The following is a 288,358-nucleotide window of genomic DNA, read 5'->3' on the forward strand; positions in this document are numbered from 1 at the left end:
AGTACTTAATTAGCTATAAAGAGCTTGGGTTACACGAAGGATGCGAATGGTACTTTATAAATGCAAGCCATTCTTTACAAATGAATCGAAGTCTCAAGGACTCTAACGTTTTATCACGCAACTCTTCCACATTACAGGACGCGCAGTTTTGATTTGGCCTTCTTTTCCAGGCTCTTGTAATACCTTTCAACACTTTACCCACACGTCTGTGTTCCTCCGTTTCTCATAATGTACACCCTCTGTGTTTAATTCATTGGTGAAATGAGGTTATGGATGATTTGTGTCATTGTGACACCAGAGATAAATCTAGTTTACCTCCTATGTTTAGCTCAGGAATTTATGCAGATATTTTAATGACTGTAGTGCTGCAACACTATAGGAAAGAGCTGGGTCGTACTCCATGTGGGTACAGCAGGTTGTTCCTGTTACACTGATAACATTGACGGCTACCTTCAACCTTACTTTATAGTATACAATAAGTAGCATTTTGACAGTGCCATTAGTATATAGTTACCACTCCAAGGTATTTTACAAAACAATTTTCAGGCAAAGATTGACAAAGAAGGAGATTTTGCAAGGAATGACTGAAAGCCTGGTGTAAAAAGACCAACGGCCTGAATCTTAGGCTCGTTACAGAATTGGACACTTTAAATTAAATCAGAACCACAGACACGCCTGATGGGAAGTAAAACAGCCAAATTCAAATACACTGGACAGTGACAGATAGCCGGTGCAAGTCTGGGCTTGGCTTGTAAACAAGACATTGGAAGATAATCAGCCTGATTCAAATGGAACCATTGTTGTGGATTGCCCAAATGAAGCCAGATTTTTGGCGCCTAGATTATGGGATAAGGTTACGGGCAGACAATGCACCCGAGGTTGGACCTCTGGGGGGAGTTCCTGGAGCCCCGCAGAGTTGCAATTGACACTCTATTGGGCGTTGAGCTCATTGGCTGAGGGACAGAAAAGCTTCTGGAAGGGCACCAGGAGGGGTAATAAAAAGAGGCATCCAGAGATCCCAGCAAAGACTCGACACAGAGACACTGGACAAGTCTCACTGGCAGACCAGAGGGCAGAAGGAAGCAGCGTGCGAGACCCACCTTCACAGGTGAGGACTCTGAGACGACTGAGGCTCAAAGGATTGGACCCGCAGCTCGATCCAGTTCATTGGCACGGGGAGTATTAAAAATCTTAGGCATATTACAATTGGGATAATTTGGGGAAAAACTGTTTCATTGGTGTTTGAAAATAAAACTTGGGTTAAATTGTGAACTTGTGCCTGTCCTTCATTCATCTCGCAAATAAAGGTAAAATGTTTGAATAATAAACTGGGTGAAGTGACTGAATTTTACAGCCAACAATGGGCACACAGTAGATTTAATGAGGGTTTCAACAGAGTTTAGTAAGGGAATTCCACAGTGTGGACATTCCAGAGTGTAGGCTAAGATGGGCACAGCCAGAAAAGATGGAGTGAGAGTCCAGAGTCAGAATAAGTCAGAATTCTGAGCGGGTTGTGAAGATTTTGATTATTTGGGTTTCAATATATTTGCCTCTTAGAGGTTGAAAATGGAGAAAAGAAAAGGTTTGCTTACTGAAGGAAGCTATATTTTAGCCTGAAAATTGGATAAACCGATTGAAAGTTTGTGTGAGTGTAGGAAATTGGTTTGTTACTTGCACCAGGAAAACCAATAAAACTTAGAAATGAAGGGTACCTTGTCCGAACTATCTTGTATGCTTTAAAATGGAAATCCAGAATTGACGGTGCTAGAATTATTGATTTTATTTTATTTTTCGTTTTTTATAAATTTAGAGTACCCAATTCATTTTTTCCAATTAAGGGGCAATTTAGCGTGGCCAATCCACCTACCCTCCACATCTTTTGGGTTGTGGGGGCAAAACCCACCCAAACACGGGGAGAATGTGCAAACTCCACACGGACAGTGACCCAGAGCCGGGATCGAACCTGGGACCTCGGCGCCGTGAGGCAGTAGGGCTAACCCACTGTGCCACCGTGCTGCCCCGAATTATTGATTTTTACTGAGATTTGAGGACCATCCCATTTTTGCAATATTTGCTTCTCTTGATTCAAAGAGCTCTCTACTATCACAACAACCCACAGTGGTAATAAACCCTCATCTTATGGGAAATAATGCCTTCATTGATGTTGAGAGACGCTTTTATGTAATATTTTGCTGCACTGCTTCTATTAATATCAAGGGATTTGTGCGAGTGTGGGAAATTGGCTTATTCCTTGCAACAGGAAAACTGATTAAACTTAGAAATGAGGGGTACCTTGTCCGAACTATCTTGTACACTTTAGAATGGAACTCCAGTTTTGGTGGTGGCAGAATTATTAATTTTTATTAGGAAGTTGAAAGCACAACTTTTAATTAACTGTCCATGTTAATAGGGACTATCATTACCCAGAAACTGAACTGGGCTAGCCACATAAAATACTGTGGCTACAAAAACAGGTTAGAGGCTAGGAACCCTGCAGAGAGTAACTCACCTCCTGTCTCCCCAAAGCTTGTCCATCACCGACAGGCACAAGTCAGGAGTGTGATGGAATACTCTCCACTTGCCTGGATGAGTGCAGCTCCAACAACTCCCAAGAAGCTCGACACCATCCAGGACAAAGCATCCCGCTTGATTGGCAGTCTCCCACAAACATTCACCCCCTCCATCAACTAGGGACAGTGGCAGCCACGTGTATCATCTGCAAGATGTATTACAGGAACTCATTAAAATTCCTTAAACAACACCTTCCAAACTCACAGCTGCTACCATCTATAAGTTGAAAGGCAGCAGATACGGACCATCACCAGCTGCAAGCTCACCTCTAAGCCACATATCATCCTGACTTGAAAATGTATCGCTGTTCCTTCACTGTTGCTGTGTTAAAATCCAGGAACTCCCTCGCTAATAGCACCGTGGGTGTGCCTACACTACATACAATTACATTAAATTTTACAGTACAAAATCAGGCCATTCAGCCGAATAAAAACTAGAGCAGTGTTTCTGCTAAACATAAACCTCCTTTTGCTTTAATTGCCTCCCCTAACAACGTATTCTTGTCTTGCTTTCTCCTTCATGCACTGACTAGCTTCCTCTTAAGTGTATTTAAGCTGCTTGCCTAAAGCTCTCTTTTGGAGAGCTGACTGTGGTGATTTAACCTGAGGATCACCGCACCTCAGGTGAGGAACAAGGTTGATAAGGCGGGGCCTTCATAAATAACCTCAGCCGGTACAGGAATTGAACCTACGCTGTTGATACCACTCCGCACCACAAACCAGCCATACAGCCAACTGAGCTAACCGACCCCCAGAGGTCAATTATAAGCGCAAGCCTCGTTGGGGTAGCGGGACAAAAAGTTCAAATGCACAAAGTTTTACAAGTTGTGCCAGCAAGGCCGTTAACAAAGCAAACCAAGTACCACGTGGTGGTGACAGGGCCGGAAAAAGTGCAGAGCCGTTCAAAACCCCATTGATTTCAGTGGAAATGGAAGATTCCCCCCCCCCCACCCCCTCCCCCCCAAAGCGGGAGGGGCGGTAAAATTCCACCCATGGCTTTATTTCTGGAGGGAGAGAATTGAAAAGTAGGGAATGCTAATCCTGTATCAAACCTTGGTTCGGCCATATTGAGAGTATTGTATTCAGCACTGGTCACCATGGGGCGTGATTCTCCGCCGGCGGGATTCTCCGTTTTGCCGACGCCCGGGGGTTTCCCGACGGCGTGGGGCTGCCCCACAAGGGGAAACCCGATTGACCGGGCGGCGTAACGGGGAATCCCGCCGGCGGTTCGGGGCAGAAATGTGGCGTGACGGGGCGGAGAATCCCGCTCCATACTTTAAAAAACATGTGGAGGCACTGGAGAGGGTGCACAAAATATGGTCTTTGGTGATAGAATAATATTAGTGATTGCAAAACTGTTCTACATGCTGCCCAGTATCGTGTTGGCTGCTCAATTCGCTATCCCACATTTTGCACATTTACAAGGAAATGTGCGGGTATACCTCTCAGGAAAGGATTGATAGTCTGAGCCTCTTCTTTCTTGAAAAAAGGAAGTCTGAGGACGAGCCTGATAGAAGAATTTAAAATCATGAAAGGTTTTGACAGTGCTGTTTTGAGAGACTGTTCCCTCCTGTGGGGAAGAGCATAACTAGAGGCCATCAAAGATAGTCACCACAAATCCAATTGGGAATTCAGAAGAATCTTCTTTACCCAAAGCATGGTAAGAATATGGAACTCGCTACCATAGTGAATGGCTGAAGCAAATAGTATAGATGCATTTAAGGGGAAGCTCGACAAGCATTTGAGCAAGAAGGAAATTGCAAATTACACTGATAGATTTAAACAAGAAAAGATGGGAGGAGATTCGAGCGGAGCAGAAATACCAACATGGACTGGTTGGGCCGAATGGCCTTTTACTGTGTTGCCTATCCTTGTACTGCAAAATGTGTGATGGTGAAATCGGCAGCCAACAAGATACTGGGCAGAATGTAGAATAGTTTTCCAATCACCAATATTATTCTATCACCAAATACCAAGTTCACTCTTTTAGGCTAATTTAATCTTGGATGTGGATATCACAGGCAAGGCCGACTTTTGTTGTCCATCTTGAATATACTCAATGATCGTTCATTCACAGACCTCCGGAATGAAGAATTCCAAAGATTCCCAGCCCTCTGAATAAAGAAATGCTTCCCCACCTTAGTCCAAAATGGATGACCTCTGATCTTGAGATCTTCTGATTCAGAAGTAGTAAATTATCCAATCAGGGGCAGCATAGTGGTGCAGTAGTTAGCCCTGCTGCCTCACAGTGCAGAAGTTCCAGGTTCGACCCCAGTTCTGGGTCACTGTCTGTGTGGAGTTTGCACATTCCCCCTGTGTTTGCATGGGTTCATAGAATCATAGAATTTACAGTGCAGAAGGAGGCTATTCGGCCCATCGAGTCTGCACCGGCACATAGAAAGAGCACCCTACCTAAGCCCATGCCTCCACCCTATTGCCATATCCCAGCAACCCCACCTAAACTTTTTGCACACTAAGGGCAATTTATCATGGCCAATCCACCAAACCTGCACATCTTTGGACTGTGGGAGGAAACCGGAGCACCCGGAGGAAACTCACGCAGACACGGGGAGAACATGCAAACTCCACACAGACAGTGACCAAGCCGGGAATCGAACCTGGAATCCTGGAGCTGTGAAGCAACTGTGCTAACCACTGTGCTGCCGTGCTGCCCCCACAACCCAAAGATGTGCAGGCTAGATGGATTGGCCATGCTAAATTGCCGCTTAATTGGAAAAAATGAATTGGGTACTCTAACTTTTTTTTAATGATCCAATCAGCATCATCCTCGAGTTCCAGGTCATGAACTCCACTGTGAATATTATCATTCTGTTCTTAAAGTAACTTTAAACTAATTATAATGTCCTTGAAATAATTCTTAGAATTAAAAGTGTACAAATGTTAATTGAGCATTTTCCTTGTGTAATTATAAAATTGTAAGCGAAGGCAGATTGCACATTATCTGGTAGTAACAGGCTTCCTGAGGTACTAGTGCCACCCAATGGCGAACTGTGTACAGGTCATAAAGCCTCATTCAAAATGCAGTATGGTGAATTTAAGCTTAAGAGTTTGCCGGTGTTATTAAGCCGAACCCCAGTGATAAATGTGTGATTGTGACCAGCAATGCTCTGCGTTCCATATCTCATTTGATTAGCACCTGCATAAGAATAAGAATGTTTGACTTTTAATTGTCCATGTGTGCAGTAAACCAATTAATGTGTGCAGTAAACCAAAATCAACTTGGTCTACATTTACATTTTGATTAGGGCTGCATGGTGGCACAGTGGTTAGCATTGCTGCTTCACAGCACCATGGATCCGGGTTCGATTCCGACCTTGGGTCACTGTCTGTGTGGAGTTTGCAGTTTCTCTCTGTGTCTGTGTGGGTTTCCTCCGGTTGCTCCGGTTTCCTCCTACAGTCAAAGATGTGCATGTTAGGTGGATCGGCCATGCTAAATTGCTCCTTAGGGTCCAACGATGTGTAGTTTAGGTGGAGTTAAGGGGATAGGGTGAGAGAGTGGGCCAAGGTAGGGGGGCTCTCTCAGAGGGTCTCCTTCTGCACTGTAGGAATTCTATGATTCCACATGCTCAACACCACACATTCCCACCTTATGCTAGGTTTCTGCTATATTGTAACCAATTACAAACAAGTGAAGTGCAGTGTATTTATTTCCTCAGTTTTCAATGCTAACTTGAATTAACGCTGTCATAATATCCACTCATGTATGTAATGAGATGCAGACAGGCAGTGATTGACACACTGGACAACCAATGAACACACACGACACAGAACAACCAATCACCAGACAGGACACCACCACTATAAAGCACACAGGGCATTAAGACTCTCCCTCTCTCACAGGACACAGCTCCTGAGATAGTAAGAGTGCACAAGCCAGTGAGCACTATCACCATGAGGTAGAGAGTTAGCCTGGTCAAGCCAGTAGGAGGTTGTCAGTTAGATTGATAGAGTGTCAACTCACAGCAGACTATGTACAGCAATCAGGAAGTTCAAGAAAACAGTGTTGGACCATCTCCTGTGTCGGAAACCTGTTTCTAGTCTCACTGCATCCAGTTGCAGTCAACGTTGAACCAACTCACGTAACTCATCACGGTACCAGAGTGCTATTAATTCTAACAAACCTACCTCGAGTGAATCTGCAAAGACCAGCATGCAGCCATCCAGCGGCATGGAAAACATCCAGCCTCCTTCGCAACTCCGGATCTCCGGCAACCTCGGCACCAACTGGAAAGTCTTCAAACAAAAGTTTGTCCTGTATATCGAGGCCTCCGACCTCGAGGCAGCATCGGATGCCAGAAAGATCGCGCTGTTCCTGTCGACTGCGGGGGATCAAGCCATCCACATCTATAACTTGCTCACGTTTGCCGATGGCGAAGACAAGACGAAGTTGAAATGAAATGAAATGAAAATCGCTTGTCACGAGTAGGCTTCAATGAAGTTACTGTGAAAAGCCCCTAGTCGCCACATTCCAGCGCCTGTTCGGGGAGGCTGGTACGGGAATTGAACCGTGCTGCTGGCCTGCCTTGGTCTGCTTTAAAAGCCAGCGATTTAACCCAGTGAGCTAAAGTTCACGACAGTTCTGCTGAAATTCGACAGCCACTGCGAAATTGAGGTGAATGCGAGCTTTGAACGTATATCTTCCAACAGAGGTTTCAGGGTAAGGATGAATCTTTTCAGTCCTTCTTGACCCATCTCCGCATCCTAGCGCAGTCATGTAATTATGACTTGACGGCTGATTCCATGATCCGGGATCAGATCGTTTTTGGGGTCCAGTCCGACTCCCTGCAGGAGCAGCTCCTCAAAATCAAACAGTTGACCCTCTCCGTCACCATCAAAACGTGCGTTGTCCATGAGCATGGACAACATTCGCCTCGAGGAAACTTCATCACTGCAATCACTGGGGAGCTCCATATAAACGCCTCCCCAGCACTTGTTCCAGATCAATTGCAGGTGAAATGGCAGCCAGGAAGCCAGCTCCAAGATTCCCAAAGGGAGCCCTGATCAGGCTTCTGGATGGAGTCCAACTAAGGTGGAAGGTTCGGTAGCCCGCAATCCAGGAAGCGGCCCACCAACAAGGTGACCACTCCCAGCCGGGAAAGGTATTTCAGCCTTAACAAGTGCCATCTCCCTCCAGAGGATGCTGGGGCAGCAGTGCTGTAAAGAATGAGTGACCTTCTTTGCGCAGCCAGGGTAAGTATGCCATCTGCCTTCTCTCAATGCACCCCTTCGCCCACCCCTCTCACCTCCAAGGTGATTTCTCACCCAGTCTCCTCGTGGGTTGCTACCTGTCTCGAGACCCTCTCACTGCCCCCCTCCTCAACCATCTTGGTGCCCCCCCCCCCGTCTCAACTCTGATCCTCACATCGCTGCTCTCACTCCAGTCCCACGCATGCCACTCCTCAACCATCGGAACTGGCAGGGCGCCCGCCTACACCCTCCTCATCTGTATCCCCTCAGGGCAAATTCGAGCACAACAGGCCTGAGAGGGCCCAACCACCCAGAATCATGCAGGAGCTCCGCGCCCTGACCCTCCCCCATGAGGAAAGAGCCATTGAGCTGGCCGGGGAGGAGCAAAACCACAGCTGTGCGGATGGCAAAGTGGGGGCAGCGACCAAAAGTGAGAACCCTAAGAATACACAGTCATTCCTAAAGCGTCACGTGAATAAACATCTCACATATTGTATTCCCCATGATGCATTATTGCCATCTCCCTTCCCTTTCATGGCATCCAGAAGAGCAGCCCGGATTATCCTCTCCCCCCCTCGAAAACCATGGGCCCGATTAGCTCAGAGGGAGAATTCTCAGACATAACCATAGCTGTCGCCCGCAACCTCCGCCAGCGCAGATACACACACCTCTCTGGGATAGTAGGTAGGCATCTGGGGCATTTACTGGTGAGCACCTCACAGCTGATGATCCACAGCAGGTGGAGGCAGGAACGTACCGGGATCCGGCAGACAGAGGGATGCTGGAGCCCAGGACTCTGCCAAGTCACTGGCCGATGACATGCCCTCGGGTCGGGTCATCCCACAACTTACGGGACTGCAAAGACAAAGCCATGAGAAACAGGAGGGGTGACAATATCTCTCCTCAGACAGCAAGGATGACTGGAGGAGGCCAATTGCCTTCTGTCTGAGGAGACGGTGCCGTCAATCCAACACCGCGAAGGTGGCACTGCAGTGGAGACCATAGCGGGGAGTGTCCGCTCCATGGCTCAGCTCATGACCTCCATGGCTGAGACCTTCAAGGTTTAGGCCCTCAGGGGATGCCTGCCAAAGTCATCTCAGACATCCGGACGTGTAAGACAGCTGACCACCTCAGCCTCAGCTGTGGACCCTGGGCAGAGACCTAAATGTGGTGGGAGGGTTAGGGAAAAACTGTAGGAACCTTGTGGGAATGGGTAAGCAGAGGATCTAATTAAGTAGGTCACCACTGCAAAAAAGCACATGTCAATAAACATCACTTTGTTCACCACCAGATCCTCCACCTTGCCAGGGGAGGCAGTGGCATAGTGGTATTGTCGCTGGACTAGTAAACCAGAGTTCCAGAATCATGCTCTGGAGATCCGTGTTCAAATCCTGCCATGGCAGATGGTGAATTTTGAATTCATTAAAATAAATCTGGAATTAGAAGGGCTGGTTTAGCTCAGTGAGCTAGACATCTGGTTTGTGATGCAGAATAAGGCCAGCAGCGCGGGTTCAATTCCCGTACTAGCTTACCCAAACAGGCGCCGGAATGTGGCGACTAGGGGCTTTTCACAGTAACTTCATACTTGTGACAATAAAAGGTTATTATTATTAAATAAAACCATTGCCGATTGTCGTAAAAACTCATCTAGTTCACTAATGTCCTTTAGGGAAGGAAATCTGCCGTCCTTACCTGGTCTGGCCTACATGTAACTCCAGATCCACAGCAATGAGGTTGACTCTTAAATGCTCTCAGGGATGGACAATAAATGCTGACCCAGCCAGCGACGCCCACATCTCATGGACAAATAAACAAAACTTCATGGTTCTACGCTCTGCAAACCCTCGTGCAAACTCTGCATTTCATTTCTTCAACCTGCCACATTGATGACTTGTTGCTGCTGGCAGCCTCCCCCACCCAACCCTGCATCAACGCTCAGGCCTAGGCACTCTTCTCCAGTAATGAGATGCCCATGGGCTGACAGTAAGGATGGGCACTCCTCAGTGGTGATTTGGCCACAAGCCCAGCAAGGAAGTAATGCCTGCATGCCAGCTTTCAGACCACCTTAAAGCAAGGGGCACCTTGGTGAAGGGAAGGTAAGGCCTACTGGCAACCCATCCCCCTGCGAATTTGTGACTGGACTCCAACCCTGGCCTTGAGTAGAACTTATCTGTGCACCCTGAACAGTGAAGATCCTGGAGATTCATATCTACCCCTAAGCACTCCCATCCAATATCCCCTCAGAGGTGAGGCCATCAGGTTTACACTTGTAGACCTGTTGTATATGATGCCAATGTGATGTCACGCCAGTGCCTGGTGAATATTCCTTGAGGGAGAATGTCTGGAGAGAGTGCTTGCTAACAATGAGCTAATGCATTAAAATGAGGTTCTCGGGCTCCAGTGGTGTGATTCGCACGGAGGGAGGGAGGGGGGTTAAAAATCGCACAACCTGATGCGACCATCAATTCACACGAGACGATTAGTAGAAGTGAACAGTGGTTTTAATAAGCTAGATCTGTGCCTGCCTGCGACTGCTCTGTACTGAGTGCCGCCTACAGGCTGCAGATCTGTACACCACCCCCGGGGGGGCAGAGCCACAGGCGGAGCCCACAAGGGCCTCAACATAATACAATGCAATACAGTGGTGAATTGTAGCAGCAATACGTTCACCACACAACCCTGTGCCGATTTTCTCATGGATGGAGAATGAAGGCTCAAAATCCCTTGTCCCACTTGAGTGTAACTGTTTGGCGGCATCTCTGCGGTGCAATAAAGCCAACCAAAAACTAACTAACTGCTTTATTTCACATATGAACAAGCACAAAACAATTTTCACAGTGAGATTCGGTAAATTCTCTATTGCCCCTCATACCATAAAACACAACAAAATATCTAACCATTCCCAGCGGCACGGCAGCACAGTGGTTAGCACAGTTGCTTCACAGCGCCAGGGTCCTAGGTTCGATTCCCGGATTGGGTCACTGTCTGTGTGGAGTCTGCACGTTCTCCCCCTGTCTGCGTGGGTTTCCTCCGGATGCTCCTGTTTCCTCCCATAGTCCAAAGATGTGCAGGTTAGGTGGATTGGCCGTGCGAAATTGCCTCTTAGTGTCCAAAAAAGGTTAGGTGGGGTTACTGGGTTATGGCGATAGGGTGGAGATTTTGGCTTAATTAAGGTGCCCTTTCCAAGGGCCGGTGCAGACTCGAATGGTCGAATGGCCTCCTTCTGCACTGTAAATTCTATGATTCTTTACTGGAATTACTGAGAAATTAGCAGACCCTGCATTGACTTGGATTAAAATTTTATTCCTGGTCATAGGCACGTATGTCATAGCCAGGAGTCTCTTAGCTTCCCTAATTGACTAAAGAAAAAAAGCACATTTCCTCCCTGTCTGGTCCTGATTCATCCCTGCAGAGAGACAAAGACTGACCTCTAACCTCCACCCTCAGCCATGATCATATTGAATGGTGGAGCAGACTTCAAGGATCGAATGGCCTCCTCCCGCTGCTGTTTTCTATGTTTCTATGATGAAGACTGGTTAGCTGAAATGCCTTCACGTTGAGTGGGAAATTTTCTTACCTGGGAGTGCGAACATTGGCTGTTTAAGGTCAGCAGCTCCCTCTGCTGGATGAAAATACTCTTGCATACAAGGCATGAACAGCTCCAAATCCGCACAAACCTTTCACTATTTTAAAACTGATGTGATATGAAGAACAAATAGGGGAATAGCTAAAAATGACATATTTGCAGATTTAATAATTTTGCTGAGTTTTGAAGTACAGGTAGTGGTGTTAATCCAGCAGCAGCCATTTTAAGATAAAGAAAAATGAAAATCGCTTATTGTCACAAGTAGGCTACAAATGAAGTTACTGTGAAAAGCCCCTAGTCGCCACATTCTGGCGCCTGTTTGGGGAGGCTGGTACAGGAATTGAACCGTGCTGCTGGCCTTCCTTGATCTGCTTTAAAAGCCAGCAATTTAGCCCTGTGTGCTAAACCAGCCCCTGGTTTAAGAGGGAAAGTAAACATGAGAAAATATTACATAGTGTTTTATTTTTGTTGCAAAGCAAGCAGAATGAAATTACGTTTTTTCCTTTTTCATCTTATGTAACATTATTTAGTACAAAATTCAATAAAAAACTCAATGACTAGAGAGACCATTAAACAAGAACGAGCATTACATCAAATGAAATGAATATACTCAGCTGTATCTTGTGTACAATATTTGATGGGCAGGCTGGGAAATAATACTGCCTATTTTTATGGGGCTCCTTATTCAATTGATTTAAATCCTGTATGAGCATCCATTGCTGCATGCATATTGGTCCAGTACAAATCCCCACGTTGCCCTTCCCAACCAAATGGATGGAAAGTTGTGAGAAGCATGCCTGGAATTGCTCCCGATGTACGACTACTGAGTATGGCTTTCCATGATGAAAACATGGGAAAATGTCTTTGTACAGTCCAACAGCCCACAGATTTCCTACATTTGCCATAGTGTGATTTGTAAAGGAGAGGTCGAAGCTTGACAAACCTAACAAAATGTTTTGAAGAGATGGCTAAAGTAGAGGACAGGGGAATGCATATGTCATTCAGATGGAATTCCAGAAGGTAGTTGACAAAGTTCCACCATAAGAGACTGTTACATAAAGTTAAAGTTCATGGAATTAAAGGTAAACAATTGACATGGTTAAAAAAGTGGCCTCACGGCGCTGAGGACCCGGGTTTGATCCCGGCCCTGGGTCACTGTCCATGTGGAGTTTGTACATTTCCCCGTGTCTGTGTAGCTCTCACCTCCACAACCCAAAGATGTGCAGGGAAGGTGGATTGGCCACACTAAATTGCCGCTTAATTGGAAAAAGAAATGAATTGGATACTTTAAATTTAGAAAAAAGCAAGTGGCAGAGTGGCAGGAGACAGAGGGTAAGAATAATGGGAAGATACTCTAATTAATAAAATGTGATTCATAGTGGCCCACAAGGATCTGTATTGCGGCCACAACTATTGACTTACATGATGGGATAAAAAGCCGCAATTCCAAATTTTCTGATGACAAAAAGAGCGATGGCATGGTAAACAGTGTAGGAAGCATAGCATCACAGAGGGTTGTTAAGAAGGCGTACGGTGTGTTAGCTTTTATTAGTAGAGGGATTGAGTTTCAGAGCCATGAGGTCATGTTGCAGCTGTACAAAACTCTGGTGCGGCTGCATTTGGAGTATTGCGTGCAATTCTGGTCGCCGCATTATAGGAAGGATGTGGAAGCATTGGAAAGGGTGCAGAGGAGATTTACCAGAATGTTGCCTGGTATGGAGGGAAGATCTTATGAGGGAAGGCTGAGGGACTTGAGGCTGTTTTCATTAGAGAGAAGAAGGTTAAGAGGTGACTTAATTGAGGCATACAAGATGATCAGAGGATTACATAGGGTGGACAGGGAGAGCCTTTTTCCTCGGATGGTGATGTCTAGCACGAGGGGACATAGCTTTAAATTGAGGGGAGATAGATATAAGACAGATGTCAGAGGTAGGTTCTTTACTCAGAGAGTAGTAAGGGTGTGGAATGCCCTGCCTGCAACAGTAGTGGACTCGCCAACACTAAGGACATTCAAATGGTCATTGGATAGACATATGGACGATAAGGGAATAGTATAGATGGGCTTTAGAGTGGTTTCACAGGTCGGCACAACATCGAGGGCCGAAGGGCCTGTACTGCGCTGTAATGTTCTATGTTCTATGTTCTATGTTCTATGTACAAACTATGGCAAATAGATTTCAGTGTAGGTAAATACAAGGTCATCCACTTTGGACTTAAAAAGAATAGAAAACAATATTTTCTGAATGGTAGAACATCCAGAGACTTGGGGGTCCATGAACATAGATCATTAAAATATCATGAATAGGTCAAGTCCAATGATTTGCAGATTAGGTGGTTTGGCCATGATAAAATCTCCCCCTAATGTCCAAAGATGTGCAGGTTAAGTGCAGTCAATGGGATAGGGCGGAGGAGCAGATCTAAATAGGGAGCTCTTTCAAAGGATCGGTGCAGATCGGGCTGAATGGCCTCCTTCTGCACCACATGGATTCTATGAAGATAATCAAATAGGCTCATGAAATTCTGGTTTGTATATCAAAGGCACTCGAATGCAATGGGATAAAAGCATGCCCGGTTACACAGAGCGCTGGGTAGTTCTGGGCACCATACGAACATACAACTGTACGAATGTACAACTGGGCCCACAACTGTTCACAATTTACATAGATGATTTGGAGTTGGGAACCAAGGACAATGTGTCCAAGTTTGCAGACGACACTAAGATAAGTGGTATAGCAAAAAGTGCAGAGGATACTGGAAGTCTGCAGAGGGATTTGGATAGGCTAAGTGAATGGGCTCGGGTCTGGCAGATGGAATACAATGTTGACAAATGTGAGGTTATCCATTTTGGTAGGAATAACAGCAAAAGGGATTATTATTTAAATGATAAAATATTAAAACACGCTGCTATGCAGAGAGACCTGGGTATGCTAGTGCATGAGTCGCATAAAGTTGGTTTACATGTGCAACAGGTGATTAAGAAGGCAAATGGAGTTTTGTCCTTCATTGCGAGAGGGATGGAGTTTAAGACTAGGCAGGTACTGCTGCAATTGTATAAGGTGTTAGTGAGGCCACACCTGGAGTATTGTGTTCAGTTTTGGTCTCCTTACTTGAGAAAGGATGTACTGGCACTGGAGGATGTGCAGAGGAGATTCACTAGGTTAATCCCAGAGCTGAAGGGGTTGGAGGAGAGGTTGAGTAGACTGGGACTGTACTCGTTGGAATTTAGAAGGATGAGGGGGAATCTTATAGAAACATATAAGATTATGAAGGGAATAGATAGGATAGATGCGGGCAGGTTGTTTCCACTGGCGGGTGAAAGCAAAACTAGGGGGCACAGCCTCAAAATAAGGGGAAGTAGATTTAGGACTGAGTTTAGAAGGAACTTCTTCACCCAAAGGGTTGTGAATCTATGGAATTCCTTGCCCAGTGAAGCAGTAGAGGCTCCTTCATTAAATGTTTTTAAGATAAAGATAGATAGTTTTTTGAAGAATAAAGGGATTAAGGGTTATGGTGTTTGGGCCGGAAAGTGGAGGTGAGTCCACAAAAGATCAGCCATGATCTCATTGAATGGCGGAGCAGGCTCGAGGGGCCAGATGGCCTACTCCTGCTCCTAGTTCTTATGTTCTTGTGTTCTTATACGAATCTGGAACAGGAGTAGACCACTTGGCACATCAAGCATGCTCCTCCATTCAATAAGATCTTGGCTGATCAGATTGTAACTTAAACCCCACATTCCCACCTACCCCCAACAAATTTTACCCCCTTGTTGATCAAGAAACTATCTTCCTCAATGGTAAAAATATTCAAAGACTACTGCCTTTTGAGGCAGAGAGACCCTCTGAGAGAAAATGGGTGGGATTCTCCACTTGCCGTCGCCGATATCGGGAAACGCGATTGGGTGCAGAATAGCTTCCGACGGCAACATTCGCGGTAGACACGGTTTGACGCCAAATCGGGATGCTCCGGCACCCCGGAAATGGGTCGGGGGGGGGGATTCCACTGGCAGGGGGGGCTTCTGCCGGGGGGACTGATGGGCGGTGGTCCGAGGGTGTCGACAGTGGTTACAGGGGGGCAGTTTTTGGCATGTCGGGTCCGCCTGTGGCCGACGCCATGTTGTACAGCCATTCTGCGGCGTATCAGCAGGTAAAGCCGGGGCTTTACGTGGTGTGGATGCTAGCCCCCCACAGGATGGAGCATCAGTGCGAGGGCGGGACCGACGATTTGGTTGTAAGACCAGACACATCCTCCGGTCATAGCCGCAGAATCGGAGAACCCAGCCCCTTATTCCCTGGGCCCTCCGAGATTCACCACCGGCGATGGGCTGAGTTCCCGGTGGCGTGGTTTACCTGTGCTCTCAAAAGTGATAAACCTGGCATTGTGGCTGCTGAGCGAGAGAGAGAGATGGTAGGAAATAGCTTGACATGACTATGGGCTGCCGGCACGGACATTGGCCCCCTGCCAGGGTGTGGGGAGGGGAGGTGGAGGGGGCGAGGGACAGGCCGAGCAGCGGGGTGACCCCCACAGGACCTCCACTTCGGTGACCTCCCTTTCCTCCGGGCCTCTGCTCGGGCATGGTGCGGGGCCGCAGGTCTGCTGGTTCCCCTTGCAGTCTTCTCCCGCTCCCGACAGTTGTGCGTGGCCTTCTCCTTGGCCAAGGGAGGGAGCGGTGGGGGGGAGGCACAAACAACCAAACCTCTAGACAGTCCAATGCATACAGCCCAGGGGTTGCGTAGATGACAGGCTCATTGGCCAGGGCACCCGGCCATGGCGGCTGGCATGGGTGCTGGCATCCGGGGCAGGGTGTGTGGGGGGATTAGTGCCAGGGGCACGGAGCAGCTGACTCACCCAGGCCGCCCTGAGGAGATTGTGGAGTTTCTTCCGGCACTTCATGCCAGTCCAGGCAACCTTGTCCACGGCGCTGACCGCCTCTGCCACCTGTGCCCAGGCATGGTGAATGGTGGCGCCTGACGGTCTTCCTCCCGGGCCGGAGAACAGGTTCACACCTCTCCTCCACAGCGTCCAGGAGGATGTCCAACTTAGCATCCCTGAACCGTGGCGCTGCTCTCCTTCTGGCCATCTAATTGGCTGCAACGGTGGATGTGGGGGGAAGGATCGTTTAAGTGCGGCTGCGGTGTGTGAGCCTCATGTGCGCCAATCATGGACCCGGCAAATTCATCACCATTTTCCATGGAATTCATTACATTTCACGTGCAATGGTGCGAGCCCATTTAAAGTAGTTGAATTGGTGCAGCTGTTGTGCCGTTTTGTGCCGTTTGTTGTGCCACTGTTCCCATGCCGACGTCAGTACCTAGTCTCAAAAATCGGAGAATCCAACCCAATGTTTCTCCTCATTTCTGTCTGAAATGGGCAATCCTTTATTTTTAAACAGTAGCTCCTAGTTCTAGATTCTCCAACAAGAGGAATCATCAGGTGCAAATTAGTGGCCTCGTTGCGCCCGACTTGGTGTCGGACGAGGCCGTTAAATCCCGTGAGAAGCCAATACTTGTGACAATAAAGATTATTATTATTATTTGCGACGCTCAAACGCCTCGCGAGATTTATCGATATCAGAGTACTTTTATATTGCACAAGAGGTTCTGACCAGATTGAAGAAATGACAAATCAGGGACGGGATTCTTCGGCCGCACCCGCCCGGCGACCAGAAACTCCCACCCAAAGTCAATGGAGCTTTACACGGCCCCCATTTCGTCCATGGCGATCTTGCGGCCGAAGAACACAGCCCAACATGTTGCAATAAAATAAGTCTGGCCTCTAATTCTGAGCCTAATTGCTTTGGTGATTTTATTTTAACACTTAATTTAAATTAAGACTGCAACATTGTTGAACAAAATGGTGTTACTTTCTGAAATGTCGTGATGCAACCAATTGGTGAATATAGCTTCAGGGAATTAAAATATTTGTGAATTTGGTCCAGCGAGTGGAGCTTTGGGAACCTGAAGTAAATAAACAATTCACCGGGGCCAGATTCTCTGATTCTGTGGCTGTGCAGAGGATCTGGGGCATTTTACGTGGAAAAATTCAGCGCCGCCTCCTCACCGATACTGCAACATAAAATTCCCGGCCTCCACGAAATAAACGGGCCGAGAATGGCCGGGTCCGTGGCCGCTCATGCGCACGGCGACGACCTGCAGCGGTAATGCCGTAAAGTATGGCGACGGCCGTGCGCGGACCCGACTCGCGAGATAGTGCTCTTCTGGCCAGCCCCTGGCCAACCCCCACCAGCCTCCCCAGCCCTCGCTGAAGCCCCACTGGCCAGCAGCATGGCTCCCGCCCGACTGTGGCGGCGCTGGACTCCGTCCGCAGCCTCCGTGCCGGGTTCTCGCACGGCTGAGGCCAGAAGTGAACCGCGCCGTCGGGAACCCGGCCCATCGGGGGCGGAGTATCGGGGAAGGGCCTTCAGGTGACGGGTGCACCGCGCGTTGCGATGTGGTCGTTTCAGAGGGGGCGGAGCATACAAAACCTGCGCCAAACAGGCGCCGCCCCCGATGGCAGCGTAAAAAGGGATTCTCTGCCCGATCGCCGATTATGCAATCGGCGTCGAAGAATGGAGAATCTCATCCCAGGGAAGCCCATTATGTCCTTGGCCTGCTTACCCTCCTGTGGGAACTGAAGTTAACCAAGGGGAGACAAAGGATTTTGGGTGGGATTTTCCGTTCCTTGACACCTAAATCGGGAAAGGCGATTGGGTGGAGAAACGGTTTTGACGCCAAAATCGTGGCGTGCGCTGGGTTCAGAATCGCAATTCTCCAGTGCCTCGGCAGCGGCGTCAATTCATTCCACTCCGCACATAGAGCAATCGCCGTTTGCATATCATTAGCGGGCCCGACCCGGTATTCTCTGGGGCCTTCACGATTCTCCGTGATCCTCCGCCTCCATTGGGGGGGGTTCCCGATGGGCAGGTTCACTTCTGCTTTTAGAAACATTCACCGTGGCTGATGAGGGAGAGAGAGAAGGTAGGACATGCAGAGGCGCGACCATGAGCTGCCGGTCCTGACACTGGCCAGGCTGGCTGGGGTGAGGGGTTAGGGGGACAGGGGGGAGCAGCGCAGCCTGCCCCAGAGGAATAGGAGGCAGCCGGTGAAGATAGAGAGCTAGCCACCCAACCGGCCGAGGAGGAGGAGGAGGTGCAAAGGAGGGGCCTCGTGTGTCCCGCCTGTCATTTGAGGATCTGCCGGTGGGGTGATGGTGGGGTGTGGGTGACATACGTGTCACGGGGTATCGTAACTCAGTGGGGTCTCACTTCCTCACCCGATGCCGACACCGGCAACTGCCCTTTCTTTCGGCCCGCCGACCACATCCAGTGCCCTCTGCTCTGCTGTGGTGAGGGGCCGCAGGTCCGTCGGTCCCCCTCCAGACTTCTCCCACTGCCGGCGGTTATGGGAGGCCTTCTCCTGGGGGGTGGGCGCAAACAGAAAACGCATAGTGTTAGACAGTCCGACAACGCATGCAGCCAAGGGGTGGGTAGCTGGTGGCTTCAGTGACCAGGGTGGCCGGTATGGGCATATGGTGCAGGTGGGGGGTTTGACTGCACTGCGGATAGGGGATTACGGGTTTGTGGGATGAAGGTTGGTGCTACGAGCACACTGCTGCCTACTCACCCTGGCCGACCTGAGGAGGTTGTGCAGTTTCTTCTGGCACTGCTGACCGGACAGTTGACGACGCTGACCATTCTGCCACCTGCATCCTGGCACAGCCAATGGCAGCGGCTGGCAGTCTCCTTTCCGGTCTGGGGTACAGGGTCGCCTGCTTCTCCTCCACAGTGGCTAGCAGAGTCTCAAGCTCATATCCATGAAGTGTGGGGCCGTTCTCTTCCCTGCCATCTTGCTGGCTGGGATGGTGTGTGTGGGGATTGTAATGTGTATACGCGGCTGCAGTTCCTCAGCTGCCTGAGTGTCAATCACAAACCTGACAAATCCTGCATCGTTTCCCATTGGAATCGATTGTGTTCCACATCGCGCGGCTACTAGCCCCTTATCGGTCATTGCATCGGTCCAGGTGGGGTGACAGTTTTGCTTTAGTAGAAGTCCACGAAACCTGACCTGACGTCACACCCTGGGCGGGATTCTCCGCTTCTGAGGCTAAGTGCGAGGACCTGTGGCGTTTTACATGAACAAATTGTTGTCGCCCTCTCACCGATCCTGCGACCGGTGAGAGGCTCGCAGCTGCGCCATGTAAACCCCCCCCCCAGCTCCCACGATATAAACGGCTGGAGACTGGCCAGGTCCATGGCCGCGCATGTGCAGCTGTCATGCCGTAAAACATGCCACCGGGCGTGCGCAGACCCGACCTGACAGATAGTGTCCCCTTGGCCACTCCCTGGCCACCCCCCACCAGTCCCTCAAGCCCTCGCGGAAGCCTCCCTCCCAGCCGGCAACACGGCTCCTGCCTGACTCTGGTGGCGCTGGACACAGTCCTCAGCCGCCACGCCGGGTTCCCGATCGCTGAGGTCACATGTCCCCCGTGGTCAGGAACTCAGCCCATTGGGGGCGGAGCATCGAGGGAGGGCCTTCAGGTGACACGCTCAGGCCATCTCAATGGCGTGTAGCGCGCGACACGATGATGTCGTTTCGGAGGGGGTGGAGCAGTCAAACTTGCGTCAAATAGGCAGCGCCCCCGATTTCGGTGTCAAAAGGAATTCTCCGCCTGATCGCCGATTGAGAAATTGGCGTCGAGGAACGAAGAATCCCGCCCATAGTCTCAGGAATGGAGAATTCCGCCATCTCTCTTTCTCGAATGCTGAAACTTTGAATAGTGTGTAATTTATAAAATAAAGGTACCTGAAAATTGCTACTGAATTGCCACTGATAAAATCCACTTGTTTTTCCCAGCTCCACCTCAACTATTAACAACGTGTACTTCCATGACAAGTACAACAAAGACTAGGTGCAAATTGTTTGTTAATCTGTTCTGGACAATGTGCTTTAATCTTAACCTCATAACAGCAACATTTGCCCAGTCTACCTTCTCTAAACTGAATCCTAGTTCGAATGTAAGTTCTGCATGGTTGCAAAACCTGCTGAATCCAAATGGATAAGTGAAGTGGCTGGTTTTTGTACCGACCTGAAGACCTATGAAGGTTGTGAACTATAATTTTAATTAGAGTGATGAAGACTTTGCGCGAAGTGAGATGCTTCCTTGCATACTTCCTGAAGCTCCATTACTGAAGCCATGCTGGTGTTAGCCTGGAAATTGTTGAAAAACAAAAGCGGGGTTTTCCTGCGAGGGTTCTCCTGATGATCCCTCGTAACGTTGATAGAATATCCGCTCTGGAAATGCTAAAGTCATGAGCCACTGAGATGTGCTGAACAATCCTGAGTGAGCTAAGAACTACACTAACAACCAATTTAAGATTATCAGCCAGGCTCAAATTGTAGCTCACTTATACTTGCTCAAACCTACATTTATTAGTGTACTTTCCCTCTGCAGGCAAAAGGAATATGTCCAGACGTTGCATCATTTTGAATAAGCAAAAGCAGGGGGGCATAGGTCACTGGTGCATACACCATGGCAACTTCTCAACCAAACAGAGCCAACTTGCCAACCAATCAGCACTGCTTTTCTCCTGCTGTACAAATTGTTGTTCCCTTTGGAATTTGGCTTCTTGCATCTGTCCTGATGAGTGTAAGCTTAAAAGTTTTGACAGCATGTCAGTTTTTCAGCACACAGAAATTCTGAACCACTAGAAGTTCCAGGTTTTTTTTGTGCTACATCTTTAAATCATTTTCAGATCCTTATTCAGGAAACCTTTGAAACAAACCAGTTCTGTTGAAAGGTCATTGAACTGAAATTTTGGCTGGATTTTTCGGTTCCACTGGGACTGGCAGAGACAGAGACAAGGGAAGGTAGTCCTCACAATCTTCAACTGGTGCCTCACTTGAAGCCTGCGCAGGTCGTTACAGAACCAAATGGAGATAGAGACGCTGACATGACGGAGGCAGCAGACTCTGACTTCGAGATGGAGACACAGGATGCATCAGAGGGGGAATCCTCGGGTTCACGGGCCGTGGACGTACAACCGTTGCGCCGTTCATCACGGAAGCGCCGGTCTCCGTCTCGTTACACGCCGCCTGATCCAGCGCCGCGTGCAAATGGTGTCCGGCCTGCGGCCAAAAGAGTCCGACGCCCTCCTTCACCAGGGTCTTCGGTGGATTCCTTGGACTTTGCGGGGGAGGGATGTTATAACCTGCCTACTTACCATTGGCTGGGGACTAATGACAATCCCACAATCCTGTGGGAGTATGAGCTTCCCCAATGAGGGAGGCGGAGAAACCATTAGTAAACTCCTAGTATAAATAAAGCTGGCCAGTTCAGGAACCAGCAGGAAGGAGTGTGCAGCAAGGGAAGTTGCTGCTGCTGTTATATATATATGTTATTGTAAATAAATGTTATTGCTTTGTATCCTTAAAACTCGTACTGGATTCTTCGTGGCCCTCACAAAATTAAGTAATTACTCTGGAGCTAGAAGTGATTTTCTTTCCTTCTAACTCTTTCAGAGTAACTATCAGGGTAAAACTGGCAGAACCATCTGAAGTTAGTGATTTAAATCACTTCTGTCGGGTGGTTCCCATCCCAGCCTAATTGTCCAGAGGAAGTTAATACCTTCACGTGGGAACTTCCTAAGGGATTCCCCAGCCGATCTTTGGGATACGCTGTAAATGCAACACTGGGGAAACAGGAAGTTACGGGCAATTCATGATCCTATTTTACCTCTATTTTAGGAGTGCCATGTACGGGTGCGGGGACTAGGGGCCGAGGACCCCTTATAGGTGAGGTGCTTGGGAGGGGGATCAGGGGTCGCATCTGGGAGTTGGGAGATCGGAACGCTATTTAAAAACAGCGAGCGGAGCTCCTCAGTGCAGGAAACGGGACTAAGTGCGGCCTTGACCATGCTTTCCCTGCTGAGACAACCAATCTACCCGAATGGTCAATCCCAAATGGTGTGGTGTTTCTCGACACTCAGAACAGGGAAAGACCTGGCTTAAATGCGTGCTGTGAGACTCTGAACCCATTCGTATAGATCGCGCCTTTAGAATAATTTTCATCACTGGAGAGCTGGATACGCTGGCCAGGCCGGCTCCTCAGAGATCGGGCCGCCATTTTTAAAGGGTGCCTCACCTCCAAGTGATCTTTTGGGTCCCTCACATTCCCCATCCATGGGCAATGTCACCCCACCATACATATGGGCATTATACCCCTCTCCCCACCACCCCAAGTGATGTCACACCGCTATGGAGTCGCTGAGGGCCTCCCCTATCAGGGCATCCCATGTCCCCTTTCAGCCCCTCCCCCTTCCAGGACCTCCTACCCCATCACCCCCCCCCCCCCAACCTTCCAGAGGCCCCTTCATATCTGCCCTGCAACCCCCCACATCTTTCATACCCATCCCCCCTCCACTCTACTTTCATGGGCGTGGCTAAATTACCCAATCCACCTAACCTGTGCATGTGTGGACTGTGGGAGGAAACAGGAACACCGGGACGAAATCCACGCTGACACGGGGAAAATGTGCAGACTCCACACAGACAGTCACTCAAGCCCAGAATCAAACCGTGGTCCCTGTGAGGCAGCAGGGCTAACCACTGGGCCACTCATGTCATGCAACAAAAAGTAAAGGGAGTGATCAATGTTCTATTAAAGAGACAAAGCATTTGGAACATCTCTTCCAATTCACACACCATCACTACTTTTAACTATATCACCATTCCTTCACTGTCACTGGGCCAAAACTCTGGAACTCCCTCCCATGCAGAACTGTTGGTTTACCTGCACTGTGTGGACTGCAGGTGTTTAAGAAGACCACCACCTTTTCAAGGGCAATTAGGGGTGGGTACCAATGCTGATTTGCTGGCAATACTTCGCAAATGCAAGCATATCTCTAGATATTTAACATTCTGGTAGATTATATGCTGTTGTATGTGTGATCCCTATGTTCTTTAGGAACGCGGCAATGTGCAGAATCTTTAGATCCCCATTCAATATAAACCAGTTTCTTCATTCACCATCATATACATTTAATTCTGACAAATATTTTGGCTAGTCTGCAATTAAGTGAACAATGTTTGCTCAGGCTTTTAGGGAGTTGTATGTTGATTCATTAAGAATTCATTCACCTGAGGAAGGAGCAGTGCTCCGAAAGCTAGTGACATCAAAACAAACCTATTGGACTTTAACCTGGTGTTGTAAGACTTCGTACTGCATTAAGAATAAGGTAGATTTCCAAGGTCAATCCTCTGGTGTTGCCGATCTACTGAGCTGACTGGTGATACCTGGGGTTTTAGCCTTCACATTGGTAAACTAAATACACTTATCTTGATTATTAGCTACATGCCTGCATGTCAGGCAAAACATTTGTCCTTCAATTTAATGTGATTAACAACTTGGATAGTGCATTAAAAAATGATTTATTGCTAGTTGGGTGGAATTCACCCAAAAAATGGCTAAGACCAAGATTTTCCGTTCCGGAGTCGAAGTGCTCCCAACAGAGAATGGGGACTGGTCTCCGCTGGCACTCAATTTACGCCCATGTACGAGTCACAGATTTTAGTCATTCAAATTTATGTGTAGTGGAGATCATGCCAGGTTCATCTCAAATTTCAGCATTGGGCCGTCATTTTGAGCAGGCTCCAGATATCAGCATCCAGCGTCAGGCTCCCCACAACGCAACTCGTGACCCAGCGCTGGCAAGGAGGCCACCCCAACCCCTCATCAAAGAGGGGCATCCTCTCCCCTGCTTTGGGAAGATTGGATCAGCCCCACCACACCATGCATGCATGAGGGTGACTTGACCCCCCAGAACCCTCAGCCATCCCCCTCAGCCCCACCCAGTCAGTTGCCCCCTTCCACCTCCATCTTCTGTCTCTGCCACTATGGCACCTACACCCTGACAGTGACACCCTTGACTGGCCTGGTGGCCCCCCAGGGGGGCCAGGAGGTGTAGCCATCTGGGATGGTCACTTCCCGATTACAAAATGGACAGTTTGCAAAGATTGCAGGGAAAATGGACAATGCTGAGAAAACAAACAGGTTCAGAGCTTGTCTGTATATTGGAGCTCCCAGACAAGACCAAAACTGTAGGCCCATTAGCATATTAATGGCCCATCTCCGGGAACAAAAGAGTAACATTCGAGTAACCGATACTAAGGCAGATACCCCGGCACCAGAGGAGACCGAAACAAAGCAGGCCAACGACCACCTAGGACACGCCCAGCCATCAGGGCACCCACCCCTTTATTGGATGAAATCAATAGGAATGATCAAGAAACGGCCCAAATGATTGGGGCCAAGTTCAAGGCCCGCCCAAAAGAGCGAGAAGCCCCTTTGGTTATAAGAAGGAGCCCCAAGAGAGAATCGTTCTCTTGGACTTGGCTCTCACAGCGGAGAGACTCGTCCACCAGCTACACCAGAAGCAAGTAAGTCCAAGGTCAACGCTCGCTACCAGATGAACGACCTTAGCTGTTCCCCTTCACCACTTCAACCCCAGCAGCCTCAGAACTGAACAACGGCCATTGTTCCTCTGACTGAGTGGGCGCCCGAAGCTAAGTATAGGCTTTAGCAGTAGTGATAGTTTAGTCTGTAGAGTTTTCGTGCATGAGTAGATTTAACTGTGTGTGTAAATTAACTAACTGGTGTACCGAGTCTTTGATCAGTATTTGGTTTTGAACCTTGTGGCGGTATCGAAAAATACCTGGCGACTCTAGAGCAAACCTAATTAGAATTAAGGAAGGTGACTATATTGACCGCCATATTCAGAGCCAACCAAAGAGAGCAACATTTACTGGCGACCTCTGACGGGACTTGACCTAGAAGTGGCCTAGTCACTCCGAGAGAACCCAAATTTGAATTGGAATCCAATTGGAAACAGAAAAACTACAAATGTGAGAACAATACTGATAAACCTCCGAGATACGGAAGTGTGTTAATGCATGCGTACTAACAGGGATATAAGGTAAACCTGAGAGATTTTGTTGCGTAAAACTGTCAGGAGCTTTGTAGGCCAGAAATTAGCGTAAGCCGTACCCGTGTTTACATCACCACTTTATCATCCCCTGTTTCAAATTCAGTAGAGAACCCAGAGATAGAGAAAATGGCAATGAAGACAATGGAACGCCTTATGAACCCCAAGAATTCGAGGTCACAGCGACCAGTAGAGTAGGACAGTGTCCCGTATGGGAAGAAGAGATCAGAAAATATCTCAAAGGGAATGGATGGCCCCTTTGGAGTGAATTCTGCACCAATGATGAAACAGGTCCCGGGAGTATAGGACATACTTGGTGGGAGAACCTGACCGAGATCCATAAGAAGAGCTTATGGAAAGCTCGCAAGCCAATGGCAATCGTGTCCTGCTTGGCACAATTGCGAGGCACAGAGGAGGTCATTAGGACGCTCCGTAGAGAGATTGAGGAGAGAGACAGAAATAGTGAGGAAGATGTGAGCGAATTTGAGAAGGAGAATAAGGAGTTAAGAGAACAGTTAGCAGCGAGGGACAGAGAGGTGGATGATGACAAGAGGGCACACCGGTCTTGTCTCGCCCATTTGAGTAGTTTTCAGACCCAGTATGATAAGGCCGACCAGGACACGTAACGTGCGGTCTTGGTAAGACAAGAAACCGAGCAACAGGTAGAGCAATTGCAGAAACAGTGCAATGATTTAAAAGCAGCCCTACAAGCGTTCCACACTTCCACGACGGAACAAAGGCAGAGCTCGGTAGATCACGCAAAGTGCCGGAAGCAAATTGCAGAATTGCAATCTCTGCTTTCTGTCCAGAATGGGTTTCAAAGTACGTTTGGACCCCAGTTAGACCAGGAAAACGGCTCCGATTGGCAGGAGGTAAATGAAACTGCCCACAGATACGTACAGGGAACATGTACGCAAGAAAAACCCCAGAAAAGGAAAGCACCCCAACCCCCGACTGAACAGGCAGAACGCATCCCCATGAACCCTGTAACCACACACCGCAGGGCCGCAGCAGAAGGAAATGCAGATTTCCTATATACAACCCCATTAACCGTGACCCAATTACGGGACGCATGTGGACAAATTACACCCATCCTTCCCACATCAGACCCCCACCAGTTTTTCGCTAGAGTTAAACAGCAGGCTACCATGTACGACCTGGATGAAAAGGAGCAAGTGAAACTCACAGTTTTAAGCCTCGACCCTTCAGTCGTGGCAGCCCTTCCCGACCCACAGAATGTAGAAGGAGGCACACTCCAAGAAATGCAAACAGCGATCCTGGATGCGATCGGCTACAACAGAGGAGACCCCGTAGAAGGCCTAAACAAGTGTAGACAAAAGAAACAGAGCACCCCACAGCGTTTGCTGGACGCTTGTGAATACATTTCACAGCAGTATTTGGAGAGTTAGCCCATTTGTCTGCGGAAAATATGGCCAAATGGACTCGAATTCTAGTCTCTCATGCGACAGATGCAGGACAGAGAGCTTGCGCAAATTACGACCCCTCAGACGAGGCCCACAACGAGAAATGGGTTTTGAAAAGATTGTCCCGCTCTTGGGAACAATCCGTCCAAGGCAAAACCGCATTTGCAAAACCAGAGGAAGAGCAGGCAGACATGCATCCAGTTAGGACGCACCAGATCCCCGCATGGGTAAATGAGGGCAGGAACAGCCCACCGCAGCCTAAATCCCAGGAATGCTACAATTGTGGACAATTAGGACACTATGCACGAGTGCAACGCGCCCCAAAAGCAGCAGAGAAACCAACAGGCAGGCACCCTAGATAAGAATAGGTCAAAGCCAATCCATAGTGTTAGCGCCCGTTCAGATAATGCAGACATGAACGACACCGACTGACGGTGTTCGGGCTCCCCAACTTGGGTCAGCGACACCCTTTGGGACAAGTCCGGTAGACCGGTAGTAGCAGGCAAAGTCCGGGGACACCCCATAGAATTTCTTTGGGACACAGGAGGGTCCCGCACCACGCACAATTCCTCCACGATGTTTCAACGAGACATGTGGCCCACCACAGACACCATTAAACTCAGCGGTTTTACAGGTCATTTACAACAAGGACACAGCACAGCCCCTGTAGCGATACAAATAGGGAACATTACGACTAAACACCCCGTAGTTTTGGTCGATCTACCCCAGACAGCTGAACACATCCTAGGAATCGACTTTATGAGCTCCCACAACCTCTCATTTGATACGGTAAATAAATGTGTATGGAGAATGGCAAAGGCAGCACGAGCCCCCGCCACGCTCACAGTTGGAGAGTATGCAAACAGAATCAGCGCAGTAGGAGACTTCTAGTTCAACCCTCGAGCCATTAGTCAGGACAAACAGGTTAGGGAAGTCCTACAGCAACACGAAGCAGCAAATGCACAGCACAAGCACGACTGTGGCAAGATCGCTGGCTTAGTGAATATTACAGGTCCCGACTCCAGACCCTAAAAGCAGTACGGATTTCCCCAAGAAGCAGAGGGTGAAATCTCAAAAGTAATTGAGAGTCTGCTGGATCAAGGCGTACTCCGATCAGTAGCCTCCACGAACAATGCCCCAATTTGGCCCGTCAGGAAAGCCGATGGATCATGGCGACTGACCATTGATTACCGGGAACTGAACAAAGCAACCCCAGTAGCAGCCCGCACCTTAGCCACGAGTCCCAAGACCATGCTCAATCAGGGACTCCAGTCAAAATCTTTTTCGGTTTTGGACATTAGCAATGGCTTTTGGTCCATTCCATTGGATAAAGCGTGCCAGAACAAATTCGCCTTGACATTCCAGGGACAACAATACACGTGGACGTGCCTTCCACAAGGCTTCCACAACTCCTCCTCCATTTTCCACCGACAGCTGGCAAATAGACCAGCAAAATTTTCCCGACCCGATTGTCTGGTCCAGTATGTAGATGACTTGCTACCACAGACAGACACAAAGGGAGAGCACATTTCACTTCTCGCTGAACTCCTAGGACTCCTAAAACAGATTGGATGTAAAGTCAACCCCAAGAAGGCCCAGATTTTGCAGGAAAAAGTGATTTACTTGGGTACAGTAATCACACATGGAAAACGCGAGATCGAGCAAAAGAGAATTGACTCGATCGTCAAATTGCCCCTTCCCCATAATGTCTCAGCCCTCCGGTCATTTCTAGGACTGGTTGGCTACTGCAGAAACCATATCGACGGTTTCGCCACAAAAGCAGTGCCCCTATCCGACCTTCTCAAGAAACAAGCACCTTGGGAATGGCTTCCACAGCACACGGATGCCGTGGATGCTTTAAAAAGAGCCCTCAGCACAGCCCCCACATTACAGGTCCCAGATCCACTTTCCCGTACGCAATCGAAGTAGCAAGCACCGACCGAACCCTTTCGGCCGTGCTCCTCCAGGAATGCCATGACCGATTAGGCCCCGTGGCATGCGCCTCACGCGTGTTAGATCCAGTCGAGCAAGAATTTTCTGCCTGCGAAAGGCACCTGCTTGCAGTTTTTTGGGCAGTACAGTACTTTGCCTACATTACAGGACTCAACCCCATCGCCATTCTCACAGAACACACCCGAATACAGCTATTATTAGACGGTCGACTAAAAGATGGCACAGTCAGCCAAACCCACGCAGCCGTTGGACCCTTCTTTTACATGGACTGGGCATTACAGTTAAAAGAACCAAGACCCACACTTTCCTAGCTGACAATTTGCAATATGCAGGTACCCCACATGAGTGTGAGACCCCTCCCACCCGGCTTACTCACTCTTCCAACTTCTTCCATCAGGCAGGAGATACCGAAGTCTGAGAACACGCAGAAACAGACTCAAAAACAGCTTCTTCCCCACTGTCACCAGTCTCCTAAATGACCCTCTTATGGACTGACCTCATTAACACTACACCCTGTATGCTTCATCCGATGCCGGTGCTTATGTAGTTACATTGTATATGTTGTGTTGCCCTATTATGTATTTTCTTTTATTCCCTTTTCTTCCCATGTACTTAATGATCTGTTGAGCTGCTCGCAGAAAAATACTTTTCACTGTACCTCGGTACACGTGACAATAAACAAATCCAATCCAATCCAATCACCACAAACAATAATTCAGGCCCATTTATACCTAAATCAGCTCCCAGGAAAGCAGGTAATATACCCCAGCCCACAGACACGTGCGGACCCCTGAAAATCTATGTGGATGGCTCCTCCACAATTTTGAATGGAAAGAGAATCACCGGTTGCGGCATTTATGGAGAAGACGTGCAGGGACGTGCCCTTGAAGAGATTTCATTCAAGTTACCAGGACATCTAGGCTCGCAGGCAGCAGAACTGGCAGCCATAGCGTACATTTTTGATCACCCCGACTCGTTTCCGACCCCAGCGGACATACATTCGGACAGTTTATATGTCTGTAACAGTTTAACGGAATTCCTACCCCTGTGGGAAACTAGAGGATTTGTTTCCACAGATGGAAAGCCCCTACCCTCAGCCCCATTACTCCGGCATATCCTAGACACAGCTAAAGATAGGAAATATGGTATCATTAAGGTTCACAGTCATTACCATTCTTCCCCCCCCCCTGGTAACGTTAAAGCAGACACCCTAGCGAAGGCAGGTTCCAGACATGGTTACTTTTGGGAACCCCCCCTGAGAGCGCCCCAGTACACGCGGTTCAGGTCTCACAGACCAACATTCAGGATCTAGCGAAAGCCCAAAAGGAAGATGAAAAGCTCAGTGAAGTTTTAAAAGGAAACTTCCCAGCCCCGTATGATAAGTTGAAGAACACAATAACCACACATGACGGTGTGATTTTGAAAGACAGCATTTATATAGTTCCCAGCCAGGCCAGGAACCAGACTATTTGTCAGTTCCATGACAATCATGGACGCCAGGGTATTGAACCCACCCTAACCCACCTCAGACCTCTCTGCTGGTGGCCTGATTTAAAAGCCGATGTAACCCATTACATTGAAAATTGCTTGATCTGTGCCCAGAACAATCCGGACAGATATGCAAGAAAGGCTCAGCTTAGTCACACCCGCCCCGTTAAGGCCCCTGGACGAATTTGCAAATAGATTACATAGGCCCCCTACCCCCCCTGCAGAAATGGTTTTAGGTATCTGTTGGTGGTCATCGGCACCTTCACAAAATGGGTGGAAGCTTTTCCATCCAGAATGAATACGGCCAAAACAACAGCTAAAATACTAACACAGCACATCTTTACAAGATGGGGCCTCCCACGCAGTATAGAGTCCGATCAAGGCTCCCATTTTACAGGACGAGTAATGAAGAACGTCCTCACAATTTTTGGAATTAGGCAAAAGTTTCACATAGCCTACCACCCCCAGTCAAGCAGCATTGTAGAGAGGATGAACAGAACTCTAAAAGCCACTCTCAGGAAAATGGTGCAACAGAACAACAGCACCTGGGATTCAGTTCTCCCATTTGCCTTAATGTTCTTACGAAACACAGTATCCACGTCCACAGGATACATCCCCCACACCCTCATGATCGGACGCCCCATGAAAGGGACAGAGTATTTATTAGGACTGAATTTGGCCAGCCCCGCAGTCACCACCCTATTGCATGAAAATGCTGTACAGCAGCTTATTGCGAACATAAAGGCAGCCCAGCTCGCAGCAGCTGTGAGACTTGGGACCAGGAGAAAACAAAGCAAAGCTTGTTTCTATAAAACGGTACACGCCACCGGGTTTGTAGTCGGGCAGCAAGTGATGCTTTCCCTATACAACCCCAGTTCATTCCTTTCCCCCAAATTTTCCGGACCGTACTCCATTTCGGACAAAGTAAGCCCCTCGGTATACAAGATCACATATCTCAATGGCAAGTCTGCGTGGTTTCACATAAACCAGCTTAAGGCTTATGGCTCACAGAACAACCATGCACACCACATCTCGCTCGCAGCAGCAGACGAGCACGCCCCACCCACAGATGACGCATTCCTACCGTCCCCCAGCCAGTCCAGCCCGTCCTCAGACACATCTTCAACTCCACCCCCAGAGGCACGACTCCGCTTCTCCCTTCCTTCAACCAGCAGCGACAGCGACAGTGATAGCGATAGCAATGACGACAGCCACAGCACACTACATTATGATTATACCCCTGCACCAAGCCCCACTCCCAGCGAATCCGAGCATGATTCCAGTGACCCTTTCGAAATCAAGTACATCAAATCCCCTGACCCGGACCCACTGCCCGACGATTACGGATTAAAACCTAGTAGTTCCAACCTCGACACACGATTCTGGCACCGAGACAATTCGTTCAGGCTCATCCGGAATGATGAGATGGACCCCAATTTGCCCCAAGCAGCTTTAGCTAACTACTCCAGTCAAGAGTATGGCAGCCGGGAGAAGATGATGACATAGAGTCTGACTCCCACCAAACAAATCCCTTTGCGACCCTGTTCGCTACTGAGCAATGAGGGGTCCACATGATGGTAAAAAGGAACCGCTGGAGAGATACGGTGTCCTTTCTGATGGAACCTGCACCATGTTTGTCGTATTTTTGTTCATTTAATGTACATGTTAAATGTTGTTTGTGAATTTAAAAGTTTTCATGGCCCCACGCCACCACTCTTTTAACGCCCACTGGCAGTTAATGGAACAAGTTTGTCAACAGACAACCGTTCAGAGGAACTAGTTTGTCGGTAGACAACCAATCATAGCTACTCTCCTGATTTGAAGGTAATCACGAGAGGCAGCCCCCACGATGACCACATATTTGTTCCGTTCTTGCCGGTCGCTCAGTCAGTGGAGAAACGGCACTGGTCCCCGCCCTGCCTGAGGACCCCCCCTCTGGTCAGCTATGCTTGGGTAGAGCACAAACGGCACTGATCACCGTCCTACCTGGGGATTCCACCCAGTCTTACCCGCCGCGGCCCATACGCACCCCATTTTGGCACTTTTAGTTCAAAACTTTTTTGTTTGTTTCTGGTGACTCTTAGGTTGCTTCTGTATGCTATTTACATCCTCAAACACTGGGATGGTAGATCGCACAGGCTGGGAGACGGCTCGCTCTGTGTCAGTAATTTTCACGGATGTCTTGTCCAAATATTCGGTAAAAAAATTTAAATGAGCGAGTCACAGATGGTGACCAATTATCATGGGTAATTGGCAACAAAGGACAGACAGACAGACATACGAGATCTTAAGCAAGATAATAACAGATATTATGCTTGTGTCCATAGAGCTCCGGAACCTCAGGAACCACAGTGGAAGAAAAAGAAGAAGACAGAAAGAAGGAAAGATGAAGACAACCTTCATGTTCTACACTTGGACCTTAGCGGGATCCCTCCAGTTGTGCATGGACGCTACCCCCCTGACCCCTACCACACAGGCCGTGAATGATTCCCACCCCTGCCATGCACTGTACCCCGAGATAGTTAGCCCCGAGGCAGTTACCGATACACCGACCTGGTGTGACAAGTTCATCACCTGGTATTACCTATCTTACACCGTAGAAGCACTATTAGTACTGGCGATATTCTTCAGTGCCGTGCAGACATTTAGACTCAGAATATGGTGGAGGAGAGCCTCCTGCAACCGCACCAGTATACACATTTCGATCCCCTATCTTCGGACTCCAACAAACCCCCCCCACCCCTTTAAGTGAATTAAAGTGCATCTGTTTTTTTGTGTGTGTTTTGTTCATTTAATAAAGAAATGTAAACCTCTGTGCTTGACTGCCAAGCCAGAGAGACTTGTGTTGCTGCTATTTGTACAGTTTAAAATGTTGTAGATTATTTGTGATTGTTTAAGTGTGGATAGTTTATTTAGGATAGTTAGAGGTTCCAGTTTTTTATTTTTTTAATGCATGCCTGAATGTCATAGCGCCCCGTAGAGTTTTATCATGATGTATGTATATAAAATAATTTTAGGTTAAAGTTGCAATTCATAGGATAGGGCAGTGAAAAGTCTGTGAAGTGCTTATGGGTGCCCAGTTTGGTCAGAGAACGAGATGACGCGGTAATGTGATCCTTCACGCTTCGCATTGAGGATCACAAGGAGCGAGTGTAGCCATCTGGGATGGCCATTTCCCGATTACAAAATGGACTCTTTGCAAAGATTGCAGGGAAAAATGGACAATGCTGAGAAAACAAACAGGTTCAGAGCTTGTCTGTATATTGGAGCCGCAACTCCCAGACAAGACCAAAACTGTGGGCCCATTAGCATACTAATGACCCATCTCCGGGAACAAAAGAGTAACATTTGAGTAACCGATACTAAGGCAGACACCCCGGCGCCAGAGGAGACCGAAACAAAGCAGGCCAACGGTCACCTAGGACACGCCCAGCCATCAGGGCACCCACCCCTTTATTGGATGAAATCAATAGGAATGATCAAGAAATGGCCCAAATGATTGGGGTCAAGTTCAAGGCCCGCCCAAAAGAGCGCAAAGCCCCTTTGGGTATAAGAAGAAGGCCCCAAGAGAGAATCGTTCTCTTGGACGTGGCTCTCACAGCGGAGAGACCCTTCCACCAGCTACACCAGAAGCAAGTAAGCCCAAGGTCAATGCTCGCTACCAGACGGACAACCTTAGCTGTTGCCCTTCACCACTTCGACCCCAGCAGCCTCAGATCCGAACAACGACCATTGTTCCTCTGACTGAGTGGGCGCCCCAAGCTAAGTATAGCAGTACAAAGAACAAACAAACAAAGAAATGTACAGCACAGGAACAGGCCCTTCGGCCCTCCAAGCCCGTGCCGACCATACTGCCCGACTAAACTACAATCTTCTACACTTCCTGGGTCCGTATCCTTCTATTCCCATCCTATTCATATATTTGTCAAGATGCCCCTTAAATGTCCCTATCGTCCCTGCTTCCACTACCTCCTCCGGTAGCGAGTTCCAGGCACCCACTACCCTCTGCGTAAAAAACTTGCCTCGTACATCTACTCTAAACTTTGCCCCTCTCACCTTAAACCTATGCCCCCTAGTAATTGACCCCTCTACCCTGGGGAAAAGCCTCTGACTATCGAGGCTCATAATTTTGTATACCTCTATCAGGTCGCCCCTCAACCTCCTTCGTTCCAGTGAGAACAAACCGAGTTTATTCAATCGCTCCTCATAGCTTATGCCCTCCATACCAGGCAACATTCTGGTAAATCTCTTCTGCACCCTCTCTAAAGCCTCCACATCCTTCTGGTAGTGTGGCGACCAGAATTGAACACTATACTCCAAGTGTGGCCTAACTAAGGTTCTATACAGCTGCAACATGACTTGCCAATTCTTATACTCAATGCCCCGGCCAATGAAGGCAAGCATGCCGTATGCCTTCTTGACTACCTTCTGTAGTGATAGTTTCGTCTGTAGAGTTTTCGTGCATGAGTAGATTTAACTGTGTGTAAATAAATAAGCATTGACTTTGAACGAACTAACTGGTGTACCGAGTCTTTGATCAGTATTCGGTTTGAACCTTGTGGCGGTATCGAAAGATACCTGGCGACTCTAGAGCAAATGTAATTAGGATTAAGGAAGACGACCATATTGGCCACCATATTCAAAGCCAACCAAAGAGAGCAACAGAGGGCAGTCCATAGTTGATGTGCACCTCTGCAGCTGCCCTCTGCTCACCAGCATCCTGCTGGACTGACTTTTTAAACTCTGATGTGGCCTCCTCAGCCTGAACTGCTCTGCCTGACAGCTGCTGAGCAGTCCAGGCAGTTGAGTGAAGAATCATAGCAGAAAACTTTCCTTTCTCTAACATCTTCTCCTTCAGACAAAAGCCTTTAAGACAGTATCTTTTACAAGTGTCAGAGGCTTCCTTGAAACCAGACAGCACTTGAAAAGACTTCAAACACCTGCTATCCTTTCAAATGCTAGGCATACGTTCAATTCCACACAGCAATACCTTTCACTAACCTGTGATTGACAGCTTAATGGTTCCCCACTGAGGGGGTTTATTTATTTTTCCCTTGAATACATCTCAAGTACCCAGCTTTGATGCTAACTTTGAGTGTTTATAAACGCTCTTGCTATGATTGACAGCTCCTGATCACATCCAGGCAAAGTGCTTTCAGCTGTTAGAAAAGAGGAAGGGCACCTCAATCTCAATGTGAATGTAAAGGCACCTTCCCACAAGATTCACTGGTATTGGGGCATCAGGGCCCTCCCAAAGGGTCTATCCCTTCAAGACCCAGCCCCTTCTAGCAGACATCAGGCCCGGTCCCCACCACCCCCAACTTTCATATGTAGTTAAATTGGAAACATGACCATTATCAATTCGCAGGGGGTTACGGGGATAGGGTCAGGGATTGGGCCTAGGGAGAGCGCTTTTTCGGAGAATCGGTACAAACTCGATGGGCCGAATGGCCTCCTTCGGCACTTGTAGAGATTCTATTGACTCTATGGTTGCCAGCTCTATCAGGCCCTGCCAGAATGATGGCATACATCACAACCGCTCATTTTATTTCTTTAAAGAGGCTCAATATCAGTCTGAACCTGACACTTTGCCAAATTCTAGTAAGATTTCACCCAGTGTTTACTCTATGTGCCCTATGTGTGTCACAATTATGATGCATATGCCAAGTTCTTTTGCCACAAAAAGAAATGAACCTATGGAATTCTTTTTTTCTTCGTAGGAACTTATATTTTTGAAGTATCATGGGAAAAGAAAATAATTTGCATAGCAATGCTTTAAAGTGTGTTCTGCAATCTATGTTGAATCCAGAGAGGCTGCTGCGTGCACAGCAGTGTTCTAGTGATATTGAAGAAACCAGCATTGCCTCTCCCTGGCTTTGTGTAACACTGCTTCAAAGCAGTGCAGTGAGACGGTTATTACATAGCTTTTACCCTGAAGATTGGAGTCGTCAACCAAATATCACCTGAGGCATTGGGGGGTGAGTCTTACTCTAAACTGGTTTCCTGCTAAGCGATAAGGGTAACACCTTCTAACCAAGGTGTTACGCCAGTTTCATGTCACTTCTCTACGTTCGGTTTCAGTTCTCCTGGAAAAGAACACCAGTGCTGTTTGTTTGTAACATAAGCAAAATGATGCTTACCTTTTAGCAAATGTTACCACAGGTGAAAAGGTTATGTCCGGATTTGGTAGAGTGGATTGGCCAAACTGTTTCCACTGGCAGGAGGGTGGGTAAGCAGGGGTCACAGGTTTAAGGCAATTTTGAAGAGGACTGCAGAGAGGTGAGGAGAGTTTTTCGTTTATGCAGTTTGTTGTAATTAGTTTGACACCCTGAAAGGGTGATGGAAGCAGATTCAACAGTAACTTACAGAAGGGAACGTGTGTTTAAAAAATCTAAATTTACAGGGCTGTGGGCAAAGAGCAGGGGAATGTAAGATTAATTTTTCTGAGGGGTCAGCATCAGCACATGGGCAGAATGGCCTCCTTCCGATTCTGTACATACACTTCTTTTCCTCAAAAGTGGCGCAGCAAAAGATTCCATAGGTGCGATTTAAGGGCCTCTTCGCACCCGACTTAGTGTCGGGGTGAAGCTGTTTAATTTCACGAGAGGCCCCTCACGAGATTCGCGACGCTCGAAACGCCGCACGAGATTTAACAAAATTGTGCAAAATGGTGATCCATCAGGCGTATTTAAATATGTATGCGCCATATTGTCCCTTGGCTCGGGAACTAACGGCCTTGCCTGGGAGACCTCGCCAATGTGCCGTTTAGCACAAACCTGGGGGGGGGGGGGGTGACTCCCAGACCATTAGAGACTCCCGGATGGTCGGGCTCTGAGCCCGCTGACACCAGGCACCTTGGCACTTCTTCGTGGACACCCTACCCTGTTAGTGTCAACCTGGCAGAGTGCCTAGGTGGCACTGTTAGGATGGTAAGGACTTTGCCAGGGTGCCAGGTGGCAGGGCAAAAGATTCCAAGGTGTTCAGGTGCCAGGTTGCCTGTTCCATGGATCGGGTCCAGGGTTGCCTTGCCCTTAAAAGGCTTGGTGACGGGGGGGTCCCGAGGACCACATAAGAGGTAAGTTGGGTGCAATGGGTAGGTGGTGGTGGGAGTCGGGAGGCTGCGTTGGGGTGAGGGTGGACCCGAGGACCATGTGAGAGGCAAGTTGGGTGCAGTGGGTAGGGGGGAGAGGGGGTCGGGAGGCTGCCGTGGGTGGCTGAGAGAGATTGAAAAATCAGGATAGCATTTAAAAAAGTACTCTGATCCGCGAGTACTCTTTCTCCACTGACAAGCTCAGGAAGTGATGCGAGTGCTGCCTCGGTGAGGCCTTACTTACAGAGGCCCCCAAAAAAGGCAAAGTGCCGTTAAATAGCGGCATCGTTCTCGGCGCGGCAGAAACACCCCACTAAACCTGCCCAAAACGAAACTCTGTTTCTGTCCCTGAATCATCAGAGAATCCGCACAGTACAGAAAGAGGCCATTCGCTCATCAAGTCTGCACCGACCCTTTGAAAGGTCATCCTGCTCGGCCCAATCCCCCACCCTGTAACCTCATCTTAGAGGGCGACTTAGCATGTCCATGCACGATTTAGCATGGCCTGCACATATTTGGACTGCGTGAGGAAACCGGAGCACCTGAAGGAAACACACCCAGTCCCAGGGAGAACGTGCAAACTCCACACAGACAGTGACCCAAGGTGGGAATCAAACATAGATTGCAGCAGTGCTAACCACAGTGTCACCATCCCGTTTACGGCGTGCGAGTCGGGAGTTTCACCAGGCGCCGCTGCTAGCCCCTCATCTGTCCCGGAATCGGAGGGGTCGGCGCCGATTTCTTCGTTGTAGAACTGCCACACATTCTCCTTTCTAGCCGGCACTTAGCTGCTGAAACGGAGAATCCAGCCCTATGTTCTCCCGCCAGTGTTGAATCACCTCTGATTTGAGAAACAATTCATTATCTTTCTCCACTCACAGATTTACATTGCTAAATGCCCCTATGAGTGTCGGACTCTAGTGACCACACCATGCCTTGCATTGAGTGTTTTCCGCACTGAACCCAGTTTTGTCTGTGGACTCCACAGCTACTAACTTCCACTGTGAGCCCCCATCCAGGTCACTTTGGTCAACGCAGGAAGTCACTTTGAAACAGGAGCTCACGGCCTTTCCCAGACAGTATGAAGGAGATCCTGCAGGGAGGCATGGCTAAACCCTGGGACTACTCATTATCCACTCTGAGACATCGCTCCAGAATAGCAGGTGGTAGCAGCAATGGAGGTTATCGGGGGGCAGAAACACCAGAAGGTCCTGGCAGCAGCCCCACTCACACTGCTGTTGGACTGGAGGGAATGAATGACTGCCCGAGTGCCCTTTAAATATGGCACCCCGACCTGTGACCTGTGAGGTAACTGCAGGAACGTCAACATCCTGCCCATCCCCCGACACAAGGTTAGCCGAATACTTCAAACATGAATAACTATTTGGCTGGCGCCATGTGATTATGCGTGGCCTGTGGGCCCGCCTCCCAGCAGAAACCCTGTGCACCTCTGCCAGCTTCAATTACAATGATCAAATATAGGATTATGTCACTAAAGTTAAAGCAGGACTGTTTGAACATCAATGGCATTCCTGCTTTAGTAACTGGCTATATGTAATTGCCAGGATTTTGTGAGGTACTTGCAAAATTGCATTAATTATGATCATGCTTATATTTCAATATGTTAAAGGATAACTTTGTGAGTGAATGAGTTCGGAAGAAGAAATAAAAAGGTTTCGCTTGGGTATGAACATCTCTCCATTCATTCTAATCATTGAACGACTTCGGTGACTTGAAATTTCAAGAGCTTCCTCACGGCGTTTGCTTACTTCAGCTGTGAGCATTCTTGTGCTGTACAAAGAGAATTGTGATTTCAAAAGTTTAGTAAAATCAACTGCACATCCTGTGTCCTATGATGTGTGTGTGAAGGAACAGAAATCATATTTTGGTTGTCGTGAAAAGTACTTGGGTGGAATCCTTTTAATATTTTGTGACGGAAAAATATATATATATATTTTGTGACAGAAAATGCAATTGTAAGTTCCAGCTGAAATGTGTACTTTGTTGTAGTGTGTCCATGCATGGTTAACAATCACAAAACTAGCCCTGTGGGCTGGCTGAGCGCCTTTTAGGGGCAGAAATCATATAAGGCACTCAGGCAGTTTTACATCCCTGTGATCATTGACTCGTGGGACATCACCGACAGATGTGCGACAACACATTGACAAGAAACATTTTGTCAAGTTCTTACTTTTGACCATCTACTTGATAAAGAGAAATACTGACTTTTTTCTCAAATCTATAAACATCTTTCTCATTTGCTCTTGCGTCCTAGGAATGGTTCAGTTAACCTTTATATTTCCCATTAGCTCTTCTCACATTGACTGACTTTGGGGTGGGTGTGTTACCTTTGCTGCATTGGGAAGTATGAGATGTTTATCCCTCAGGCAACCGATTAGCAAAATAAGGTTATCTGATCATTTTCTCTGCTGTTGGTGGGACTATTGCTGCATTCAAACTTGGAGACAGGTTTCCTACACAATGCCATGGGTGGTTTTACAATCATTAGATCAAATATCTGGCAGCTTTGAGTAAATGTTTCAGAAAACGTATATTCATTGTTTTAAAAATATGAATTGCCAAAATCAATTCTGAGGTGGAGCCGGCACCTTTAATGTTTACATTCTAGAATTAAGTGCACTTAATAGCTTTAATTTTGAATATCAGCTGGTTTGCAGTGGTACCAGCTTCAGTTTTCTTCAGTTGAAGTATTTGATTGTCAAATATAGCCACACCCTGATTTGTAACATAAGAGTGGCCTGAAAGCTTAGCGGCGTCTATTGGAGTCGAAGAGTGTGTAAATGTGGACAGCGAGTGGATGGGCTGAAAGAATCTCATCATGAAGGTATTTTTAAAATTCTAGCTGTTTGAGGGTTCTGAGCCAAGAGAGTAGCAAGAAGTAAGAATCATATATTGGGTTAGGTAAGCACCAGGTCTGCATGAGTAAGGAGCCAAGCAAACAATGCGTTATAAAAGCATTCAGTCTCAGTTGAGGTAAGTTACTGATCCAGGATTTGTACCAAGCCGTTGTGACAAATGAAAAATGGACAGTGTAAGAGGCAGCTAGAACAGGAAGTAAGAACAATATGTGGATAAAGCACAAGGGGTAATACGATAGTCACAGTAGCTGGGGGTGGCAACCCAGTTAAATCATAGCATCATGGAATTTACAGTGCAGAAGGAGGCCATTCGACCCATCGAATCTGCACCAACCCTTTGAAAGAGCACCCTACCTGAGTCTACACCTCCACCCTATTTCAGTAACCCCACCTAACCTTTTTGGACACTAAGGACAATTTAGCATGCCCAATCCACCTAACCTGCACAACTTTGGACTGTGGGAGGAAACCGGAGCACCCGGAGGAAACCCACGCAGACACGGGGAGGACGTGCAGACTCCACACAGACAGTGACCCAGCGGACACTGGAGCTGTGAAGCAACTGTGCTACCGTGCTCCGCCCCCCCCCCAACGATGTTCAATTGTGTCTCAAACCCAGTCTTACCTATGTAATAACATTTAATTTGATACAATGCGCGTGTCATTTGTTGCTGTGTCAACAGTCGAGTAGGTTTTGTTACTTGAATAGTTCATTCAGTGGACTGACCGTATTAACACTTAAGGAAATATTTTGGATTTTTTTAGAACTGTTCCTAGCTGTGGACACTCGCGTCAAGGCTAGCATTTGTGCCTCATCTCTAACCACTGCGGTGTATGTGGTATACGACAGCGTTACTGGAAATTTCGAGCTTCTTGTGTGTTGTTAGACAGCACTTATCTAGGCAACTAGGGTCAGTTCCATTACTCTTCTGACTTGTGCCTTGTAAAAGGTGGATAGGCTTTGGGGAGTCAGGGGCTGAGTTCCTCGCCACAGAATTCCCATCCTCTGACCTGTTCTTATGGCACTGGTCCAGTTCAATTTCTGGTCAATGGTAACGCCCCAGGTGTTTCTGGTTGGGTCTCCAGCTATGCTAAGGTTATGGGGGAATAATTAGATTCAATCTTGCTGGAGATAATCATTGCTACACTGGCAGTTGTGATTAACCACTTAAAAGCTTAAAGCTGAATATTGTCCAGATCTTGTTGCATGTGAACATGGACTGTTTCAGTTTCTGAGGAATATCAAGCGGGACTGAACATTCCCACTTCTAACCTTATGATGATGGAAAGGTTATGGGTGGTATTTTCCGTTGGGCATGCCGAAATCGGGAAACGCGATTGGGTAGAGAATAGGCTCTATTGGCAAAATTGCAGTGTGCGCCGACTTGACACCAAATTGCAATTCTCCGTCACCTCGACAACGGCACCAATGTGTTCTGGAAAAAACGTACAGTAAACACCGTTTGCATATCATTAGCGGGCCTGACCCAGTATTCTCCGGGCCTCCGCGATGCTCCGCCTCCGATGGGCTGAGTTCCCAATAGCGCGGGGGTGCGGAAAGTGTCCAACATCACCATAGTTTGCTGACAGTCCTGCTGCTGGCTGGGGGTGGGAGGCTTCTGCCAGGTCCGGAGGAAGTAAGGGGGGGGGGGAGGGTGGAGGGGGGGTGGCCAGGAGGTGGGCTGTGGGATTGGTGTGGACGGGCACGGAACACCATTGCCGCAGGCGGCAAGGCAGCCATGCAACTTTGCACGCCGCTGACTGCCCCATGTGAACTTAGGGCCATGGGTCATATAGGTGTCCCCCCAGGACACTGCCTAGGTGCCCTCTGGCCCAAGCCAACCCATCAGCTGTATGGATGCGCTCCAGCACAACTAATGCTATCTTGTTGGCTGGGATGAGTGTGTGTGGGGAATTAAGTGTGTATATGCGCTGCAGCTTGTCAGCCTCCTGAGTATCATTCGTGGACCTGACGAATCCCGCACCATTTCTCATTGGAATCGATGGTGTTCCATGTGGTGCCGGTGCTAGCCCTTGTTGCTAACTTTTGATTGGCTCTTAAATGTTGCTCGTTGTGTCTTTACTTAATTTGCTGTTTCTAAACCCTTTGCTCTAGAGTCACCAGGTATCTTTATGATACCACCACGAGGTTCAAGTTCAAGTGCTGATCAATAACTCAATACACCAGTTAGTAAGCTTCAAATCAAAACACATTTATTATACACAGTCAATCACTACTCATGCATAAAACTCTACTTACTAGATTATTTCTAACACTAAAAGGCCTATATTTAGCTTTGAAACTAGCCCACCAGGTCAGGGGAACAAATGGCCTTTTGTTCGATTCTGAGTCTGCAGGATTCAAAAGCTGGTATGGACTGGTAGCTAGGAGTGCCTATCTCGTAGAGTGGGTTGACTGGAGACTTACTTGGTTGGTGCAGCTACTAGGCAGGTCACTGTCAAGGGTTGTTTCGAGCTGCTGAGAGACCCTGCCAACAAGGACGAACTGAACTTGGGGACTCTATTTTATAGTCCCCAGGGGCTTCGCACCAGTCGGGGTGGACTCCGTACCTGGTTCCAGGTGATTGGACTAAGTTCTGATCACTTGGATCGATTTCTCCAATACTGGAGCTGTTACCTGATCGCTGGGCGGTTCCTAAGTGTCCGTTGGCCTTCCTTTGTCTTGGCTCCTGCTGGCACCAAGGAGTCTGGCTTGGCCTTGTTTACCTTAACTGTTTCCAATTGTTCCCGGGGATCGCTCATTAATATGTAGATGGTTGTTAGTTTCAGTGCTGTCTGGGTTCCTGCAAGTCCTATATACAGGAAACTTTGCGCCTGCTGTTTTTCCTGCGTTTGACTGAATTTCCCTGCATTCTTAGCGGATCTCCATTTTAAAGTCGGGAAGTGGCCAACCCAGGTGGCTACACTTCCTCCTTGTGATCCCTAACATGAAGCGTGAAGGATCACATAACTGCATTGTCTTCATTCCCTGACCCAGCGAGCACTCTTCCATGGCCTCTACACTGACCATAACTATGCAAGAAAATTTTAACTGACAATTCTATTTGGCGCTATGTTACAACAGGGACATGCAGTACAACATATTCAAAAAAAGGTACCTCTAACTATCTTCCATAAACTACACTCACTTAAACATCCAATCATACTAACTTCCTAACAATACAAAAATAATAGCAGCATTCACATTTTCCTCTGGCTTGGCAGTCAAGCACAGAGTTGTACAATCTTTCAGTTGCAAATGAGACATATTTCTTTATTTACAAATGACGCAAAATGAATGTCCTTTATTGTAGATCAAGGGGTTCGGGGGGCCTGGTGAAAACTGAAAATAGGGGATCTATTAAAGCAGGGTGCGAGAGCGGTAGGCTCTCCTTCGCCATTTTCTCATGTGGATAGTCTGCACGATGCTGCAGAATATAGCCAATGCTAAAAGGGATTCAATTACATATGAAAGGGAGTACCACGTTATAAACCTATCACACCATGATGGTGTGTTGTTACTTGTCACTGGGCTCTGGGTGCTCTGGGGAAGTAAATCATTGACGGCCGGTGGGGTTGGAGTCAGGGGGTTCGCGTTCGCGCGTAACCGAATACAAATTATAATGATAACGGAAAACACGGATGATGTCTTCATTGTTCTCTTCTTTCTTCTCTTCTTTTCCTTTTTGTTTCTTCTCTCTTCCTGGAGCTTCTGGAATTCTGTGGATCAAGCATAGTTTCTGTTACTATCTTGTTTAATATCTTGTACGTTAGCATGTCTGTCTTTTAGTGCCAATTTCCCTTTATAATTGGGCACCATGTGTGATTCCCTCATTTTCTTTTTTTAAACCGAATATTTGGACTAGACATCTAAGAAAATACTGCCATACTGCGAGCCGTCTCGCAGCCTGTGTGATTTACCACCCCAGTGTTTGAGGATGTAAATAGCATAGGGCAGCAACCTAAGGGTTGCCAAAAACCAAACAAAAGAATTTTGAACGTAACGAGCCAAAATGGGGTGCGTATGTGCCGCGGCGGGTAAGATTTGGATGGAATCCCCGGGTAGGACAATGATCAATGCCGTATGTGCTCTACCCGAGCGTAGCTGACCAGAGGGGTGTCCTCAGGCAGGGCGGGGACCAATGCCATTCCTCCACTGCCTGAGCAACCGGCAAGAACGGGTAAGAATGTGGTCATCATGGGGGGCTGCCTCTCGAATTAGGAGAGCAACTATGAGTCGGGTTCTGTCGACAGACTAGTTCCTCTGAACTATTGTCTGGGACAAACTTGTACCTTCAACAATTTTCTGTCGACAGACTAGTTCCTCTGAACTATTGTCTGGGACAAACTTGTACCTCTAACAGCTGGGGAGCGTTAAAGGAGTGGTGACGTGGGCCCGTGAAAACTTTCGAGTTTACACACAACACTTAACGATAACCTTAACGAACAAACATTCAACAAACATGGTGCAGGTTCCATCAGAAAGGACACCGTTTCTCCCAAGCGGTTCCTTTTAAAACATCATCTGGACACCTCAATTATCAGTTGCGAACAGGGTCGCAAAGGGGTTCTCGTTTTGAGTGTCAGACTCAATGTCATCACCCTCTCCCGGATGCCATACTCTTGAATGGATGAGGGTTGCTAAATCTGCATGGTGTGACTTAGGATCCATCTCGTCGTTTTGGATGAGCCTGTGCGAATTGTCACAGTGCCAAATAGTCGTGTCTAATTCTGTGGGGATGGAGTCGGGGTCGTCATCGTAGGGTGGTGGTGTTTGGTGAGGTTTGTTAAGGAATGTGATCAGGAAGGGATCACTCAAATTTTGCTGGGGTTGTAAATGGAGAGCATGACCTGCTGTCCTACATCAAACTCAGTCGCATGCACTGTCTTGTTGAAACAGGCCTTGCTCTGTTTCTTCCTGGTGTCTAATTTTACTGGGGCTGCTAGCTGAGCCGTTTTTACATTCTCAACTAATTGTTTCACTGCGTTCTCGTGTGTGAGGGACATCACTTCGGGGATGGTCAAGTCAAGTCCTAATAAAAATTCTGTGCCTTTCATGGGGCGTCCGGTCATGAGAGTGTGTGGGGTGTATCCTGTGGATGTCGAAACAGTGTTACGCAAAAACATTAGTGCAAAAGGGAGGACTGAATCCCAAGTGGTTCTGTTTTGTTGGACCATTTTCCTAAGAGTTGCTTTTAGGGTCCGATTCATTCGCTCCACGATACCACTTGACTGGGGTGGTATGCGATGTGGAATTTTTGGGTAATGCCAAATATCGTGAGGACGTTCTTCATGACACCTCCCGTAAAATGGGAACCTTGGTTGGATTCAATGCTGCGGGGGAGTCCCCATCTCGTAAAGATGTGGTGGGTTAAAATCTTAGCTGTATCTTTGCCGTGTTTGTTCTAGATGGGAATGCTTCTACCCATTTCATAAACCTGTCTGTAACAACTAACACATACTTGTGACCATTCCTGCAAGGGGGCAATGGTCCTATAAAATCAATCTGGAGGTTAGTCCAGGGGCCATTAACGGGGCGGGTGTGGCTAAGCTGAGCTTTCTTCGCATATCTGTCTGGATTGTTTTGGGCAGGCAATTTTCTACATAATGCGTGACGTCGTCCTTTAAATTCGGCTATCAACAGAGCTGCCTGAGGTGGGCTGTTGTGGGGTCAATTCCCTGATGCCCATGACTATCATGGAACAAACAAATAAGCTGATTCCTGTCCTGTTCAGGAACCACATAAAGGGTGTCTTTTAGGACCACACCGTCATGTGTGGTCAGTGCATTTTTAAACCTATCATATGGGGCTGGAAATTTTCCTTTTAAAATCTCCCTGAGATTACTGTCTTGCTTATGGGCCTACACTAAATCTTCGATATTTGTCTGTGAGACCTGAACTGCATTCACTTGGGCGCTTTCGTGGGTGGGGGGGGGTTAGAAAAATATCCATGTCTGGCACCTGCTTTAGCCAGTGCGTCGGCTTTTACATTTCCAAGTGGGGAGGAACGATGGTGACTTCGAACTTTAATAATGCCAAATAGCCTGTCCTGTGCTTTGTCCAAAATGTGCCGGAGTAATGGGGCTGAAGGGAGGGGTTTTCCGTCTGCGGAAACAAATCCTCTTGCTTTCCACAGGGGTAGGAATTCTGTGAGGCTGCTACAGATTCAGAGGCTGTCCGAGTATATGCCTGCTGGGCTGGGGAAGGAATCTGGGTGATCTATGATGTACGCAATGGTTGCTAGCTCTGCTGCCTGCGCACCCAAGTGTCCTGGCAGTTTTAACGAGATTTCTTCTAGAGCGCGTCCCTGCGTGTCCTCAACATAGATGCTGCATCCTGTAATGCGCTTCCCGTTTGATATAGTGGAAGAACCATCCATATATATTCTCAAGGGTGCGCACGTGTCTGTGCGCTGGGGGCTCTGGGGTGAACTACCTATCTTTTTGGAGGGTGTTTTCGCGATAAAGGGGCCTGTGTTGTGGTGCGGTGAGATGATTTCACATTCGTAGGGGGGTGCCTGGGTACTGAAGGTTGTCGGCTAGGAAAGTGTGGGTCTTGGTCCTTTTAACAGTGATGTCCCGTCTCTGCAAAAGAAGGGCCCATCTGGCCGCTCTGATTTGGCTAACTGTACCGTCCTTAAGTCGTCCGTCCAGTAAAAGTTGGGTGGGGGTGTGTTCCATGAGGATTGTGATGGGGTTTAGTCCGTGGATATATGAAAAGTATTGAACTGCCCAGAAAACTGCGAGCAGGTGCCTTTCACAGGCCGAAAATCCCTGCTCCACAGGATCGAAAACTCTGGAGGCGTAAGCCACGGGTCTTAACTGTTCATGCCGTTCCTGGAGGAGCACGGCCGAAAGGGTACGATCTGTGCTAGCTACCTTTATAGCATAGGGGGAAAGCTGGTCTGGAACCTGTAGTTCGGGGGCTGCAATGAGTGCGCGCTTTAATGCATCTACAGCATCCAAAGGCCGCGGAAGCCATTCCCAAGGGGCTCCTTTCTTTAGGAGTTCTGAGGGGGTGCTGCTTTGGTGGCGAAACCGTCAATATGGTTTCGGCAGTAGCCAACCAGTCCTAAAAATGACCGGAGGGCAGAAACATTCTGGGGAAGGGGCAATTTGACAATCGAGTCAATTCTTTTATGCTCAATCTCGCGTTTACCATGCGTGATAATCGTTCCCAAATATACCACTTTGTTTTCCAAAATTTGGGCCTTCTTGGGGTTCACTTTACATCCAATTTGCTGGAGGAGTTCCAGGAGTTTGGACAGAAGTGCAATGTGCTCTGCCTTGGTGTCTGTCTGCAGTAATAGGTCGTCTACATACTGGACCAGACATTCGGGGTGAGAAAATTTTGATAAACCATTGGCCAGCTATCGGTGGAAAATGGAGGGGGAGTTGTGGAATCCTTGTGGAAGGCATGTCCACGTGTAGTGCTGACCTTTAAAAGTGAAGGCAAATTTGCACTGGCACGCTTTTGCCAATGGAATGGACCAGAATCCGTTACTGATGTCCAAAACCGTAAAATATCGTGAGTTGAGTCCCTGTTTGAGCATGGTCTCGGGACTTGTGGCTACTGTGGGGGCTGCTGCGGGGGTGACTTTGTTGAGTTCCCGGTAATCGATGGTCAGTCGCCATGATCCATCGGGCTTTCTCACTGGCAAAATCGGGGCATTATTAGTAGAGGCGACTGATCTAAGTATGCCTTGTTCTAATAAACTATCAATAACTTTTGAGATTTCTCCCTCTGCCTCTTGGGGAAATCCATATTGCTTCTGGGGTCTAGGGTCAGGTCCTGTTATTTGAACTGAACCAGCCATCCTGCCGCAGTCATGTTTATGACTTGCAAATGCGGTCCTGTTTTTTTGGAGAACTGCCCTAACCTGTTTGTCTGCGTTAATCGTTGTTGGGTCAAACCAAAAATCGCTGACTGCGCTAATCTTATTAGCATACTCACCTACTGTGAGCGTTGTGGGGGCTCTTGCTGACTTTAAGGTGCTGACTTGCAGGTGGGGGAGGGGAGTCAATTCAGGACAGTTTAAAAAGAGCCACTTGTAAACTCACTCCCAGTGAGTTCTCCCAGTGAGCCAGAGAGAAGACAGCCAGGAGTGAGACAGCAAAGAGTGAGTTTGGGAATTTGAATCGAGGTGGGAATTCGAAGCTGGGTTGGGAGGACGTGCTTTTTGTGACTGGTAAGTAGTGTTTCTGTTTTTCTGTTTCTTTTCATTGGTATATTTATTTATTTTTTTCTTTGTTGTTTATTTATTTATTTAAATTTTTTTGGGGGGAAATTGAAATTGTTGAAGTTAACCGAAGGTTTAAGACATGGCAGGAGATCTCAGACCCGTGTCATGCTCCTCGTGTGCGATGTGGGAGCTCAGGGACACGTCCACTGTCCCTGGCTCCTTCACGTGCAAGAAGTGTGTCCAGTTGCAGCTCCTGTTAGACCGCTTGACGGCTCTGGAGCTGCGGATGGACTCACTTTGGAGCATCTGCGATGCTGAGGACGTCGTGGATAGCACGTTTAGCGAGTTGGTCACACCGCAGGTGAAAGGTACTGAGGGAGATAGTAAATGGGTGACAAAAAGACAGAGCAAGAGTAGGAAGGCAGTGCAGGTGTCCTCTGCGGTCATCTCCCTGCAAAACAGATATACCGCTTTGGATACTGTTGAGGGGGATGGCTCACCAGGGGAAGGCAGCAGCAGCCAGGTTCATGGCACCGTGGCTGGCTCTGCTGCGCAGCTGGGCAGGAAGAAGAATGGCAGGGCTATAGTGATAGGGGACTCAATTGTAAGGGGAATAGACAGGCGGTTCTGCGGACGCAATCGAGACTCCAGGATGGTATGTTGCCTCCCTGGTGCAAGGGTCAAGGATGTCTCAGAGCGGCTGCAGGACATTCTGGGGGGGGGGGGGGGGAGGGTGAACAGCCAGCTGACGTGGTGCACATAGGTACAAAGGATATAGGTAAAAAACGGGACGAGGTCCTACAAGCTGAATTTAGGGAGCTAGGAGTGAAACTAAAAAGTAGGACCTCAAAGGTAGTAATCTCAGGATTGCTACCAGTGCCACGAGCTAGTCAGAGTAGGAATGTCAGGATAAAGAGGATGAATACGTGGCTCGAGAGATGGTGCAAGAGGGAGGGATTCAAATTCCTGGGACATTGGAACTGGTTCTGGGGGAGGTGGGACCAGTACAAACCAGACGGTCTGCACCTGGGCAGGACTGGAACCAATGTCCTAGGGGGGGTGTTTGCTAGAGCTGTTGGGGAGAGTTTAAACTAATGTGGCAGGGGGATGGGAACTGATGCAGGAAGTTGGAAGGTAGTAAAACAGGGACAGAAATAAAAGGCAGTAATGGTAAGGCAGAAAAGCCATAGTCAAAAATCAAAAAGGGCGACAGTACAAGGTACAGTGACTGAGGGGAGCTCAGTGAATAGGACCAGGAATACTAAAAGAAATAAAACGGGAAGTGAAAACATTACTGGTAAGCGACGCGGCAGGTTGTTCCAGGAAGATATGGGTTCGACGACAAGGAAGATTAGGAGAAAGGTTAAGAGGAAATATAACTTAGGAGAGGTTACTGATTGAGGTGTTAAGATTCAGAACAGAGGTAAAAAAACAAACATAAGTGTACTTTACCTGAATGCTCGTAGTATTCGGAATAAGGTAAATGAGTTGATGGCGCAAATCATCGTGAATGACTATGATTTAGTGGCCATTACTGAAACATGGTTAAAGGATGGTCACGATTGGGAGTTAAATATCCGAGGGTATCAAACTTTTCGGAAGGACAGAGTGGATGGTAAGGGAGGTGGTGTAGCTCTGTTATTTAAGGATGACATCCGGGCAACAGTAAGGGATGACATCGGTGCTATGGAGGATAAGGTTGAATCCATTTGGGTGGAAATCAGGAACAGTAAGGCGAAAAAGTCACTGATAGGAGTAATCTATAGGCCACCAAATAGTAACACTATGGTGGGGCAGGCAATAAACAAAGAAATAACAGATGCATGTAGAAATGGTACAGCAGTTATCATGGGGGATTTTAATCTACATGTTGATTGGTTTAACCAGGTCGGTCAAGGCAGCCTTGAGGAGGAGTTTATAGAATGTATTCGCGATAATTTCCTAGAACAGTATGTAATGGAACCTACGAGGGAACAAGCGGTCCTAGATCTGGTCCTGTGTAAAGAGAGGATTGATTCAGGATCTCATAGTTAGGGATCCTCTCGGAAGGAGCGATCACAATAGGTTGGAATTTAAAATACAGATGGAGGGTGAGAAGGTAAAATCAAGCACGAGTGTTTTGTGCTTAAACAAAGGAGATTACAATGGGATGAGAGAAGAACTAGCTAAGGTAGACTGGGAGCAAAGACTTTATGGTGAAACAGTTGAGGAACAGTGGAGAACCTTCCAAGTGATTTTTCACAGTGCTCAGCAAAGGTTTATACCAACAAAAAGGAAGGACGGTAAAAAGAGGGAAAATTGATCGTGGATATCTGAGGAAATAAGGGAGAGTATCAAATTGAAGGAAAAAACATACAAAGTAGCAAAGATTAGTGGGAGGCTAGAGGACTGGGAAATCTATAGGGGGCAACAGAAAGCTACTAAAAAAGCTATAAAGAAGAGTAAGATAGATTATGAGAGTAAACTTGCTCAGGCTATAAAAACAGATAGTGAAAGTTTCTACAAATACATAAAACAAAAAAGAGTGGCTAAGGTAAATATTGGTCCTTTAGAGGATGAGAAGGGAGATTTAATAATGGGAGATGAGGAAATGGCTGAGGAACTGAACAGGTTTTTTGGGTCGGTCTTCACAGTGGAAGACACAAATAACATGCCAGTGACTGATGGAAATGAGGCTATGATAGGTGAGGACCTTGAGAGGATTGTTATCACCAAGGAGGTAGTGATGGGCAAGCTAATGGGGCTAAAGGTAGACAAGTCACCTGGACCTGATGGCATGCATCCCAGAGTGCTAAAAGAGATGGCTAGGGAAATTGCAAATGCACTAGTGATAATTTACCAAAATTCACTAGACTCTGGGGTGGTCCCGGCGGATTGGAAATCAGCAAACGTGACACCACTGTTTAAAAAAGGAGGTAGGCAGAAAGTGGGTAATTATAGGCCAGTGAGCTTAACTTCGGTAGTAGGGAAGATGCTGGAATCTATCATCAAGGAAGAAATAGCGAGGCATCTGGATGGAAATTGTCCCATTGGACAGACGCAGCATGGGTTCATAAAGGTCAGGTCGTGCCTAACTAATTTAGTGGAATTTTTTGAGGACATTAACAGTGCAGTAGATAACGGGGAGCCAATGGATGTGGTCTATCTGGATTTCCAGAAAGCCTTTTGACAAGGTGCCACACAAAAGGTTGTTGCATAAGATAAAGATGCATGGCATTAAGGGGAAAGTAGTAGCATGGATAGAGGATTGGTTAATTAATAGAAAGCAAAGAGTGGGGATTAATGGGTGTTTCTCTGGTTGGCAATCAGTAGCTAGTGGTGTCCCTCAGGGATCAGTGTTGGGCCCACAACTGTTCACAATTTACATAGATGATTTGGAGTTGGGGACCAAGGGCAATGTGTCCAAGTTTGCAGACGACACTAAGATAAGTGGTAAAGCAAAAAGTGCAGAGGATACTGGAAGTCTGCAGAGGGATTTGGATAGGCTAAGTGAATGGGCTAGGGTCTGGCAGATGGCCTAGTGGGTCATATTGTCCAATGTCCTGCCTTAGCTCCCTACCGAGCTCCTCCTCCCCCACCTCCAACTATTGGGGGAGGTTTGTTCTGAGGTAGCGCCGCTCCCTCTCGGCCCGAAGGACGCCCCCCCTCAGACACATCTACTCCTTCCGGCATCAGGCCGCTCTCTGTGGGCTTGTACTGCTCTCTGACTCTTGGCATCAGGCCGCTCTCTGTGGGCTTGTACTGCTCTCTGACTCTTGGCATCAGGCCGCTCTCTGTGGGCTTGTACTGCTCTCTGACTCTTGGCTTCAGGCCGCAGCAGAATCCTGTACTTCTGGGTTAGGATGTTGTCTGTGCTGGGCTGAGGATCCTCAAATCCAAACAACTCGTCCATGTCTGTGTCGGATTCTTCACTGTACAACACATCTCGTTGCGGTTCGGATTTGGTACTGAGGTTGCCACGTCCAATGATGAAATCATCGTCTGAGTTGTAGTCTTCAAGGACGATATCATCACTTTCTGTGTCAGAGCTGTCAGTTGTGCTCGCGATGTCCAAAGACGAAATCAACGTCTGAGTCGTAGTCTTCAAGAACCAAATCATTTCTTTGGGCGGTGCTAACTGCTTGTTGAAGGGTCCTGCGGCGGTTACTTTCAGCTACTGGTTGAAGTTAAGGCATTGTGCTGTCGTTCCAGGTGAAAGAATTGTGTTTTACGGCTTAACATTTTTTTTTTCTTATTTTTCGGGCATTTCCCTTTTAAGTGGGTGTGGTCCAGGGCCTCTGCCGTCATGCCGCTTGTGACGTAGAGTGTAGCAATGGATTGCGCATGCGCAGATCGCTGTTCCTTTACTTTGCACGGCTTCTCGCGCATTCGCAACCGGACCTTTTTCTTTTAAAAAAAATATTTTATTCTCCTCCTTTTTCACATTTTCTCCCAAATTTACACCCACCAACAATGAACAATAATCAGCAACAAATATGTCAATCCCCATATCAATAACAACGATCCCACCAACCCCCAAACATTAGCCCGCATGTTTACATAAACAAATGACAAAAAGGAATCAGGAATCACCCACAGTCACCCTTAAAACACACAGCCCCCTCTCCCCCCTGCGTAGAGTTCAACAACTTCCGGCTCTACATCCTCCCCAACCTCTGCGCTGCCCTGTTACTCGGCCTGGACTTCCAGTGCAACCTCCAAAGCCTAACTCTAAAATTCGGCGGACCCCTACCACCCCTCACCGTATGCGGTCTCACAACCCTTAAGGTCGACCCACCTTCCCTGTTTGCAAACCTCACCCCGGATTGTAAACCCGTCGCCACCAGGAGCAGACGGTACAGTGCCCAGGACAGGATCTTCATCAGGTCGGAGGTCCAGCGACAGCCCTTGGAGAGCCCAAGTGGTAGTAGTTAAGACTGGGGAGAAACACAGGATGGTCATTGACTACAGTCAGACCATCAATCGGTACACACAGCTCCATGCATACCCCCTCCCATGCATATCTGATATGGTCAATCAGATTGCACAGTACCGGGTCTTTTCTACAGTGGACCTGAAATCTGCCTACCACCAGCTCCCATTCGCAAGGCGAACCGCCCGTACACCGTGTTTGAAGCGGACGGCCGCCTTTACCATTTCCTTAGGGCTCCCTTCGGCGTCACTAATGGGGTCTCAGTCTTCCAACATGAGATGGACCGAATGGTTGACCAGTACGGGCTGCGGGCCACCTTCCCGTACCTAGATAACATCACCAGCTGCGGCCATGACTAGCAGGACCACGACGCTAATCTTTTCAAATTTCTTCACACCGCCAAACTCCTGAACCTCACATACAATAAGGAGAAGTGCGTGTTCCGCACCAACCGTTTAGCCATCCTTGGCTATGTTGTGGAAAATGGAGTTCTAGGGCCCAACCCCGACCGCATGCGCCCCCTCATGGAACTCCCCCTTCCTCACTGCCCCAAGGCCCTCAAACGATGCCTGGGGTTTTTTCTCCTATTACGCCCAGTGTGTTCCTAACTATGCGGACAAGGCCCGCCCACTCACCCACTCCACAGTTTTTCCCCTGACGGTTGAGGCTCGCTAGGCCTTCAACCGTATCAAGGCAGACATCACCAAGGCCGCGATGCACGCGGTCGACGAGACCCTCCCTTTCCAGGTCGAGAGCGATGCATCGGACGTCGTTCTGGCCGCCACCCTCAACCAGGCAGGCAGACCCATGGCATTCTTTTCCCGCACCCTCCATGCCTCTGAAATTTGGCACTCCTCTGTCGAAAAGGCCATTGTAGAAGCTGTGCGGCATTGGAGGCATTACCTGGCGGCCAGGAGATTCACTCAACGGTCGGTTGCATTCATGATTAATAACACACGGTGCAAGATCAAAATGATAAAATCTTAAGGTGGAGGATCGAGCTCTCCAACTACAATTACGAGATTGTGTATCGACCCGGTAAGCTTAACGAGCCCCCCGATGCCCTATCCCGAAGTACATGTGCCAGCTCACAAGTGGACAGACTCCGGGACCTACACGATTGTCTCTGTCACCCAGGGGTCACCCGGTTCTTTCACTTCATAAAGGCCCGCAACCTGCCCTACTCCATTGCTGAGGTCAGGGTTGTCACCAGAGACTGCCAGGTCTGCTCGGAGTGCAAACCGCACTTCTACAGGCCAGACCGAGCGCACCTGGTGAAGGCCTCCCACCCCTTTGAACGCCTCAGCATGGACTTCAAAAGGCCCCTCCCCTCCACCGACCGAAACACGTACTTCCTGAACGTGGTCGATGAATACTCCAGATTCCCCTTCGCCATCCTATGACGTCTGCCACGGTCATTGAAGCACTCAACAGCATCTTCGCCCTGTTCAGTGTCCCCGCTTACGTCCACAGCGACCGGGGATCCTCCTTTATGAGTGGTGAGCTGCATCAGTTCCTGCTCAGCAAGGGCATCGCCTCGAGCAGGACGACCAGCTACAACCCCCGGGGAAATGGGCAGGTGGAGAGGGAGAATGTGAGGGTCTGGAAGTCCATCCTGCTGGCCCTGCGGTCTAAAAATCTCCCGGTCTCCCGCTGGCAGGAGGTCCTCCCCGATGCGCTCCACTCCATCCGATTGCTATTCTGCACTGCGACAAATGAAACCCCCCATGAACGTCTCCTTGCCTTCCCTAGGAGGTCCACCTCCGGGGTTTCACTCCCAACATGGCTGGCAGCTTCTGGACCCGTCCTCCTCCGCAAACACGTGCGGCTCCACAAGGCGGACCCATTGGTCGAAAGGGTACAACTGCATGCGAACCCGCAGTACGCCTAAGTGGCGTACCCCAATAGGCGCCAGGACACAGTCTGCCTCAGGGACCGGCACCAGCTCGATCACCACCCACGGCCCCCACCACCCGACACCTCCCCCCCCTCCGATTGCCCCGGCGCAACAAACCCTCCCCCCAGCGCACCTCACTACAGCCCCTGCCCCAGAACGATCCATCCTCGCACTGGTTCCACCAGGGATGAAGATGAGGACAACATGTTCCCAGAGTCACAGGCGACCAAGCTGGCGCCTGCATCACCACCGGGACCGAGGCGCTCACAGCGGAGGATCAAGGCACCCGACCGGCTAAATTTGTAAATTTTCACCAGACTGTACACTTTAAATTCTCACATACCTATAAAAAATGGTTTTCCACCACCCCCGCTGGACTCTTTTTTAACAGGGGGTGAATGTGGTAGCCACCACTGTTTGTATCATACTTGTATTAGAGGTAATACGGTAAGGCTCCTGTACTAGTGGTACGGGGGTAGATCCCTGCCTGCTGGCTCCACCCAGTAGGCGGAGTATAAATGTGTGCGCACACCGAGCTGCTCCCATTTCTGGTAGCAGCTGCAGGAGGCAACACATCTCTGCTTAATAAAGCCTCGATTACTCTCTACTCTCGTCTCGTCATAATTGATAGTGCATCAGCCACCCCGCCAAAATGAGAGGTTAGGGGACTCATATAGACACCCCTCACCACTCTAGGAGCCATGTGGCTTCATCTCCCGGAGCAGAGTGGGTTTCTTGCAGGAAGCACGCCGCAAACTTCCCGTCCCGGAGGACCAATAAGTTCTGGAACCTGTGGAGCGCGTCCCTGCTGCCGTTAATGTTGAGGCTGGCTATGGTCACCATGTCAGTAGTAAAGTGCTACCTTCACCTTTTCAGTGCACAGAAGGAGCAGAGGATCGCAGGCCCCTCTGCTCCCTCAGGAGTCCGGCGAGGAAAGATTTCTACCAGCGCTGCTCAGAGGTGTCCGAGTCTCCCGCCTCTTTAACGTAGGAGCGGGAAGACTGGATGAGCAGCACCAAGTCTGACCACCGGTAGAGGGCTAGCTGCACTCGGTTTCGGCGACCGCGGTTTGCACGCAGAAAATCCCGGAGTTGCCCTCGTGGAATGAGGGGCGAATCGGTGTCGGACACGAGGGAGTCCACCATCTTGCTGCAGGTGGACCCAAAATCATCCCCCTTGCCCCCCACCGAGCAACCGTCCCCCTCCGGGCAGTCGCCGTCTGTGACCGAGTCCTCCTCCACATTGAGTGGGGTGGACGGCACAGTCCCACCAACCAGCCCTGGGTCTGCCTCGATCCCACCCCCCGGATCGCCGATAGATGGGTTCCTCGCAGACTCACTCCTCTAATTGTATCAGGCCAGATGGAGGTGGCGGCTCAGACCCTCCTCCTCTTGCGACGCCGGCCACCGGATAGACCCGGGAACAGTTCCGAAAAAAGCTCCGGGCTGGAGATGGGGATGCCCGACGTCGGAGGCTGGGATGGAGAGGGGTGGATCTCCTCGCCACCACTGCCCAATGACCCTGAGGTCAGGGAGCCGTCCCAGCCCTCCGGCGTTGTGAAAAGGAATGCCTCTGGGGTGCAAAATGGCACCGGGCAGAACGGGCCCTTGAGGGTTTCGCTCGCACCCGGCCCCGAGGCATCCGCTCGGAAGGCTGCGACAGCTCAGGCATCGACAGATGATGGACTTTCTCTAATCTCTTCCGGGTGTAATGTCGCGGGCAGGGGTCAGGGTGCCACCCGCTCTGCTCCGGAGGGGGGGGTCGTGATGTTTCTCCACCCCCCCTCTCTCCAAGGAGTAGCGTCGCTTGCAGGGGGTGCCCTGCGCCGAAGAAACCTCCATCCTCGCATCACTCCCACTCCCCTCAACACTCTGCCCCCAGGTTCGAGATGTTGGCGTCTTCCGCGCTGGCCTGAGAGCGTGTGCATCACTGCCCCCACCGCCCTTGCTGACCCGCACCAAAACAACGTCACGCCCAGTACCCAACGCTGAGGCATCAATGGGCCCGGGATGAGCTTGAGTGTCCGCGGTGACCCCCAGGATTGGGTTCTGGGGCGCAGGGGTCTCCAGGCTGATGGGATTGGGGATATTTGGAGCCGATTCCCGCCTTGCCTTCTTTCGGGCCTTGCAGTCTGGCGGATGCCTTCGCTCCTCCACTCCGGCACCCCTGTAGGGTCAGGGTGGTAATACCAATGGAGCAGGAGGGGGCGATGGTACCAACTGCAGCCACCTTGGTGTCAGTGGTGACTTTGGAGGCGGGGCAGTTCTTCCGCCCGTGCCACTCCTTCTTGTAGGCGTGGCACCGCACGCCAGATGCTGACCAGAAGATGCGGAAGCTCTCGCCTAGATGGGAGTCCTTGAATCCCCCCTCTAATACATCCTCCCGGGCCAGGCAGATGAAAGCCTGCTGCCGGAAGGAGTAGATGTGCCTGAGGGGGGCGTCCTTCAGGCCGAGAGGGAGCGGCGCTACCTCAGAACAAACCTCCCCCAGTAGTTGGAGGTGGGGGAGGAGGGGCTCGGTAGGGAGCTAAGGCAGGACATTGGACAATATGACCCCCTTGGCAGTGCCCTCAAGAGGGTCCACTGCCACGTAGGTCCCGCCCACCGCGAGCCCCTTTTGAAGGACGAGGAGAACTGCCCTCTCGGCCCTCAGGAAGAACATGACTTTCCCGTACATTCGAGAGCAGCCACAATGGCTGAGGACCCCGGCCATTGCACAAACGTACGCCTCTATGGTGACGGTGGGGTGAGCCTTGCACTTTACACCCAGCTTTCGGGTCAGCAACTGGACAGGTGGCGAGGCTACGGGAGCAGTGGAGGCCGAAGAGGTTACCACCGCCGCATCGGTGGCTCTGGTCGGCCCCGCCATGGCCTAGGTGGATTGGCCATCAGGGCAATGCCACGTCCACCCCAATGAGGGCTTTTTCACGTTGGAATTTTATTGACGAAATAGATAGTGGGGAGGGGGTTGTCAGGGGAGAGCGAGGTGGAATGACGGACTCTTCCCCTTGGAAGGTATACGGGGGAGCAAAGCAGGGAAGGGAGAACAAGGAGCACTGTTGGAGGAGGTCAGCAACACAGGAGGGTGGGGCACCGTAGATGGAATGGTGCCCGAGGTGAGAGACTCCGGAGACTCCGGGTGAAGCTGGAGGGTGGGAAGATTGGGGATCTGCAGCCCAGGAGGGGGCCCAGCAAAAAAATACAGTCCATCACCATACTGGGGTAAGTGACACTGGTGTGAAGAAGAAATCTTCGTTCAAGAAAGGCTCAGGAAAATACAGGCTGTGCTTCACCCTGGAATGACCACCCAATGGAGCTGATCTCCTCCCTGCTGGTGTATGGGGTCTTCAGCCCGGGAGGGGCCCAGCAACCTCTCAATGTCCTTGATGCACTATCAATTACGATGAGACGAGAGTAGAGTAATTGAGGCTTTATTTCACAGAGATGTGTGGCCTCCTACAGCTGCTGCTGAAATGGCTGCAGTTCGGAGAGCACATACATTTATACTCCGCCTACTGGGCGGAGCCAGCAGGCAGGGATCTACCCCTGTACCTGTAATACAGGGGCCTTACCGTAATACCCTCGTATGCAGTGCAGTATATACAATATAATACAACAGTGGTGACTACCACATTCACCCCCTGTTAAAAATGAGTCCAGCGGGGGTGGTGGAAAACTATTTACGTACAGGTTGTCATTAAAATTTCAGAGAAGGCTACAAATTTAGACGGTCGGGCGCCTTGATCCGTCGTTGAGAGCGCCGCAGTGCTGGTGGCGAGTCAGGCATCGGCTCGGTCGTCGGTGACTCTGGGAGCGTGTCGACATCCTCTTCATCCCGGGTGGGACCAAGGGGAGGATGGATTGTCCTGGAGCGGGGGCTGTGGTGGGGTGCGCTGGGGGGAGGGTGGTGCCGGGGCAGGGTGGGGGGGGGGGGGTTGGTGACCCAGCTGGTGCCAGGTCCCTGAGGGAGACTGAGTCTTGGCGGCCATCGGGGTACACTACGTAGACGTACTGCGGGTTTGCGTGGAGTAGCTGTACCCTCTCAACCAATGGGTCCGCCTTGTGGAGCCGCACGTGCTTACGGAGGAGAATGGGTCCTGGAGCTGCCGGTTATGTTGGGAGCGAAACCCCGGAGGTGGACTTCCTGGGGAAGGCAAAGAGACGTTCATGGGGGGTTTCCTTAGTCGCCGTGCACAGGGGCGACCGAATGGAGTGAAGTGCGACGGGGAGGACCTCCTGCCAGTGGGAGGCCGGGAGGTTTCTGGACCGTAGGGCCAGCTGGACGGCCTTCCAGACCGTCCCATTCTCCCGCTCCACCTGCCCGTTTCCTCGGGGGTTGTAGCTGGTCATCCTGCTGAAGGCAATGCCCCTGTTGAGCAGGTACTGGCGCAGCTCATCGCTCATAAATGAGGATCCCCGGTCGCTGTGGACGTAGGTGGGGAAACCGAACAGAGTGAAGATGGTGTTGAGGGCTTTGACGGGGCATGGGGTGGCGAAGGGAATCTGGAATATTCGTCGACCACATCGAGAAAATACGTGTTGCGGTCGGTGGAGGGGAGGGGCCCTTTGAAGTCCACACTGAGGCGTTCAAAGGGGCGGGAGGCCATCACCAGGTGCGCTCGGTCTGGCCGGTAGAAGTGCAGTTTACACTCCGTGCAGACCTGACGGTCTATAGTGACTGCCCTGACTTCCTCGTTGGAGTAGGGCAGATTGCGGGCCTTAATGAAGTGATAAAAGCGGGTGACCCCTGGGTGACAGAGATCGCCATGCAGGGTCCGGAGTCTGTCCACTTGTGCGCTGGCACAAGTACCTCGGGATAGGGCATCGGTGGGCTCGTTGAGCTTACCGGGGGGATAAAAAAATCTCGGAATTAAAGGTGGAGAGCTCGATCCTCCACCGCAAGATCTTATCATTTTTGATCTTGCCCCGCTGTGTGTTGTTGAACATGAAGGCAACCGACCGTCGGTCTGTGAGGAGAGTGAATTTCCTGCCGGCCAGGTAATGCCTCCAGTGCCGCACAGCTTCCACGATAGCTTGGGCCTCCTTTTCGACGGAGGAGTGCCGAATTTCGGAGGCATGGAGGGTGCGGGAAAAGAATGCCATGGGCCTGCCTGCCTGGTTGAGGGTGGCGGCCAGAGCGACGTCTGATGCATCGCTCTCGACTTGGAAGGGGAGCGTCTCGTCAACCACGTGCATCGCGGCCTTGGCGATGTCAGCCTTGATACGGTTGAAGGCCTGGTGAGCCTCCGTCGTCAGTGGGAAACCGGTGGAGTGGATGAGTGGGCGGGCCTTGTCCCCGTAGTTAGGGACCCACTGGGCGTTGTACAAAAAGAACCCCAGGCATCGTTTGAGGACCTCGGGGCAGTGGGGAAGGGGGAGATCCATGAGGGGGCGCATGCGATCTGGGTCTGGCCCTAGAACTCCGTTCTGAACCACATAGCCGAGGATGGCTAATCGGTTTGTGCTAAACACACATTTCTCCTTGTTGTAGGTTAGGTTGAGGAGTTTGGGGGTGTGGAGAAATTTGGAAAGGTTAGTGTCGTGGTCCTGTTGATCATGGCCACAGATGGTGAACCATTCGGTCAACCATTCGGTCCATCTGACGTTGGAAGACCGAGACCCCGTTAGTGACGCCGAAGAGAACCCGAAGGAAATGGTAAAGGCGGCCGTCCGCTTCAAACGCGATGTACGGGCGGTTCGCCTTGCGAATGGGGAGCTGGTGGTAGGCAGAGTTCATGTCCACTGTCGAGAAGACCCGGTACTGTGCAATCTGATTGACCATATCAGATATGCGTGGGAGGGGGTACGTGTCGAGCTGCATGTACCGATTGATGGTCTGACTGTAGTCAACGACCATCCTGTTTTTCTCCCCAGTTTTCACCACTACCACTTGGGCTCTCCAGGGGCTGTCGCTGGCCTCAATGATGCCTCTGGACCTCCGACCTGATGAAGGTCCTGTCCTGGGCGCTGTACCGTCTACTCCTGGTGGCGACGGGTTTGCAATCTGGGGTGAGGTTTGCAAACAGAGAAGGCGGGTTGACCTTAAGGGTCGTGAGGCCGCATACAGTAAGGGGTGGTAGGGGGCCCGCCAAATTTCAGGGTTAGGCTCTGGAGGTTGCACTGGAAGTCCAGGCCAAGTAGCAAGGCAGCGCAGAGGTTGGGGAGGACGTAAAGCCGGAAGCCGCTGAACTCTACGCCCTGGATGGTGAGGGTGGCGATGCAGTACCCCAGGGAGGCCAGGGAGATTCTTTGGTTAATGGGGTGTACCGCGAGGGAGCAGCACTTTACCGTATCAGGGTGGATGAAGCTCTCAGTGCTCCTGGAGTCCAGAAGGCAGGATATCTCATGCCCGTCGACCTTCACCTTTGTCGACGCGGTCACGAGATTGTGCAGTCGGGACTGGCCGATCGTGACGGAGGCGAGACGCGGCTGGTCGTCGGCGGTTGCAGGCGATGAGCGGCCCGATGAGGTGCCTGGCGGGCAGGGGTCCTGAGGCAGGGAAGATGGCGGCACCCACGGGCCACACGTGTGTCCTGGGGCAGGCAAGATGGCTCCACCCATTGGTTGTGAGGCAAGCATGATGGCGGCGCCCACGGGCCGCGCATGGTCTGAGGTGAGGAAAATGACGGCGCCCACTGGCCGCACGCAGGGGGTGCAGGGACAAAGCGGCGATTGAGCGGGCCTGGCACACTGCAGCAAAATGTCCCTTCTTGCCACAGGCCTTGCAGAGTGCGCTCCGCGCCGGGCAGCGCAGCTGGGGGTGTTTTGTCTGTCCGCAGAAGTAGCACTTGGGTCCCCCGGGGTTGGTTGGCTGCCGCGCGGCACAGGCGTGGGATTGGCTAGGGGCGGTCACTGATGGGGTCCACGATGGGATGGCCGCTGCCGGGATCCACGATGCCCAGGAGGGATGGGCCGTGCGGTCGGGGGCATACGCCTGTACGTTGCGTGAGGCGACTGTGAGCGAGAGCGCTAGTTTCTTGGTTACCGCGAGGTCAAGCGTAGCCCCTTCTAAGAGGCGCTGGCGGATGTAGGCTGACCCTATTCCCATAATGAATGCGTCTCTCAGCAGGTTAGAATGTTCAGTGGCCGAAACGGCATGGTAATCACAGTCTCTCACCAGGGCGAGCAGGGCATGCCAGAAATCTTCCACAGACTCACCGGGAAGCTGGTGCCACGTGGACAGGAGGTGCCTGGCGTAGATCTTGTTGGTCTGCTGAGCGTAGTTCTGCTTCAGTAGTGCCTTGGCCACTGCGTAGGTAGGTGCGTCCTGGATGAGGGGAAAGACATCGGAGCTCAGCCGCATATACAGAATCTGGAGCTTCTGTGCTTCTGGGATTGGGTCTGTCGCAGATCCGATGTATGCTTCAAAGCAAGCCAGCCAATGTGCGTAGTCCTTTTTGGCGTTGTCTGCTTGAGGGTGCAGCTGCAGGCGATCCGGCTTGATGTGGAGATCCATCTTTATAAAATCTCTGTCTAATAAATTGATGCACTATCAATTACGATGAGACGAGAGTAGAGAGTAATCGAGGTTGTATTACACAGAGATGTGTGGCCTCGTACAGCTGCTGCCGAAATGGCTGCAGTTCGGAGAGCACACACATTTATACTCCGCCTACTGGGCCGAGCCAGCAGGCAGGGATCTACCCCCATACCTGTAGTACAGGGGCCTTACCGTAATACCCATATATAATATATACAATATAATACAACAGTGGTGACAACCACAGTCCTTGTCCTGGAACAAGCTCACCATATGGAACTAGCAGCTGGGAGACACTGGGCAGGGTCGGGCCCTCAGCCTGGGAGGGGCCCAGCAAAAAAACAGTCCAAAGGGGCTTTACTCCCACCTTGTTTTTGCAGCCACCTTCCTGTTGTTGTTTTTCCTTCCCTCCTTCTTTCCTTCTCTCTTTCCTCTCTCCTCTCTCTCCTCTCTCTCCTTCCCTCCTTCCTCTCTCCTTCCTGCAGGCAATTCAGCAGCACCAAGCACTGGAAACAGCACTCAGCAACAGGGACAGAGAGAGCAGCTGCAGCCACTCAAGGTGGATTGGCCATGCTAAATTGCCCCTTAATTGGAAAAAAAATAATTGGGTGCTCTAAATGTATAAAAAAAAGATTCCTTCAGATTTCGGAAAAGCCTTCATTCTCGCTTGCTTCCTGCATGTATTCCCCCTCCGTGTATTGATTTTCAAGAGTAGGTTACAGTGGTTTGTTTAAATTTTTATCAAAAATGCATATCTGATCTGTCAATATGTAGCAAATGTTTTGGCAGTCGCACAGTTACGTTTAGGAAAATGTAAAGTTTCCAAGGTTAGGTTTGTGATTTAGGAATGCGCGTGACATTGTGCTTTCTTGATTACACAGTACCATTAAGTGCATTGAACTTATTATGACTGATTTAATGTTGTGGTTTCTGGATAGCTAACAGTGAGTTCTAAGTGTTTGGGAATTGGTTATATTCATGTCATAATATACACCAGTATATCATGGTGCAGACGCACACTGATGGACACACAGTGGGACCAATCAACACACACAACACCGCAGCCAATCACCAGTTAGAGCACACGCACTATAAGACAGGGGGCATCAGAGTTCCCGCTCATTCGAGCTGCAGCTAGCTAGGAGGACAGAGCTCACAGCCTGCAGCACAGACATTCACCATGTGCTGAGTGCATCGACTGGTTCGGACAAGGCAAAGGTCTTTAGTTAAAGCTAGTATCGTGCTAACCCACGATCAGAGTATGTTAAACAGTTAATGATTCAATTAAATAGTGTTGCACTTTTTCTGGTGACCTGTATGTGTTCCACGGATCCAGAGCACCCAACACAACATGATACCAGGAGTTGAGGGATATTAGCACTTCTTAAACCTACCTGCAAGTGATCTGCCTTGCGCCAGCATTCCGTCATCCTGCAACATGGACAACATCAGCCCGCCGCCGCCGCTCCGCATCGCCGGCAACCTAGGGGCCAACTGGAAGATAGTCAAACAGCGCTTCCAGCTCTTCCTTGAGGCCACAGACAGGGAGGACGCCATGGATACCAGGAAGATTGCTCTCCTCCTCTCCACGGCCGGAGACCATGCCATCCACATTTTCAATTCTCTCACCTTTGCGGATGATGAAGATAAAACAAAGTTCAAGACGGTCCTCCTCAAGTTTGACACTCACTGCAGCGTAGAGGTGAATGAAAGTTTCGAGCGTTTGTAGGGCAAGGATGAACCTTTCCAATCCTTTCTCACACACCTCCGCATCCTTGCGCAGTCTTGCAGCTACGGGCCCACCTCCAACTCCATGATACGCGACCAGATCGTTTTCGGTGTTCAGTCGGACCCCCTACGACAGCAGTGCCTCAAAGTAAAGCAGCTCACCCTAGCGACTGCCATTGAGACCTGTGTCTCACATGAAAACGCCATGAGTCGGTATTCCCACATCCAAGCGACTGGAACGGCGTGGCAAGGTCCCCACGTGGTGGAACGGGTCCAAGCGATTGAGCAACTCAAGGGCCTCAGCCTGGATGAGGGCGGCCATTTTGCGCGCTTTTCGCGGACTCCCACGCTTGTACGGGGACGGCGACGTCGAAGAATGTAATGTGCAGGCGCGCACCTCGCACGACCGCACCACGCATGCCCGGTGGCGCAGCGAACGTACTGATGCTACGACGTGTGGCAACTGTGGCTCCGCCCATTTAAAATGGCAATGCCCTGCCAAATCTCGACACTGCCTAAGATGTGGCAGACTTGGCCACTATGCTGCCTTCTGCCGAGCAGCTCAGCTGCCAATTCATATCGCTTCAGCCAGCCTCGCAGGAATGTCCGGGCAATTCAACCCATGGTCACCGAGTCCGATGCGGACCTCCCACACAGCAGTGACACTGAGGACCCAAAGGCGCCTTTTCGAGTCGGTATTGTGACAAAACATAGGCTGTCCCCGAAGCAAAGACACCAGCCGCTGTCGGTATACAGCATCGATCCAGACGATGAGTGGTGTGCCACCCTGACGGTCAACCGGTCCCAAATACGATTCCGCCTGGACACTGGTGCCTCCGCCAATCTCATTGCGCAGTCTGACTTCCAAAGCCTTCGTGTCAAACCAGCCATCCTTCCATCAGCCTGCCAGCTATTGGATTACAATGGCAATGTCATTGCTGCTAGCGGCTCGTGCCAACTTGAAGCGACGCAGAGGTCACGCAAAGCCATCCTTCCTTTTGAAATTGTGGGCTCCTCGAAAGCCTCCCTGCTTGGTGCACAGGCAGGCAAGCTGTTGAACCTAGTTCAGAGAGCTCACTCTCTCTCTCCTGATGACACATCTGCCTTTCAGGACATCGACTTCAGGGCGCAACTCGACGCCATTATCAACCAGCACCACAACGTTTTTGAGGGCATGGGCACGTTCCCATACACCTACAAGATTTTATTAAAACAGAATGCCACGCCTGTGGTGCACGCACCTCGCAGGGTCCCAGCACCCCTTAAGGACCGCCTCAAGCAGCAGCTGCAGGACCTCCAGAACCAAGGAGTGATTTCCAAAGTCACGGAACCAACCAACTGGGTCAGTTCCATGGTATGTGTAAAAAAGCCTTCCGGCGAATTGAGAATTTGCATTGATCCCAAGGATCTAAATCGCAATATCATGAGGGAGCATTATCCAATTCCCAAGCGCGAAGAGATCACATGCGAGATGGCTCGCGCCAAGCTCTTCACCAAACTAGACGCCTCAAAAGGATTCTGGCAAATCCAGCTCGACAAATCCAGCAGGAAACTTTGCACATTCAATACCCTCTTTGACAGATATTGTTACAACAGGATGCCGTTTGGGATCATCTCTGCTTCAAAAGTGTTCCATAGGATCATGGAACAAATGATGGAAGGCATTGAAGGTGTTCGCGTCTATGTCGACGACATAATCATTTGGTCCACCACCCCGCAGGAGCATGTCAGTCGCCTCCAGGACTTGTTCAAATGCAGACGTGAGCAGGGCCTACACCTCAACAGGGCCAAATGCTCTTTTGGTCAGATGGAACTCAAGATCCTCGGGGACCACCTCTCGCAGTTGGGTGTGCGGCCGGATGCGGACAAGGTGAAAACATGAAAACACCAGAGGACAAGAAGGCGGTCCTCCGATTTCTGGGCATGGTCAACTTTTTAGGGAAGTTCAGCCCGAACCTCGCCTCTAATACCACGGCTCTCAGGAACCTAGTCAGGAAGACGACAGACTTCCAATGGCTCCCTGCCCACGAGCGCAAATGGAGAGAACTCAAGACCAAACTCACCACGGCCCTGGTCTTAGCTTTCTTTGATCCAGCAAAAGAGACCAAAATTTTGACCGATGCCAGCCAATCCGGCATTGGGACAGTGCTCCTGCAACACGATGAGGCCTCATCATAGGCCCCCGTTGCATATGCGTCACGCGCCATGACCCCCACGGAACAGCGCTACGCGCAGATAGAAAAGGAGTGCCTGGGCCTTCTGACCGGTGTGGTTAAGTTTCACGATTATGTGTACGGACTTCCTCAATTCACCGTCGAGACCGACCATCGCCCGCTGGTCTATAAAATACATGATGTGGAGATGCCGGCGTTGGACTGGGGTGAGCACAGTACGAAGTCTTACAACACCAGGTTAAAGTCCAACAGGTTTGTTTCGATGTCACTAGCTTTCGGAGCGCTGCTCCTTCCTCAGGTCAACGATCAAACGGAAGAACAGAACAAATCAGAAAGTCCATAAGTCCACAAAGTTCACAAATCAGCCCTCTGAGGTGGGCGATGAATTCTGGTTGACCGCCTCAAGGATGGGGACCGCCTGAGGAAGGAGCAGCGCTCCGAAAGCTAGTGACATCGAAACAAACCTGTTGGACTTTAACCTGGTGTTGTAAGACTTCGTACTATAAAATACAGAAAGACTTGAACGACATGACGCCTCGCTTCCAGCGTTTTCTACACCCCAGCCAAAGACCTCATCATTGCCGATGCTCTCTCCAGGGTAGTCAACACTCCGTGTGACCCAGCGGGACTTGTCTGCCAGGTTGACGCGTGGCCTTCGTGGCCTCCAATCTACCTGCCATGGATGAACGCCATGTCCAAATTTGCCGCGTGACGGTGGCTGACCCTTCGCTACAGCGTGTCATGCGCCACCTAACAGATGGGTGGCTCAAGGGCCAATGTCCTCAGTTCTATAATGTCAGAGATGATCTGGCGGTAGTAGACGGGGTTCTTCTGAAACTGGACCGCATTGTCATCCCGCAAGGCATGCGCCAGCCCGTCCTGGAACAACTACACGAGGGCCAGCTTGGGGTGGAAAAGTGCCGCCGACAGGCCCGAGAGGCAGTCTACTGGCCCGGCATTAATGACGACATAGCCAACACAGTGCTCAACTGCCCCACTTGTGAGCGCTTCCAGCCGGCCCAACCACGTGAGACCCTGCAGCCCCATGAGTTGGTCACGTCACCTTGGACCAAGGTCGGCATCGACCTGTTCCACGCGCTGAGCAGGGACTATGTTCTGATTGTAGACTATTTTTCAAACTACCCGGAGGTGGTAAGTTTGCACGACATCACATCGTCTGCAGTCATCCGTGCCTGTAAGGACACCTTTGCTCGACACGGCATCCCACTCACGGTTATGTCGGACAATGGCCCCTGCTTCGCAAGCCAGGAATGGTCCAACTTTGCCAGGCGGTACAATTTTGCTCATGTGACGTCCCCTGCACCCCCAATCCAACGGCAAAGCAGAGAAGGGAGTCCACATAGTCAAACGGCTCCTCTGCAAGGCTGCCGATGCTGGGTCAGATTTCTACCTCGCCTTGCTGGCCTATCGCTCTGCCCCACTGGCCTGTCGCCAGCCCAGTTGCTCATGGGTCCCACCCTGAGGACGACGGTGCCGTCCATTCATGTCCCAGATCTCGACCACGTTCCGGTCCTTCGCCGGATGCAGCTGTCTCCTGCACAGCACAAGGCGGCTCATGACTCCCGTGCAGCTGATCTCCCTGCTCTGGGCTCCAGATGACAATGTCCGCATCCACCTTCCGGATGGTGGCTGGTCTGCAACCGCTGTGGTCATTCGGCAGGTGGCCCCCCGCTCGTTCCTGGTTCGTCTACCGGATGGCTCCATTCTGCGCCGCAATCGACGCGCCCTTCGTCTCGTTCTGCGCTCGCTACGTGATCCTCCACTGTCGCCTTGCCCTCCTGCTGACCCTGCAATGGACTACGCAGAGATCCCGGTCACTCTGCATCCTCCTCACTCTGACGCAGTCCAGTCCATTCCTCAGCCGGCGGCTCGCGACCCACCCTTGAGGCGGTCAACCAGAATTCGTCGCCCACCTCAGAGGGCTGATTTGTGAACTTTGTGGACTTATGGACTTTCTGATATGTTCTGTTCTTCCGTTTGATCGTTTACATGGTTTGTATATAGTGTTCATCTCGTTATTCTTGTGACATACTGTTTTTCTGCACCAGGCACCTTCCCATGTAAATAGCTTAGTTCTCATGTACATAGTCCTGTAAATATCTCGCACACACGTAGTCAGGGACTTTCTCACCATACACTATTTATTGCCAAGATGTGGAGATGCCGGCGTTGGGCTGGGGTGAGCACAGTACGAGGTCTTACAACACCAGGTGAAAGTCCAACAGGTTTGTTTTGATGTCACTAGCTTTCGGAGCGCTGCTCCTTCCTCAGGTGAATGAAGAGGTATGTTCCAGAAACATATATATAGACAAATTCAAAGATGCCAAACAATGGATTTGTTTGAAGCACAGATAGGAGATTTTGTGGGAGCGTGAGAGACTCACGTTTGGTATGTTGCCTCCCAGGTGCAAGGGTACGTGATGTCTCGGATCGTGTTTTCCGGGTCCTTAGGGGGGAGGGGGAGCAGCCCCAAGTCGTGGTCCACATTGGCACTAACGACATAGGTAGGAAAGGGGACAAGGATGTCAGGCAGGCTTTCAGGGAGCTAGGATGGAAGCTCAGAACTAGAACAAACAGAGTTTGTGAAGGCGCTCTGGGAATCCATAATTAGTATAAAGACTCAAATTGTATGAAGTACTTGTGAAATTGTTAGTTGTTATCTCTGGGTTGTTGCCCGTGCCACGTGATAATGAGATGAGGAATAGGGAGAGAGAGCAATTAAACACGTGGCTACAGGGATGGTGCAGGCGGGAGGGATTCAGATTTCTGGATAACTGGGGCTCTTTCTGGGGAAGGTGGGACCTCTACAGACAGGATGGTCTACATCTGAACCTGAGGGGCACAAATATCCTGGGGGGGAGATTTGTTAGTGCTCTTTGGGGGGGTTTAAACTAATGCAGCAGGGGCATGGGAACCTGGATTGTAGTTTTAGGGTAAGGGAGAATGAGAGTATAGAGGTCAGGAGCACAGATTTGACGTCGCAGGAGGGGGCCAGTGTTCAGGTAGGTGGTTTGAAGTGTGCCTACTTCAATGCCAGGAGTATACGAAACAAGGTAGGGGAAGTGGCAGCATGGGTTGGTACCTGGGACTTCGATGTTGTGGCCATTTCGGAGACATGGATAGAGCAGGGACAGGAATGGATGTTGCAGGTTCCGGGGTTTAGGTGTTTTAGTAAGCTCAGAGAAGGAGGCAAAAGAGGGGGAGGTGTGGCGCTGCTAGTCAAGAGCAGTATTACGGTGGCGGAGAGGATGCTAGATGGGGACTCTTCTTCCGAGGTAGTATGGGCTGAAGTTAGAAACAGGAAAGGAGAGGTCACCCTGTTGGGAGTTTTTTATAGGCCTCCTAATAGTTCTAGGGTGTAGAGGAAAGGATGGCGAAGATGATTCTGGATAAGAGCGAAAGTAACAGGGTAGTTATTATGGGAGACTTTAACTTTCCAAATATTGACTGGAAAAGATATAGTTCGAGTACAATAGATGGGTCGTTTTTTGTACAGTGTGTGCAGGAATGTTTCCTGAAACAATATGTTGACAGGCCAACAAGAGGCGAGGCCACGTTGGATTTGGTTTTGGGTAATGAACCAGGCCAGGTGTTGGATTTGGAGGTAGGAGAGCACTTTGGGGACAGTGACCACAATTCGGTGACGTTTACGTTAATGATGGAAAGGGATAAGTATACACCGCAGGGCAAGAGTTATAGCTGGGGGAAGGGCAATTATGATGCCATTAGATGTGACTTGGGGGGGATAAGGTGGAGAAGTAGGCTGCAAGTGTTGGGCACACTGGATAAGTGGGGCTTGTTCAAGGATCAGCTACTGCGTGTTCTTGATAAGTATGTACCGGTCAGACAGGGAGGAAGGCGTCGAGCGAGGGAACCGTGGTTTACCAAGGAAGTGGAATCTCTTGTTAAGAGGAAGAAGGAGGCCTATGTGAAGATGAGGTGTGAAGTTTTGGTTGGGGCGATGGATAGTTACAAGGTAGCGAGGAAGGATCTAAAGAGAGAGCTAAGACGAGCAAGGAGGGGACATGAGAAGTATTTGGCAGGAAGGATCAAGGAAAACCCAAAAGCTTTCTATAGGTATGTCAGGAATAAGCGAATGACTAGGGAAAGAGTAGGATCAGTCAAGGACAGGGATGGGAAATTGTGTGTGGAGTCTGAAGAGATAGGCGAGATACTAAATGAATATTTTTCGTCAGTATTCACTCAGGAAAAAGATAATGTTGTGGAGGAGAATGCTGAGCCCCAGGCTAATAGAATAGATGGCATTGAGGTACGTAGGGAAGAGGTGTTGGCAATTCTGGACAGGCTGAAAATAGATAAGTCCCCGGGACCTGATGGGATTTATCCTAGGATTCTCTGGGAGGCCAGGGAAGAGATTGCTGGACCTTTGGCTTTGATTTTTATGTCATCATTGGCTACAGGAATAGTGCCAGAGGACTGGAGGACAGCAAATGTGGTCCCTTTGTTCAAAAAGGGTAGCAGAGACAACCCCGGCAACTATAGACCGGTGAGCCTCACGTCTGTAGTGGGTAAAGTCTTGGAGGGGATTATAAGAGACAAGATTTATAATCATCTAGATAGGAATAATATGATCAGGGATAGTCAGCATGGCTTTGTGAAGGGTAGGTCATGCCTCACAAACCTTATTGAGTTCTTTGAGAAGGTGACTGAACAGGTAGACGAGGGTAGAGCAGTTGATGTGGTGTCTATGGATTTCAGCAAAGCGTTTGATAAGGTTCCCCACGGTAGTCTATTGCAAAAAATACGGAGGCTGGGGATTGAGGGTGATTTAGAGATGTGGATCAGAAATTGGCTAGCTGAAAGAAGACAGAGGGTGGTGGTTGATGGGAAATGTTCAGAATGGAGTACAGTCACAAGTGGAGTACCACAAGGATCTGTTCTGGGGCCGTTGCTGTTTGTCATTTTTATCCATGACCTAGAGGAAGGCGCAGAAGGGTGGGTGAGTAAATTTGCAGACGATACTAAAGTCGGTGGTGTTGTCGATAGTGTGGAAGGATGTAGCAGGTTACAGAGGGATATAGATAAGCTGCAGAGCTGGGCTGAGAGGTGGCAAATGGAGTTTAATGTAGAGAAGTGTGAGGTGATTCACTTTGGAAGGAATAACAGGAATACGGAATATTTGGCTAATGGTAAAGTTCTTGAAAGTGTGGATGAGCAGAGGGATCTAGGTGTCCATGTACATAGATCCCTGAAAGTTGCCACCCAGGTTGATAGGGTTGTGAAGAAGGCCTATGGAGTGTTGGCCTTTCTTGGTAGAGGGATTGAGTTCCGGAGTCGGGAGGTCATGTTGCAGCTGTACAGAACTCTGGTACGGCCGCATTTGGAGTATTGCGTACAGTTCTGGTCACCGCATTATAGGAAGGACATGGAGGCTTTGGAGCGGGTGCAGAGGAGATTTACCAGGATGTTGCCTGGTATGGAGGGAAAATCTGATGAGGAAAGGCTGATGGACTTGAGGTTGTTTTCGTTGGAAAGAAGAAGGTTAAGAGGAGACTTAATAGAGGCATACAAAATGATCAGGGGGTTGGATAGGGTGGACAGTGAGAGCCTTCTCCCGCGGATGGATATGGCTGGCACGAGGGGACATAACTTTAAACTGAGGGGTAATAGATATAGGACAGAGGTCAGAGGTAGGTTCTTTACGCAAAGAGTAGTGAGGCCGTGGAATGCCCTACCTGCTACAGTAGTGAACTCGCCAACATTGAGGGCATTTAAAAGTTTATTGGATAAACATATGGATGATAATGGCATAGTGTAGGTTAGATGGCTTTTGTTTCGGTGCAACATCGTGGGCCGAAGGGCCTGTCCTGCGCTGTATTGTTCTATGTTCTATGTTCTATGTTCTAATGCTTGGAATGCGACCATTAGCAGGTGATTAAATCTTTACAGATCCAGAGATGGGGTAACCCCAGGTTAAAGAGGTGTGAATTGCATCAAGCCAGGACAGTTGGTAGGATTTCGCAGGCCAGATGGTGGGGGATGAATGTAATGCGACATGAATCCCAGGTCCCGGTTGAGGCCGCACTCATGTGTGCGGAACTTGGCTATAAGTTTCTGCTCGGCGATTCTGCGTTGTCGTGCATCCTGAAGGCCGCCTTGGAGAACGCTTACCCGGAGATCAGAGCCACACAGCTACATTCTTTTATAAAAGTGGGGATGTCATAATATACACCAGTATATCATGGTGCAGACACACACTGATGGACACACAGTGGGACCAATCAACATACACAACACCGCAGCCAATCACCAGTTAGAGCACACGCACTTTTAAGACAGGGGGCATCAGAGTTCCTGCTCATTCGAGCTGCAGCTCGCTAGGAGGACAGAGCTCACAGCCTGCAGCACAGACATTCACCATGTGCTGAGTGCATCGACCGGTTAAGACAAGGCAAAGGTCTTTAGTTAAAGCTAGTATCGTGTTTACCCACAGTTAGAGTATGTTAAACAGTTAATGATTCAATAAAATAGTGTTGCACTATTTCAATTGTTAGTGACCTGAATGTGTTCCACGGATCCAGAGCGCCCAACACAACAATTCAGATACTTGAATTGTGCTTACAAGAAAATGCTCAGACCTTGGACAAAATGTGCTCCTACGCCTCAGGCTGCATGAACTCAGAAGAGTTCACTCCTGTTATTGTTTCCAGGTAAGGAAAAGGAAGGCAATCAATCCAAGGGTTCCCATCCTGATCACTTTACAGTGACCTTTACTGGAAAGTATGAGTGCATGATGTTAGGTGCTATTGAGGTTGAACTCAGCTGTGATACTCCCTATGGGGAAATAGTTGGCTAAAATTTACTATATGACAAAGATTGTTTACCAAGCCTACCTCCATAATATCAAGCATCTCTGCCCCTGCTTCTGCTTCAGCCCATCTGCTAATAATAATAATCTTTATTAGTGTCACAAGTAGGCTTACATTAATACTTCAATGAAGTGACTGTGAAAATCCCCTAGTCGCTACACTCCAGCTCATGTTCGCGTACACTGAGGGAGAATTCAGAATTTCCAATTCAGCTAACAAGCATGTCTTTTTGTGGAGGAAACCCATGCAGACACGGGGAGAATGTGCAAACTCCGCACAGACAGTGACCCAAGCCGGGAATCAAACCCGGGTCCCTGGTGCTGTGGAGCAACAGCGCTAACCATTGTTCTACCGTGCTGAAGCAGCTAGATGTAAGAGATGATAGAGCACTATTTGAAGAAGAGCAGGAAAATTCTTCTGGTGTCCCTGCTTATATTTATATCATCATTTCCAGCAAAAACAGATTGTCTCCTCATTTACCCCATTATTATTTGGGGACTATGTTCATAAACAGAGGATTCACTGGCAGTATTCAAAGACCAGCAGGCGAGTTCTCCCAATATCTTGGCAAGCTTAATCCCTCAACCAGCATTGGCAAGATATGTCATTCATTGTTAGTTTGTGTGACCTTGCTGTGTGCACTGTGGTTGCTGTGCTTCTCTACATCAGTGATTTTCAAAGTGGGGGTCGCGACCCACGAATGGGTCACGGGATGGTGTAGAATGGGTCGCCAGAAGGTCACCAAAATGATCCCCAAATATCGCCTGACCATGTTTTCCGTTTTCTCTCCAGGTAAGTTCTCACTGCGTTAGTGTATGACCGCGCGAGGCTGATGTAGAAGCCAGTGCCGTGGACTTCCTTGTCTCTCTGGGCCAGAGTATAGTTGGGCAGGTCAGACCCTGTAAAATTCTCTTTGGGTGGCATATCCTGCTACTGTGTTCAGGGTCAGGATTTGTATTATTTCTTGAGTTCAGTCTGCCACTAACAAACCCCATGTGTCCTTTATCATTCTCTCAGTTAAGCTGGATATACAGCCTCCTCCGCCCTATATCCACTCCTTCCACTTCCAAATTGTCTCTTCACACCGGGTCTCTTGTCCATCCAGGACACTTCTTTTTTTCATCACGATCCCTGCCGCTATCCAACCCCTCTTCCCAGGTACTCGCCCCCAAGCATCTGCCTCTGCCGTGTGGCTACATGGACTCCATCAGCTGAATTGATTCCTCTACAGCAAGGACTTTTGTATCTACCTTTATCGGGGCCTGAATTGTTCGCCAAAGATGGCATTAACTGCTGACTAAACTACACTCATGTATACAGGAGCTGATAAAATACTGCAGGTGTATGGAATGGAATGTGTCGACAAGTTTTGAATATTAGTCAGCTGAGCTGTGCCCAGTACTGTTTTTTTTCAAGCATGCTTTCAGTCTGTTACATAATTACATGGGTAACGGTACTGGCAGGCGTCCAGCGACATTCTGTCTGAACATGTTTTTCGTTCAACATTTAGGGCTCCTGTTTCTGAAGTTGAAGCTTTGAATTTAATTTCCTATCCGAGGTTGTGTAAGGTTATGAACGGGTGAACAGGACGTAGTTAAAACTGTGCAATACTGAGCCTGTTAATCTTTCCAGCGCTTGCACACAATTTTCCAAATGCTAACAATGGATGTGAAGAAATAAAATAATCAAATAATCCTGAGTTGAATCCTTTAGCAATGTGTCAGGGTGAAGCTGTCGTTTAAGGTGAAACAGCTGCTCAATTTACAAATTTACCTTCAATAGTACAGAAGTGCCAACAATGAGTGTGACATTTTTAACAGTAATTATGGAGAATATTTTGTGAATGTGTCGCAATTGTCAGCCATTCTGTGAACGTGGGTCGCTCGAAAAAAAGCTCTACATTATATAATGACTATCCTTCAAAAGTTGTTTATTGACTGAATTTAGAAAGAATGTGCTTTGCCAATACTGCAGCAATTTCACAGTTTACCCTTTCAGATTATAGGATTTCTGAGTTTAAATGAAGAGCAGGGCAAATTTATTGACTATTTCCAAAATTAAATTTAAAACATGAGGTAAATCACAACCACCATGCATATGTCACACGTATTCCCTGGGCCCACACACATGTTCTGTTCAGTTGTCTTGCTGGTTGCAGTCGTATGGAGTGGATTTCCAATTTTTAATCTCAAAGGATTTCGGTTTGTCGTAGATTTCTCTTCTCAGAATTGTTTCTTTGCACATCCAGGGGAGAGAGAGAGAGGACACATCGGGCGGGATTATCCAGAGCCCGACGCCAAAATCGTATTCGGCGATCGGGCGGAGAATTCCCGTTTGTTTTTTGGATGCTCCACCCCTCCAAATCGGCGTCATTGAGGCGCGTGCCGCTTGCCGTTGCAACAGCGTCAGCGCATCGCTTTGAGGCCCTCCCACGATGCTCTGCCCCCGATGGACCGGGTTCCTGACCGCGCTGGTCGCGTGTGGTCTGAGTTTTCGTAAACCCGGCATGGCGGCTGCGGACTGTGTCCATTGCCGCCACAGTCTGGCGGGAGCTGTGCTGTTGGCAGGGGGGTCTTTGGCGAGGGCTGGGGGGACTGGTGGGGGTGTCCAGAGGGTAGCGATAGGGTGTCAAGGGGGACACTACTTGGCAGGGCGGGTCCATGCGCGGCGGACGCCATGTCGTACAGCGCCACCGCTGCAGATTGTCGCCGTCCACATGCATGGCCACGGGCCCGGCAATTCTCCAGCTGTTTATGTCGTGAACGCTGGGGTTTTACCTGGCGCGGCTGCTAGCCCCCCCCCACCATCGGACGGAGCATCGGTGCAGTGGCGACGCCGACTTTTTCAATGTAAAACTAGGCACTTCCTCCAGACATAGCCTCAAAATCGGAGAATGCAGCCCATCTTTTATGCCGCCTTTCAGGACAGCAATCAGGGCTGGATTCACGGGCATTTGTCGATGCCAAAATCGGCACCGAACCCTCACCAATTCCGGGACCGATGAGGGGCTAGCAGTGGTGCTGACTGAAACTCCCAGCTCCCGCGCAGAAAACAGCCTGAGAATGGCCGGGTCTGTGGCCACGCATGCATATGGCGAAGACCTGCAGCGGTCGCACCATATAACATGGTGCCACCCGTGCACGGACTCGGGCTGTCATACACGACCCCACCGGACACCCTCTGGCCACCCAGTGGCCACCCCTCACAAGTTCCCCAGTCCTCATGGGAGTCCCCGCGGCCAGCAGCACGGATCCCAGCTGCGAGTGGTGCCGCCAAACAGGGTTCCCGACTGCTCAGACCGCACATCAACCCCAAAGATGGGAACCTGGCCCTTCAGAGGTGGAGCATCATGGGAGGGGCTGCCGATGATGCGCCAACGCCATTGCAATGGTGTGTGGCGTGCAACGCGATTACGTCATTTTGGAGGGGCGGATACTCAAAAACCGACATTAAACTGGCACCGACCCCGATCTGGGCGTTGGAATGCATCCGCCGCCTGATCGCCGATTATGATATCAGCATCGGGCAATGAAGAACCCCAGCCCTGGTGTCTGATCTCCATGGCTTGGTAAATATTTTGTAAAGTCCTGCTGGGTGTATATTCCAGATGAATTCAACTAATCCATGTTTGCTGTTGTCATTGTTTTTAGAACAGGGAATAGCATTTTGATGTCTCATCATATGTCACACACATTTCCTGGATCCACACAGGCACCAGTACAGATGTTAGAATAAAGGATTAGGCTGAAAAAAATGTTTTACATTTTGTGAAGGAGGTAAAACAAACGAGTATGCAGTTAGCTGTTCTTTGGCTGGTCTTGATGTGGGGATTCGATGTTTCAGCCATTGTGTTCCATCGTCTTCCTGCATGAAGTTGTACGGAGCAGATTTCTAAATTTTATTCCCAATAAATCTCAGTTTTCAGTAGATTTCACGTCTCAGGATGATTACTTTGCAAATCCAACCATTCAGTCCATCACTTTGGTACCTTGGGCTGAATTCTCCATTCTGGAGATTAAGGGCTGGATTCTTCCGCTCCGCCCGCTGCAAGAACGCCACGGGCGAGTCGCATACAATGGACAACTCGGGCGTGATTCTCCGGTCGCCGGGTTGGACACGGCCAGAGAATCCCGTCCTAAGTGTTGACATCGTCGTGAAAACCGTGGCCACAGCTGAAGCTATTCAGACACTGCAAAGGGGCTAGCATAGGAATCATGCAAAACGCCACACTGTGGAAGTGGAACGGCGGCGGATTCGCGATGTCGAACGTTGACGCCGTCGGAAAATGCAACGGCGTTTATGACGGCATCAATACTTAGCCTCAAGATCAGAGAATCCCACCCATTGATTCCAGAGATGAGGGGTGGGATTCTCTGATCCTGAGGCTAAGTGTTGACACCGTCGTAAACGCCGTCGCGTTTCCCGACGGCATCAACATGATCTCAGGATCTGCAATTCTGACCCCTACAGGGGTCCAGCATGGCACTGGAGCGACGCACGCCGCTCCAGCTGCCGTTCCTGGCATCAGATGGGCACTGCGATGTCCGCGGATGCGCAGTGGGACCAGCGCGATTTCCGCGCATGCGGAAGGTGTCTCCTTCTCCATGCCGGCCCCGACGCAACATGGCAAAGGGCTACAGGCGCCAGCATTGAACAAAGGAGGCCCCCAGCCCGAGAGGCTGACCAGCCGATTGGTGGGCCCCGATCGTGGGCCAGGCCTCAGCGGAGGCCCCCTCCCCCCCCCCCACAGGCCATCCCCGGATCCTGCCACGCCGAGGTACCACGGGTAAGACCAGGTTAGAATGGCGCCGGCGGGACCCGATTTTTTGGTACGGCCGCTCGGCCCATCCCGGGCGGAGAATCGCCGGGTGGGGCCCCGTAGATTGGCCCCCGACCAGTACCGCGCCGACCACGTAGACCGCGCCAGACTCAATGGCACCGATTCTTTGTTCTCAGGAGAATCGCGTCCCGGCGTCGGGGCAGCATGGCGCGATTCGCGCCGGTCATGGCGATTCTCCGGCCTGGCCCTGGGGGTGAGAGAATCCTGCCCGAGGGGTTTGTCGTATGAAGAGAGATTGAACAGTTTAGGCCTATACTCTCTAGAGTTTAGAGGGGAGATCTAATTGAGGTATACAAGATGCTAAAAGGTATGGATGAAGTAGACGTGGCGCTAGTGCTTCCTCTTGTGGGGCATTCTAAAACGAGAGGTCATAATTTTAGAATAAGAGGCAGCAAATTTAAAACAGATTTGAGGAGGAACTACTTCTCCCAAAGGGTTGTGGATCTGTGGCATTCGCTACCCTGGAGAGCGGTGGATACATAGACAGTGAGTAAATTTAAGGAGGAGTTAGACAGGTTTTTAATTGGTAATGGGTTGAAGGATTATGGAGAACGGGCAGGACAGCGGAGTTGAGGCCAGGATGGGATCAGCCATGATCACATTGAGGGTGTTTGGCTCGGGAGGCTTAATTGCCCACTCCCGTTCCTTGGTTATGTGTTCTAGGGAGGAGATGATCTGGCTGATTTCGCAATCAAGCTCTTGGTTTGTAGCATTGTAGGTAACAGATGAGGAACATATCGGCCATGATAGAATGGCAAAGCAGACTATATGGGCTGAATGGCCTAATGCTGCTTCTATATATTAGGAGCTTATGAAAAACAACATCAGGGGCGAAATTCTCCGGTATCGGCGCGATGTCCGCCGACTGGCACCCAAAACGGCGCAAATCAGTCGGGCATCGCGCCGCCCCAAAGGTGCGGAATGCTCCGCATCTTGGGGGGCCGAGCCCCAACTTTAAGGGGCTAGGCCCGCGCCGGACAAATTTCCGCCCCGCCAGCTGGCGGAAACGGCCTTTGGTGCCCCGCCAGCTGGCGTGGAAATGACATCTCCAGGCAGCGCATGCGCTGGAGCGTTAGCGGCCGCTGACGGCATCCCCGCACATGTGCAGTGGAGGGAGTCTCTTCCGCCTCCGCCATGGTGGAGACCGTGGCGAAGGCGGAAGGGAAAGAGTGCCCCCACGGCACAGGCCCACCCGCGGATTGGTGGGCCCCGATCGCGGGCCATGCAACCGTGGGGGCACCCCCTGGGGCCAGATCGGCCCGCGCCCCCCCAGGACCCCGGAGCCCGCCTGCGCCGCCTTGTCCCGCCGGTAAGGTAGGTGGTTAAATCTACGCCGGCGGGACAGGCATTTTAGCGGCGGGACTTCGGCCCATCCGGGTTGGAGAATCGCGGGGGGGGGGGCGCCAACTGGCGCGGCGCGATTCCCGCCCCCGCCGAATATCCGGTGCCAGAGAATTCGGCACCCGGCGGGGGCGGGATTCACGCCAGCTTCCAACAGCACTCTTTTGTGGAATTAACACAGCATTGTTTGAAGCTTACTCTAAAACATAGAGTTAATGGGCTCCTCAAATAAATGGGCATGATTCTCTGGCCTCCTAGTCATGTGTTTCTCAGTGGAAGGGGGTGGTGCACCATTCGCTGGCAGCAAGATCTTCTGGTCCTGCCGCTGTCAATGGGAATTCCTATTGAAGCCAACCCCCCACACTGCAGGGAAACCCGTGGTGGGGATGCACTGAGGGTGGGACCAGAGAATTCCGCTCACGTGAATGGCTGGAGAATTCCAGCCTATGTCTCCAGGTTGCAGTGTATCAAAGGAAAGTTGACAAGATCCACAAATTAAGCAGTCTTCAGAATAACACGAACAAGACATCAGCAGAGAAAGGGTGTGCCACCCTTGCATTTTAAGAACTAATCGGCTTAAAAGTCTTTTGAATGCCTCCTGGCCTGATTCCAAACTCCAGGTTCACCTGTAAAAGATTGGACTCCCTGATACAACAGCCATGAGTGCCTGACTTCATGACCTGCTGCACATTCTTATCTATGAAGAAACCCTGCAGTAATCCAAATATCCAACACCAGCCCTCTTAACTTATCCAAACTATCGCTCAAGAGGGGAATAGGCATCCGTCTTCACAAAGATGCAAGAACTGCAATCTATTCTTTTGTTTTATACTGTAAAAATGCACTGCACTATCATCTCCCTGGAATGTGTGGTGTGTAACTGACGTAGTGTTTAGGTCTTTTGTTGTATGTGTGTGAATAAATAACCTTCTGTTTAAACACACAAAAGTGTGCTGCTAGTCCTTTATAAATTGACACACGGACCGGGGTGGTCTTATGGCTCAGCTACCCCGGGGCACAATGTGCGGAGGGGTGCCAAAAAATGGAGAGAGAAAGAGAGAAAATAATAAATGAATAAAAAGAAAACAAATGAATAAATGTAATTATTAATGGTATATGGTACTGGATTACAATCTTAGTTAGTGTTATTTAACTTCATATTAACCAAGTTCACTTAGGGTCCCCTAAACCTGTCATATGACTTGGCAGTGAGCGTGGGGAAGTGCAGTTTGAGCTCGTTGAATGCGATTATCAGCGTGCAACACAACAAAGCTCGGCTGGTTGGCAGCAGATGCATTCACATTTGCATTAATTGTCCACCTCTTCAACCATCACAAACAATCATGGGTATTTTTAAGTAACCTAAAAGATTTGCCAGGTAAAAATGAACTAGTGGGTGCATGTCAACGGGGGGAGGATAAATTAAGGTTATCAAGAACGCAGTGAGATTAATGGCTGCGATTTACTGAGTTGTTTAGAAATTGCAAATGGAACATTTCCCGAAGATGTGGAACCCAAGCAGTTAGATTTATTAACGCTCAGAAGTTGCTGGACGTTATGTCAAATCAGTGGGTTTCGCTAATGATAGTGCTTACAATTCCAATAACCTTGCCTGGCACATAGCCCGATTTGGGCCTCTCCCGGACGCCCAGATCGGTGCCAGGCACAACGCAATGGCAAATTCGCGCCCATAGTCTTCCATGGCCTAAACTAAATTCTCTCGCAATTTTGTCAAAAGAAAATGACTTTGTCGAAAATATAAATATGGAATGTACGATAAAAAATTTGTAGATCTGAAGTTGAAGGTAATTCATTGGAATAATATAAGGATTTGCATGCCTATTGTGATTGATTTAGCTTTTGCTTTTCTTTTTTTAATTAATTGTACATGGTAATCTTTTCTCTTTTTCTTCCTATTTTGTTATCATGAAAAGAATTCTTAAAATTGTAAATGTCGTAATGTTTCAGTGAGGATAATATATGTATTTGAATGTTTGTTGCTTTTGATTGTTTTCATTTATTTGTAATGAAAAATTCTCTTGTTGCATTGGTAGTTTTTTCTCTCATTATGAAGTAATTATGGAAATGGTGCTGAAATTCAATTTGCCCAGGGGGCTGACAAGCCACAAGCCCAGCCCTGCACACTCATCGACCTTTTCAAAAAGAAATCAGGTTGATCATGGACAGAAGGGAAGGAAATTGAGGGTTTCAGTTTACCTCTCCGCTGCTGTCTATAACAATCTTGCATAGCACAATGGGCTAAACAGCTGGCTTGGAATGCAGAACAATGCCAGCAGCTGAGGTTCAATTTCCGTGCCGGTCTCCCTGAACAGGCGCTGGAATGTGGGGCTTTTCTCAGCAACTTCATTGAAGCCTACTTGTGACAATAAGCGATTGTTATTATTAAAGTCACTTCTGTCCTTGCCCTCTCTGATTAATATTCTATTAAGCTTGTTCTCAAGATAAATGGCTTTTGGACTTTGTTGATTGAGACTCTTGACATTGAGTAGCAATGTTTACTGTTAGTAGTTAGCACCACTGCTGGAAAGGAGAGTGCAGCAAAGAACTTTGGCCTACAACAGGCAGCCAGCAGGGTATTTCAGTGAATGCTTCCTGCTCATTAAGCTAGGATTTCTCTCAATTCAGTAATGTAGAGTTATTTTGACATAAGGGTGAAAACGTGCACTAAAAGGGTACAGTGCCAATAGAACACTTGTGTTTGAAAAGTCAGGTTTAGCAAACCACCTCAATCCTAGCTGCTGGATATATTTATTTGAATTTGCCTGGAGATGCAAAACAGACACCTGTTAGCATGTGTAGCATTCACATGTTAATCAATAGATAGGGGCTCCTCGCTCCCATTTCCCCTAAAGGTGTGCAATCCATTATCTAGCATTCAACATCATGTTGCAGAATGGCTCATGGACAAAGCGAACCAGTGCCTAGGTTCTCTGATGCAGTACTGGAGTTTCTGGTGGGGAAGGAATGTCCTACATCTGCCTATCTGCCTGCAGGTGCGATGGATGCCACCTCGCCCACCTGTCCCTTCCCCTATAGTTTATTGACTTGCTCTGCTGTGGCTCCATGTCCTCCTCCAAGTCCATTCAAAGGAAAACCTTCAATAAGATGCTAGTGACCCTTTCTTCTGGTAGCTACTAGGTTGAAATTTTCCAGACTTCCCCCACCCCCAAATCCCCCACACAGCAGGTTTCCCCATGGTGGGGCCAGCGAGTCATTGAAATCTCTGTTCATATCGGCGAGACGTGAAGATCCTGCTGGCATGAAGTGGTGGAAAATTCCAATTCTATTGCTTTAACGTGGAGTAACACTGCATTTACCAAAATGTCACCAAAGTCACAAAAATGCTGTGTCGCCTCCTTAATGAGAGCTAGCAGGAACTTGAAGAGGCAATCAGCTATTTAACCGGTTTCTGGCCAGCCAGTCCTAGTGCAATGACCTCACTGAAATGGTGTCTTGTGCTAAACATGTGCTAAACATGGGCTAAACCTGCATTTCAGCTAAACCAGCTTTTCATCTTAGTCATTCTTTGCTTTTTTAGCATCTAAGATATTGGGAAAAGATTGTCTCCAAAGCCCGCAGCATTTTGCTGACAGGATAATCTCTGATAGCGCTGCACACAGAATAAAGGTGCATGTACAGAACCATGGGCGGGATTCTCCGATATCGGCGCGATGCCCGCCGACCGGCGCCAAAAACTGCACAAATCAGTCCGGCATCGCGCCGCCCCAAAGGTGCGGAATCCTGCCCATCTTGACCATCCGAGCCCTAACCTTGAGGGGCTAGGCCCGCGCCGGACTGATTTCCGCCCCGGCAGCTGGCGGGAAAGGCCTTTGGTGCCCCGCCAGCTGGCGCTGAAATGGCTTCTCCGGGCGGCGCATGCGCGGGAGCGTCAGAGGCCGCTCACGGCATCCCCGCGCATGCGCAGTGGAGGGGGTCTCTTCCGCCTCCGCCATGGTGGAGACCGTGGCGAAGGCAGAAGGAAAAGAGTGCCCCCACGGCACAGGCCCGCCCGCGGATCGGTGGGCCCCGATCGCGGACCAGGCCACCGTGGGGGCACCCCCCGGGGCCAGATCGCCCCGCGCCCCCCCCAGGACCCCGGAGCCCGCCCGCGCCGCCGTGTCCCGACGCCCCAAAGGTGGTTCAATCCACGCCGGCTGGCGTGGGTTGACAGCGGCGGGACTTCGGCCCATTCGGGCCGGAGAATCGCTGGGGGGGGGGCCCGCCAACCGGTGCGCCGCAATTCCCGCCCCCGCTGAATATCCGGTGCCGGAGAATTCGGCAACCGGCGGGGGCGGGATTCACGCCAGCCCCCGGCGATTCTCCAACCCGGTGGAGGGTCGGAGAATCGCGCCCCATGTGTGGTAAACACCACTAGTGATATATTGTATGTATTACAGCACTGCCCGTATATTACAGGTACTACGGTAAATCCCAGCCTGCTGGCACATCCCAGAAGGCGGTGTATAAAAGTGTCTGCTCTCCTGCGCTGCTCCCATTCTGGTTCCAGCTGCAGGAGGCACAACATCTTGTGCAATAAAGCCTCGATTGTTTCACCATTCTCGTCTCGTGGTAATTGAGGTACATCACCATGTAACCTCTCTGCTGTTTGTTTTGATTACTTGTGCTCTTGCACTGTTAGTGATGATGGTGATTGCAATAAGATTTGCAATAATTATTGTACCAAACCTAGTTAAGCTCAAGGACATAAATTTTCTGTTGACTGGTTGCACCGCAGCAGAATGGGCATTTGGGCATGGAATTTCAGGCGGATATCTGTGGTCAATAATTAAAGTGCACAAGCTATTTTTCAGTATTCTCAACAGCGAAATGCACTATATATTCACTTCAGCAATTCAAAACAGCCGACGCGAGGCTGGTGCCCTCTGGGCAGACAGAAAGTCACAAGGCTACGAACCTAGTGCTGGAAAATGGGTCTAAAATAGGTAGGTGCTTGATGACTGGCACAGGCAGGGTGGGCCAAAGGACCTGCTGTAGGTCTCCATGACTATAGGTTTTTTGGATACGATTTATATTATCTGATCTTGTTCTCTAACTTAATTGATTTGATTCATGTTAGCTTGCCAATAAACTGATTCACTTTGGATCGGACAAAACTTTACCCAGTTCAGGCAAAACCAGAACTCCGTAATAAAGTTTTAAAGGAAGCTTATTGTTTAAAAAGGTATACTTGACAACTTTTAAGGCAGCCTTTTATAGTTTCATACGTTGATCAGGCCGGAGAATTAATTCTCTAAGGTTCCTTCATCAACAGCAATTATTCTGGATTTATGCCTCGGGAGTACAAAATTAGCTAACAAAGATGTCCCTTGGAATTTTAACCCTAGAATTGCCATTATGTCATCTTGAATTGAACCCGCAGTAATTTAGCAAGTGATCAATAGCTTAGCTTACAAACTTTTGAATATAACCCAGCCTCAACAACACAACTATTTGCTTAATTACTAATTCTTCAATGTAGCTTAACTGAAATACACTACTTTAGTCAATAAGCTGTCTCTGGCTGGTTACTCTTCTTCGACAATCACTTGCTAACAAGTATGGTTGCCCAATAATATAGTAGTCTTTAATTAATACACATTAGTAATTATGAATCACAGAAAAAATGACTTCTTATAGCCCAACGTGAGTATAAATGGCACCATGACCATGTTAGCTTACTGCATTAAATACAATGAGAAAAGTTTAGAAATGGTCAAGGTGCACAAAAATCTCCTGCCCAGGCCTACTTGTACATGTTCAAAAAAAGTAGTAAGAATAAACCTAGCCATTACAGACCAGTCAGTTTAACATCAGTGGTGGGAAAGGTTTGAGAAAATCATCTGGGACAAATTTATTTTTTTAATAAACATTTTGGCTTTTAAAGCAGACCAAGGCAGGCCAGCAGCACAGCTCAATTCCCGTACCAGCCTTCCCGAACAGGCACCGGAGTGTGGCAACTAGGGGCTTTTCACAGTAACTTCATTTAAGCCTACTTGTGACAATAAGCGATTTTCATTTCATTTCATTTCATTTATTGAGGTATTTTTTGGTATTATAACAACACAATAAACAATGCACATGAAACTACAAACATAGTGCAAAAGCAGTCTCCATCCCTTACAGGTCCCACCTTTATTAACCCCTTACTCTAAGCTAAACTCTTCTGCTGACGATTAATTTTCTGCGAAGAAGTCGATGAACGGTTGCCACCTCCGGACGAAGCCTAACAGTGACCCTTTCAAGGCGATCTTGATTTTCTCCAAACAGAGAAAGCCAGCTATGTCCGATAGCCAGGTCTCCGACTTCGGGGGCTTTGAGTCCCTCCAAGCTAATAGTATCCGTCTCCGGGCTACCAGGGAAGCAAAGGCCAGAACGTTTGCTTCTTTCTCCTCCTGGATTCCCGGGTCTTCCGACACCCCGGAAATCGCCACCTCGGGACTCAGCGCTACAATTGCTTTTAACACTGTGGACATGACATCTGCAAACCCCTGCCAAAGTCCCCTAAGCTTCGGACATGCCCAGAACATGTGGACATGGTTCGCTGGTCCTCCCGCACATTTTGCACATCTTCCACCCCAAAGAACCTGCTCATCCGGGCCATTGTCATGTGAGCCCGGTGAACAACCTGAAATTGTATCAGGCTGAGCCTGGCACATGTTGCGGACGTGTTGACTCTACACAACGCGTCCGCCCATAGACCATCCTCTATCTCTCCTCCCAGCTCCTCCTCCCACTTGCACTTCAGCTACTCGGTCTGCGTCTCCTCTGACCCCATAAGTTCCTTGAAAATGTCCGAGACACTCCCTTCTCCTACCCACCCTCTGGAAACTACCCTGTCCTGAATCCCCCTTAGCGGTAGGAGCGGGGAGGTTGACATGTAGGAAGTCCCGCACCTGCAGATACCTGGGGCGGGATTCTCCGACCCCCCGCCGGGTCGGAGAATCGCCGGTGGGGCAGTGTCAATCCCGCCCCGCCGGCCGCCGAATTCTCTGTCACCGGAGATTCGGCGGGGGCGGGAATTGCGCCGTGCCGGTCGGCGGGCCCCCCCACCCCGGCGATTCTCCGGCCCACAATGAGCTGAAGTCCCGTTGCTGTAATGCCGGTCCCGCTGGCGTGAATTAAACCACCTCTCGTATCGGCGGGACGAGCGGGCTCCGGGGTCCTGGGGGGGCGATTTGGCCCCGGGGGGGGTGCCCCCACGGTGGCCTGGCCCACTATCGGGGCCCACCGATCCGTGGGCGGGCCTGTGCCATGGGGGCACTCTTTTCCCTCCGCGTCAGCCACCAGCCTCCGCGATGGCCGACGCGGAGGTGACCCCCCCCTGCGCATGCACAGGGATGACGTCAGCTGGCCGGTGGAGTCCCTTCGGCCCCGGCTGGAATGGCGCCAAAGGCCTTTCCCACCGGCCGGCGGGACGGCAACCACTCCGGTGCGGGCCAAGCCCCTAAAGGTGAGGGCTTGGCCCCTAAAGGTGCGGAGAAATCCGCATCTTTGGGGCGGCCCGACACCGGAGTGTTTCACGCCACTCCATCCCGCCGGGACCCCCCGCTGGGTAGGGGAGAATCCCGCCCCTGAATTTGTTTCCCCTCGCCAACCCAAGCTTCTCTTCCAGCGCTCTCATACTCGGAAAGCTCCCCTCTATAAACATATCCCTCATCCTCTCAATCCCTGCTCTCTGCCATACCTGGAACCCCCCATCCATATTTCCCGGGGCAAACAGGTGATTATTACAGATTGGGGACCAGACCGATGCTCCCACATGTCTCCTCCATTGCTCCCAGATTCTCAGAGCCGCCACCACCACGGGGCTGGTGGAGTACCATGCCGGCGCGAATGGCAGAGGCTCAGTTACCAACGCCCCCAAACTGGTGCCCTTGCATGAAGCCGCCTACATATGCTCCCATGCTGACCCCTCCCGCACCACCCACTTCCTGATCATGGCTATATTCGCCACCCAGTAATAGTTACTAAAATTTGGCAGCGCCAGCCCGCCCTCTCCCCAACTCCGCTCAAGCATTACCTTCCTTATGCGCGGCGTCTTGCCTGCCCAAACAGAGCCAGAGATCACTTTGTTGACCCGTTTAAAAAAGGACCGCGGAATAAAGATGGGGAGACGTTGAAACACGAACAGGAATCTTGGGAGGACAATCATTTTCACCGTCTGCACCCTCCCAGCTAGTGACAACGGGAGCGCATCCCATCTCCGAAAATTGTCCTTCATTTGGTCTACTAGCCGGGCCAGATTTAATTTATGCAGCCGGCCCCATTCCCGCGCCACATGAATGCCTCGGTACCTAAAGCTTCCCCCTACTAATCTAAACGGCAGCTCCCCCAATCGCCTCTCCTGTACCCTCGCCTGGATTGCAAACACCTCACTTTACCCCATATTCAGCATATACCCCGAAAACCGGCCAAATTCCCCTAGAATCCTCATGATTTCTTCCATCCTGTAGCGCACAATGACTTACGAGAGACGAGAAGTGATGAAGTCGATCCAGGCTTTATTAAGCGATGCTTGTCCCCAGCAGCTCAGCAACAGAATGAAGTTGCGGGGAGAAGCTCGGGTTCTTATACTCCGCCTTCAGGGCGGAGCCAGGAGTCAGCAGCCAACCAGGACCCGGGATCTGTCAGCCAATAGCCTCTCGGCTTCACAGTCCCACATGACCCCTAATACATACCACCACATTCACCCCTTGTTAAAAAGGAACCCGGCAGGGTGGTGGTTCGCATGGTGGTAGGGGTTTACAAGGCTGGCCCTGGAAGGAAAATTTCGGACAGTGTTACTACAGTTTTAGCCCTACACTGGGCTATGTACAAGTTTGTGCGAACTATTTACAACATTCGCAAAAACATTTTTTTTTTTTGTTACAACAACATTCTTGGTGTCACGCGAATTCCACGAGTGGAGTGGGCGGTCTGGTCTTCCTCGTCGATCGCCTCAGCCCCGGTGGTGGTGCAGGTGCTTGCTCAGGCGTTGTCGTCTCCGGGAGCGTTTCGGTGTTTGTTCCTGTTTTTCTCCTGGGCGGGCACGGGAGGAGGACCGATCCCCCCGTGGCAGGGAGGGGATGATCGGTGTCGGGGGGGGGGTGTTGCCGGCGGGTGCCAGGTCCCGCAGGGAGACCGTGTCCTGTCGGCCGTCGGGGTACGCCACATAGGCGTACTGCGGGTTCGCGTGGAGAAGGTGAACCCTCTCGACCAACGGGTCCGATTTGTGCACCCGCACATGTTTCCGGAGCAAGATGGGTCCTGGGGCTGCCAGCCAGGTCGGCAGCGATATTCCGGAGGAGGACTTCCTGGGGAAGACAAGGAGGCGCTCATGAGGCGTTTGGTTAGTGGTGGTACACAGCAGTGACCGGATGGAGTGGAGAGCGTCCGGGAGGACCTCCTGCCACCGGGAAACTGGAAGATCCCTGGACCGTAGGGCCAATAGGACGGTCTTCCAGACCGTGCCATTCTCCCTCTCTACTTGCCCGTTCCCCCGGGGGTTGTAGCTGGTCGTCCTGCTCGAGGCTATGCCCTTGCTGAGCAGGAACCGGCGCAGCTCGTCACTCATGAATGAGGACCCCCTGTCGCTATGGATATACGCGGGGCAACCGAACAGTGTGAATATGGTGCCAAGGGCTTTAATGACTGTGGCCGCTGTCATGTCGGGGCAGGGGATGGCGAAGGGGAAACAAGAGTACTCGTCCACCACGTTCAGGAAGTATGCGTTGCGGTCGGTGGAGGGGAGGGGCCCTTTGAAATCCAAACTGAGGCGTTCAAAGGGGCGGGAAGCCTTGATCAGGTGCGCTCTATCCGGCCTGAAAAAGTGCGGTTTGCACTCTGCGCAGATGTGGCAGTTCCTGGTGACTGTACGGACCTCCTCCACAGAGTAGGGGAGGTTGCAGGACTTTACGAAATGGTAGAATCGAGTGACCCCCGGGTGGCAGAGGTCCTCGTGGAGGGCTTGGAGGGGGTCTATTTGTGCGTTGGCACATGTGCCGCGGGACAGGGCATCGGACGGCTCGTTCAGCTTTCCGGGACGATCCAAGATCTCATAGTTGAAGGTGGAGAGCTCGATCCTCCACCTTAAGATCTTGTCATTTTTAATTTTGCCCCGCTGTGCATTATCAAACATGAAGGCTACCGACCGTTGGTCGGTGAGGAGAGTGAATCTCCTGCCGGCCAGGTAATGCGTCCAATGTCGCACAGCTTCCACTATGCCTTTCCACTGAGGAGTGGCAGATTTCTGAGGCGTGGAGGGTCCGGGAGAAAAAGGCCACGGGTCTGCCCTCTTGGTTAAGGGTGGCCGCCAGAGCTACGTCGGATGCATCGCTCTCGACCTGGAAGGGGAGGGACTCGTCGATGGCGCACATCGTGGTCTTTGCGATATCCGCTTTGATGCGGCTGAAGGCCTGGCGAGCCTTTGTCAACAGGGGGAAGGTAGTGGACTGTATTAGCGGGCGGGCCTTGTCTGCATACTGGGGGACCCACTGGGCGTAATATGAAAAGAAACCCAGGCAACGTTTCAGGGCTTTGGAGCAGTGGGGGAGGGGGAATTCCATAAGGGGGCGCATGCGTTCGGGGTCGGGCCCTATTATCCCATTGCGCACTACGTATCCCAGGATGGCCAACCGGTTTGTGCTAAAAATGCACTTTTCCTCGTTACATGTGAGGTTCAGGGCGTTAGCGGTCTGGAGGAACTTTTGGAGGTTGGCGTCGTGGTCCTGCTGATCATGGCCGCAGATGGTTACGTTGTCGAGATACGGGAACGTGGCCTGCAACCCGTGCTGGTCAACCACTCGGTCCATCTCCCGTTGGAAGACCGAGACCCCGTTTGTGACACCAAATGGGACCCTTAGGAAGTGGTATAGACGCCCGTCTGCCTCGAAGGCGGTGTACTTGCGGTCACCTGGGCGGATGGGGAGCTGGTGGTAGGCGGACTTGAGGTCCACGGTGGAGAAGACCTTATACTGGGCAATCCGATTGACCATGTCGGATATGCGGGGGAGAGGGTACGCATCTAGCTGCGTGTACCTGTTGGTGGTCTGACTATAGTCTATGACCATCCTTTGCTTCTCCCCGATCTTTACTACTACCACCTGGCCTCTCCAGGGACTATTGCTGGCCTGGATTATGCCTTCCTTCAGCAACCGCTGGACTTCAGACTGAATAAATATCCGGTCCTGGGCGCTGTACCGTCTGCTCCTAGTGGTGACGGGTTTGCAATCCGGGGTGAGGTTTGCAAACAAGGACGGCGGTTCAACCTTGAGAGTTGCGAGGCCGCAGATAGTGAGTGGGGGTATTGGGCCGCCGAATTGGAATGTTAGGCTCTGCAGGTTGCACTGGAAATCTAATCCCAGTAATGTGGGCGTGCAGAGTTGGGGAAGGACGTAGAGCCTGTAGTTCTTAAACTCCCTCCCTTGCACCGTTAGGTTCGCGATGCAGAACCCTTTGATCTCTACGGAGTGGGATCCTACAGCTAGGGAAATCTTTTGCGTGCTTGGATGGATGGTCAGAAAACAGCTTCTTACCGTGTCTGGGTGAATAAAACTTTCAGTGCTCCCGGAGTCGATCAGGCATGGCGTCTCGTATCCGTTGACCAGCACCGTTGTTGTTGTCGTCTGGAGCGTCCGGGGCCGCGATTGATCCAGTGTCACCGAAGCCAGTCGTGGTAGTAGTGTCGCGGCGTCTTCTTCGGACCCCGTGGAGCCGTCGATGCTGGGGTCCTTTGTTGGCAACCAAGATGGTGGCGTCCATGAATCGCACGTGGTCGGGGGTGGACAAAATGGCCACCCCAATGAATCGCACGTGGCTGGGGGGCCACAAGATGGCGGCGCCCATCCTCCCCTCGTGGTGCCCGGCCCGCGGGTCGCACATGGGACGCTGGGGGGGTTGGGGAGCGTTTGGGATGTGCTGGGCTCGTTCTTCTCCGGGGATTGCGGCGACCCCCTGGGACCGGCACACTGCCGCGTAATGGCCCTTCTTGCCGCAGCTTTTACAAATAGCTGCGCGGGCCGGGCAGCGCTGCCGGGGGTGTTTCGCTTGTCCGCAGAAATAGCAGCGGCCCCCCCGGGATGGTCTGGTGCTTTAACCGCGCAAGCTTGCGAGGGGGGGGGGAGTTTGTCGCGACGGGGGTCCACGGAGCCCAAGGGGCTGCCGCGCGGTCGGGGCCGTAGGCGCGGGCGTTTTGCGAGGCCACATCTAGGGAAGCTACAAGGGCCTGTGCCTCTGGGAGTCCTAGCGACTCTCTTTCTAAAAGTCTTTGGCGGATTTGGGGGGAGTTCATACCTGCCACAAATGCATCGCGAATTAGCAGGTCCGTGTGTTCGATCGCGTTCACCGGCGGGCAGCTGCAGCCCCGTCCCAAAATTAGCAGCACGGCGTAGAATTCCTCTAGCGATTATCCGGGACTTTGCCGTCTCGTCGCGAGTTGGTGGCGCGCGTAGACCTGGTTAACGGGCCGAACGTAGATGCTCTTCAGCAATGCGAGCGCCGTTGGGAAATCCTCTGCGTCTTCTATGAGAGGGTAAATTTCCGGGCTTACCCTCGAATGCAGGACCTGCATTTTCTGGTCTTCTGTGATCCGGCCGGGGGCCGTTCGGAGGTAGCCTTCAAAGCATGCTTGCCAGTGTTTGAATACTGCTGCCGAGTTCGCTGCGTGGGGGCTGATCCGCAGGCATTCCGGGGCGATCCGGAGCTCCATAGTCTTTTAAGCTTGCTTAATAAATTGTAGCGCACAATGACTTACGAGAGACGAGAAGTGATGAAGTCGATCCAGGCTTTATTAAGCGATGTTTGTCTTCAGCAGCTCAGCAACAAAATGAAGCTGCGGGGAGAAGCTCGGGTTCTTATACTCAGCCTTCAGGGCGGAGCCAGGAGTCGGCAGCCAACCAGGACCCGGGATCTGTCAGCCAATAGCATCTCGGCTTCACAGTCCCACATGACCCCTCATACATACCACCACACATCCCCTCTAATGGGTCCTATACAAACAGAAGCAGGTCGTTTGCATAGAGCGAGACTCTGTGCTCCACCACCCCCCCCCCCCCCACCGGCCAACCCCTTGAGGCCCTCAGAGCAATTGCCAGCGGCTCTATAGCTAGCGCGCACAACAGTGGGGAGAGGGGGCATCCCTGTCTCATCCCCTGGCGCAGTCTAAAATAATCCACTGTTGTCCTATTCGTCCGTACACTTGCCACAGGAGCCTGATACAGCAACCTGACCCAGTCAATAAAGCCCCGCCCAAATCCGAACCGTCCCAGTACCTCCCACAGATATTCCCATTCTACTCGATCAAAAGCCTTTTCTGCATCCATTGCGACTACTACCTCCACTTCCCTACTTTCTGGGGGCATCATGATCACATTTAACAACCTTCTTACATTGGCCACCAACTGCCTACCCTTAACAATCCCCGTCTGGTCCTCCCCCATAACGTCCGGAACACAATCCTCAATCCTGGAGGACAAAATTTTGGCCAGCAGTTTGGCGTCCACATTCAACAGGGATATCGGCCTGCAGGACTCACACAGCTCCGGATTCTTGTCCCGCTTCAGAATCAGCGAAATCGTGGCCTGTGACATCGTCGGGGGCAGCACCCCTCTTTTCCTTGCCTCATTGAACATCCTCAACACCGGCCCCAATATCCCAGAGAACTTTTTATAAAACTCCACTGGGTACCCGTCCGGCCCCGGGGCTTTACCCGCCTGCAAGGCCTTCAGACCCTCCGCTATCTCTTCCAACCCGATCGGGGCCACCAGCCCTTCTACCAGCTTCCCGTCCACCTTTGGGAAATTCAGCCTCCCCAAGAAGTGCCCCATCCCCTCCGGTCCCGTAGGGGGTTCCGACCTATACAGCGTACTGTAGAAATCCCTAAACGTCTTATTCACCCTTGCTGAATCTCCAACCAGGTTCCCATCTCCGTCATTTACTTTCCCTGTCTCCCTGGCTGCCTCCTTCTTTCTAAGCTGCTTTGCAAGCATTCTGCTGGCCTTCTCTCCATGTTCATAAATCGCCCCCTCGCCTTTCTCAGCTGCTCCACCGCCCTCCCTGTGGTTAACAAGCCGAACTCCACCTGTAGCCTCCACCTTTCCCTTAAAAGCCCTGCCTCGGGGTCTCCGCATACCTCCTATCGATCTGTAGTATCTCCTTTACCAGACGGCCCGTCTCTGCCCTGTCCACCTTCTCCCTACGGGCCCGTATCGAGGTTAGCTCACCTCTAACCACCGCCTTCAGTGCTTCCCAGACCATCGCTGCTGAAATTTCCCCGTGTCGTTGACCTGCAGGTAGCTCTGAATGTATTTCCTCAGCCACTCGCACACCCCTTCATCCGCCAAAAGTCCCGCGTCTAACCTCCAGTGTGGGCGCTGGTTACTGTCTTTACTAACCTGCAGGTCAACCCAGTGCGGAGCATGGTCTGAGATTGTAATCGCCGAGTACCCCGTGTCCACAACCCCTGCCAGTAAGGCCCTGCTCAAAATGAAGAAATCGATCCAGGAGTACACTTTATGCACGTGTGAGTAGAAGGAGAACTCCTTCACCCTCTGCTATCTAGGACAAAATTAACGGTCAGTTGGACATGTGTGGATTAATTAGGGAGAGCCACTGCAGATTTGTTAAAAGCAAATCATGTTTAACTTGATTTGAGCTTTTTCATAATAATCTTTATTGTTACATGTAGGCTTACATTAACACTGCAATAAGGTTACTGTGAAAAGCCCCTAGTCGTCACACTCCGGTGCCTGTTCGGATACATGGAGGGAGAATTTAGAATGTCCAAATTATCTAACGGCACATCCTCCGGGACTTGTGGGAGGAGACCGGAGCACCCGGAGGAAACCCACGCAGACACAGGGAGAGCGTGCAGACTCTGCACAGAGAGTGACCAAAGCCGGGAATCAAACCTGGGACCCTGGTGCTGTGAAGCAACATTGCTAGCCACTGTGCTACCGTGGTGAGACAACAGAGAGGGTTAATGAGGGTGAGGTGGTTGAAGTGGTGTACATGGACTTCCTAAAGGCATAAACACTGGTGTAGGCTGGCATTGGTCACTCAGTACATCCATCTGGGCACGCTGCCTGTCCATGCCAACTGGAAGGTGAGCATGTTATCAACTGTCAGACTAGCAACGTTTTTGTGAACAATCTTCAACATTTGTTCAAAGAGAACTAAAAAAACACCCATTTTAATGCTTGTACTATCTTTCCCTTAATGGCTTGCAGTAATGCCCATAATCTTTAGTTTCAGAACCTTCCTAGAGTCAGGATTTCCAACTCCAGTTGGACATATTCCTGGAGGTTTCATCAGATGATTGTTGTGTTACCTGCGTGGTAGATAACACGTGTTACTCAATCCTAGGTTGATGGTGAGGTCCTCTGAATCTTGATGAAGAAGACTCGAACCCGTCCAGTAACAACACAGATTTATTGAGTAACTATAATAATAAGTGCATGAGTTCTTTACCTTAACTTTGATACTAGTTTTAAGGTTAACAAGATCTAACAACAGTGACTATACATAATTCCACTAACTATCTGAACTATTCTGATATTGCCCTGATCACAGTGCACCAGAGAGAGAGAGAAACTGCCGAAGACCCAATGTGGCTGCCTTTTATACCCCCGTTGGTCCAGCCCTCAAGTGATTATGTGGTGCTACTGATTACTCATTAACTCCTTGTGTACATGCACATACAGAGATCACTACATCCACCCCCTCTTTCTTGTGTTACATCATATTTTCTGTATGTTGTAAAGAAAATTGAACAAACATAATGAGTGCAGTTAACTTGAGACAGGTAAGACAAATAATGCTGTGTACAATCTGTGATGGTAATGATGACTGTACAAAGCCAATCAATGTTTAAAGAGTCCAATCTTAACAAGAAAATTTGTGAATCCAAACTTTATGAATTTGATCAGTTGGGTTGCTTTCTTCCTCTGTTGTCAAGGTGGCAATGTTGATGTTGTCATTTTGTTCTGAACATCGTCAGTGTTCATGTGTGTAAGTGACCAGCAAGTCATCATGAGGTGTTCGAATGGTCGAAGCAGCTTGTTGTTGGCCCCAGACTTTTTTTTTTGTGCTTGCGGTATTGACTCCGTATGTCCTCATTCTTGAAAGCTGGGCTGGTTGCTTGCTGTGGTGCAGATATGAAATCGAGAGATTTGTTGTCATGGAATGTAATGTTTGTAGTCTTACCACTGTTTTGAACTGTGCTGGTACATTGTCCTTTATGTGTGGAGTTGTGACATGATGTACATGTCGTTGTTTCATTGTTGTTGTTCTTGTGGTTTCTGTCTTTGATGATACCGTTGTTGGTCTTGTTGTTGTTGTTACAGTTTTGCTTACTGACTGTACCATGTGTATCATTCGAGTCATTCTCAAAGGTGTTTGTGTCAGTGCCTTTTTTGGTAGCTGATGTTTCGTTGAGCGTTTCTGCTTGAGGATTGTGAGAATGAGCCAATGTTGCATGGACCGTGATGATACCAGTCATTTGTGGTTAATGTAATCCCTCTTTGATCCCTTAGTGCTTCTTTTCAGGGATCAAAATGTCCAGGATTTCATGTTGATTGTTGAGTGCTTCTGTACTTGCGAGCCTAGCTCTGTCAGTCTCGTTGTAATCTTGCACACCTTGTATGCCAATCGTGATCACATTGTTACTATTTTTACATACCGTGGGCAGACATTTAATGTCATCTCGTTGGTCACACGAGCTGGGTAGACTTTCATAGTAAGTGTTGGTTGCTCATATTAGGCGGCTAGACCGTCATAGTCTTCCTCGTGCACGGTTGTCACTCCGGAGTCTTTAATTGCGTCCATTCTGGTGTCTGTCAACGAGCTCGCTGTGGAGGCCGGTATCACTCCTTCTGTGGAGTCGGTCTGTGTTCTCTGCGTGGCGTTGCCTTCTTCTCGGATATTTGACATGTGGCTGTCATCCATTGTATCGACGATCTACCATGTCATCATGGTACTGGATTCCTCTACCATGAGACTCATATTGAACTTGGCACCCATGTTGCTGCTGCAATGATCATCAGATCCGGTGAACTCATCCATGGCTGAGTAGCATTCGTCAGCGAGCAAATCATCTCTTCCTGCTGAGGATGTGTCATGGTGCTCTATTTGTCCAATGAGGAACTCATCTCCTGAGTAGTCATCGTCAATGAACAAACCTTTTGCTCTGGATTTATCATTGTGCTCTCCTCTTTGGGTGTTGCAAACTGCTTGTTCCAGGGTGGTGCAGCGGTAATGTTTAACTGTGGATGGAGGCTCGTGCTTCATTCTGTCGTTGGAGGAAAAAATGTTGTGTTTTGTAACTTTAAAACTCTTGTTGTTTACTTTCGGGCATTTCGGATGAGGCGTGGTTACTGTTATGTAAGGTTCCTCAGTTGATTCAACTGTGTCCACGCTGTATGAGTAGTCACAGGCTAGGTCATCATTTTCTGATAAGTAATCACCGTAGGTTGGTTTGTGTTCCATTGATGCAACATTCCTAATGTTGCAGGGCCTCAGTTTTTGTCCTGTGGAAGTCATGTGTAGGACAGCTCTACATTTAGAGGCATCGTGGTTGAATCTTAAACACCTCAGGCACTGTTTGCCAAAAGCCGGACATTGCCCTTTTAAATGGGCATGTCCGCAGTGAAGACACGTCATCATGCTGTCCCGCCACGCTTGCGCATGCGCAGTAGTTTTGTCATCCGGTTCCAATCTTCGTGTGAACTGCGCATGTGTGCGTGCCACTTCCAGGTTCGCGCGCGCATGATTGCCGGTGCAAGAACGCCTTCTAGATGCCTGGGCCACCATTTTGACGGATCCAACCTCGTGGTGGAGGCTTTGTTCCCGGTGAGTAAATTGTTCATACTGTGCTTCAGTAATTTCATGAGCAGAGCATTTTTGAATGGCCATTTCAAGGGTCAGGTTTCTGTGTTTCAGGAGAGATTTTCTGAGTCCCTCATCAGAGATGCCACTGACAATTTGGTCTCTGATGAGGGAGTCACGGAGGTTTTCATAATTGCAGGATTGGGCCATCAGCTTTAAGCCAGTGACAAAACCACTGAACGATTCTCCTTGTTTTTGTAGCTGCCTGGTGAATTTAAAGCGTTCAAATGTCTCATTAACCTCAGATTTGCAGTGGTTGTCGAATTTTTTTATAATTATGTCCAATTTGTCCTTGTCCTCCCCTTCCGCGTAAGTGAATGAATTATATATCTCCACGGCCGGTTTCCCTGCCGCAGATAAGAGGTAGGCAATTTTTTTAGAATCTCTGTCCTTGATTTCCAGAAATAGATTAAATTGTTGAAGGAAAATTTTCCAAATTTTCTCATGACCAGAGGTTCTGAGGTGCTGTGGAGGTGGAAGTGAGTCCATCTCACTGTTTTTATCTTGCCCGAGAGGTCCGAATGCTGCAAAGACTTCTGTGGTCGAATATCTATCTGAATTTTCTTTTTTTGTGTAACCTAATCTAACTAGTTTTCGTTTTTTTTAGTTGTTAAGGCCAACACCCGGTACCATGTTCTGTTACGTGGTAGATAACACGTGTTACTCAATCCTAGGTTGATGGTGAGATCCTCTGAATCGTGATGAAGAAGACTTGAACTTGTCCAGTAACAACACAGATTTATTGAGTAACTATAATAATAAGTGCATGAGTTCTTTACCTTAACTTTGATACCAGGGATAAGGTTAACAAGATCTAACAACAGTAACTATACGTAATTCCACTAACTATCTGAACTATTCTGATATTGCCCTGATCACAGTGCACCCGAGAGAGAGAGAGACTGACCAAGACCCAATGTGGCTGCCTTTTATACCCCCGTTGGTCCAGCCCTCTAGTGATCATGTGGTGCTACTGATTACTCATTAACCCCTTGTGTACATGCACATACAGAGATCACTACAATGATCAGCCTCCAATGTTCTTCCCCACACACTCCCACCATTAGTCGTCCAACATGTTCACTGTCACAATGCACCAGCTTCTCAAGACCAATTGAGAAACAGTTCCATTGTTACCTAATTGAATGATTCTTTATGCTCAGTCCATTAGTCTTGTTGTCTCGTTCCCAAAAGTACATTTAAAATAAATGCAATGGGAGTATTATTCAGCCCACAATTGCCAACAGAGAGAACGGTGACACGAGCGGAAAAACAACAAATCATCCCCACTCTATGAACCAACACCCCAATAACTCAAAGAATAGCTCCCCCCATCCCAACCCCCTGCAACTACCTCCCCTCTCCCTAGCAGTTGATGGTAACCAACTCTTTAAATTGAAGAGACCCCATCTCTTGTGGAATGTCTCAATTGACCCCCTTCAAGGTAAGCCTTCTCCAAATACAGAAACTCCATCAGGTCCCCATCCACACTGAGGCACTGGGCAGAGAGACTGACCTCCGCCCCTACAGGACCCTCCTGTGAGCAATCAGCGAGGCGAAGGCTAGAATGTCTGCCCCCACTCCCATCTGCAGCTCTGACAAGTCCGACACCCCAAATATGGCCTCCAGGGGACTGGGCTCCAAATCCAATTGTAAGATTGTCAGCATGGTGCTGAAAAGACAACCCCCAAAATTTCTCCAACTTCGGGCAGGACCAGAACACATGTACATGGTTGGCCGGACCTCCCACACCACTTGCAAGTGTCCTTTACCCCCTCAAACAACTGGCTCATACTTGGCCTCGTCAGGTGCGCCCTGTGCATCACCTTTAACTGCATTAACCCAGCCTCGAACATAAGTTGAGGCATTCACTCTCCACAACACACCGCACCACAACCCCTCCTCCAATGCCACCCCCAACTCCTCCTCCCACTTGACCTTAACCCCTCCAGCGACACTATGTCCTCTTCCAAAATCCTCCCATAAATCACTGAGATGATCCCCCCTTTCCCAACTCCATCACTGACAACACGCCCTCCAAATGTCGGAAAAACCTCCCTTGCAATGTCCCGCACGTACACATACCTAAAGGCCTCCGCTGCGGAATCCCAAAATTCTCCGTCAACTCCTCCAAACTCACAAGCCGCCCTTCCAAAAATAAGTTCGAGCACCTCAGCGCAATGCCTCAAACAAAAGTGGGGACATGGGACACCCCTGTCTCATTCCCTATGCAGCTGAAAATATTCCAAGTTTACCTCACTTGTACAAACACACACCTTCAGTTCATTATATAACAAATTGATCCACACCACAAATTTAAGCCCAATCCCAAACTGCTCCAACGCCGCAAACAAATAACTTCTCTCTACTCAATCAAATGCCTTCTCCACACCCAGTGCTACCACTACCTCCAGCTCCCCCCTTCTGATGGGGAGAGCACCACATTTAAAAGGAGGCCGCATGTTCAAGACAACTGCCTACCCTTTACAAACCCTGTCTGATCCTCTGCAGTCATCTGTGGAAGGCACTCCTCCAACCTCAGCATTAACCCAACCTTGTCCAGAATCTTGGCATCCACATTTAACAGGCATATTGGCCAATATGACCCACACTCCCCCGGGTCCTTATCCTTTTTTAACAACAGCAAAATAGATGCCTGTCCTATTGTCTCTGGGAGTGCCCCTTTAGCCACCTTGTTCATCTTCTTCCCATGCTGCTCAAAATGCTCAGCAAACTGCCACTCAAATGCCACCATCATCGCCTTGGCCAGTGTGCCCATTGTAATGGCACAGCCCCACCCGGCGAGCTTATCCCGCCATCACTCCTCCCACAGAGCTCTGCACTGAACCAGAGCTCTCAGGCAGACTAGCGCTCATTCTTTTTCATCCATTGGGTTGCCAACATCCTCTGATTACCACTTTACTGGGCACTGATCTGTTGCTCGTTTTAGCCTTAGTTTACTTGTTCTAATTCTGTCACCTTTGCTCTTGAGTCGCCAGGTATCTTTCTGATACCGCCACGTGGTTCAAGTCCGAGTAATGATTAATAATCCAACACACCGCTTAGTAAGAGTTAAATCAACGCACATTTATTATATACAGCAATTAATACTTATACATTAATTCTACTTTTAGACTACCTCCTACTACTAACAGGCCAATACTTAACTTTGGAAATGGCCCACCAGGTCAGGGAAATGAGTGGCCTTTCGAATGGGTTCTGCGCCTGCGTGATTCAAAGCTGGTACAGGTCGATAGTCAGGAGTGTCTATCTGGTAGCGATCGTTGCAGTAAAACTTACGTTATCTTGCAGAAGGGTCTCGAAGGGTGCAGAGAGGAGAAGAAGGGTCAATTTGAACTTGGCCCCTATTCTTATAGTCCCCAGAGGCTTCCCGCCTCTCGGGGCGGACCTTGTACCTGGTTCCAACTGATTGGACTTGGTCCCAATCACTTGGTTCGATATGCTCCAATACTGGAGCGATTCCTTGATCGGGGGGTGGTCGTTTACCTCTCTTTGTGTCAGCTCCTGCTGGCGCCGAAAGGTCTGGGTCGGTTTTGTGTTACTAATTTGTAGCAATTGTTCCCGGGGATGGCTGATTAAAATGCAGATGGCTGGGTTGTTGTGATGTTGATGGCTGCAGGTATCGGTCTGGACTGACTTCCCCAGAGGCGAATACACTGTTTTACCTGCAGCTGTCTGTTTGAGTCCTGTTGGCTGATTTCCCCATCAGCCTCTTCCGTTCGCCATTTTAAATCGGGGTTTGGCCATTCTAATCGGGAGTCAGCCATTTTAAGTGGCTACAGATCATATAAAATTCCCCCAAAAAACTGAGTGAAAAGGGCCAAAAACAACGAAAGCTCGAGCGGGAGCCACCCAACGAGCCACCGCCACCGACATGTTGCCACCGGAAGTCCCCATTCTGCAAAATGTTTGATGACAATAAATGATCCCCCTGCAGGAAAAGGTTGGGAACCACTGATCTGATGCCCTCTTGAATGCCTCAATTGAACATGCCTTCAACATACCTCCAGGCAGTGCACTCCAGACCCCAGCTACTCGTTGTGTGAAAAGGTTTGTTCTCTCATCCCATATGTATCTTTTACAATCCGTTTAATTTTACGATGTCCATCGCATCCCCCTCCCCCAACGATTTTGATCACCTCTATCAAATCTGTTCTTGGCCTTCTCCTATACAAGGATAACAATCCCAACTTTTCAAATCTACCTTTATAACTGAAGTTTCTCATTCCTGGAAACATTCTTATAAACCTCTTCTGCACTCTCTCCAATGCATTCACATCCTTCTTACAGTGTTGCACCCAGAACTGTACACAATATTCCAGCTGAGGTCTAACTAGTGTCCTGTACGATGTTCGGCATTACCTCCTTGCTTTTGCACTCTATATCACTATTAATAAAGCCCAGGATAGATGTTCATAGAATTTACAGTGCAATAGGAGGCCATTCGGCCCATCGAGCCAGCACCAGCCCTTGGAAAAAGCACCCTACTTAAGCCGTGACTCCACCTCATCCCCTTAACCCAATAACCCACCCTAACCTTTTGGACACTAAGGGCAATTTATCACGGCCAATCCACCTAACCTGCACATCTTTGGACTGTGGGAGGAAACCGGAGCACCCGGAGGAAACCCACGCAGACACGGGGAGAAAGTGCAAACTCCGCACAGACAGTCTCTCGAGGCCAGAATTGAATCCAGGTCCTCGCCCTCGGAACTGTGAGGCAACAGTGCTGACCACTGTGCCATCCTGCTGCCCGTACTGTATGCTATATGCTTTATTAACTGCTCTCTCCACCTGTTCTGTCAGCTTTAGTGACTTTTGTACAAATACACCCAGATTCCTCCATTCCTACACCCCCTTTACAGCTGTATCCCTTATTTTATATTTTGTCTTCATGCTCTTCCTACTAAATGAATCATCACATAACTTGCCTGTATCCTTTTGAAGTTCTGCACAGTTTACAATGCTTCTAAGTTTTGTATCATTCACAAACTTTGAAATTGTCCCCTTGCACGAGGGAGGTGGTGGCATAGTGGTGTCGTCACTAGAATGGTAATCCAGAGACCCAGGATAATGCTCTGGGGTCCCGGGTTCAAATCCCACCTTGGCGTATGGTGCAATTTGAATTCAAATAAATCTGGATTTAAAAGTCGAATGATGATCATGAAACCATTGCCGATTGTCGTAAAAACCCATCTGGTTCACTAATTTCCTTCAGGGAAGGAAATCTGCCGTCCTTACCCGGTCGAGCCTACATATGACTCCAGATCCACACAACGATGGGGTTGATTCTTAACTGTCGCTCAGTTCATGGCAATTAGGAATGGGCAACAAATCTGGCCCAGTTAGTGGCACCCACATCCCAAGAACGAATAATTTAAAAAATCTAGATCATTAATACAGATCAGGAAAAGCAAGGATCCCAATATTGATCCGTGGGGGACGCCACTACAACCTTCCTCCAGCCCAGGAAATATCCATTGATTATTCTGTTTCCAATCACTCAGACAATTTTGTCCCTTTTATCCTATGAACTATAACGTTTCTCACAAGTCTGTTGTATGGCACTGTTGAATGCCCTTTGGAATTGTCCTTGACTTCCACCTGGTCATAGACCTTCTGCTTTGTTTGACTTTCACCGCTCCATTTTCACTGGTTCCAAGCATATTACATTTTAACTTTACAAGCTCTGATGACGAGGCCACAGACCTGGAATTTTGGGCGGGACTTTACCACACGTTTCAGAATTTCGACATGGGAATGAAAAGCCAGGCCCTGACTAGCATTCGATGACAGCAGGACTGTCCCTGGGCCTGCAGTCCAATTGGGACAGGTCCCCAGTCTCCTGATGCTGCTGGCCCAATCAGTGGTTCAGCAGATGTGTAGCCTCATCACTACCTACCACTGAGAGAGATGGATGGGAGCTGGTGAGGCAGGTTAGAGACCGCAAGCCTCCAACAGGTAAATTAAAAACAAAGTGAAGAATTCAGGGGACTGAGGATCAGAGGAGAAATTTCTGGAGCCTTCACATCTGCAAAAACCTGGCTCGTCAGAGCGGGCAGCCATTCCGTATCCCAGCCTAACAGCTGAGAAAATACCCCAGCCCTGCGGGGCCTGTTTCAGTGTGGCCCCCCACTATTTTACTGGTTCTCGCCTCCTCACCTTGCCACCTTTACAACACAAATTGCTGGCTCATACTCAACTCGCCTTTGATTGTCACTGCTCAGATCACAAGCCATTCCAGTGATGCAACCGGGCTAAATTTTATGAGGCCATAATATTTGCAAAGTTGCAACAGATTCACCGATCAATCAGCATTTGACTGCAGAGTTCAGAATCAACATCAAATTATGTACAAAGGGGAAATACTGTGGATAGGAGTGACAGTAAATTGCCTGCTTAATATAAAAGCAAAATACTGCAGATTATGTGTGATACATATTTGCTGACATTTCTGCCTCTAACTTTCTTTACCCTCTCTTTTTCTCTCTTTCTCTCTCTCTCTCTCTCTCTGGATTCCATTTCAAGGAGTGTTTTTGATTGGACTCGATTACTTGAGCTCAGCCCGCTTTGCATTAAAATCGCACTCACTGCTCCACCCCTGTAGACATTCGCTGAATGTTAACTGTTGGATGTTGCATTGTGTAGTCAGAAGCCTGAGCTTTTCCTCCCTCCCTGGTCAGGAACGCAGATTCAGGACAAGACCTGGTGTCATGATATGCAAACATGCAGCTAATGAACACATAGAATAGGACACGACCAGTCAGGACACTCAGGGGTGGTATCTCACTGGAAAAGGGATGAGGCACCCACACCCCGCCTCTTTCCACAGACCAACATCTACAGAGTGAAACAGGGTGTATCCTCAGCATCACACCGCAGCACGTGGCTTAGAGCAAGGCTGGTTCAGTTAGACTGAGTTACTACATTTAGATTAGCAGAGAGTCGAACTCATTGAGAACTGTGCTAATAGTTCAATAAAAAACATTGAACTCACTTCAAAGTCTGGATAATCTTTTACTCGAAACTGCATCAATTGGCAGCTTGTGTTATTCCAAATTACATAACACATCATGGTACCAGGAGTCTGTTCAATCTAGTTAGTTCAATTCAGCAAGATCCGTGACGACCAGCGAATGTATACCGGCACAATGGAAAAGATTCCGGCTCCTCACCAGCTCAGGACCTGCGGCAATCTCAATGCCAACAGGCGGACATTCAAGCAGAAATTTCAGCTTTACGTCGAAGCATCAGACCTCAATGGTGCGTCTGATGCACGGAAGATAGCTCTTCTCCTCACCACAGTGGGTGATCCCGCCTTGGAAATATTCAACTCCTTTCACTTCGCCGAAGACCAGGACAAGACAAAGTTTCAGACCATCCTGGAAAAGTTTGACAGCCACTGTGAGGTGGAGACCAATGAAATCTTCGAGCACTCCATATTCAAGCAGCGATTGCAAGGTAAAGACGAATCCTTCAATTCATATTTAACTAACCTTAGACTGCTTCACAATCCTGCAGCTTCGGTGGTATCACTGACTCCATGATCAGAGACCAAATCATTTTTGGAGTTCACTCTGATCCTCTGAGAGAGCAGTTACTGAAAATCAAGCATATGACCCTGCCAGTCACGATTGAAAGGAAAATCACTTATTGTCACAAGTAGGCTTCAAATGAAGTTACTGTGAAAAGCCCCTAGTCACCACATTCCGGCACCTGTTCGGGGAGGCTGGTACGGGAATTGAACCATGCTGCTGGCCTGCCTTGGTCTGCTTTAAAAGCCAGTGATTTAGCCCTGTGCTAAACCAGCCCAGATATTGAAACATGCACAGTGCATGAGCACGCTGAAAATCGCTATTCCCAGTTCAAAACGGCAGAAAGTGATAAACTAGCCTCCCACGAAGCGGAGAGTGTGCAGGCCATCTCCCAGATGCAGCGCCTCAACATTGACGATAGTGGCCATTCGCGCGCTCTTCCTGGGCCCTGACACATGCGCGATGCGAACGGGATAACGAAGCGGCCAAAACCCGCACTGCGCAGGTGCAGACGTCTGAGAACCGCACTGCGTATGTGCAACGACGCACAGAGCGTCAGGACGCCGACGTCATAACGTGTTCGACCTGTGGCACCGCCCATTTAAAGAAACACTGCCCTGCAAGAGGCAGACGCTGTTTATACTGCGGGAGCCAGGCCACTATGCAGCCCTGTGCAGATCTGCAGCACCACTCAGGAGGCAGCGCTGCCAATTCCGACGACGGCGCATCCGGAGTGTGCAACAACGCCTACAGGAATCTGATCCCGGCAGTGCAACGGATCCAGATGATGAATGCCTGGACAACGCCTACCATGTGGGCATTATTACAACGTGTGAATATGCCACACCAGACTCATCGCAAGTCCAGTCAATCCCAGCTGTGGATTCCGAGGACGAATGGCGAGCTGTGATAAAATTCAACCACTGCCCCATCCAATTCAAGCTGGACACAGGTGCCTCTGCCAACCTCCTCTCACAGGCAGACTTCAGACGCATTACAAAGCCCTCCACGGTCCTTCCAGCTGCCTGCAAGCTCCCCGATTACAACGGGAATGCCATCACGGCACTGGGATCCTGCCATCTGCACGTATCCAACTGACACACACAAGCACGGTTACGCTTTGAAATTGTTAAGCCGGACAGGGCATTCCTACTAGGTGCGCACGCCTGCAAGCAGCTGAACCTCATTCAAAGGGTTTACACCACAACATCCTTCCATGTGGATCTTCAGGCCGGCATCGACGACATCCTCGCCCAGTATCCAGATGTGTTCGACGGGATGGGCACGCTGCCGTATCGATACAAGATTCTGCTACGGCCTGATGCCAAGCCAGTGGTCCACGCACCATGACGTGTCCCTGCTCCACTGAGAGAGCGCCTGAAGGCACATCTCAAGGATCTTCAGCAAAAAGGCATCATATCCACGGTCACCGAACCGACTGACTGGGTCAGCTCGACTGCATGCGTAAAGAAGCCTTTGGGAGACCTGCGCATCTGCATTGATCCCAAGGATCTCAATAAGAATATCATGCAGGAACACTACCCCACCCCGATGTGGGAGGAACTCACGAGTGAGATGGCACACGTGCCCTTCTTCACCAAATTGGATGCATCACAGGGATTTTGGCAAATCTAGCTGGAAGAGTTCAGCAGAAGGCTCTGCACCTTCAGCACGCCTTTTGCCCGATACTGCTACAATCGCATGCCATTTGGCATCATCTCGGCATCAGAGATATTCCATCGCATCATGGAGCAGATGATGAAAGGCATTGAAGGGGTTCGTGTGTATGTGGACGACATCATAATATGGTCCACGACCCCTGAAGAACATGTGTCCCGTCTCCACAAGGTATTCCGCCGTGTACATGCCAACGGCCTAAAGTTAAACAGGTCCAAATGTTGTTTTGGCACATCACGCTCAAGTTCCTAGGCGACCAGATCTCACAGCATGATGTGTGCCCGGACACAGACAAAATCAAGGCCATCGAGGCGATGAAGGTTCCTGAGGACAAAAAGGCAGTGCTACGCTTCTTGGGTATGGTCAATTTTCTGGGCAAGTTCATTCCAAACATGGCCACAAACACCATGGCCCTACGCAACCTGGTGAAAAATTCAACTGTCTTTGAGTGGAAGGCGGCACATCAGGCAGAGTGGCTGGAGCTGAAAGCTAAGCTCACGACTACACTAGTCCTGGCATTCTTCAACCCGGACCGGGAGACAAAGATAGCCACAGATATGAGTCAGGATGGCATTGGTGCGGTGTTGCTTCATCCTGGGCACCAGTAGCCTATGCATCAAGGGTGATGATGCCCACTGAAACCAGATATGCACAGATTGAGAAGGAGTGCTTGGGTCTTCTCAATTGCATCCTCAAATTTCATGATTATGTCTACGGCCTGTCGACATTCACTGTCGAGACAGAGCATAGGCCTCTGGTCCACATCATCCACAAGGACCTGAACGACATGATGCCTCGGTTGCAGAGAATCCTGCTTAAACTTAGGAGGTATGACTTCAATTTGGTGTACACACCTGGCAAGGAGCTCATCATCACTGACGCATTGTCTCTCCCGTCACCTCGCCCAGTGAGCTGCTGGAGATCATCCAGCACATCGAATCGCAGGTGCAGCTGTGTGCTAGCACTCTCCCGGTGACAGATGAGAAGGTAGTTCTCATCCGTGATGAGACAGCCAAAGACTCCCTCTTGCAGCGCGTCATCCACAACCTCACCAATGGTTGGCAGAAAGGGCAGTGCCCACAATTTTACAATGTGAAGGATGACCTGACGGTGATTGATGGTGTCCTCTGTTGCTATATTTACTCACTATAAATATGGCAGTCAATAAGGTTGCCCTTCTTTTGTCTAGATATTGATATTATATTGCTCTCAGAGTCGCCAGGTAGCAAATGAAACCACCACAAGGTTCAACTGGATATCGATCAAAGACCCAACAACCAGTTAGTTAGTTCAAGTTTAATAATAATTTATTTACACACAAGATTAACTTATACATGCAACATAAATACTACGAGCTAAATTACACCTAACACTATGACAACCTGTACTTAACTTCAGGCACCCGGCTTAGGTCAGACGAACAGTGGTCTTTGTTCGAATCTGGATCCACAGGGTCTGGAGCAGTAACTGCTGTTCAGCTAGGCTCATCCGTCTGGTAGCGGGCGTTAAACTTGGACTTGCTTGTAGTCCTGGTGCTGCAGTTGGACATAGACGTTGCCGGAGCGCCAGGTCCAAAAGAGATTGAACACATGGCAGTGTCTCTCTTTATCCTTGGGGGGTTTCATGCACTTTTGGGTGGTCCTTTAGTTTGGACCCAATAATTCAGCAGACTTTGATCACTGCCTTCGATCTGAGCCAATAAAGGGGCGGGTGCCTTGATGGCTGGGCGTGTCCTAAGCGATCATTGACATTGCTGTTTATGCTTCCTGAGTAAAGGGAATGGCGCTGATGTGTCTGGAATCGTATCGAATACCTGAGTACCAGTCCTTTGTCGTAGGGAAATGGGTCATTAGAATGCAAATCGGCTGGGGGTTTCAATACTGTCTGGTTCTCTGCTCACAAATATACATTTAGGCTCTGAGCCTGCCTGAATCTTGTATTGGCCATATTTCCCTTGAGTCTTTGCAAATGTCCACATTTCTTTGTAAGTGGCCATCCGAGATGGCTAAAGTCCGTCCTCTTCATCCTGAACGTGAAGTGTGGTGGACCACACTACTGAATCTTCATCTGTTCTCTGGTGTACCGGGTACCCTTAACCAAGGACAGGTTCTCTACTACTCTGCCCTAAGGATTGGAACATTTACCTAAGTTTTTTTAATACATCACACATCTATAAAAATTCTAGGGGGGCATAACATTCAATCATTCATTTAACTTCTTTACACAAAGGGGAACCTCTAACTGTCCTTTTCTAAACTACCCTTATGCTGCTAGCTAATAACCAAAGGAACTTATATTACAGAACAAAATAAACAATAGCAGCATCACATTTCTACTTAACACTTATCACATTTACAGAAAATGCAACTTTTATTGAAAACCACGGAATTTATTAGTCAGAAAAAGGGTTCAAAAAGAGTGTGGGGTCTGTTGAAGTCCGAGAAGAGGGACTCTGAGTGTATATATTGGGGAGCGGGAGGCTCTCCTTTGCCATTTCCGAAGTCTAAGTGTCTGAATGACACTGCACAGTATTGCAATAACTAATAGGGCTTCTACCGTGTATGAGAGGGAATACCATTTTATGATGTTATCGCACCATGTGGGGGTATCAATGTTTATTTCCATGTGAGATGTGGTGTCCGGGCTAGGGGTATCATGTGGTATGGTTGTGTTGGGGCCAATGTGGTGTGGGTTACAGGGGCCATCGACGCATGCAACTGTCGTGATCCAACGATGATCATGATGGAGGTCATCAGGTCCGTCTTCATCTTGCCTTTTGTTCTTTGTATCCTCGTATATTCCTGGGGGTGTAAGCATAATATCTATTATTACCTTTGTTTAATATCTCGTTTGTCTGTCCGTTTCTCCTTAATATCAATTTCCCATTAGAATTGTCACCATGTGTGACTCCCTCATTTTTTTTTTAAACCAACCATTTTGGAGACAAGACATCCAAGAGAAAAAGATTCTGTCACAGTGCGAGCAATCTCGCAGCCTGTGGTCGATGTGTTGAGTGGGTGGACAATTTCTCCGTCCAGTGTTGAGGTAGTTTTCCATAGCAGCTGATTTTGTTTTAACCAAGTGTGTTGAATATGTAAATAGCAGTTGGGGGTAGCGACCGAAGGGTCGTCGGAAAGCAAAAAAAAAACTGTGGCAAAGTGCATTCTTTAAACCACACCTAAAAGAACGCTTGAAGAGTTTTGAAAAGAACTTTCCAAATCAGTGGGACATGGGGTGCGTATGAGCCGCGGCAGGGCAAGAATGGGTGGAATCCCTGGGTAGGGCGGTGATCAGTGCCATTGCTCCACTACCTGAACTTGGCTGGCCAAATACATAGGGGGTCCTCAGGCAGGGCGGAGATTAGTGCCGTTACTCCACTGCCTGGGAGACCTACAAGAACGGAAAGAATTTGAATATCTATGGACTTCCGACAAACTTGTTCCTTTAACTACCACTTTGACACCTTTTACAATTTCCTTAAGCGTGTCGTCTGCCTATTGCGCCTGTGCTAAATCTTGAATGTTGGTCTGTGAGACCTGGACTTCGTGTACTGGGGCACTCTCGTGGGGTTGCCAAAAGTGACCATGCCGTGATCCAGCTTTTGCTAGGGCGTCTGCTTTTACGTTACCGGGTGAGGAGGAACGATGATGGCTTCTAACCTTTATGATGCCATATTTGCGATCTTTAGCTTCTTCGAGAATGTGCTTCAGTAATGGCGCTGAGGCATTTACCGTCGGCGGATACAAATCCTCTAGATTCCCACAGGGGCAGGACTTCCGTCAAACTTTTGCAGACATATAGAATGTCTGAATATATATCTGCGGGGGTCGGGAACAATTTGGATGCTGCACAATGTATGCGATGGCTGCTAACTCGGCTGCCTGCGAACCTAAATATCTTGGTAACTTTAATGATATCTCCTCTAATGCGCGACCCTGCCTTCTTCTACATATATGCCACATCCTGTAATCCTTTTTCCATTATCAATGGTGGAGGAGCCATCTACATAAATGTTTAGAGAATTATCTGTGGGCTGGGTTCTCTGTGGTCTGATGCCTGCTTTTGTCGGTAACGATTTAGGAATAAAGGGTCCTGTGTTGTGCCTGGCTGCAATGATGTCACACTCATGTGGGGCTCTTGCATACAGTAAATTATCTGCCAAAAATGTGTGTGGCTTTGTCCTTTTCACTGTGATGTTGCGTCCTTGTAGGAGTAGGGTCCAGCACGCTGCTCTAATTTGGCTAACTGTACCGTCTTTCAGCCTACCATCTAACAGTAGCTGTGTTGGGGTGTGCTCGGTCAAAATGGTTACGGGGTTGAGTCCTGTTATGTACGTGAAGTACTGAACAGCCCACAAAACTGTGAGCAAGTGCCTTTCGCAGGCTGGAAATCCTTGCTCTACCGGGTCGAGAACTCAAGAGGCATAGGTTACGGGTCCTAAACGATCGCGCCTTTCCTGGAGAAGTACGGTCGAAAGGGTTCGCTCAGTGGTCGCTACCTCTATTGTATATGGGGAGTGTGGGTCTGGTGCCTGCAAAGCGGGAGCTGTACCTAGGGCGCGTTTTAGTGCATCGCTGGCATCCGTGTGCTGTGGAAGTCATTTCCATGGGACCTGTTTCTTAAGGAGCTCGGAAAGTGGGGCTGCCTTTGTGGCAAAACCGTCTGTATGGTTCCTGCAATGACCAACCAGTCCTAAAAATGACTGGAGTGCTGTAACATTATGGGGCAAGGGCAATTTAACAATTGAATCAATACGTTTTTGCTCTATCTCACGTTTACCATGCGTTATAACTGTTCCTAAATAAATGAACTTTTCTTGGAGAATTTGGGCTTTTTGGGGGTTGATTTTACATCCAATTTCTTTTAGGAAACCTAATAGTTCGGAAAGAAGCTAAATGTGCTCTTCCTTGGTGTCAGTCTGTAGGAGCAAGTCACCCACATACTGAATGAGACATTTGGGTCCGGAAAGTTTCGATAATCCATTCGCCAATTGTCTGTGAAAAATGGAGGGGGAGTTGTGGAAACCTTGCGGAAGGCATGTCCACGTGTATTGCTGTCCCTGGAAGGTGAACGCAAATTTATACTGGCAAATGTTATCCAATGGAATGGGCCAAAAGCCATTGCTAATGTCCAGAACCATAAAATATTTTGACTGAAGTCCCTGCTTTAACATGGTCTCGGGACTCGTGGCAATGGTGGGGGCTGCTAACGGAGTTACTTTATTGAGTTCCCTATAGTCAATGGTCAATCTCCATGAACCATCTGGTTTTCTTACGGGCCAAAGCGGGACATTGTTTGTTGAGGCTACGGGCCAAATTACACCTTGGTCCAATAAACTTTGAATTACCTTAGCTATTTCTCCCTCGGCTTGCTGTGGAAAACCGTATTGTTTCTGGGGCTTAGGGTCGGGACTTGTAATGGTGACTATTACTGGAATTTTACCGCAATCGTGCTTGTGCTGGACAAAAGATGCTTTGTATTTCCCTAATTGTTTTGTCCATGGTAATGGTTTGTGCATCAAACCAATAATCTCCCACTGAGCTAATCCTGTGTTCGTAGTTCCCTACTGTGACCGTGGTGGGGGCTCGTGCTGCTCTACCAATTTTCCACACACACTTATTCACGGGGTCAAAAGAAAGGTTGTGTGAGCTCATGAAATCTATCCCCAAGATGTGCTCTGCTGTCTGGGGTAAATCTACTAAAACGACTGAGTGCTTAGTTCAAATGTTACCAATCTGAATATCCACAGGGGCCGTAATGTGTCCCTGGCGGAGGTGTCCTGTAAATCCACTAAGAATGATAGTGTCTGTAGTGGGCCATATATCTCGCTGGTATATCGTGAAGGGGTTTAACGTGATTCGGGACCCTCCTGTGTCCCAAGGATCTCTACGGCTGTCCCCGGACTGTGCCTGTGGCTACCGGTCTTCCGGACTTATCCCAGAGTGTGTCGCAGACCCAAGTTGGGGAGTCCGAACACCGTCAATCAGTGCCATTTATGGCCAAATTATCTGAACGGGCGCTAACGCTGTGGATAGGCCTGGCATTGTTCCTATGTGGGGCATTTGCCTGCTGATTCGGTTGCTGGTTCGGGGGAGCATTGCATTCTCGGGCGTTATGTCCCTTCTGTCTACAATTATACCATCCCTGTGCTTTATAGTGCTGTGTGTCATTTCTACCTCCATTTACCCATGCGGGGTCTTGATGTGTCCTTACTGGATTCATGTTTGCTTCTACCTTCTCCTGCTCTGCCTTTTTATGTAGGGATTGTTCCCAACTCTAGAGAGTCTCTTCAGAACCCACACTTCATTGTGTGTGGCGTCTGAGGGGGTCATAATTTGCACATGCTTTTTGTCCTGCATCTGTGGCATGGGAGACTAAAATATGGGTCCATTTGGCCGTATTGTCTGCAGTTAAATGGGCGTGGGCTAAATCTCCAAATACTGCTGTGAAGTGTATCCAGAGGTGTCCAGCAAATGCTGTTGGATGCTCTCCTTTCTTCTGCCTACATCGGTTGAGTCCTTCTGCGGTTTCTCCTCTATTACAGCCAATTGCATCTAGGATGGCTGACTTCATATCCTGAAGGCTACCTCCTCCTACATTTTGTGGGTCGGGAAGGGCTGAACTAACGGATGGGTCAAGGCTCACTACTATGAGTTTCACTTGCTCCTGTTCATCCAGACTGTACATGACTGTCTGTTGTCTAACTCACTCAAAGAAATGGTGTGGGTCTGATGTGGGTTGAAAGGTTTCTATTTTATCACGGGCATCCCTTAACTGGGTGATGGTTAGTGGGGTGGTGTACACAAAATCGGGTTGGTCTTCTGTCGGTACTCAGCGCTGCTTGGTGAAGGGATTCATTGGGTTGTGTGCTGCCTGTGCAGTCGGTGGTGCGGGTGCTTTCCTTTTCGGGGCCTGGGGGGGCTCTATTCTGAAACTCTGTTCCGTTTATGTATCGATGGGCAGTTTAATTAAGTTCCTGCCAATCGGGGCCATCTTCCTGGTCTAAATTTGGTCCAAAGGCGTCTCTGAAACCATTTTGCATTGAGAGCAGTGACTGTAACCATGAAATTTGCTGCCTGCATTTGGCGTGGTCTACCGAACTCTGCCTTTGTTCTGATGTGGAACTGTGGAGTGCTCGTAGGGATGCCTTTAAGTCCTTGCATTGCTTCTTTAATTGCTCTACTTGGTGTTCCCTTTCTTCCCTTACCAAAACTGCGCATTGCGTGTCTTGGTTGGCCATATCATATTGTGTCTGAAAGCTGCTAAGGTGAGCGAGACAAGATTGGTGTGCCCGTTTTACATCAGCCATCTCCTTGTCCTTCGCTGCTAGCTGCTCTCGGAGTTGCTCATTTACTATTTTGCATTCGCTAACATTTCCCTCATTCCTCTTCTCTTTAAGCTGTCTGCTGTGCCTCGCAATTGTGCCAAACAGGATACGATTGCCATCGATCTTTGTGGCTATATTTACTCACTATAAATATGGTAGTCAATAAGGTTGCCCTTCTTTTGTCTAGATATTGATATTATATTGCTCTCAGAGTCGCCAGGTATCAAATGACACCACCACAAGGTTCAACCGGATATCGATCAAAGACCCAACAACCAGTTAGTTAGTCCAAGTTCAATAATACTTTATTGACACACAAGATTAATTTATACACGCAACATAAACACTACGAGCTAAATTACACCTAACACTATTACAACCTGTACTTAACTTCAGGCACCCGGCTTAGGTCAGAGGAACAGTGGTCTTTGTTCGAATCTGGATCTGCTGGGTCTGGAGAAGTAACTGTGGTTCAGCTGGGCTCATCCGTCTGGTAGCGAGCGTTGAACTTGGACTTGCTTCTGGTGGTGCTGCGATTGGAGATGGACGTTGCCAGAGCGCCGGGTCCAAAAGAGATTGAACACATGGCAGTGTCTCTCTTTATCCTTGGGGGGTTTCGCGCTCTTTTGGGCGGTCCTTAGGTTTGGACCCAATAATCCGGCAGACTTTGATCACTGCCTTCGATCTGAGCCAATAAAGGGGCGGGTGCCTTGATGGCTGGGCATGTCCAAAGCGGGCATTGACATTGCTGTTTATGCTTCCTGAGTAAAGGGAGTGGCGCCGATGTGTCTGGAATTGTATCTGATACCTGAGTACCAGTCCTTTGTCTTAGGGAAATGGGTCATTAGAATGCAAATCGGCTGGGGGTTTCGATACTGTCTGGTTCTCTGTCAACAAATATACATTTAGGCTCTGAGCCTGCCTGAATCTTGTATTGGCCATATTTCCCTTGAGTCTTTGCAAATGTCCACATTTCTTTGTAAGTGGCCATCCGAGATGGCTACACCGCCTCAAGCTGGACAGGATTGTCATTCCGCTCAGTCTCCAGAGCTTGGTGCTGCACCAGATTCATGAGGGACACCTGGGCGTCGAGAAATGCAGATGCAGAGCCCGGCAAGCTGTCTACTAACCCAACATCAGCCAGGACATCACGAACATGGTCCTGAACTGTGCTTCCTGTCAGCGGTTCCAGCAAGCGCAGAGCAAGAAGATGCTCCAACAGCATGACATAATGACCTCTCCGTGGTCCAAGGTTGGCATCGACCTCTTTCATGCGAATGGTCGCGACTATATATTGATCATCGACTATTTCTCGAATTACCCTGAGGTGCTGAAGCTCCCGAACCTCACCTCTCGAACCGTCATCAAAGCTTGTAAGGAGATGTTCTCAAGGCATGTCAACCCAATCACCTTCATGAGCGACAATGGCCCGTGCTTTACCGGTCGAGAATGATCCATGTTTGCCAGGTCATACAATTTCCAGCATGTCACCTCCAGTCCGCACTATCCGCAGTCCAATGGAAAAGCCAAGAAAGGGGTGCACATTGTGAAACTGCTCATCTGCAAGGCCGCAGACTCTGCTTCCGACATACACATTGCACTGCTCGCGTACAGGGCGACTCCATTGTCCACTGGCATGTCGCCGGCTCAACTCCTGATGAACAGGGACCTGTGGACGACGCTTCCAGCCATACACCTGCCCAACCTGGATCACTGCAGAAGATGCAGCAGCTCAGAGACCGTCAAAAGCAGGGCTATGACGCACATGCCACCGATCTGGCCGTGCTATCCCCGGCAGACACTGTCAGGATCCAGATACCGGATGATGAGTGGTCTGCCCCGGCTGTCGTTGTTCGACAGGCCGCGCCCCGCTCTTATGTTGTACGTATGGCTGATGGCTCCATCGTGCAAAGGAATCAACGGGCACTACGCAAAGTTGCCTGCCCGCAACCACTTTTTCCTCCATTTCCATATGTTGAATTGCCACCTCCTGATACCTCACACCATGAGGCCACCAGTCAGGCTTCCATCCCGCCTGTCAAGGCGCCGTCGTCCCCTCCACCACCTCTCTGGCAGTCGACCAGGATCAAACGCAAGCCTCAGAGACTGGACTTGTGAATGTTTATTTTGTTTGCTCTGTTCTGTTGTCCTCCGTCAGTCACTTTATTGTCATGTGAGAGTGCCTTTAAGAAATGGATGTTTAAGCAATACTCCCGCTCCATGCCATCTCATGCCCCCCCTACCCAATCCCTAAGATCCCCATAAACGCCATCCCAAACTATGCCCCTTTACCCACTCCCATGTACCACTATAGCCCCAATACCAACTTTTGCCACCGACCACCCCCATGGTCTCTCTCTGAGTCCCAAACCATGACCCTCATTCCCTTAGTGTCAAATGCCTGAGCCCCACCTCCTGCCACTCTCGTCCAGTCAAGATGAACTCCACACCTTGTCATAATATCCACGCATGTATATAATGAAATGCAGACAGGCAGTGATTGACACACAGGATGACCAGTAAGCAGACAGCACAGTGCAGCCAATCACCAGACAGGACACCACCACTATAAAGCCAGAGGGCACTAGGTTTCCCGCTCTCTCTGGACCCAGCCACTGAGACAGTCAGAGTCCACGAGCTAGCAGTGCAAACACCATGCGGTAGCTAGTAAGTCTGGTCAGGCTAGTGCAAGGTCTCCAGTCAGTTCAGTATAGTGTCAACCCACAGTTAAATAAGTATGTTAGTTCTATCGTTCAATAAAACCGTGTTGGAGCTTCTACAGTGTTCGAGGTCTGTTACTCGCATCGCTGCATCAAGTGCAGTCCACACCGAACCGACCTGCCTAACACATCACACCTCTCCTTCTGTATCTCTCTCTCTCCCCTCCAAAACAACCATGAAAGGGAAGATTGTGGAGCTGTCAAGCATTGTATAACTACCAAATTGAAAATCCATCCTACCTCTCAATTTGCTTCTTCTATTTTCCCAGCGCTGTTTTCCTGCATTTGATTTTAGACATTCACCTAATTCCCTGGATGAAGAGAAGGTGTCTCAGATTGTAATGCTTTTGTTTAGCTTCCTTACATCTATTTATTTCTCCTTTGTTTAGGTGTCTCTCTCTCTCTCTCTCTCTTTATGTAGTTTAGTGCAAGGTAGTTATAGCAACCATATGGCGCTGAGTCAATTGTATTGTGCATGCAAGGTATGCAGGAAGTAAGTGAGTTTCCATCCTGAAACGATGAGGTACTTTTAAATTACAATCAGCTCATTTGCATCCTATACCAAAACTGCAATTATGGCCTGACTTCGTCTTCGGGGAAAGAGCTTCTTTCAAACTAGAGAATAGAACAGACAGAAGTTGAGGTAAATAATTCATTGTTAGCAACTGATTGTACTTTTTAACTTCTGCTGCTGAAACGTGATCCAGCAGATTGTCACGTAGAGTTGTGAGTTTATTTGTTTGTTTGGCTGGCTGGGGAGTCGCGAACAAAGGGATAAGGATATAAAATTGAGTGTAAATATTTAGGGGAAATCTTTTCAGTCGAGAACTCTGAAGCTGTGAAATGCACATTTGAAGCAAATGATTGAACAGAAACCAGAGGTGAAATTCTACTGATGACTGCACCTTTCTTGTGCTGTTGGTGGGGGGTGGGGAAATGAGGGCGTGTTTGTTGGAATGGAGGCACTTGCAGCGAACCTTTGACTCCCAAAACCTATATGATGCAATGTTTCGTTGATGTAACCCTCACGAGACCTATGGTATTGACAGCACAGATCCGGCTGGGATCTGATGTATATTGTATGTTTATTTATTTTGAATTTTTTTCCAATTAAGGGGCAATTTAGCGTGACCAATCCACCTACCCTGCACATCTTTGGGTTGTGGGGGTGAGACCCACGCAGATACGGGGAGAATGTACAAACTCCACACGGACAGTGACCCGGGGCCGGGATCGAACCTGGACCCTCGGCACCGTGAGGCAGCCGTGCTAACCACTGTGTCACCGTACTGCCCCTGTGTTTCTCGATTTTCAAATCCATAAGTGAACCTCGCTGTCGGTAATTTGTCCTGATGGAGGCGGAGCATCGCGGGAACCCTGGAGAATACCGGGTCGGGTGTTTACTGTATGCGCAGAGTAGAATGCATTCACGCCACTGTCGAGACACCAGAGCATGGCATTCCATTGGGCACCCGCCGTCGGCCATACTTTTATCTCACCGCGATTCTCCGCCCAATCAGGAAAAAGACAATGTTGTCGAGGAGAATACTGAGATGCAGGCTACTAAACTAGAAGGGCTTGAGGTTCATAAGGACGTGTTAGCAATTCTGGAAAGTGTGAAAATAGATAAGTCCCCTGGGCCGGATGGGATTTATCCTAGGATTCTCTGGGAAGCTAGGGAAGAGATTTCTGAGCCTTTGGCTTTGATCTTTAAGTCATCTTTGTCTACAGGAATAGTGCCAGAAAAATGGAGAATAGCAAATGTTGTCCCCTTGTTTAAGAAGGGGAGTCGAGACAACCCCGGTAACTATAGACCAGTGAGCCTTACTTCTGTTGTGGGCAAAATCTTGGAAAGGTTTATAAGAGATAGAATGTATAATCATCTGGAAAGGAATAATTTGATTAGAGATAGTCAACACGGTTTCGTGACGGGTACGTCGTGCCTCACAAAACTTATTGAGTTCTTTGAGAAGGTGACCAAACAGATGGATGAGGGTAAAGCTGTTGATGTGGTGTATATGGATTTCAGTAAAGCGTTTGATAAGGTTCTCCATGGTAGGCTACTGCAGAAAATACGGAGGCATGGGATTCAGGGTGATTTAGCAGTTTGGATCAGAAATTGTCAGCTGGAAGAAGACAAAGGGTGGTGGTTGATGCGAAATGTTCAGACTGGAGTCCAGTTACTAGTGGTGTACCACAAGGATCTGTTTTGGGGCCACTGCTGTTTGTCATTTTTATAAATGACTTGTAGGAGGGCGTAGAAGGGTGGGTGAGTAAATTTGCAGATGACACTAAAGTCGGTGGAGTTGTGGACAGTGCGGAAGGATGTTACAAGTTACAGAGGAACATAGATAAGCTGCTGCGCTGGGCTGAGAGGTGGCAAATGGAGTTTAATGCAGAAAAGTGTGAGGTGATTCATTTTGGAAGGAATAAGAGGAAGACAGAGTACTGGACTAATGGTAAGAGTCTTGGCAGTGTGGATGAGCAGGGAGATCTCGGTGTCCATGTACATAGATCCCTGAAAGTTGCCACTCAGGTTGAGAGGGTTGTTAAGAAGGTGTACGGTGTGTTAGCTCTTATTGGTAGAGGGATTGAGTTTCGGAGCCATGAGGTCATGTTGCAGCTGTACAAAACTCTGGTGCGGTCGCATTTGGAGTATTGCGTGCAATTCTGGTCGCCGCATTATAGGAAGGATGTGGAAGCATTGGAAAGGATGCAGAGGAGATTTACCAGAATGTTGCCTGGTATGGAGGGAAGATCTTATGAGGAAAGGCTGAGGGACTTGAGGCTGTTTTCGTTGAGAGAAGAAGGTTAAGAGGTGACTTAATTGAGGCATACAAGATGATCAGAGGATTGGATAGGGTGGACAGTAAGAGCCTTTTTTCTCGGATGGTGATGTCTAGCACGAGGGGACATAGCTTTAAATTGAGGGGAGATAGATATAAGACAGATGTCAGAGGTAGGTTCTTTACTCAGAGAGTAGTAAGGGCGTGGAATGCCCTGCCTGCAACAGTAGTGGACTCGCCAACACTAAGGGCATTCAAATGGTCATTGGATAGACATATGGACGATAAGGGAATAGTGTAGAAGGGCTTTAGAGTGGTTTCACAGGTCGGCGCAACATCGAGGGCCAAAGGGCCTGTACTGCGATATTCTCTTCTCGTTTAGCACACTGGGCTAAATCGCTGGCTTTTAAAGCAGACCAAGGCAGGCCAGCAGCACGGTTCAATTCCCGTACCAGCCTCCCCGAACAGGCGCCAGAATGTGGCGACTAGGGGCTTTTCACAGTAACTTCCTTGAAGCCTACTTGTGACAATAAGCGATTTTCATATTCTATGTTCTTCTATGTTCTATCAAGTTTTGTGATTCCAGCGTCACTGGATAGAGAATCTTGTCCTTTGCGTTCAGACAATACACATTTTTACTGAAATAACTCAGTTTATTTGAACATAGAATTGTAATTCATGGCTAACACCCTACAGTGATAGAAAAGTGTTTTTCATGTTTTTATGCTATGCCTGAGCCAAGATGTTAACTCTTTGCACACAAGTAAGGGCGATTATATTTTACTCTGTTCTTTTCTAAAGCAAGTTGAAACAATGAAAACTGAGATGGAACTTGGAGAAGCCAATGAATCCGAGTCAACTGAGGTTCAAAATGGTTTTGCGTATTCTATCCTGAACCAGCCTACAGTCAAAAAAGGTAGAAGCTGGTGAACTTCTCAAAGCTACGGTTACTTATCTCAATGTCCTAGCTCCTTCTCTTCTGACTTCACTGTTCTGCCAACTCCTCTCGTTCTAATCCCATCATCCATTTCCTCTTCACCTCATCATTGAACCTGACATCTTGATCGCAGTCAAGGCAACCTCCGACCTCTACTCTTCCTTACTACACGCACAACCTACCATGCTCCGATGTACTCCTCCCACAATCTCTTCATGAAAAAACCCTTTCTCCAGCTCCTTCACAAAATCTCTGGGTTGCTTTCACCTTTGACCAGCCGGTACGTGCAGGGCGCAATTTTCAGTCCACGTTTGCCATCACGGAGAACCATGACATGGGCAGAAGGTCCAGAGAGAATTGGGAAATGCAATTCTCTCTGGAGAGATTGCGCTTCCTGATTTTTCCCGCCCCTCGCCAGTGACTTTGCAAGGTTCATGCCCACAGAGGGCGAGAGCCTAATTTTAATGGATTTAAATAAATTTGAATATGATTAGCCAGCCTCTCGCCGCATGATTCTTTCTCACTGAATATTCAAACAGCTTTTTAATTTTTTAAAATAAATTTAGAGTGCCCAATTAATTTTTTCCAATTAAAGGGCAATTTAACGTGGCCAATCCACCTACCCTGCACATCTTTGGGTTGTGGGGGCGAACCCATGCAAATACGGGGAGAATATGCAAACTCCACAAGGACAGTGACCCAGAACCAGGATCGAACCTACGACCTCGGTGCCGTGAGGCAGCAGTGCTAACCACTGTGCCACCATTCTGCCCCAACAGCTTTTTAAATATAAGATTGAAAAACAAATATTTTTTATTCACTTACGGGATGTGGGTGTTGCTGGTTAGGCAAGCATTTATTGCTCATCCCTAGTTGCCTTTGTGAACTGTTGCAGTCCCTGAGGCATGGGTACACCAAATGTGCTGTTAGGGAGATAGTTTCAGGAATTTGACCCAGTGGCAGTGAAGAAACGGCAATATTTCCAAGTAAGGGTGGTGAGTGACTTGGAGAGGAACTTCCAGGTATCTGCTGCTCTTGCCCTTCTAGATGGTAGTGGTTGTGGGTTTGTGAGGTGCTATCTAAGGAACCTTGGTGAGTTACTGCAGCGCATCTTGTAGATGGCACACTTGGCTGCCACTGTTCATCGGCGGTGGAGGGTTTGAATGTTTATGGAAGGGGTAGCAATGAAATGGGCGGCTTTTTCCTGGTTGGTGTTGAGCTTCTTGAGTGTTGTTGGAGCTGCACTCCAAGCAAGTGGAGAGTATTCCATTACACGCCTGACTTGTGCTTTTAGATGGTGGACAGGTTCTGGGGGTCAGGAGGTGAGTTACTTGCCGTAGGATTCCCAGCCTTTGACCTGCCCTGGTAGCCACAGTATTGATATGGCTAGTCCAGTTCAGTTTCTGATCAATGGTAACCCCCAGGATGTTGATTCAGTTGAGGGGATCCCTCTGGGGATGCAGAAATAAGTATAGCCTCTGGGGGAGAGGGACATGCCTGTGGCACAGGTTGGCACTGCCCCATGGCACAGTACCAACCTGGCAGTGCCAACCTGTGCCAGGGGGCAGTGACAGGGGTGGGCCCTCTGGACAGCCACATAGGATGGGGGGATCCATTATGTGTGGTGGGGACGAGTGTAAAACCATTGGGGTGTAATTTGCAGGCACAGGCAGCAGAGTGGCCAAAGGGGAATGGGGAGATGCCAGCAATATTTCTGCAGTGCGGGGGGTGTGGGGGGAGCGAGCCCGAAGGTGGTAAAAGAGGGGGAGGGGTGGCATTGTTAGTCAAGGACAGTATTACAGTGGCAGAAAGGACGTTTGATGAGGACTCGTTGATCGAGGTAGTATGGGCTGAGGTCAGAAACAGGAAAGGAGAGGTCACCCTGTTAGGGGTTTTGTATAGGCCTCCGAAAAGTTCCAGAGATGTAGAGGAAAGGATTGCAAAGATGATTCTGGATAGGAGCGAAAGCAACAGGGTAGTTGTTATGGGGGACTTTAACTTTCCAAATATTGACTGGAAACGCTATAGTTCGAGTACTTTAGATGGGTCCGTTTTGGGACAATGTGTGTAGGAGGGTTTCCTGACACAGTATGTAGACAGGCCAACGAGACACGAGGCCGTATTGGATTTGGTACTGGGTAATGAACCAGGACAGGTGTTAGATTTGGAGGTAGGTGAGCACTTTGGTGATAGTGACCACAATTCGATTACGTTTACTTTAGTGATGGAAAGGGATAGGTATATACCTCAGGGCAAGAGTTATATCTGGGGGAAAGGCAATTATGATGCGATGAGGCAAGACCTAGGATGCATCAGATGGAAAGGAAAACTGCAGGGGATGGGCACAATGGAAATGTGGAGCTTGTTCAAGGAAGAGCTACTGCGTGTCCTTGATAAGTATGTACCTGTCAGGCAGGGAGGAAGTGGTCGAGCAAGGGAACCGTGGTTTACTAAGGCAGTCAAACACTTGTCAAGAGGAAGAAGGAGGCTTATGTAAAGATGAGACATGAAGGTTCAGTAAGGGCGCTCGAGAATTACAATTTAGCTAGGAAGGACCTAAAGAGAGAGCTAAGAAGAGCCAGGAGGGGACATGAGAAGTCTTTGGCAGGTAGGATCAAGGATAACCCTAAAGCTTTCTATAGATATGTCAGGAATAAAAGAATGACTAGGGTAAGAGTAGGGCCAGTTAAGGACAGTCGTGAGAAGTTGTGCTTGGAGTCCGAGGAGATAGGAGAGGTGCTAAATGAATATTTTTTGTCAGTATTCACACAGGAAAAAGACAATGTTGTCGAGGAGAATACTGAGATTCAGGCTACTAGACTAGAAAGGCTTGAGGTTCATAAGGACGTGTTAGCAATTCTGGAAAGTGTGAAAATAGATAAGTCCCCTGGGCCGGATGGGATTTATCCTAGGATTCTCTGGGAAGCTAGGGAAGAGATTTCTGAGCCTTTGGCTTTGATCTTTAAGTCATCTTTGTCTACAGGAATAGTGCCAGAAAAATGGAGAATAGCAAATGTTGTCCCCTTGTTTAAGAAGGGGAGTAGAGACAACCCCGGTAACTATAGACCAGTGAGCCTTACTTCTGTTGTGGGCAAAATCTTGGAAAGGTTTATAAGAGATAGGATGTATAATCATCTGTAAAGGAATAATTTGATTAGAGATAGTCAACACGGTTTCGTGACGGGTACGTCGTGCCTCTCAAACCTTATTGAGTTCTTTGAGAAAGTGACCAAACAGGTGGATGAGGGTAAAGCAGTTGATGTGGTGTATATGGATTTCAGTAAAGCGTTTGATAAGGTTCCCCATGGTAGGCTACTGCAGAAAATACGGAAGCATGGGATTCAGGGAGATTTAGCAGTTTGGATCAGAAATTGGCTAGCAGGAAGAAGACAAAGGGTGGTGGTTGATGGGAAGTGTTCAGACTGAAGTCCAGTTACTAGTGGTGTACCACAAGGATCTGTTTTGGGGCCCATGCTGTTTGTCATTTTTATAAATGCCCTGGAGGAGGGCGTAGAAGGATGGGTGAGTAAATTTGCAGATGACACTAAAGTCGTTGGAGTTGTGGACAGTGCGGAAGGATGTTACAAGTTACAGAGGGACATAGATAAGCTGCTGCGCTGGGCTGAGAGGTGGCAAATGGAGTTTAATGCAGAAAAGTGTGAGGTGATTCATTTTGGAAGGAATAAGAGGAAGACAGAGTACTGGGCTAATGGTAAGATTCTTGGCAGTGTGGATGAGCAGAGAGATCTCGGTGTCCATGTACATAGATCCCTGAAAGTTGCCACTCAGGTTGAGAGGGTTGTTAAGAAGGTGTACGGTGTGTTAGCTCTTATTGGTAGAGGGATTGAGTTTCGGAGCCATGAGGTCATGTTGCAGCTGTACAAAACTCTGGTGCGGTCGCATTTGGAGTATTGCGTGCAATTCTGGTCGCCGCATTATAGGAAGGATGTGGAAGCATTGGAAAGGGTGCAGAGGAGATTTACCAGAATGTTGCCTTGTATGGAGGGAAGATCTTATGAGGAAAGGCTGAGGGACTTGAGGCTGTTTTCGTTGAGAGAAGAAGGTTAAGAGGTGACTTAATTGAGGCATACAAGATGATCAGAGGATTGGATAGGGTGGACAGTGAGAGCCTTTTTTCTCAGATGGTGATGTCTAGCACGAGGGGACATAGCTTTAAATTGAGGGGAGATAGATATAAGACAGATGTCAGAGGTAGCTTCTTTACTCAGAGAGTAGTAAGGGTGTGGAATGCCTTGCCTGCAACAGTAGTGGACTCGCCAACACTAAGGGTATTCAAATGGTCATTGGATAGACATATGGACGATAAGGGAATAGTGTGGAAGGGCTTTAGAGTGGTTTCACAGGTCGGCGCAACATCGAGGGCCGAAGGGCCTGTACTGTGCTTTAATGTTCTATGTTCTCTCTCCTAATTGTGGGAGGGGAGGGGAGAGCGAGCCCAATGATTGTAGGGTGGGGAGGCTGGGGAAGAGAAGAGCCCGATGATTGTGGCGGCGGGAGGGTGGGGGGTGGGCTTGGGGGAGTTGATGTTCACCTAATCAGGACACCCTTTAAAGATGCCCCCCCCCCCGATCTTTGTGGAGCCAGGCTTGCCAGTTCTATTAGGCCCCACCCCACCAGATTGACAGTGCAAATCACGTCCACTCATTTTCCTTTCTTCGCAGGGCTGAAAGTCTGGAGTGAAAACTGGGCGGAGAGCTACAGGCCTGTTTTCAGACAGAACCTGACACTTTGAAAAAATATGATAAGATTCCGCCCGCTATGACTCTAGACCAAACTAATCACTGTCTCATCTCTGCCCTTGGCACTTTTGCCCCTTGCAAAACTGTTACAAAGAACAAAGAACAAAGAAATGTACAGCACAGGAACAGGCCCTTCGGCCCTCCAAGCCCGTGCCGACCATACTGCCCGACTAAACTACAATCTTCTACACTTCCTGGGTCCGTATCCTTCTATTCCCATCCTATTCATATATTTGTCAAGATGCCCCTTAAATGTCCCTATCGTCCCTGCTTCCACTACCTCCTCCGGTAGCGAGTTCCAGGCACCCACTACCCTCTGCGTAAAAAACTTGCCTCGTACATCTACTCTAAACCTTGCCCCTCTCACCTTAAACCTATGCCCCCTAGTAATTGACCCCTCTACCCTGGGGAAAAGCCTCTGACTATCCACTCTGTCTATGCCCCTCATAATTTTGTATACCTCTATCAGGTCGCCCCTCAACCTCCTTCGTTCCAGTGAGAACAAACCGAGTTTATTCAATCGCTCCTCATAGCTTATGCCCTCCATACCAGGCAACATTCTGGTAAATCTCTTCTGCACCCTCTCTAAAGCCTCCACATCCTTCTGGTAGTGTGGCGACCAGAATTGAACACTATACTCCAAGTGTGGCCTAACTAAGGTTCTATACAGCTGCAACATGACTTGCCAATTCTTATACTCAATGCCCCGGCCAATGAAGGCAAGCATGCCGTATGCCTTCTTGACTACCTTCTCCACCTGTGTTGCCCCTTTCAATGACCTGTGGACCTGTACTCCTAGATCTCTTTGACTTTCAATACTCTTGAGGGTTCTACCATTCACTGTATATTCCCTAACTGCATTAGACCTTCTAAAATGCATTACCTCACATTTGTCCGGATTAAACTCCATCTGCCATCTCTCCGCCCAAGTCTCCAGACAATCTAAATCCTGCTGTATCCTCAGACAGTCCTCATCGCTATCCGCAATTCCACCAACCTTTGTGTCGTCTGCAAACTTACTAATCAGACCAGTTACATTTTCCTCCAAATCATTTATATATACTACAAACAGCAAAGGTCCCAACACTGATCCCTGTGGAACACCACTGGTCACAGCCCTCCAATTAGAAAAGCATCCCTCCATTGCTACCCTCTGCCTTCTATGGCCTAGCCAGTTCTGTATCCACCTTGCCAGTTCACCCCTGATCCCGTGTGACTTCACCTTTTGTACTAGTCTACCATGAGGGACCTTGTCAAAGGCCTTACTGAAGTCCATATAGACAACATCTACTGCCCTACCTGCATCAATCATCTTAGTGACCTCCTCGAAAAACTCTATCAAGTTAGTGAGACACGACCTCCCCTTCACAAAACCGTGCTGCCTCTCACTAATACGTCCATTTGCTTCCAAATGGGAGTAGATCCTGTCTCGAAGAATTCTCTCCAGTAATTTCCCTACCACTGAAGTAAGGCTCACCGGCCTGTAGTTCCCGGGATTATCCTTGCTACCCTTCTTAAACAGAGGAACAACATTGGCTATTCTCCAGTCCTCCGGGACATCCCCTGAAGACAGCGAGGATCCAAAGATTTCTGTCAAGGCCACAGCAATTTCCTCTCCAGCCTCCTTCAGTATTCTGGGGTAGATCCCATCAGGCCCTGGGGACTTATCTACCTTAATATTTTTTAAGACACCCAACACCTCGTCTTTTTGGATCACAATGTGACCCAGGCTATCTACACACCCTTCTCCAGACTCAACATCTACCAATTCCTTCTCTTTGGTGAATACTGATGCAAAGTATTCATTTAGTACCTCGCCCATTTCCTCTGGCTCCGCATATAGATTCCCTTGCCTATCCTTCAGTGGGCCAACCCTTTCCCTGGCTACCCTCTTGCTTTTTATGTACGTGTAAAAAGCCTTGGGATTTTCCTTAACCCTATTTGCCAATGACTTTTCATGACCCCTTCTAGCCCTCCTGACTCCTTGCTTAAGTTCCTTCCTACTTTCCTTATATGCCACACAGGCTTCGTCTGTTCCCAGCCTTTTAGCCCTGACAAATGCCTCCTTTTTCTTTTTGACGAGGCCTACAATATCACTCGTCATCCAAGGTTCCCGAAAATTGCCGTATTTATCTTTCTTCCTCACAGGAACATGCCTGTCCTGTATTCCTTTCAACTGACACTTGAAAGCCTCCCACATGTCAGATGTTGATTTGCCCTCAAACATCCGCCCCCAATCTATGTTCTTCAGTTCTCGCCTAATATTGTTATAATTAGCCTTCCCCCAATTTAGCACATTCATCCTCGGACCACTCTTATCCTTGTCCACCAGTACTTTAAAACTTACTGAATTGTGGTCACTGTTACCAAGATGCTCCCCTACTGAAACATCTACCACCTGGCCGGGCTCATTCCCCAATACCAGGACCAGTACCGCCCCTTCCCTAGTTGGACTGTTTACATATTGTTTTAAGAAGCCCTCCTGGATGCTCCTTACAAACTCCGCCCCGTCTAAGCCCCTGGCACTAAGTGAGTCCCAGTCAATATTGGGGAAGTTGAAGTCTCCCATCACCACAACCCTGTTGTTTTTACTCTTTTCCAAAATCTGTCTACCTATCTGCTCCTCTATCTCCCGCTGGCTGTTGGGAGGCCTGTAGTATACCCCCAACATTGTGACTGCACCCTTCTTATTCCTGATCTCTACCCATATAGCCTCACTGCCCTCTGAGGTGTCCTCTCGCAGTATAGCTGTGATATTCTCCCGAACAAGTAGCGCAACTCCGCCTCCCCTTTTACATCCCCCTCTATCCCGCCTGAAACATCTAAATCCTGGAACGTTTAGCTGCCAATCCTGCCCTTCCCTCAACCAGGTCTCTGTAATGGCAACAACATCATAGTTCCAAGTAGTAATCCAAGCTCTAAGTTCATCTGCCTTACCCGTAATGCTCCTTGCATTAAAACATATGCACTTCAGGCCACCAGACCCGCTGTGTTCAGCAACTTCTCCCCGTCTGCTCTGCCTCAGAGCCACACTGTCCCTATTCCCTAGTTCCCCCTCAATGCTCTCACCTTCTGACCTATTGCTCCCGTGCCCACCCCCCTGCCATACTAGTTTAAACCCTCCCGTGTGACACTAGCAAACCTCGCGGCCAGGATATTTATGCCTCTCCGGTTTAGATGCAACCCGTCCATCTTATACAGGTCACACCTGCCCCGGAAGAGCGCCCAGTGGTCCAGATAACGGAAACCCTCCCTCCTACACCAGCTGTTTAGCCACGTGTTTGTCTGCTCTATCTTCCTATTTCTAGCCTCACTGGCACGTGGCACAGGGAGTAATCCCGAGATTACAACCCTCGAGGTCCTGTCTTTTAACTTTCTGCCTAGCTCCCTGAACTCCTGCTGCAGGACCTCATGCCCCTTCCTGCCTATGTCGTTAGTACCAATATGTACAACGACCTCTGCCTGTTTGCCCTCCCCCTTCAGGATTCCCTCTACCCGTTCGGAGACATCCTGGACCCTGGCACCAGGGAGGCAACATACCATCCTGGAGTCTCTTTCACGTCCACAGAAGCGCCCATCTGTGCCCCTGACTATAGAGTCCCCTATTACTATTACTCTTCTGCGCTTTGACCCTCCCTTCTGAACATCAGAGCCAGCCGTGGTGCCACTGCTCTGGCTGCTGCCTATGCCTTGTTGCCCTTTTTTGGTATATCCTTATTTTCAGTCTTTGATCAGAGGAGTGTAAACTCAAAGGTACTTGCTGCATAACTGGCTTAGTCATTAATGAATAAATCTGGCTTGACTACATCAACTCTGTCGTGCTATGTACTCTGGGATAACACAGGCTGCAACTGGATGCAGCTTTAACCAAAAGATACTTCAGACCTTGAAGTTAGTTCAATCTGATTTATTGAACCAGTAACACAGTTAGCACAGTTCTCTATGAGTTCGACTCTCTGCTAATCTAAGTGTGGTTACTCTGTCTGACTGAACCAGACTGGCTCTTAGCCAGGTGCTAAAGGTGTGATACTGTACATACACCCTGACTCACTCTGTAGATGTTCATCAGTGGAAAGAGGCAGAGTGTGAGTGCCTCGTGCCTTTTATAGTGAGATACCACCCCTGAGTGTCCTGCCTGCTCATTGGTCATGTCCTGTTCTCTGTGTTCATTAGCTGCCTGTCTGTATATCATTATCTGCATGTCTGCATATCATGACATCTCCCCTTTTTAAAAATCTTTTGTTGACACATGGGAACGTCTCTGGTGGCCTCGTAGTTTGAGGTATCAGGAGGTGGCAAAAAGTGGACGGAAACGGAGAAGAAAGAGGTTGCGGGCAGGCAACTTTGAGCAGTGCCTGTCTGTTTTGTCGCACAACAAAACCATCAGCCATACGTACAACATACGAGCGGGGTGCAGCCTGTCGAACGACAGCTGGAGCAGAACAGCCACCATCCGGTGTCTGGATCCTGACAGTGTCTGCCGGGGATAACACGGGCAAATCGGTGGCATGAGCATCATAGCCCTGCTTTTGCTCGTTTTGCAGCTGCTGCACCTTCTGCAGCACCGGGAGGTGATCCAGGTTGGGCAAGTGCATGGCTGAAAGTTTCCCTGTTCATCAGGAGTTGAGCCGGCGACATGCCAGTGGACAGTGTATGCAAGCACCGCGAAGTAGATGTCAGAAGCAGCATCCGCAGCCTTGCAGATGAGCTATTTCACAACGTGCACCCCTTTTTCAACCTTCCCATTGGACTGCGGATAGTGTGGGCTGGAAGTGACATGTTTGAAATGGTATGACTTGGCAAACATAGACCACTCGTGGCTGTTGAAGCACGGGCCAGTGTCACTCATGACAGTGAGTGGGATACCATGCTTGAAGAACGTCTCCTTACAGGCCTTGATGACGGTCCGAGATGTGAGGTCTGAGAGCTTCATGACTTCAGGGTAATTGGAGAAATAGTCAATAATCAACACGTAGTCATGACATTCGCACGAAAGAGGTCGATGCCAACCTTGGACCACGGGGAGGTCCTGATTTCATGCTGCTGAAGTATCTCCTTGTTCTGCGCTGGCTGGAAGCGTTGACAAATCGCACAGTTGAGGACCATGTTCGAGATGTCCTGGCTAATACCGAGCCAGTAGACAACCTGCCTGGTTCTGCGTCTGCACTTCTCGACGCCCAGGTGTCCCTCATGGAATTGGAGGAGCACCAAACTCTGGAGACTGAGTGGAATGACAATCCAGTCCAGCTTGAGGAGGATCCAATCAATCACCGTCAGGTCGTCCTTTACATTGTAAAATTGAGGGCACTGCCCATTCTGCCAGCCATTGGCGAGGTGGTGCATGACATGCTGCAAGAGGGGGTCTTTGGCTGTCTCCTCACGGATACAAACCACCTTCTCATCAGACGCCGGGAGGGTGCTAGCACACAGCTGCACCTGTGATTCAATCTGCTGGATGATTTCCAGCGGTTCACTAGGCAATGTGATGGAGCGGGACAATGCATCAGCGATGATGAGCTCCTTGCCAGGCGTGTACACTAAGTCAAAGTCGTACCTTCTGAGTTTGAGGAGGATGCGCTGCAACCGAGGCGTCATGTCGTTCAGGTCCTTGTGGATAATGTGGACCAGAGGCCTATGATGCGTCTCAACAGTGAATGTCGGCAGGCCGTAGACACAGTCGTGAAACTTGAGAATGCCAGTGAGAAGACCCAGGCATTCCTTCTCTATTTGTGCATACCTTGTTTCGGTGGGCGCATGGCCCTCGATGCGTAGGCTACTGGTGCCCAGGATGAAGTGTCATCGCGTTGAAGCAGCACCGCACTGATGCCATCCTGGCTCGCATCTGTCGAGATCTTTGTCTCCCTGTCTGGACCAAAAAATGCCAAGACGGGTGCAGTGGTGAGCTTGGCTTTCAGCTCCAACCACTCTGCCTGATGTGCTGCCTTCCACTCAAAGGCAGTGGACTATTTTACCAGGTTTCGTAGGGCCGTGGTGTGTGAGGCCAGGTTTGGGATGAACTTGCCCAGAAAATTGACCATGTCCAGGAAGCGCAACACCGCCTTCTTGTCTTCATGGACCTTCATGGCTTTGATGGCCTTGACCTTGTCTGTGTCCGGGCGCACGCCCTGCTGAGAGATCTGGTCACCTAGGAACTTGAGTGTCGACATGCCAAAGCAACATTTGGACCTGTTCAGCTTCAGGCCATTGGCATGGACACGGCGGAATACCTGCTGGAGACGGGAAACACGCTTTTCAGGGGTCGTGGACCATATGGTGATGTCGTCCACGTACACACGAACCCCTTCAATGCCCTCCATCATCTGCTCCATGATGCGATGGAAGATCTCCAATGCCGAGACAATGCCAAACGGCATGCGATTATAGCAGTATCTGCCAAACGGTGTGTTGAAGGTGCAGAGCCTTCTGCTGGACTCATCCAGCTGGATTTGCCAGAATCCATGTGACGCATCTAACTTGGTGAAAAAACGTGCGTGTGCCATCTCACTGGAGAGTTCCTCCCGCTTCGGGATAGGGTAGTGTTCACGCATTATATTCTTATTGAGATCCTTGGGATCAATGCAGATGCGCAGGTCTCCCAAAGTCTTTCTAACACATACCATCGAGCTGACCCAGTCAGTCGGTTTGGTTACCTTGGAAATGATGCCCTGTTGCTGAAGATCCTTGAGCTGTGTGTGGTAAACACCACGAGTAACACATTGCATGCATTACGGTACTGCCACTGTATTACAGGCACCACAGTAAATCCCAGCCGGCTGGCTCCTCCCAGAAGGCGGCGTATAAAAGTGTATGCTCTCCTGTGCTGCTCCCATTCTGGTTCCAGCTGCAGGAGGCACAACATCTTGTGCAATAAAGCCTCGATTGTTTCACCATTCTCGTCTCGTGGTAATTGACGGTACATCAATTTATTCCACAAGATTTTAAAAGATGGTCTTCCTAATCAAGCCTGATCTCCTGGAGCTGAGCCCTCACGCAGCCAACGCCACGTCCGCCTTCGAGCACTGGCTAGCCTGCTTTGAAGGCTACCTCAGAGCAGCCACTGAAGAACTCTCGGACCCACAGAAGCTCCAAGTCCTCTACTCACGGGTGAGCCATCAAATTTTTCCCCTCACCCAGGATGTGCCCACGTACACAGAAGCGCTGACGCTACTGAAGGGACAGTACGTTAAGTCGGTGAATCAAGTGTACGCCAGGCACCTCCTGGCCACGAGACGGAAACTCCCGGGGGAAACTCTGGACAATTTCTTGCGGGCTCTACAGATTCTTGGTAGGAACTGTGACTGCCAGGCAGTTTCGGCAGTCCAACACACCGAACTACTAATCAGAGACGCTTATGTCACGGGCGTTAAGTCTACGTACATTCGCCAGCGGCTATTGGAAAGGGGTACCCTCGATCTTGCAGAAACTGTGCAGCTTGCCAATTCCTTGGAAGTGGCCTCCCGTAATCTGGAGGCCTACACCTCCGACCGCGCGGCACTCTCGTGGGCATCGTGGGCCCCACCAGCTGCCGACTCGAGTACACCGCAAACCTGCGCCGCGCGGCAGCCAGTCAACTCCGAAAGGCCCAAATGTTATTTTTGTGGCCAGAGCAAACATCCCAAGCAGCGCTGCCCGGCGCGGAGCGCGACCTGCAACGGGTGCGGGAAGAAGGGTCACTTTGTTTCCGTTTGCTAGGCCCGGTCGGTCGCCGCTGTTTCCAGGATCGGTATTGCTACACCCCCCACGTGTGATCCAGGGGCGCCGCGATCTTCTCCACTACAAGCCACGTGCGGCCTGTAGGCGCCGCCATCTTTGACGCCACCTGCCATGTGCGCCCCGTGGGCGTCGCCATCGTCGGTGCCATTTTGGACCACGCCTCTCATCAGGCCGTTCACTGCCCGCTGACACCTCCGCCACCGCTGATCAGCCCGGGACCTCCCAACATCTTCCGCAGCTCGCTTCCATCACCCTGGATCAGTCTCGGCCCCGCAACCTCGCGACTGCTACAATGACGGTAAAGATCAACGGGCACGAGACGACCTGCCTCTTTGACTCCGGGAGCACAGAGAGTTTCATCCACCCTGCTACGGTAAGGCGCTGCTCCCTCCCGGTACTCCACTTCACTCAGAAAATCTCCCTGGCCTCCGGATCCCATTCCGGTGAAATCCGGGGATACTGTGCCGCGACCCTCACCGTTCAGGGCGTAGAGTTCAGCAACTTCAGGCTCTACGTCCTCCCCCACCTCTGCGCTGCTCTGTTACTATGTATTGGCTTTCAATGCCACCTCCAAAGCCTTACATTGAAATTCGGCAGAGCCCTGCCCCCCTGTGATGAACGGTTACTGCCTTATCATCATGTAAGGTGATGTCCCCTTTAAGACCAGGCTTGGAACCCTGGGGACTCCGCCTCTGGCTCCGCCCATCTGGGAGCCATACATAAAGGCCTGCCTCATGGTCTGTATAGCAGTCAGCTCTCGTCCATATCTGTAGCACAGTTATTAGCCTAATAAAGCCTTCTTTACTGTTTAATCTCTAAGCATCATTATTGAGGGTACCTCAATTTATTAGGCTAAACTAGATTCAGGATGGACGCAGGCCTAAAACCAGAGAAGCTCAATCTGGAAGCACGAACGCTGGCGGCAAAGGAAATTTTTAAATACTGGCTGCGGTGCTTCGAGGCCTACCTGGACTCCGCAGAGACTCCCATCCTGGGGCCACGCAAGCTGCGTCTACTCCACGCCCGAGTGAGTCACAGAATCTCCGCCACGCTCGAAAAGGCGACGACTTATGAGGAAGCGATTGAGTTGCTCCGCAAGCGGTTTGTCAAACCCGTCAATGAGGTGCACGCCCGGCATCTGCTCTCTACCTGCCGGCAGCGCTCGGGGGAATCGCTCGACGAGTTTGTTGAGAAACTCACCGCGCTGGCCAGGGACTGTGACCATCAGGATGTGACAGGGGAAGTCCATATGAACCTGCACATCAGAGATTCTTTCGTGTCCGGCATCCGCTCGACCTACATCCGGCAGCGACTGCTCGAAAACGGGGCAAAAGACCTCCAGGAGACGCTAACGCTCGCCTCCTCGCTGGAGGTGGCCCGACATAACTTGGGTACGTACCCCGCGGACTCTGCCAGCCCCCCCGGACTTCCTCAGACTCGCCCGTATTACAGGCCTGCGCCACGCGGCGACCCGCTCACCATGGGGGCACACCTTGCTACTTCTGCGGGCAGGGCCAGCACCCACGCCCACGCTGCCCAGCCCGCTCCGCGATCTGCAGTGACTGCGGGAAGAAAGGGCATTTGCGAGGGTCTGCCTGGCCAGACCCAGGGGCCAGAAAAACAAAGAACAGCCGGCCCGAAAATCAGGCTCTCAGGCCCGCAGGCCTCGTAATGCTGGTGCGCACCGACCCGACACGCCCTCTTCTGACGCGTCATCAGCCTCGTGCGAATCATGGGAGCGGCCATCTGGTCGGCGGCCATCTTCTCGACCCGACACGTGCGACCAATGGCAGCGGCCATTTTACAACTCCGACTACCCGTGACTGGGTGCGATCACCCTCGATCAAACTCGGCCAAAACACCTGCAGGACTCCATGATGCAGGTCCAGGTCAACGGGCACGACACTGCATGCCTCTTCGACTCCGGGAGCACGGAGAGCTTTATCCGCCCTGAAACGGTAAGGCGATGCTCCCTACGCACCCATCCCACATCCCAAACCATAGCCCTCGCATCTGGGTCCCACTCGGTACAAATCACGGGGTACTGTATTGCGGATCTCTCGATCCAGGGTGCCAAATACACCCGTTTCAAATTTTATAACCTCCCTCACCTCTGTGCCCCCCTGCTGCTCGGACTGGATTTCCAGTGCAGCCACCGAAGCCTGACACTGAAGTTCGGCGGACCCTTGCCCCCCCTCACGGTGTGCTGCCTTGCGACACTGAAAGTCGCACCCCCCTCGCTATTCGCTAACCCATCTCCCGACTGTAAGCCTGTCGCCACCAGGAGCCGGCGCTACAGTGCCCAAGATATGGCTTTTATCAAGTCAGAGGTCCAGCGTTTACTGGGAGAGGGGGTCATCGAGGCTAGCAACAGCCCTTGGAGAGCGCAAGTGGTGGTAGTCCGGTCCGGGGAGAATAAACGGATGGTCGTGGATTATAGCCAGCCCATAAACCAATTCACGCAGCTTGATGCGTACCCCCTTCCTCGCATCGCGGAAATGGTAAATCGGATCGCCCAATACCGAGTCTTTTCCACGGTCGACCTCAAATCTGCCTACCACCAGCTCCCCATCCGACCAAAAGACCGCCCCTATACTGCCTTCGAAGCTGCCGGCCGGCTCTTCCACTTCCTCAGGGTCCCCTTTGGTGTCACAAATGGGGTCTCCGTCTTTCAAAGGGCGATGGACCAAATGGTGGACCAGTACGGTTTGCGGGCTACATACCCGTACTTGGACAATGTCACCATCTGCGGCCATGATCAGCAGGACCATGACGCTAACCTCAAAAAGTTCCTCCAGACCGCCCGAGCCCTTAACCTGACCTATAACGAGGGCAAATGCGTTTTCCACACCACCCGGCTGGCCATCCTCGGCTATGTCGTGGAAGACGGGGTCCTAGGTCCCGACCCCGACCGCATGCGCCCCCTTAAGGAACTCCCTCTCCCCCGCAGCCTCAAGGCCCTCAAACGGTGCTTGGGGCTTTTCTCCTATTACGCCCAGTGGGTCCCCAAGTATGCGGACAAAGCCCGCCCACTCTTAAAGACCACCACTTTTCCCCTCTCGGCTGAGGCTCAATTGGCCTTCAACCGCATCAAGGCCGACATCATCAAGGCCGCCATGCACGCGGTGGACGAAACCATCCCTTTCCAGGTAGAGAGCGATGCATCAGACATCGCCCTGGCTGCTACCCTCAATCAAGGAGGCAGACCAGTAGCGTTCTTCTCCCGAACCCTCACCGCCTCCGAGATTCGGCACTCTGCAGTCGAAAAGGAGGCACAAGCCATTGTGGAGGCTGTGCGGTGCTGGAGACACTACCTCGCCGGTAGGAGGTTTACCCTCGTCACCGACCAACAGTCGGTCGCCTATATGTACGATAACACGCAACGGGGCAAAATAAAAAACGATAAAATTTTGAGGTGGAGGATCGAACTCTCCACCTACCCGTACGATATCAAGTATCGTCCAGGGGAGCTCAACGAGCCCCCAGATGCCCTGTCCCGCGGCACATGCGCCAACGCGCAGGAGGACCGCCTGCAAGCCATCCACAATGACCTCTGCCACCCGGGGGTTACCCGGCTCGTCCATTTCATCAAGTCCCGCAACCTACCTTACTCAACCAAGGAGGTCAAGGCCATGGTCAGGGCCTGCCAGGTCTGTGCGGAGTGCAAACCGCACTTCTATCGGCCAGACAAGGTTTGGCTCGTGAAGGCCTCGGGCCCCTTTGAGCAACTGAGCGTGGACTTCAAGGGGCCCCTCCCGTCCACCAACCGTTATGCCTATTTCCTCACCGTGATCGATGAGTTCTCCCATTTCCCATTCGCTATTCCCTGCACCGACATGACCTCAGCCACGGTGATTAAGGCACTGCACAGCATCTTCACCCTGTTCGGTTTCCCTGCTTATATCCACAGCGACCGGGGTACATCGTTCATGAGCGATGAACTGCGTCAGTATCTGCTCGGCAAAGGCATCGCCTCGAGCAGAACGACCAGCTATAACCCACGGGGAAACGGGCAGGTGGAGAGGGAGAACGCGACCGTGTGGAAGGCTGTCCTTCTGGCCCTGCGGTCGAGAAATCTCCCAACCACCCGCTGGCAGGAGGTCCTACCCGATGCCCTACACTCCATTAGGTCACTCCTCTGCACGGCCACAAATGAGACCCCTCATGACCGATTGTTTCTCTTCCCCAGGAAGTCTACCTCCGGGGTCTCGCTTCCACCTTGGCTGACGGCTCCGGGACCTGTTCTTCTCCGGAGGCACGCGAGGAGCCATAAAATGGACCCCCTAGTTGAAAAGGTCCGACTGCTCCACGCCAACCCCAATTACGCCTACGTGGAGTACTCCGACGGCAGGCAAGATACGGTTTCCCTCCGGGATCTGGCGCCCGCTGGATCCTCCACCACAGACGCCCCTTCCCGCGCCGCTCCCCTGCAGGACCCGTCGCCCCCTACAACACACCCCCTTCCGGCCCTACCACCCGTTGGTGAGCTCCTACCGTGCGCCCCCCCCTTTATACACCCCGCCGGCGCCGGCTCCGCTACCCCCGGCCCTGCCTAGTTCCTCTGCCCCGACCCGGACCGAAGCTCCGACCGCTGTGCTCCCGGATGTGCCCTCAACCGGGACGTCCGTGCCCGCCGCACCACCGCCCGAATTGAGGAGATCGAGGAGGACGATCCGGCCGCCGAGACGGATGGACCTATGATGGCACTTCACCCCCGCCGGACTCCTTTTTAAACAGGGGGTGAATGTGATGAACGGTTACTGCCTTATCATCATGTAAGGTGATGTCCCCTTTAAGACCAGGCTTGGAACCCTGGGGACTCCACCTCTGGCTCCGCCCATCTGGGAGCCATACATAAAGGCCTGCCTCATGGTCTGTATAGCAGTCAGCTCTCGTCCATATCTGTAGCACAGTTATTAGCCTAATAAAGCCTTCTTTACTGTTTAATCTCTAAGCATCATTATTGAGGGTACCTCACCACCCCCCCCCCCCCGCACCATCTGCGGCCTCATGACCCTGAAGGTCGATCTACCTTCACTGTTTGCAAACCTCACCCCAGACTGCAAGCACGTCGCCGCTAGGAGCAGACGTTACAGTGCGCAGGACAGAGCCTTTATCAAGTCGGAGGTCCAACGGCTTCTGCAGGAGGGGATCATTGAGGCCAGTAACAGCCCCTGGAAAGCTCAAGTGGTGGTAGTGAAGACTGGGGAGAAGCACAGGATGGTCATTGACTACAGTCAGACCATCAACCGGTACACGCAGCTCGACGCATACCCCCTCCCACGCATATATGACATGGTCAATCAGATTGCGCAGTATCGAGTCTTCTCCACAGTAGACTTGAGGTCCGCCTACTACCAGCCCCCCATCTGCCCGGAGGACCGCCAATACACTGCATTCGAAGCAGATGGCCGCCTCTATCATTTCCTTAGAGTTCCCTTCGGCGTCACCAATGGGGTCTCGGTCTTCCAGCGAGAAATGGACCGAATGGTTGACCAGTACGGGCTGCGGGCCACCTTCCCGTACCTAGATAATATCACCATCTGTGGCCACGGTCAGCAGGACCATGACGCAAACCTCCAAAAATTCCTCCATACCGCCAAACTCCTTAACCTCACCTACAATAAGGAGAAATGCGTGTTCCGCACCAACTGCTTAGCCATCCGTGGCTACGTTGTGGAACACGGAGTCCTAGGGCCCAACCCCGACCGCATGCGCCCCCTCCTGGAACTCCCCCTCCCCCACTGCCCCAAGGCCCTGAAATGATGCCTGGTGTTTTTCTCGTATTACGCCCGGTGGGTTCCTAATTATGCGGACAAGGCCCGCCCACTCATCAAGTCCACAGTTTTTCCCCTGACCACTGATGCCCGCCAGGCCTTCAACCACATCAAGGTGGACATCGCCAAGGCCACGATGCACGCAGTCGACGAGGCCCTCCCCTTTCAGGTGGAGAGCGATGCATCAGACGTCGTTCTGGCCGCCACCCTTCACCAGGCGGGCAGACCCGTGGCTTTCTTTTCCCGCACCCTCCATGTCTCCGAAATTCGGCACTCCTCTGTCGAAAAGGAGGCCCAAGCCATTATGGAAGCTGTGCAACATTGGCGGCATTACCTGGCCGGCAGGAGAATCACTCTCCTCACTGACCAACGGTCTGTTGCCTTCATGTTCGATAATGCACAGCGGGGCAAGATCAAGAATGACAAGATCTTGAGGTGGAGGATCGAGCTCTCCACCTATAACTATGAGATCTTGTATTGCCCGGGGAAACTCAATGAGATCCCTGATGCCCTATCCCGCGGTACATGTGCCAGCGCACAAGTGGACCGACTCCGGGCTCTCCACTGTGCCTCTGCCACCCGGGGGTCACCCGGTTCTTCCATTTTGTCAAGGCCCGCAACCTGCCCTACTCCATTGAGGAGGTCAGGACCGTAACCAGAGACTGCCAAGTCTGCGCAGAGTGCAAGCCGCACTTCTACCGGCCAGATAGAGCGCACCTGGTGAAGGCCTCCCGCCCCTTTGAGCGCCTCAGCATGGACTTCAAAGAGCCCCTCCCCTCCACCAACCGCAACGTGTACTTCCTCACCTGACTGGTGGTGCAGACCTGCAAAAGGCTGCATAGTGTCCAGGCTTCCCGCAGTTTAAACATCGCCTGCCTCTTGCAGGCCATGTGTTTCTTTAAATGGGCGTTGCCGCAGTTCGAGCACGTCATGACATCGACGTCCTGATGCTCCGCGCGTCGTCGCACACGCGCAGTGCAGGTGTCGGCCACTTCGTTATCCCGTTCGCATCGCGCATGCGTGGGGCCCTAGGAAAAATGTGCAAAATGGCCGCTTTCATCAATGCTGAGGTGCATCCGGGAGATGGCCTGCACACCCTCTGCCTCGTGGGAGGCAAGTTTCTCATTTTCAGCCGATTTGTACTGGGCACAGTGATTTTTGGCGTGCTCATGCACTGTGCATGTTTCAATCGTGACTGGCAGGGTCATATGCTTGATTTTCAGTAGCTGCTCTCTCAGAGGATCAAAATAAACTCCAAAACCGATTTGGTCTCTGATCATGGAGTCAGCAATATCACCAAAGTTGCAGGACAGCGCTAGCAGGCGGAGGTTAGTTAAGGAGTTGAAAGATTCATCTTTACCTTGGGGGTGCTGTTTGAATATGTAGCGCTCGAAGATTTCATTGGTGTCCACTTCACAGTGACTGTCAAACTTGTCCAGGATGGTCTGAAACTTTGTCTTGTCCTGGCCTTCGGCGAAGTCAAAAGAGTTGAAGAGTTCGATGGCTTGATCACCCGCTGTTGAGAGGAGAAGCACGATCTTCCTTCCATCAGACGCACCCACGAGGTCTGAAGCTTCGATGTACATCAGAAACTTTTGCTTGATTGTCCACCAGTGGGCACTGAGATTGCCGGAGGACCTGAGCTGGTGAGGAGCCTGAATCTTCTCCATGGTGCCGGGATACATTCGCTGGACGTCACGGAATGGACTGAGGTAAACCACCTAGATTAAGCAGTCTCCTGGTAGCATGTCGTGTTATGTACTCTGGGATAACACAGGCTGCAACTGGATGCAGCTTTAACCAAAAGATACTCCAGGCCTTGAAGTTAGTTCAATCTGATTTATTGAACCAGTAGTACAGTTTGCACAGTTCTCTATGAGTTCGACTCTCTGCTAACCTAAGTGTGGTTAACTCTGTCTGACTGAACCAGACTAGCTCTTAGCCAGGTGCTGGAGGTGTGACACTGTACATACACCCTGACTCACTCTGTAGATGTTCATCAGTGGAAAGAGGCGGAGTGTGAGTGCCTCGTGCCGTTTACAGTGAGATACTACCCCTGAGTGTCTTGCCTGCTCATTGGTCATGCCCTGTTCTCTGTGTTCATTAACTGCATGTCTGTGCCTGTCTGTATATCATTATCTGCATGTCTGCATATCATGACAAACTCCATCATATTTTGCTTTCCTTAGCTGGAACCATCTATTACACAACAATCATCCTGGAAAGACAACTCCATGCTCCTTTGTTTTGAACCCAACCATCTCCTCATTGCCCATAACTCTCACCTCATGCACTAATGTTGTGTTGACAGATTTATTAATCTCTAAGACCAAATATACTGCGTACCTGCCTCTACTGCTTCCTTTCCTTCTCTCTGGCCAACATTTCCTTTCCAGAGTTTCCAAATTGTTCTATCCCAGACCGTCCACTCTCTGAAGGCTTATCGCACCCATGAAACCCATCTTTTGATTCCTCAATCGTGCCCGCATGCCATATTATCTCCTTCATAGTTCCCTTTCATCCATCCAGCACTCTTTCCTCATCCCTTCTAACCGATATTGTTAATCTCTTTTCAAACACCCATATTTGATTCACCAATCTTCTCCCACGACATCCATCTCTCCAACTTCCATTTCTTCTTTATCTTGAATGTGGCATCGACTCCAAAATTCATGCCCACCTTATCTGAAACTTGCTGTTATGATAATTCCAGTTACATTTTCAATCCTTTTCACGGCACTGTAACAGCTCTAACCAAAGTCATGAAAGACACCTATGTAACATTGACTGTGGTGCATTATCCTTTCTCGCCCTCCTGAATCTTTCTGTAACATTTGATACATTTGGAAATGTCATTCCCCTCCAGCACCTCATTTCCATTGTCTAAATCTTTGGAACTGACCTTGTATGGTCACTGATGCACGATCAATCACTACTGAAGCGAGATTGTAGTCCAATTGAAGGCTTTAATGAGCAAGTAGTTACCCCAGCAGCTCCGGTACAGAATGACTGCTGTGGGTGAAACACAGACTCTAATGCTCCGCCTGCTGGGCGGAACCAGCAGGCAGGTTCTACCACTCATACTACAGTATAAAGTACATCCCACCTAGGTACCGCGATACCCCTAATATAGCCTACCACATTCACCCCCTGTTTAAAAAAGAGTCCGGCGGGGGTGGTGGCCTTGCTTTTACAGTGGTAGAGGCCATAGTGGTGCCCTTCGGTGCCTTTACATGCAATACACATATTTACAGACAATTATTTACAAGTTCATTTAAACTTGGCTCTGGGAGTATATCGTCTTCAGCTTCATCGCACCCGGATGGGGCCAGTGGGAAGGGGGCTGTGGTGGTGTGGCCGGTGAAAAAATGATTGGGGTTGGTCGGGGGGGGGAGTGAGGGGGGGGATCCAGCGGGGGCCAGATCCCAGAGGAAGACCGTGTCTTGTTGGCCATCGGGGTGCGTCACATAGGCGTACTGGGGGTTAGCATGGAGGAGATGTAACCTCTCGACCAGTGGGTCCGACTTGTGGGCCCGTACGTGGTTGCGGAGTAGGATGGTTCCGGGGGCTGCCAGCCATGTTGGGAGCGAGCTTCCTGAGGAGGACTTCCTAGGGAAGGCAAGGAGACTTTCATGAGATGTTTTGTTGGTAGTAGTGCATCGAGGAGAACCTCCTGCCATCGGGACACTGGGAGATTCTTGGACCGTAGGGCCAGTAGGACGGCCTTCCAGACCGTCCCGTTCTCCCTCTCTACCTGCCCGTTTCCCCGGGGGTTGTAACAAGTTGTCCTGCTGGAGGCAAGGCCTTGCTGAGCAGGAATTGACGCAGCTCGTCACTCATGATGGAGGACCCCATATCGCTATGGATGTAGGCGGGGAAACCGAACAGGGTAAAGATGCTGTGAAGGGCTTTGATGACGGTGGCAACCGTCATGTCGGGACAGGGGATGGCGAAAGGGAACCGGGAGTACTCATCAATCACGTTTAAGAAATACGTGTTGCGGTCGGTGGAGGGAAGGGGCCCGTTTGAAATCCACGCTGAGGTGTTCAAAGGGGCGGGAAGCCTTCACCAGGTGCGCTTTCTCTGGCCTGTAGAAGTGCGGCTTGCCCTCCGCGCAGATTTGGCAGTTTCTGGTTACGGCCCTGACCTCCTCGATGGAGTTGGGCAGATTGCGGGTTTTAACAAAGGTGGCAGAGGTTGTCGTGGAGGGTACGGAGTCGGTCTACTTGTACACTGGCACAAGTGCCGCGGGACAGGGCATCAGGAGGCTCGATGAGCTTCCCGGGACGATACAAGATCTCGTAATTATAGGTGGAGAGCTCGATCCTCCACCGTAAGATCTTATCATTCTTAATTTTGCCCCGCTGTGCATTGTCAAACATGAAGGCTACCGACCGTTGGTCAGTGAAGAGAGTGAATCTCCTGCCGGCTAGGTAATGCCTCCAATGCCACACAGCTTCGACGATGGCTTGGTCCTCTTTCTCGATGGAGGAATGGCAGATTTATGAGGCGCAGAGGGTGTGTGAAAAGAAGGCCACGGGTCTGCCCGCCTGATTGAGGGTGGCAGCCATAGCTACGTCAGATGCGTCACTCTCGAGCTGGAAAGGGAGGGGCTCATCGATTGCATGCATCGTCGCCCTGGCGATGTCTGCTTTGATGCGACTGAAAGCCTGGCGGGCCTCTGCTGGTAGGGGAGAAACTGTGGACTGGATTAGTGGGCGGGCCTTGTCTGCATAATTGGGGACCCACTGGGTGTAATAAGAAAAGAAGCCCAGGCAACGTTTCAGGGCCTTGGGGCAGTGGGGGAGGGGAAACTCCATGAGGGGACTCATGCATTCGGGATCTGTGCCTATGACTCCATCATGCACTACGTAGCCGAGGATGGCTAGGCGATCGGTGCTAAACAGCATTTGTCCTTGCTATAGGTTAAGTTCAGGGTTTTTGCGGTATAGAGGAATTTGCGGAGGTTGGTGTCGTGGTCCTGCTGGTCGTGGCCACAGATGGTGACATTGTCGAGGTACGGGTACGTGGCCCGCAAACCGTACTGGTCAACCATTCAGTCCATCTTCCGTTGGAAGACCGAGACCCCATTTGTGACACCAAAGGGAACCCTTAGAACGTGGTAGAGCCGCCCATCTGCTTCAAATGCAGTGTACTTGCGGTCGTCCGGACGAATGGGGAGCTGGTGGTAGGCTGATTTAAGGTCTACTGTGGAGAAAACCTTGTATTGCGCTATCTGGTTGACCATTTCAGATAATGCGGGGGAGAGGGTACCCGTTGAGCTGCGTATACCTGTTGATGATCTGACTGTAGTCTATGACCATCCTATGTTTCTCCCCGGTCTTTACAACCACCACTTGAGCTCTCCAGGGTCTGTTGCTGGCCTCGATAATGCCTTCCTTTAGTAACCATTGGACTTCCGACCTAATGACGGTCCGGTCCTGGGTACTACTGTCTGCTCCTGGTGGCGACGGGTTTGCAATTGGGGGTAAGGTTCGTAAACAGGGAAGGCGGGTCGACCTTGAGGGTCGCGAGGCTGCAGACAGTGAGGGGGTGTATGAGGCCGCCGAATGTGAATGTTAAACTTTGCAGCTTACACTGGAAGTCCAGTCCCAGGAGCGTGGCAGCGCAGAGATGGGGGAGGACGTAGAGTCGGAAGTTATTAAACTCCACGCCCTGGACCTTGAGGTTGGCTATGCAGTACCCCCGGAGCTCCACAGAGTGGGACCCAGAGGCCAGGGAGACCTTTTGTTTAATCAGGTGTACAGCGAGGGAGCAGCGTCTTACCGTATTGGGATGGATGAAGCTCTCCGTGCTGCCAGAGTCGATCAAGCAGGATGTCTTGTGCCCGTCGTAGCGGTTGAAAGCGTTCAGGGCCAAAACTGGTCCAGTGTCACAGAGGCAAGTCATGGCAGAAGCTGAGAGATCTCGTCAGGTGATACACGGCCACCCGAGTCAGGGTCCTGAGACGTCATCCAAGATGGCTGCCCCCATGAAGCGCACATGGCCTGTGAGGCGAGGAATGGCAGTTAGCCCAGTTCGCCTGTGGAGACAACGGCGGCCGACCGGACCTGGCATACTGCCACGAGGTGCCCCTTCTTCCCACAGCCCTTGCAGAGTGCGGGATCAGGCCAGACAGTGTTGCCGGGGGTGTTTGTTTTGCCCGCAAAAATAGCATCGCCCCCCCCCCCCCCCCCCCCCGGGAATTCCTGGCTGCCGCACTGCACAAGCTTAATTGTTGGGTGACTTGGAATCGGCCGCGGGTGGGGTCCACCCTGTCCATGCGGGTACCGCGCAGTCGGGAACGTAGGCCTGGGCGTTATGGGAGGCTACATCTAAGGAGTGCGCAAGTTTCTGTGCCTCTTTAAGCCCTAGCGTGTCGTTTTCCAGCAGTCGCTGGCGGATTTTAGAGGACAGCATTGTGGTGAACCACTGTATTAGGGGTTGTAAGGTAGGACCTGCACTACAGGTTCGCCGGTAGCCCCTGCCGGCTGGCTCCACCCACTAAGATCTGTATAAATATGCATGACCTCCATTGCCCTGCCATTTCGCCAGCTGCAGCAGGAGGCCGCACATCTGACTGTAATAAAGCCACAGTTGTACCCAACTTTAGTCTTTGTGCAATTGATCGTGCATCAATTTATTGCAGTCAGATTTTTCCACAGGATGGATATCAGAATCAAACCAGATCGCCTGCAGTTGGATCCGCGCTCGCCCGACGCCAGAAAAGATTTTACTCACTGGCTAGCCTGTTTTGAGGCCTACATCAACGCTGCGAACCCCGAGCCAACGGAGGCTCAGACGATAAACGTCCTGTACTCCAGACTGAGCTCCAGCGTGTTCCCGTTGATCCAAGACGCCTCGAATTACGCAACAGCAATGGTACTCCTTAAAGAACACTACGCACAGAAGACGAACACACTCTTCGCCAGGCATGTACTCACCAGTCACTCGCAACTACCTGGTGAGTCCATCGAAGACTTCTGGCGCGCCCTAATTCCACTCGTCCGGGACTGTGACTGTCAGGCCGTTATGGCCGCTGAACACGCTAATCTCCTCATGCGCGATGCTTTTGTGACGGGGATTGCGTCGCACCGCATCTGAGAACGATTACTGGAAGGGGCCACGCTCGAACTAGCGAAGACGAAAACCTTGGCGCTCTCCAAGACGGTCGCATCCCGTAATGTACAGTCTTACCCCTCCCGCCGTGCTGCCCACCCTTCTACCCCTTTCTACCCCTCCTGGACCCTGCCGACGACCTCCTCAGCTGGGGCCCTGCCTTCCCAATACGCCTGCGCCGAACGCCGATCCGCGCACCCTGGGGGTCCCCGCTGCTAATTCTGCGGTCAGCAGAAGCACCCCTGCCAACACTGCCCGGCCCGCACTGCCGTTTGTAAATCCTGCAGTAAGAAGGGCCACTTCGCGGCTGTGTGCCAGGCCCTCGTAGTCGCTGTTGTGGTGTTGGGTGCTCTGAGGGACAGACGAACCAACACGGTTGCGATTGGTACAACGCAGTTTTATTCCAACTAGTTACTTACACATCTGACTTGGTACTCAGCACATGGTGACGGTGTGAGTGTCTTGTTAATGAGGTCCTGGCCTTGTCCTGTCTCCAGATGGACTGGCCAGCAGGTGTCGTGTTTCTTGTCTTATACTGTGTCTGCTCTTGTCTGTGATTGGCTGTCGTGTTATGTGTGCTAATTGGTCTGTTGGTCTGTCTATCATGATGTGTGTGTTGTGATGTGTGTTTGAATATCATGACATCCACCCTTTTTTACAAGATTATGTGCCTACGTGGTTATAAATATAAATGTGTCCTGAGTGCAGCTAAAGGTGTGTGTGCGTGATATTTACAGCATGTACATGTGGCGTAACTATATACAAGGGGCGATGTCAGGTGTGACATGCTAACGAGGTTGTACCATAACAAAAGAAGAAGAACGTTGAAATTTGGACCGATCAAACGAGGCCTGGAACGATAAAACAGTGACATGTTACAATACAGTAGTTGCTAAAATGTGACGTGTGAACAGTCTCATAAGTCCAGTCTAGTTGGTGGGCGACGAATTCGGGTTGACCGCCTCAAGGGTGGGTCGAGAACCACCGGCTGAGGTGCGAGCCTGGCCACGGACGGCGATAGAAGGAGCATGGTATATGGCAGCTCCATGAAGTCGCTATCAGGAACCAGTGGAGGACACGGCGTCTGTGTATGGTTCCGTTGTGAGCGCGGAAGTAGGCGAAGGGCCTGGCGATTGCGCCTACGCACGGATCCATCCGGCATGCGTACCAGGAACGGGCGGGGAGCCACGCGTCGGAGAACTTCGGCAGGTGCTGACCAGCCACCGTCTGGTAGGTGAATGCGGACGTTGTCTCCAGGGGCCAGGGAGGAAAGATCAGTTGCCCTTGTGTCGTACGATCTCTTCTGGCGATCACGCTGCAGTTGCATCCTATGCAGTACCGGAGCATGGTCTGTTGTTGGTGCCAGGATGGAAGGCACAGTGGTTCTGAGGGTGTGACCCATCAGCAGCTGTGCTGGCGAGAGACCCGTGGCTAGTGGGGCCGAGCGATAGGCCAGCAGGGCGAGGTAGAAGTCCGATCCGGCAGCAGCAGCCTTGCAGAGGAGCCGCTTGGCAATGTGAACGCCCTTCTCCGCCTTTCCATTGGACTGGGGATGCAGAGGGCTGGACGTCACGTGTGTGAAGCCATACGAGGCCGCAAAGGACGACCATTCATGGCTGGCAAAACAGGGCCCATTGTCCGACATGACAGTAATCGGAATGCCGTGGCGAGCAAAGGTGTCTTTGCAGGCCCTGATGACAGCAGACGACGTGAGATCGTGCAGGCGTATGACTTCTGGGTAATTGGAGAAGTAGTCCACTATGATAACATAGTCCATGCCAAGCGCGTGAAATAGGTCGACACCCACCTTCGCCCAGGGGGACGTCACCAGCTCATGGGGCATAAGCGTCTCAGGAGGTTGCGCCGGCTGAAACCTTTGGCAGGTTGTACAGTTGATCACCATGTTGGCAATATCGTCACTGATGCCCGGCCAGTATACCGCCTCTCGGGCCCTCCGTCTGCACTTCTCGACCCCCAAGTGGCCTTCGTGTATTTGATCGAGAACCAGCTGGCGCATACCGTGCGGAATCACAATCCGGTCCAGCTTCAGAAGGATCCCATCAATGATGGCTAGGTCGTCTCGTACATTATAGAACTGCGGGCACTGTCCTTTGAGCCATCCTCCCGTCATGTGGCGCATCACTCGCTGTAAAAGGGGGTCGGCTGCTGTCTCTCGGCGGATGCAGGCCAGACTGGAGTCGTCAGCCGGCAGATTTGCCGCTGTCAAGGCCACCTGTGCCTCGACCTGACATACGAACCCCTCCGCATCTGGCGGCGTGCTCACTGCTCTGGATAGGGCATCCGCCACGATGAGGTCCTTCCCTGGAGTGTAGACCAGTTGGAAGTCGTACCTCCTGAGTTTAAGTAGGATGTGCTGGAGGCGAGGGGTCATCTCGTGCAGGTCCTTGTTTATTATGCTGACCAGGGGGCGGTGGTCAGTTTCAACCGTGAACCGTGGAAGACCAGAGACGTAATCGTGGAACTTGTCTAAACCGGTTAGCAAGCCCAGGCATTCGTTTTCGATTTGCGCGTAGCGCTGCTCTGTGGGGGTCATGGCTCCCGACGCATAGGCAACCGGGGCCCATGACGACGTGTCATCCCTCTGCAGGAGCACTGCTCCAATGCCGGATTGGCTGGCATCAGTTGAGATTTTGGTGGGATGAGACGTGTCGAAGAACGCCAACACTGGTGCCATGGTGAGTTTGCGTTTGAGCTCCTCCCATTCCAGCTGGTGTGTGTGTAGCCACTGGAACTCTAGATTTTTTGACGAGGTGGCGCAGAATCGTTGTGTGGGAGGCAAGGTTGGGAATGAATTTCCCTAGGAAGTTGACCATGCCAAGGAAGCGTAGGACAGCCTTCTTGTCGACCGGCTGCGGCATGGCTGTGATGGCGCTCACCTTGCCTGCATCCGGACGGACCCCTGACCGGGAGATATGGTCCCCCAGGAACTTCAATTCGGTCTGGCCAAAGGCGCACTTGGCTCAGTTGAGGCGCAGGCCATTTTCCCGTATGCGGGCAAAAACGGGTTGGAGACAATGTATGTGCTCCTGCGGTGTGGTGGACCAGATGATGACATCGTCCACATATACGCTCACCCCTTCGATTCCTTCCATCATCTGCTCCATGATTCTGTGGAAGACCTCGGATGCCGAGATGATGCCAAATGGCATCCGGTTGTAGCAGAATCTGCCGAAAGGGGTGTTGAAGGTACATAGCTTTCGGCTGGACGGGTCCAGTTGGATCTGCCAAAATCCTTTAGAAGCATCCAGTTTCGTGAATATCTTCGCTTGGGCCATTTCACTGCTGATCTCCTCCCGTTTGGGTATGGGATAATGTTCCCGCATAATGTTATTATTGAGGTCTTTGGGGTCTATACAGATGCGGAGCTCGCCAGAGGGCTTCTTGACACACACCATGGAGCTGACCCATGGCGTGGGCTCCATGACCCTGGATAGGACCCCTTGGTCCTGGAGATCCTGCAGCTGCAGCTTGAGGCTGTCTTTAAGTGGCGCAGGAACCCTGCGAGGTGTGTGAATGACCAGGATGGCATCCGGTTTGAGGCGAATTCGGTAGGTGTATGGTAGTGTTCCCATGCCCTCGAATGCCTCCTGGTTGTGGGCGAGGAGCGATTGGAGCTGTGCGTTGAACTCTGCATCCGGGAAGTCAGGCGTGCCGTCTGGAGAGAGAGAGAGAATTTGTTGCACAAGGTGGAGAGCCTTACATGCCTGTGAGCCCAGCAGGGAGTCCTTCGATGGGCCAACTATCTCGAACGAGAGTGTGGCCATGTGTGTTTTGTGTGTCACCTGGAGCTGGCAGGATCCCATGGCCGGGATAATGTTCCCATTGTAGTCGACCATCTTGCACCGGGATGGCTGGATTGGTGGTCTGACCTTCATGGCATAAAATGCTGACCATGCTATGAGGTTGGCGGAGGTGCCAGTGTCCAGGCGGAAAGTGATCGGCGATCGGTTGACCGTCAGGGTGGCACTCCATTCATCGGCCGGATTGATGGTGTTGACCCGGTTCACATCAATGACCGCAACCCGGAAGGCGTCTTGGTCATCTGTGTCGTCGGTTTGGATGTCGTGATGTGGAGGCTGGATGGTCCACACGTGTCTGCGAGGTTGTCGGAGATGTGGAAGATCCACAGGTCGAGCCGCTCGACAGTAGGCAGCGTAGTGGCCCATCTTGCCACAGCGTAGGCATTGTCGGGTTTTTGCAGGACATTGCCCTTTTAAATGTGCAGCTCCACAGTTGCCGCACGTCATGACGTCATGGCGTTCATTACGCCACTGTGCATGTGCAGTTCGGTCTTGCGTCGGGCGCGCCTGCGCAGCACGTCCCTCAGTGTTGCCGTAGGTTTTGGCGCGCACAAACGCGGGAGGCCTCAAAAAGCACGCGAAACCGCCGCCCTCGTCCGGGCCGCGGGCCAGGAGAAACTCGATTGCCTGGATGCGTTCGGCCTCGTGGGCGGCCTGGCTTTCCGATTCGATCGCTTGGGACCCCCTCCGTGCCGATTCGGTCGCCTGAAATTGGGCATAGAGGCTGGTCGCATTTTCATGCAGGACACAGGCTTCAACTGCAGATGCTAAGGTCAGGCCGTTAATTTTTAGAAGCTGCTGGCGTAGGCCACTGGAGGCAACGGCAAAAACGATCTGGTCCCGGATCATGGACTCTGAGGTGGTGCCGTAACCGCAGGACTGCGCGAGTAAACGGAGGTGCGTCAGGAAGGGCTGAAAGAGCTCATCCTTACCTTGTAGGCGCTGTTGAAAGATATACCTCTCAAAACTTTCATTGACCTCAACGTTGAAGTGCTGGCCGAGCTTGAGGAGGACCGTGTCATATTTAGATTTGTTCTCGCCTTCCGCGAACACCAAGGAGTTGTATACATCGATGGCGTGCTGACCTGCGGTAGTGAGGAGCATGGCAATCTTTGTTTCGTCCGAGGCGCCCTGTTTTTCGTTGGCTCGCGTGAACAGTTCGAATCGCTGCTTGAAGAGCTTCCACTTGGTGCCCAGGTTCCCAGCGACTTGCAACGGCTGCGGTTTGTTGTGGGTGTCCATGGCTCAGGATGGCAGATTTGCCGTTAAGTATCGATTCACTCACTGGTACCATGTGGTGTTGGGTGCTCTGAGGTACAGACGAACCAACACGGTTGCGATTGGTACAACGCAGTTTTATTCCAACTAGTTACTTACACATCTGACTTGGTACTCAGCACGTGGTGACAGTGTGAGTGTCTTGTTAATGAGATCCTGGCCTTGTCCTGTCTCCAGATGGACTGGCCAGCAGGTGTCGTGTTTCTTGTCTTATACTGTGTCTGCTCTTGTCTGTGATTGGCTGTTGTGTTATGTGTGCTAATTGGTCTGTTGGTCTGTCTATCATGATGTGTGTGTTGTGATGTGTGTTTTAATATCATGACAGCTGTGATCGCGCCCGCTATCGCCCCCCACTCCCACGCCAAATACACAATGGGAGCCGCCATCTTCTCCTCCCAGGGCCATGTGTGACCAATGGGCACTGCCATCTCGTCCCCCTTTGGCCACGTGCGCCCCATGGGCGCCGCCATCTTGTCCCAACCCCGCAATGTACGCACCATGGGTTTGTTCCCCACAGGGTCTCTGGACATCCCGAGATCGGAACCGCACACGCTTGCCATCCAAAGCATCCGATGACTACCCGCAGCTCGCTTCGATGATGCTGGACCAATCTCGCCCGCGCAACCTGGCCACCGCGTCGACGACGGTGAAAATCAACGGCCACGTGACCTCATTCCTGCTGGACTCCGGGAGCAGCGAAAGCTTCGTACACCCAGATACGGTAAGGCGCTGCTCCCTCGCGGTCCATCCTGCCAATCAAAGGATCTCTCTAGCCTCCGGATCCCACTCCGTCCCGATCGGAGGCTTCTGTACAGTCACCCTCACTGTCCAGGGCATAGAATTTCGTAACGTCCGCCTCTATGCCCTACCTAACCTCTGCGCTGCACTCTTGTTGGGCCTGGACGTTCAGTGCAATCTCCAGAGCCTCACCCTCAAATTCGGCAGGGCCCTACCCCCTTACCGTTTGCGGCCTTGCGACCCTCAAGGTCGACCCCCCTCCCTCTTTGCCAATCCAACTGCGGATTGCAAGCCTGTCGCCACCAGGAGCAGATGGTACAGCACCCAGGACAAGACCTTCATCAGGTCCAAAGTCCAGCGGCTGTTTAAGGAGGGTATTATTGAGGCCAGCAACAGCCCCTGGAGAGCCCAAGTGGTAATGGTTAAAACTGGGGAGAAACACAGGATGGTCGTGGACTACAGCCAGACCACCAATCGGTACACGCAGCTTGACGCGTACTCCCTCCCACGCATATCTGATATGGTCAATCAGATTGCGCAGTACCAGGTCTTCTCAACAATTGACCTGAAATCCACCTACCACCAGCTCCCCATCCGGAAGTTGGACCGGCCATACACTGCCTTCGAGGCGGACGGTCGGCACTATCACTTCCTTAGGGTCCCTTTTGGCGTCATAAACGGAGTCTCGGTCTTCCAAAGGGAATTGGACCGAATGGTCGACCAGTACGGTTTGCGGGCCACCTTTCCGTACTTAGATAATATCACCATCTGCGGACATGACCAGCAGGACCACGATGCCAACCTCGAAAAACTCCTCCGCACTGCCACTCTTCTCAACCTGACCTATAACAAAGAGAAGTGTGTGTTCAGCACGGCCCTGTTAGCCATTCTCGGCTATGTAGTCCAAAATGGACTTCTCGGACCCGACCCCGACCGCATGCGCCCCCTCATGGAGCTCCCCCTCCCCCACTGCCCCAAGGCCCTCAAACGCTGCCTGGGGTTCTTTTCCTACTACGCCCAGTGGGTGCCAAACTATGCGGACAAGGCCCGCCCACTCATTCAGTCCACCCAATTCCCTCTCGCGGCCGAGGTACAACATGCTTTCGCCCGCATCAGAGCAGACATCGCCAAGGCCGGGATGCGGGCAGTGGACGAATCACTGCCCTTTCAAGGAGAAAACAACGCTTCAGGCGTCTCCCTTGCTGCCACCCTAAACCAGGCAAGCAGACCCGTGGCATTCTTTTCCCGCACCCTTCATGCCTCTGAAATTCGACACTCATCTGTCGAAAAGGAGGCCCAAGCTGTCGTTGAAGCTGTGCGGCATTGGAGGCATTACCTGGCCGGTAAGAGATTCACTCTCCTCACTGACCAACGGTCGGTAGCCTTCATGTTCAATAACACACAGCAGGACAAGATCAAAAATGATAAAATCTTGCGGTGGAGAATCGAGCTCTCCACCTATAATTACGAGATTTTGTATCGCCCCGGTAAACTCAACGAGCCCCCAGACGCCCTCTCCCGAGGTACATGTGCCAGCGCACAAGTAGACCAACTCTGGGCCCTACACGACAGCCTTTGTCACCCGGGGATCACTCGATTGTACCATCTGGTCAAAGCTCGCAATCTGCCCTACTCCGGCGACGAGGTAAGGACAGTCACCAGGGACTGCCAGGTCTGTGTGGAGTGCAAGCCGCACTTCTACCGGCCGGACCCTGCGCGCTTGTTGAAGGCTTTCCGCCCCTTTGAACGCCTCAGCGTGGATTTCAAAGGGCCCCTCCCTTCCACCGACCGTAACACGTACATTCTCAGTGTGGTCGATGAGTACTCCAGATTTCCCTTCGCCATCCCATGCCCCGATATGACGTCTGCCCCGTCATCAAGGCGCTCAACACCATCTTCGCTCTGTTCGGTTTCCCCGCCTACATCCACAGTGACAAGGGATCCTCATTCATGAGCGATGAGCTGCGTTAGTTCCTGTTCAGCAGGGGTATCGCCTCCAGCAGGACGACCATCTACAACCCCCGGGGAAACGGGCAGGTAGAACGGGAGAATGGGATGGTTTGGAGGGCCGTCCAGCTGGCCCTACGGTCCAGGAACCTCCCAGCCTCTCGCTGGCAGGAGGTCCTCCCTGACGCCCTACAGTCCATCTGGTCACTATTGTGCACCGCCACTAATGACACACCCCATGAACGTGTTTTTACCTTCCTCAGGAAGTCCACATCCAGGGTGTCGCTCCCGACTTGGCTCGCTGCTCCAGGACCGGTCCTTCTCCGTAGGCACATCCGACTCCACAAGGCGGACCCCTTGGTGGACAGGGTTCACCTGCTCCATGCCAACCCTCAATATACCTACGTGGAGTTCCCCTACGGCCGGCAATATACTGTCTCACTCAGGGACCTGGCACCATCAGGTTCCACCCCAGCACACTCCCCCACCCATGAGCCCCCCCCCCCTCCCACCGCGCAGCCAACATTGACCCCACCAGACCACCCCCCCCACTCCCCCTACCCGCAGAAGAGGATTTTGGCATTCTCCCGGAGTTCCCCGATGACTGGCCAGCATCAGCACTGCCACCACCGCCATCGATGCCACCGCCAGCACCGACTTCGCCGCCACCATTACGCCGCTCCCAACGAAGCACTGGATCGGCTGAACCTTTGACGGACTCCGGACCTTCAATGTGGACTTTTCGTTTTCTTTCTTCTTCCTTGTTTTCCCCATTCTTAACACTGTACATAATTGCACTATTTATATATAGTTTCACATCACCCCCGCCGGACTCATTTTTAACAGGGGGTGAATGTGGTGAACCACTGTCTTAGGGAATGTAAGGTAGGACCTGCACTACAGGTTCGCCGGTAGCCCCTGCCAGCTGGCTCCACCCACTATGATCTGTATAAATATGCATGACCTCCATTGCCCTGCCATTTCACCAGCTGCAGCAGGAGGCCACGCATCTGACTGCAATAAAGCCACAGTTGTACCCAATCTGAGTCTTTGGGCAATTGATTGTGCATTGAGCATGCCCGCAACAAAAGCATCCTGTATTAAGAGTTTGGTGTGGTCATTGGCTGAGACTTGTGGACAGTTACAGTTTCTACCTAACACTAACAATGCGTAGTAAAAATCGTCCAGTGATTCCCCTGGGATCTGCCGTCTGGTAGCTAATAGATGCCAAGCGTATACCTGATTCACAGTGCAGACGTAGTGCTCTTTTAACAAAGTCATTGCGTCCTCGAAACTGTCCGCGTCTTCGATAAGTGTGTAGATTTCTGGGCTCACCCTTGGGTGGAGGACTCGCATTTTCTGTTCCTCTGTGGGGGTAGTCGGGGCTGTCCTGGTGTACCCGTTGAAACATGCCAGACAATGTTTAAAAGATGCTGCTGCATTTGCCGCGGGTTGATTTGTAGACACTCTGGCTTGATGAGGAGAGCAGCCATTCTTCAATTTTGTTCATTAAATTGATGCACGATCAATCACTACTGAAGCGAGATTGTAGTCCAATTGAAGTCTTTAATGAACAAGTAGTTACCCAGCAGCTCCGGTACAGAATGACTGCTGTGGGTGAAACACAGACTCTCATGTTCCGCCTGCTGGGCGGAGCCAGCAGGCAGGTTCTACCACTCATAAGGTACATCCCACCTAGGTACCACGATACCACTAATATAGCCACAGTCACATTCTGATTGAATACAGGTAATGAATTAGCAGTACCTTCTCTTTGCTCATGTATATCCTGTTTTCGCATGTGTGCCAATGATACTTAGCCCTACAACTCGCTCACTTCTTCTTGACTGCATCCATGTTGTCAGTCTTTTTGTCCATTGTCAAGTGTTAAATTGGTCACAAATCTGGCTCAAACTGGGTATAGTATGTGCAACAAGCATCATTCCTTGTGACTGATTCCACTCTGTCCCTTGCCAGTTCTCTCATGCCTACCAAAGATTGCAGGCTTGTGCTGCTACCTCAACCACTTTGCTATTGGTAGAAGAACTTTGAACTCAGTCATTCTGAATTATTGGAATTCCTTCAACAAATCTTTCTGTATTTTCATCTGTCTGCGAGGTCCACCTCTTGGTGGAATGCATTTCATAACCTCTTCTAATTTCTCTCTTCCTGGCTTAATGCTGGTTTTTCTTTCTTGTACTTTTGAAATATCTTGGAATGGTTTTCTTAGCTAAGGATGCTATGCAAATGCGTATTATTGTTGTTAAGGGACCTTTCTAAGTTGCACGCTCATCTGAAAAGATTTTTTTTTGCCAATCATCCCAAATCTATCAACAACTTCTACAGAATGTCAAAAATATTTACTTACAACTTTATAAATGTCAGTTCTAAAAATCAGTTTGCATTAGGAACAATATTTAAAGTTGCTTTGGCTGTTATAGGGGTCGTTGCTATTTCAATAACTGGCTCGGATTAGTCCCTGGAAAAGCTGTTGTATGGTTCTTTTGCCTTATAGGGTTGCTTGTGTGAGTGCTCAATTGACAACATCTTGCAGTCTATATTACTAAGGATCAGAATCCTTGGAGGCATTGAAACTTTCTTGAAAGATTGTTTTGCTGGGGAATTCTAAGAAGAAAATGTTGATCGTGACAGCAAAAAAGTAAATTGTGCTCACCAGCAGCCCTTACAATTTGTTCAGCATTTAATTTTGTTTGCAGACATGCTGAACTGTCAGCACACCCAAATAGATGAACAATTCACTGCCACTGTTGTTGCCGAGCCTCAAACTTCCCATAGCATATGTAACCTTATTTATGGATATGAAATTGGTCTGTTATCACCTAATCTGTCTTTGAGTAAAAATGGTGCTAATTTCACATCAAGGTGCATGACACGCAAATTCGTGAAGCATTCCTCATTTTGGGCAGCACGGTAACACACTGGGTCGCACTATTGCTTCACAGCTCCAGGGTCTCAGGTTCGATTTGCATCAGTGTCTCTGCATGTTTTCCCCGTGTCTGTGGGGGTTTCCACCGGGTGCTCCGGTTTCCTCCCACAAGTCCCGAAAGATGTGCTGTTAGGTAATTTGGACATTCTGAATTTTCCCTCTATGTACCCGAACAGGCGCTGGATTATGGCAACTAGGGGCTTTCCACATTAACTTGATTGCAGTGTTAATGTAAGTCTACTTGTGACAATAAAGATTATTATTATTATTTATGGAACTACATGTTGGAAGTAGTTCTGTAGTATCACAGAGGCAAAGAAAATCCAACTGTCATATTGGCTGCTATGTAGGTTTGACACAAAATTGCTAGGGGTCTATCATGTACGTGCAATTCCTACTGCCCAATTTTCTGAACTGCATACAGATGATTCACGATGCACAGGCTGAAGAGCAACACAATTTTCCCCTGAACTACTCCAATCCTACTGTTTGTACAAAGCACCACGCAAATTGCATAAGAACGACAGATTGCAGCCTGGTGATTGCTTGCAACAGAAGAATTTAAAGAAATCTCAGGTTTTCCATAGCCTGTGATACTGGACTGGGTCCAATGTATCCCATGGCATTTGCAAATATATTCTCCAGTAACAAGACCCAATATCCCCAATGGGTAATGTGAATTTGTTTGGATTTGGTGAAGAATGTTGAGGCCCACAGGAGGCATTTAGATAAATCCTCATGGTTTATTTTAATTGACATGTACAGCTTGATCACCGGAAGTCTAATCAATGAACTTTTCTTCTAGAGCCTATTCGCCCGGTTCTCCTCTTTGCATCTGTAATTTCTTCTGCAAGTGGACTTAGCTTTGGATATGGATTTGCAAACATTTCTGGAGCTCTTCTACAGCTGGCCACTGATTTCCAGCTTACCTGTGAGGAACAAGAATTAATTGTAAGTTCAATCTTAATTGGAGCCATAGTAGGTTCACTCGCTGGTGGTTACATCACAGATAACTGGGAAAGACGGATTGGAATCATTGTAACATCTTGCTGTGTTATATTGGGAAGTACCATTATGTCAGCGTCTATCTCCTACCCAATGCTCATTGCAGGTCGCATCATCGTGGGAGTTGGTACAATATCAGGTGCATTTTCAGCCAGTATTTATATATCGGAGATTGCACCACCAGACAGAAGAGGCTTGCTGGTAGCGCTGATTGAATTCATGACTGTTATTGGTGTTCTGGTGGCCTTTATTTTTAATTATACTTTTTCCAGCACTTCAGGTGGTTGGCGATACATGTTCGCAATTGCTATACCACCAGTCATCCTGCAAGTCATTTGCCTTTTCTTCCTTCCACCAAGTCCTCGGTTTATGGTGAAGAAAGGTTATGACGAAAAGGCAAGTCTTGTCCTGAAGAAGATTAGGTCATACAACATTGATAATGAACTCACAGACATCAAATCTTCCTTGGCCATTGAAAGCAATTATACATTTTTAGATCTGTTTAGGGCAAAGAACAACATGAGAATGCGACTCTTGATAGGATTCGGCATGTCCCTGTCTATGCAAGCTACAGGCCAAGTAAATATTATATTTTATGCATCCACTATCTTAAGATCTGTTGGTTTTGCAAGTGAATCAGCAGCAACACTAGCTTCAGTCAGCATGGGACTCATTAAAGTGCTTGGCGCAGTTCTAGCAATGGCACTCATTGATAAACTAGGACGTAAAACGTTTCTGTACTTGGGAAGTACTGTTATGATTATATCATTGATTATATTGGCACTGATCATCCACAAAATCCCAATGAAGTTTGAAGATATCTGCAGATACCCTAATCTCACTCATCACTGGCAAGATAATGTCACATCTACAATGCCTGGATATAATTCAGTGGCTGTCACTGCCTTTCCTTCAAGTACAGACTTCAGTTCATCGAAACCTTCAATAACAGATCAAGGCAATATGGGAATTACAATACTGCAAAATACATCCTCCCCTCCATTTATGGGAAGCCCTGAGAAAGATGGACATGCGAACGAACAAGTTTCTCCTGTGTTGAAGTGGCTGTGTCTTTGTTGCCTGCTTCTCTATGTGGCTGCCTTTTCTATAAGTTTTGGACCAGGTAAACACTTATGTAGAAGTTACTCCTGCACAGATGATACCATTGGTGGTAAACTTTATAATCTTTTAGAGTACTGTAATGGTTAGTGTAATGGTTATAAACTGTACATCAGGTATAAGGGGATCAGGGGTTATGGGGATAAGGCAGGAGAATGGGGATGAGAAAAATATCAGCCATGATTGAATGGCAGAGCAGACTCGATGGGCTGAGTGGCCTAATTCTGCGCCAATGTCTTATGGTCTTATAACGACTGAGATATCGACGAAGATTATTTTTTGTTTTCAACATGACAGGCAAATGTTATTTGTACATTGTGAAAGGATCATCTCTGAAAAGTATTTAAGTATCTAACTTTATTTTCTTCTTTTGGTTGCAGTAATTTGGGTGTTGCTGAGTGAAATTTTTCCAATAGGGATAAAAGGCAGAGCTATGGCTCTCATAGGAGGCTTGGACGCAGCCATAAATCTGCTCATTGCTTTAACTTTTCTGTCTGTGGCAGGTAAGGAACAGCCACAAAGGCTTTTGGAAAATGGGATGAAACCAATAATTTTTCTATTGACGCTAATAGTGCTCATCGTTCGAAACAGCTTTACTTGAGTTATTTTATAAATTAACCCCCATTTCCCCCCAAATGGGCTTGTTCTGATCCAACTTGTTGGCTTATCTGCATTTCCTGAACATAAGTCCAGTTTTCCAATGGAGGTTCCCCTGTCCCCTCCTTAATACACTATCGGCATAGGGAAAACCTGCCCAAGGGAGCATGAACTGACGGATACTTTTCTGAGGGTCGTAAAATCCACAGTAGGGTGTAACTGGAACAGTGCTGCAGCCAACTGAGACATAACACATTGTGACAGGCACTGAAAAGGGAAATAATGGAACTCAAGGGCACAGTCACAACATTCCTCCCTTTCCTGGTTTTGAGAGTTGAAGGTCCTGCCACAGGAAGTGCACAGGAAAAGAACGGGGCTATTGGTGCTGACGACAACCTTCCTATAAGAGGACAGGTGCAGGCGACATCAAAGGATTTCACAGACTGAGACCACATGGTCGCAATCATGTATAATCCTATAGAAAATAGGGACCTCTACTCATCTATATTGAACACAATTCTTGTGGACCCTATCAAGCATGGAATAAATCTATGGGAATATCCACATCCTCTGGAGGATACTATTTCCTGCATTTTATACAACAAGTACTGTGGCACCTTTCATGGTGCTACAGTAATAAAGCGAACTATAAATTCTCAAAATAGGAAGGAAGAAATGTTCGGCGCCGAGGACCCGGGTTCGAATCCCGGCCCCGGGTCACTGTCCGTGTGGAGTTTGCACGTTCTCCCCGTGTCTGCGTGGGTTTCACCCCCACAACCCAAAAAGATGTGCAATGTTGGTGGATTGGCCACGCTAAATTGTCCCTTAATGGGAAAAAAAAAGAATTGGGTACTCTAAATAGGTTAAAAAAAAAGGAAGGAAGAAACTTTCTCCCTTATTAGAGGAGTCAATATGGGCGGCACGGTGGTGCAGCGGTGATCACTGCTGCCTCACGGTGCTGAGGACCTGAGTTCGATCCTGGCACCAGGTTACAGTCCGTGTGGAGTTTGCACATTCTCCCCGTGTCTGCGTGGTTCTCACCCAAAGATGTGCAGGGTAGATGGATTGGCCATGCTAAATAGCTCATTAATTGGAAAAAAATAATTGGGTACTCTAAATTATTAAAATAAAGTAGAGAACATAAGAACATAAGAACTAGGAGCAGGAGTAGGCCATCTGGCCCCTTGAATCGGTGGGACCAGCGCCGCGCCAACCACACCGGCGCCAATGGCGCCAATTCTCCGCTCTGCGGAGAATCGCGTATCGGCGTTGAGGCAGCATGGCGCGATTCGCGCCGGTCGAGGGAATTCTCCGGCCCGGCCCTGGGCTGAGAGAATCCAGCCCCGGATACCTGCTGAACATGGATTGAATGCAAACACCTCCTCTCATTGAAGGCCCTGGGGTTGAAACGAATAGGCACCGGCCTCAAAGTTCCCTGCACCTGAATATCACGACCTGCGAAACACAAATGAGACCAGTGAGCTTAGGGCACCAATTGGAGATTCCCAGTCAATCTGGTTGTATATGGGCATGAGATTTAGAGTCACTATTTGCCAGCAGCTGCCACAAGTACCTGTTTAAAAGAGAGGCGATTCCACTGAGCTCCCACTGAAGTGCCAACAAAGGATCAGAAATTCAGAGCCACAATATTCACACTTTTGGAGCAGGGACCAAAGATAATGGCTTCAGTCTCTCCAATGCTTAACGGGGTGGAAATTTCTGCTCATTTAGTACTGGATATTGGATAAGCAATATGATAATTTGACAACAATGGATGACTGAGGGAGGTGATGGTGAGGCGGAACTCACCATGATAAGGAAATCTCTTTATAATAGTTTAAGGCCACTTCTTCACGTTTTTCTTATTTTTGCTGCTGACAAGAAATGGGAATGATACCATATCATGGAAAACAGGACAGCAATCCAGATAACACTTACATGCAGACTCTGCCTGCACATTGACTTGCCTGCCAGTTATTTTTTACCTGTCACATCTAAGCGAGCTGTATACCATTAAACCGTGTTGTCCTACCTTTTCAAACTTTCCTAAACGGCCCTCTTCAGTTCAGTGGAGTTTTGTATCTGTTTCTACTGATGTGTTATGTACTCTGGGATAACACAGGCTGCAACTGGATGCAGCTTTAACCAAAAGATACTCCAGACCTTGAAGTTAGTTCAATCTTATTTATTGAACCAGAAGCACAGTTAGCACAATACTCTATGAGTTTGACTCTGCTAACCTTAATGTGATTACTCTGTCTGACTGAAACAGACGAGCTCTTAGCCAGAGGTATGATAGTGTAAATAAACCATGACTCATGTAGATGTTCATCAGTAGAAAGAGACGGAGTGTGAGTGCCTCGTGCCTTTTATAGTGAGATACCACCCCTGAGTGTCCTGCCTGCTCATTGGTCATGTCCTGTTCTCTGTGTTCATTAGCTGCCTGTCTGTGCCTGTCTGTATATCGTTAACTGCATGTCTGCACAGTGGGCTAAATCGCTGGCTTGTAATACAGAACAAGGCCAGCAGCGCGGGTTCAATTCCTGTACCAGCCTCCCTGAACAGGCGCCGGAATGTGGCGACTAGGGGCTTTTCACAGTAACTTCATTGAAGTCTACTCGTGACAATAAGCTATTATTTTTATATACTATTTGGGAAAATACTGGGAATTCTAACTAAGCTGCAAAGCATTCTAAATTATTTCTATCCTTAGTTTTCTAAAATTTTAATTTCAAATCTCATTTTCTGTGCGCGATCTAACTAAAAAGAAATAGATACAATCAAATTTCTGTGGATGCTGGAATCTGAAACAAAACAGAAAATACTGGACAATCTCAGCAGGTCTGACAGCCTCTGTGGAGAGAGAACGGATGACTCTTTGTCGAAGCTTTGTTAATGTTTGAAGGCTCAGAACGCAGTAAGAAGCTGGCGAAAGCCCAATTGACACAGGTAGCTCTTCAGACTCTATTTAACATCCAGCCATTACCCAGTGGAAAGCTTTGTCAAATGCCTGGCAGGAATAAATGTTCTCATTTAGCACAGGAACACTGACAGACAGAGTCATCAAAACTGGAAACGTTAGCTTCCTTTTCTCTCCACAGATACTGTCAGACCTGCTGAGATTGTCCAGTATTTTCTGTTTTTGTAAAAAAAATAGAGTCTGTTCTGGGCGGGATGAACAAAGTTTTTCCCAATGCTCGTCGAGCCGGGAACAACCCCACTCGAACAGCGCTTTGTTTTAAGGCCCCACCCCCACCCTGAGACCACACTGAGCGTCATTTCCTGCAGAGGAGCTCCAGGGAGTGGAGCTCCACCGTACAGGAAGAGATTTGATCTGTTGACCCCCCCGCCCAACTCAACACCCAGACCCCCTTACGTCCCAACTCATCTCTAAGGGATTCATCGAGCTTCCCCCACCTCACCCCTGCGCCCCATCTTGGTATGGACAAAATGGCAGCCTGTAACCCTGGCAGTGCCCCATGGGCACCCTGGCAGTGCTCGGCTGGCACCTGGGTGGCATTGCCAGGGTGGCACTACCAGGGTGCCAGGCTGGCAGTGTCAAGGTGCCTGGGTGGCATTAGCAGTACCAGGGTGCCATCCTTCCCAGGGGCATACCACCCAGGGGCTTCCGTTCACCTTGGGGTCCCCCCAGGTACAGTTTTGTCTGGTCCCCATGAGGACCAGCACTGAACGACGCCTGGCTGGGGTCTGCTCGGGAATGCCGAAAGATGCCTGGTGGCCGTTAGATCCGGCGGGAGCACGGCTAAGTGGGTTCTTAAACAGATCGCGATATCTTGCGAGATTCAGTTAAATCTCACGAGGCATAATGGCCGTCAGGAATCCCGTGGGAAGCCTCTTGAGGAATCATCGGCCGTGTCCTGCCTCGCCCCTCTGCTGTGCAATGTTGTGGATGGCGCAGCAAGCTACCATGATGTGGGTGACCCTCTCAGCATTATCCTGGAGGGCCCCTCCAGAGTACTCCAGGCACCTGAACTGCATCTCCAGGAGGCCGAAGCACTGCTCGATCACACCCCGGTCACTGCATGGGCGTCATTGTAGAGTGGCCTCTGAATAGATGACATCAGCCATGACCGCAGTGGATAAGCCCTGTTACCCAGGAGCCAACCCCTCAGCTGGAGTGCATCTCAAACATGTCAGGAATCGTCGAGTGCACCAGGATGAAGGTGCTGTGCACACTACCTGGGTATTGGGCGCTGACGTGTATGATGCGCAGCTGGTGGTCACATATCAGCTGTATGTTCATCAAGTGGAAGCCATTTTGGTTGGTGTAGAGCGGCCTGTCATCTGCAGGTGCTCTTGGGGGGCATGCATCCCATCGATCACCCCCTGGACCCGAGACCTCCCGGCGATGGCGGCAAATCCCGCTGTCCGGGCATCCTGGTGGGCTTGGTCCACATTGAAATGGATGTATTGAGCTGCCTGGGCATATAGGGCCTCCGTGATGGCGCGGGTGCATCTGGGCACCGAGGTCTGTGAGATACCGACAGGTCCCTACTCGGTGCCTGGAAGGACTCCGTGGCATAAAATTCAGGCCGACCGTCACCTTGATGGCGGGTGGCCTCCCCCATATACTCGTGGTGCCAGGTGTGCCATGATCTGGCAGATATGTTGCACTGTCTCCTTGCTCAGCTGGAGCATTCAACGGCATGCCCGGTCCGGCAGGTCCTCGAATGACAGGCGGTGCCGGTACACACGAGGCCTCATGTGGCGCCTCACTGTCACCTCCTCCTCCTCAGTCTGTTGGGCTCTCCATCCTGGGTGGCCGCCACCTGTTCCTCTGCATCTCCTCCGCTACTGCACGCTCCGCTGCAGCAGTTTCCTCCTCCTCCTCGAGCAGCTCCAGCTTGTCCAGCTGCAGGGCATACCCCAGGGCTGCGCCTGCTAGCAGGAAGGCCACCATTGCTGGTTGAATTGCAGTATCCATTTTCTGTAGGGTGAAAGGCCGACATGTTAGCATGGTGTGTACCCCCTTGCCCAACCAGGTCCAACGGGGTACATGGTAACCCCATTTGGCACTGTGGGCTCTGTCTCCGCATGTCCCACCCCCCCGATTCCCGCACCCCTGGCCCCTTCTGTTCTTGGCACTTTGGAGGTCTCTGGCATCCATCCCTGATGCCAGCGTACACTCTGCGGCACCCGCCGAGCACCCCATGTAGGGGCGACAGTGGGCGTTGTCCTGGGTAGGCCATCTGATGCCCCGCCGGTGGATAGTGGCTGGGGAGGGGAATGGCGGAGGGTGTGGTGCGGGGGTGGGGACACCCATAAGGCCGGTGTCACTCTGCAGAACCAGGGGCAAAGGTGGGTAATCAGTAGGGTGTGCACCAAGATGGCTGCTTTGCAGGCTGTAGCAATGGCGGTCCATACCTGAACACCGCCCCAACCCCATGCGGGGGTCACCCTGGCTACCCGCCTTTTCTCCCATCATCACCCCCTCCCCTCCGGCCGTGGCGGGATCCCTGCCCCATCCCAGCCATCCTGGCCAATGTCCGGCCCACCAGCCCACAGACGCGCTTCTCTGTGACCTAAACCCTCTCCCTCCCTCAACAGCCACGACGCCAGTTTCACAATTTTTAAAAGCACAAGTGAACCCCGCCATCAGGAACTCGCCCCATCAGAAGCAGAGGTCCCAGAGAATGCCCGCTAATTATATGCAAAATGTGTCCACTGCATTCCAAACCGCATTGGCGCCACTATCAAGGTGACGGAGAATTGCGATTTGGTGTCAAATCGGCACCTGCTGCGATTTAGTCATCGGAACCTATTCTCAGCCCAATTGCGTTTCCTGATTTCGCCATCAGACAACGGAGAATCCTGCCCCTTGTGTTTACATAGACCGAGATTTTCTGTTTATGCCTTTGAAAGATGGAATAGGAATGCGTGGATGATGAAAATTACTCGCAGACACACTGGGCGGGATTCTCCGCCACGGCGAGATGTCCGCCGACCGGCGCGAAAAACGGCGCGAATCAGTCCGGCATCGCGCCGCCCCAAAGGTGCGGAATCCTCGCATCTTGAGGGGCCGAGCCCTAACCTTGAGGGGCTAGGCCCGCGCCGGACTGATTTCCGCCCCGCCAGCTGGCGGGAAAGGCCTTTGGTGCCCCGCCAGCTGGCGTGAAACTGACTTTGCCGTGCGGCATATGCGCGGGAGCATCAGCGGCCACTCACGGCATCCCCGCGCATGCGCAGTGGAGGGGGTCTCTTCCGCCTCCGCCATAGTGGAGACCATGGCGAAGGTGGAAGGAAAAGAGTGCCCCCACGGCACAGGCCTGCCCGCGGATCGGTGGGCCCCGATCGCGGGCCAGGCCACCGTGGGGGCACCCCCCAGGGCCAGATCGCCCCACGCCCCCCCCCCAGGACCCCGGAGCCCGCCCGCGCCGCCTTGTCCCACCGGTAAGAGAGGTGGTTTGATTCTCGCCGGCGGGACAGGCATTCCAGCAGCGGGACTTCGGCCCATCGCGGGCCGGAGCATCGCCAGGGGGGCCCGCCAACTGGCGCGGCGCGATTCCCACACCCGCCGAATATCCGGTGCCGGAGAATTCGGCAACCGGCGGGGGCGGGATTCACGCCAGCCCCCGGCGATTCTCCGACCCGGCAGGGGGTCGGAGAATCCCGCCCACTCTACTAAACACACTCCACCAGACACAGTCCATCATCCCTTTACTCTTTCCCTCCATTTTCCAGTGCCCAGGTTTGATGACACAGAATGCTTCTGCCTACCTCTGGGTGCTTGTTTGGAAATAAATATGTAAATATGTGGTGGCATGCATATGGGCTATATCAGTGTTCTTCAAACGTTTTTCCAGGGACCCATTTTTACCAGCCGCCCAACGTTCGGGACCCAACCCAGCCGACCTTCGCGACCCCCGCCGGCCGACCTGCGCCACCCACCAATTTCTCTTACCTTGTCTCCTGCTGACAAAAATGGAGGAAATGGTTTTGGGTCCCTTTGGCCCTTGTACACGCTCCTCCAATGGAACATGTTGGATGAAGATAAAGCCTTCCAGGGTCGGAAAGTATGGAGTCTCCGTCTGTCCAAAGTTCTGCATTCTAATTTTAACAAATTAACCCCCCCCCCGAACTTGTAAAAAAAAATTTTTTTTTAATGAATAAAATAAATGAAAAAAATAAAAATTAAATGAATAAAGTAAATGAATAAAATGAATAAAAGCCCCCCGAACTTGTAAAACGAAAAGCTGTGACCGTTTAAAAAAGAAAGCGGCCACACTGCGCATGCGTGCTCGATCATTGGCGCGCATGTGCATAGTGTTGCGCATGCGCGGCGATTATCTAGCACACATGCGCAGTGCGGCCGCATTTCTTTTACATGTTCGCGGCCATTTTGAAGGCCGCTTGCAGCTGGTGTTTTTAACAGCCGGCTGTTGCGGAGATTTGCACGATCGGGAGCGCCGCGACAGATGGCTCCGCGACCCTACCGACCCCGCCCGCGACCCACCCGCGTGTCGCGCCCCCGAGTTTGACAATGCCTGGGCTATATCATAGTGGGATGGTGTGAGACCTCCAACCAGCAGATGGCGGTACAGACACACCATGCGGTCTCCAGACCAAGGTCATGTGACCTGGAATCTGGAAATAAAGTGAGGCCATCCTCACAACAAGAGATAGAGGGTAATAAGACGTACATGAAATTGGTTTGCAAAAGGTGGACAGATAAAAGTATTCGGTGAATTCTTCATAAAGTTCAAGGGACCAAACACAACAATCCTCACAACCGATCAAAGAAAGATGAGCAAATTATTATTTTTCCTGAAGTTCAGAGGCTGTCTGATTCCCTATGTTACCAAAGCTTACAGCAGCAGAGCTCCATCCACACTTTGACTGTAATCCCTGGTGAAGGCTGCAGACCCCACCTTCTGGCACCTTCCTGTATGCAAACTGGCTGCTGCATCCTAATAGTGACCAAACTGTGAAGGTAATTTATTGGTTGTAAAACACTTTGGGAAGTTGTCAAAGTTGCGTATGAGCACAGGTCTTTTTTTAAAAAAAATTTCATATCATGTATTTGTGACCCCAAGACCTAAGCAGAGTTCCGAGTGAATCTTTATCGTGAGTTGCAATCCTGCCCAGCTGGAGATGAATCTAAATGGAAGGGAACTGAAAAGACAAGTCAATGGTGCTTTTACTTTGAAGTATTGCAAATCATCTGTTGCGGAAATAATGATTAGACAGAGACTTCGAGCTTCGTTTTTAGGATTTTATTAATACAATATCGTGGAGAGGCTGCAGTAGCCAAATAGCCACCTCATAACGCTCTGAAATTACATGGCAGAAACCATTATGTTTATAGTCTGAAATAAACAACTAAAGAAGTAAACAGCATCTGGCCGGCCGTGTTTATGTTCAACAAACCTTGCAAATGCACTTGGTTCATTATCTGGTACGCATTTCTTGCCCTTGCTAAAATAACTCGTTATCATCATAAGGCCAAGTCCAAAATGCTGTTTCTAAGCAGTATTTTGTTTGCATTACCTGACCTTCTAAGTTTTGTTCAAAAGCAGTGTCAAAATATAGTCAAGCATTCCCATCATGCTTTAGCAAGTGCCTTTTCTTTAATAGCAACGGATATTAATGTATTCTCTAAGAGGGCAACTAATCCTCACATTAACTTCCCTTCCACACCATCTCATACAAGGTGACATGAGTATTGGCTTTTCACTGGAGAATATTTGTCTCTGCATTTCAAAAAGTAATTCATTATTTGAAGTGCTGTGCGAGATTCAACCATGATGAAGGTACTATTGAACCATGGTTCCTATCAAAGGTCACATCTGGTTCAAGTCAGTTGCAGTACGGGACGGCACGGTGGCTCAGTGGTTAGCACTGCTGTTTCATGGCACCGAGGACCCGGGTTCAATCCCGGCCCCTGGTCACAGTTCATGCGGTGTTTGCACATTCTCTCCGTGTCTGCATGGGTCACACCCCCAAAACTCAAAAAGATGTGAAGGGTAGGTGAATTGGCCACACTAAATTGCTCCTTAATTGGAAAAAAAAGAATTGGGTACTCTAATTTTTTGTTAAATTTGAAAACTCAGTTGCAGTTGATGGGATTCTGAGTCAAGGTAACACAACTATTATGGGCGGTACTATAGCACCAGTGGTTAGCACTGTTTCTTCACAGCGCAGAGTCCTGGGTTCAATTCCGGCTTGGGTCACTGTCTGTGTGGAGTCTGCACGTTCTCCCTGTGTCTGCGTGGGTTTCCTCCAGGTGCTCCGGTTTCCTCCCACAAGTCCCGAAAGACGTGCGTTAAGTGAATTGGATATTCTGAATTCTCCCTCAGTGTCCCTGAACAGGCGCCGGAGTGTGGCAACTAGGGGATTTTCACGGTAACTTCATTGCAGTGCTAATGTAAGGTTACTTGTGACAATAAAGAGCATGTGCCATTTATTCGCTAAGATTAAAATTAACTCCTTCAAACTCTGTGAATACTGGAACGATTAAACTTTTCAAGACCAAGATCGATAGATTTTTGTTGGATTATGGTATCGCGAAATACATTGGTGAGCAAATGGTGTTAAAACAAAGAACAAAGAACAAAGAAAATTACAGCACAGGAACAGGCCCTTCGGCCCTCCCAGCCTGCGCCGATCCAGATCCTTTATGTAAACCTGTCTTCTATTTTCCAAGGATCTACTTCCCTCTGTTCCCCGCCCGTTCATACATCTGTCTAGATGCATCTTAAATGATGCTATCGTGCCCGCCTCTACCACCTCCGCTGGCAAAGCGTTCCAGGCACCCATCACCCTCTGTGTAAAAAACATGACACCCCCAGTCTTGAAAAAAGCTTGTTGCTATCCACCCTGTCCATACCTCTCATAATTTTGTCGACCTCAATCAGGTCCCCCCTCAACCTCCGTCTTTCCAACGAAAACAATCCTAATCTACTCAACCTTTCTTCAGAGCTAGCACCCTCCACAGCAGGTAACATCCTGGTGAACCTCCTCTGCACCCTCTCTAAAGCATCCACATCTTTCTGGTAATGTGGCGACCAGAACTGCACGTAGTATTCCAAATGTGGCCTAACCAAAGTCCTATACAACTGTAACATGACCTGCCGACTCTTGTACTCAATACCCCATCCGATGAAGGCAAGCATGCTGTTTGCCTTTTTGACCACTCTATCGACTTGCGTTGCCACCTTCAGGGTACAATGGACCTGAACTCCCAGATCTCTCTGTACATCAATTTTCCCCAGGACTCTTCCATTGACCGTATAGTCCGCTCTTGAATTAGATCTTCCAAATGCATCACCTCGCATTTGCCTGGATTGAACTCCATCTGCCATTTTTCTGCCCAACTCTCCAATCTATCTATATTTTGCTGTATTCTCTGACAGTCCTCCTCACTATTGCAACTCCACCAATCTTAGTATCATCTGCAAACTTGCTAATCAGACCATCTATACCTTCGTCCAGATCATTTATGTATATCACAAACAACAGTGGTCCGAGCACGGATCCCTGTGGAACACCACTAGTCACCTTTCTTCATTTTGAGACACTCCCTTCCACCACTACTCTCTGTCTCCTGTTGCCCAGCCAGTTCTTTATCCATCTAGCTAGTACACCCTGAACCCCATACGACTTCACTTTTTCCATCAACCTGCCATGGGAAACTTTATCAAATGCCTTACTGAAGTCCGTGTATATGACATCTACAGCCCTTCCCTCATCAATTAACTTTGTCACTTCCTCAAAGAATTCTATTAGGTTTGTAAGACATGACCTTCCCTGCACAAAACCATGCTGCCTATCACTGATAAGTCTATTTTCTTCCAAATGTGAATAGATCCTATCCCTCAGTATCTTCTCCAACAGTTTGCCTACCACTGACGTCAAGCTCACAGGTCTATAATTCCCTGGATTATCCCTGCTACCCTTTTTAAACAAAGGGACAACATTAGCAATTCTCCAGTCCTCCGGGACCTCACCCGTGCTCAAGGATGCTGCAAAGATATCTGTTAAGGCCCCAGTTATTTCGTCCCTCGCTTCCCTCAGTAACCTGGGATAGATCCCATCCGGACCTGGGGGCTTGTCCACCTTAATGCCTTTTAGAATACCCAAAACTTCCCCTTCCTTATGCCGACTTGACCTAGAGTATTTAAACATCCATCCCTGGTCTCAACATCCGTCATGCCCCTCTCCTTGGTGAATACCGATGCAAAGTACTCATTAAGAATCTCACCCATTTCCTCTGACTCCATGCATAAATTCCCTCTTTTGTTTTTGAGTGGGCCAATCCTTTCTCTCGTTACCCTCTTGCGCCTTATATACAAATAAAAGGCTTTGGGATTTTCCTTAACCCTGTTAGCCAAAGATATTTCATGATCCCTTTTAGCCCTCATTATTACGCATTTGAGATTTGTCCTACTTTCCCGATATTCCTCCAAAGCTTCATTAGTTTTAAGTCGCCTAGATCTTATGTATGCTTCCTTTTTCATCTTAGCTAGTCTCACAATTCCACCCGTCATCCATGGTTCCCTAATCTTGCCATTTCTATCCCTCATTTTCACAGGGACATGTCTGTCTTGCACTTTAATCAACCTTTCCTTAAAAGACTCCCACATTTCAAATGTGGATTTACCCTTAAACAGCTGCTCCCAATTCACATTCCCTAGCTCCTGCCGAATTTTGTTATACTTGGCCTTTCCCCAATTTAGCACTCTTCCTTTAGGACCACTCTCGTCTTTGTCCATGAGTATTCTAAAACTTACGGAATTGTGATCGCTATTCCCAAAGTAATCACCGACTGAAACTTCAACCACCTGGCCGGGATCATTCCCCAATACCAGGTCCAGTATGGCCCCTTCCCGAGTTGGACTATTTACACCTTGCTCTAAACAACTCTCCTGGATGCTCCTTAGAAATTCTGCTCCATCTACGCCTCCAACACTACATGAGTCCCATTCAATGTTGGGGAAGTTAAAATCTCCCATCACGACCACCCTATTGCTCCTACATTTTTCTATAATCTGTCTACATATTTGTACCTCTACTTCACGCTCGCTTTTGGGAGGCCTGTAGTAAAGTCCCAACAATGCTACTGCACCCTTCCTATTTCTTAGCTCTACCCATATTGCCTCAGTGCTTGAATCCTCCATCGTGCCCTCCTTAATCACAGCTGTGATATCATCTCTGACCAGTAATGCAACTCCTCCACCTCTTTTACCTCCCTCTGTATCTCTCCTGAAGCATCTATACCCTGGGATATTTAGTTGCCAGTCTTGCCCTTCCCTCAACCAAGTCTCAGTAATACCAATAACATCATATTTCCAGGTACTAATCCAAGCACTAAATTCATCTGTCTTACCTGCTACACTTCTCACATTGAAACAAATGCACCTCAGACCACCTGTCCCTTTGCGTTCATCATCTCTTCCCTGTCTACTCTTCCCCTTAGTCACATTGAGTTTATTATCTAGTACCTTACTGGCTTTAGTTGCTGCCTCTTTACTGACCTCTAACTTCCTAATCTGGTTCCCATCCCCCTGCCACATTAGTTTAAATTAGTTTATTAAGGTACATACCAGCCATAATCTACTTGGGTGGTAGAACAAGCTCGAGGGATTGTCTGGTCTATTCATGCTTGTATGTTCCGATTAATGAAACATTGGGAGTAAATATTTGCTTTACAAATGCACGACCGCCTCCATCCAAATCTTTCGGCAGTTTTAAAATAAAATCTTACAACTGGCTGAAACACGCACAGAACCCATGACCTTAGAGTGCATTAACATTACAGCCAGTTTTTGTGGTGCTTTTGATTTTGATCCGATGGCAAACCTGTGGAGTGTAAATGTTTCATAAAACTGTTGTTATGTTTTCTTTGGAAATGTGCTTACATGTGTTGTTATTTGCTGCTTCCAGAATCAATTGGCCTCATGTGGCTGCTTCTAATATTTGCAATACTGAGTTTTGTCGGCCTGATTTTTATCTTTTCCATTGTACCTGAGACAAAAGGTCTGTCTCTAGAGGTGATATCTGAGCAGCTGAACAAGGGGTAAGTCGAAATCCAGTATTAATTTGGTATTGGGGCAAGCCAATCAGATACGGTCGTGGCCAGCATTATGTAGTGGGTAGAAATGTTATCTAGGATTTGTGTACTACTAGTTAGGTTGTGCATTTTGATCCTTTCTTACTCTCTTTGTCATTATTAACTTCACTTTCTTGGCTGGTCTAGCCACTTCATTCAAAGGGCCATTGAAAATTAGTGTCAAAAAGGCCTTTATCCTTGTTAAATGAAACAGGGTCAAACTACAATGTTTCATTCTTTTCTTTGCCTAAAACCTTACCTTTGAAGACCAGCCAATCAAAGTCTAAATTTCACTTGCGCAAGTGCCAGTTTAATCATGTACGGAAAGATAATGAAAGCAGAAAATGCAGGAAGGCCTATTATTAAGTTAAGTTTGATATGTATTTATTGGAGCTTCCACTTCAAAACCTATTAGCAATAGTCACCAAGTGACGAGAATGCTGTAGAATTTGTTCATTGCATCATTGCATCAATTTGAATAATGTTTCATGTCCCAACTGAACTTTGTGTATAATTTGTCTGCAGATTAGGGCAGCACGGTAGCATTGTGGATAGCACAATTGCTTCACAGCTCCAGGGTCCCAGGTTCGATTCCGGCTTGGGTCACTGTCTGTGCGGAGTCTGTACATCCTCCCCATGTGTGCGTGGGTTTCCTCCGGGTGCTCCGGTTTCCTCCCACAGTCCAAAGATGTGCAGGTTAGGTGGATTGGCCATGATAAATTGCCCTTAGTGTCCAAAATTGCCCTTAGTGTTGGGTGGGGTTACTGGGTTGTGGGGATAGGGTGGAGGTGTTGACCTTGGGTAGGGTGCTCTTTCCAAGAGCCGGTGCAGACTCGATGGGCCGAATGGCCTCCTTCTGCACTGTAAATTCTATGATAATCTATGATTTACATTGGGTAGCACAGGGCCTGTCAGGTGCAGTTAAGCACACTGCAACCAATAAAATGGACAATGCATGGCTAATATGTTTCAGCACAGCATACACCCAACATCACAGTGGGGAGGCTAAGCATTTTTATACAGGTCCGAGTGAGATCCCACATTTGATCTTTGTGCTAGGATATTTGATCTCTGCTGGACCATGTGTAATGCAACCAGCCTTTGTTTCCTTCAGTTACAGAGAATAAAATTCAACCAAGTTTTTTATTCCTGATCCCTGCTGGTGTCCAGCACTGACGACTCTTTATTCTGAAAATACGCTGATGTCTTCAGGATAGAAGGGGAAAAATTGACATCAAAACATCTGATTCATACCGTTTCCAGACTTGACAATATCGCAATGCTCTGTTGACTTATCCCTCTGAAAAGTTTAGCTCACCTGAAACTCTGCTGACTGCATTCCCTCCTTCACCAAGTTCTGCTCAGTTATCAACTCTGACTTTGTTTTTTAAAATAATAATCTTTATTGTCACAAGTAGGTTTACATTAACACTGCAATGAAGTTCTGTGAAAAGCCCCTAGTCGCCACACTCCGACGCCTGTTTGGGTACACGGAGGGAGAATTCTGAATCTCCAATTCACCTGACAAGCACGTCTTTCAGGACTTGTGGGAGGAAACTGGAGCACCCGGAGGAAACCCACGCACACACGGGGAGAACGTGCAGACTCCGCACAGACAGTGACCCAAGCCAGGAATCAAACCTGGGATCCTGACGCTGCGAAGCAACAGTGCTAACCACTGTGCTACCGTGCCACCCATGTTGTCCCCCTTCACCAAATGTTGCCAAGAACAATTATAAATAGGCAAGAAATGCAGACCCTCCCAGCAACGCTTACATCCCATGAATGAATTAATAAATAGATTAAAAAGCCGAGGCACATGCAATGGAACATTATCAGAAGGATGTGGAAGCTTTGGAGAGAGTGTAAAAATGGTTCACCAGGACGTTGCCTGGTCTCAAGGGTGTTGGCTATGAAGAGGGGTGAAATAAACCAGGATTGTTTTCACTGGACAGACGGAGGCTGAGGGGAGACCTGATAGAGGTTTACAAAATTATGAGAGGCATAGACAGGGTGGATAGTCAGAGGCTTTTTCCAAGGGTGGAAGTGCCAATTACAAGGGTGCGCAGGTTCAAGGTGAGAGGGGAAAAGTTTAAGGGAGATGTGTTTAAGGAAAGTCCCAAGGCTTTTTACACATACATAAAAAGCAAGAGGGTAGCCAGGGAAAGGGTTGGCCCACTGAAGGATAGGCAAGGGAATCTGTGTGTGGAGCCAGAGGAAATGAGGTACTAAATTAATACTTTGCATCAGTATTCACCAAAGAGAAGGAATTGGTGGATGTTGAGTCTGGAGAAGGGTGTGTAGATAGCATGGGTCACATTGAGATCCAAAAAGATGAGGTGTTGGACGTCTTGAAAAATATTATGGTAGATAAGTCCCCAGGGCCGGATGGGATCTACCCCAGAATACTGAAGGAGGCTCGATAGGAAAGTGCTGAGGCCTTGACAGAAATCTTTGGATCCTCACTGTCTTCAGGTGATGTACTGGAGGACTGGAGAACAGCCAATGTTGTTCCTTTGTTTAAGAATGGTAGCAAGGATAATCCAGGGAACTACAGGCCTTACATCAGTGGTAGGGAAATTACTGGAGAGAATTCTTCGAGACAGGATCTACTCCCATTTGGAAGCAAATGGACGTATTAGTGAGAGGCAGCATGGTTTTGTGAAGGGCAAGTCGTGTCTCACTAACTTGATAGAGTTTTTCGAACAGGTCACAAAGATGATTGATGCAAATAGGGCAATGGATGTTGTTTATACGGACTTCAGTAAGGCCTTTGACAAGGTCCCTCATGGTAGACTGGTACAAAAGGTGAAGTCACACGGGATCAGGGATGACCTGGCAAGGTGGATACAGAACTGGCTAGGTCATAGAAGGCAGGGAGTAGCAATGGAAGGGTGTTTTTCTAATTGGAGGTCTGTGACTATTGGTGTTCCGCAGGAATCAGTGCTGGGACCTTTGCTGTTCGTAGTATATGTAATTGATTTGGAGGAAAATGTAACTGGTCTGATTAGTAAGTTTGCAGACGACACAAAGGTTGGTGGAATTGCGGATAGCGATGCGGACTGTCAGAGGATATAGCAGGATTTTGATCATTTGGAGATTTGGGCGGAGAGATGGCAGGTGGAGTTTAATCCGGACAAATGTGAGGTAATGCATTTTGGAAGGCCTAATGCAGGTAGGGAATATACAGTGAATGGTACAACTCTCAAGAGTATTGAAAGTCAGAGAGATCTAGGTGCACAGGTCCACAGGTCTCTGAAAGGGACAACAGGTGGAGACGGTAGTCAAGATGGCATACGGCATGCTTGCCTTCATTGGCCGGGACATTGAGTATAAGAAATGGCAAGTCATGTTGCAGCTGTATAGAACCTTAGTTCAGCCATACTTGGAGTATAGTGTTCAATTCTGGTCGCCACACTACCAGAAGGATGTGAGGCTTTAGAGAGGGTGCAGAAGACATTTACCAGGATGTTGCCTGGTATGGAGGGCATTATCTATGAGGAGCGGTTGAATAAACTCGGTTTGTTCTCACTGAAACGATGGAGGTTGAGAGGTGACCTGATCGAGGTCTACAAAATTATGAGGGGCATAGACAGAGTGGATAGTCAGAAGCTTTTCCCCAGGGTAGAGGGGTCAATTACTAGGGGGCATAGGTTTAAGGTGCGAGGGGCAAGGTTTAGAGTAGATGTACGAGGCAAGTTTTTTACACAGAGGCTAGTGGGTGCCTGGAACTCGCTACCGGAGGAGGTGGTGGAAGCAGGGACGATAGTGACATTTAAGGGGCATCTTGACAAATACATGAATAGGATGTGAATAGAGGGATACGGACCCAGGAAATGTAGAAGATTTTAGTTTAGACGGGCAGCATGGTCTTGGAGGGCCAAAGGGCCTGTTCCTGTGCTGTACTTTTCTTTGTTCTTTGTTCTTTGTTATGTGCCGGGTAAGGTTTTAACGCAGAGAGTGGTGGGTGCCTGGAACAAGCTGCCAGAGGATGTGGTGGAAGCAGGCACATTAGCAACATTTAAGAGACATCTGGATGGGTACATGAATAGAGAGGAAATAGAGGGATAAGGGCGGAAGGTTTTGTTTTTAGTTAGGGCATCATGATCAGCACAGGCTTGGAGGGCCGAAGGGCCTGTTCCTGTCCTGTACCTTTCTTTGTTCTTTGTTCTTTGCTCTTTATGGAATAATTCTGAATCAGATTTACCGGAATAGTTGGGGAGATCATTCAGAGAAAACAAGGATTTGATAAGGAAGGTGAAGATTTCAAAATCAAATTAAGGTACACAGGAAGCTAATAAATATTTTTTTTGAGATTTTAAGTAGAAGGGGATAAAAGTGGTGACATTTTGGAAAAGTTGAAGTTTCTGAACGGTGGGAACGGGGAAATCATAAAGAATAGGCTTGAGAATGCAATCCTGAACTGACTTTCCAATTCCATATCATCTCTATTACAGCCCTGGGAGCCAAGAATGGATGGTTTTGCTTTTCCCAGCTTTGTGCTGATGGACGGTATAGCCCCAGATTTTTTCAGAACTGTAAATTTGCCAGAGAGTGGCAAATACATTGTTTGTGTGTAGTTTGGACGAAGTTACGGCACAGTACAGGAGCAACTCCTCAACAATCCCTACTCGATGGCTCATCCAGGACTTCATGCTGAACAGGGAATTAGAATGCATATCTGAAATAGAGTTATGTCATTGGTATAATTGTATAAGCTGCCAGCTTGCTTACAAAAAGTGTTACATAAGGTTATTTGTTTTGTTTTGGTCGGCCACATATCTGAAGCAGGTGGGCGCCCAGCTCTGTGTCCAGAATTCCTGCTCGTCTGATAGAGAGTGCACAGCGCCCTTCTATTGGGATACCCCAATGATCTAAGGCCAGAGAGGTGCTATGTTGACAAACCCAAAGCTTCGGGGTCATCAAAAGTTCTTAACATTGCTGCCGTTTAACCAGCTAAAGTTGCACAGCTTACCAAGATGGTGCACTGGTAGACTTCCTAATGATTGTCCAGCTAAGGCCATCTTATAACTTAGGGAAATTACTTGCAGTTATTTGCAGTCTTAGTTTCTGGTATTCACTTGGACGTATTTAGGAAAGGTACTAAATTATTTGGAAATAGTAGACACAAATAAAGTTTAAAAGGTTTCAAATCAAGGTCCTGCAGAAGGCAAGTTCCCCAAAAGTACGTCTAGCATCTTGAAGAGTAGTGTGAGTAACTATTATGGTGAACAGCACGCTCCTCCGGAGACTCAATGCTTGTTCAGTTTAGCAGCCCAGTTTCTCAGATGAGAAGACTGATACATCACTGAGCTGCCATTAGTGTCACTCCTTGATCAATTGATTGGAGTGGCTTCAGGTTGTTGTGCTTCAATGCTCATGGCATTTGAAGCAAAACTTTGGACATGGTTTTCACAGCCAAAGCTTTTAAAAAAATTAATTTAGAGTACCCGGGGCGAGATTCTCTGTTTCTCGACCCAGATTTCCTAATCGCCGACCGAGCAGCGGATCCCTTTTTACGGTGAAATCGGAGGCGGAGCCTGTTTGACGCAGGTTTCACATGCTCCTCCCCCTCCGCAACAGCGTCATTGTGGTGCGCGCTGTGCGCCATTGGGACGGCCTCAGCACGTCAACTGAAGGCCCCCTCCCAGTGCTCCGCCCCCGATGGGCCGAGTTCACGACGGCGCAGTTCACTTCTAGTCCCAGCCATATGGGAACCCGGCGTGGACGCTGCGCTGCTGGCCAGGGGGGCTTCCGCAAGGGCTTGGGGGACTGGTAGGGGTGGCAAGGAGGTGTCCATGGGCGCACTATCTGGCAGGTTGGGTCTGGGCACGACCGGCACCGTGTTTTATGGTGCAACCATAGAATCTGGCCCCCAATTATTTTTTTTCCAATTAAGGGGCATTTTACCATGGCCAATCCACCAACCCTGCACATCTTTGGGATGTGGGGGTGAGACCCACGCAGACATGGGGAGAATGTGCGAACTCCACACGAACAATGACCCAGGGTCGGGATCAAACCCGGGTCCTCAGTGCTGTGAGGCGGCAGTGCTAACCACTGTGCCACCATGCCACCCTTCCACAGACAAAGCTGAGGGGTGACTTAATTAAGGTGTACAAAATTATGAGGGGAAGAGTTAGAGTGGACAGGATAAAAATGTTTCCCTTGGTGGAGAATTCTAGAGCCTGGGGTCATAGATTCAAGATAAGTGGCAGAAGGTGTAGAGGGGACATGAGGAAGAACTTTGTTATGCAGAGGGTAGTGGGTGCCTGGAATTCGCTGCCCAAGTTAATGGTTGAGGCAGAGACCCTAAACTCTTTTAAAAACTACCTGGATCTGCACCTTAAGTGCTGTAAGATTAAAGACTATGGATTGGGAAGGTGGGATTATAAGGGCACCTGGATGTCCTCGGACTGGTATGGACAAGATGGGCCGAATGGCCTCCTTTTGTGCTGTGACTTTTCTATAATCCTATGAAATGACAAGTGATTTGAATACAGCATTTTAACAGTTGTACTCTCACTAGAAAAATTGTACTAGCATTCAACAACATGCTTCTCTGGTACGCGTTAGTTTGCCCATGGTTATTTTCAGCTGAGAATGGGTCCATGATAATATGGTTTCAGCCTGGCTTACTTTGAGCAAATGTAATCTTTTGAAACTGGTTGACTTGTCTTGATGCCCAGCATATGCTCGTTAACATAATTAAAGAAATAGATTTGTCGTTGAAAAGCAAATTAAATTCTAACCAGCATGAAATGTTAACAATCTTCCAGGAACAACGTATCTAATCTGTGCTGTCGACCTGAACGTATGAAACGTATAAAGGAATTGATTCCTACACTGGTTCGGAAACGCATTGACGGTGAGAGCTCCATCTGGGCAACTGGCATCCAATACTATACACAAGGCTTGGAAAATTCTTTTGCCGACTCGACTTTGTAACTTGCATTCCAAAAGAAAGATGACTGTTTTGAAGTGATATCGCACTGATGTTTTACAAATTCTGTTTTTATTCAAAAATCGCATTGATCTTCATTCTCTGGATACAATGGTCTACCAATATAGCTTGGTAATACTTATTGGCACATGATTGTTTGTAAATGTGCTTCGGTGCATCTTATTACCCATCATCATGCTGAACAATCTCCAAACCAAACTATCCACACTGCCAAAGTTTCTAGTGTGGAATTTCATGCCCTCACACGGCTTCCATTGTTGGTCGGTGGTGGAGAAAATGAATGTTTGTGGAAGGGGTACCAGTCAAGCGGGCTGCTTTGTCCTGGATGGTGTCGAGCTTCTTCAGTGTTGTTGAAGCTGCATTCATCCAGGCAAGGGGAGAGTATTCCATCACACCCGCGACTTGTACCTTGTGTGACGACACTCTGGGCAAATGCGCAGTCAATTCCAGCCCCACTCGTCCCTGAGTCACAAGTGAATTAACCAATAATTCTTCTAAAACTTCCCAAAGTCTTTGGCCCTTGGCAGTGCAATAATTACAGTCACCAGGTTTAAATACAATTATCTTTTATTTAACGAGAACTATAATAATAATAATCTTTATTAGTGTCACAAGTTGGCTTACATTAACACTGCAATGAAGTTACTGTGAAAATCCCCTAGTTGCCACATTCCAGCATCTGTTCGGGTACACGGAGGGAGAATTTAGAATGTCCAATTCATCTAACAGCACGTCTTTCAGGACTTGTGGGAGGAAACCAGAGCACCCGGAGGAAACCCACGCAGACAGAGGGAGAATGTGCAGACTCCATACAGACAGTGACCCCAGCCGGGAATCGAACCTGGTCCCTGACGTGTGAAGTAACAGTGCTAACCACTGTGCATGCCACCCTAATGTATACAAGAAACCGGGCAAAACCAATCTGGGCAAATACTGCCTATCGGTCTACTCTTCATCAGTAAAATGATGGAAGGGGTCATCTGATCCATTGATTGGGGAGTCGCTTAGCTCTGACTATTACTTGCAGCTTATAAAGTAGCTCTGTGTTGCCGCTTCACCCACCTCATTTTTCAGGTACTTCTCCTGGCATGCCCTCCAATATTCTTCATTGAGCCAGGGGTGATCCTCTGGCTTGGTGGTAATGGTGGAGTGGGGGATATGCCAGTTACAGATTATGGTTGAGTCCAATTCTGCTGGCCCACAGTGCCCCATGGATGCCCAGTCTTCACTTGCTAGATCTGTTCTGAATCTATCCCATTTAGCACGATGGTACTGTCACATAACAAGATGGAGGGTGTCCTCAATGTGAAGGTAGGACTTTGGCTCCACAAAGACTGTGAGGTGGTCACTCCTAACAATATTGTCATGGACAGATGCATCTGTTGCAGGCAGGTTGGTAAGGATGAGGTTGTATATGTTTTTCCCTCTTGTTGGTTTCATCACCACCTGCCGCAGACTCAGTTTGGCCACTATGTCATTTAGGAGCCGGCCAGCTCGGTCAGTAGTCATCAGATCCTGACATTGAAGTCCCCCCCCCCCTCCCAGAGTACATTCTGGCCCTTGCCACCCTTAGTGCTTCCTCCAAGTGGTGTTCAACATGGAGGAGTACAGATTCATCAGCTATAGGGATGCAGGATGTAGTAATCAGCAGGAGGTGTCCTTGCCCATGTTTGACCTGATGCCATGAGACGTCATGGGGTCCAGAGGCAATGTTGAGGATTCTGGATTACTCGTCTTGTGAGATTTGTGCTTTTAGCTCACAACCACACACTTCTTTATTTACATGTATACATTGCAAACATGTCTTTGTGTTCCTGGTGGGCTTTCTTAGTCTGCTCTGATGTAAAATGGTACCATTCTCTTCTCCAGTACTGTCCTACATGCTCACTAATGCACAACAGAGAAGGCCAGGGACTGCAAAAATAGTAAAAAGACAGAGTTAAAGGCCTTGCATCTGAATCCACATAATATTCACCACAAAACAGATGAATTGATGGCTCAAATAGAAATACATATGATCTGATAGCCATACAGAAACATGGCTGAAAGATGCCCAAGGTTGGGAGCCAAATATTCAAGGGTGCAGGACCGGAAGCTAGGAAAGGTGGAGGGGTATCTCTGTTAATTAAGAATGATATTAGTACGATTGAAAGAGATGATCTTAGTTCCTCTTTTAGAGAAGGCCTGCCGAATTAAGTGCCACTCATGCATTTAACTGGACAGCGGCAGACTATCCCCAGGATCAAGGACTCGGGAGGTTGATGTCCAGATTGCCATCGGAGTGGTGCTGGGTTCTGTCAGTAATACAGCCACCCATGGTCTAGTATTGTTACTAGATCCTAGGTTTGTGTGCATTTTACCCCAGCTCGATCCTTGAACAGTGGGTCACCTTGAAGGACAAACTGTTTCAGGTACAGGCTAAATAAATCCCAACAAGGATAAAAGGTGGAGGAATCAAAAGGTTCCTTGAATGACAAGGGAGATGGAGAATGTGATGAAATGTCATGATGATGTGATGTGTGAATGTATTTCATCGGTGGGTTAGGCATATGTTGAACTTCTTCAAAAAGGATCTTTGCTAAGCTAAGACACTGGGTGGAATTTTTCAAAAGAATGATGGACTGGATTCTCTGTTCAGTGACGCCCGGATCCTGTTTCCCGATGAGATGAAGAATCAGGCTTCGGTGGAAAACCGGGAAGGGCACCAACCCGATTACTCTACATGTCTTAATGACCCATTTGCATTTAATTAGCGGGCATGGCGCTCTATGCTCCAGGCCACTGTGATTCTCTTGTCCCCGGGGCCGGGAATCACGTGGACGAGGATCACTTGTGCTCTCTACCAGCATCCCCCTGGTATGGTGGACCTTGCGGTGGGCCAACGGGGTAACTTCTTCGGGGAGATTCTCCCAGAGTTCACCCGAAGGCCACCCAATCCCCCCGCAATGACCTACCTGCCCACCCCTCCTCTACCAGACCCCTCCTTCGGGACCCTCTTAGTAGGGACAACCCCCTCGAAACCACCCAGCCCCCCCCCCCCTCCCCCCCACTTCGGGACCGCATGAATTTGAAGAAATTCCCCAGCGACCCCATAAACAGGGAGACCCCCCCGGAAGCCCCTAACTGAAGGATTCCCCCACAGGGACCCCTTAACTAGAGGGACCCCCACATGGACACCCCTGCCACAAACCAAACCCCCCCTACCGCTGCCCCAGAAAAGAGACCCCTGCCAGGATGCTAGAGAGCAGTCCAGACTGGAAGGGTGAAAATATTTACAGCTGTAACATTTACCTGGAGGCTCCAGTGTCCATTTCTCAAAGGAGAACAGCTGGGACATGTGTTTCAACCCCACTGATCCATTAACTGCAAACCATTCAAAACTTTCTTGCAGTGGGCTGTGATTGACAGCTTCCACAAACCAGCTGATGCTTTGATTCATTCATCTCCCTTCATGGATCAGTGACCCTAAGTGATGAAACCTCATGCTAACAAACATTGGTCACATCAAAGAGAGGTAAGTTCATAGCAATCACACGCATGAGTGATTGGAATGCACTTAGTGCTTGGAATGCACCGTGCTGCTGACATCACAGGGGAGGCGCTGAAAAACCGCAGCATGTCTGACTCCCCCTCACCTGTCCCTGGCAGTGGGCATGGCAGGGTGGTACCATGCCACCTGTGACACCTGGAAGACACCAGGCCCGGTCGCACCAGAGGACAAACGCAAGGGATACCCTGGTTACAGGGTGGGACACGCAGCAGGCCACCTCCACTTCTGATGTACCACCTAGAAGGAGTGTTGGAGCCTGTAAGGTTAGAAAGTTGGACACTAGTTACGTTGACATGGGTACAGCATATAGGATAGTATTAGGGTTTAGGGCACAATTATCATAGAATCCCTACAATGCAGAAGGAGGGCATTCGGCCCATTGAGTCTGCACTGACCCCTGGATACAGCAGCCTACCTAGGCTCATTCTCCCACTCCATTCCATAACCCAGTTACTCCACCTAACCTTTTTGGATTCAAAGTGTTATGGGCGAGGCGTTTTCAGAACCCCAAAATGTATAATGGAGTTCAACCAACCTCTCCCTTTAATGGATTTGTTGCTTTTCCTAGCACACGGTTTTTTCCCTCGGTGTGGGATTACAATTATGGACACGTGGGTTTTTAAACACAAAACACTGTTTATTCCATGAACGCAACTTAACATTTTAAATAAACATTGGCTCTCTTAACATCCCTTACTTCAAAGATAACTCAGAAAATATTGCAACAGTAAATAATTCCCTAAAATGTTCCTTCAAACTTCCAAGAGACTTAACACCTTTAAACAAAACTACATCAGGTTAAAGGCTTTACTTTAAATCACCCAAATGATCCAGAGATAGTCTTTCATGGCAGAGATCCAGCTCACTGCAAAACACAGACACACACCCAGCTCTTTTCCTCCAAACTGCAAACTGCAAAATGGCTGATCTGAGCTCAGCCCCACCACTGTTTTCTTAAAGGTACATTGCTTAAACATCCATGTCTTAAAGGTACTCTCACATGACACCTCCCCAAGAAAAAAAATAAACCATCAACTTCAAGATGGTTTCATTTTTCACTTTCGCACCATCCACTAAGAAATGCACACAATAAATATACCTTTTCGTTTTTAAAAAAAAAACACATGCAAACAGGTGTAATAATATAGTCCATTTTTCTTTGTTCTTCTTCCTCCAACCGAAATCCTTCTCGATTGACAGTCTCTTTGAACAAAGTCTCTGCACGATCCATCCATTCCTCTACTCCTCAGCATTTCTCTTCAGAATCAGATAATTTAGTTCAATCTGACCACAGAGCCCCTTGTAATTCTCCAATTCAGGAACATTGGTGATCACAGCTTTCAGGCAGTCAAATGCCTGTTGAAAGTCCGCTGTCCATTGAATTTTTTTAGGTTTAATCACGCCACAAAACCTTTGCACAAATGTTCGATCAAATCCACTCATGCTAAGAAATCGCATTATTTCCCTTTGTCTTGAGGATATCAGAAACTCCGCAAGGCAAGTGATTCGGGCTTCTCCAAATTCACTTTCGGCTCGGTTCATCACCAAACCCACCTCCTGAAGTCGATCAAAGAACTCCATATGTTGTTTTAGAACATAGAACATAGAACATAGAAAAATACAGCACAGAACAGGCCCTTCGGCCCACGATGTTGTGCCGAACCTTTGTCCTAGATTAATCATAGATTAACATTGAATTTACAGTGCAGAAGGAGGCCATTCGGCCCTTTGAGTCTGCACCGGCTCTTGGAAAGAGCACCCTACCCAAACTCAACACTTCCACCCAACACCAAGGGCAATTTGGACATTAAGGGCAATTTATCATTGGCCAATTCACCTAACCCGCACATCTTTGGACTGTGGGAGGAAACCGGAGCACCCGGAGGAAACCCACGCACACACGGGGAGGATGTGCAGACTCCGCACAGACAGTGACCCAAGCCGGAATCGAACCTGGGACCCTGGAGCTGTGAAGCAATTGTGCTATCCACAATGCTACCGTGCTGCCCTTGAGAACAAATAAATCTACACTATCATTTTACTGTAATCCATATACCTATCCAATAGCTGCTTGAAGGTCCCTAATGTTTACGACTCAACTACTTCCACAGGCAGTGCATTCCATGCCCCCACTACTCTCTGGGTAAAGAACCTACCTCTGATATCCCTCCTATATCTTCCACCTTTCACCTTAAATTTATGTCCCCTTGTAATGGTTTGTTCCACCCGGGGAAAAAGTCTCTGACTGTCTACTCTATCTATTCCCCTGATCATCTTATAAACCTCTATCAAGTCGCCCCTCATTCTTCTCTGTTCTAATGAGAAAAGGCCTAGCACCCTCAACCTTTCCTCGTAAGACCTACTCTCCATTCCAGGCAACATCCTGGTAAATCTTCTTTGCACCTTTTCCAAAGCTTCCACATCCTTCCTAAAATGAGGCGACCAGAACTGTACACAGTACTCCAAATGTGGCCTTACCAAAGTTTTGTACAGCTGCATCATCACCTCACGGCTCTTAAATTCAATCCCTCTGTTAATGAACGCGAGCACACCATAGGCCTTCTTCACAGCTCTATCCACTTGAGTGGCAACTTTCAAAGATGTATGAACATAGACCCCAAGATCTCTCTGCTCCTCCACATTGCCAAGAACTCTACCGTTAACCCTGTATTCCGCATTCATATTTGTCCTTCCAAAATGGACAACCTCACACTTTTCAGGGTTAAACTCCATCTGCCACTTCTCAGCCCAGCTCTGCATCCTATCTATGTCTCTTTGCAGCCGACAACAGCCCTCCTTACTATCCACAACTCCACCAATCTTCGTATCGTCTGCAAATTTACTGACCCACCCTTCAACTCCCTCATCCAAGTCATTAATGAAAATCACAAACAGCAGAGGACCCAGAACTGATTCCTGTGGTACGCCACTGGTAACTGGGATCCAGGCTGAATATTTGCCATCCACCACCACTCTCTGACTTCTATCGGTTAGCCAGTTCGTTATCCAGCTGGCCAAATTTCCCACTATCCCATGCCTCCTTACTTTCTGCATAAGCCTACCATGGGGAACTTTATCAAATGCCTTACTAAAATCCATGTACACTACATCCACTGCTTTACCTTCATCCACATGCTTGGTCACCTCCTCAAAGAATTCAATAAGATTTGTAAGGCAAGACCTACCCCTCACAAATCCGTGCTGACTATCCCTAATGTTTTAAATGTTTTTTCCATGTCTGGAAGTTGGAAATAAAAGCAGATTGTCCCACTTTCTCAATGCAATCCTTCAATGGTGGGTCAGGATAAGAGTCCGTTCTTGCAACTGCATTCCCCTTTCGATAGTCCACACACAACTGTTGAGTACCGTCTGGTCTAGGTACCATCACTATGGGTGAGCTCCATTGGCTGCAATCCACTTCAATTATGTCATTCTTCAGCATACGCTCACTCTCTCTGTTAACCTGTGCCAATTTTAAAGAATTAAGTCTATATGGATGTTGTTTGATAGGAACAGCATTTCCCACATCTACATCATGTATGGCCATTTTAGTACTTCCCAATTTATCTCTACAACCTTTCCCATGTGATATCAATAACTCTTTCAGGTCAGTTCGTTTTTTCTCTGGAAGGTAACTTAACAATTCATCCCAATTTTTAAGAACATCCTCATTTTCCAATTTAATTTGAGGTATGTCAAATTCACAGTCATCTGGATTTGGTTAATCACTTTGAGTTAGAATCATTAAAACCACCTTTTTCTCTCCTTCCCATTCAGAGTACCTTTTCATAGATTTCATAGAATTTACAGTGCAGAAGGAGGCCATTCGACCCATCAAGTCTGCACTGGCTCTTGGAAAGAGCACCCTACCCAAAGTCCACACCTCCACCCTATCCCCAAAACCCAGTAACCCCACCCAACACTAAGGGCAATTGTTTGGACACTAAGGGCAATTTATCATGGCCAATCCACCTAACCTGCACATCTTTGGACTGTGGGAGGAAACCGGAGCACCTGGAGGAAACCCACGCACACACGGGGAGGATGTGCAGACTCCGCACAGACAGTGACCCAAGCCGGAATCGAACCTGGGACCCTGGAGCTGTGAAGCAATGTGCTATCCACAATGCTTCCGTGCTGCCCAATTTAAGCATATTCACATGACACACTCGGTGAGTCTTCCTTTTATCTGGTGTTTTTACCACATAATTCACCTCACTTAATTTCCTTTCAATCTGATATGGTCCACAAAACCTAGCTTTTAAAGGCTCCCCTACCACTGGTAACAACACTAAAACCTTATCCCCACTGGCGAAACTACGAACTTTGGATTTCTTCTCCGCTACACGTTTCATCACATTTTGTGCAACTTTAAAATGTTGTCTAGCCAAGTCACCTGCTCTATTTAATCGTTCCCTAAAATTTGACACGTAATCCAGTGGTGTAATTTCCGATTTCTCACCCACCAATTTTTCCTTAATCAATTTAAGTGGTCCTCTTACTTCATGACCAAAAATTAGTTCAAAAGGACTAAATTTGGTAGACGCATTAGGTGCATCCCTAATTGCAAACAATACGAATGGGATTCCTTTATCCCAATCCTCTGGATAATCTTGACAATACGCCCTCAACATTGTCTTTAATGTCTGATGCCACCTTTCTAACACTCCCTGCGATTCTGGGTGGTACGCAGTTGATTTAAATTGTTTTATTCCTAAGCTATCCATAACTTCTTTGAATAACTTTGAAGTAAAGTTCGTTCCTTGATACGATTGAATTTCTGTGGGTAGTCCATATCTAGTAAAGAATTTAAGTAACTCCTCCACAATCCTTTTAGCTGTAATATTACGTACTGGAATGGCCTCTGGAAACCCAGTAGACACATCCATTACAGTCAAAAGATATTGATTCCCATGTTTTGTTTTAGGAAGCGGTCCTACACAATCGATTATGACCCTCGTAAAAGGTTCCTCAAATGCTGGAATGGGTATTAAGGGGTCTGGTTTTATCACTGCTTGAGGTTTCCCTATCACTTGACATGTGTGACATGATTGACAAAATTTAACTACATCTTTATGTAGTCCAGGCCAATAAAAATGTTTCTGGATTTTAGTTTCAGTTTTCCTTATTCCCAAATGACCTCCCACTGGTACCTCATGTGCAACTCCTCCTTTCTATACCCTACCGGCAATACTACTTGATGAACTTCTGCCCACTTTTCATCTGCCTGCATATGTACAGGTCTCCATTTTCTGATCAAGACATCATTTTTACTGTAATAACACTCTGGTATACTCTCAGATTCCTCTTCCGCATATGCTTTCTGATATATCCGTTTTATTTCTACACCTTTCTGTTGTAACTCCGCCAATTTTCCTGAACTAAAAATACCCGCCTCATCCTCCACCTGTTCTTGTTCTTTTTTAAACATCTGATCAAAAATCGTTTCTGATAATTGCACTTCAACTTCATCTTCACTCTTTGATTTCTCCTCTTGTCTTAACCTTTGACTTTGCGACCTTGTTACTACACAATCCGGAAAAATCCCAAGATATTCGTCCTTCAACACTTCAGTTGACTGATTTTCCAATGGCCTATCAACCACAGTAGGCATCACTCCCACCTGCAATCCAGCTATATCATTACCCAAGATAAACTGTATTCCTGGACAAGATAGTTTATCTATTACTCCTACTACCACTTCACCACTCTTCACTGGACTTTCCAACCTTACCTTGTATAATGGAACGCTACTCCTCTCACCCTGAATTCCACATATCACCACCTTTTCTGGCAACATTCTTCCCAAACTACATAATTCCTCATCTCTTACCATTAAAGATTGACTAGCCCCTGTATCTCTTAAAATTGTGACGTCTTTATCTGCTCCTCCTGATACGCATGAGTAAACTTTACCCACACAAGTAAATTCTTTAAAGACATCTGGCACCTTCTTAACAATTACTTCTTGAACAGGCTGTACAATCGTTTGCACCTCCTTTGCTTCCCTTGGGCTTTCCTTTACCACTCTAACAAATCCCACTGTTTTATCCTGTTTTACCACATCAGCCTTCCCAGTGCTTTTCTTCAACCACCAACACTGTGACTTTACATGGCCTAGTTTATTACAGTGAAAACATTTGAAACTTTTCATTTATTTTCCACCGTCCTGGATTTCTTTTTTAATCTGAGGTATACTCTCTTTATTGTCTCCCATCAGATCACCTTTACCTTTACCACTTGAGTATTTCTCATGTCCCCAGTTTCTATCCCTCACCGGCTGAAACTGATGTCGGAAACCAATCTTTGATATATGAACTAATTCATAATCATCTGCCATTTCCGCTGCTAATCTCGCAGTTTTAACCCTCTGTTCTTCCACATGAGTTCTCGCTACATCAGGAATTGAATTTTTAAACTCCTCCAAAAGTATAATTTCTCTGAGAGCTTCATACGTTTGGTCTATTTCAAAGCCCTCATCCACCTATCAAAATTACTCTGTTTGAGCATTTCAAGCTCCATGTATGTTTGACCAAATTCTTTCCTAAAATTTCTCAACCTTTGTCTGTAAGCTTCAGGCACTAGCTCATATGCACTTAAGATGGATTTCTTCACCTCCTCATACGTTCCAGATACCTCCTCCGGTAGTGATGCAAACACTACACTAGCTCTACCTACCAGCTTTGTTTGAATCAGTAACACCCACATGTCCTGTGGCATTTCATTTGTTTAGCTACCTTCTCAAATGAAATGAAAAAGGCTTCCACTTTCTTCTCGTCAAACCTTGGCAATGCTTGGACATATTTAAATCGATTCCCACCAAGCCTTCGACTATGACGCTGTTTCTCACTATCCTCATCACTATCATCCAACTGTACGTTTCCCTTTACGTCTGCCAATTTTAACTGATTGTCATGTTTCATGGCCATTTTATGAAGTTCAAACTCCCTCTCTTTATCTTTTTCCCTGATCTGTATCTCCCTTTCTTTTTCTTGTTGTTCTGCTCGGGCTATTCTTTCTTTTCTCCTTTCTTCTCTTTCGTTTTCTTTTTCCTCTCTCTCTCTTTCTCTTTCTTTTTCCTCTCTCTCTCTTTCTCTTTCTTTTTCCTCTCTCTCACTCTCGTATTCAAGCCGCTTTAATTCTTTCTCATGTTCCATTTGCTCAATTTGCAACTGAGTTTTTGCCATTTCCAATGAGTCAAACTTTATCTCAGGCAACTTTAAATGCTTAACCACCGCCATAATTACCTCATCTTTTTGCATTTTGTCAGGTAATGTTAACTGCAATGTTCTTGCCAAATCTAACAGTCTGTTTTTCGTTTCTGTCCGTAAAGTACTACGTGTAACATTCTCCACCCCGAAAAACTTCTGAGCCTCTGAAACAGCCATTGTTCACAACACTCTCCCCACTTAAACTAAAATACCACACCGGAAAAGCAACAATCCTTCACTGTCTTTAAGTTCACAAAAGCCAATCCAATAGAGAGACTTTAATCCCCCTCGAGCCCCCAATTGTTATGGGCGAGGTGTTTTCAGAACCCCAAAATGTATCATGGAGTTCAACCAACCTCTCCCTTTAATGGAATTGTTGCTTTTCCTAGCACAAGGCTTTTTCCCTAGGTGTGGGATTACAATTATGGACACGTGGGTTTTTAAACACAAAACAATGTTTATCCCATGAACTCAACTTAACATCTTAAATAAACATTGGATCTCTTAACACCCCTTACTTCAAAGATAACTCAGAAACTATTGCAACAGTAAATAATTCCCTAAAATGTTCCTTCAAACTTCCAAGAGACTTAACACCTTGAAACAAAATCACATCAGGTTAAAGGCTTTACTTTAAATCACCTAAATGATCCAGAGATGGTCTTTTATGGCAGAGATCCAGCTCACTGCAAAACACAGACACACACCCAGCTCTTTTCCTCCAAACTACAAAACTTTACTGCAAAATGGCTGATCTGAGCTCAGCCCCACCCACTCTCTGACATCACTGTTTTCTTAAAGGTACATTGCTTAAACATCCATGTCTTAAAGGTACTCTCACATGACAAATGTGACAATTTAGCATGGCCAGTCCTAAACTGCACACCTTTGGACTGTGGGAGGAAACTGGAGCACCTGGAGGATATCCACACAGACATGGGGAGAAAGTACAAACTCCACATCGGAATTGAACCTGGGTCCCTGGCGCTGTGAGGCAGCAGTGCTAACCATTGTGCCACTGTGCCGTTCATGTGCAGAGCACTGTCACAAATAAAAACCTATTCACTGACGTTTCGACCTGCCTCAGCCATCTATCCTCAGGGTGTGAAGGATGTGCTTGGCTGGGTGCCTGTTGGGTGTGGGTGTGGAGTGGGGAGGGGTGTTGACTCGAGGGTGAGGGGTTGTGGGGGGTGTGGGACGCCGGCGATGTGCGGTGGATGGCATGGGCCAGGGCCCACAGGGCAGTGGGGGATGCCCCAGTGACAGCCCTTGGAGGAGGCAGGGGCCTGGCCCAGAGATACGGGGACGCTGTGTGGTAAGGCTAACCTATCCCCGCCCCCCTCCCCTGCCCGCTACTGCCTCACCCCAGCCCCACCCTGGGTCCCGGAAGGACTGTGGGTCTGTGTGCTGGAATGGCTAAGACCCGGGCAGACAGTGGTATGTGTCACCAGGATGGGAGTCAGGCTTTGTCAGACGATGCAGAGCACCAGAACTCATCGCGGAGCAGGCCGTCATCATCCTCCACCCCATGGACCAGACCGGCTGATGCTGCCTACACCTTGTGTTGCAGCTGGTGGGACGCTCGGAGCGGAGTGGGTTTGCTGGAAGGCGGGACTGTAGGTTGGGACGGGACGGTTGAGCTGCCAGTGGCTAGGCCCCCTAGTTGTCGAACCTGGAGGTGATTAGATTGTCCCGTGCACAGTGACCCTGGCACACAAACCCTCCTTTGCCTTCCCGGGCCCCATGTCCTGCCCATCCTGGCCCTCCTCCACATCTTCCTCATTGGACGAGTCACGCCATTCCTCCACCTCCTTCTCCAGTAGGTCACCCCTCTGCTGCCCGATGTTGTGGAGGACGCAGCAAGCTACCACGATGTGGGAGACCCTCCCAGGGCTGCACTGGAGGGCCCCTTTAGCATGGCGATGCACCGCTCGCTGATGACGAGCCACGTCGCTGAACGGGCATCATTATAATAACACTTCTCTGCATCGGTCTGAAGCCTTCGGATAGGCGTCATCAGGCACGACCGCAGCAGATAACCCCTGTCGCCCAAAAGCCAACCCCTCACCTGGGGGATGCCTCAAAGGTGTTGGGTACTGTCCTGACATCTGTCAGTCATTACCCAGTCATAACAAAAACCCAAAATGGGGTCTGGTGCATGTCAGGTCAATTTCTTGAAGCGAGCTTGGTCTGGTCGGAGGTTATTTCCGTAGATGGGAGGGTAGTCAGGTGGTGGGTAGTAGTCACGTCAGGTCAGGGGATGATCTTGAGGTCAGGTATGGGACCAACGTGTGTGATTGGGTGTGGTGAGTCAGTTTTGGAGCTACTCTGAGTTAGACTATGATTTTAGTCTGCTTATTATATCCTTGGTAACAATTCAGGAAAGTTTCCCATATGTGTATTGGGAGGGGAGGGCTGATGCCTGGTGCGGGGGGTGGGGGGAGGGGGTGGGGGGTGGTGGCGGGGAGTGCACTGTTACTTGTGTGGGGACATGTGTGGGCTGGAATGCCCCCAATACTTCCATGGTGGTGGGTGGAGGGATGTGTGGAAGAGGAAAGTGCACCAACACTTCTGTGATGGGGTTAGGGATGGGAAAGTGCTCCCAATACATCCATGGTGTTAGGGGAGGGTGGGAATTTGGTGGGAGGGGGCTGTGCCCCGATATTTCCGTGGGCCCAAAATCCCGAGAGAGTCTGTGACATCTAGTCGGCAAAGTATGAATATTCAGTGAGGGGGGAATTATGTGGCTGGGAAGGCCTTTAATGATATTTAAATGTATGGGCGGGAGCTTAGTTACATCACCTGTGAGGGATGGGGAAAATCAGGAAATACTATCTTGCTGGCAAAAATCCCGTTTCCTGACCCTCTCGGGATTTTGGTAGGCAAAGTAGGGGCTGCTGGGAGGTTGGGGGGGGGGGGGGGGCGGGAGGTGATGGGTGGGGATCCTGAAGGGAATGTCCTGTAAGGGGACCTGGGGGGGTGCCTGATGAGGAGGCCCCCAGGGACCCCAAAGCAGGGTGTCCTCACTTGGCCATGTGTATGTGGGGTGACATTGCTCATATGGAGGGGGGGGGGGGGTTCTGGGGGACCTTCACTTAGAGATTGGGCCATCTTTTCAAAATGGCAGCCCAAATTCTGAGTTCAGCTCCCCATTGCTGAAAATAAATTCTAAGGGCAGGATTTACTGACCCCACCATTGTCAACGGTATTTCCCGGTGATTGCACCCCTTGCCGCTAGGAGACCTGGCGCCGGCGTGGGACCGGAATATCGCATCAGCATGAACAGCTGGTAGATCGCACCCAAAGCATGGGCTAAACCGGAGATAAACATGACTAAGTGTCGTTTGATAGTGGTGGGGGACTCAACACATTGCAAAACCTGCCACAAATTGGCAGCATGGTGACGCAGTGGTTAGCACTGCTGCCTCGCCGCCAAGGACCTGGGTTCGATCCTGGCTCTGGGTCACTGTCCATGGGTGTTTGCACTTTCTTCCCATATCAGCATTGGTCTCCCCCAAAAAAGATGTGAATTGGCCACGCTAAATTGTCCCTTAATTGGAAAAAAAATAATTGGGTACTCTAAATTTAAATTTTAAAAACCCGCCACAAATGAACATAGAAATGTTTCCGTTAAATTCCGTCACACATGTCCGTTCTCTGACAATTCAGAGACTGAAGGATTTGGCCCTCATATTAGGTTGTTTTTCAGACAGGGGTGTCATGATATTCAGGTAAACATCATAGCACAAACATACATACATACTGATGGACAGATCAACGGACCGGTCAACACACACACACAACACCACAGCCAATCACAGACAAGAGCATACACAGTACAAAACAGGGAACATGACACTTTCGGGGGATTCTAGCAGGAGACAGCTCAGGGCACAGAGCTCATAGCAAGCCACTCAGACATCCACCATGTGTTGAGTGCCACTACAAGATAGTATTAGGAATAGGTCCACAGATTCTAGGGTTATGATCGAACCTCAGTAACCAGTTTACCACCATGGACACCGTCAACACCCCGCAGCCGCTACAAGTCGCTGGAAACCTCGGTGTTAATTGGAAGCTATTCAAACAGCGCTTCCAGCTCTTCCTGGAAGCCAACGAAAAGGAGAGCGCTTCGGACACCAGAAAGATCGCCATCCTCCTCTCCACGGCAGGTCAACACGCCATCCATGTCTACAACTCCCTGGTGTTCGCAGAAGGTGAGGACAAGACCAAGTACAAGACGGTCCTTCTCAAACTCGACCAACACTTCAACGTCGAGGTCAACGAGAGTTTCGAGAGGTATCTCTTCCAGCGGCGCCTGCAGGGTAAGGATGAGCCCTTTCAATCCTTCCTTACGCATCTCCGTATCCTCGCGCAGTCCTGTGGTTACGACACCACCTCCGATTCAATGATTCGGGACCAGATCGTTTTTGGGGTTACCTCAGGCACCCTACGCCAGCAGCTCTTAAAAATTAAAGGCCTCACCCTAGCCTCCGCAATCGAAGCCTGTGTCCTGCATGAAAACGCGACTAGCCGCTACTCCCAATTTTAGGCGGCCGAATCGGTGTGGCATGGGTCCTACGTGGCCAGATCAGCGAGGCAGGCGTCCTACGAGGCTGAACGGGTCCAGGCGATCGAGTTCCTCCCGGCCCGCGGCCCGCCCGAGGACGGACATTTTGCGCGCTTTTCGAGGCCTCCCGCTTGTGCACGCCAAAAATGACGTTGACGCAGAGGGACGTGATGCGCGGGCGCGCTCGATGCAAGACCGAACTGCGCATGCGCGGTGGCGCAACGAACGCCATGACGTCACGACGTGTGGCAACTGTGGAGCCGCACATTTAAAGCTGCAATGTCACGCGAGAACCCGACAATGCCTCCGCTGTGGCAAGATGGGCCACTATGCTGCCTGCTGTCGAGCAGCTCAACCTGCCAATGTTCCCCAATTCCGACAACCTCGCAGGGACGTGCGGACCATTCAGCCTCCTTACTACGAGTCGTGCCCAGTGACACAGACGACCGGGAAGCCTTCCGTGTTGCGGTCATTGATGGGAACCGGATGGCTCCAGCCAGGACCCACCAGCCGTTGCAAGTGAACACTGTCAATCCGGGTGATGAATGGTCAACCGATCACCGATAACATTCCGTCTGGACACTGGCGCCTCTGCCAACCTCATAGCATGGTCAGCCTTCTACGCCATAAAGATCAGACCACCAATTTGGCCATCCGTTGCAAGATGGTCAACTACAATGGGAACGTTACCCCGGCTATGGGATCCTGCCAGCTCCAGGTGACACACAACACACACACGGCCACACTCTCATTCGAGATAGTCGGATCATCAAAGGACTCCCTGCTAGGCGCACAGGCATGCAAGGTTCTCCACCTCGTGCAACGAGTCCACGCTCTGTCTCCAGAAGGCACATCTGACTTCCCGGATGCAGAATTCAGGGCACAGCTCCAATCGCTCCACGCCCACAACCAGGAGGCATTTAAGGGCATGGGAACACTGCCCTACACCTACAGAATTTGGCTCAAACCGGACGCCACCCCGGTCATTCACGCACCTCGCAGGGTCCCAGCGCCACTCAAAGACCACGTCAAGCAGCAGCTGCAGGATCTCCAGGACCAAGGGGTGCTATCCCGGGTCATGGAGCCCATGCCATGGGTCAGCTCCATGGTGTGTGTTAAGAAGCCCTCCAGCGCGCTCCAGATCTGCATTGATCCAAAAGATCTCAATAACAACATAATGAGGGAACACTATCCCATACCCAAACGGGAAGAGATCACGAGCGAAATGGCCCGGGCTAAAATCTTCACAAAAGTGGATGCCTTGAAGGGTTTTTGGCAGATCCAACTGGATCAGTCCAGCCGAAAGCTGTGCACCTTCAACACCCCTTTCGGCAGGTTCTGCTACAACCGAATGCCATTTGGCATCATCTCGGCATCCGAGGTCTTTCACAGGATCATGGAGCAGATGATGGAAGGCATCAAAGGGGTGCGCATCTACGTGGACGACGTCATCATCTGGTCCACCACACCACAGGAGCACATCAATCGGCTCCAACGCGTCTTTGCGCGCATACGGGAAAACGGCCTGCGCCTCAACCGAGCCAAGTGTTCTTTCGGCCAAACCAAGCTGAAGTTCCTGGGGGAGCACATTTCCCGGTCAGGGGTCCGTCCGGATGCAGACAAGGTGAGCGCCATTACAGCCATGCCGCAGCCGGCAGACAAGAAAGCAGTGCTACGCTTCCTAGGCATGGTCAACTTCCTGGGGAAGTTCATTCCCAATCTTGCCTCCCACACGACGGCTCTGCGCCACCTCGTCAAGAAGTCCACGGAGTTCCAGTGGCTGCCCACACACCAGAAGGAGCTCAAAATTAAGCTCACCACAGCCCTGGTATTGGCGTTTTTCGACACATCTCGTGACACTAAAATCTCGACTGATGCCAGCCAGTCCGGCATTAGGGCGGTACTCCTACAGCGGGATGACACTGTGTCATGGGCCCCGGTCGCCTATGCCTCGCAGGCCATGACCCCCACAGAACAGCGTACGCGCAGATCGAAAAGGAGTGCCTGGGTTTGCTGACCGGAATAGACAAGTTCCATGACTACGTGTATGGTCTCCCCCAGTTTACCGTTGAGACTGACCATCGCCCCCTGGTCAGCATCATAAATAAGGACCTGAACGAGATGACCCCTCGCCTCCAGCGCATCCTACTTAAACTCAGGAGGTATGACTTCCAACTGGCCTCCACCCCGGGAAAGGACCTTATCATTGCGGATGCCCTATCTTGAGCAGTGAGCACACCGCCCGATTCGGAGGGGTTCGTCTGTCAGGTCAATGCGCAGGTGGCTTTCACATCGGCAAATCTGCCAGCTGACGACTCCAGTCTGGCCCGTATTTGCCAGAAGACTGCGGCTGACCCCCTTCTACAACGGGTGATGCGCCACATGACGGGAGGGTGGCACAAAGGACAGTGCCCGCAGTTCTACAATGTCCGAGACGACTTGGCCGTCATTGATGGTGTCCTTCTAAAGCTGGACCGGATTGTGATTCCGCACAGCATGCACAAGCTGGTCCTCGACCAACTACACGATGGCCATCTAGGGGTTGAGAAGTGCAGACGGAGGGCCCGAGAGGCGGTATACTGGCCAGGCATCAGTGATGACATTGCCAATATGGTGCTCAACTGTCCCACCTGCCAAAGGTTTCAACCGGCGCAACCTCCTGAGACGCTTCAGCCCCATGAGCTGGTGACGTCCCCCTGGGCGAAGGTGGGTGTGGACCTTTTTCACGCACTTGGCAGGGACTATGTAACCGTCATTGATTACTTTTCAAACTGTCCAGAGGTCATGCGCCTGCACGATTTGACATCGTCCGCTGTCATAAGGGCCTGCAAAGACACCTTCGCTCGCCACGGCATTCCGATTACTGTCATGTCGGACAATGGGCCCTGTTTTGCCTGCCAGGAATGGTCGTCCTTTGCTGCTTCGTATGGCTTCACACACGTGACGTCCAGCCCTCTTCATCCCCAGTCCAATGGAAAGGCGGAGAAGGGCGTTCACATCGTCAAGCGGCTCCTCTGCAAGGCTGCTGCTGCCGGATCGGATTTCTGCCTAGCCCTGCTGGCCTATCGCTCGGCCCCACTAGCCACTGGCCTCTCACCAGCCCAGCTGTTGATTGGTCACGTCCTCAGGACCACTGTGCCATCCATTCTGGTACCCACAACCAACCATGCTCTGGTACTACACAGAATGCAACAGCAGCACGTTCGCCAGAAGAGGGCATATGACACACGGGCAACTGATCTTCCCGCCCTGGTGCCTGGAGACGACGTCCGCATCCACCTACCAGAAGGTGGCTGGTCAGCACCTGCCGAAGTTCTCCGACGCGTGGCTCCCCGCCCGTTCCTGGTTCGCATGCTTGATGGATCCATTCGTAGGCGCAATCGCCGGGCTCTTCACCTACTTCCACGCTCGCTACGGGAACTTACACCTACACCGCGCCCTCCTGTTGTTCCTGATGTCGACTTCGTGGAGCTTCCTGCCACCATGCCCCTTCCGTCGTCCACCGTGGCCAGGCCCATTCCTCAGCCGGTGGATCCAGACCCACTCTTGAGGCGGTCAACCCAAATTCGTCGCCCACCTACTAGACTGGACTTATGAGCCTGCTTGTACATTGAACTCATAATACCACTATGTTAATATGTTTCTGTTCTTCCTTGTCGTTCCAGGAGTTTGTTTTGTCGTTCAACATTTCCCCCTTCTTTGTTTATGGTACAACCTCGTTGTTATGTCACACCCGACATCGCCCCTTGTATATAGTTTAGCCCCATGTACATGCTGTAGATATTGCACACACACACATTCAGCTGCACTCAGTACACATCTCTATTTATAACCACATAGGCACATGTTCTTGTAAAAAAGGGGGATGTCATGATATTCAGGTAAACATCATAGCACAAACATACATACATACTGATGGACAGATCAACGGACCAATCAACACACACACAACACCACAGCCAATCACAGACAAGAGCATACACGGTACAAAACAGGGAACACAACACTTCCGGGGGATTCCAGCAGGAGACAGCTCAGGGCACAGAGCTCATAGCAAACCACTCAGACATCCACCATGTGCTGAGTGCCACTACAAGATAGTATTAGGAATAGGTCCACAGATTCTAGGGTTATGATCGAACCTCAGTATCCAGTTTACCACTGTAAATAAATGTTAGTAATAAAACTGAGTTGTACCATTCGCAACTGTGTTGGTTCGTCTGTGTAGCAGAGTACTCAACACATCAAGGGGGATGGGTGACAGTGGTGTTCCCCAAATATCAGTATTGGGAAGACTTTCTTGATAGACAAATTAACTGAAATTGCTTAGATATTAGAATGCATTTTGCTGATCGCACCGAGCTTGGAGGTATGGGAAACAGTGAGGTTGATATCAATTGACTGCAACCCAATAGAAATAGGCCAGCAGAATGGGCAGACACGTCACAGATGGAACTTTATGCAGAGGTATATGAGCTGATGCATTTTATCAGAAGGGAGAGGGAGAGGGATTTAAAGTGCATGGCACAGTTCTAAAGAGTGCACAGGGATAGAGTTGGCCTGGGAGCTCATTTCCATACATCTTGGAAGGCTGTAGCATGGTAGCACAGTGGCTAGCACTGTTGCTTCACAGCACCAGGGTCCCAGATTCAATTCCCGGCTTGGGTCTGTGCGGAGTCTGCACATTCTCCCTGTGTCTGCATGGGTTTCCTCTGGGTGCTCCGGTTTCCTCCCGAAAGACGTGCTTGTCTTTGGACATTCTGAATTCTCCATCTGTGTACCAAACAGGTGCTGAAATGTGGCAACAAGGGGCTTTTCAAGGTAACTTCATTGCAGTGTTAATGTAAGCCTACTTGTGACAATAATAAAGATTATTATTATGGTTTCTTGGCCTTCATAAATCGAGGTATTGACTTATGCTGAACATTTATGAAGCTCTGGTTGGGCCACAACTTGGGTATTCGATTCAGTTCTGAGTATCACACTTTAGGAATAATGTATAAAGAAGATGCAGAGGAATTTTACTAGAATGGTTGCAGGGATGGAGGAATTACGGGACAAGGTTCGATTGGAGAAGCTGTGATTGTTTTCTTGGGGTCAAAGGAGACTTGAGGGGAAATTTGACAAAACGCAGAAGATTATGCCGGGTTCAAATAAGGTGTACAAAGAAAAGCTGTTTAAGATTTTGGATAATAGTTACAGGAAGACCTTGGGCTGGATTCTCCGCAGCCCCTCGGCAAAATCGCGTTCGGCGCGGGGTCAGAGAATCCATGTGCAGACTCAAAACCGGAAGTGCGAGCACCCGTATCCGCAGCTAAAGCTGCGTGAAATACTCCGGGTCACTGCTAGCCCCCTGCAGGGCAATGAATTAGCTGTACTTTTTCCAGGAATCTCTAGAGTAAAACTCCAGCATTTTTATGCCAGCATGGGGCCATAGTCCCATTTTGGGAGAATCCAGCCCCTTATTCCTGGAGTGAGTGGTGATGACTGTGAGGTTGGTGGAAGAGGGGATTATCAGAAGGAAATTAGATGGGCACTTGAAGGAAATAAACTTGTAGTGGAATGGGACTGACTGGCTGGCATGGAGTTGATGGATAAATGGCCTCCTTCTATGCCACAGGATTTTCAATTGACAACCAGTACAAAATAAACTCACTCAGCATCAGTAAAGTAAGGGTGTTTGCAAGCAGAGGGTCGCCTAAGCAGATGTGAGAGAATGTTTTTATTTTTTAAGTACGTACCTGCAGTGAGTACGGAAAATACTGTTTGTTTTATTTTCAATGACCAATTAAAAGTATCTACTTTACTCACTTGCAGGGTCATCTATCCGCAAATAAAAGCAAAGTACTGGGGATGTTGGAAATCTGAAACAAAAACAGAAGTGCTGGAAATACTCAGCAGACCTGGCAGCATCTGTGGAGAGAAAAACAGAACTAACATTCTATGTTGAATATGCCTCTTAACCTCTTTCTAAATTCTGTGAGTGACGCTGTTCATGCCGACTACGTCTACCACTTCTATGCCATGGCCAACTCCTTGAGCAACAATATAGCTTCTAATTTCCAATGAATGGGAAATCATTTACTGTGGGAAATCATTTTAATATAAAACCTACACAGAAGCATTATATCCAGCAGTGTGCTATTATATCTGATAGTTGGTTTCCCATGGGGGTTTTAATAAATAGAAATGAAGAAAATATGTCAGTGTTTTTGTTCCCACCATTGCTGCCTTATTGCGCAAGCTTTCTTTTCAAATTCTACTACATAACTTTTATCAAATATTGTTGTTTCTGTCTTTAAAATGAAATAGTAGCAATGCTACTCATCTGAATTATAACATCTCTACAAAAGCAGGGCAGAACGGTAGCATTGTGGATAGCACAATTGCTTCACAGCTCCAGGGTCCCAGGTTCGATTCCGGCTTGGGTCACTGTCTGTGCGGAGTCTGCACATCCTCCCCGTGTGTGCGTGGGTTTCCTCCGGGTGCTCCGGTTTCCTCCCACAGTCCAAAGATGTGCAGGTTAGGTGGATTGGCCATGATAAATTGCCCTTAGGGTCCAAAATTGCCCTTAGTGTTGGGTGGGGTTACTGGGTTATGGGGTGTTGACCTTTGGTAGGGTGCTCTTTCCAAGAGTTGGTGCAGACTCGATGGGCCGATTGGCCTCCTTCTGCACTGTAAATTCTATGATAAAATGGAATGCATTCTCGGTAAGGCACTGAAGTGTCAGCCTGAATTGAGTGTTCAAATCTGAGAGTGGGACTCCAAGTCACAACATTCTGGCTTAAACTCAGCTTGGTACAAACTGAGCCAACCAACTCTTAAATTAGTTTACAGTGGGAAAGTAGTGCATCAGGCCATCTGCCCACCTGTCGTGTACACAGCTGTCCAGTTTCTGATAATGTGATTCTCCCTCTGTAATGCATATGCCTCCAATGGCCCACATTTTGTGCTGAGTGATGACAAGGCTATCAGAGCTCACTTATTCAAGAAAAACCTGAACAGTAACTTCATGTACAGTCAAAGATTAAAAATCAGAGGCTGCTGTCCTAGTTTCCCTGCTCCTCCATAAGCTTCATTCTAACAGTCTCTTACTGAGGGATGTAACTGTTCAAACATACAAAGGGTGTGAAGTTGAGATACTTGTGCATTGGATACCCATTAAGTCTGCCAGAAAATGTTCGGGCTTTTAAGTGTATTTTTAATTGCACGTGAAGTCTTAAACAACTGTTAAACAACTTCTCTAGCATTGAAAATTGACTCATTCCTTCAGAGCTTAAATATTGTTGGAAACTCAATCTTTCTTTACCTTTCCTTGTTTCACTTTCTGTTTGTTTTTGGCATAGAAATAAATATCCTAACTGTACTTCCTGATTCAGCCTCTGCATGTTTCAGTAAGGAATCTTCGATCTAATTAGTTAAGGAGACACACTATTGCTTGCCCTATTCACACACATTCAGATCCCCTGGAGAGGATGCTGCACTTCTTAAGTATTCCAATTATCACAAATCACATTAGAAAGTACAGAAAGTGTGTTGGCAAATATTCAATGATTTCATTTCAGTTGCCAATGACCACAAATCCAGGCCAACATGTGCTCAAGTCTATGGAGTGGGGCTTGAGTCCATAGCCTTGTAGACTCTGAGGTGAGAGCTACACCATTGAAGAATGGTTGATGCATTGGTAATAATAATAATAATAATCACTTAGTGTCACAAGTAGGCTTCAAATAAGTTACTGTGAAAAGGCCCTAGGTGGAAAAGACCTGGTGGTCTCTTGGTAGAGTCAATGGGCGGGTTTCTCCAATAATGGGGCTATGTCCCCACACCGGCATGAAAGCGGCGCCAACCACTCCGGCGTCAACGGTCCCCAATGGGGAATACTACCCTTCCTAGGTGGCTAGTTCAGTGCCAGAGTGGTCCCCGCAGTTCCAGCCGGCGCGGAACGGCTGGCGCGGGTTCATGCATGCGCGGAAAGGCCAGAGTGATTCCGCGCATGCGCGGAACGGCCGGCGTGATTCCGCTCATGTGCGCTACGGGTGGCGTGATTCCGCGCATGCGCGGGGGTTCCCTTCTCTGCGCCGGCCCCCAGGCAACATGGCGGAGCTCTACAGGGGCCCGGCACGGAGGAACATAGGCCCCCACGGAACCAGCCCGCCCGCTGATCGGTAGGCCCCGATCGCGGGCCAGGCAACCATGGGGGCCCCCCCCTTGGGTCGGATCCCCCTGCCCCCCCTTCCAGGACAGCCCCCGCACACTCACCTTCCAGGTCCCACCGTCCAGGGACCTGAGTGACCCGCGCCGGCGGGGCTCGGCTGAACTCGGTGGCCACTTGGCCCGTCGGGGCCTGGAGAATTGCTGGGGGCAGGGGGGGCTGTTAACGGCCCCCGAGCGGTGCGGCGGGAATCCCGCGGACGCCCGGGAATCGGCGGGGGAGAATCGGGAAGCCGGCGTCGGGGCACGATTCTCGCGTCACCCCGGGGATTCTCCGACCCGGGGTTGGAGAATCTCGGCCAATGTCTCAGTGATGCATGCACTGCCATCACAGACATAATGTGAAGATGCTGGCAGTGGACAGGATGGGCACACTAAGAAGTTTTACAACACCAGGTTAAAGTCCAACAGGTTTGTTTTGAATCACTGCTTTCGGAGCACTGCTCCTTCCTCACCTGAGGAAGGAGCAGTGCTCCGAAAGCAGTGATTCAAAACAAACCTGTTGGACTTTAACCTGGTGTTGTAAAACTTCTTACTGTGATCACAGACATAGTGAAACATGAATGTTCTCTCACAATTGTCAACACTCGTGCTGGATAGCATATAATTATTTGTAGAATCCTCAATAATGACACAAGAGTGTGGAATGGTAAATGAAGGCTTTAATAAGCAGAGAACTAGCCAGCTACAGAGACATGTGCTTACTGAGTGCTGCCTACAGGGCGTCACCTTCTCTATGGCTCCCTGGTGGGCGGAGCCAGAGGCGGCGACCCCCAGGGTTCCAAACCCGGTCTTAAAGGGGCATCACCTACATGATGTTAAGGGTACAGTAACCATTCATCACGTTCACCCCCTGTTTAAAACAAACGCAAAGTCCATCGGGGGTGAAGTGTAATTACATGTCTATTCTTTTCGGCGCCTGATCATCCTCGTCGATCGTCTCAGCTCGGGCGGTGGTGCGGCGGACACAACGTCTTTGGTGAGGGTACATCCGGGAGCACGGTGGCAGAAGCTTTCGTCTGGGTCGGGGGTCGGGGGCAGGGGGGGTAGCTAGGGGAATAGCTGGGGCTGGGTGTAGCAGTGCCGGCACCGGCGGGGAGTGTGGGGTGGGCACTGGGGTCGGTGTCTACCGATGGAGTGGGGGTCTGGGGGGGGGCATCAGTGGAGGAACCAGCGGGTGCCAGATCCCGGAGGGAAACCGTGTCTTGCCTGCCGTCGGGGTGGACGACATAGGCGTATCGGGGGTTCGCATGTAGCAGTTGGACCATCTCGACCAGGGGCCCGTTTTATGGCTCCTCGCGTGCCTCCGGAGAAGAACAGGTCCCGGAGTCGTCAGTCAAGGTGGAAGTGAGACCCCAGAGGTGGACTTCCTGGGGAAGACAAAAAAGCGGTTGTGAGGGGTCTCATTCGTGGCCGTGCAGAGGAGTGACCTAATGGAGTGTAGGGCATCGGGTAGGACCTCCTGCCAGTGGGTGGTTGGGAGGCTTCTTGACCGTAGGGCCAGAAGGACAGCCTTCCAAACTGTCGCGTTCTCCCTCTCTACCTGCCCGTATCCCCGCGGGTTATAACTGGTCGTTCTGCTCGAGGCAATGCCCTTGCTGAGCAGATACTGACGCAGCTCATCGCTCATGAACGATGTACCCAGGTTGCTGTGGATATAAGCAGGGAAACCAAACAGGGTGAAGATGCTGTGCAGTGCCTTTATCACGGTGGCCGAGGTCATGTCGGGACAGGGGACGGCGAATGGGAAGCGGGAGAACTCGTCGATGACGGTTAGGAAGTAGATATTGCGGTTGGCGGACGGGAGGGTCCTTTGAAGTCCACGCTTAGTCGCTCAAAGGGCCCTGAGGCCTTTATAAGGCGTGCCTTGTCTGGCCGGTAGAAGTGCGGTTTGCACTCCGCGCAGATCTGGCAAGCCCTGGTCATGGCCTTGACCTCCTCGGTGGAGTAAGGTAGGTTGCGGGACTTGATAAAGTGGGCGAGCCGGGTAACCCCCAGGAGCCAGAGGTCATTGTGGATGGCCCGCAGATGATCCTCCTGTGCGTTGGCGCACGTGCCACGGGACAGGGCATCTGGGGACTCGTTGAGCTCCCCTTGATGATACTTAATATCATACGCGTAGGTGTAGAGTGCGATCCTTCACCTCAAAGATTTTATCATTTTTAATTTTGCCCTGTTGTGCGTTATCAAACATGAAGGCTACCGACCATTGGTCGGTAATGAGGGTGAATCTCTTACCAGCTAGGTCGTGCCTCCAGTGCCGCACAGCTTCCACAATGGCTTGTGCTTCCTTTTCGACTGCAGAGTGCCGAATCTCGGAGGCGGTGAGTGTCCGGGAGAAGAACGCTACTGGTCTGCCTGCCTGGTTGAGGGTAGCAACCAGGGCGATGTCTGACGCATCGCTCTCTACCTGGAATGGGATGGTTTCGTTCACCGCGAGCATAACGGCCTTGACGATGTCGGCCCTGATGCGACTGGAAGCCGACTGGGCCTCAGCCATCAGGGGAAATGTCGTGGTCTTATATGAGTGGGCGGGCTTTGTCCGCATATCTGGGGACCCACTGGGCGTAATAGGAGAAAAACCCCAAGCACCGTTTGAGGGGCTTGAGGCTACGGGGGAGGGGGAGTTCCTTAAGGGGGTGCATGCGGTCGGGGTGGGGACCTAGGACCCCATTTTTCACGACGTAGCTGAGGATGGCTCGTCAGGTTGTGTGGAAAACGCATTTTTCCTTTTTGCAGGTCAGGTTGAGGGCCCGGGCGGTCTGGAGGAACCTTTCAAGGTTCGCGTCATGGTCCTGCTGATCATGGCCGCAGATGGTGACATTGTCCAAGTACGGGTAAGTAGCCCGCAGCCCATACTGACGAATGTGATATAAAATAGTTACTTTAGAGTTACTAGTTAATGTAATGTAGAAATAAGCCACTTTGATTCTGGCAGTTAGAGACAAAGGGGTTTGAGACCGCATGGAAAAAGCAGGAAGAGGTGTGTCTATGAGAGTGATGCTGCATTGATAGGGGCCAGAGAAAGGGATTGGAAGTGAGCCAATCAGAATAGATCGAACAGGTCAGGAGGGACATAGGCTGACCTATGTCCGTCGAGTATGTGAAACTTGATACCATTTGAATTGATTTTGCAGAGATCCCTTTGTCTTTTAGTCAGTCGTTTTCTGGGATGTAAGAGGCTGGATGTCTTTTACGTTTCTGTAAGATGATTCAAGCTTGCAAGCTAAATAAATAACTTCTTTTTACGTGCGAATCCGTCTCAACTTTTATTGAGGCCAGACTGACAGAGAAAGAAATTTGGGGATCTACATTTGGTGCCGAAAACCGGGATTTCTCTGGGCGATCCTGATCCAACTGCGAAATCAGAATTAGACTGATTATGAACAGGAGGATGGGGAACAAAGGGCCCTCAATGTAGAACTGGAAAATGACCGCGCATTGATTGTTCCCCTCTTCTTATCGTCTGATTAGTCTGGTCACTCGCGGTTGGCACAGAAAGACCGCCTCGACGAAATCACAGGTCAGTCTGGGGATTAGCACTTTAATTGATGGGATTTCATATTGTTGTTTCGGCTTGGGTTAGGGTTTTGGGCTGATGGGACTTTAATAATGAAGGTTCAGTCTATTATAAGGGTTCAGGGGCTGATGTGACTTCATTAATGAAGGTTCAGTCTATTATAAGGGTTCAGAGGCTGATGTGACTTAATTAATGAAGGTTCAGTCTATTATAAGGGTTCAGAGGCTGATGTGACTTAATTAATGAAGGTTCAGTCCAGTATAACTGTTTTTAAATCTGAAGATGGTTCAACTCTATGTGTGAGTGTTTTAAATATATAGTTGATTAAGCTAAAATTGTCTCCTTGGACTGTAAAGTTCCGAGGTCTAGTTGAGGTTGTGAGGAATGCTGCATATTGGTTGAAGCAGAAGTCTCTCAAAGGGTTAACAGCAGCAGGCGGAGTTGAAAACAGACAGTGCTTCTCACTCAGGCTTTGAGATAACAGCAGCAGCCGTAGTGTAATCGGATACCTTTCCTTTGAGTCAGTGAACACCAGCAAAGTTACGTTTTGAATTAATTAAAGGAAACCAGTGGGTTTCTCCACCTCTTTGATAAAAGTTATTATTTTTGAAAGCAATTGATTGAAATTGACAGAATCTTAAATTTTACTTACTTGAAATAAGGTTTATCTCATTTTATCTGGAGATTAATAGAAACTTAAAGAAGATCATGGACACCATTTTAAAAAGTGTCAATCTGGAGATGATAGTTGATTTTGCTAATACTTATGATAGTTGATTTTGCTAATACTTATGTGTATGTAAAAGAAAAAAAACTTGTTAAAAGAAAAATTGTTAAGATAAAGAAATAATTAAGTTGTAAATGTTATACAAGTTTGTGTTAAGCAAATTGTAAATTTAGTTCTGAGTTGAGATCAGAGCTAAGCTTGCAAGTTGCAGTAATTCAATTTGAATTTTCAAACATTTTTAAGTTTTAAAAAAAAGAGAGCAAATAGAGAAAAGAAGGACACAGATCTTGAATGCGTTGAATAGCACATTTCAAAGGCCCATAAATCTTTCTGTTATCTTAGACCTAAAACCTAGGAAGATTGACGAGCCAGAGGAATTTCTGGGGCGTTTTAATGAAATCTACCGGGGGCAGTCAGGCGATTTGCTGTATCAAAATGGTCAGAATTCCCCTCAATACTGTGCTATGTTAATGCATTGCCTACCACCTTCTGTGGTTACTGCTGTGAAATGTAATAACATGAATTGGACAGAGAACGACCCTTCCCAGGTGGCAAGGGCAGTCAGATTTTACTGGAAGGAGGGTGTAGGCCAAGAAGGAGGCTCAGTTACAAAGGTTAAGACTGAGTATGTAATGAAAAAGGATGATCTGCGACCCCAACAAGCGGCAGAAATGGTAGTTTACCAGCAGGAGCTCCAATATAGTGACATTGGGTGGGTGGATCAGCGAAGAGGAGGATGAGACAACAGTGCTATATTTCTATCACCCCCCAGTGGTGGACGTTAGACATTGAACAGTCACTGCATCACGTTACCCTGGCCTATGACAGAACTGGACGAAACAGGGAGTTGGAGGACAAATACCGGCCATTACTTGAGACCGAATGGCCAGTCAAGGTTACAGCCACAGTCACGGGAAAAGAAGGTACAGCCGATTTTGTTACAATATCACCACATTTATGGCCACAGTCAGCTTCGGTAAGCCCTCATATTACACGTCAGGTCCATGACCAGTACCATGCCAGGGATATGGGGCGAATGGTCGGCATCTTACCGCAGCTCGTCAGAATAGGTATGAGATATACCTTTTGAACAATCCACGTCTGACATTTAAATACTGTACCACTATCAATCCAGCCTGTTTTCTTAGTGGTCCCCCTGTCCATGAAGACGCACCTGGCCACGACTGTTTAGCCTTGATTCAGGAAACTACCACAATAAGGGGCGATTTGAGTGACATTTCGTCAGAACAACCTGACATGATTATGTGTGGTCAAATATCCCACCGGTGTTTAGTTAATGACCTACTGCAGGCCCTCCTTCTGCCAGCGCAGATTTCCGTTATTAAATGCGCTGCCCACACGAATGGTACAACCCCAGTTGACGTTGGTAATGAACGAGCAGATTGTGCAGCGTGCACAGCCGCACAAATTCAGCAAGTGATGGTGCCTAAAATGTTAAGTCAGACTAAACGATCTACTATGAATGTGTCTGCTTCTGACAAGCCAATGCCAACCATCCAAGACGTCATAAGGTTACAGGAGGACGCTCCTGAGAGTGATAAACAAATGTGGAAACGGTTAGGTTGTACATATGATTCTGTTTCCTCTTTATGGACCACGCCTGCACATCAGACTTGTATGTCTGATGTACTGGCTTTATGGGTCATCGAATGTGTACACTTTGCAACTCATTGTGGGGCTCGAGGGACTAGTGATTTGTTGCTGGACACTTGGTGGCACCCTAAAATGCAGGGGTTGGCCCAAAGTATCAGTAATCGGTGTTTGATTTGTCAGCAATATAACACCGGAAAAGGTATCCCTTGTGGGAAGGGGCAAACCCCGTTGCCCAGTGGTCCCTTTGAGACGCTCCAAATGGATTACATTGAGTTGGAAAGGTGTCAATGTTACAAATATGTTTTGGTCATTGTGGATGTGTTCAGCAGATGGGTCGAGGCGTATCCGACTATCTATAGTAAAGCTGCTCCTGTGGTTAAAGTCTTGATGAGGGAAATCATTCCCCGGTACGGTATACCAGCTCAGTTAAGTTCTGATAATGGGCCTCATTTTATTGGACAAATTAACAAGGTGTTTTGCTCCCAGTTGGGCATACGCCAGCAGTTACACTGTGCTTACAGACCGCAGGCAGCCGGGGTGGTTGAGAGACACAATCAGACCCTCAAAACTAAATTGGCTAAATTAAGAGCAGACACGGGACTGACATGGCTTAAGTTGCTCCCCGTTGCCCTCTTCCAGCTGCGGGTTACACCTGCGGGACCAGCCCGGCTCTCTCCCGCCGAGATTCTTTATGGCAGGCCTCTTAGAACTCCTTGGAGCCTGCAGGTTCCCAGACGGGTTCAGTTTCATCAGATGACTGAAGAAATGACCACCTATGTTCTAGCCCTTACGCAAGTGCTCAAGGAACTCCATGGCCCAGTCCGTGCGGCTCACCAGCCATTGCCCCAGTACCTAGCTCACTTTCAGTCCAGCCCGGTAGTTATGTCATGGTCAAAAAATTGGACTAGGAAGGGGTCGGAGCCGCGATGGGACGGGCCCTTCCAAGTTCTCCTTACCACCCCCACAGCAGTTAAAGTGGAGGGGCGAAGTGCTTGGGTCCACCTACATCACTGTAAATTGAGTCCATCTCCACTACTGTAAAAGGTCGGATACTAACCTGCCTCCCTTCTCCAGTGCTATTTTACAGGTGTGGAGCATGATGGAGTGGCTACGCATCGTCTGTCTGATATTTGGCCTCACTTCGCTTGGCGTGTTATTGGCGATGGACATGGAAAAGGGGAATATTATGTATCTGTGTAGCCCCAACCAATCTACAAGGATACATCACCTATGCAAAGGTGATGTTCTTCACTGCCCCCATATACGAGGACATGGTATCGACTCATGGAAGGTCATCAAAGTTAAGGAGAATGCGGGAGTCATGAAGCAGCTGCACCGGTCCCGGCGATGGGAAGGGAACATTATATGGACATTGCCTTGTTTTTGGAATACATGTAAATTTGATTTTGGATGTGTTAAAAGTGGTACAATAAAGGTAACATCAGGCTGTCAGAAGAGTGTAGGAAGAGACCATGAGAAAGAGAAAGGGACTAGAGAGAGGACGGGGCGTGTGAGAAGGGAAGTACAGCTAGAACGTAGGTTACCGGGAGATGCACTTAAGTTAATTAAAGGCCAAACTGAGGAAAACCCGGGTAGTATGAATCTCTTCTACCAGATTTACCACCGTCTGTATGGCCAGGGACGGGTTGTCTGCTACCCAAACCCCGCAGCGGTGTCTAGGTTATTTTCTGTTTCACCGCTTTGGGGCACTCCCCAAACGGTGGTTCTTTGTCAGTGTTCCGAGCCATTGCCCGAGCACGTCACTCTTCCTTACGATCCGGATTCAGCACCACCGGCTATTTGCCTTCCCCTCCCTCGGGATAATTCCCATTCACAGTACGATAGGCTGCGACGGTGGAGGGCGTACATACCTAGCCACTTCACTCCCAATAGGGATTCCCGGTCGTACGAGAATTGCTTCAGCAGTGAAGGATATGGCTGTTTGCTGGTAGAGGTGGACACAAATATAACATGTCTGTTTCCCACCTGTACGGACAGGAGGTGCCATATCACCCAGGCGTCTGGCCAATGCGTTTGTTATAACACCACTTGCGTTCCATTGAACGCTGGCCTCCAGCTCCTTTGTGGCTGGGCGAATGTCTCTCATATCACTGTTGGGAATAGGGCTTTCCGCATTGCTGGGCGGCCCGAATGGGCATTTCAAAATTGGATAAACTGGGCTACTGGGAGGTCCTTACGCAACCGATATGCTGATTGTGATGCTAGTCTCCACACGGAACAAGGATACTACTTTTTATTTAATGGTACGGCGACCAACGTTTTGTCACCCCCATTTCCCCGCCGAATTGCTATAGGGACTCTAGTCCCTACCACAGTCCCCTGCCCTTCGGCGTGGAACCTGCATAATCAGTTAGCACGCCGGGCAGTCTCTGCTGAATTTTGCGAGAACTGGAAAAAACCTCAGGTTCTTGCACCCAACCGGGGCCACTCAGCCGGGTGGGGCATTCTGAGCGTATTGACACTGGGAGGTGTGGGGGGTTCCTTGGCTGTTAGTGATCGGAATTATTTTATTTGCGGCCTTACCATCTTGGGAAATGAAACCTTGGGAGCCCTCGGGGCAATAACTAAGGAGTTGTCTCAGCTACGGTTGTTTGCAATGCAGAACCGGTGTGCTCTTGACTATCTTCTGGCCCGTGAGGGTGGGGTATGCGCCATAGTACAGGGCAAGTGTATCATGGGTGTTCAGGACTTGACCGCTAACATTACTAAATTTATGGATCGCATACGGGATCACTTGGACGGGATGCAGGATCCTGACTCTTGGGGTAACTGGGGATTTGGAGGATGGAAGGACTGGTTGATAAATATGGCCATGTATCTAGTGGTAGCTATCGGCTGCATCTTTGTGGGCCTGGCCATCCTTAAATGTGTGATGGGTAGAATGCAGGGTGCACTAGATCAGATCACCGCCCCAATCACCGGAAAAAAAATTTAACTGTTAAAATCCATGAGGGTGAGGCAGATGAAGGGGGGCTAAGACAGGAATTGGAAATGCAGCGACGGATCTTTTTAGATGAGGAACCGTAGCTATGGATTGGATAGTTTGGTTATCATGGAATGATAAAAGGAGGGAATGACGAATGTGATATAAAATAGTTACTTTAGAGTTACTAGTTAATGTAATGTAGAAATAAGCCACTTTGATTCTGGCAGTTAGAGACAAAGGGGTTTGAGACCGCATGGAAAAAGCAGGAAGAGGTGTGTCTATGAGAGTGATGCTGCATTGATAGGGGCCAGAGAAAGGGATTGGAAGTGAGCCAATCAGAATAGATCGAACAGGTCAGGAGGGACATAGGCTGACCTATGTCCGTCGAGTATGTGAAACTTGATACCATTTGAATTGATTTTGCAGAGATCCCTTTGTCTTTTAGTCAGTCGTTTTCTGGGATGTAAGAGGCTGGATGTCTTTTACGTTTCTGTAAGATGATTCAAGCTTGCAAGCTAAATAAATAACTTCTTTTTACGTGCGAATCTGTCTCAACTTTTATTGAGGCCAGACTGACAGAGAAAGAAATTTGGGGATCTACAATACTGGTCCACCATTTGGTCCATCACCCTCTGGAAGACGGAGACCCCATTTGTGATGCCGTAGGGGACCCTGAGGAAGTGGAAGAGCAGGCCGGCTGCTTCGAAACCAGTATACAGGCGGTCTTCGGTCGGATAGGGAGCTGGTGGTAGGCGGATTTTAGGTCGACAGTGGAGAATACCCGGTATTGAGCAATCCGACTGACCATCTGTGCTATGTGGGGAAGGGGGTACGCATCGAGCTGCGTGAAGCGGTTTATGGTCTGGCTGTAGTCCACGACCATCCGTTTCTTTTCCCCGGACTGTACTACCACCACTTGTGCTCTCCAGGGGCTGTTGCTAGCCTCGATGACCCCTCTTTCCATAAATGCTGGACCTCTGACTTGATAAAAGTCATATCTTGGGCACTGTACCGCCGGCTCCTGGTGGCGACGGGCTTACAGTCGGGGTGAGTTTCGCGAATAGTGAGGGGGTGCAACTTTCAGTGTTGCAAGGCTGCATACCGTGAGGGGGGGGGCAAGGGTCCGCCGAACTTCAGGGTCAGGCTTTGGTGGCTGCACTGGAAATCCAGTCCGAGCAGCCGGGGGCGCAGAGGTGAGGGAGGAAATAGAGCTTGAAATGAGCGCCCTGGATCGCGAGATTCGCAATTCAATACCCCTTGATTTGGACTGAGTGGGACCCGGAGGCGAGGGCTATGGTTTGGGAAGCGGGATAGGTGCGCAAGGAGCAGCGCCTTAACGTTTCTGGGTGGACAAAGCTCTCCGCCCTCATGGAGTCGAAGAGGCAGGGAGTGTCGCACCCGTTGATCTGGACCTGCATCATGGAGTTCCGCAGGTGCTTTGGCCGCGATTTGTTGAGGGTGATTGCTCCCAGTTGCGGGTAATCCGAGTCGGATTCACAAAATGGCCGCTGCCGTCGGTCGCACGTGTCGGGGCTAGAAGCTGGCCGCCACCAAGATGGCCGCCCCCATGACTCGCACAAGGCTGATGACGTGTCAGAAAGGGCGTGTCCGGCCGGTGCGCAGCCACATTGTGGGGCCTGCGGGCCTGTGAGCTCGATTTTCGGGCCTGGTGAGCTTTTTGTTTCTGGGCCTTGAGCCTGGCCAGGCAGACCCTCGCGAAATGCCCCTTATTTCCACAGTCACTGCAGATGGCGGAGCGGGCTGGGCAGCGTTGACGTGGATGCTGGCCCTGCCCACAAAAATAGCACAGTGTGCCCCGGTCTGTGCGGGTCGCTGCGCGACGCAGGCCCATAGAGTGGCCAAGTCTGGGGAAGTCCGAGGGGGCTCGCAGGGTCCGCGGGGTATGTGCCTAGGTTATGGCAGGCCACTTCCAGTGAGGTGGCGAGCGTTACCGTGTCCTGAAGGTATTTAGCTCCATTTTCGAGAAGTCGCTGCCTGATATAGGTCGAACGGATGCCGGACACGAAGGCGTCTCGGATGTGTAGGTTCATGTGGACTTCCCCTGTCACAGCCTGATGGCTGCAGTTCCTGGTGAGCGCGATGAGCTTTTCTTTTTTTAAAAATATATTTTATTAAAGTTTTTCGATCAAAAAGAATTTTCCATTTTTACAACTTTGTAACAGAATGTACATTGACCGTTATTTAAACAATATATTAACTAACAACAAGTGCAGAAAAAGAAATAATAACATTGAAAAAATAAATATAATTATAAACAACTAGCATGAAAAAGAACAAAAAACCCCAAGGGCCCACATGTACCCTCCCCTCCCCCCCCTCCCCCCCCCTCCCCCCTGGGTTGCTGCTGCTGTCTTTCCTGTTTTCCCTTAACGCTCTGCGAGATAGTCAAGGAACGGTTGCCACCGCCTGGTGAACCCCTGAGCCGAACCTCTTAGTGCGTACTTTATTCGCTCCAATTTTATAAACCCTGCCACGTCGTTTATCCAGGCCTCCACGCCCGGGGGTTTAGCTTCTTTCCACATAAGTAGAATCCTTCGCCGGGCTACTAGGGATGCAAAGGCCAAAACATCGGCCTCTCTCACCTCCTGCACTCCCGGCTCTTCTGCAACCCCAAATATAGCCAACCCCCAGCTTGGTTCGACCCGGAACCCCACCACCTTTGAGATCACTCTTGCCACCCCCACCCAGAACCCATGTAATACCCGACATGACCAAAACATGTGGGTGTGGTTCGCCGGGCTTCCCGCGCATCTCCCGCACCTATCCTCCACTCCAAAAAATCTACTCAGCCTTGCACCCGAGATATGCGCCCTGTGTAGAACCTTGAATTGGATCAGGCTGAGCCTGGCACACGAGGATGAGGAATTTACCCTACTTAGGGCATCTGCCCACAGCCCGTCTTCAATCTCTTCCCCTAGCTCCTCCTCCCATTTACCCTTTAGCTCCTCTACCATCGTCTCCCCCTCGTCTCTCATTTCCCTGTATATATCGGACACTTTACCATCACCGACCCATGCCACCGAGATCACTCTGTCCTGGATCCCTTGCGCCGGGAGCTGCGAAAATTCCCTCACCTGTTGCCTTGCAAATGCCCTCACTTGCATATATCGGAAGGCATTCCCAGGTGGCAACTCGTATTTTCCTACCAGTGCTCCCAGACTCGCGAACGTTCCATCCAAGAACAAGTCCTTCAATTTCACAATCCCTGCTCGTTGCCAAGATTGGAATCCCCCATCTATCCTTCCCGGGACGAACCTGTGGTTGTTCCTTATCGGGGACCACACCGAGGCACCCGTCACCCCCCTATGTCGTCTCCACTGCCCTCAAATCTTCAAAGTTGCCACCACCACTGGGTTTGTGGTGTATTTTTTCAGGGAAAACGGTAACGGCGCCGTCGCCAGTGCTTTTAAACTTGTTCCCCTACAGGACGCCATCTCCAGCCTTTTCCACGCCGCTCCTTCTTCTTCCCTCATCCACTTACATATCATAGACACGTTGGCGGCCCAATAGTAATCACTCAGGTTCGGCAGTGCCAATCCCCCTCTGTCCCTCCTACGCTGCAGGAACCCCCTCTTTACCCTTGGGGTCTTTCCAGCCCACACAAAGCTCATAATACTCCTATCCACTTTCTTGAAGAAGGCCTTTGTAATCAGTATGGGGAGGCACTGAAACACGAAAAGAAACCTCGGGAGGACCACCATTTTGACCGCCTGTATCCTACCTGCCAATGACAGGGCACCATGTCCCACCTTTTAAAGTCCTCCTCCATCTGCTCTACCAGTCGCGTCAAGTTAAGTTTATGCAAGGTTCCCCAGTTCCTAGCCACCTGGATCCCTAGATATCGGAAGTCCCTTGCTGCTCTCCTCAGCGGCAGATCGTCTATTCCCCTGCCCTGTTCCCCGGGGTGCATCACAAAAAGTTCACTCTTTCCCATGTTCAATTTGTATCCCGAGAACTCTCCAAACTCCCTGAGTGTCTGCATTATCTCAGGCATCCCCTCCACCGGATCCGCCACATATAGCAGCAGATCATCCGCGTATACTGACACCCGATGTTCCTCTCCTCCTCTAAACACCCCTCTCCACTTCTTAGAGCCCCTCAGCGCTATGGCCAATGGCTCGATTGCCAACGTGAACAGTAACGGGGACAGGGGGCACCCCTGTCTTGTGCCCCTATGTAATCGGAAATAGTCGGATCGTTGCCTGTTTGTAACCACGCTTGCCACCGGGGCCCCGTACAGGAGCTGAACCCATCTGATGAACCCCTCTCCAAATCCAAATCTCTTCAGTACCTCCCACAGGTAGTCCCACTCCACTCTATCAAATGCCTTCTCTGCATCCATCGCCACCACTATCTCCGCCTCCCCCTCCGGTGGGGGCATCATCATTACCCCCAGCAACCTTCATATGTTGGCATTCAATTGCCTCCCTTTAACAAACCCTGTCTGGTCATCATGTACCACCCCTGGGACACAGTCCTCTATCCTAGTCGCCATCACCTTGGCCAGTAACTTGGCGTCTACATTTAGGAGGGAGATGGGCCTGTATGATCCGCACTGCAGTGGGTCTTTGTCTCGTTTCAGGATCAACGATATCGTCGCCTCCGACATCGTCGGGGGTAGTGTCCCCCTTTCCTTAGCCTCATTGAAGGTTCTCGCCAGGACTGGGGCCAGTAGGTCCACATATTTCCTGTAAAATTCCACCGGGAACCCATTTGGTCCCGGGGCCTTTCCTGCCTGCATGTTCCCGATTCCTTTTACCACCTACTCCACCTCAATCTGCGCTCCCAGACCTGTCACCTCCTGCTCCTCAACCCTCGGGAACTCCAACTGGTCCAAGAAGTGCATCATTCCCTCTTTCCCCTCCGGGTGTTGGGACTTATACAGCCTCTCATAGAATGACTTAAACACCCCGTTCACCCTCTCCGCCCTCTGTTCCATCCTTCCCTCCCCGTCCCTAATTCCTCCGATCTCTCTCGCCGCCCCCCTCTTCCTAAGTTGTTGGGCCAGCAGTCGGCTCGCCTTTTCCCCATACTCGTATTCCCTGTGGCTTCCTCCACTGCGTCTCCGCCTTACCCGTGGTCAGCAGGTCAAACTCCGTCTGTAGTCTCCGTCTTTCCCTGTATAACCCTTCATCCGGGGCCTCCGCATATTGCCTATCCACCCTCAGAATCTCCCCTGTCAGTCTCTCCCTTTCTTTAACCTCTTCTTTCCCCTTGTGGGCTCTTATGGAAATCAGCTCCCCCCTAACCACTGCTTTCAGCGCCTCCCATACTACTCCCACCTGGACCTCTCCATCATCGTTGACCTCTAGGTACCTTTCAATACATCCCCTCACCCTTCCACATACCCCCTCATCTGCCAACAGTCCCATGTCTAATCTCCAAAGTGGACGCTGCTCCTTCTCCTCTCCTAGATCCAGATCCACCCAGTGTGGGGCGTGATCTGAAGCGGTTATAGCCGAATATTCCGTTCCTGCCACTTTCGGGATCAGCGCCCTTCCCAGGACAAAAAAGTCTATCCGGGAGTATACTTTATGGACGTGGGAGAAGAAGGAAAACTCCTTACTCCTCAGTCTAGCAAATCTCCAGGGATCTACTCCTCCCATCTGCTCCATAAACCCCTTAAGCACCTTGGCCGCTGCCGGCCTCCTCCCGGTCCTAGATCTGGACCGGTCCAGCCCTGGGTCCAGGTCCGTGTTGAAGTCCCCCCCTAATACAAATTTCCCATCTCTAGGTCCGGGATGCGCCCCAACATACGCTTCATAAAACCCGCGTCATCCCAGTTCGGGGCATATACGTTCACTAGCACCACCGTCTCACCTTGCAATCTGCCACTCACCATCACGTACCTGCCCCCACTGTCCGCCACTATGGTCTTAGCCTCGAACAATACCCATTTCCCCACCAGTATTGCCATCCCTCTATTTTTTGCATCTAATCCCGAGTGGAAAATCTGTCCCTCCCATCCTTTACTTAATCTGACCTGATCCGCCACTTTCAGGTGCGTCACTTGAAGCATAACCACATCCGCCTTCAGCCTCTTTAGGTGCGCAAACACCCTTGCCCTCTTAATCAGCCCGTTCAACCCTCTCACGTTCCACGTGATCAACCGGGTTGGGGGGCCCTTTACCCACCCCATCGTTGACTAGCCATTCCCTTTTTTAAACCAGCTCCTCACCCGGGTCCCACGCACCCGCTTGTCCCCCAGACGGCGCCCTCCAGTCCCGACCATCCCATCCCGTATCAGCTCCCCCTTACCCTCAGCAGCAGCAACCCAGTTAATCCCACCCCCCCCGCTAGATTCCCTTTTAGCTTGATTGCTCCCCCCATATTGCTTCCGGGAGTCAGCAAACTCTGGCTGACCTCGGCTTCCCCCGTTTACCCTTGGCCTCCCTGCGTGTGGGGCCCCCTTCCTTCCTGCGCCCACTTTTCCCGCCACAATTTCCGTAGCGCGGGAGAAAAGCCCGCGCTTCCCTCTCGGCCCCGCCCCTGATGGCGCAGTTCCCTCTCCCCTTCCCTGTCCCCTTCCCCACCGGCGCCCACATTTCTTCGTGCGTCCCCCTCTGGGGGGGGGGGGGGGGGGGGGGGGAGAAAAAATTCTCCCGTCCAACATTTTTACAGATAAGCCCTCCCCCTCTCCCCCCTTTACAATTCCTTGCCACCACCTCGCTACTTCTTTCCAAACATCCATTCCTCAAATCTAGTCCAACTTCTCTTCTTGAATAAATGCCCACGCCTCCTCCGCCGTCTCGAAGTAGTGGTGTTTGCCCTGGTGTGTAACCCACAGTCTTGCCGGCTGCAACATTCCAAATTTCACTTTTTTCCTGTGGAGCACCGCCTTGGCCCGATTGAAACTCGCCCTCCTTCTCGCCACCTCCGCACTCCAATCTTGATACACGCGGATCACCGCGTTCTCCCACCTGCTACTCCGTGTCTTCTTAGCCCATCTCAGGACCATCTCCCTGTCCTTGTAGCGGTGGAACCTCACCACTATTGCTCGCGGTGTTTCCCCTGCCTTTGGTCTTCTCACTAGGACCCGGTATGCTCCCTCCACTTCCAGGGGGCCCGTCGGGGCCTCAGCTCCCATTAAAGTATGGAGCATCGTACTCACATACGCCCCAACACCCGCTCCCTCTGACCCTTCGGGAAGACTCAGAATCCTTAAATTCTTCCTCCTCGAGCTATTTTCCAGGGCTTCCAGCCTTTCTATGCACCTCTTATGTAGTGCCTCGTGCGTCTCCGTCTTCACCACCAAGCCCTGTATCTCGTCTTCATTCTCGGCTGCTTTTGCCTTCACTCCACGGAGCTCCATCTCCTGGGTCTTTTGCGTCTCTTTCAATCCCTCAATCGCCAGCAACATCGGCGCCACCACCTCCTTCTTGAGCTCCTCCACACATCGCCGGAGGAACACCTGCTGTTCCGGGCCCCATACCATCTGGGCTCCCTCAGCCGCCATCTTGCTACTCCCTTCTCTTCTCTGCCGCTGCTCCAGAGGATCCTCCGCAATCTGGCCACTACTATCGCTTCTTTCCATCCACACCCAGGGGGACTCCTTACTTTATCGCCTCACACTGAGTTTGGCCGTGAAAAATTTCCGTTGGGGCTCCCGATAAGAGCCCAAAAGTCCGTTAAAACGGGAGGTGCCGAAACGTGCGACTCAGCTAGTCATCGCCGCAACCGGAAGTCCGCGGTGAGCTTTTCCACGTACTCGTCCAGCGTTTCCCCTGAGCGCTGCTGGCAGGTAGAGAGCAGGTGCCGTGCATGTACCTCATTTCTGGGTTTGTCGAAACGCTTTCGCAGGACCTCGATCGCCTCGTTGTAAGTGGTTGCCTTCTTGATCATGGCGGAGATTCTATGGCTCACCCGGGCGTGGAGTAGGCGCAGCTTGCGAGGCCCTAGGACCGGAGCTTCCGAGGATTCCAGGTAGGCCTCGAAGCAGCGGAGCCAGTTCTTAAAAATTTATTTGGCCTCCGGTGTCCATGCTTCCAGGTTGAGCTTTTCTAGCTTAAGACCGGTGTCTCAATAAGTCTGCTTATTAAATTGTAGTACCCTCAATAACGACATGAGAGTGTGGAATGGTAAATGAAGGCTTTAATAAGCAGAGAACTAGCCAGCTACAGAGACGTGTGCTAACTGAGTGCCACCTACAGGGCATCACCTTATACATGGCTCCCTGGTGGGCGGAACCAGAGGCGGAGTCTCCCAGGGTTCCAAACCGGTCTTAAAGGGGCATCACCTACATGGTGTTAAGGGTACAGTAACCATTCATCACATTATTCTTATTCATTCAAGCGATGTCGGCGTTGCTAGATAGACCATCATTCATTGCCCATTCCTAATTGCCCTTGAGAGAAGGTGGTGGTGAGCTGCCTTCTGGAATCGTTGCAGTCCCTCAAACCTGCTCCACCATTCAAACGATCATGTCTGATCTTATCCTGGCCTCATCTCCACCTTCCTGCCTGTTTCCCATAACCCTTCATCCTGGCATTTATTAAAAACCTATCTCCTCCGGAATTTGTTTAATGTAACGGCGTTCACTGCGTTCCACAGATTCATGACCTTTTGAGTGGAGCTATTCCTCCCAATTTCTGTTTTAAAACTGCCACCCTTAAGACTTAAACTATGGCCTCCCATTCTTCAATGTCCAACAAGGGGAGACATCTTGGGCTGGATTCTCCCAAAATGGGACTATGTCCCCACGCCGGCGTAAACACGCTGGCGTTTCACTCCCGAGTTTCCAATAAAAAAGATTAGTTGATTCACTCACCTGCAGGGGACAAGCAGGGACCCAGAATAGTTCACGCAGCTTTGTGTACGGATATGGCCACCCGCACTTTAGGATTCAAGTCCGCGCATGCACACGGCGGCGGCTTCCTGCGGCCACGCCGAGCGCATGGCGGACACGGACCGCGGAGGCAGCTGGAAAATGTAGGCTCCCCCGATTGGCCGCGCGCCGGAAGATCCGACCAGCCCGATCCGTCCCCCGGCCGCCCATAAGGACCCCCCTCCCCCCCCCCCCCCGGTGCCCGATCCCTCCAACCCCCCCACCAGGGCGGCCGCGGCCTGAGTGCGGAGCCGGCACACAAAGATCTCGAAAGGCAATCGGTGGTCAGGAACTCGGCCGGTTGGGAGCGGAGGATTACTGGGCGGGCCTCTGGCATGGCCCCCCAGTCGCGCGGAGTACTCCGCGATCAGGCCGATTCTCAGGTCCCGGAAAATCACCGGGCCTGATTTCGGCGTGAAATTTGATTTTCCGCCCCCGCGCCAAACGCAATTTGGGCACGGGGCTGCAAAGAATCCAGCCCCTTGGGTGTGATTCTCTGTTTCTGAGACACGGGATTCTCCGACCCCGGGGCTGGGTCGGAGAAACGCCGGGGGTGGGGGTGGGGGGGGGGGGGTCGCGATTCTCACGCGCCGCTCCGATGCGGGTGTGCCGATTCTCCGGTCACCAGAGAATCCGCGCCACTGGTGCTGGTGCGGTCGGCGCGGCGCCGGTCAGGGGAAGCTCCGTGTGGACACCCGGGGATTCTCCCCGCGCGATGGGCCGAGTGGCTGCCGGGATAGGCCACTCCTGCCGGCGCCGTTAACGTGTGGTCCTTCCCGGCGGGACCTCGCTGTTCATCCTGCGGGGGTGGCCTGGTGGGAGGGAGGGGGCCTCCACGGTGGCCTGGGCCTACCGATCGGCAGGCCGGCTTATCCTGGTGGGGGCCTATGTTCCTCCGCGCCGGGCCCCTGTAGCTCTCCGCCATGTTGGGGCCGGCACGGAGAAGGCTACCCATGGGCATGCGCAAATTCGCACCGGCCGTAGCGAGAACCTGCGGCACCCGTTCTGATGCCAGTATCGGCAGCTGGAGCTGCGTGAGTTGCTCCAGTGCCCTGCTGGCCCCCTGTGAGGCGCAGGATCGCTGCTCCTCAGGGCCTGTTGACGCCATTATAAAACGCGATGGCGTTTACGACGGCGTCAACACTTACCCTCAGGATCAGAGAATCCCGCCAGAGCGTTGACGCCAATGCAGAATCCGTGGACTTTCACAGCAGAAAAACTGGTGCCACAGCTGGTGCGGGATTCGTTGGGTCGTGATTGACACTCGGGAAGCTGACAACCCGCAGCTGCACAAACACATTACAATCCCCACTTACACTCAACAACGTGGCGCTGGTTGTGATGGATCATGCCCATACAGCTGCCGGGTCGGGTGGGGCCAGACGGCACCGAGGGGGGTGGCATGTGGGGTGGGGGGGGGGGGGTCGGAGGGGGGAGACCATATGATCTGTGGCCCTAAGTTCAATGTTCAAAGTGCACTGTTAGCGGTGTGCACAACTGCACGGTTGCCTTGCCGGCTGCGGCAATGGTGTTCCATGCCCATTCACCCCGGCCCTACCGCCTGGCCACACCCTGTCATAATATACACCAGTATATCATGGTGCAGAAACACACACTGATGGACACACAGTAGGACCAATCAACATACACAACACCGCAGCCAATCACCAGTGAGAGCACCGCACTATAAAGACAGGGGACAGGAGAGTTCCCGCTCATTCTAGTAGCAGCCAGCTCAGAGCACAGAGCTCACAGCCTGCAACACAGACATTCACCATGTGCTGAGTGCATCAACTGGTTAGGACAAGGCAAAGGTCTTTAGTTAAAGCTGGTATCGTATTTACCCACAGTTCAAGTATGTTTAAATAGTTAACCTTTTAATAAAATAGAGTTGCACCACTTCCAGTGTTGGTGACCTGTATGTGATCCAGAACACCCAACACATCACACCCCATTATTCCCCCCAGTCCTGTCAGATGCCCCCTGGCCAGCGGCACAACTGACAGCAAATTATGGCAATGTTGGACATATTCCGTACCCACTCTCTCTCCCTCAGGAGCTGCCACACAAGTTTCACGATTTTTAACAGTGCAAGTGACCAGGGGCGTCGGGAACTCGGCCCAACGGAGGTGGATGATCGCAGAGGCCCTGGAGAATATCGGGCGGGCCCGCTAATGACATGCAAATGGTGTCTACTGTACGTGCGTTCCGGAATGTATTGATGCTGCTGTCGAGGTGCTGGAGCATTGACGCTGCTGTCGAGGTGCTGGAGCATTGACGCTGCTGTCGAGGTGCTGGAGCATTGAAGCTGCTGTCGAGGTGCTGGAGCATTGACGCTGCTGTCGAGGTGCTGGAGGATTGACACTGCTGACGAGGTCCTGGAGCATTGATGCTGCTGTCGAGGTGCTGGAGCATTGACGCTGCTGTTGAGGTGCTGGAACATTGATGCTGCTGTCGAGGTGCTGGAGCATTGATGCTGCTGTCGAGGTGCTGGAGCATTGACGCTGCTGTCGATGTGCTGGAACATTGATGCTGCTGTCGAGGTGCTGGAGTATTGATGCTGCTGTCGAGGTGCTGGAGCATTGACGCTGCTGTCGAGGTGCTGGAGGATTGACACTGCTGACGAGGTCCTGGAGCATTGACGCTGCTGTCGATGTGCTGGAACATTGATGCTGCTGTCGAGGTGCTGGAGTATTGATGCTGCTGTCGAGGTGCTGGTACATTGATGCTGCTGTCGAGGTGCTGGAGCATTGACGCTGCTGTCGATGTGCTGGAACATTGATGCTGCTGTCGAGGTGCTGGAACATTGATGCTACTGTCGAGGTGCCGGAGCATTGATGCTGCTGTCGAGGTGCCGGAGTATTGACGCTGCTGTCGATGTGCTGGAACATTGATGCTGCTGTCGAGGTGCTGGAACATTGATGCTGCTGTCGAGGTGCTGGAACATTGATGCTGCTGTCGATGTGCTGGAACATTGATGCTGCTGTCGATGTGCTGGAGCATTGATGCTGCTGTCGATGTGCTGGAACATTGATGCTGCTGTCGAGGTGCTGAAACATTGACGCTGCTGTCGAGGTGCTGGAGGATTGACGCTGCTGTCGAGGTGCTGGAACATTGATGCTGCTGTCGAGGTGCTGGAACATTGATGCTGCTGTCGAGGTGCTGAAACATTGACGCTGCTGTCGAGGTGCTGGAACATTGATGCTGCTGTCGAGGTGCTGGAACATTGATGCTGCTGTCGATGTGCTGGAACATTGATGCTGCTGTCGAGGTGCTGGAGGACTGACACTGCTGTCGAGGTCCTGGAGCATTGATGCTGCTGTCGAGGTGCTGGAACATTGATGCTGCTGTCGATGTGCTGGAACATTGACGCTGCTGTCGAGGTGCTGGAGTATTGATGCTGCTGTCGATGTGCTGGAACATTGATGCTGCTGTCGAGGTGCTGGAACATTGACGCTGCTGTCGAGGTGCTGGAGGACTGACGCTGCTGTCGAGGTGCTGGAACATTGACGCTGCTGTCGATGTGCTGGAGCATTGATGCTGCTGTCGAGGTGCCGGAGCATTGATGCTGCTGTCGAGGTGCTGGAACATTGATGCTGCTGTCGAGGTGCTGGAGTATTGATGCTGCTGTCGAGGTGCTGGCACATTGATGCTGCTGTCGATGTGCTGGAACATTGACGCTGCTGTCGAGGTGCCGGAGTATTGATGCTGCTGTCGAGGTGCTGGAACATTGATGCTGCTGTCGATGTGCTGGAGCATTGATGCTGCTGTCGAGGTGCCGGAGTATTGATGCTGCTGTCGAGGTGCTGGAACATTGATGCTGCTGTCGAGGTGCTGGAGTATTGACGCTGCTGTCGAGGTGCTGGAACATTGATGCTGCTGTCGATGTGCTGGAACATTGACGCTGCTGTCGAGGTGCTGGAGTATTGATGCTGCTGTCGAGGTGCTGGAGCATTGACGCTGCTGTCGAGGTGCTGGTGTATTGATGCTGCTGTCGATGTGCTGGAACATTGATGCTGCTGTCGAGGTGCTGGAACATTGACGCTGCTGTCGAGGTGCTGGAGGACTGACGCTGCTGTCGAGGTGCTGGAGCATTGATGCTGCTGTCGAGGTGCCGGAGCATTGATGCTGCTGTGGAGGTGCCGGAGCATTGATGCTGCTGTCGAGGTGCTGGAACATTGATGCTGCTGTCGATGTGCTGGAGCATTAATGCTGCTGTCGAGGTGCCGGAGTATTGATGCTGCTGTCGAGGTGCCGGAGTATTGATGCTGCTGTCGAGGTGCTGGAGTATTGACGCTGCTGTCGAGGTGCTGGAGCATTGACGCTGCTGTCGAGGTGCTGGAACATTGACGCTGCTGTCGAGGTGCTGGAACATTGACGCTGCTGTCGAGGTGCTGGAGTATTGATGCTGCTGTCGAGGTGCTGGAGTATTGATGCTGCTGTCGAGGTGCTGGAACATTGACGCTGCTGTCGAGGTGCTGGAACATTGACGCTGCTGTCGAGGTGCTGGAGCATTGATGCTGCTGTCGATGTGCTGGAGTATTGATGCTGCTGTCGAGGTGCTGGAACATTGATGCTGCTGTCGATGTGCTGGAGCATTGATGCTGCTGTCGATGTGCTGGAACATTGATGCTGCTGTCGAGGTGCTGGAACATTGATGCTGCTGTCGAGGTGCTGGAACATTGATGCTGCTGTCGAGGTGCTGGAACATTGACGCTGCTGTCGAGGTGCTGGAACATTGACGCTGCTGTCGAGGTGCTGGAGCATTGATGCTGCTGTCGAGGTGCTGGAACATTGATGCTGCTGTCGATGTGCTGGAACATTGATGCTGCTGTCGATGTGCTGGAACATTGATGCTGCTGTCGAGGTGCTGGAGTATTGATGCTGCTGTCGATGTGCTGGAGTATTGACACTGCTATCGAGGTGCTGGAGCATTGACGCTGCTGTCGAGGTGCTGGAGTATTGATGCTGCTGTCGAGGTGCTGGAACATTGACGCTGCTGTCGAGGTGCTGGAGTATTGACACTGCTATCGAGGTGCTGGAGCATTGACGCTGCTGTCGAGGTGCTGGAGCATTGATGCTACTGTCGAGGTGCTGGAGTATTGATGCTGCTGTCGAGGTGCTGGAGCATTGATGCTGCTGTCGAGGTGCCGGAGCATTGATGCTGCTGTCGAGGTGCTGGAACATTGATGCTGCTGTCGAGGTGCTGGAACATTGATGCTGCTGTCGAGGTGCTGGAGTATTGACACTGCTATCGAGGTGCTGGAGCATTGACGCTGCTGTCGAGGTGCTGGAGCATTGATGCTACTGTCGAGGTGCTGGAGCATTGATGCTGCTGTCGAGGTGCTGGAACATTGATGCTGCTGTCGAGGTGCTGGAGTATTGACACTGCTATCGAGGTGCTGGAGCATTGATGCTGCTGTCGAGGTGCCGGAGCATTGATGCTGCTGTCGAGGTGCTGGAACATTGATGCTGCTGTTGATGTGCTGGAGCATTGATGCTGCTGTCGAGGTGCTGGAGCATTGACGCTGCTGTCGAGGTGTGGAGCATTGACGCTGCTGTCGATGTGCTGGAGCATTGACGCTGCTGTCGAGGTGCTGGAGCATTGATGCTGCTGTCGAGGTGCTGGAGTATTGATGCTGCTGTCGAGGTGCTGGAGTATTGACGCTGCTGTCGAGGTGCTGGAGTATTGATGCTGCTGTCGAGGTGCCGGAGCATTGATGCTGCTGTCGAGGTGCCGGAGCATTGACGCTGCTGTCGAGGTGCTGGAGCACTGACGCTGCTGTCGATGTGCTGGAGCATTGATGCTGCTGTCGATGTGCTGGAACATTGATGCTGCTGTCGAGGTGCTGGAACATTGATGCTGCTGTCGAGGTGCTGGAACATTGATGCTGCTGTCGAGGTGCTGGAGTATTGACGCTGCTGTCGATGTGCTGGAGCATTGACGCTGCTGTCGAGGTGCTGGAACATTGACGCTGCTGTCGAGGTGCTGGAGCATTGATGCTGCTGTCGAGGTGCCGGAGCATTGATGCTGCTGTCGAGGTGCTGGAGCATTGATGCTGCTGTCGAGGTGCTGGAACATTGATGCTGCTGTCGAGGTGCTGGAACATTGACGCTGCTGTCGATGTGCTGGAACATTGACGCTGCTGTCGAGGTGCTGAAACATTGATGCTGCTGTCGATGTGCTGGAGCATTGATGCTGCTGTCGAGGTGCTGGAGCATTGATGCTGCTGTCGAGGTGCTGGAACATTGATGCTGCTGTCGAGGTGCTGGAGTATTGATGCTGCTGTCGAGGTGCTGGAGTATTGATGCTGCTGTCGAGGTGCTGGAACATTGATGCTGCTGTCGAGGTGCTGGAACATTGACGCTGCTGTCGAGGTGCTGGAGCATTGATGCTGCTGTCGATGTGCTGGAACATTGACGCTGCTGTCGAGGTGCTGAAACATTGATGCTGCTGTCGAGGTGCTGGAGCATTGATGCTGCTGTCGAGGTGCTGGAGCATTGATGCTGCTGTCGAGGTGCTGGAACATTGATGCTGCTGTCGAGGTGCTGGAGTATTGATGCTGCTGTCGAGGTGCTGGAACATTGATGCTGCTGTCGAGGTGCTGGAACATTGATGCTGCTGTCGATGTGCTGGAACATTGACCCTGCTGTCGATGTGCTGGAACATTGACGCTGCTGTCGAGGTGCTGGAACATTGATGCTGCTGTCGAGGTGCTGGAGCATTGATGCTGCTGTCGAGGTGCTGGAGCATTGATGCTGCTGTCGAGGTGCTGGAACATTGATGCTGCTGTCGATGTGCTGGAACATTGACCCTGCTGTCGATGTGCTGGAACATTGACGCTGCTGTCGAGGTGCTGGAACATTGGCTGCTGTCGAGGTGCTGGAGTATTGATGCTGCTGTCGAGGTGCTGGAGTATTGATGCTGCTGTCGAGGTGCTGGAGCATTGACGCTGCTGTCGAGGTGCTGGAGCATTGATGCTGCTGTCGAGGTGCTGGAGTATTGATGCTGCTGACGAGGTGCTGGAGCATTGATGCTGCTGTCGAGTTGCTGGAGTATTGATGCTGCTGTCGAGGTGCTGGAGTATTGATGCTGCTGTCGTGGTGCTGGAGCATTGATTCTGCTGTCGAGGTGCTGGAGCATTGATGCTGCTGTCGATGTGCTGGAACATTGATGCTGCTGTCGAGGTGCTGGAGTATTGATGCTGCTGTCGAGGTGCTGGAGTATTGACGCTGCTGTCGAGGTGCTGGAGTATTGATGCTGCTGTTGATGTGCTGGAGTATTGATGCTACTGTCGAGGTGCTGGAGTATTGATGCGCTGTCGAGGTGCTGGAGTATGGACGCTGCTGTCGATGTGCTGGAACATTGATGCTGCTGTCGAGGTGCTGGAGTATTGATGCTGCTGTCGAGGTGCTGGAGTATTGACGCTGCTGTCGAGGTGCTGGAGTATTGATGCTGCTGTTGATGTGCTGGAGTATTGATGCTACTGTCGAGGTGCTGGAGTATTGATGCGCTGTCGAGGTGCTGGAGTATGGACGCTGCTGTCGATGTGCTGGAACATTGACGCTGCTGTCGAGGTGCTGGAGTATTGATGCTGCTGTCGAGGTGCTGGAACATTGACGATGCTGTCGAGGTGGTGGAGCATTGATGCTGCTGTCGAGGTGCTGGAACATTGACGCTGCTGTCGAGGTGCTGGAGTATTGATGCTGCTGTCGAGGTGCTGGAACATTGACGATGCTGTCGAGGTGCTGGAACATTGATGCTGCTGTCGAGGTGCTGGAACATTGACGCTGCTGTCGAGGTGCTGGAGTATTGATGCTGCTGTCGAGGTGCTGGAGCATTGACGCTGCTGTCGAGGTGCTGGAACATTGATGCTGCTGTCGATGTGCTGGAACATTGACGATGCTGTCGAGGTGGTGGAGCATTGATGCTGCTGTCGAGGTGCTGGAACATTGACGCTGCTGTCGAGGTGCTGGAGTATTGATGCTGCTGTCGAGGTGCTGGAGTATTGACGGTGCTGTCGAGGTGCTGGAGTATTGATGCTGCTGTCGAGGTGCTGGAACATTGATGCTGCTTTCGATGTGCTGGAACATTGACGCTGCTGTCGAGGTGCTGGAGCATTGATGCTGCTGTCGAGGTGCTGGAGTATTGATGCTGCTGTCGAGGTGCTGGAACATTGATGCTGCTGTTGATGTGCTGGAACATTGACGATGCTGACGAGGTGCTGGAACATTGATGCTGCTGTCGATGTGCTGGAACATTGACGCTGCTGTAGAGGTGCAGGAGTATTGATGCTGCTGTCGAGGTGCTGGAGCATTGATGCTGCTGTCGAGGTGCTGGAACATTGATGCTGCTGTCGATGTGCTGGAACATTGATGCTGCTGTCGAGGTGCTGGAACATTGATGCTGCTGTCGATGTGCTGGAACATTGATGCTGCTGTCGAGGTGCTGGAACATTGATGCTGCTGTCGAGGTGCTGGAACATTGATGCTGCTGTCGATGTGCTGGAACATTGATGCTGCTGTCGAGGTGCTGGAACATTGATGCTGCTGTCGAGGTGCTGGAGTATTGACACTGCTGTCGAGGTGCTGGAGCATTGACGCTGCTGTCGAGGTGCTGAAGTATTGATGCTGCTGTCGAGGTGCTGGAACATTGATGCTGCTGTCGATGTGCTGGAACATTGACGCTGCTGACGAGGTGCTGGAACATTGATGCTGCTGTCGAAGTGCTGGAACATTGACGCTGCTGTCGAGGTGCTGGAGTATTGATGCTGCTGTCGAGGTGCTGGAGCATTGATGCTGCTGTCGAGGTGCTGGAGCATTGATGCTGCTGTCGTGGTGCTGGAGCATTGATTCTGCTGTCGAGGTGCTGGAGCATTGATGCTGCTGTCGATGTGCTGGAGCATTGATGCTGCTGTCGAGGTGCCGGAGCATTGATGCTGTTGTCGAGGTGCTGGAACATTGATGCTGCTGTTGATGTGCTGGAACATTGACGCTGCTGTCGAGGTGCTGGAACATTGACGCTGCTGTCGAGGTGCTGGAGCATTGATGCTGCTGTCGATGTGCTGGAACATTGATGCTGCTGTCGAGGTGCTGGAACATTGATGCTGCTGTCGAGGTGCTGGAACATTGACGCTGCTGTCGAGGTGCTGGAACATTGATGCTGCTGTCGAGGTGCTGGAGCATTGATGCTGCTGTCGAGGTGCTGGAGCATTGATGCTGCTGTCGAGGTGCTGGAACATTGATGCTGCTGTCGAGGTGCTGGAGTATTGATGCTGCTGTCGAGGTGCTGGAGTATTGATGCTGCTGTCGAGGTGCTGGAGCATTGATGCTGCTGTCGAGGTGCTGGAACATTGATGCTGCTGTCGATGTGCTGGAACATTGACCCTGCTGTCGATGTGCTGGAACATTGACGCTGCTGTCGAGGTGCTGGAACATTGGCTGCTGTCGAGGTGCTGGAGTATTGATGCTGCTGTCGAGGTGCTGGAGTATTGATGCTGCTGTCGAGGTGCTGGAGCATTGACGCTGCTGTCGAGGTGCTGGAGCATTGATGCTGCTGTCGAGGTGCTGGAGTATTGATGCTGCTGTCGAGGTGCTGGAGCATTGATGTTGCTGTCGAGTTGCTGGAGTATTGATGCTGCTGTCGAGGTGCTGGAGCATTGATGCTGCTGTCGTGGTGCTGGAGCATTGATTCTGCTGTCGAGGTGCTGGAGCATTGATGCTGCTGTCGATGTGCTGGAACATTGATGCTGCTGTCGAGGTGCTGGAGTATTGATGCTGCTGTCGAGGTGCTGGAGTATTGACGCTGCTGTCGAGGTGCTGGAGTATTGATGCTGCTGTTGATGTGCTGGAGTATTGATGCTACTGTCGAGGTGCTGGAGTATTGATGCGCTGTCGAGGTGCTGGAGTATGGACGCTGCTGTCGATGTGCTGGAACATTGACGCTGCTGTCGAGGTGCTGGAGTATTGATGCTGCTGTCGAGGTGCTGGAACATTGACGATGCTGTCGATGTGGTGGAGCATTGATGCTGCTGTCGAGGTGCTGGAACATTGACGCTGCTGTCGAGGTGCTGGAACATTGATGCTGCTGTCGAGGTGCTGGAACATTGATGCTGCTGTCAATGTGCTGGAACATTGACGATGCTGTCGAGGTGGTGGAGCATTGATGCTGCTGTCGAGTTGCTGGAACATTGACGCTGCTCTCGAGGTGCTGGAGTATTGATGCTGCTGTCGAGGTGCTGGAGTATTGACGGTGCTGTCGAGGTGCTGGAGTATTGATGCTGCTGTCGAGGTGCTGGAACATTGATGCTGCTGTCGATGTGCTGGAACATTGACGCTGCTGTCGAGGTGCTGGAGCATTGATGCTGCTGTCGAGGTGCTGGAGTATTGATGCTGCTGTCGAGGTGCTGGAACATTGATGCTGCTGTTGATGTGCTGGAACATTGACGCTGCTGACGAGGTGCTGGAACATTGATGCTGCTGTCGATGTGCTGGAACATTGACGCTGCTGTAGAGGTGCAGGAGTATTGATGCTGCTGTCGAGGTGCTGGAGCATTGATGCTGCTGTCGAGGTGCTGGAACATTGATGCTGCTGTCGATGTGCTGGAGCATTGATGCTGCTGTCGAGGTGCTGGAACATTGATGCTGCTGTCGATGTGCTGGAACATTGATGCTGCTGTCGAGGTGCTGGAACATTGATGCTGCTGTCGAGGTGCTGGAGTATTGACGCTGCTGTCGAGGTGCTGGAGCATTGACGCTGCTGTCGAGGTGCTGAAGTATTGATGCTGCTGTCGAGGTGCTGGAACATTGATGCTGCTGTCGAAGTGCTGGAACATTGACGCTGCTGTCGAGGTGCTGGAGTATTGATGCTGCTGTCGAGGTGCTGGAGCATTGATGCTGCTGTCGAGGTGCTGGAACATTGATGCTGCTGTCGATGTGCTGGAGCATTGATGCTGCTGTCGAGGTGCGGGAACATTGATGCTGCTGTCGAGGTTCTGGAGTATTGATGCTGCTGTCGAGGTGCTGGAACATTGACGCTGCTGTCGAGGTGCTGGAGTATTGATGCTGCTGTCGAGGTGCTGGAACATTGACGCTGCTGTCGAGGTGCTGTAGCATTGACGCTGCTGTCGAGGTGCTGGAACATTGATGCTGCTGTCGATGTGCTGGAACATTGATGCTGCTGTCGAGGTGCTGGAGCATTGACGCTGCTGTCGATGTGCTGGAGCAGTGATGCTGCTGTCGATGTGCTGGATTATTGACGCTGCTGTCGAGGTGCTGGAGAATTGACGCTGCTGTCGAGCTGCTGGAGTATTGATGCTGCTGTCGAGGTGCTGGAGTATTGACACTGCTGTCGAGGTGCTGGAGTATTGATGCTGCTGTCGAGGTGCTGGAGCATTGATGCTGCTGTCGAGGTGCTGGAACATTGATGCTGCTGTCGATTTGCTGGAACATTGACGCTGCTGTCGAGGTGCTGGAGGATTGACGCTGCTGTCGAGGTGTGGAACATTGACGCTGCTGTCGATGTGCTGGAACATTGACGCTGCTGTCGAGGTGCTGGAACATTGATGCTGCTGTCGATGTGCTGGAACATTGACGCTGCTGTCGAGGTGCTGGAGCATTGATGCTGCTGTCGAGGTGCTGGAACATTGATGCTGCTGTCGATGTGCTGGAGTATTGATGCTGCTGTCGATGTGCTGGAACATTGACGCTGCTGTCGAGGTGCTGGAACATTGATGCTGCTGTCGAGGTGCTGGAGTATTGATGCTGCTGTCGAGGTGCTGGAGCATTGACGCTGCTGTCGAGGTGCTGGAGCATTGACGCTGCTGTCGAGGTGCTGGAGTATTGATGCTGCTGTCGATGTACTGGAGCATTGATGCTGCTGTCGAGGTGCTGGAGCATTGATGCTGCTGTCGAGGTGCTGGAGTATTGACGCTGCTGTCGAGGTGCTGGAGTATTGATGCTGCTGTTGAGCTGCTGGAGTATTGATTCTGCTGTCGAGGTGCTGGAGTATTGATGCTGCTGTCGAGGTGCTGGAGCATTGATGCTCCTGTCGAGGTGCCAGAGCATTGATGCTGCTGTCGAGGTCCTGGAGTATTGATGCGCTGTCGAGGTGCTGCAGCATTGACGCTGCTGTCGAGGTGGTGGAGCATTGACGCTGCTGTCGAGGTGCTGGAGCATTGACGCTGCTGTCGAGGTGGTGGAGCATTGATGCTGCTGTCGATGTGCTGGAACATTGACGCTGCTGTCAAGGTGCTGGAACATTGACGCTGCTGTCGAGGTGCTAGAGCATTGATGCTGCTGTCGAGGTGCTGGAATATTGATGCTGCTGTTGAGGTGCTGGAGTATTGATGCTACTGTCGAGGTGCTGGAGTATTGATGCGCTGTCGAGGTGCTGGAGCTGTCATGATATCCACATCAGCATATCATGGTGCAATCACACACACACTGATGGACAGGCAGTTGGACCAACGAGCACACACACAACATCGCAGCCAATCACCAGTGAGAGCACACGCACTATAAAACAGGGAACACCACAGTTCCCGCTCATTCTACCAGGAGATAGCTCAGAGCACAGAGCTCACAGCGTGCCACTCAGACATACACCATTTGCTGAGTGCCTCACCAAGATAGTGATAGGGCTGGGTCCACAGGTTAGCTGGTGAAGCACGTACCCAAGCCAGTAGTTAGTTGTTATCATTGAATAGACAATAAAACAGAGTTGTACCATCTACAGCCGTGTTGGATCATTTGTGCATCAGAACACCCAAAACGACAGGAGCATTGACGCCGTTGTCGAGGTGCTGGAGTATTGATGCTGCTGTCGAGGTGCTGGAGCATTGACGCTGCTGTCGAGGTGCTGGAGCATTGACGCTGCTGTCGAGGTGCTGGAGTATTGATGCTGCTGTCGAGGTGCTGGAACAGTGATGCTGCTGTCGAGGTGCTGGAGCATTGATGCTGCTGTCGAGGTGCTGGAGTGTTGACGCTGCTGTCGAGGTGCTGGAGTATTGATGCTGCTGTCGAGGTGCTGGAGCATTGACGCTGCTGTCGAGGTGGTGGAGGATTGACGCTGCTGTCGAGGTGCTGGAGCATTGACGCTGCTGTCGAGGTGCTGGAACATTGACGCTGCTGTCGAGGTGCTGGAGCATTGATGCTGCTGTCGAGGTGCTGGAGTATTGACGCTGCTGTCGAGGTGCTGGAGCATTGACGCTGCTGTCGAGGTGCTGGAGTATTGATGCTTCTGTCGAGGTGCTGGAGCATTGACGCTGCTGTCGAGGTGCTGGAGCATTGGCGCTGCTGTCGAGGTGCTGGAGTATTGATGCTGCTGTCGAGGTGCTGGAGCATTGATGCTGCTGTCGAGGTGCTGGAGTATTGACGCTGCTGTCGAGGTGCTGGAGTATTGATGCGCTGTCGAGGTGCCGGAGCATTGATGCTGCTGTCGAGGTGCTGGAGCATTGACGCTGCTGTCGTTGTGCTGGAGCATTGACGCTGCTGTCGAGGTGCTGGAGTATTGATGCTGCTGTCGAGGTGCCGGAGCATTGATGCTGCTGTCGAGGTGTGGAGCATTGACGCTGCTGTCGAGGTGCTGGAGCATTGACGCTGCTGTCGAGGTGCTGGAACATTGATGCTGCTGTCGATGTGCTGGAACATTGATGCTGCTGTCGAGGTGCTGGAGTATTGATGCTGCTGTCGAGGTGCTGGAGCATTGATGCTGCTGTCGAGGTGCTGGAGTATTGCCGCTGCTGTCGAGGTGCTGGAGTATTGATTCGCTGTCGAGCTGCCGGAGCATTGATGCTGCTGTCGAGGTGCTGGAGCATTGATGCTGCTGTCGAGGTGCTGGAGTATTGACACTGCTGTCGAGGTGCTGGAGCATTGACGCTGCTGTCGAGGTGCTGGAGTATTGATGCTGCTGTCGAGGTGCTGGAGCATTGATGCTGCTGTCGAGGTGCTGGAACATTGACGCTGCTGTCGATGTGCTGGGACATTGATGCTGCTGTCGAGGTGCTGGAGTATTGATGCTGCTGTCGAGGTGCTGGAGAATTGACACTGCTGTCGAGGTGCTGGAGTATTGATGCTGCTGTTGAGGTGCTGGAGTATTGATGCTACTGTCGAGGTGCTGGAGTATTGATGCGCTGTCGAGGTGCTGGAGTATTGTCGCTGCCGTCGATGTGCTGGAACATTGACGCTGCTGTCGAGGTGCTGGAGCATTGATGCTGCTGTCGAGGTGCTGGAGTATTGACGCTGCTATCGATGTGCTGGAGTATTGGCGCTGCTGTCGAGGTGCTGGAGTATTGATGCTGCTGTCGAGGTGCTGGAACATTGATGCTGCTGTCGATGTGCTGGAACATTGACGCTGCTGTCGAGGTGCTGGAGTATTGATGCTGCTGTCGAGGTGCTGGAACATTGACGCTGCTGTCGAGGTGCTGGAGTATTGATGCTGCTGTCGAGGTGCTGCAGCATTGACGCTGCTGTCGAGGTGCTGGAGTATTGACGCTGCTGTCGAGGTGCTGGAACATTGATGCTGCTGTCGATGTGCTGGAGTATTGATGCTGCTGTCGAGGTGCTGGAGCATTGATGCTGCTGTCGATGTGCTGGAACATTGACGCTGCTGTCGAGGTGCTGGTGTATTGATGCTGCTGTCGAGGTGCTGGAGCATTGATGCTGCTGTCGATGTGCTGGAACATTGACGCTGCTGTCGAGGTGCTGGAACATCGATGCTGCTGTCGAGGTGCTGGAGCATTGACGCTGCTGTCGAGGTGCTGGAGCATTGACGCTGCTGTCGAGGTGCTGGAGTATTGATGCTGCTGTCGAGGTGCTGGAGCATTGATGCTGCTGTCGAGGTGCTGGAGTATTGACACTGCTGTCGAGGTGCTGGAGCATTGATGCTGCTATCGAGGTGCTGGAGTATTGATGCTGCTGTTGAGGTGCTGGAGCATTGATGCTGCTGTCGAGGTGCTGGAACATTGATGCTGCTGTCGATGTGCTGGAACATTGACGCTGCTGTCGAGGTGCTGGAGTATTGATGCTGCCGTCGAGGTGCTGGAGTATTGATGCTGCTGACGAGGTGCTGGAGTATTGATTCTGCTGTCGAGGTGCTGGAGCATTGATGCTGCTGTCGAGGTGCTGGAGTATTGACACTGCTGTCGAGGTGCTGGAGCATTGACGCTGCTGTCGAGGTGCTGGAGTATTGATGCTGCTGTCGAGGTGCTGGAGCATTGATGCTGCTGTCGAGGTGCTGGAGTATTGACGCTGCTGTCGAGCTGCTGGAGTATTGATGCGCTGTCGAGGTGCCGGAGCATTGATGCTGCTGTCGAGGTGCAGGAGCATTGACGCTGCTGTCGAGGTGCTGGAGCATTGACGCTGCTGTCGAGGTGCTGGAGTATTGACGCTGCTGTCGAGGTGACGGAGCATTGATGCTGCTGTCGAGGTGCTGGAGCATTGACGCTGCTGTCGAGGTGCTGGAGCATTGACGCTGCTGTCGAGGTGCTGGAACATTGATGCTGCTGTCGATGTGCTGGAATATTGATGCTGCTGTCGAGGTGCTGGAGTATTGATGCTGCTGTCGAGGTGCTGGAGCATTGATGCTGCTGTCGAGGTGCTGGAGTATTGACGCTGCTGTCGAGGTGCTGGAGTATTGATGCGCTGTCGAGGTGCCGGAGCATTGATGCTGCTGTCGAGGTGCTGGAGCATTGATGCTGCTGTCGAGGTGCTGGAGCATTGATGCTGCTGTCGAGGTGCTGGAGTATTGACACTGCTGTCGAGGTGCTGGAGCATTGACGCTGCTGTCGAGGTGCTGGAGTATTGATGCTGCTGTCGAGGTGCTGGAGTATTGACACTGCTGTCGAGGTGCTGGAGCATTGACGCTGCTGTCGAGGTGCTGGAGTATTGATGCTGCTGTCGAGGTGCTGGAGCATTGATGCTGCTGTCGAGGTGCTGGAACATTGATGCTGCTGTCGATGTGCTGGAACATTGACGCTGCTGTCGATGTGCTGGAACATTGATGCTGCTGTCGAGGTGCTGGAGTATTGATACTGCTGTCGAGGTGCTGGAGTATTGACACTGCTGTCGAGGTGCTGGTGTATTGATGCTGCTGTTGAGGTGCTGGAGTATTGATGCTACTGTCGAGGTGCTGGAGTATTGATGCGCTGTCCAGGTGCTGGAGTATTGACGCTGCTGTCGATGTGCTGGAACATTGACGCTGCTGTCGAGGTGCTGGAGCATTGATGCTGCTGTCGAGGTGCTGGAGTATTGACGCTGCTATCGATGTGCTGGAGTATTGGCGCTGCTGTCGAGGTGCTGGAGTATTGATGCTGCTGTCGAGGTGCTGGAACATTGATGCTGCTGTCGATGTGCTGGAACATTGACGCTGCTGTCGAGGTGCTGGAGTATTGATGCTGCTGTCGAGGTGCTGGAACATTGACGCTGCTGTCGAGGTGCTGGAGTATTGATGCTGCTGTCGAGGTGCTGGAGCATTGACGCTGCTGTCGGGGTGCTGGAGTATTGACGCTGCTGTCAAGGTGCTGGAACATTGATGCTGCTGTCGATGTGCTGGAGTATTGATGCTGCTGTCGAGGTGCTGGAGCATTGATGCTGCTGTCGAGGTGCTGGAACATTGATGCTGCTGTCGATGTGCTGGAACATTGACGCTGCTGTCGAGGTGCTGGTGTATTGATGCTGCTGTCGAGGTGCTGGAACATTGACGCTGCTGTCGAGGTGCTGGAAGATTGATGCTGCTGTCGAGGTGCTGGAGCATTGACGCTGCTGTCGAGGTGCTGGAGCATTGACGCTGCTGTCGAGGTGCTGGATTATTGATGCTGCTGTCGAGGTGCTGGAGCATTGATGCTGCTGTCGAGGTGCTGGAGTATTGACACTGCTGTCGAGGTGCTGGAGCATTGATGCTGCTATCGAGGTGCTGGAGTATTGATGCTGCTGTTGAGGTGCTGGAGCATTGATGCTGCTGTCGAGGTGCTGGAACATTGATGCTGCTTTCGAAGTTCTGGAACATTGACGCTGCTGTCGAGGTGCTGGAGTATTGATGCTGCCGTCGAGGTGCTGGAGTAGTGATGCTGCTGACGAGGTGCTGGAGTATTGATGCTGCTGTCGAGGTGCTGGAGCATTGATGCTGCTTTCGAGGTGCTGGAGTATTGACACTGCTGTCGAGGTGCTGGAGTATTGATGCTGCTGTCGAGGTGCTGGAGCATTGATGCTGCTGTCGAGGTGCTGGAGGATTGACGCTGCTGTCGAGGTGCTGGAGCATTGATGCTGCTGTCGATGTGCTGGAACATTGACGCTGCTGTCGAGGTGCTGGAGGATTGACGCTGCTGTCGAGGTGCTGGAACATTGATGCTGCTGTCGATGTGCTGGAACATTGACGCTGCTGTCGAGGTGCTGGAGTATTGATGCTGCTGTCAAGGTGCTGGAGTATTGACGCTGCTGTCGAGGTGCTGGAGCATTGATGCTGCTGTCGAGGTGCTGGAGCATTGACGCTGCTGTCGAAGTGCTGGAGTATTGATGCTGCTGTCGAGGTGCTGGAGCATTGATGCTGCTGTCGAGGTGCTGGAGCATTGACGCTGCTGTCGAGGTGCTGGAGCATTGATGCTGCTGTCGAGGTGCTGGAGTATTGACGCTGCTGTCGAGGTGCTGGAGTATTGATGCTGCTGTCGAGGTGCTGGAGTATTGATTCTGCTGTCGAGGTGCTGGAATATTGATGCTGCTGTCGAGGTGCTGGAGCATTGATGCTGCTGTCGCGGTGCCGGAGCATTGATGCTGCTGTCGAGGTGCTGGAGTATTGATGCGCTGTCGAGGTGCTGGAGTATTGACGCTGCTGTCGAGGTGCTGGAACATTGACGCTGCTGTCGAGGTGCTGGAGTATTGACGCTGCTGTCGATGTGCTGGAGTATTGACGCTGCTGTCGAGGTGCTGGAGTATTGATGCTGCTGTCGAGGTGCTGGAGTATTGACGCTGCTGTCGAGGTGCTGGAGCATTGATGCTGCTGTCGAGGTGCTGGAGTATTGACACTGCTGTCGAGGTACTGAAGCAATGACGCTGCTGTGGAGGTGCTGGAGGATTGACGCTGCTGTCGATGTGCTGGAGTATTGATGCTGCTGTCGAGGTGCTGCAGCATTGATGCTGCTGTCGAGGTGCTGGAACATTGACACTGCTGTCGAGGTGCTGGAGCATTGATGCTGCTATCGAGGTGCTGGAGTATTGATGCTGCTGTCGAGGTGCTGGAGCATTGATGCTGCTGTCGAGGTGCTGGAGCATTGATGCTGCTGTCGATGTGCTGGAACATTGACGCTGCTGTCGAGGTGCTGCAGTATTGATGCTGCTGTCGAGGTGCTGGTGTATTGATGCTGCTGACGAGGTGCTGGAGTATTGATGCTGCTGTCGAGGTGCTGGAGCATTGATGCTGCTGTCGAGGTGCTGGAGTATTGACACTGCTGTCGAGGTGCCGGAGTATTGATGCTGCTGTCGAGGTGCTGGAGCATTGATGCTGCTGTCGAGGTGCTGGAGGATTGACGCTGCTGTCGAGGTGCTGGAGCATGAATGCTGCTGTCGAGGTGCTGGAGCATTGATGCTGCTGTCGAGGTGCTGGAGGATTGACGCTGCTGTCGATGTGCTGGAACATTGACGCTGCTGTCGAGGTGCTGGAGGATTGACGCTGCTGTCGAGGTGCTGGAACATTGATGCTGCTGTCGAGGTGCTGGAGTATTGACACTGCTGTCGAGGTGCCGGAGTATTGATGCTGCTGTCGATGTGCTGGAACATTGACGATGCTGTCGAGGTGCTGGAGTATTGATGCTGCTGTCGAGGTGCTGGAGTATTGATGCTGCTGTCGAGGTGCTGGAACATTGATGCTGCTGTCGATGTGCTGGAGTATTAATGCTGCTGTCGAGGTGCTGGAGTATTGACACTGCTGTCTTGGTGCTGGAGCATTCATGCTGCTATCGAGGTGCTGGAGCATTGATGCTGCTGTCGAGGTGCTGGAGCATTGATGCTGCTGTTGAGGTGCTGGAACATTGATGCTGCTGTCGATGTGCTGGAACATTGACACTGCTGTCGAAGTGCTGCAGTATTGATGCTGCTGTCGAGGTGCTGGAGTATTGATGCTGCTGACGAGGTGCTGGAGTATTGATGCTGCTGTCGAGGTGCTGGAGCATTGATGCTGCTGTCGAGGTGCTGGAGTATTGACACTGCTGTCGAGGTGCTGGAGTATTGATGCTGCTGTCGAGGTGCTGGAGCATTGATGCTGCTGTCGAGGTGCTGGAGCATTGATGCTGCTGTCGATGTGCTGGAACATTGACGCTGCTGTCGAGGTGCTGGAGGATTGACGCTGCTGTCGAGGTGCTGGAACATTGATGCTGCTGTCGATGTGCTGGAGTATTGACACTGCTGTCGAGGTGCTGGAGTATTGATGCTGCTGTCGAGGTGCTGGAGCATTGACGCTGCTGTTGAGGTGCTGGAGTATTGATGCTGCTGTCGAGGTGCTGGAACATTGATGCTGCTGTCGATGTGCTGGAACATTGACGCTGCTGTCGAGGTGCTGGAGGATTGACGCTGCTGTCGAGGTGCTGGAACATTGATGCTGCTGTCGATGTGCTGGAACATTGACGATGCTGTCGAGGTGCTGGAGTATTGATGCTGCTGTCGAGGTGCTGGAGTATTGATGCTGCTGTCGAGGTGCTGGAGCATTGACGCTGCTGTCGAGGTGCTGGAGCATTGACGCTGCTGTCGAGGTGCTGGAGTATTGATGCTGCTGTCGAGGTGCTGGAGCATTGATGCTGCTGTCGAGGTGCTGGAGCATTGATGCTGCTGTCGAGGTGCTGGAGCATTGATGCTGCTGTCGAGGTGCTGGAGCATTGATGCTGCTGTCGAGGTGCTGGAGTATTGACACTGCTGTCGAGGTGCTGGAGCATTGACGCTGCTGTCGAGGTGCTGGAGTATTGATGCTGCTGTCGAGGTGCTGGAGTATTGACACTGCTGTCGAGGTGCTGGAGCATTGACGCTGCTGTCGAGGTGCTGGAGTATTGATGCTGCTGTCGAGGTGCTGGAGCATTGATGCTGCTGTCGAGGTGCTGGAACATTGATGCTGCTGTCGATGTGCTGGAACATTGACGCTGCTGTCGATGTGCTGGAACATTGATGCTGCTGTCGAGGTGCTGGAGTATTGATACTGCTGTCGAGGTGCTGGAGTATTGACACTGCTGTCGCGGTGCTGGAGTATTGATGCTGCTGTTGAGGTGCTGGAGTATTGATGCTGCTGTCGAGGTGCTGGAGTATTGATGCGCTGTCCAGGTGCTGGAGTATTGACGCTGCTGTCGATGTGCTGGAACATTGACGCTGCTGTCGAGGTGCTGGAGCATTGATGCTGCTGTCGAGGTGCTGGAGTATTGACGCTGCTATCGATGTGCTGGAGTATTGGCGCTGCTGTCGAGGTGCTGGAGTATTGATGCTGCTGTCGAGGTGCTGGAACATTGATGCTGCTGTCGATGTGCTGGAACATTGACGCTGCTGTCGAGGTGCTGGAGTATTGATGCTGCTGTCGAGGTGCTGGAACATTGACGCTGCTGTCGAGGTGCTGGAGTATTGATGCTGATGTCGAGGTGCTGGAGCATTGACGCTGCTGTCGAGGTGCTGGAGTATTGACGCTGCTGTCAAGGTGCTGGAACATTGATGCTGCTGTCGATGTGCTGGAGTATTGATGCTGCTGTCGAGGTGCTGGAGCATTGATGCTGCTGTCGAGGTGCTGGAACATTGATGCTGCTGTCGATGTGCTGGAACATTGACGCTGCTGTCGAGGTGCTGGTGTATTGATGCTGCTGTCGAGGTGCTGGAACATTGACGCTGCTGTCGAGGTGCTGGAAGATTGATGCTGCTGTCGAGGTGCTGGAGCATTGACGCTGCTGTCGAGGTGCTGGAGCATTGACGCTGCTGTCGAGGTGCTGGAGTATTGAAGCTGCTGTCGAGGTGCTGGAGCATTGATGCTGCTGTCGAGGTGCTGGAGTATTGACACTGCTGTCGAGGTGCTGGAGCATTGATGCTGCTATCGAGGTGCTGGAGTATTGATGCTGCTGTTGAGGTGCTGGAGCATTGATGCTGCTGTCGAGGTGCTGGAACATTGATGCTGCTGTCGAGGTGCTGGAACATTGATGCTGCTTTCGAAGTTCTGGAACATTGACGCTGCTGTCGAGGTGCTGGAGTATTGATGCTGCCGTCGAGGTGCTGGAGTATTGATGCTGCTGACGAGGTGCTGGAGTATTGATGCTGCTGTCGAGGTGCTGGAGCATTGATGCTGCTTTCGAGGTGCTGGAGTATTGACACTGCTGTCGAGGTGCTGGAGTATTGATGCTGCTGTCGAGGTGCTGGAGCATTGATGCTGCTGTCGAGGTGCTGGAGCATTGATGCTGCTATCGAGGTGCTGGAGTATTGATGCTGCTGTTTAGGTGCTGGAGCATTGATGCTGCTGTCGAGGTGCTGGAACATTGATGCTGCTGTCGAGGTGCTGGAACATTGATGCTGCTGTCGAAGTTCTGGAACATTGACGCTGCTGTCGAGGTGCTGGAGTATTGATGCTGCCGTCGAGGTGCTGGAGTATTGATGCTGCTGACGAGGTGCTGGAGTATTGATGCTGCTGTCGAGGTGCTGGAGCATTGATGCTGCTTTCGAGGTGCTGGAGTATTGACACTGCTGTCGAGGTGCTGGAGTATTGATGCTGCTGTCGAGGTGCTGGAGCATTGATGCTGCTGTCGAGGTGCTGGAGGATTGACGCTGCTGTCGAGGTGCTGGAGCATTGATGCTGCTGTCGATGTGCTGGAACATTGACGCTGCTGTCGAGGTGCTGGAGGATTGACGTTGCTGTCGAGGTGCTGGTACATTGATGCTGCTGTCGATATGCTGGAACATTGACGCTGCTGTCGATGTGCTGGAACATTGACGCTGCTGTCGAGGTGCTGGAGGATTGACGCTGCTGTCGAGGTGCTGGAACATTGATGCTGCTGTCGATGTGCTGGAACATTGACGCTGCTGTCGAGGTGCTGGAGTATTGATGCTGCTGTCAAGGTGCTGGAGTATTGACGCTGCTGTCGAGGTGCTGGAGCATTGACGCGGCTGTCGAGGTGCTGGAGCATTGACGCTGCTGTCGAAGTGCTGGAGTATTGATGCTGCTGTCGAGGTGCTGGAGCATTGATGCTGCTGTCGAGGTGCTGGAGCATTGATGCTGCTGTCGAGGTGCTGGAGTATTGATGCTGCTGTCGATGTACTGGAGCATTGATGCTGCTGTCGAGGTGCTGGAGCATTGATGCTGCTGTCGAGGTGCTGGAGTATTGACGCTGCTGTCGAGGTGCTGGAGTATTGATGCTGCTGTCGAGGTGCTGGAGTATTGATTCTGCTGTCGAGGTGCTGGAATATTGATGCTGCTGTCGAGGTGCTGGAGCATTGATGCTGCTGTCGAGGTGCCGGAGCATTGATGCTGCTGTCGAGGTGCTGGAGTATTGATGCGCTGTCGAGGTGCTGGAGTATTGACGCTGCTGTCGATGTGCTGGAGCATTGATGCTGCTGTCGAGGTGCTGGAACATTGACACTGCTGTCGAGGTGCTGGAGTATTGACGCTGCTGTCGATGTGCTGGAGTATTGACGCTGCTGTCGAGGTGCTGGAGTATTGATGCTGCTGTCGAGGTGCTGGAGCATTGACGCTGCTGTCGAGGTGCTGGAGTATTGACGCTGCTGTCAAAGTGCTGGAACATTGATGCTGCTGTCGATGTGCTGGAGTATTGATGCTGCTGTCGAGGTGCTGGAGCATTGATGCTGCTGTCGAGGTGCTGGAACATTGATGCTGCTGTCGATGTGCTGGAACATTGACGCTGCTGTCGAGGTGCTGGTGTATTGATGCTGCTGTCGAGGTGCTGGAACATTGACGCTGCTGTCGAGGTGCTGGAGGATTGATGCTGCTGTCGAGGTGCTGGAGCATTGACGCTGCTGTCGAGGTGCTGGAGCATTGACGCTGCTGTCGAGGTGCTGGAGTTTTGATGCTGCTGTCGAGGTGCTGGAGCATTGATGCTGCTGTCGAGGTGCTGGAGTATTGACACTGCTGTCGAGGTGCTGGAGCATTGATGCTGCTATCGAGGTGCTGGAGTATTGATGCTGCTGTTGAGGTGCTGGAGCATTGATGCTGCTGTCGAGGTGCTGGAACATTGATGCTGCTGTCGAGGTGCTGGAACATTGATGCTGCTGTCGAAGTTCTGGAACATTGACGCTGCTGTCGAGGTGCTGGAGTATTGATGCTGCCGTCGAGGTGCTGGAGTATTGATGCTGCTGACGAGGTGCTGGAGTATTGATGCTGCTGTCGAGGTGCTGGAGCATTGATGCTGCTTTCGAGGTGCTGGCGTATTGACACTGCTGTCGAGGTGCTGGAGTATTGATGCTGCTGTCGAGGTGCTGGAGCATTGATGCTGCTGTCGAGGTGCTGGAGGATTGACGCTGCTGTCGAGGTGCTGGAGCATTGATGCTGCTGTCGATGTGCTGGAACATTGACGCTGCTGTCGAGGTGCTGGGGGATTGACGTTGCTGTCGAGGTGCTGGTACATTGATGCTGCTGTCGATGTGCTGGAACATTGATGCTGCTGTCGATGTGCTGGAACATTGACGCTGCTGTCGAGGTGCTGGAGGATTGACGCTACTGTCGAGGTGCTGGAACATTGATGCTGCTGTCGATGTGCTGGAACATTGACGCTGCTGTCGAGGTGCTGGAGTATTGATGCTGCTGTCAAGGTGCTGGAGTATTGACGCTGCTGTCGAGGTGCTGGAGCATTGACGCTGCTGTCGAGGTGCTGGAGCATTGACGCTGCTGTCGAAGTGCTGGAGTATTGATGCTGCTGTCGAGGTGCTGGAGCATTGATGCTGCTGTCGAGGTGCTGGAGCATTGATGCTGCTGTCGAGGTGCTGGAGTATTGATGCTGCTGTCGATGTACTGGAGCATTGATGCTGCTGTCGAGGTGCTGGAGCATTGATGCTGCTGTCGAGGTGCTGGAGTATTGACGCTGCTGTCGAGGTGCTGGAGTATTGATGCTGCTGTCGAGGTGCTGGAGTATTGATTCTGCTGTCGAGGTGCTGGAATATTGATGCTGCTGTCGAGGTGCTGGAGCATTGATGCTGCTGTCGAGGTGCCGGAGCATTGATGCTGCTGTCGAGGTGCTGGAGTATTGATGCGCTGTCGAGGTGCTGGAGTATTGACGCTGCTGTCGATGTGCTGGAGCATTGATGCTGCTGTCGAGGTGCTGGAACATTGACACTGCTGTCGAGGTGCTGGAGTATTGACGCTGCTGTCGATGTGCTGGAGTATTGACGCTGCTGTCGAGGTGCTGGAGTATTGATGCTGCTGTCGAGGTGCTGGAGATTGACGCTGCTGTCGAGGTGCTGGAGCATTGATGCTGCTGTCGAGGTGCTGGAGTATTGACACTGCTGTCGAGGTGTTGGAGCATTGACGCTGCTGTCGAGGTGCTGGAGGATTGACGCTGCTGTCGATGTGCTGGAGTATTGATGCTGCTGTTGAGGTGCTGCAGCATTGATGCTGCTGTCGAGGTGCTGGAACATTGACACTGCTGTCGAGGTGCTGGAGCATTGATGCTGCTATCGAGGTGCTGGAGTATTGATGCTGCTGTCGAGGTGCTGGAGCATTGATGCTGCTGTCGAGGTGCTGGAGCATTGATGCTGCTGTCGAGGTGCTGGAACATTGATGCTGCTGTCGATGTGCTGGAACATTGACGCTGCTGTCGAGGTGCTGGAGTATTGATGCTGCTGACGAGGTGCTGGAGTATTGATGCTGCTGTCGAGGTGCTGGAGCATTGATGCTGCTGTCGAGGTGCTGGAGGATTGATGCTGCTGACGAGGTGCTGGAGTATTGATGCTGCTGTCGAGGTGCTGGAGCATTGATGCTGCTGTCGAGGTGCTGGAGGATTGACGCTGCTGTCGAGGTGCTGGAACATTGATGCTGCTGTCGATGTGCTGGAACATTGAGGCTGCTGCCGATGTGCTGGAACATTGACGCTGCTGTCGAGGTGCTGGAACATTGATGCTGCTGTCGATGTGCTGGAACATTGACGATGCTGTCGAGGTGCTGGAGTATTGATGCTGCTGTCGAGGTGCTGGAGCATTGATGCTGCTGTCGAGGTGCTGGAGGATTGACGCTGCTGTCGAGGTGCTGGAACATTGATGCTGCTGTCGATGTGCTGGAACATTGACGCTGCTGCCGATGTGCTGGAACATTGACGCTGCTGTCGAGGTGCTGGAGCAGTGATGCTGCTGTCGAGGTGCTGGAGTATTGATGCTGCTGTCGAGGTGCTGGAGTATTGATGCTGCTGTCGAGGTGCTGGAGCATTGACGCTGCTGTCGAGGTGCTGGAGCATTGACGCTGCTGTCGAGGTGCTGGAGTATTGATGCTGCTGTCGAGGTGCTGGAGCATTGATGCTGCTGTCGAGGTGCTGGAGCATTGATGCTGCTGTCGAGGTGCTGGAGTATTGATGCTGCTGTCGATGTACTGGAGCATTGATGCTGCTGTCGAGGTGCTGGAGGATTGACGCTGCTGTCGAGGTGCTGGAGTATTGATGCTGCTGTCGAGGTGCTGGAGTATTGATGCTGCTGTCGAGGTGCTGGAACATTGATGCTGCTGTCGATGTGCTGGAGCATTGATGCTGCTGTCAAGGTGCTGGAGTATTGACACTGCTGTCGAGGTGCTGGAGCATTGATGCTGCTGTCGAGGTGCTGGAACATTGACGCTGCTGTCGAGGTGCTGGAGTATTGATGCTGCTGTCGAGGTGCTGGAGTATTGACACTGCTGTCGAGGTGCTGGAGCATTGATGCTGCTATCGAGGTGCTGGAGCATTGATGCTGCTGTCGAGGTGCTGGAGCATTGATGCTGCTGTCGAGGTGCTGGAACATTGATGCTGCTGTCGATGTGCTGGAACATTGACGCTGCTGTCGAGGTGCTGCAGTATTGATGCTGCTGTCGAGGTGCTGGAGTATTGATGCTGCTGACGAGGTGCTGGAACATTGATGCTGCTGTCGAGGTGCTGCAGTATTGATGCTGCTGTCGAGGTGCTGGAGTATTGATGCTGCTGTCGAGGTGCTGGAGCATTGATGCTGCTGTCGAGGTGCTGGAGTATTGACACTGCTGTCGAGGTGCTGGAGTATTGATGCTGCTGTCGAGGTGCTGGAGCATTGATGCTGCTGTCGAGGTGCTGGAGCATTGATGCTGCTGTCGATGTGCTGGAACATTGACGCTGCTGTCGAGGTGCTGGAGGATTGACGCTGCTGTCGAGGTGCTGGAACATAGATGTTGCTGTCGATGTGCTGGAACATTGACGCTGCTGTCGATGTGCTGGAACATTGACGCTGCTGTCGAGGTGCTGGAGGATTGACGCTGCTGTCGAGGTGCTGGAACATTGATGCTGCTGTCGATGTGCTGGAACATTGACGATGCTGTCGAGGTGCTGGAGTATTGATGCTGCTGTCGAGGTGCTGGAGTATTGATGCTGCTGTCGAGGTGCTGGAGCATTGACGCTGCTGTCGAGGTGCTGGAACATTGATGCTGCTGTCGAGGTGCTGGAGCATTGATGCTGCTGTCGAGGTGCTGGAGCATTGACGCTGCTGTCGAGGTGCTGGAGCATTGACGCTGCTGTCGAGGTGCTGGAGCATTGATGCTGCTGTCGAGGTGCTGGAGCATTGATGCTGCTGTCGAGGTGCTGGAGCATTGATGCTGCTGTCGAGGTGCTGGAGTATTGATGCTGCTGTCGATGTACTGGAGCATTGATGCTGCTGTCGAGGTGCTGGAGCAATGACGCTGCTGTCGAGGTGCTGGAGTATTGATGCTGCTGTCGTGGTGCTGGAGTATTGATGCTGCTGTCGAGGTGCTGGAGTATTGATGCTGCTGTCGAGGTGCTGGAGTATTGATGCTGCTGTCGAGGTGCTGGAGTATTGATGCGCTGTCGAGGTGCCGGAGCATTGATGCTGCTGTCGAGCTGCTGGAACATTGACGCTGCTGTCGAGGTGCTGGAGTATTGATGCTGCTGTCGAGTTGCTGGAGTATTGATGCTGCTGTCGAGTTGCTGGAGTATTGATGCTGCTGTCGAGGTGCTGGAGTATTGACACTGCTGTGGAGCATTGACGCTGCTGTCGAGGTGCTGGAATATTGATGCTGCTGTTGAGGTGCTGGAGTATTGATGCTACTGTCGAGGTGCTGGAGTATTGATGCGCTGTCGAGGTGCTGGAGCATTGATGCTGCTGTCGATGTGCTGGAACATTGACGCTGCTGTCGAGGTGCTGGAACATTGACGCTGCTGTCGAGGTGCTGGAGCTGTCATGATATCCACATCAGCATATCATGGTGCAATCACACACACACTGATGGACAGGCAGTTGGACCAACGAGCACACACACAACATCGCAGCCAATCACCAGTGAGGGCACACGCACTATAAAACAGGGAACACCACAGTTCCCGCTCATTCTACCAGGAGATAGCTCAGAGCACAGAGCTCGCAGCGTGCCACTCAGACATACACCATGTGCTGAGTGCTTCACCAAGATAGTGATAGGGCTGGGTCCACAGGTTAGCTGGTGAAGCACGTACCCAAGCCAGTAGTTAGTTGTTATCATTGAATAGACAATAAAACAGAGTTGTACCATCTACAGCCGTGTTGGATCATTTGTGCATCAGAACACCCAAAACGACAGGAGCATTGACGCCGTTGTCGAGGTGCTGGAGTATTGATGCTGCTGTCGAGGTGCTGGAGCATTGACGCTGCTGTCGAGGTGCTGGAGCATTGACGCTGCTGTTGAGGTGCTGGAGTATTGATGCTGCTGTCGAGGTGCTGGAACATTGATGCTGCTGTCGAGGTGCTGGAGCATTGATGCTGCTGTCGAGGTGCTGGAGTATTGACGCTGCTGTCGAGGTGCTGGAGTATTGATGCTGCTGTCGAGGTGCTGGAACATTGATGCTGCTGTCGAGGTGCTGGAGTATTGATGCTGCTGTCGAGGTGCTGGAGCATTGACGCTGCTGTCGAGGTGCTGGAGCATTGACGCTGCTGTCGAGGTGCTGGAGTATTGATGCTGCTGTCGAGGTGCTGGAGCATTGATGCTGCTGTCGAGGTGCTGGAGTATTGACGCTGCTGTCGAGGTGCTGGAACATTGACGCTGCTGTCGAGGTGCTGGAGCATTGATGCTGCTGTCGAGGTGCTGGAGTATTGACGCTGCTGTCGAGGTGCTGGAGCATTGACGCTGCTGTCGAGGTGCTGGAGGATTGATGCTGCTGTCGAGGTGCTGGAGTATTGACGCTGCTGTCGAGGTGCTGGAGCATTGATGCTGCTGTCGAGGTGCTGGAGTATTGACGCTGCTGTCGAGGTGCTGGAGCATTGATGCTGCTGTCGAGGTGCTGGAGCATTGACGCTGCTGTCGAGGTGCTGGAGCATTGACGCTGCTGTCGAGGTGTTGGAGTATTGATGCTGCTGTCGAGGTGCTGGAGCATTGATGCTGCTGTCGAGGTGCTGGAGTATTGACGCTGCTGTCGAGGTGCTGGAGTATTGATGCGCTGTCGAGGTGCCGGAGCATTGATGCTGCTGTCGAGGTGCTGGAGCATTGACGCTGCTGTCGAGGTGCTGGAGCATTGACGCTGCTGTCGAGGTGCTGGAGTATTGATGCTGCTGTCGAGGTGCTGGAGCATTGACGCTGCTGTCGAGGTGCTGGAGCATTGACGCTGCTGTCGAGGTGCTGGAACATTGATGCTGCTGTCGATGTGCTGGAACATTGATGCTGCTGTCGAGGTGCTGGAGTATTGATGCTGCTGTCGAGGTGCTGGAGCATTGATGCTGCTGTCGAGGTGCTGGAGTATTGACGCTGCTGTCGAGGTGCTGGAGTATTGATGCGCTGTCGAGGTGCCGGAGCATTGATGCTGCTGTCGAGGTGCTGGAGCATTGATGCTGCTGTCGAGGTGCTGGAGTATTGACACTGCTGTCGAGGTGCTGGAGTATTGATGCTGCTGTTGAGGTGCTGGAGTATTGATGCTACTGTCGAGGTGCTGGAGTATTGATGCGCTGTCGAGGTGCTGGAGTATTGACGCTGCTGTCGATGTGCTGGATCATTGACGCTGCTGTCGAGGTGCTGGAGCATTGATGCTGCTGTCGAGGTGCTGGAGTATTGACGCTGCTATCGATGTGCTGGAGTATTGGCGCTGCTGTCGAGGTGCTGGAGTATTGATGCTGCTGTCGAGGTGCTGGAGTATTGATGCTGCTGTCGATGTACTGGAGCATTGATGCTGCTGTCGAGGTGCTGGAGCATTGACGCTGCTGTCGAGGTGCTGGAGTATTGATGCTGCTGTCGTGGTGCTGGAGTATTGATGCTGCTGTCGAGGTGCTGGAGTATTGATGCTGCTGTCGAGGTGCTGGAGTATTGATGCGCTGTCGAGGTGCCGGAGCATTGATGCTGCTGTCGAGGTGCTGGAACATTGACGCTGCTGTCGAGGTGCTGGAGTATTGATGCTGCTGTCGAGGTGCTGGAGTATTGATGCTGCTGTCGATGTACTGGAGCATTGATGCTGCTGTCGAGGTGCTGGAGCATTGACGCTGCTGTCGAGGTGCTGGAGTATTGATGCTGCTGTCGTGGTGCTGGAGTATTGATGCTGCTGTCGAGGTGCTGGAGTATTGATGCTGCTGTCGAGGTGCTGGAGTATTGATGCGCTGTCGAGGTGCCGGAGCATTGATGCTGCTGTCGAGGTGCTGGAACATTGACGCTGCTGTCGAGGTGCTGGAGTATTGATGCTGCTGTCGAGTTGCTGGAGTATTGATGCTGCTGTCGAGTTGCTGGAGTATTGATGCTGCTGTCGAGGTGCTGGAGTATTGACGCTGCTGTGGAGCATTGACGCTGCTGTCGAGGTGCTGGAATATTGATGCTGCTGTTGAGGTGCTGGAGTATTGATGCTACTGTCGAGGTGCTGGAGTATTGATGCGCTGTCGAGGTGCTGGAGCATTGATGCTGCTGTCGATGTGCTGGAACATTGACTCTGCTGTCGATGTGCTGGAACATTGACGCTGCTGTCGAGGTGCTGGAGCTGTCATGATATCCACATCAGCATATCATGGTGCAATCACACACACACTGATGGACAGGCAGTTGGACCAACGATCACACACAGAACATCGCAGCCAATCACCAGTGAGGGCACACGCACTATAAAACAGGGAACACCACAGTTCCCGCTCATTCTACCAGGAGATAGCTCAGAGCACAGAGCTCACAGCGTGCCACTCAGACATACACCATGTGCTGAGTGCCTCACCAAGATAGTGATAGGGCTGGGTCCACAGGTTAGCTGGTGAAGCACGTACCCAAGCCAGTAGTTAGTTGTTATCATTGAATAGACAATAAAACAGAGTTGTACCATCTACAGCCGTGTTGGATCATTTGTGCATCAGAACACCCAAAACGACAGGAGCATTGACGCCGTTGTCGAGGTGCTGGAGTATTGAGATTTGTCGTCAAATCGTGCCTGCCACAATTTTGGCATCGGAACCGATTCTCCGCCCAATCGCCTTTCCCGATTTCAGCGTTGGCCAATGGAGAATCCCACCCTTGCTCTACTTCAATCCCATCAACCGCCTTTTGCATTTTACGTTAGATCTCCAATTTTTCTAAACTCCAGCGACGATAGGCCTAAATTGCTCAATCTCCCTTCACAACACCAGTCCTTCTTCCCTGGAATCAATCTAATAGTAATTTAGGAGTTGTTAAGGACTAAGAACAAAGAACAATGCAGCACAGGAACAGGTCCTTCGGCCCTCCAAGCCTGCGCCGACCATGGTACCTGCCTAAACTAAAACCGTATTCAATTTCCAACCTATTCATATATTTGTCTGGATGCCCCTTAAATGCCGCTATCATACCTGCTCCACCTCCCCAGGCAGTGCGCTCCACATAATTACCACCCTCTGTGTGAAAAAACTTGCCTCGCACATCTGTTCTAAACTTTTCCTCCTGGTATTTGACTCGCCTACCCTAGGAAAGAGCATCTGACTAACCACTCTGTCCTTGCCACTCATAAACTTGTAGACCTCTATCAGGTCGCCTCTCAACCTCTGTCATTCCAGTGAGAATAAGTTTATCTAACCTCTCATCATAGCTAATGCCCTCCATACCAGGCAACATCCCAGTAAACTGCTTCTGGACTTTCTCCAAAGCATTGACATCCTTCTGGTAGTGTGGCGACCAGAATCGTACACAGTACTCTAATTGAAGCTTAACTAAGGTTCTGTACAGCTGCAACATGACTTGCCAATTTTTATATTCAATTCCACGACCGATGAAGGCCAGCATGCTGTATGCCTTCTTTTTTGTTTAACAAATATTTTATTAAGGCATTTATGGTTTTATAACAACAAAAGATACAAATACAAATATAAACATAATTCAGTGTGTAACACACTGTTACCGCCCAAACTAAACTAAACTAACCTAACTCCCCCTGTCCCCCGTAATCCCGAACCTCCCCTTATTGAATCATCTAACAGTTTAGTTTTCCCCGAAGAAGTCGATAAACGGCTGCCACCTCTGAACGAACCCTAACACTGATCCACTCAGAGTAAAATTTATGTTCTCAAGCCTGGGAATCCCAACCATGTCGCAAACCCATACCCCGATTTCGGGGGCTTCAAGTCCCTCCACGCTAATAAGATCCGTCTCCAGGCTACCAAGGAGGCAAATGCCAAAACGTCACCCTCTCTCGCCCCCTGGACTCCCGGGTCTTCCGACATTCCAAAAATCGCCACCACTCGACTCGGTGCCACCCGCATCTTTAATACTGTGGACATGACATCAGCAAATACCTGTCAGGATCCCCTAAGCTTCGGGCATGCCCAAAACATGTGGACATGATTTGCGGGCTCTCCTGCACACCGCCCACACCTGTCCTCTGCCCCAAAAAACATGCTCACCGGGCCACCGTCATGTATGCCCGGTGAACCACCTTGAATTGTATCAGGCTGAGCCTGGCATATGGTGAGGACGTGTTGACTCTGCTCAAAGCATCCTCCCACAGCCCTGCCTCTAACTCCTTTCCCCTTTCCCAACTCACCTTCGCATTTACATTTTATCTCACCTGTCTGGGTTTCCTCCCACTCCATAAATACTTTATAGGTTTCCGATACCTTCCGCTCCCCCACTCCCTTTCTAGAGACTACCTTGTCCTGTATCAACTATGGAGGTAGAGGCGGAAAGGTCGAAACCTGCCTTCGCACAAAATCCCTCACCTGAAGATAACAAAATTCTTTCCCTCCCGGCAATTCTAACTCCTCCTCCAGATCCTCCAAACAGGGAAAACTCCCATCAATAAATAGATCTCCCAGCCTCTCAATCTCCGCTCTCTGCCACCTCCGAAACCCCCTATCCAACCTCCCTGGGACAAACCGGTGATTACCACAAATTGGAGCCCACAGCGACGCTCTCTCTACTCCCATATGCTTCCGCCACTGTCCCCAAACTTTCAGGGCCGCCACTACCACAGGGCATGTGGAGTATTGGGCCGGCAAGAATGGCAGAGGAGCCGTTACCAACGCTCCCAAACTTGTGCCCTTACAAGAGGCTGTCTCTACCCGCTCCCACACCAACCCCTCCCCCACTACCCACTTCCTGACCATGGCTATATTTGCTGCCCAGTAATAGTTCCTAAAGTTTGGCAGTGCCAACCCTCCCCTACCTTGGCCCCCCTCCAGCATCACTTTCCTTACTCGCGGGGTTTTACCCGCCCATACAAACCCAGAGATCACTGCAGTCACCCGCTTAAAAAAGGCCTTTTGTATAAAAGTAGGGAGGCACTGGAAAACAAACAAAAATCTCGGGAAAACCGTCATCTTCACGGTCTACCCTCCTCAGCAGTGACAGCGGGAGCATGTCCCATCTTCGAAAGTCTTCCTTCATTTGCTCAACCAACCAGGCCAAATATAATTTATGTAGCTGCTCCCATCCCCATGCCACCTGGATACCCAAGTAATGAAAATTCCCTCCCAATGGCAACTCCCTCAGTCTCCTCTCCTGCTCCCGCGCCTGGATCGCAAAAGCCTAGCTCTTGCCCATGTTCAATTTGTATCCCGAAAAACGGCCAAATTCCCCTAAGATCCGCACAATCTCTCCCATCCCCCCTAACGGGTCAGAAATATACAGGAGTAGGTCGTCTGCATATAACGAAACCCTGTGTTCCACCCTCCCCCCTGGACTAGCCCCTTCCAGTCCATTGACACTCTCAGCGCCACCACCAATGGCTCAATGGCCAAGGCAAACAACAGTGGGGAGAGAGGGCATCCCTGCCTTGTCCCCGGTGCAGTCTAAAGTAGTCCGAGCTCACCGAGGTTCGTCCGCACACTCGCCACCGATGCCTGGTACAGCAGCCGAACCCAGTCAACATAATAATAATAATAATCGCTTATTATCACAAGTAGGCTTCAATGAAGTTACTGTGAAAAGCCCCTGGTCGCCACATTCCGGCACCAGTTCAGGGAGGTCGGTACAGGTGAACCCATATTGCTGGCCTTGTTCTGCAATACAAGCCAGCTGTTTAGCCCACTGTGCTAAACCAGCCCCTGGTTTAGCCCTGCCCAAACCCAAACTCCAAAAGACTTCTCCACGTCCATAGCGATCACTACCTCAACCTCCCTCCCCTCGGAGGGTATCATGATTACATTCAAGACAACATTTCTAGTTTGGTGGGGAGAGTGAAAGCTGATCTGGCAAGATGGGATGGTCTCCCTCTGTCACTGGCGAGTCGTGTACAGGCGGTTAAAATGAACATGTTGCCGTGATTTCTGTTTATATTCCAATGCCTGCCGATTTTCCTGCCAAAGACGTTTTTCAGAGAGATTTAAGGAATGATTACCTCATTCATATGGGGAGGGAAGGTGGCCAGAATTAAAAAGGTGCTACTACAGAGAGGAAGGCAGGCAGGGGCTATGGGTCTTCTGAGCCTGATGCATTATTATGAGGCGGAAGGTGGAGAAGGTGCGGAGCTGGGTCAGAGGGGTTGATTCCCAGTGGGTCAGAATGGAGGAGAGTTTGTGTAGGGGGTCGGGATTGAAGGCGCTAGCAACAGCGCTGCTCCCGATGGCCCCGGGGAAATACTCAGGGAGTCCGGTAATAATAGCTTCATTGAGAATTTGGAGGCAATTTCGCCAACACTTCAGGTTGGGGGCAGGGTCAAGGGAAATGCCATTTCGGGGGAACCACAGATTTGAGCCAGGGAAGTGGGACGGAAATTTTCAAAAATGGGAGGAGATGAGGAATAAGACACAAAAAAAATTTGTTTCTTGGGGGTCAGTTTGCAGGATTGAAGGAGCTGGGAGCAAAGTATGGGCTGGAGCAGGGGGAAATGCTTAAATACATGCAGATTCGAGATTTTGCCAGGAAGGAGATACAGAGCCTCCCGGTGGAGCTGGCTTCCACATTGCTGGAGGAGGTGCTGACGACAGGGGAGCTGGAGAAGGGGGTAGTGTCAGCGGTGTACGGGGCTATTTTGGAAGAGGAGAAGGCACTGCTGGAAGGGATCAAAGCAAAGTGGGAGGAAGAATTGGGAGAGGGTATGGAGGAGGGGTTCTGGTATCTTAACATGCAAACACAATATCTACTACGAGTTAAACTACACCTATCAGCTACAATAACCTATACTTAACAGGGCAACCGGCACTGTGCAAATGGATAAGGCCTTTATCTGGATTTCACTTGGCTGGTTCGAAGAAACTGGCTCTGTCTCGGCTGGGCTCATCCGTTAGGTAGCGATCGTTGGTCTTAAACTTGGCTGCCTGTTCCTACTACAATTGGGTTGGCACAGGCCGGATCCAAAAGAGACAGAACACATGGCTGTGCTCTCTTTTATCCCTCTGGAATTTCCCGCTCTTTGCGGCGGTCCTTAATCTTGGACCCAATAGTTCGACAGGGCTCTGATCACTGTCTTCGATTTTGGCCAATAAAGGGGCGGGTGCCTTGGTAGCTGGGCGGGTCCTTAGCGGTCATTGACCTTGGCAGTTGGGCTTTCTGAGTAAGGGGAGTGGCGCCGATCAGCCTGTGTCTGTACCGGTTGCTTGATCTGAGTTCTATTGTCCTGGGAAAATGGGCCATTAAAATGCAAACAAGCGGGGGTTTCGATCAGGCCTGGTTACCGGTGTTTCAGATACACATGGGCTCTGTATCTGTCTGAGTCCTGGGTTCGCCATAATTCCCATGGTCCTTTGCAGGTGACCATCTTGGATGGCTACAGGAGCTCCGACTCATACAGCCGACTATAAAACTCCTTGAACACCCCGTTCACACCCGCTGGATCCAAAACCGTGATCCCCCTTCTGTCCTTCACTCTTCCTATCTCCCTGGCCGCCTCCCTTTTCCTGAGCTTGTGTGTGTGGTAGTCGGTATTAGGGATATTACGGTACCCAGGTTGATGCTGTAAGACCATTGGTGTGGGAGGTACCTGAGACAGCAATATCATTGGTGAAGCCTACCTGCTGGCTCCGCCCAGTAAGGCGGAGTATAAGAGCCTGTTTCTCCCTAGCAGCTGCCTTCTGTACCTGCGCTGCTGGGGAAATAAAGTCCAATAAAGCCTTCAATTGTCATCCAATCTCGCTTCTGGAATTATTGATTGAGCATCAATTTATTGGACTAGATTTTAAAGAATGGAGCTCCAAATCAGGCCGGACAGTCACAGTTTTTGCAACTCAGCCCCCACGCGGCAAACTCAGCGGCAACCTTCAAACACTGGCTGGCGTGCTTCAAAGTGTACCTCAGGATGGCCACGACTGCACCTATGGAGGACCAGAAACTGCAAGTTCTCCACTGGTGAGCCCAGAGATCTACACCCTCATCGAGGGTGCGGATGATTTCGAGGCCGCAATGACCCTGCTGAAAGGACACTATATTCGCCCAGTAAACCAGGTCTACGCCCGACATCTGCTAGCGATGAGGCGACAAATCCCCGGGGACTTGCTGGAGGAATTCTACCGTGCGCTCCTGTTGTTAGGTAGGAACTGTGACTGCCCGCAAGTTTCAGCCAACGACCACACAGAACTTTGATCCGGGATGCATTCGTTGCAGGTATGCTGTTCTCCCAAATCTGCCAGCGGCTGCTAGAAAAAGAGACACGGGCCCTTGCTAACTCCCTGGATGTGGCCTCCCGAAACGCCCGTGCTTACGTACCCGACCATGCGGCGGCCTCTTGGCAGCGTGGAACCCCCCCGCGGCCAACTCCGATGCATCCCCCATCCCCCCACAAGCTTGTGCTGCGCGACTACCAGGCAACACCGGGGGGCCCCGCTGCTATTTTTGCGGGCAAGCCAAGCGTCCCCGGTAGCGCTGCCCGGCCCACTCTTCCACCTGCAAAGGGTGCGGCAAAAAGGGCCATTTTGTGGCGGTATGCCAGGCCCGGGTGGTCGACGCGGTCTCCGGGGGCGAACCGGGACCGCCACCCCAACTCTCTCCACGAGCCACGTGCGGCCAGCGGGCGCCGCCATCTTCCTGTTCCAGAGCCAGGAGCGGGTCCCGGGCACGCCATCTTGTTCCCCAGGGACCACATGCGACAGATGGGCGCCGCCATCTTGCACACCCCCAGCCATGTGCGACCAGTGGGCGCCGCCATCGTGGCTGGAGTCTCAAGACCCCGATTCAGATGACCATACACCACCCGAGGAAAACCTCTAACCTTTGCCACGACTTGCCTCGGTGACCCTGGACCAGCCTCGGCCCCGAACGTTCTCGACCGCGACGACGACCGTGCTCATCAATGGGTACAAAACATCCTGCCTGATCGACTCCGGGAGCACGGAGAGCTTCATACACCCCAACACGGTTAGGCGCTGTTCTCTTCCCATCCACCCAGTTAATCAAAAAATCTCCCTGGCCTCCGGGTCTCACTTTGTAGAGATCAAAGGGTTCTGCGTACCGAACCTCACAGTCCAGGGAAGGGAATTTAAAAAATTCCGCCTCTACGTCCTCCCTCACTTCTGCGCTGCCACGCTCCTCGGGTTAGATTTCCAATGTAACCTCCAGTGTTTAACTTTTAAATTTGGCGGCCCTATACCCCCCTCATAGTCTGCAGCCTCGAGACCCTCAAGGTCGATCCGCCTTCCCTTTTTGCGAACCTCACCCCTGATTGCAAACCCATTGCCACCAGGAGCAGACGGTACAGTGCCCAGGACCGGACCTTCATTAGGTCGGAAGTCCAGCGGTTATTGAAGGAAGGTATTATTGAGGTTAGCAACAGTCCCTGGAGAGCTCAAGTAGTGGTTATAAAGATCGGGGAGAAGCATAGGATGGTCATCGATTATAGTCAGACCATCAACAGGTATACGCAGCTTGAGGCGTACCCTCTCCCTGCATATCTGATCTGGTCAATCAGATTGCACAATACAAGGTCTTTTCCACGGTGAATCTAAAATCCGCCTACCACCAGCTCCCCATCCGCCCTAGCGACCACAAATACACTGCATTCGAAGCAGATGGGCGGCTCTACCACTTCCTAAGGGTTCCCTTCGGTGTCACAAATGGAGTCTCGGTCTTCCAATGGGAGATGGACCGAATGGTTGACCGGTACGGTTTGCGGGCCACGTTTCCGTACCTTGATAACGTCACCATCTGCGGCCACGACCAGCAGGACCATGACACCAACCTCTGAAAATTCCTCCATACCGCAAAAAATCCTTAATCTAACCTACAACAAGGACAAATGCGTGTTCAACACCGACCGTCTAGCCAGCCTCGCCTATGTAGTGCATGATGGAGTTATAGACCCAGATCCCGAATGCATGCGCCCCCTCATGGAGTTTCCCCTCCCTCACTGCTCCAAGGCCCTGAAACGCTGCCTGGGATTTTTTTCATAATATGCTCTGTGGGTCCCCAACTATGAGGACAAGGCCCGCCCACTAATTCAATCCACGATTTTTCCCCTGTCGGTAGAGGCCCGCCAGGCCTTCAGCCGCATTAAAGTGGACATTGCAAAGGCCACGATGCACGCAATCGATGGTCCAAGTCGAGAGCGACGCGTCTGACGTAGCTCTGGCGGCCACCCTCAACCAAGCGGGCAGACCCGTGGCCTTCTTCTCACGCACCCTCCACGCTTCAAAAATCCATTCCTCAGTTGAAAAGGAGGCCCAGGCCATAGTAGAGGCTGTGCGGGACTGGAGGTATTACCTGGCCGGCAGGAGATTCACTCTCCTCACTGACCAACGGTCGGTTGCTTTTATGTTCAATAATACACAGCGGGGGAAGATAAAAAACAATAAGATCTTACGGTGGAGGATCGAGCTCTCCATGTACAACTATGAGATCTTGTATCGTTCCGGGAAGCTAAACGAGCTTCCTGATGCCCTATCCCGCGGCACATGTGCCAACGCACAAGTGGACCGACTCCGGGCCCTCCACATGGACCTCTGCCACCCGGGGGTAACTCGATTCTTCCATTTCATTAAGACCCGCAACCTGCCCTACTCCTTCGAGGAGGTCAGGACCGCCACCAGGAACTGCCAAATCTGCACGGAGTGCAAACCGCACTTCTACAGGCCAGAGAACGTGCACCTGATAAAGGCTTCCCGTCCCTTTGAACGTCTCAGTATGGACTTCAAAGGCCCCTCCCCTCCACCGACCGCAATTATTTACAGCATTTATTTACATTCGAATCCCCTATCACTATAACTCAACCACTCTTGAACGTGATTGACGAGTACTCCCGGTTCCCATTCGCCAACCCTGCCCCGACATGCCCGCAGCCACCGTCATAAAAGCCTTCCACAGTATCTTTACACTGTTCGGTTTCCCCGCCTACATACACAGCGATAGGGGGTCCTCTTTTCTGAGCGACGAACTGGGTCAAATCCTGCTCAGCAAGGGCATCGCCTCGAGCAGGACGACCAGTTACAACCCCCGGGGAAACGGACAGGTAGAGAGGGAGAACGGAACGGTCTGGAAGACCGTCCTACTGGCCCTATGGACCAGGAATCTCCCAGTCTCCCACTGGCAGGTGGTCCTTCCAGATGCTCTCCACTCCATCCGATCACTACTGTGTACCACGACCAACCAGACTCCGCATGAATGTCTCCTTGTCTTCCCCAGGAAGTCCTCCTCCGGGACCTCGCTCCCAACCTGGCTGGCAGCTCCTGGACCCGTCCTGCTCCGCAAACACGTGCGGGTGCACAAATCGGACCCATTGGTCGAGAGGGTCCACCTCCTTCATGCTAACCCTCAATATGCCTACGTGGCGCACCCCGATGGCCGACAGGATACGGTCTCCCTACGGGACCTGGCGTGGGCTGGGTCCCCACCCACAACCCCACCACCAACCCCACCCTCCCTCCCACCGGCGCACCCCACTGCCGCCCCTTCCCAGGTGGATCAGTTCTCCCACTAGTCCCATCTAGGGGTGATGAAGCTGCCAAAGAAGCCGAAGCCACGCTCCCGGAGCCACGGATGCCCGGGCCGGCGCCTGCATTACCACCGAAACAGTGACGATCGCAGAGGACGACCAGGGCCCCCGACAGACTAATTGCTTCATTTTGAATGTAAATAAATGCTGTAAATAATTGCGACATGTAACGAGGCAAAACACTGTATTAACGTATACCGGGTATCACCATAACCTCAAACTCTACCACTGTATATCGCGAGACCACCCCCCCACCGGACTCTTTGTTAAAGCACCTCCTCCCCACCCAGCTTCGAATTCCCACCTAGCTTCAAATTCCAAAACTCACTCTTTGCTGTCTCACTCTGGCTGTGTCTTCTCTGGCTCACTGGGAGAATTCACTGGGAGTGAGTTACAAGTTGCTCTTTTTAAATTGGCCTGAGTTGACTCCCCTCCCCCTCCTGCTTTTAGATCAAAGTAGATTAAAGTGACTGATACTTAACTGCCAACCAGTTATGTGAGTGGGTGGGGCAGCACTTGTTAACCTACACTGCACAATTCTAGATTAATTTAAATTAATTTAAACTCCTGAAATTTAAAAGGAACTGTCTTACCGATTGGTTTGGATTCAATTCCCACCTAGATTCAAATTCCCAAACTCACTCTTTGCTGTCTCACTCTGGCTGGGTCTTCTCTGGCTCTCTGGGAGAACTCACTGGGAGTGAGTTACAAGTACAGGCTTCATCTGTACTAAGTTTTTTAGACCTTACGAATGCTTCCTTTTGCTTTTTGACAAGGTTCATAATATCCCTCATTATCCAGGGTTTCCTATACTTGCCACCTTATCTTTCCTCCTCACAGGTACATGCTGGTCCTGAATTCTAATCAACTGACACTTGAAAGCCTCCCATATACCGGATGTTGATTTTCCCTCAAACAGCCTCGCAAGTCAGCACTCTCCAGATCCTGCCTAATGCTGTTGTAATTGCCTTCCCCCAGTCTAGCACCTTCACTTGAGGCCCACTCTTGTCCTTATTCATAAGTAGCTTAAAATGTATAGAGTTATGATCACCGAAATTATTTCTTACTGAAACTTTGATCACCTGGCCAGGCTCATTCCCCAGCACCATGTCTAATATGACCCCTTGCTGAGTTGGGCACTTTACATACTGTTTCAAGAAACCCTTCTGGACACTCCTTACAAATTCTGCTCCATCCATGCCTCTAGCAGTAAGTGTGTCCCAGTCAATATAGGGAAAGTTAAAATCACCCACCAACAACCCTATTATTTATGCATCTTTCCAAGATCTGTCTGCATATCTGCTCCTCTATCTCCCGCTGGCTGTTAAAAGGTCTGTAGTAAACCCCGAACATTGTGACAGCACCCTTCCTATTCCTGAGCTCCAGATTGCCCCGCTGCCTGAACCCTCCAAGATGTCCTCCCTCAGCACAGCTGTGATAGCCTCCTTAGCCAATAATGCAACTCGCCCACCCCTTTTGCATCCCCCTCTATCCTGCCTGAAACATCTAAATCCTGGAATGTTTAGTTGCCAATCCTGTCCCTCTTTCAACCAAGTTTCTGTAATAGCAACATCATAATTCCACATACTAAGCTCTAAGGTCATCTGTCTTACCTGAAATACTCCTTGCATTGAAACTAATGCACTTCTGCCCACCAGCCCCGTTGCATTGAAAACCACTCCCTGTCTGCTCTTCCTCTTAATCTTACTGGCCTTAGTCTGGAGCTCTCCCTCAGTTATTTCTCCCGCTGACATACTGCTCTAGTTCCCACACCCCTGCCATACGAGGCAGTTCAATCTGTTTCTCTGTCTTCCACTTTTTTCCTTACTAGTTTTTGTTTCGATCCCCTCTTTACTACCCTCTGACTTCCTGCATTGGTTCCCATCACCCTGCCACATTAGTTTAAACCCTCCCCAACAGCGCTAGCAAACAAGCTCCTTAAAATATTGGTTCCAGTCCTGTCCAGGTGTAGACCGCCCGATTTGTAATGGTCCTACCTCTCCCAGAAACAGTTCCAATGTCCTAAAAATCTGAATCCCTCCCTCCTGCACCATCTCTCAATCCACGCATTCATCCTGTCTGTCCTGTCATTCCTACTCTGACTGTCACGTGGCACTGGTAGCAATCCCGAGATTACTACCTTTGAGGTCCTACTTTTTAGTTTATCTCTTAACTCCCTAAATTCAGCTTGTAGGACCTCATCCTACTTTTTACCTATATTGTTGATGCCTATATGCATCACGACAGCTGTCTGTTCACCCTCTCCGTTTAGAATGTCCTGCAGCCGCTCCGAGACATCCAGAAACCTTGCACCCGGGAGGCAACATACCTTCCTGGAGTCTCGTTTGTGTCTGCAGAAATGCCTGTCTACTCTCCTTACAATCGAATCCCCTATCACTATAACTCAACCACTCTTTTTCCTGCCCACCTGCGCAGCAGAGCCAGCCACGGTGTCATGAACCTGGCTACTGCTGCCTTCCCTTGGTGAGCCATTTGCCCTAACAGTATCCAAAACGATATATCTGTTTTGGAGGGAGGTGACCGCAGGGGACCCCTCACTGCCTTCCTACTCTTCCTCTGTCTGGTGGACACGCATTTCCTATCTCCCTCAGTACTCTTTATCTGTGGTCTAACCAACTCGCTAAACGTGCTATCCACGACTTCCTCAGCATCGTGGATGCTCCAACGTGAGTCCATCCACAGCTCGAGAGCCGTCAAGTGCTGAATTCAATGAACTGACTGGTGAAAAGTACATTAGCCACGTGTTTGATGCAAATGTGCAGAACTCACCATGAAATGTTGCATTTGACTGTAAGGATCCTATTCAAAAATATCAAGATAATGGAAACATTCAACTCTACAAATCATGCTTTCGGAACATGACTTTAGGTCAGGTTTCAGAATATTCCCAGGGATTTGCATTGGAGCCTCAGGTTTTCACCATATGTACTAATGACTTGGATAAAGGAATCATTGAGGGTTGTATGTCCAGGTTTTGAGATATTACGACAGACAACACTATCTTAGAAGAAGCTGTGTAGACAGGGGCAGGAAGTTCCATAGCGATATAGTCCATATGCGTGGGCAAAACAGTGTCTGCTAATGGTCGCTATGGGTTTGTGTGAAATTATCCGCTTTAGATCCAAGAATGACAAATCAGAATAATTTTCTAATGGGGAAAGGTCTAGGAGCTGTGGAGTAGTAAAATAATTTAGGTGTCCATGTGCAGAACATGAATTATTAAAATACATAGCAAAAAAAAACCAAAGTCGAATGGAAAATTGACCTTCATTTGAAGCGGATTCAATATTAAAGTGAAAAAGTGATATTTTAGTTGCACAGAGCCTTAGTTCAGACACTATCTGGAATATTGTGTCCAGTTTTGGTCAATGCACCACAAGCTCTGGGGAGGCTGCAGTGCAGATTTACCAGACTGATGCTGGGCCTTAAAGGATTATATTAGAAGGACAGGCTGCTCACATTTTGTTTGCTTTCCTTAAATGTGACGATTGGGGATGGTCTTATCTAAATATCTAATGTAATAATGAGGGGCTGTTTAGCACAGGGCTAAATTGCTGGCTTTGAAAGCAGACCAAGGCAGGCCAGCGGCACAGTTCGATTCCCGTAACAGCCTCCCCGAACAGGCGCCGGAATGTGGTGACTAGGGGCTTTTCACAGTAACTTTATTTGAAGCCTACTTGTGACAATAAGCGATTTTCATTCACTTTTTTCCATTTCAAGTGGTTTGAATAAGGTAGATACATAGAATGTAGAACATAGTACAGGCCCTTCAGCCCACGATGTTGTGCCGACCATTTATCCTAATCTAAGATCAACCTAACCTACACCCCTTCAATTGCGTGTCCATGTGCGTGTCTAAGAGTCGCTTAAATGTCCCTAATGACTCTGACTCCACACCTCTGCTGGCAGTGCATTCCACACACCCACCACTCTCTGTGTGAAGAACCAACCTCTGACATCTCCCCTGTACCTTCCTTCAATCACCTTAAAATTATATCCCCTCGTGACAGCCATTTCCACCCTGGGGAAAAGTCTCTGGCTATCCACTCTATCCATGCCTCTCATGGGGCTGTTTAGCACAGGGCTAAATCGCTGGCTTTGAAAGCAGATCAAGGCAGGCCAGCAGCACGGTTCGATTCCCGTATCAGCCTCCCTGAACAGGCGCCTGAACAGGCGCCGGAATGTGGCGACTAGGGGCTTTTCACAGTAACTTCATTTGAAGCCTACTTGTGACAATAAGCGATTTTCATTTCATTTCATTTCATCACCTTGTACACCTCTATCAAGTCACCTCTCTGCCTTCTTCGCTCCAGTGAGAAAAGCCCTAGCTCCCTCAACCTTTCTTCATAAGACATGCCCTTCAGTCCAGGCAGCATCCTGGTAAATCTCCTCTGCACCCTCTCCAAAGCATCCACATCCTTCCCATAATGAGGCGACCAGAACTGGTCACAATAGGTGGGATTCTCTGACCCTGAGGCTAAGTGTTGACGCAGTTGGAAACGCCGTTGCGTTTCTCAACGGCGTCAACACGGCCGCAGGTTCAGCAATTCTGGCCCCTACAGGGGGCCAGCATGGCACTGGAGCGGTTCCACGCCGCTCCAGCTGCTGATCCCGGCGTCAACTGGGCGCTGTGGGATCTGCGAATGCGCAGTGGCACCGGCGCCAACCCGCACATGCGCAGTGGCTTCCTTTAACGCGCGGGCCCCGTGCAACATGGCGCAGAACTACAGGGGCCAGCGCGGAAGAAAGGAGGCTGTCAGCCAGAGAAGCCAGCCCGCCGATCGGTTGGCCCCGATCGTGGGCCAGGCCACATCGGAGGCCCCTCCTGGGGTCAGACCCCCTCCCCCTCCACAGGCCGCCCCCTGACCCTTCCACGCTGAGTTCCCGCCGGCTGAGAGCAGGTGCGGATGGCGCCAGCAGGACTCGGCATTTTGCCGGGCCGAGAATCAGCGGGACCGGCGCCGCACCAACCACGCCGGCGCCAATGGGGCGGCGTGGCGCGATTTGCGCCAGTCGCGGGGATTCTCCGGTCATGCCCCGGGCTGAGAGAATCACGCCCAATATTCCAAGTGTGGTCTAACTAGAGCTTTATAAAGCTGCAGCAAAACCTCGCGGCTCTTAAACTCAATCCCCCTGTTAATGAAAGCCAACACACCGTACGCCTTCTTAACAATCCTACCTACCTGTGCGGCAACTTTGAGGGATCTATGTACGTGGACCCCAAGATCCCTCTGTTCCTCCACACTTCCAAGAATCCTGCCTTTAACCCTGTATTCAGCATTCAAATTCGACCTTCCAAAATGAATTACGTCACATTTATCAAGGTTGAACTCTATCTGCCACTTCTCAGCCCAGCTCTGCATCCTGTCAATGTCCTGTTGTGACCTGCAACAACCCTCAACACTATCTACAACTCCCCCAACCTTCGTGTCATCCGCAAACCTACTAACCCACCCTTCCACTTCCTCATCCAAGTCATTTATAAAAACCACAAAGAGCAGAGGTCCCAGAACAAATCCCTGCGGGACATCGCTGGTCACCGACCTCCAGGCGGAATACTTTTCATCCACTACCATTCGGTGTATTCAATTTATAACCCGAAAACCGGCCAGATTCCCCTAGAATCCTCATAATCTCTCCCATCCCCTCTCGTGGGTCAGAAATATATAGAAGCAAGTCATCTGCGTATAGCGAGACTTTGTGTTCCACACACCCCCTTCCAGCCCCTTCCAGCCCCTTGAGGCTCTCAGCGCAATTGCCAGCGGCTCTATGGCCAGTGCGAACTGCAGCGGGGAGAGGGAGCATCCCTGCCTCGACCCCCTGTGCAGCCTAAAATAGTTGGATGTTAACCTGTTTGTCCGTACACCCGCCACAGCAGCCTAACCCAGTCGATGAAGCCCCATCCAAACCCAAACCGCCCCAGTACCACCCACAGATATTCCCATTCCACCCGATCAAATGCCTTCTCTGCATCCATTGCGACCACTACCTGTACGTCCCTACCCTCGGGGGGCATCATGATCACATTCAACAGTCTTCTTATGTTGACCGCCAACTGCCTGCCCTTAACAAATCCCGTCTGGTCCTCCCCAGTCACATCTGGAATGCAGTCTTCCATCCTAGGGGACAAGATTTTGGCTAACAGTTTGGCGTCAACATTTAGTAAGGAGATCGGCCTGTAGGACCCGCATAGCTCCGGGTCCTTATCCAGCTTCAAGATCAGTGAGATTGTGGCCTGTGACATCATCGGGGGAAGCTCCCCTCTCTCCCTTGCATCATTAAATGTCCTCATCAGCAGGGACCCCAGCATCCCAGATAACGTTTTGTAAAACTCCACAGGGTACCTGTTTGGTCCCAGGGCTTTACCTGACTGCATGGCCTTCAACCCTTCTGCTATTTCTTCAATCCCTATCGGGGTCCCCAGCCCTTCTACCAACTCCTCGTCCACCTTCAGGAACCTCAGCCCCCCAAAGAATTGCCTCATCCCTTCCGGCCCAGCTGGGGAGTTCCGACTCATATAACCTGCTATAAAACTCCTTGAACGCCCTGTTAACCCCTGCGGAATCTCCGACCAAGTTCTCGTCTCTGCCCTTCACTTTCCCGATTGCCCTGGTTGCCTCCCTCTTTCTGAGCTGCTGTGCAAGCATTCTGCTGGCCTTCCCTCCATACTCATATATCACCCCCCTCGCCTTCCTCAGCTGCTCCACCGCCTTCCCTGTAGTTAGCAAGCCAAACTCCATCTGTAGTCTCCGTTGTTCCCTTAAAAGCCCTGCCTCTGGGTTCCCCGCATATCTCCTGTCGACCTGAAGTATTTCCCCTATCCGACGATCTGCCTGTGCTCTATCTACCTTCTCCCCGTGGGCCCGTATCGAAATCAGCTCCCCTCAGACCACCGCCTTCAGTGCCTCCCAGACCATTGCTGCCAAGACTTCTCCCGTGACATTAACTTCCAGACAGTTCTGGATGCATTTCCTCAGCCGCCCGCACACCTCCTCATCCGCTAACAGTCTGACATCCAATCTCCAATGCGGGCGTTGGCCACCCTCCTTGCTCACCTGTAGGTCCATCCAGTGCGGGGCATGATCGAGATCGTGATCGCTGAGTACTCAGCATCCATTACCCCCGTCAGTAAAGCCCTGTTCAAGATGAAAAAGTCAATCCGGGAGTACACTTTATGTGCGTGTGAGTAGAAAGCGAACTCCTTCACTCTCGGCCACCCAAACCTCCATGGGTCCACTCCCCCCATCTGCTCCATAAACCCCTTTAGCTCCTTTGCCATTGCTGGCACCCTGCCTGTCCTTGAGCTCGACCGGTCTAGCCTTGGGTCAATGACTGTGCTGAAGTCCCCCGCCCCATGACCAGCTTATGCGCGTCTTCCCCAACATCCTTCTTATAAACTCCACATCATCCCAATTTGGCGCGTAGACATTCACGAGCACCACCGGCAGCCCTTCCAGCTTCCCACTAACCATGATGTACCGACCTCCCACATCTGCAATTATTCTTCCCGCCTCGAATGACACTTGCTTATTAGTCAGGATCGCGATCCCTCTAGTCTTAGAGTCCAGACCCAAATGAAATACCTGGCCGACCCATCCCTTCTTTAGTCTAGTCCGATCGATTATCCTAAGATGCGTCTCCTGTAACATTGACACGTCCGCCTTCAATCCCCTCAAGTGCACGAAGTGCGTACCCTCTTAACCAGCCCATTTAGCCCTCCAACGATCCACGTGATCAGCCTGGTCGGGGGGCTGCTCACCACCACCCCCCCCCCACCCCCGCCACTCCCCCCGCCCCTCCCTCCCGCCGATCAGCCATCACATTTCTTAGGCTAGTCTCCAGCTTGCGCACCCGCAGGCCCGCCCCCAGGCAGACTCCGTCCCCGACCTCCCTTTTGTCCCCCAGCAACAGCACAGTAAAAACAGCCCCCTTCAACAAGCATAACATCTGCTCATCCCCCACTGCGCTTCCGTGAGCCAGCCCGCCCAGCTAGCTTGGTAGCCCCTGCCCATGGCGCCAAACATTTTCCCACCTATTGTCTCCCCCCGCTCCCCCGCTCGGACACACATATGCAGGAGAACACATTCCCAGCCCAGCTAACAGAAGGAAACAAAAAGAAAAAAAAACCCACATCGAAAATTCACACCTCCATCCCCCACCAGTACAAATGCAAACTTTAACTTACAAAAATACGTGGCAGCTCCAGGATTGATACAGAAGGCATTACAAATATAGTGCAGAAACAAAAGTACGTTTAACTTGAACACTGCAGCAAAGTTCAATCACCTCAGTCACTTGCCAGCCCTTTCCTTCTGGCGACTCAAAATAGAAGTGCTGCTCCTCATAAGTGACCCAAGGACGGGCCGGATACAGCTGTCTAAACTTGAAAAGGGTCGACTTTACTTGGTTGAATCCCTCCCTTCTCCTGGCCACATCCACGCTCAGGTCTTGGTAAATGCGCAGGTTGCTCTTCTCCCACTTATAGCTCTGTTTCTGCTTGGCCCACTGTGGAATACACTCCTTATCCAGGAACCTGTGTAATCTCACCACCATCGCCCTCGGGTGGGGGTGGGTCGCCTATACGAGGCTTCTTCGCTAGTGTTCTGTGCGCCCTGTCCACTTCCAAGGGTCGGGTGAACGCCCCATCCCCCATTAGCTTCTCGAGCATACCCGCTATATATGCCCCTGCATCCGCTCCTTCTGACCCCTCCGGGAGACCAACGATCCTCAAGTTCTGCCGGCAGGATCTATTCGCTAGATCCTCCACTTTCTCCTGGAGCCTTTTCTGCTGGTCTCTCAGCATCCCCACCTCCAACTCCACTGCTGTTTGATGTTCCTCCTGCTCGGTCAGTGCCTTCTCCACTTTCTGGATCGCCCGATCTTGAGCATCCAACCTCTGTTCCAGCCGAGCAATCGATTCCCTAATTGGGTCCAAGCATTCCTGCTTTTGCTTGGCGAAGCCCTCTTGGATAAACTTCATCAACTGCTCCATCGACCACTGGGTCGTCGAGCTAGATCTCCGCTCGTCCGCCATGCTTTCTACCGCTGCAGCTTTAACCCAGGCCTTCTCTGTTCGCCTATTTCTTCCTTTGCACGCACTCCTGGTCTGCCTATCCATTCACTGGTGTGGGACTCCTCCTCACGGTCGCGTCCACTTAAAATAAAATCCAAGAAAAAATCGGGGAAAAGATCCAAAGGTCCGTCCTGAGCGGGAGCCACCAAATGTGCGACCGACTCCTTCATGGCCGCCATCGGAAGTCTGAAATTGGAACAGCCTTAAGGGGTTTGGATGATCCTGTTCCCATTTTCCTATAACACATGGAGTCATTATTTTGAAGAACCTGAGTCTCTTCGCCACTGCTCATGAGACAACTGAAGATACGTTTTCTATTCTCTGGAGTGTCCTGTGACTGGAAAACTCTTCATCTTCCACCATTTCATGTGACACAGCTTCTCCTCGCCTCAAAAACACAAAGGCTTTAATTTCTCAGATCTCAGCGGCAGGAGGGATTCCATTCAGGATCGCTGGCTCTTCATCCCAGCTTTAGAATAACATCAAGTAATACGTGAATCATTGAATCAACAGCTATGCAGCGAAGAGCCGGCCAACAGCTTCGGGCAATGGTGGTAGTGTGCCCAATTGGCAAATGAAGGCAGGCTGTCCAGGCACAGAGGGGTCAAGCTGTGACCCGGAAGGAGATTACGGCCACTCATTTAAAGCGACTCTTGGCACCAGAGTGTGTCAGATGAACCATGCAACATTGTTCGGGTGCATGAGAACATTTGAATTTGCATTTATTTAAACCACTGCGTCGGTAAGTGATCATTGACAAATTTATATGTAAGGGTGAGTGCGGCAGCAGTCTAGAAAGGGGCATACATGGAAGGATGTGTACTAGTTCCATTAGGGGATTGTCTGGTGCATTGCACAAGTGTGTAAGGTGGCATGATGCACACATGCCACTTCGAATGGCTCCGAGGGTTATGATGGTGTGGAAATGCCACACCTGTAGCAGAGAACATTCAGAAAAGTGTGCTGCTGATAAGAGTTCATAAGAACATAAGAACATAAGAACTAGGAGCAGGAGTAGGCCATCTGGCCCCTCGAGCCTGCTCCGCCATTCAATGAGATCATGGCTGATCTTTTGTGGACTCAGCTCCACTTTCCGGCCTGAACACAATAACCCTTAATCCCTTTATTCATCAAAAAACTATCTATCTTTATCTTAAAAACATTTAATGAAGGAGCCTCTACTGCTTCACTGGGCAATGAATTCCATAGATTCACAACCCTTTGGGTGAAGAAGTTCCTCTGAAGCTCAGTCCGAAATCTACTTCCCCTTATTTTGAGGCTATGCCTCCTAGTTCTGCTTTCACCCGCCAGTGGAAACAACCTGCCCGCATCTATCCTATCTATTCCCTTCATAATCTTATATGTTTCTATAAGATCCCCCCTCATCCTTCTAAATTCCAACGAGTACAGTCCCAGTCTACTCAACCTCTCCTCGTAATCCAACCCCTTCAGCTCTGGGATTAACCAAGTGAATCTCCTCTGCACACCCTCCAGTGCCAGTACTTCCTTTCTCAAGTAAAGAGACCAAAACTGAACATAATACTCCAGGTGTGGCCTCACTAACACCTTATACAATTGCAGCATAACCTCCCTAGTCTTAAACTCCATCCCTCTAGCAACGAAGGACAAAATTCCATTCGCTTTCTTAATCACCTGTTGCACCTGTAAATCAACGTTTTGTGACCCATGCACTAGCACACCTAGGTCTCTCTGTACAGCAGCATGTTTTAATATTTTATCATTTAAATAATAATCCCTTTTGCTGTTATTCCTACCAAAATGGATAACCTCACATTTGTCAACATTGTATTCCATCTGCCAGACCCTAGCCCATTCACTTAGCCTATCCAAATCTCTCTGCAGGCTTCCAGTATCCTCTGCACTTTTTGCTTTACCACTCATCTTAGTGTCGTCTGCAAACTTGGACACATTGCCCTTGGTCCCCAACTCCAAATCATCTTTGTAAATTGTGAACAATTATGGGCCCAACACTGATCCCTGAGGGACACCACCAGCTACTGATTGCCAACCAGAGAAACACCCATTAATCCCCACTCTTTGCTTTCTATTAATTAACCAATCCTCTATCCATGCTATTACTTTCCCCTTAATGCCATGCATCTTTATCTTATGCAGCAACCTTTTGTGTGACACCTTGTCAAAGGCTTTCTGGAAATCCAGATATACCACATCCATTGGCTCCCCGTTACCTACCGCACTGGTAATGTCCTCAAAAAATTCCACTAAATTAGTTAGGCGCGACCTGCCCTTTATGAACACATGCTGCATCTGCCCAATGGGACAATTTCCATCCAGATGCCTCGCTATTTCTTCCTTGATGATAGATTCCAGCGTCTTCCCTATTACCGAAGTTAACCTATTGGCCTATAATTACCCGCTTTCTGCTTACCTCATTTTTTAAAACAGTGGTGTCACGTTTGCTAATTTCCAATCCGCCGGGACCACCCCAGAGTTCTAGTGAATTTTGGTAAATTATCACTAGTGCATTTTCAATTTCCCTAGCCATCTCTTTTAGCACTCTGGGATGCATTCCATCAGGGCCAGGAGACTTGTCTACCTTTAGCCCCATTAGCTTGCCCATCAGTACCTCCTTAGTGATAACTAGCCTCTCAAGGTCCTCACCTGTCATAGCCTCATTTCTATCAGTCACTGGCATGTTATTTGCGTCTTCCACTGTGAAGACCGACCCAAAAATCCTGTTCAGTTCCTCAGCCATTTCCTCATCTCCCATTATTAAATCTCCCTTCTCATCCTCTAAACGACCAATATTTACCTTAGCCACTCTTTTTTGTTTTATATATTTGTAGAAACTTTTACTATCTGTTTTTATATTCTGAGCAAATTTACTCTCATAGTCTATCTTACTCTTCTTTATAGCTTTTTTAGTAGCTTTCTGTTGCCCCCTAAAGATTTCCCAGTCCTCTAGTCTCCCACTAATCTTTGCCACTTTGTATGTTTTTTCCTTCAATTTGATACTCTCCCTTATTTCCTTAGATATCCACGATCGATTTTCCCTCTTTCTACCGTCCTTCCTTTTTGTTGGTATAAACCTTTTCTGAGCACTGTGAAAAATCGCTTGGAAGGTTCTCCACTGTTCCTCAACTGTTTCACCAGAAAGTCTTTGCTCCCAGTCTACCTTAGCTAGTTCTTCTCTCATCCCATTGTAATCTCCTTTGTTTAAGCACAAAACACTAGTGTTTGATTTTACCTTCTCACCCTCCATCTGTATTTTAAATTCCACCATATTGTGGTCGCTCCTTCTGAGAGAATCCCTAACTATGAGATCATGAATCAATCCTGTCTCATTACACAGGACCAGATCTAGGACCGCTTGTTCCCTCGTAGGTTCCATTACAGACTGTTCTAGGAAACTATCGCGGATACATTCTATAAACTCCTCCTCAAGGCTGCCTTGACCGACCTGGTTAAACCAATCGACATGTAGATTAAAATCCCCCATGATAACTGCTGTACCATTTCTACATGCATCCGTTATTTCTTTGTTTATTGCCTGCCCCACCATAATGTTACTATTTGGTGGCCTATAGACTACTCCTTTCAGTGACTTTTTCACCTTACTATTCCTGATTTCCACCCAAATGGATTCAACCTTATCCTCCATAGCACCGATGTCATCCCTTACTATTGCACTGATGTCATCCTTAAATAACAGAGCTACACCACCTCCCTTACCATCCACTCTGTCCTTCCGAATAGTTTGTTACCCTTGGATATTTAACTCCCAGTCGTGATCATCCTTTAACCATGTTTCAGTAATGGCCACTAAATCATAGTCATTCACGATGATTTGCGCCATCAACTCATTTACCTTATTCCGAATAGTACGAGCATTCAGGTAAAGTACACTTACGTTGGCTTTTTTTTTACCTCTGTACTGAATCTTAACAATTCGATCAGTAACCTCTCCTGAGTTATATTTCCTCTTAACTTTTCTCCTAATTTTCCTTGTCGTTGAACCCACATCTTCATGTAACAACCTGCCACGTCGCTTACCATTAATGTTTTTACTTCCCGTTTTATTCCTTTTAGTATTACTGGTCCTATTCACTGAGCTCCCCTCAGTCACTGTACCTTGTACTGTCGCCCTTTTTGATTTTTGACTATGGCTTCTCTGCCTTACACTTTCCCCCTGACTGCCTTTTGTTTCTGTCCCTGTTTTACTCCCTTCCAACTTCCTGCATCACTTCCCATCCCCCTGCCACATTAGTTTAAACCCTCCCCAACAGCTTTAGCAAACACCCCCCCCCCCCCCCCCCCCCCAGGACATTGGTTCCAGTCCTGCCCAGGTGCAAACCGTCCGGTTTGTATAGGTCTCACCTCCCCAGAACCAGTTCCAATGCCCCAGGAATTTGAATCCCTCCCTCTTGCACCATCTCTCGAGCCATGCATTCATCCTATCTACCCTGACATTCCTACTCTGACTAGCTCGAAGCACTGGTAGCAATCCTGAGATTACTACCTTTGAGGTCCTACTTTTTAGTTTAATTCCTTGGTCCCTGAATTCAGCTTGTAGGACCTCGCCCCGTTTTTTACCTATATCGTCGGTGCCTATGTGCACCACGAAAGCTGGCTATTCACCCTCTCCCCCCCCCCTCCCAGAATGTCCTGTAGCCACTCCGAGACATGCTTGACCCTTGCAACAGGGAGGCAACATACCATCCTGGAGTCACGATTGCGTCCGCAGAACCGCCCGTCTATTCCCCTTACGATTGAGTCCCTATCACTATAGCCTTTCCCCTGGTGAGCCATCTCCCTCAATAGTATCCAAAGTGGTATATCTGTTTTGCAGGGAGATGACCACAGGGGACACCTGCACTGCCTTCCTACTCTTGCTCAGACTTTTGGTCACCCATTTTCTATCTCCCTGAGTACCTTTCACCTGCGGTGTGACCAACTCACTAAACGTGCCAGCCACGACATCCTCAGCATCGCGAATGCTCCAAAGTGAGTCCATCTGCAGCTCCAGAGCCATCAAGCGGGCTAACAGGAGCTGCAACTGGACACACTTCTTGCACGTGAAGGAGCCAGGGACAGTGGACATGTCCCTGAGCTCCCACGTTGCACACAAGGAGCATGACATGGGTCTGAGATCTCCTACCTTAGGTTAACTTATACAACTACAGTTCCAAAAAAGAAAGAAAAAAATAATTAAATTAGATAACGAAAAGAAAAACTACTTACCAGTCACTTACCAGGGATGAAAAGCACCTCCTCCCCACCCAGCTTCGAATTCCCACCTAGATTCACATTCCCAAACTCACTCTTTGCTGTCTCACTCTGGCTGTGTCTTCTCTGGCTCATTGGGAGAACTCCACATCCTTTGGGCATATATGTGAAGGAATGATTGTAGCACAGAATCATCATGATTACAATGCTACTTTACTATAATTTGTAGGAGAAGAGGCTGAACAATGTTAGGGAGAGAAACAGGATTGAAGGTGGCTGGCTGGCGATGTTAACTCGCATCGAGGAGGAGGCGCTGCAGTTGGCTGTCCATGACAGGTGCCAGGTCATGGGTTGAGGTGACATAGGAGAAGGGCCCCAGAGTGGTGAGATTTGCAAGTGAGCAATTTTACAATTGCAACAAACATGTTAAAGGGCTAGGATGTGGAAAGTGTATGATGTGTGGCGAGCTGTCCCAAATGAATCAGTGGTGTTTAGTGACTTTTATGTTTTCCTGCATCAGGAATGCATGTTGAAAGGTACAAGGTTCAAACACTGAAACGCATCCCATAATGGTTGCAGTGGCTTTAATGAGGTAGTGCCTCAGCACACTCATTTCGAAGATTGAAGATGTTCCTCATCTCTCTTGACTTTTGTTTCCACCGTGTACTAAAGAAACAATACGGAATTCCCCACTTGGAAACCTTGGCTCAGCCAAAATGTCCACTGCCTGCCAAAGGGGCTGGTTTAGCACAGGGCTCAAGAGCTGGCTTTTAAAGCAGACCAAGGCAGGTCAGCAGCACAGTTCAACTCCCAGAACAGGCGCCGGAATGTGGCGACTAGGGGCTTTTCACAGTAACTTCATTTGAAGCCTACTTGTGACAATAAGCGATTTTCATTTTCAAGTCCCGGACGAAGGCATTCAAGTCTGACGATCCTGACGTATATAAGAAATCCAGGTACGATGTATGAAAAGCCATCAGGATGCAAAAAGGCAATGCCGCATCAAACTAGAGTCCCAGGCCAACGACACTAACCCAAGACATCTATGGCAGGGCTTACATGAGATCACAGGCTACAAAGCAAGGCCAGGTGGAATATCTGGGGCTGGAGCATCCCTCCCCGATGATCTGAACAAGTTCTGTGCCCGCTTTGAACAGTCAGCCAATCATCAGTGCCACCCACCCCAACAGCCCTGGACATTATCATACCCACTATTACAGCCTCGGAGGTGAGAGCTGCCTTCTTGAATGTAAACCCGTGGAAAGCGACGGGCCCCGATGGAGTCCCTGAACGAGCATTCAGAACCTGCGCTGACCAGCTGGTAAGTATTTTGCAGATATCTTCAATACCTCACTTCTCCACTCCGAAGCCCCTAACTGCTTCAAGAAGTACCAAAGAACAAGGTAGCGTGCCTCAACGACTACCGACCGGTGGCCCTGACGTCTGTTATCATGAAATGCTTTGAGCGGCTAGTCATGAGATGGATCAACGCCAGCCTCCCAGATGGTCTTGATCCATTGCAGTTCGCCTATCGTGGCAACTGATCCACAGCAAATGCTTTCTCTCTGGCCCTACAATCAACTCTCGAACATCTCGACAACAAGAACACTTATGTCAGACTGCTGTTCATAAACTACAGACAGCCTTAAACACCATTATCCCAAGAAGACTAATAACCAAACTCTGTAACCTTGGACTTGACCCCTCCCTGTGCAGCTGGATCCTTGACTTCCTCACCAACAGACCACAAACTGTCAGGGAGGTAATAACACCTCCTCCACAATAGTCCTCAACACCGGGGCCCCGCAAGGATGTGTGCTCAGTCCTCTACTGTACTCCAGATACACACACACGACTGTGTGGCAAGATTCAACTCCAGTTCAATTTATAAGTTTGCAGATGTTACGACTGTGGTGGGTTGTATCTCAAACAATGACGAATCAGACTACAGAAGGGAGATAAATCACTTGGTTGCAAAAGAACCTCTCTCTAAATGTTGGAAAAACCAAGGAACTGATCATCGACTTCAGTAAGCGTAGCACGATATCCCCCCCCCCCCATCTACATCAATGACTCCGAAGTGGAGATGGTCGATAGCTTTACGTTCCTGGGGGTCACCATCACCAACAGTCTGTTCTGGTCCAGTCACATTGATGCAACAGTCAAGAAAGCCCAACAACGTCTCTACTTCCTACGGAAGCTAAAGAAATGTGGCACGTCTGCATCGACTCTCACAAACGTCTACAGATGGGGTCCTCTCGGAAGGAGCGATCACAATATGGTAGAATTTAAAATACAGATGGAGGGTGAGAAGGAAAAATCAAGCACTAGTGTTTTGTGCTTAAACAAAGGAGATTACAATGGGATGAGAGAAGAACTAGCTAAGGTAGACTGGGAGCAAAGACTTTATGGTGAAACAGTTGAGGAACAGTGGAGAACCGTCCAAGTGATTATTCACAGTGCTCAGCAAAGGTTTATACCAACAAAAAGGAAGGACGGTAAAAAGAGGGAAAATCGACCGTGGACATCTAAGGAAATAAGGGAGAGTATCAAATTGAAGGAAAAAACATACAAAGTAGCAAAGATTCGTGGGAGGGTAGAGGACTGGGAAATCTATAGGGGGCAACAGAAAGCTACTAAAAAAGCTACAAAGAAGAGTAAGATAGATTATGAGAGTAAACTTGCTCAGAATATAAAAACAGATAGTAAAAGTTTCTACAAATACATAAAACAAAAAAGAGTGGCTAAGGTAAATATTGGACCTTTAGAGGATGAGAAGGGAGATTTAATAATGGGAGATGAGGAAATGGCTGAGGAACTGAACAGGTTTTTTGGGTCGGTCTTCACAGTGGAAGACACAAATAACATGCCAGTGACTGATGGAAATGAGGCTATGACAGGTGAGGACCTTGAGAGGATTGTTATCACCAAGGAGGTAGTGATGGGCAAGCTAATGGGGCTAAAGGTAGACAAGACTCCTGGACCTGATGGAATGCATCCCAGAGTGCTAAAAGAGATGGCTAGGGAAATTGAAAATGCACTAGTGATAATTTACCAAAATTCACTAGACTCTGGGGTGGTCCCGGCGGATTGGAAATTAGCAAACGTGACACCACTGTTTAAAAAAGGAGGTAGGCAGAAAGCGGGTAATTATAGGCCAGTGAGCTTAACTTCGGTAGTAGGGAAGATGCTGGAATCTATCATCAAGGAAGAAATAGCGAGGCATCTGGATGGAAATTGTCCCATTGGACAGACGCAGCATGGGTTCATAAAGGCCAGGTCGTGCTTAACTAATTTAGTGGAATTTTTTGAGGACATTAAAAGTGCGGTAGATAACGGGGAGCCAATGGATGTGGTCTATCTAGATTTCCAGAAAGCCTTTGACAAGGTGCCACACAAAAGGTTGTTGCATAAGATAAAGATGCATGGCATTAAGAGGAAAGTAGTAGCATGGATAGAGGTTTGGTTAATTAATAGAATGCAAAGAGTGGGTATTAATGGGTGTTTCTCTGGTTGGCAATCAGTAGCTAGTGGTGTCCCTCAGGGATCAGTGTTGGGCCCACAACTGTTCACAATTTACATAGATGATTTGGAGTTGGGGACCAAGGGCAATGTGTCCAAGTTTGCAGATGACACTAAGATAAGTGGTAAAGCAAAAAGTGCAGAGGATACTGGAAGTCTGCAGAGGGATTTGGATAGGCTAAGTGAATGGGCTAGGGTCTGGCAGATGGAATACAATGTTGACAAATGTGAGGTTATCCATTTTGGTAAGAATAACAGCAAAAGGGATTATTATTTAAATGATAAAATATTAAAACATGCTGCTGTGCAGAGAGACCTGGGTGTGCTAGTGCATGAGTCGCAAAAAGTTGGTTTTCAGTTGCAACAGGTGATTAAGAAGACAAATGGAATTTTGTCCTTCATTGCTAGAGGGATGGAGTTTAAGACTAGGGAGGTTCTGCTGCAATTGTATAAGGTGTCAGTGAGGCCACACCTGGAGTATTGTGTTCAGTTTTGCTCTCCTTACTTGAGAAAGGACGTACTGGCACTGGCGGGTATGCAGAGGAGATTCACTAGGTTAATCCCAGAGCTGAAGGGGTTGGATTACGAGGTGAGGTTGAGTAGACTGGGACTGTACTCATTGGAATTTAGAAGGATGAGGGGGGATCTTATAGAAACATCTACGATTATGAAGGGAATAGATAGGATAGATGCGGGCAGGTTGTTTCCACTGGCGGGTGAAAGCAGAACTAGGGGGCATAGCCTCAAAATAAGGGGAAGTAAATTTAGGACTGAGTTTAGGAGGAACGTCTTCACCCAAAGGGTTGTGAATCTATGGAATTCCTTGCCCAGTGAAGCAGTAGAGGCTCCTTCATTAAATGTTTTTAAGATAAAGATAGATAGTTTTTTGAAGAATTAAGGGATTAAGGGTTATGGTGTTCGGGCCGGAAAGTGGAGCTGAGTCCACAAAAGATCAGCCATGATCTCATTGAATGGTGGAGCAGGCTCGAGGGGCCAGATGGCCTACTCCTGCTCCTAGTTCTTATGTGTGTTAGAGAGCATCCTATCCGGCTGTATCACAGCTTGGTATGGCAACTGCTCGGCCCAAGATCGCAAGAAACTGCAGAAGGTGGTGAACTCACGCAACGCATCGCACAAGCTTGCCATCCTCCCCTTGATTCTGTCTACACCTCCCGCTGCCTCAGGAAGGCAGACATCTTTGTCAGAGACCCCTCACACCCAGGCTTTGCCTTCTTCCAGACCCTTCCATCAGGCAGAAGACATATCCAGACATAGGAACAGCTTCTTCCCCACAGCTACTAGACGCCTCAATGGACTGATCTGTTCCCTGTAAGAACACTATTCACAACGTCCTATGCTGCTCTTGTTTGGCCCTTGTTTTGCCCAGTAACCAATCACTATTTGTTAATGTACCATTGTCAATGTACTCTGTCGATTATTCTTCTGTCTACTATGCACGTACTGTGTATGTCCCCTTGGCTGCAGAAAAATACTTTTCGGTACCTGTGACAATAAATATCAATCAATCCCACACAGATGAATCAGAATGGGCCAGGGTCCAACGCTAACCTCTGAGAATCAGAGAATTGTAGCATCTACAGTGCAGAAGGAGTCCATTCAGCCCATCGAGTCTGCACCGGCCCTGGGAAAGAGCAACCTACCTAAATCCACACCTCCACCCCATCCTCGTAACCCAGTAACCCCACCTAACCTTTTGGACACTATGGGCAATTTAACATAGCCAATCCACCTAACCTGCACATCCTTGGACTGGGAGGAAACCGGAGCACCCGGAGGAAATAAATGCAGACACTGGGAGAACGTGCAGACTCTGCCCAGAAGGATGCTTCATCCTTTCTCTGTATCCAGCACAGGCATAGATTCAGTCGCGTGCCTTGGCAAGAGAACATCACACTCGCATGTGCCACTGCCAGAGATTGAGGTGGGGCTCGCCTCTGGGAGATGGGGGACTGCTGGTGGAGACCAAGATGTTGAGCCTCAGTCTGGTGGCGAACCTCTGGAATTTTCTGTTAGGCAGCAGAAGATGGACCTATAACGTGAGGTATGGTGGAGATACCAGAGGGATTTAGAATTCTGACACGGACTGGCATGCATTCTGGCAAGGAGGCATCCATCCAGGGCTTTGCGATAATCACCTCCCTGCTCCTCAAACCCAGATAGCTTCCAGGGCCTCTTTGCTCATGTGCCCCCACCAACCATGAATCCATGCATTCAGCAGGACTCCTTCCATTGACAGATGTCGAGGAGGGTTGAACCCAGCAGATCACTGAAGCAATAATGGGTTTACATTCTGACCTGCACTCTGTTGTCTTGTCTCTGAGCTCTGGGGCCCAGAGTTAGGGTGCGAGTGGGGTGAGGGCCTGGAGTCACATCCAGCTCCTGGAAAGCAGCGAGGGCCAAATGAACCTCATGGCAGAAAGTGAGCAGCAGATGATGAACCTCTCGGAGTTGATGGGGGCAGCCTTTACTCCACCCCTCCGTTATTGGCACTGATACCTTTGAGTACTGAAAATGAAAAATGAAAATCGCTTATTGTCACAAGTAGGCTTCAATGAAGTTACTGTGAAAAGCCCATAGTCGCCACATTCCGGCACCTGTTCGAGGAGGCTGTTACGGGAATCGAACCGTGCTGCTGGCCTGCCTTGGTCTGCTTTCAAAGCCAGCGATTTAGCCCTGTGCTAAACAGCCCCTGACTAAACAGCCTACTGTGTCGACAGATGGGTGCTCTGCCACTAAGCTGGGGATTCCCACCACACTAGGGCCTTCAGGTAACCAGGGACGGCTGCCAAAGTGTTTTTGTTTATTCGTTCATGGGGCGTGGACGTCGCCAGCGTTTCCAGCATTTATTGCCTATCCCTAATTTGTCCTTGAGGGGGCAGTTAAGGTTCAACCACATTGCTGTGGATCTGGAGTCACATAGGGGCTAAATAGTGAATATTTAAATGCATGGAAGGATTGCCAAAAAAGCAGTTTTGTCCTGGATGGTGGTGAGCTTTATGAGTATGGTGGAGCTGCACTCGTCCGGACAAGGGGAGTGTATTCCATCACACTTGTAGATGCTGGACACGCTTTGGGCAATCAGGAGGTGAGTTACTCTCCACATAAATCCCACCCTCTGACATGCTCTTGTAGGCACATTATTTATGTGGCTAGTCCAGTTCAGTTTCTGGTCAATGATGAGCCTCAGGATGTTGATTGGGATTCAACACTGGTAACGTTATTGAATGTCAAGGAGAGATGGCTAGGTTCTCTTTTGTTGGGGGTGGTCATTGTTTGGCACTTATGTGACGTAAATGTTACTTGCTACTCAGGGGATGAGGGGTTATGGGGAGAAGGCAGTGAATGGGATGACAAACATATCAGGCACGATTGAATGGGCTTGATGGGCCGATGGCCTAATTCTGCTCCTATGCCTTATGGTCTTATCAACCCAAGCCTGGATATTGTCCAGCTTTTGATTCACATTGATACAAACTGCTTCAGTATCTGAGGAGTCACTGAACATTGTGCAATCATCAGCGAACATCCCCATTTCTGACCTTACGATGGATCCCCCAACATATGACAATACACATAGGCACAAAATTATTTTTGGAATAAACGTTTTGACCCATGACTGAGATTTACCAGTCAGCACAGCATGAGCTTCCTGCTTGTGATGGGCATCACACCACTTTATGTATATGGTTTCCTCTTGTATTTGTTTACTTTCACACACAATCTCCAAACTGTTCATTCTATATTTAAATCAGGACATATTATAGTGCAGCTCTCGGTATGTTGGGTTTCTCCCCCCCGCCCCCCTCCAGGTCCCACTCAATACTTGATCTTTACATTCAAACTGGGTGTTAAGAACAGAAAGATATATCACATTGGGTTAGGAACTCTAATCAGGCATTGTATGAAAATTCCTTTCAAGGTGTACAATACCAAGATTTCAAGTTGCAGTGTAAAGAAGGAACAGTAAGAACAACTCCCCAATTTAGCAATGCATCTTGCAAATGCTATGCAAGTTGTCATCACTAGAAACTCTCAAACAGCTACATAGCAACAAAAGAGAGAACTGCTGGTGTAGGCTCTAGTTTAGGAGGCAGTTGTAGAGCTGAACCATCTGCTGCAAGGTGACTTGCCAAGAGCCTCTCACTCCAGGGATGGCATTACCAAGGCAACAGCCTTCTCAACTGTTGTGCTCTGTCTCTGCCAAGGCTATCATGGGAATCATCTCCAGTGACAGCAACTTTGTTACCCACTTCAAGCAAATGGGTGAGACAATATTGGTCAGGGACTGAACTTTCACAAGGTAAATGTGAATTATTTGATCCACTTTGCTTGTTCCACCATTTTTGTTCGCAGTGACCAATTTCAATTCCCTGTCCCATTTCTGTGTCTTTTTTGTATTTGCCTCCCAAATAAGTACATATTTCTCTTAAACACCTGAGGATTTCTGTTGATCTGGGCACTGTGTTCCACAGTCTCATAACACTTTATTTGAGGAAATATTTTCTGATTTCAGTTCTAGCCAGTTTGAACGAAACCTGAAATTCTATCCCCATTATTCAAGTGTTTAAACATTTAATGTTCCCATTTTCAGGGAATATTACCCATGTTCATTTGAGCCGTTCCCTTTATCTCCCCCAGGGAGGCCCTCTTCCTTCATCAATTGCCCATAGTTATCCAAAATCTTCCCCTCCCCATCTCATCCTCAGACATTACCTTGTTCATCAGTGAGGGAGGCGGGGGGACAATCGAGGAAACCAGCTCCTTCTGTACAAAGTTCCTAACCTGTGTGTACCTAAACCCATTTCTCCCCGGGAGATGGAACGTTTCCACCAATTCCCCCAAACCTGCTAATCTACCCTCCACAAACAAATCCCTAAACCTCATTACCCCCTCTCCCTTTGCCAGACCCTGTGCGCCGGGTCCAACCCTGTGGTTCCCACATATTGCCACCCACAACAACAGTGCCTCAAATGTTGCCTAAACTGCTTCCAGAGTCTTAACGAGGCTACCACCGCCGGGCTCAGAGAACCTGGTTGGTGAGAATGGAAGAGGAGCCATCACCAATGCCCTCAAACTCGACCCTGTACAGGAAGCTGCCTCCATCCGCCCCCACACCAATCCTTCCTCTACAACTCCCCTCCGAACCTTCTCTATATTGTCCGCCAAGTGATAGTTCATCAAATTCGGCAACGCCAACCCTCCCGACTGCCTATTCCTCTGCAAAAACTATCTCCGAACCTTTCAGCATAATTAATCTCTTCAATGTCTCAACCTATAGAGTTGTTGCCAGATTTTCCTCCAGGTTAGTATATTCTTCCTATTATAGCTCATCCAAAACTGAACAAAGTACTTTGAATTTCATCCGACCAGAACTGCAGCAGTCCTTTCTTGCTCTAATATTTTGTTCCTCGTGTGATGAAGTCCATTAATCATTTTATTTGAATCTGCAAGCTAGCTTGTACTTGGATCCCAAATTGGCTCCTTTGCCAGGCCCTGAGCTAAACAGCTGGCTTGTAATACAGAACAAGGCAGCAGCGTGGGTTTAATTCCCGTACCAGCCTCCCCGAACAGGCGCCGGAATGTGGCGACTAGGGGCTTTTCACAGTTACTTCATTGAAGCCTACTTGTGATAATAAGCGATTATTATTATTATGCCAGACCAGGTAAGGACGGCAGATTTCCTTCGCTAAAAGGAAGGAATTAGTGAGCCAGATGGATTTTTACGACAATTGTCAAAGATTGTACGGTCATCATTAGACTTTTAATTCCAGATTTTTATTGAATTCAAATTTCACCATCTGCAGGGCGGGATTTGAAGTAAGGTCCCATTACTCTGGATTACTGATCCAGTGACAATACCACTATGTCACCAGCTCCCCATAAAGTCATCTCAGATAATGTGGCATAAGGGTCAGCAGCCTGTCTCCACCACAGCCAGCAGCAAGGGGGGCAGCACCGCACCTCAACACCTGGAAAGGAATCCAGGAAACCCCACATTCGTCACACCTGCGTGCACATGGATCTCATTTGTGAGATTTCACATCTTTCTGCCTGTGTATATAAATGAATGTTATTGTCTATATTTTACCTGCTTGAATTTGTTTATTAACAATGCGTTTGTATGTGGAGAAGAGATCGATGGGATTATTTGATTAGGCATTTATGTGCTTCCAGAAGTTTGAGATTGGTTGGTTGATTGACATTGCCCATATGAGGGACTGCTTCACATTTAATGGAGGAGTGCGGGGAAGGAACCGCTGGAAATTATGTTATCACTTTGGGGAATATATCATCACAGCCAAACGGTGAGCGGGCTGTTCATTTCAGAGCCTGCATGCCCACCGTATTAGTGATGATGTCGGGTTCACAACCTGAAACCATTTGCTGGAATATTACACTGCTGTGGGACTACAGCAGTCTTGCAGTAGAGAACATACACAATAAATTTAGAGTACCCAATTCTTGTTTTTCCAATTAAGGGGCAATTTATGGTGGTCAATCCACCTATCCTGCACATCTTTTTGGGTTGTGAGGGTGAGACCCACGCACACACGGGGAGAACATAGAAACATCACCCAGACAATAACCCGGTGCCGGAATCGACATGGGTCCTCGACATTGTAAGGCAGCAGTGCTAAACACTGTGCCACTGCTAATTTCTGCGCAGTGATACCACCCATTCCTAATATTATCCCCCCCCCCCCGCCCCCCCCACCGAACACCCACTGGACAGCCCTTCCCACAGGTCACCGGCCTGTCATGACTGACACGTGCGCAGACCAACCGACTTCGGTTAGTGAAAATTCAAGGCCAAATCGCATGCTGGGAAGGTCCGACAGGAGATGCAGGACAAAAATTACGGGACAGTACTAGAAAATCTGGGACGGTTATTCACCTTGATTCAAGATTATACATCAAAAGAAATCAGTCTCAAACAGGTGACCCAGAAGTTGCAAATTCTTGTCGCCAATTTGGGATCCAAGTACAAGCTAGCTTGCAGATTCAAATAAAATATTAGAGCAAGAAAGGACTGCTGCAGTTCTGGTCGGATGAAATTCAAAGTACTTTGTTCAGTTTTGGATGAGCTATAATAGGAAGAATATACTAACCTGGAGGAAAATCTGGCAACAACTCTATAGGTTGAGACATTGAAGAGATTAATTATGTTGAAAGGTTCGGAGATAGTTTTTGCAGAGGAATAGGCAGTCGGGAGGGTTGGCGTTGCCGAATTTGATGAACTATCACTTGGCGGACAATATAGAGAAGGTTCGGAGGGGAGTTGTAGAGGAAGGATTGGTGTGGGGGCAGATGGAGGCAGCTTCCTGTACAGGGTCGAGTTTGAGGGCATTGGTGATGGCTCCTCTTCCATTCTCACCAACCAGGTTCTCTGAGCCCGGCGGTGGTAGCCTCGTTAAGACTCTGGAAGCAGTTTAGGCAACATTTGAGGCACTGTTGTTGTGGGTGGCAATATGTGGGAACCACAGGGTTGGACCCGGCGCACAGGGTCTGGCAAAGGGAGAGGGGGTAATGAGGTTTAGGGATTTGTTTGTGGAGGGTAGATTAGCAGGTTTGGGGGAATTGGTGGAAACGTTCCATCTCCCGGGGAGAAATGGGTTTAGGTACACACAGGTTAGGAACTTTGTACAGAAGGAGCTGGTTTCCTCGATTGTCCCCCCCCTCCCTCACTGATGAACAAGGTAATGTCTGAGGATGAGATGGGGAGGGGAAGATTTTGGATAACTATGGGCAATTGATGAAGGAAGAGGGCCTCCCTGGGGGAGATAAAGGGAACGGCTCAAATGAACATGGGTAATATTCCCTGAAAATGGGAACTTTAATTAAATGTTTAAACACTTGAATAATGGGGATAGAATTTCAGGTTTCGTTCAAACTGGCTAGAACTGAAATCAGAAAATATTTCCTCAAATAAAGTGTTATGAGACTGTGGAACACAGTGCCCAGATCAACAGAAATCCTCAGGTGTTTAAGAGAAATATGTACTTATTTGGGAGGCAAATACAAAAAAGACACAGAAATGGGACAGGGAATTGAAATTGGTCACTGCGAACAAAAATGGTGGAACAAGCAAAGTGGATCAAATAATTCACATTTACCTTGTGAAAGTTCAGTCCCTGACCAATATTGTCTCACCCATTTGCTTGAAGTGGGTAACAAAGTTGCTGTCACTGGAGATGATTCCCATGATAGCCTTGGCAGAGACAGAGCACAACAGTTGAGAAGGCTGTTGCCTTGGTAATGCCATCCCTGGAGTGAGAGGCTCTTGGCAAGTCACCTTGCAGCAGATGGTTCAGCTCTACAACTGCCTCCTAAACTAGAGCCTACACCAGCAGTTCTCTCTTTTGTTGCTATGTAGCTGTTTGAGAGTTTCTAGTGATGACAACTTGCATAGCATTTGCAAGATGCATTGCTAAATTGGGGAGTTGTTCTTACTGTTCCTTCTTTACACTGCAACTTGAAATCTTGGTATTGTACACCTTGAAAGGAATTTTCATACAATGCCTGATTAGAGTTCCTAACCCAATGTGATATATCTTTCTGTTCTTAACACCCAGTTTGAATGTAAAGATCAAGTATTGAGTGGGACCTGGAGGGGGGCGGGGGGGAGAAACCCAACATACCGAGAGCTGCACTATAATATGTCCTGATTTAAATATAGAATGAACAGTTTGGAGATTGTGTGTGAAAGTAAACAAATACAAGAGGAAACCATATACATAAAGTGGTGTGATGCCCATCACAAGCAGGAAGCTCATGCTGTGCTGACTGGTAAATCTCAGTCATGGGTCAAAACGTTTATTCCAAAAATAATTTTGTGCCTATGTGTATTGTCATATGTTGGGGGATCCATCGTAAGGTCAGAAATGGGGATGTTCGCTGATGATTGCACAATGTTCAGTGACTCCTCAGATACTGAAGCAGTTTGTATCAATGTGAATCAAAAGCTGGACAATATCCAGGCTTGGGTTGATAAGACCATAAGGCATAGGAGCAGAATTAGGCCATCGGCCCATCAAGCCCATTCAATCGTGCCTGATATGTTTGTCATCCCATTCACTGCCTTCTCCCCATAACCCCTCATCCCCTGAGTAGCAAGTAACATTTACGTCACATAAGTGCCAAACAATGACCACCCCCAACAAAAGAGAACCTAGCCATCTCTCCTTGACATTCAATAACGTTACCAGTGTTGAATCCCAATCAACATCCTGAGGCTCATCATTGACCAGAAACTGAACTGGACTAGCCACATAAATAATGTGCCTACAAGAGCATGTCAGAGGGTGGGATTTATGTGGAGAGTAACTCACCTCCTGATTGCCCAAAGCGTGTCCAGCATCTACAAGTGTGATGGAATACACTCCCCTTGTCCGGACGAGTGCAGCTCCACCATACTCATAAAGCTCACCACCATCCAGGACAAAACTGCTTTTTTGGCAATCCTTCCATGCATTTAAATATTCACTATTTAGCCCCTATGTGACTCCAGATCCACAGCAATGTGGTTGAACCTTAACTGCCCCCTCAAGGACAAATTAGGGATAGGCAATAAATGCTGGAAACGCTGGCGACGTCCACGCCCCATGAACGAATAAACAAAAACACTTTGGCAGCCGTCCCTGGTTACCTGAAGGCCCTAGTGTGGTGGGAATCCCCAGCTTAGTGGCAGAGCACCCATCTGTCGACACAGTAGGCTGTTTAGTCAGGGGCTGTTTAGCACAGGGCTAAATCGCTGGCTTTGAAAGCAGACCAAGGCAGGCCAGCAGCACGGTTCGATTCCCGTAACAGCCTCCTCGAACAGGTGCCGGAATGTGGCGACTATGGGCTTTTCACAGTAACTTCATTGAAGCCTACTTGTGACAATAAGCGATTTTCATTTTTCATTTTCAGTACTCAAAGGTATCAGTGCCAATAACGGAGGGGTGGAGTAAAGGCTGCCCCCATCAACTCCGAGAGGTTCATCATCTGCTGCTCACTTTCTGCCATGAGGTTCATTTGGCCCTCGCTGCTTTCCAGGAGCTGGATGTGACTCCAGGCCCTCACCCCACTCGCACCCTAACTCTGGGCCCCAGAGCTCAGAGACAAGACAACAGAGTGCAGGTCAGAATGTAAACCCATTATTGCTTCAGTGATCTGCTGGGTTCAACCCTCCTCGACATCTGTCAATGGAAGGAGTCCTGCTGAATGCATGGATTCATGGTTGGTGGGGGCACATGAGCAAAGAGGCCCTGGAAGCTATCTGGGTTTGAGGAGCAGGGAGGTGATTATCGCAAAGCCCTGGATGGATGCCTCCTTGCCAGAATGCATGCCAGTCCGTGTCAGAATTCTAAATCCCTCTGGTATCTCCACCATACCTCACGTTATAGGTCCATCTTCTGCTGCCTAACAGAAAATTCCAGAGGTTCGCCACCAGACTGAGGCTCAACATCTTGGTCTCCACCAGCAGTCCCCCATCTCCCAGAGGCGAGCCCCACCTCAATCTCTGGCAGTGGCACATGCGAGTGTGATGTTCTCTTGCCAAGGCACGCGACTGAATCTATGCCTGTGCTGGAT

At 50.1% G+C, this 288,358-nt stretch overlaps 1 protein-coding gene and 1 long non-coding RNA gene across 5 annotated transcripts; one reads left to right on the forward strand and one right to left on the reverse strand.

Annotated features, from left to right (window-relative positions):
• Positions 1-40,018: 40,018 nt before the first annotated feature.
• Positions 40,019-202,018, forward strand: slc2a12 (solute carrier family 2 member 12). 4 transcript variants are annotated; one of them, XM_072499725.1, is made up of 7 exons: positions 40,019-40,139; positions 120,326-120,440; positions 157,367-158,689; positions 159,066-159,188; positions 172,186-172,318; positions 179,131-179,219; positions 200,464-202,018. In XM_072499725.1, exons 1-7 carry the CDS (start codon positions 40,134-40,136, stop codon positions 200,481-200,483), a joined length of 1,809 nt encoding a protein of 602 aa, XP_072355826.1. In that variant the 5' UTR covers positions 40,019-40,133; the 3' UTR covers positions 200,484-202,018. The 4 variants fall into 4 exon arrangements, with proteins under 4 accessions (XP_072355826.1, XP_072355822.1, XP_072355823.1 ...); XM_072499721.1 differs by lacking the exon at positions 200,464-202,018 and having other exon boundaries at positions 179,131-179,458; XM_072499722.1 differs by lacking the exons at positions 40,019-40,139; positions 200,464-202,018 and adding an exon at positions 117,129-117,381 and having other exon boundaries at positions 179,131-179,458.
• On the reverse strand, positions 42,366-117,132 carry LOC140410912 (uncharacterized). Its single transcript, XR_011940764.1, has 2 exons — positions 116,979-117,132; positions 42,366-43,893 (listed from the first exon to the last, which is right to left on the reverse strand). It is a non-coding gene; the product is annotated as an uncharacterized lncRNA (long non-coding RNA).
• Positions 202,019-288,358: the final 86,340 nt, after the last annotated feature.

This window comes from Scyliorhinus torazame, chromosome 4, assembly GCF_047496885.1.
Source record: "Scyliorhinus torazame isolate Kashiwa2021f chromosome 4, sScyTor2.1, whole genome shotgun sequence".
NCBI lineage: Eukaryota > Metazoa > Chordata > Chondrichthyes > Carcharhiniformes > Scyliorhinidae > Scyliorhinus > Scyliorhinus torazame.

Bases quoted from the DNA above. Each gene is read 5' to 3' on its own strand.
- slc2a12 (XM_072499721.1), top strand. The intron at 120,441-157,366 runs GTAGAAGCTGGT...CTTTTCTTCTAG, and splicing joins CCAGCCTACAGTCAAAAAAG to AGCCTATTCGCCCGGTTCTC. The intron at 172,319-179,130 runs GTAAGTCGAAAT...ACAATCTTCCAG, and splicing joins TCTGAGCAGCTGAACAAGGG to GAACAACGTATCTAATCTGT.